Source organism: Colossoma macropomum, unplaced genomic scaffold, assembly GCF_904425465.1.
Source record: "Colossoma macropomum unplaced genomic scaffold, Colossoma_macropomum, whole genome shotgun sequence".
Taxonomy (NCBI): Eukaryota; Metazoa; Chordata; class Actinopteri; order Characiformes; family Serrasalmidae; genus Colossoma; species Colossoma macropomum.
In genome coordinates this window covers 20370337-20603020 of record NW_023494786.1, presented here as the reverse complement: position 1 = coordinate 20603020, position 232684 = coordinate 20370337, and the positions used below count along the sequence as shown (strand labels likewise).

The following is a 232684-nucleotide window of genomic DNA, read 5'->3' as shown; positions in this document are numbered from 1 at the left end:
TCGCTGATCTCACTTTCTTGGTGTCACTCAGGTCATAGGGGCTGGAGTGACCAACCCCCCATGACCCCTATGTGGAAGCCCCCCGCATGTTTCCAAGGGCACTACAAGGGGCACATGATTGAAACTGTATATGTGCTCCTTCCTCCTTTCTAACAGCTCTGGTGCCATCTTAAAGGAGCAGTTCCCGTTCTGATTTAGGCTGTGCATTTTCATGTCGAAACACGCACTTTATGCTACGAGGTAAAACCGAGTGACCCCCTGTAATCTGTCAGCACCACACACGACATAAAAGCCACTGCCCACTTTCGGCAACCTGTCTTAGAGCGGCGTTCAAGCGCGCTCTGCTCTACGAGCCCTGTACTCGATTGCTCACGTCTGGCGCGAACATGGCAGATGCTGAGGATAATGTTGCTATTCCCGAGCTCAGCTCACTTCTACAAATGGATCCTTACCTCAAACCGTATGAAAAGGACTTTAAGAGGAGGTAAAGTGTGCTTTTAAGTCTAACATTTGCATCGCGCCGCTTCGTAATAGCCCCAACACTAACACGCCGGTAATGTCTGACGACCCTTTTCTCATATCTGAGTGCTGTTTCTTAAAGAAATAATGGCATTTTTTAATCTAAAGTGCAGTCAGACAGATGCTGTTAACGAATTCTCTGGCTTGAGCAAGTTATTTGGCAGCTGGTCACAGTCACCATGTTCCTCGCATGAGGACGTAACCTACGTGTCCGGACAGGATAGCGAGTATGTCCTGAATGTCTTCTAAGTACTGTAGGTCTGCACTAATGCGCAGAATATGTCTCTGCAGAACCAACATGCCCTTTAGGATTCAGACAAACACGTACGACGAATTAAGATCGCACAACTAAGTGTTTTTTGCGCATCCACAGTCATTAGGCCACAATGCAGCTTCACTCCTTTAGCTAGCTGTGTTTGGCTAGCTGTGTGTGCTAAAGTCACAGCTAGCTCCTCAGGATTGTACGGGGTTAAAGAAATGAAATGATGCTGCTGACGTTCCTCCTGTTGGGTTTCACGTCAGCTGAGTCTTTGAAAAACTGAAGGAAAATGAAACGTTACTGTCTAACGGGGGTCTCCTTCACAGGCTGCACTTCCTCTAAGTTTGACAGTGGTGATGCAAAGCTAAGGTGACGCCCATTTGTACACAAACTGATCATGTTTCAGCAGCGCCGGCTGTGCAGAGTCGATCAAGGGGCAGACATAGAAAGCCTATCACGATACTTAAAGGGGAAATCAGTCGATTATAAAAAGGTGTGCATAATTAGATGGTTAAGATCTAAATAAAGTCATTCTGAGTGATTTGATTTGAAATAAGAAACTTCTAGTAGGGTGGTGATAGGAACCAGACGTCTGAAGAGTTCGTCTCTAAAAGCTCCCTCAAAGAAAGTTACTACGTTATATGGTTAAATGAGACATTGTTGAGACATTGTTTTACTAAAGTGAGGAGAGTATCTATTTTTTATACCACTGATGGCGGAGATGTACATGTAGGGTATCTAAAGCAAAATAGAACCCAAATATGTATTTTTCCAGATTTAGCACTATTTTACCGTTCTCAGTATAATATATAAAAAAAGTCAGAACACGTGTAGGTTCACTGGATTTTACTATTTTTTGGATAGTAAATAAAATGGCAATTTTTGCGTTGTACACAATGTTACCCCTGGTTCCCATCACCGCCACTGTATAAAAATCTAAGTTGGCACGTTTCTCTAAAATACATCACTTCACATCAAACCACTCTGCATGACTTTGTTTACGTATCAGTGACTGAATTATACAGACATTTTGAAAAATCAGTGGAATTCCCCTTTAAAGAAATATGTGTACATTACATTACAGTTCACATACTGCACTGAATCCAGTTGGACAGGATTAATTATACTGTCTTTGAAATGGAACATGCAGTTATTCAGTGTCCTGACAGCTACTGACAGCCATAATATGCTCAAAAAGTGTACAGTGACATACAATATGATGATAAAATTGTCATATTGCCCCCATTTCAGTCCACAATTTTAATATCAGAAGTTAATTTAGAACATGTAGAGATGTTGTTAGTATGGTAAAAACTGAAACGTGACATGTAAACAATCTAGTAGTGTAACATGCCAAAATTGAAATTTCTTTTATTTCTTACCTGTGAAAACTCAAACTTTACATGCAACGAAAACATGTAATGATTTAGTTTTCACTCATAGCAAATCAAATGAAGTAATTAGAATAATGAGGACAATTAACATCTGCTGTGCCCTGTAGGGGTTTAAATCTTCATTTTAGTTTTTGCAGCAGTTTGATATTGTAGGTGATATTTTAAACATTACTGCAGTACTTCATCTCAGTTACATCCAGCAAATGTTACATTTCTATTTCACTTCACAGCAAACTCCACCACAACTTGAGTATATTTATTAAGCTCTGCTTGAATGAAGATCTTGATTTGTTGCCCTAGATGATTATTGTCATCTTGAAAGTTTGGCAACATGGAACAGTGGACAGACACAGATAAACATTTATCTTAGAGAAGTGCTCTAAAACAAAACCAGGTTTCAACTTCATGATAGAGATCTGGAGCAATAGAATTACATCATAGCTTTTAGAACCGATGTGCTGATACAATAACTTTAATAACTGATACAATAACCTGGCTGCCTTAAAAAATTGAGTTAATTGAATTTTAAGTTAACAGAACAGTAAGCAGTATGTTATAATCTGTCCAGTTCTTCAAGTCCTTCAAGTTCAAAAATGTCTCCATTTCAGTCAGGTTTTAACTTATTATTTATTACAACAAATCATTTTTACAGAATCAATGTGCACTCCTCACTTTATTTACCACAAATCATATTACAGTGTAGCAGTATTTTGTCCATACTGTGCAGACGTATTAAATGCTATAGGTGTTATATTTTTCCTTTTTCATGCTTGCACTTGCTTACTTTGTAGAAGTATATGACTCTGAATGACAGAATCAGCTCTGATTTTACATTTCAATTAGTACAACTCTTTGAAATGCAGATTGTCCTGCTTTAAGTTAATGTGCATAACATGCTTCCAGCTACTGCACCTTTCTATGGTAATATGTAGATTAGTAGCATTTGTAGATGGGCTTTTGGTTGCTGAGTAATCAAAACACACACACACACACACACACACACACACACACACACACACACACTTTCTAAACCGCTTATTCTTCTGGGTCGCGGGTGGCTGCTGGAGCCTATCCCAGTGGTCATTGGGCGGAAGTCAGGATACACCCTGGACAGGTTGCCAGTCCATCGCAGCACAAGTAATCAAACACTTGATTTTAAAGGGAAATTCTGTTTTTTGTTGTTTTTTTCTGCATATTTCAATGGTTGAGATGTCAATATTCAAAGTCATTCAAAGTGGTTTGATGTGAAATAGTACTGTAGAGAAACCTACTGACTCTGATTTCTTTATATTGGTGATTATTGGAACTAGAGGTGTCAATATCAGCAGTGGAAATTTAGCCATTTTAGTTACTCCAAATTGACAAGTGAACCCACACCCATCGCCTGAGCTTTTATATGTAACGTTGACATAATGGTAAAATAGTAGAAAATCAGAAAAAAATCAGTTTTATTAAAGCGCCCTGCGTGTATCCCTGCCCCATAAAAGGATTTTAAGATATGTTTTGTTCCAAAAGTTTGTCAAAACCATCATAAAGCAATATTTCAGGCAACCTGTTTATAACCATTGCATGTAATTACTTTCTGTGAGATGGCTTTTAGAGATATAAAACTCTTAAGATGTCTGGTTCCTAATACCACTACTGTGAACAATTTTGACAATTTTGTTTCAGTAGGATGGTGCATTTTACACCGAAACAGTCGAATTCTTTAGAAATGTTGGTGGAGTTTCCCTTTAAAGCAGTGGTGACCTTAACTTACAAAGAGAATGTCAGTCAGTTTGACTGCGCACAATCCATTTTGATAGATGCAGTATTTGATGTGTTGACATTGCATGGGAAATCATGGTCATGCACCCCATCATTAGTGATAATGATGATAATGATGAACAACAGCTCTGCAGTATTCATATTGAATATGAATACTGATATTCACTGCACCAACCAAATTGGTATAAGCCTTTGCATTTAAAGGAGAGCATTTTATAGCTGCCCTGGTAATGTCCCCAAACAGACTTTACCACTAATCAACTAGAATTCACTCATTTTGATCACAGTTCGAGGTAGAGTTTTTATCAGATGTCGTTTCAGAACCCGTGACCGTCGCCATAGAGATCTGTAGTGATGAAATAGAACTGTTGTATAATGTTAATTACCACCAAAGTCTTGAGAGGTTGTCTCTGAAGGATACTAAATTAGGAAAGGCTACTAATTTTACCTTCCTCTGGGGAACTGTTTTAAAGGTCAACTCATTCGGTATAAAATGATTGGGAAATGTGTGTCAGACGCTCACTGAGGAACGTTCTCCTGGGACGCAAGATGAACTCTGATTATTCAGAGAAGATTAAGCCTTTCTTAGCTTGTTATGCTGCTCTTTAATATCAAAATCATATTGGAATTTCTATTGCAATTTATCTATATCCTTTTTCAATGAGGGACAAGAGATTTCATGGTATTATTTATCAGTTAGTTAACTCACATGAGCCTTTTTTGAGTGAAATGACTGACCTTTATGTACCTAAAGCAAATTATGCCTGGAAATGAGCTCACAGGTACAGGATGCCCATGAGGACTACTGTTGCTTGTGAGCAAAGTCTAAAATTTTACTCAATGCCCTGAATAGCTAGAATGTGCTAACTTGGCTGGCAGACTGCCAATTGAACCAAAACAGGCTAAAGCAAGTGTTTTTCCCTGTTTTTTTTTCATGAATATTTAATTTGGAGGTTTTCCCTTAGTGGAATAATTAATAGGATGGCATGTGCTTTCAGGACATGTAATTGAGTGTAATGAGTGAACCCCACCATGCGCTAGTCTTTGCATTAACATTAGTTAAGAGAGGAAGCCGAGTCAGCTGGCTTTTTTTGGCTTGGCTTCAAGAGGGAATACAAAGTTAGAGGAAAAAATCTGAGAGATTTCTAAATCCTGAGTGTTAAAAATGGCTTAAAGAAGCTGTATGTCTGAATTTTTACATGTAAATTTAATTTACTGAAAACCAATTATTAATCACTTGTTAATAACTAAAACCAGTGGTACATTGGAAATGTGCAATGAGAAGTTTGTTCTTTAAACTGTCATACATATAATTTTATCGTGAGTAATTAATGTGTGTGAGGTGTAAATGTAAAAGTATTAGTGTTGTCAGGCCTGCTGGAACTCACCTATCATAAAACAGTACACAAATGTGAGCACCCCAGGGCAAATTGTATGTTTTGTAACACATTTTAATACACAATTACTGCTAATTTGCTTTGAATTTAACATATTGGAGGGCATAATAAATCATAAAATGTAGCCTGTACAAAAGTTATGGCACATTGCATGTTTTGTTTAACATGTTTTCCAGTATTCTTCCACTACTTTCCACTACTTTTAAGGTGCACCCATTGTAGTTGTTCAGTTGCACCCACACAGCTGAAATCTCCATAGAAAAATACTAAGAATTGAATGGGATGTTCTAGAGTAGCCGCAAAGGAACCACTCTCTAAAATCTCTAAATCTGATATTATTTATTTACTATAGTCAGATCACCAAGCTTGCCAGTCAGTGGTCAAGTAAAAACTGAATAAAGCTTTTATGTGAAACAGTTAATGTGCTGCAAACTAATGAGCATGTCACATCTCAAAATACACCCAGCTCGCAATATATTTCATTGAGCATTGTGGTGCATTTGCCACAAGTGCTTTTTATTCTTGCCTTTCTGTGCCATTTTTGCAGTTTGGCTTGTTGTTGTTATTGTGTATCTTCACATGATTCACTTTTTAAATTTGGTTACATCATTTAGCCGTGCATATTATGTATATTGGAGAATGCTGCCTTCTGTTTCAACCAGCCCCAGATTCAGCATGCCGAATTTAAACAGGCTAATCCATTCTATGAAAGCTGACAAACAGTGCTGTACAATTTCAGGAGGGAGCTGCCAGTTTAGTTCTACAATAAAGATTTGGTTTTGGCATCTATTAGTGTGTTCTTTTGTTTACATGCATGGGAGAAAAGGTGGGTCAGCTGCAGTGAGGCATTTGCAAAAATGCAATGTTGTTTGCCTATAGTAACCAGGCCAAAGCCTTTCTGGCCCACAGGGAATTGTCCCGATGCCCCCGATTGTCTGCTCCAGCACTGATATCATCTATCACGAAAATATTATTTTCATATCACCTTCCCTTAGTTTATTATTTCACATCGATGTATGAACTAGTCCTGTCTCTGTACATGTCCTGTATGCTTCGTTTCGGCACCAGTAATGTGCTGTTTATGCTGAGTGTCTGAGGTTTCTTTTAGTGGTGAGTGAGATGTTGGCCCTTGCTGATGAGTGTGCGCGGCAGTTCCGACTCTGACACAGCATGGGTTCCAGCAAACTGCAGACGTGCCTACCGCACCTGTCTGGCCCATGAAAGACCCCCACCATAAATAATTTTACATAGGCAGGCGCCACAGCGAGTGTCAGTTAGCTGTTGATCAAACCTTGCACGAGACAGCCCAGTGCACCAGCAGGATTTCTCATGAATGTAAGCGTCCAACTCCACAAGCTTGTTCAGAATCATGCTGAGTCTAACCGGAGCAGCGCAGTGCCAGGACTACTGATGACTAATTCAAAAGAGACCTGGCAACCCCATAGCCGGGGTGAATTTCATTAATGTTCCAGAATCTTCTTGCTTGGTTAGAGAAGCCCAAATAAAGGTGTAGCATAGTATTCATTGATTGCAGTGATGATGATTAGGGATGTGCATTCTGTGTAATTTTGATATTCGATGTGCCATGAAATTAATGTAAGGCTGTAGGCTCACCGTTTTAGGTGACAGCATTGGTGTGCGCAAACATTTTGCATCATGCAGAGGAGTATATTTCAAAACATGTTTTATAATTCAAAAATAGCTCAGGGGAATCAGTAGGTTTTCATGCTGGATGAGTAACATAAAGAAAGCTGCCCCAGATGAGCTAATGAGCTAAAGCTAGAGCTAATAGGTGCAACTCTGGGTGCTGACAGAAACTCATCTTTTTTCTTTTCAGTGGACGATGTGCCAACATATTAGTTTGAAGTATAAAATCCATGCTATCTCTGTTACATCCTTAACAACTAGCACATGTTAAGCCACTCATGCTTTCGGAGTAGCAAAGTATAACATGCATACTCACAAATAGGAGCAAAACTCACTTTTTACAGTCCTATTAAACATAAAATTGATGTTTCACTAAATCATTGGTCTTTATATTTTATCCATCTCCTATGATGAAACGCAACAAATACCCAAACAGTGATTTCAGTGTTTGAATACTGGCATCTCTAAAAACTGAATACTTGAGTACCCATGCTTACCTCTAATGACGATCTGTTCTATCCACATATTGCTGTAGTGTGTTGGAACAAATCCTCTGCTTGTGCCTGATCAAATGCCACCCGAAAGTCATTTCTCACAGCTGAGAGAGAACACAAAACTATTTGTAGCATATAGGATGCACTTTGTGTTTAACCATTTGTGCTTCACATTGTGTGAAAAAGATGCAGTCAAACTTTATTTATGAATTTATGTTGGGGAAATTACATTTGTTTCAATGGAATTTGCTGCCATGAGTAGTTTGGCGTCTCAGACTTATTAGCCAAATAAATTTTGCTTGCAGAATTTCGTTTCGAGTTGGTCTTTGACATCCAAATTTGCATCTTTGACCAACAGTGCTACTATTTTGGTCTCTGAAGAGGCAGCCCTTCATATAGCACTGACCCTCCAAAATGGAAATGCTAATTTAACCAGTGTCTAAGCACAACTCTTAACATTTCTTCCCCACTGGCTATAAATAAACATGTGAGAGGCCGCATGATACCCAGTCAGTTGGAAGACTGTATTATTATCTTTTGTAGTTTTACTGTTTGTAGTGCATGAGTTGGCCAGCTCCTTGACTAAGTCACACTTCTGCTGCCAATCATGCCAGTTATCTACCTGTTTTGCTACATGTCATGTATGTAATTATTTGAAATATTTATGTTCACTTTAATGTTTTTACTGTTTATAGTAGGCAAGTTAGCCAGCTTGCTAACTGCTATGTTAGCTCCTTGACTAACCAAAGCTGCATGACTGTTAGCTACATTTTTTTGCTACAGATCAGTGTGTAGCACAATAATTCTTGCTAGTATAATTATCTGATACAATCATGTTGCTGATAATGCATAGCGAGTTAACTAGTTTGCTGTTTTGCACCAACATGGAGGATTTTTTATTTTTTTTGGGCACGCCAGTGTGTTGAGCAGTTTTAAGCTTTTTTGACCTCACTGTTGACTCCCATTCTATACACGCAGTCATGTTTTGTTTTTCCTTTTTCGATTTTCTACTTTCATTTATTGCTAATTTGTTTATTTATTTGTGGCAACATGCCCTTTACATGGCCTTACTGGGTTACAGTGTTGCTCACGTTGGAGGTACAAAAGGGAGCAATCCTCAGCAATGCCAAGGTCTTGACTGCAGTAAAATACCGGCCTTAATAGAATGCTGGCCATGTTGGCCTGGCTGTGTTTTCTGCTGTGAGATCATACAACTCCTCCAGCTGTTCTCTTCAGTCAGGCCTGCACTGAACACCTGTGCGGATAATAGATGGGCTAAGCTGAATACTTACAAACTGCTGGCATCGACTCAAGAGCTTTGGATTTCATCAGCCTGAATCTTCACTCTTTTTGTGCTGTTGTTTTTTAGACTTACTGCTGAAGTTTCTGCTCTGATTTCTTTCAGTGAGGCTTGGGGTATATACCAGAGGTTGGCAATTCCAGTCCTTGGGATGATTTTCACTGTGCTGCCATAGTATTTCAATACACAGGATTGTGTTCTTGGAAAGCATGACCTCTCTCAAGAACCCGGTCATTGGGGGATGTCACAACATGCACTGATCCCACTTGTGGACCTTGCACAGCCATTTCTGGATTGCATAATTCTTGTCCAAACTTTTAAGGAGCAATAAATGATGTTTGTGATCATGAGAGCTGAAAAAAGCAGGTTTAACTGGTCATGGAAAGCTACCTTTACAGAAAGGATCACTTACCACTTTCATACCGCTTTCATCCCAGGATAGTTTGAAGCCAAGCAAAATGAAGAGACATCAGGACATAAAACTTCATTGAAAAATGTTAGGAGTTTTGAGAGAAAAGACAGCTAGCACTGTCTAAAAGGTGCACAGATTTCTGGAAAGCATTTGAAAGAGCAGGTGAGGTTGACCCTTGCACAGGGCTACGGAGGCATCTTTTGAGTGTACAGTCTTGAGAACCAAGGCAAAAAAACACAGTACTGGAGAGCAGCTTGTCAAACCTGACTGCATTAAAACTATGGAGTGGCTCTGTGACCCACAGGTGGATGAAGTGAACACACATCTCACTCTTTGAGAACAGTGAATTGATAAAATTGCTACAGCTTGCCAAGTTGCATGAGAAGCTCAGGAAAGCTCTTCTTTTGCCATTTGGTCCGATCAGATAACAACCGTGGCTAGTAAGTCTGTGTGTATTGTTTATGGACAGTTTGTAAATGGTGATGACTTGAAGTCATACTTAAGTCTGCCAATCTAAACAACAATTACAGGCCAAGATTTTTATGGCTGTGGACTCTTATTTTGTATCCAACAATCTGTTCTGCAAGAATCTTGTTCCGCGTTGCACTGGCTACTGACTATGATTTAATCGTCGCTTATAGGATAAATTTCTAGGACACATAATCTTCCAGTGCATGATTTGCTGACTATGTTCATATGCCAATCAGTGGTTTAATATTACTGTGACTAAAGAATGACCATGGCTTGACTGTCATAAGCTGACAGTCCACTGTCTCTCATACAGCAAAATTTTGGGGCAGTTTCTGTTATAACTCATATACGATGACACTATTATGACACCAAAACAAACCTGACTGACAACCAACAAAAAGCTTGGACTTTTGGGGGAGAAAGAGCCCCTCATGTTAAACATTTAGTCAGAAATGGACATGATGAGATATTTAGATGAAAGTAACATAATTGGCCTTGTTCTATCTGGATAGATAGGATGGCCATCTGTCTCCCCCTGTCACGGTGTGCTGTTAGCTAACACGGGTGTCTTTTAGTTGAAGTTACAGATTTGACAGTTAGTGTTTAGCACCAGATGCGCTGAGCTGCCCAGTGACGTTGCGTTTGTGGCAGTTTGAAAAGATGTGGTGGAGCTTCACATGACTCAGAGGAAGTACATGCTAGCACTCACCCTCTGTTTTGTAGGATTATATGATGGGGAGACCTAACTAATTGGAAATGTAATTGGACATGTGTAAATTAAAAGGAAAATTGGGTAAAAACCCTCCTCCCAAAAAAAGTCAGCTTATGCATTAGTGGACAGTGTGGCCAAAAGGTTATATCATAGTATAATTAAAATTTCTGACTGATGTGGTATAGATCACCAATATACTGTATTTATGTACAACCTTATGTCCAAAAAAGTTGGGACACTGCAGAATAAAAACAGAATGCAATGATGTGTAAACCATTTACATCCTATATTTAATTGAAAATAGTACAAAGACAAAATATCAGAGGTTGAAACTGGGAAATTTTATTGTTTTTGAAAAATATATGCCTATTTTGAATGCGATGGTAGCAACACGTTTCAAAAAAGCTGGGACAGTGACATGTTTACCACCGTGTTTCATCACCTCTTCTTTTAACAACACTCTAAGCATTTGGGAACTGAGGAGACCGACTGCTTTAGTTTTGAAAGTGAAATGAATTTGCTATTCTTGCTTGATATGGGATTTCAGCTGCTCAACAGTTCAGGGTCGCCTTTGTCGTATTTTTCATTTCTTATTGCACCAGATGTTTTCGGTGGGTGACAGGTCTGGACTGCAGGCAGGCCAGTTTAGCACTTGGACTCTTTTACTACAGAGCCATGGTGTTGTAATACGTGCAGAATGTGGTTTGGCATTGTCTTACTTAAATAACCAAGGCCTTCCCTGAAGAAGACACTATCAGGATGGCAGCATTTGTTGCTCTAAAACCTCTATATATATCGATCAGCATTAATGGTGCCTTCACATGATTTCCAAAAAGAATTTCAAATTTTGATTTGTTGGGACCACAGGACACTTTTCTACTTTGTTTCAGTCCATCCTAAATGAGTTCAGGCCCAGAGATGGCGGCGGGGTTTCTCAGTCCTGTTTATATATGGTTTCTTCTTTGCATGGTAAAGTGTTAACTTGTATTTATGGATACTTCTACGAACTGTGTTCACAGACAGTGGTTTTTGGAAGTGTTGCTGAGCCCATGCAGTGATTTTTCACTACAGAATCGTGTTGGTTTTTAATGCGGTGGTGCCTGAGGTCCTGAAGATCACAACCATCCAATGCTGGTTTACAGCCTTATGTTTTACAGAAATTTCTCCAGATTGGAGATTGCCCCTGTCCCAGCTTTTTTAAAAGATAGTACTGGCATAAAATTGAAAATGGGCATAATTTTTTTGAAAAACAATAAAATTTCTCAGTTTCAACATTTGATATGTTGTTTTGTACTATTTTCAAGTAAATATAGTTTAAATGATTAGCATATCAGGGGTGGTGACGCGCCTCCAGAAGTGGTGGGGTGAAACTTACTGATCCCAAAAGAAGTGACTAAATGCAATTAGGCCATTGACTAAAACCACCTTTAATGTCATGCTAATAACATGCCTACAAATCTATTCATGAACAGAGTCATGTTTGTTTTTCTTTTTTTCACTGGGTTCAGCCTCAGATAGTGAACTATTGTAAACCAGTTGAACCATTGAACCAGTCTTGGTGCTACACGCTTCAGGAACAGGTTCTTCAAGGGTTCTTTCATAAAGGTCAGTGTGTGAAATACTCCCTGGTATTTAGGGAGTCCTGTTGGCTGGCTACTCCAGCATTAGCTGCCTGTTAACTCACTCACAATAGCAGTGCTTCAATGGCAACAATATTTGGTTTAACAATTCTTTTTCTGGAAATTCTCTTTTCTAGTGTGGTAATGCGTTCTTCCACACATTAACTGAGAACTTGCACATCTCCTCTAGTGTCTTCGGTTTGGGAAATAGTAACAATTCACTCTTTCCACCAGTCTCTTGGGAAATCGGGTAAATTTTCAGATTTACAAATATGCTGCGGCTTACTGTAACGTTTTTCAGAGGTATTGTGGGCATAGTTACAGTTGCTAATGTTGTTACAGTTGTTAGTGAACTAAATTGCTACACTTGAATGCTTTAATGGTTCTTTGCCTGGTGAAATTGTTATTCTCAATGACTGAGATGTTGGTTAAGTTTATTTAAAGAAAGTTTTACAAATGCTTCTGTGTTGCACCAAAAAGCGTTCCACTATTGTTCCAAATGAAGGAACCATATTTGCTGAGAATGCTGGAGAAGGGTTCTTAACCTTTTATGTACATTATTGTAACAAGATTTTATTCCAAGTATTTATGGATAGTTTTTTAGTCCATTAATCAAGGTAAGTTTACACAATGTGATAGGCATCTGGTCTTTTCAAATTCTGTAAAAAACAAACAAACAAAAAAAAAGAACCCACAAAAATATTTAAAATTAAATGATTACGATCTGAATGATAAATGACATGATATATGCCATGTCATTAGAAAAGCACATTTAGCAGTCTAAAAATGCAGAGCTATTATCACTCAAAATGCTTTTGCGTACATCACCAAAGGGGAGGAAATCCACACCAGCAGGATCTCACAAATGTGCATAAATTTGTAGTTAAAAAGATAATGTATAGAAAATAAAATAAAATGTTTGCTGTTATAAATTGCATGTATATAAGATGCAGGGTTTTGTCCTGAGAGCGACAACATATAATGGTATTCTTTTTTCACTTAAGTGAAAAGTGCAGAAAGTTCTGAGAAAATGCACAATTATCCAGAATTGACAGTTGTTGTGCAAGATTCTTAATGAATATGTAGAGAGGAAGTGGAACGACTTATTTTCTTTTTGTGCCTGTGCTTGTGGTGTGCTGAGCTGTTCTCAGATATGTGAGGGGGCTGAAGGGGGGGGGGCAGTGTTAACCACTGCTGTGGGGCATAAATTGGATAACTTGCTTTCAAGTGTACTTAATTGATTTTTGTGTGTGTACTGTTCTGCATGCAGTTTTAAAAGTTTTAATTGAGAACAAACAAATTAATCTCTGAATTGTCCATTTCTCTCCAGTGCAGTGTGCAACACTGCATTTCCACTGCTGGCTTTGAAAGAGATATGAAGCACGGTATGATGTGACAGCCCCTTAGGAATATCTTGAAATGTTATGCTAACACATCACAGTAGGCCTACACAAGGTACAGTGCATGTTAAAAATGGGGAATTGAAAGTATGAGCAAAGAGAAAAATTGAGGGCAAGGATGCTGGGAGGTCACACACTCTCAATGTGACACCTATATGTTTAAGTAATGTGACCTGTAAAAAGTATCATTGCTCTTTTTGCCTCATGTAAGAGCTTTAATACTGATTAGCATCATTTTTATAGAATGTTTATAGGATGAATTTCTTTCAGTAACAGTAGCAATTGTAAATGTCTGGGCAATATGGCTAAAAACAACAGTATGCTTGCTCTTGCTAATGAGTTTAATACTATGGAAGAAAAAAAACAAACAAACAATATTTATTGCGTATTATTAGGAAATGATTTTTTGGTATAGAAACACTAGAAAGACTTGTTACATTGTTTCTAGGATATGGATATCAAGGACGGCCACAGTCTACTCCAGTTCTGCACTCATTATTACTAATAAGCGGGTTGGCCCAAGGTTTGATTCTGCAGCCGTTCGAGTTACGGTAATGACTGTGCTGGAAATCAACTTCCTATGAAGTCACCTTGACAGACTGATTGAGATGCAGTTTTGGATGTCTTCTCCAGACTCTAATCATCTGGGACACAAGCCGGTGGACATGCCGAGAATAACACTACTTTATGGGGCGCCACTAAGCAAGTCCTCCGTCCAATCCGCAGCCTCTGAATTTCTTATAATGGCCATGACTTTGAGGATCATATGCTGGTTCATGTCCAAGGGTCAGATAGGAAAGGGAGAGATTTATTACTTCATTTGTTTGTCCACAGTGGGAAACTGAGCAGTCTTTCTGTTTTCAAGGCTGACATATATCGCAGTTATCGAAAGAACTGTCCAGAATCATCAGTATAGTACAAATTGTACTGTTGAGAACTAAATCTTGAAGGGTTTTTTTAAATATTTTAGCTTTTTATCATTAAATATAGTAATTTATTAGATATAATGTATGTACAACTGCTGCTGAATTACATGATATAATGATAAACTTCCTGTTGAGTGTGGTTTGCATGGTTACTGTCCATAATCTGGTACATGCGGCTTGAAATTTATACAGAGAAACGTGTCAGTCTAAAGTCTTTAAGGCAAACGGACAAATGCTAATCATCTGTTTTTACCTCAGCTAACATAAGCAGCCCAGCCACATCATATTTCTCCCCATACCTTGTAGCTGGAAAACAGTGAGTTTATGAAGAGTTAGTTAACTGATACCAAACGAAAAAATGAACTAATGCATTACTAAATACATTAGCTAATAAATTCAGTAAATGGTGTTAAAAGTTTATTTTAACTAAATGTGTGTTAGTAGAGTGTAAAATGAGCTTGAGCTTGATGTGTACATGCTTTTCTATGAGGCTTCCTACATGCTGTGATTACTCTTGGTACTATCTGATACTCGAGGCACCAGAGACGCTCTGCCACGGCATGATGTTGGAGTTTTACATTACATTTATGTCACATCTTATTCTGTAAGTTTATTGGCGGGTTGCAAAACAGAAATCTGATAATTGCCTGACTCATGTAGGTCTGGAGTTTTCCTATTATCTGATTATGTAAACATGAACGAATTACTGACAACCTGATTTTCTGCAGTTATCATAAGCACACTCATTGAGTCCAAGCTTTTGAATAGTAGAGTATACACAAGATCAAGAGAATGGGTGAATGTGCTTATATATATAAAAAAAAATAATAATAATAAATTATTAGTATAGTTATTGAAAGTAGCGTTGGTAGATTTAGAGCACTAGTAAAAGTAATTCTGGTATATGACATTTGGTAATATCCAAATGGCTGTTTATTTGGCTCTTAAACAAGGCAGTCTGATTTATAACGGTTGGTAATGGAGGTGGAAAGCACTCGATAGTTTATTTCTTTATTTACTTATTTGAGAAGCACTGGGCTTTAGCTGAAAGGATCTGCTCTGGTGTGTTGGGGGTGATTTATGTTTCTTTCACTGCCACAGTCTGCTTCTGAAACATAAAGTTGCTTGTTTGGAAATAAATATAAACCCAAAAGTTGCTGTTTGACTGAGGCCCAATATCGTGTTCTACCTTAGTTTGAAGTATTCTGATGATTCAGAGGTTGTTATTGTTGTTATTTTTTTCCAGTTCCTGCAGCGTTTTTGCTGCGTCCTGTCTAAAGGTGTGGTGGGACTATAGCGTGTATCTCCTGTGCTGTTGTGTTGTCAAATTTCAGAACAGGTGAATACTAAAGTTCTCAGTACATGGTGAACGTAACACTTAACTGAGTTAGCTTGTTAATTACGTATTCTGGGCTTTGGAACGCCAGAGAGGATCAGTGAGTGTTGTTTTCCTCCAATATCTGCCAGCGGCCTTTTGATTTTCTGTATGCCACCCTTAGCATCCTGGCATTCGATAATCCAACTTTCACTGATGTGTTTTGCTGCTTGAAGCCTGGGGACATCAACCGGATTAATTTTTCACAATATTTACAGGGCCCTTCTTGCGTTCAAGGTGAGAATAGTGAGGTTTTGTCCTAGTCGATCCTTGTTTATTGATGTGTATCTCTCTTCTTGTCTTTGCTTGGAAGATATCGCTTGTTCCAGAAGCAGCTCTCGCTCCTGGAGGAGGCCGAGGGAGGCTTTGATCAGTTCACACGCAGCTACAGGAGCTTTGGTGCACACCGCCAGCCAGACAACAGCCTAGTCTTTAAAGAGTGGGCCCCAGCTGCCGAGGCACTGTTCCTCACTGGAGACTTCAGTATGTACAAGTTTCAGTTTTTTTTCTTACCTAAAGGGGACTTTTGCTTGTTTCTGCTCTTTTGATATTTTGTTGATGAGATTGCATCAATTTATTTGCGCTTTAGTTTCCGTCCCATAAATTTCACTTGTTTCCTGTTTTTATGTCTCACTGTTTCATTGAAACACAGCCCAGGGTACCTACTTGCACTTTTTTATAGAGCTCTAAAAATAAAACTAGTGAAATTATACAATACTAACAGAGAGAGCTTCATTAAAATCCACTGGATATTTTTTCATTATTATTTTATTGGTGTGGTATGTGTGTATATATTCCGGAATTCATAAAGTGCTCAAAAATGTTTAATGAATGTGAAACCACTAAACCTTTATCTTTATTTTCTCATTTTTTAGTTGATTGCTTTTTAGTTTGGGGTCCTTTTGTAACACTAAATAAAAAGAACTTTATGTACATCTGCCAAGGGAAGAAAAAGACTTCAAGGCTGTCTTGGATCGCATGTAAAACAAAATTAGAGCCTGGCATCATAAAGGAACTGTCTTCTGAAACCTTTTTTATTCAATGCGAGTGATCTCTCTAAGAAAAGGAAGCGCAAGAGTACAGAACATTTTCTCCCTTTTTTCTATATTCAAATTAGGGCTGATCCCTGAATTTCTAATCTGCAAATAGATATTTCTTTGCCAAAGGTTTCACTCATATTTTCTTATTCAAAGCATCAGAAGCTGCAGTTCATAAGTAATTGGACAGTGACACAATTTTTGTTGTTTTGCTTCTGTGGTGAATGCACTGGATTTGAAATGAAACGATGACTGAGTTTTCCCCTGCAGAATTCCAGCTGTAGTTTTGAGGTGTTTCCATCTATACTGGGAGAACAATATAGGAATCACAGCTGTTTTATACATACAGTACTGTGCAAAAGTCAAAAACCATTAATTCATTTAGTTTCCATTTTTAACAGCCTTTAAATACAAGTTATTCATTTTGAGGAGATAGTTCTTAGGAGATTAGACATGAGATGATCTTCAAAGTGCTTCAAAAATAAAAGCGTTTAATAATAAAGGGAGGAAGGGGAAAGTCAAAGGAAAATAAGTGGGGGAAAAAAACAGGAGTTTCCAAAACTGTAGTTCAAAAAATGATTAAAAGATTGCAAAATGGGACTCCTAACATTAATACAAGACCCTGGTGCATGACACCAAAACTGTGGCCATCAGATGAACAGTACAGCTTTCATCTTTGAGAGAGAGGAGAAAATAAAGCTCCACTCTTGCTTCAGATCTGAAAGAATCCACAGGTGTTTCTGTCCATCCTTCCACTGTGAGAAGACAACTCATACTATGAGTCTGAAAGGATGTGTAGCAGTCAAGAAGGCAATGGACAAAAGAAGAAAATTTGCACATTAAGTAAATAAATTGCTGGTGTTCTCCGCTCTTCCCAAGATACCATTCCTGGTTCTTATCAAAACATTTTAACAGAGGATTCTTTAGAGAAACATTTTTGCGAGGGAGTGAGCGAAAAGAATCTTTGTAAAGTTCTCAGATAGACCCTTAAATTGGTAAAGAACCTTTACATTATGAAGGTTTACTTGGACTGTGAGAAGCATAAAATGCAACCAACTTCTAAAACTGAACTTTGGAGGTGTGAAAAAGAGAATAGAAGCTGTAATAAAGCTGCACTAAATATTGAAAAATGTGATATAGTCTTTAGTTGTTGAGACCCCCCCCCAAAGTGCTGTCAAATGAACAAATTGTACTCAATGGCCATACATTACAATAACTGAAGGGTGGCCTTTTGCACTGTCCTGTGTATAATTGGACAGTAGTGCAATATTTATTCGAATTAGCATTCTGTGTTCCATCATGCTGGATTTTAAAATAAAGCGATGAATACATTGAATTGGAGCTTTAATTGAATGATATTTAGATCTGTATCGGGTGAACAATATAGGAATCACAGCTCTTGTATACATTATTATCTCATTTCCCTATAAATATTTGTAAACTTGGCTGCTCAGTTGTTTTTTGGCCAGCTGTGCCATTGCATCATTAGTTCATGAATGAGCTATCTATATAGCTTTATACTTAGACCTGTTGTTTTATATTAAATAGGTTCATTCCAGATGTGCATCTGCATCTGGAGCTTGTTGCTGTTTTCTCTCTAAGTGGATTTTGACACATTTAAAACATTTTAGATGTGTCAAAATCAGCTGTTTGGTACATTAAGAGCTTGAATTTTGCAGTTGCAGCAGCAGATCATGGAAGACATATATAGATGTTTAAGAGAAGAATAACCAGCATCACTTCATAGGATTTGCTACAACATAAATTCCCACTGCTAAGCCTCAAGAACAGAATGACCATGGGATAAAGTCTTACAGATAGATGAGGTGAAGATTAGCCTTAACTTTAATTGTATGAGAAAAAGCTGCTGCTTACTACTTCACTACCTCATCTGAGGAAGCACTGTGGCATGATTGTGTATGGCTGCCAGTGGAAGAGGTTCAGTTATCTTTATTGATGGTGCGCCTGCCAACAGCAGCAGCAGGATGAATTCTGAAGTGTACAGAAACACTGAAACACTCAAAATGCCTCAAAACATAACTAGTGGATGGCGCTTCACCTTGCAGCAGGACAGTGACCCGAAAAATATTACTAAAGCGCCTTGGAGATTTTCAGGGCCAAAAAGTGAAATGTTCTTGACTGGCCAAGTCAATCTTATGTCCTGAACCCCACTGAGCTTCCATTTCACTTACTGAAGACAAGAGTGAAGGCAAAAACCCTAAAACAAGCTGAGCTGAGAAATGGCTGGTGTACAAGCCTAGCAGATCAGAGAAGATGCCTAGTATCAGGTGATGTCTGTGGGTTGAAGATTTTGGGCAGTCATCCATTGCAAAAGTATTTGCAGCCAAGTACTAAATGAGAATTTTAGAATTTGTCTTGTACCTGTCGGACTCTGTGGCTTTCTTGTGTGGTTCACCCTATATAGAAGCAAATATCCTAAAATTAAGGCTGACATTTGTGCTTTTTTTAAAATCATTGTTTCATGTCAGATGTCTGCGTACAATGCCAAATCAAGACTGTGTTATTGTCCAATTACTTATGGCTTGCAATGCATGTAGCTTTTAAGCTCCCCGGACAAAAAATTAGTCACCTTGTATGTTTGAGGTGGTAGTAACTTCAGGCTCCTGCAGATGGCGTTGCATGAGGATGATTGGGCTATAAATACCTGCAGGGTGTGCAACAGGATTCACAGATTGAGAAGAGGTGGTACTGTGCAGCGAATGTCTCGTTCGATGTGTGGAAAATGGGTCACAAAGCAAATGTTAATGATTGGCAAAAAGAAGTGATTGCATTGTGGCGTGCCAAAGATCATATTGTGAAGGAAGTAGCTGACTTTGCAGGTGTATCGAAGCGTATGGTCGCACGGGTCTTTCAGCAGTCGCAAAAATCTCAACCTACAGGAAATTCTCATAGAATTGTGGTTGAAAGTCGAAACTGACAGACACGGACCGCTGGTGTGTTTCACAGCTTGTGAATAAAAATTGCTTCGCTTCCAGGCAAGAATTGCTCCTAAAAAGTCAACGCAGGTCCTTCACAACCAATTTCTGAAAGAACATTTCGCAGGGAACTGCATACCATGATTATTTGAATTATTCTAAAACAGGCACATATACTTGTATAATGAGCAGTAAAGTGTTTGAGTAATTATGACTTCTGCTCATACTACTCATTAAGATGGGGTATTTTCTATAATGTGAATTAAAAATGTGTTTATCATACCACTTGATATAAACTGTTTAAATACAACTCCCATTCCTAAAAAGTAAATAAAAACAGAATACGGTGACTTGCAAATCTCATAGACCCATATCTGGAGAAATCCCTGTACGCAAAGGACAAGGCTGACAGTCAATATTGGATGCTCATGATCTTCGGGCCCTCAGGCGGCACTGCATTAAAAACAGGCATGATTCTGTACAGGAAATCATCGCATGGGCTCAGGAACACTTCCAGAAAACATTGTTTGTGAACACAGTTTGCTGTGCAATCCACAAATGCAAGTTAAAGCTGTATCATGCAAAGAAGAAGCCGTATGTCAGCACGATCCAGAAACACCGCTATCTTCTTTGGGCCAAAGCTCATTTAAAATGGACTGTAGTCTGAACTGTTCTGTAGTCAGATAAATCAAAATTTGAAATTCTTTTTGAAAACCATGGACGCCATGTCCTGCGGACTCAAGAGGAGAGGGACCATCCGGCTTGTTAGGAGCGCACAGTTCAAACGCCTGCATCTCTGATGGTATGGGGTTGCATTAGTGCCTATGGCGTCGGCAGCTTACACATCTGGAAAGGCACCATCAATGCTGAACGGTATATAGAGGTTTTAGAACAACATATGCTCCCATCCAGACAACGTCTCTTTCAAGGAAGGCCTGGCATATTTCAGCAACTCAATGCTAAACCACATAATGTATGCATCACAACAGCATGGCTTCGCAGAAGAAGAGTCCGGGTGCTGAACTGACCTGCCTGCATTCCAGCACTTTTACCAATGGAAAACATTGCATTCTGTTTTTATTAACATTTATTTACATTTTACACAGCATCCCAGCTATTTTGGAATTGGGGTTGTATCCAAATCCATTTCTTAAATCAAATATATAAAGTGTTATATGTATTTTTAATATTATCTTGAAGGTCATTCAAAATCACTTGATTTTTCTTCACTGTTGGAACATGTTGTTCAGTGGGAAATGTTTGGAACTTTTTAGAGCAGTAGCACTGCAATTGTTTTGGAATTAACATGGGTTTTTCCTTGCTTTGAGTAGATGGCTGGGATAAATTCTCTCACCCGTACAAAAAGAAAGAGTTTGGAAAATGGGAGCTGCACATACCACCCAAAGAAGACAAGTCGCCGGCTGTTGCTCACAATTCCAAACTAAAGGTAAGTAATGATTAGTGTATTGTCCTCAGTTACATCAGTTTGAGGGGGGCAAGTAAGCAGGCTATTGTCCATCATCTACAACCAGCTTTGCAGGCTCTGTGCTGCACTGTTACAGGCACATTTAACCTGTGCTCATTATAAGGCCAGTATGGAATAGAGGCTAAGTGGTTTCCTATTACTGGGACTCAAGTTTGACTCTCTGCTATGCCTCGGTCATCTGTGACCATGAATCCATGAGATGACAGCAGACTACTGTTTTATCATTTTCAAAACAGATGCTCTAACACAGTAGTGGGCAGTATGGCCAAAAGTTGATGCCACAGTAAAATTAAAGTTTCTGACTATTTTTGTGTGTATATGACTAAATATAACCATTTTAGATGCTTACAATGCTTATTTTTGTAGCTCAACAGAATCTTTTTTTTTAATAAGAACCATTTTTAACCATTTTTACCAAAGTAAATCTTAAACATTTTTATTATTCATAATAGTAAAAGCAAAACTGAACAGTATGTCAATATGTAGATAAACCTGTATCGCATCCGCTGCAGGCCAGGCAAAAACTGTGCCAAATGTTGTTTTATGTTTTCTTTTCTTCAAGGCTCTTTTTTCTTGTACATGTGCCTGTATGAAACTGCTTCGACATTTAAGGTGGAACAGGATATTCAAATAAAGTCAACTTCAGCTTCCCTGTATTTCTCAAACCATTTGTCTCATATTTGCATCCCATACGCTTATACCTCTTACTGTGAGACACTGCTGGAATTTGGAAAATATTACAGTTATTACTGTATTACTGCTGTTTTCATTTCCATTTAAAATGTGACTGGAACATTTCTGGCCCTGCCATCCTGCTAAAAGGCTAATGCTAGCGCGGGTTGCATTGTTTGTATGTTGTGCTATCTGCGCTTATTGTGGTGTACTGGTATAACTGTAATGACCAAACTAACATGTGAGGAAGATGCAGTATACTGGAAGAACTGGTGCAAAATTATAACTAACACACTATATTGTGTGTCCAATTAAGGATGAGACATTTTATGTTACCTTTATCACAACCAGTTTATCTCATTTAACACTGGTAAAACTCATTAAACCTAAACTCATTAAACATAAAGCTCAGTTCAATGTGTTATCAGTTCACATTACAAAGTCAAATATTACACAAAGTAATAATGTTACAAAACAATGTTAATTTAAATGTATTTTACAGTGGATGTTGTCACAAAAGCTTTAATCTGAGACCAATCCCCAATTAATACATCATTATTAGGATGGAAAGGATGATTTAGTCCCACTTTCTCTGTTTATTCAGAATGATACTTTCCAGTCATGAGTCTGTTATGTCACGTGTATATATAGAACTGAAAGGAAATTACCTTATACCAAGCGCATTCATGTGTCCAGCAGTGTCAGAAAACCTTGCTTGGTTGGTAACTGGCACTGTCGTGTGATGGGGAGATGTAGACAGTGGGTGGGAATTCTAGACAGTGGGTGAGAACTGACAACAACTATATTTGGATGGTTTTGCGTAATCCCGTAAATTTCCAGGCCTATTACATCCTTTGGCTTATTATTTAATAACTACATGGAAAACAATACAAACTTCCGAAGTTATTGGAGTAGGCCTGGACATATGAGTTAATGTTATACACAACAGGAGTAAAGTGCATTAATTTGGTTCACAGCTACAGCCATTGTTTACTTAAAGGGAATAAACAATACTTTCACTGTCAGAAAAAAAGTGTACTGTACATGTTTGTCCCCCAAGGTGCAAACAATGTAAATGTGCAACAGTGGTGTTAAAATCTAATTGTGTCCCTTTTAAGGGCTCATATCCTACATTTTTTATGTAATTATTTTTTTCCTTGAGGTTCATTCATAATATATTTGTGTGGTGTTACATGCTAAAAATGTGTATCCCTTAGAAATAAATAGGCTGTTGTTATTAATTCAAGACTGAGGTAAAATAAATGAGCTTTGTTCTGATTGGCAGCCCTGAATTGTGCCTCATTCAAAAAGCAGCATAGCTTCCACGTATGCATCACATGTTGAATGGTATGTTTAGAAAGTTTAACAGTGTTGTACGTATTACTTTATTGCTTTTATTTAAAAAAGTGAGGGAATTTCAGCTTCAGTGATGTTTCTTTTAAATACGTTTTGCACCACGTTCACTTTTCTCAGGGGTAAGAGAGACATATCTGTACCTTTTAAAGTTTCTAAGAGTGTTGGCTGCTAATAATGAATGAAACCCAATGTAAACCAATTAGCATCAGCATCATCTTTCAGGCCTTACTAGCATTTCTCAGTTCTTAGCTCTGATAGCATTTTTTGGGGGGGTGAAGTGTTTCTTTAAATACTGCTATACTATACTTACTATACACAGTCTACAGTGTGATGGTGGCTGAAGTGTGATGGATGACATGAGGGTGGTTCTCTCGCTGGATGGAGCTCAGCAGGCGTAAGCTGGTCTTCTGGCTGTTGGGTTGCTATTGTCAGCCCGGGTCAGGCAGCGGGTGATAAGAAGCAGATGCAGACCCTGGCATCTGCTCCTGCCTCAGTTAGCCCCTCGGCCCAGCTCGGACGGCCGCTGCAAACTGGATTATCCTCCAGGAGAACAATGCTGCATGCTTTCTGATATTCCTGCAGCCAGTGTGCTGTCCTGGTCCTTTGCAGGCCCATGGATCATGATGAAGAAGCTATTTTCCTCCAGTCATTTACATAATAAAAGACTTCTTTTTCTGCACCTTTGCCTTTGCAAAAAGTCTGTGATTTGATGTCAAAATCTGACAAATATGTGCTTAATCTACAAGGTTAGAGCACTGCATTAATATTAATGAAGCACTCACCTTGTTTGCAGGCTAATATTGCTAATAATGAATGAAGCCGGTAGGCCGTAGTTACCATTAATCAAATGGGATAATTTGCTTGTTCCCCCATATTCTATGTTTTTCCTGTTTTCTGTTTTTGTCTGAAGTCCACTTTGCACACATTTGTATGGGTTTAAATACCAAAAATATTTGTACTTGTCCATCTCTCTGTAGCTCATACAAACAAGCTGTTTTTGCTGCTGTGCCTTTAACCCCTTTAAATAGCCGGGGCCCATTGGCAGGCCCAAAGTTTTATTACACACTTTCAATAACCTAAGAATAGCTCGATCAGTTTGTATTGAAGTCCCTGTAGTTACTGAATAATTAATATGCCTTAATATGTAATAAGCCTGGGAGTTTAAGGGGTTAAAACCGATATATATATATATAAATGTCTTCTGTTCTGATTGGCTGTTTTTTATTGTTCATTCAAAATGCAGTTCAGAACGAAACATTCCTTCTAATTTTAACGTGAATGGTTGAGCTGAACTGCTGTTGGCTGAATAGGCAGATGTGTGTGACATCACTAAGACAATTAAATCAAAATGAGCTGTGTTTTTGTAGCTTTAGCTTTCTTATAAATGAATGGTATATTTTGAAACTAACATTTTTTATACAACTTCAAACTCATGTTTCAAAGAAGTGGGGAAAAAAGAATTGGGTTTTCCATGATACAGGCCCTTTAAATCAGTTCATATGTGCATTTACACAACGCAGCGTAACCACTTGTCATTATTTCCTTTTAGCGCTTCTTTTTTTCAGCGGCACAGTCTGCGCCTGTCACTCTCTCTCTCTCTGTCAGTCTGTCTGGCAGTGCTTCCCTTCATTCATCCAGTGGTTTGGCAGTAATTGTATAAATGGTGCGAGGCCTGCAGTGTGACGGGGTTGCGTAGCCTCCAGAGAGATGGTGCTAATGACTGTGTCCCAGTGGGACACTGCTCCATGGGTCACCTGCAGGGGACAATGGGCTAGTCATTACCTCTCTATGGTAGTTGAGGGAAGGCACCATCAAATGATCCATCCTGAGAGAGAGAAAGAGAGAGCGCCTTCGGGTGTGTTCGTGCTGTGAGAAATGCTCCAGCATCGATCTGTGCTTCCATGCTGACTGCGCCGTGACAGTGCATGACTGTAGGCGCAGAAGAGGGGGGACTTTAAGTAAGTTAGATTAGAACAGCAGACTGCACACAAACCAACACCCGTTTCTTTTTACTTGTGTTTGGAGAGGCTGATGGAAATTGAAAATGTGACCGTGATAACAGTCGATGCCTGGGCTCTGCTTCTGTGTGTGTGCTTGTGTGTTAGGGCTGCACAATATATATTGTTTGTTAATCATTGCTACAATATCTGCCTTCAGAGTACTGATATTTCAGAGGTATGCACCATGCATACTTTACCGAATGTTTTATTGTGTGCTGTGAGCATCTTGACCGGCCACAGATGTTTTGATGAATCAGGGCAACATAAATAATTTTGGTGGAAAATGGTCACAAAAGGTCAAGTTTTAACCGTTTGATAATGTGTTCTCGGTATGAAAGAGGCTATATCTCAGTCTTAATATCACTGCTGTCCAAACAAAACCCTGTATCTCTGCCACATAGTACAGACAGGAGAGGCAAAATGCTCTTATCTTTTACTATAAATTAATGCAACAAGGTTTTATTTTACATAATTATAGACCAATCTTTTGGTCTGTTCATCATGAAATTTTGACACACTGTAAATGATAGCTGGCATTTTCAAATTATCTAGAAACATTAAAAAAAAATGTACAAAAATGATGATACATAGAAATACCTCAGTGTAAAAAAATGTTGGGACAATAGGTAAAATGTTAAATAAAAACAGAAAGCAGTGATTTATAAATGGACCTGTATTTGAACAAGAACAGTGCAAAGACAGCATATGTAATATTTCACCTCATAAACATTGTTGTAAACAAAACACTCATTCTTAAACTCATACCTGCAAAAAGTTCCAAAAAAGTGGGACAAAGGCAATTTAAAACTAGGAACATTTGTAAAGATGTTCAGAAAACATCATAAACCGGTGATGCAGTCATGCTTATATGATTATATGCTTATACTTATATAGTATAAAAGGAGCATAAATTAAAGACCCAGTTCTTGAGCAAGGATAGTAATGTGAGCGGGAAAATGAGTCTTCGAGATTGAGCTCCGGAGTGAACGGAGGTTTTCTAATATTTTCATTCATTACACGTTTGTTTTTTTTTAAGACACAAAACGTTCTCAAGTCCTGTAGAATGAGTTGGTCAGTGATATAACTCAGTGGGTGATTCAGACAACAGACACAGAGAGCTAGAAGAGTGTAGAGAAAAGGTTTTAAGCACAGCGGACTGCGGAAACAGAGGAGCTGCTTGTTGAACACAGGCAAATAGTTACGCTCTTCACAATTTTATTTCAGCTGTCGGTTTGTAGTAAACTATTTCTCAAGCTCTCACTCTGATATGTGTATTTCTAAACCACATGCTTGGCCTCAGTTTGCTTCTTTGCTTATTGTGCGTGTATAAAAGCACAATCAGGTCTCGTCTAGTTAAGCTTTGTTTGTATCATGTGAGTTCTGGGATTTTTAGTGCTTTTTCATAACCAAAATTGTGATGTTTGATACTCTCTTTTTGTCTTATTTGTCTTTATTGTCTAATGACACAAAGACAAGACATTCTTTTTGTTTTTTCCAAGATTAAGTGTGTGATGCTCTCTGTTAGGGTTTTATAAGTTGTGTAGTTTACACACAGCTTTAGGGTAAAAGATGAATCCTCCTCAGCACATAAAGCTGCACATATAACATCATATAATGTTAGCTCATCAGAAGGGGTAGCTTCGATCACTCAAACCTCCTTCTTATTAGACATAAAAACCTCTTGTTTTAAACCCCATTTGCTTGGAGTTCCCTGGTTTGATTAATGTAAAATGGTTTCCAGAATCCATTTCTATTTAAATTGACCTACTTTCATATTACTAGTTCTTGAACATGCATGTCTGCACTGAGCATTTTATAAAGCACATTTATTTCTGTATAATAAAATCTTTTCAGAGGTCCTCCTCTGGTTGCTTCCTTTGTGCTACCGACCTTTGTACTCTGTTAGCACAGGTGCTACTGATGTTACCCATGGCCTGAGCTGAGAAAGTTTAATGAACAGAGCAACCATAACTTGGGACAATTTGCAAACTGTAATTTTCTAAACGCAGCTTTTCCAAAGCTAGAGTGATAATTAGCTTTATTTGAGTATGGATTATCTGGGTAAATTCAGTTCTTTTTTTGTTTTTCAAATATCCGAATTTCAGTCTTAAAATTTGTAATATATGATTTATTTGCCCATACTGTAGTTTAGCTCTACTGTGTTTGTGAATGCACACATTTAACCTCTTTGAGACTAAAATCAACCTTTATCTTTGTTACACTGGTGCTCAAAAGCAAGTCACATGATAGCGTTCTTCCTGCGTAAGCTAAATAAAGGTAGTGTGGCTATAAATAACTTCCCACAATAGTACATCCAGGATCAAATAACTGTGTAGCCAATGATTTGTCTGCATTAACCAACCTCCCCTCTACTGTGTAGGTCAGAACGCACTTCCTCTGAGAAGAAAAACACTGAGGAGATTTAAATATGTTTAGTGGATGTCTCATGCTTTCAAGTAATGTTGACCATGAAGCAGTGTCAGAAAAAATATCTTCCTTGAATACAATTCATAATCTCTGCTCACCTTGAAAGGTCAGAACGCCAGGCGATCCGATTACACACACACCCACCCGCATACCAGCATGCTCTCTTCCTCTGTCTGGCCAGCTATGATTGAGAAAAATAGTATTATGGGCTTCAGATTTTTATCTGCCACTACGTACACATAAATGATTTGTGCATATGACTGAAGCCTGCATTGCATGTAATGTATACTATCTGCCATACCATAATACAACATATCGCTGCTATCTGAAGAAAACTTTCTCCATTTTTATCGTTTTTCAGTTTTTGGCCTAATTTGAAAGTGCCTGTTCGTCTTTACATTATTTGTAAATTTCATGATGAATGGACCAAAAGAAATGACACAAAATGATTAAAAAAAAATGTTTGGTTCCATTGACTTACATTAAAAGTGAAATATGTTTTTTCCTTGTCCTGTAAAGTTACCATTTGGAGATACAAAGTTTTCTTCTGATATAAAGCAATATAAAGTTGTAGTATGGTATGGTATGATGTTCTATTAGGTTGATTTTCACTTTAAGACATAATTCACACAATGCACAAATCAGAAGAACTTGATTTTCCTAGACATAGTGAGTCATTTTCATGCTGTATACACACCATTCAGAGCTTTGAGGGGATAAACTAAGTGATAGGACCATCGAGACATTATACACTGTAATGTGCATTATAGTGGTTTTTCCACATTGCTTTTATGAAACAGTGACAAAATACACAATTTAATTTACTTTTACCAAAAATCACAATAAAACTTTCTTCAGCAGGCAGTATAGTTTAACAGAAGGCTCTGGTTGCCATGCAACGTAGCAGTCGAAGGTTGTTCTATGAACTGCACGATGGTTTTTAATAACCATAAATCCAAAATTCAGGTTATGTGTGCAGGTAAATTACTGCTCAAAAGTTTGGAATCACCTTAGAAACGTTTCAAATCAGTGTTTTCAAACAAAGCAGAGTACTTTATCTATCTATCTATCTATATATATATATAAAACAACAAATTATTCATCTGCAAAGTGATTCCAGTAGTTCATATATTGAGTATTTAATAATGGCTTTGATCGATTGATTCACAATCAGATTTATTAGAACCAGATGTATTTGTTTTGTACTAAGCTCTATTATGAGGCTACCACCTCTGTGTGCAAAAAATATCTCTCCCCACTCTACACTTTTTTTGTCTTTTTCTCTCGTAGCCTTGAGCTGAATGCCCTTCACTCATACCTACTGCATGCATCTGTCCTGACTGCCCTTGTTGTAACACCCTCGTTTGTCTCCCTCACTAGGTGGTGGTTCACACCAAAGAAGGTGAGCGGTTATACCGAATTTCTCCTTGGGCAACATACGTGACCAAGGTTAAAACTTCTGTGGTGTATGACTGGGTATTCTGGGACCCTCCTCAGCCTTATGTGGTAAGTAATCCTGCTGGTGCTGAATGCGCTGCAGTTCTTAAAGCAATAATTTGGCCAAAAAAATACATTTATACTATTTCCCCCTTATCCCAGTTAATAGTAGTTAATCAGCCAGGCCATGTTTGGCTCTTTGGTTTTGCACTGGAGCTGTGATTGTAATGTAGTTAATAAGTGATGGACGCTTAGTCAGCAGCTAGCATCATGCAAACTTAAATACATTCAAATGGGGTTTCATATGGACTTGCTTATGTAGTTCCTGATGCTACATGATGCACTGTTATCTATAAAAATGTACAAAAGTGAAACAAAAAGGTTCAGGCATCAGGTTGGCTGCTGTTACTGCTGTGTTTGTCTGTACAACAAGCTTTTGTCTGTTTTTATAGTTAATTAATAATGCTGAAGTATTACTTTAAATTGCAGTGAGTCATCTTTAGTTCACAAATTTCAACTCTAAAATGAAAAGATGCAGATGCCATTTGTTTTTACTGATAAAAGCTAGCTGCAGTGGGCACTGTTTGTGTTTTCACTTTTGATCTGCTGATGCTCAGACTGTTTGAATGCATCTGTGCTGCCCTGTGCAGGAGAGGGAAGGACACAAAGAGTGTTTTCTACATTTTGACACTTCATTTCCTATCACAAGCCAAAACTTTTCATCCTTTTTTATATACACACACACACACACACACACACACCCACACACACACACACACATCATTGCAACACTAGTTTATATGCTCGACTAATGTGTTATTTAAGCCCAGTTTGAGCATCCCTGGCCTCAGAGGTTTATGTTATTCCTCTGAGCTGCAGCATGGAAGCTGCATGATACAGTATTTATTTGAGGAATGAGGGAGTGTCTTCTTGTTCCTGTGTTTCAGCACAAGCATCCTCGGCCACGGAAGCCCCGCAGCTTACGGATCTACGAGTCTCACGTTGGCATCGCATCACCAGAGGGCAAAGTTGCATCTTACAGCAACTTCACACACAATGTCCTGCCTCGAATTAAAGACCTCGGTGAGATATTTCTTAGTTAAGACTGATTACAATTGGCTGTGGGTTTATATTCTTGTGCTTGTGGGCCTGTGTGAGGGCACACAGTACAATTCCTCACTCTCAGCACATTGCTAACATATTGGTTTTATAGTAGCTATTAAATAATTTATTTCAGTTGCTGAATAAAAAGACTAATAAAGACTCATTTATTAATAAGTTACTTTTTAAGGAATTAACTAACATTTAATTATAGTAGCAAATTTGACACACTGTTAATTTAAACTCAACTCTTAGGAGGTGCGGTTATTGCCGGCCGTAATTCCATATTACTCCCCTCTCACTCATTAAAAGAGGTAAAGAAATTTTATTGGAAGCGCTTATTCTAAACTTTCAACTGATACCACATTTGTCAAGATCTTTTATTGCGATTTGAATTTCAGGAAAAATAACTGATGTGAGTACAGTCTTGTTTTACCAGAAAGAAAACCATCCTTTTGCCATGTTTATCTCTGCTTTACATTGAAACAAAGTCCAAAGTACTGAGGAGAAGCTTGCAAAAAGATCAAACGTAATTGTAATTCGGTATGTAATCAAATATGTAATTGCATATTATAGCACTGCAAGTAATACCTCTCAGCCTCTAAGGGTTAAAGGAATATATTGGTGTTTGGTTGGTGATAACATTTCTTTTGCTCTGTTTCTTTGTGAGGGAATCTGTGTTGCATTTTTATTCATACAGTGTGCTTGGTATGCTCCACACCCCCTCAAAAGATGAGGTGAAAACTGTCAAGTCAGAAAACTCTGAAGTCTTTTTTTTTTCTACTTTTGCATTCCTTGTTAGTTTAAAAAATTCTTTTTTCCCCACCCAACTCAATGCCAAGAAAGGTTGTTTTCCATCTGCCAGTGTTCCTCCATCAGCCAGGCCCTGAGTGGCAGCGGTGCTTAACCTGGCAACCCTGACGTGCGGAGGATGAGCCGCTGTCACCTGCATTAGAAGCGTGGAGGAGCTGTGCACAGTGAGCTCTCTCAGCTCTGTCTATGCTCAGCCTCTTCTGCAGGCCCTTCTGCAGGTCAAACCCCTGTTTCCAGCCTGCCGCTGGCATGTAAAGTGGTCATTAGTGTCTCTTCTGTGTGTTTGAGCTCGCGTGTAGATTTGTTTGTGTATGCGAGCAAGTGAGAAAGGGTGAGCGAGAGAGCTATGACTGCTCACAAGCACATATCCACTGCAGGAGAAAGGTCTGAGGGGGTGCTGTGGTGGTTTGGCAGATAAAGTGCAAATTTTTAATCCTCTGTTTAATAGTTTCAGTGAAGGGTTCTGTTTTGCTGTTTTTGCCCATTTGTTAATGTTATGGGTGTAAACACTCATCATGAAATATCGACGTTATCTGTATATTCAGTACTGTGCAAAAGTCAGAGACCATACTTCATTTATTTAATTTCCAGTCAAATTGACCATTAAGTACAAGTTATTCATTTTTTAGCATCAAAATGAGAAAATCTGTATTTAACAGCAAATTACACAGAACCTCAACAACTGAATGTATTATTTATTGTTCAGTTTGTGCAGAAATCTGTGGGGATATTTCTCTCCAAAGTTCAGTCTTAGAAGTTCCTTTTTTGCGAATTCATTTGATTTGCAAATTTACTTATTTTTTCCTTTTCTCAGTGAGGGCTTTTTTTCAGCTACACATCTTTTGAGACCCATAGCATTAAGTTGTCTTATCACAGTGGAAGGATGGACAGAAACAGAGATCTGAAGCAAGAGTAGAGCTTGATTTTCTTTCTTACTCTCAAAGATGAAAGTGGTAAAAGTTTTGGTGCTCTGTCTGGTCTTTCATGGTCCCAATTTCTTTGTATCTTTTAATAATTTTTTGAGCTCCATTTCTGGGAACTTCATTTTGTCAGTTATTTTCCTTTCTTTGACTTTCCCCTTTTCTCCTGCAAGGGATATTTCATATATAATTTTCTCACAAGCCTTTTCAGAAATGCGTTCTGAAAAAAGAATAACTTACACTTAATAGCTGCTTGAACCATAAGTGAAATAAATGAGTGATGGTCTCTGACATACACTATACTGTATGTAAATATGGTTGGGGGAACCATTACAGAGCAGAGAAGCATATTGTTTGAAAATAGCCTGTAAATATTTTGATTTAAAAAATGAAAACTTTGAGTTATGTTATCATTTGAATAAAGTTTTTCACTGGGTTTGGCCCCTTAAACTATTTAACTTGTAAGCTATTTAGTACATAATATATAATCTGGTCACTCTTCACTTATATTTCTTTTTTTTGTGATCAATTGTTTTTTCTTTTTTTTTTTTGTTAATCAAGCAGCTCCTATCACACTAATACAGAACTGAAGGAAATCAAAACAACCCCCTTTCCCTCCCCATTCCTCCCCATCCCGCTGGTCCATCCATCCCTGTTTTCTGTACATACCCTTCTATCAATTTACTAAATAAGATTTAATAAAAAGGATGAGATTCTAACAAACAAAAAACACTTATATTCCTAAAGTATTATCTTCAAGCGATGGGCTCCTGCTTAAGAGTACATGTAAAATAAATCAGTGAAATGACATGTCAGGAAAACAAAAGCACTAACTAACTTCTAACTTGTTGCTATAACACTTGTAGAAGTCAGCAGTGAGTGATGTTTGAGTTTGAGCTGTGTCTGTCATCAGTTGGGAACTACTAAGTTTCTTCAGCTAAGAAGCAAGATAGATAATTGGCGATGGTGGTACTGCTATTTGCAAACCTTCATTACAAGATATAGACATTTAAGCAAACCAATAAGTTTAAATATGATGAGTATTAATGTTGTGATAATTAGCTGCCAGAATAAGACCTGCATATGTCTAAGTAGATATTTTTATATTTTCAGTGCAAGTCAATGTAAAACAATTCTCTTTTTTGATTGGACAGAATTCATCCATCATGGATAAAAGGCTACAATCAGAAATTACTAAGGGTTTCATTTTGGTATTTATTTTGTTAGGTGATTGTGTCGGGTGAAGTTCTGTTGGCTACATTGATTATTGTGCTATATTTGCTTGCATCTGAATTAGTCGGGCTGATTAAATCTTCTTGTAGTCTGCAAAAGTGTTGGTGGTCAGTTGTGTGGGCTGCGAGTTGCAAAAGTTTGCGAACGCCTGGTGCAAATCATACATTTCCATTGAAATATGTATCATCAATGTGATTTGAAAGAAAAAAACATACATAGTTCAACTGAGGGACCTCCAAAAGTGGCAGAAGTTGCATTTCATGGCTAATGTGGAAAAAAGGTTAATAGTTGCATACGATGAAGAAAAAAGACAAGCTGTTAATCACAGTTATTTATATGGCAGTTAATCGTCAGCTCAAATTTCATGATCGTGACAGGCCTAGTAATGGAGCACTACCTTTGATGTGACAGTTCTTCTCACTGCAGAGTCTCAAAGGCGCTCTTTCACACAGACTGAGGTTTAAATAAACACTTTCTAAAGTCAGCAACCTCACACTAGAGACGCAGCACAAACAATTAAGACACAAACAGACCTGAATCATGATGTGCGGATCTATTTTTACACCCCTAGTTAACATAGATATGGTAAAAACTGAAACTCTTGAAAATTATTCTTTTGCTCATTTGAGAAAAAGTACAATATTTTATGAAAGTGTGAGCACTTCTGTTTGAGTCTAATTCATCCTTTGAATGGTTTTCAGAAGGGACACAATTATTTGAATTTTAGGCCTTTTTATGTCTTAATTGTTTGTGCTGTGTCTCTAGTGAGAGGTTGCTGACTTTAGAAAGCGTTTATTTAAACCTCAGTCTTAGTGAAAGAGCACCTTTGAGACTCTGCAGAGTGAGGAACTGTCACATCAAAGGTAGTGTTCCATCACACTGCGCCTTAAACAGAAGCCCATCGCTTAAAGATGCTAAAATAGAAATATGACTGTAGAGTGACCACGTCATGTCTTTGCTCATGCTTAGTAGTTGGTCTGTGTAAATCATTTAGAAGAAAAGATCTGATGATAAAACTTGAATCTGGTGCTTACTGGGGCTGTGAAAATGCATGGATGCATCATTATGCATCACTATGAATGTGGCAATTCTGCATAGATTTTGAAATATTAGAATTGATTATAATTAGTTACAATAATATTTAATAAAGTAGACATATGGGCCTATTTTCTGGCCAAAATAGAATTCTTGAGCTATTTTCAAACGTAAAAAACAAAAAAAAGCTTGGTTGAAGGCCAGAGCTGTTTTTTTGCTAAATGTTATAGTTGCAGAGGGCTCAAAGTATCTGGAGGCCCCAAAATGATATAATATGTATTCATTTTATTTTTATTTTATATATTACATTTCTTGTAGACGGAGGCTGTAATATAGGCAAAGGGTGTACACTGGCAAAAAAAAAACTGGTATTTAAGGCTACTGTGTGATGTGATTGTCTGTTTTTTTCCTGATGCTGAAAAATGAACAACTTGTGTTTTAATGGTCGTTTTGACTGTAAACTAAACAAGTGAAAGGGTGCTTGTTTCATTGTAAACTTATTTTTCCTGATAGAAGATTAGTGAAGCATTGATTGAGGTGAGCCCCTGAATAGGATGTAGTTTAGGGCCCCCAAATGTTCATAAACTGTCTTTGCATAAGTTGATGTTCTGTGTACTGTATAGTTTGTTTAGTCATGTGTGTATTCAGTGTGTTTTTAAAAATGGTTGTGGATTGTATTAAAAGAATCGAATCATGATGATTTGATTCCTAAAGAGTCGATAAAGAATACTAAATGAATGCTTGGAAGGTCATAGATTTACGTCCGTAGTGCTTACTGTAATGGCGGTTCTCTCCAGACTGGTTTTCTAAGACTTTTTTGACAGACTGCAGAAGATGACTGTGCTTCATTGTGTGTTTGAGTGTGCGTGTGTACACATCTTGCCATCCTTGTGAGGATGTCCTTTTTGACATTTTTTGCTCAAGTGAGGATTTTTTTGCTGGTCATCACTTGAACATGTGTTGTTTCCACTACAAATTAAATTTTTTTTGGAGGTAATAAAAGAGCAGAAAAGCTTTTTGGATACTGAGGTTAAGGTTAGGTTTAGGTGTCAGTGTAGTATTATTTGGCTACAGTAATATAAAAATCAATGGAAAAAATGGAAGTCCTCACAAAGAATGCAAGGCACACACACAGAGAGAGAGAGAGAGAGAGAGAGAGAGAGAGAGAGAGGGAAAGAAACTGTGTGAACGCGTGCGTGTGCACATGCTTTCGTACGTCTGTGAGCCGAGCGAAGCATCCTCAGAGCCCACTTCGCTGTCACACCTCATCAAAAAAAGAAAAAACCTCCAAACTTTCTCTGAAGCAGTGAAGAAGCTCCCTAAATAAATAAATAAGTAAACCACTCTCTTCTCCGAAAAACAACAATCCAAGGCAGTGTGCGCTCCCTCAGAGCGCCTCTGCTTCCCGCGCTCTTTCAAAGGCCTGTCAGCACGCGGCCTCAGAGCACGCATGTTTCTGACCTGGTGAGTCATCCCTTGCATGCGTCCCAACGGCCGCAGCCTGTCTACAGGATGCTGGGGCTCGTGGCAACAGCAGAAGAGCTCTGGCCTCTTTTTTTTCTTAAGGCTCACCTGTCAAGTGTGGAAAGGTTTGAACAGGGACAGCGGTTTGTCGGGGTTGCGCGAGGATGATGCGGTTGCTGGATGTTTGTTGTGAAAGAGAAGGGAGGAACGAGTAGCCTGAGCTGCTTGTGGGGATCAGAAATGCAAACGTGATGTCAGCAAAGTGGTGTGTCTACTTTCAGGCAGCCTCCAAACATTACTCTCAAATGCTTGATGTTTTTGTTTTTAATAAAATGTAATTGCTGCATCATGAATCACCTCCTCAAGAAGTGCAGAATCTTTCTGAAGAAACATTCCCACAAGCTGCCAGTTTAGGTACATCTACCTTGTATCTACAAACCCAGTTACAAAAAAGTTGGGAGAGTAGGTTAAATGCAAAAAAAAAAAGAAACAGTGATTCATAAATCTACTTTAACCTGTGTTTGGATGAAAACCGATACGCAAAGACAAGACATGCAGTGTTTTACCTCACCAACTTATTGCCTTTTGTAAATATATGCTCTGAAAAATGTTCGTAGGTTAGGAGCTAGGTAGGTTAGGTAAGTTAGGACGGAGCAATTTAAGAGTAAGAACAACCACAGATTGTTAATGGAAAACATGGATGTTGTGTTCACTGGGCCAAAAAAAGGGACCTTCAAGGTTCTTACCAGTGTTAAGGTCAAAAACCAGGGTCTGTTGTGGTTTAGGGGGATATTACTGGGTAACTTGCACATCTGTGCAGGCACCATTAACACTGGATGCATTTTGGAGCATCATATTCTGTCTTCTGGACGACGTTTTTCAGATGTCCATGTTTACTTAAACATGACAACACCAAGCCACTTTCTGCATGCCACATACGGTTGTGCAGTTGAAAACTTGTATGGCAGATGAATGGCAAAAAATTCCACTTTTAAAACTGGATCAATTTGTGTCTTCAGTCCACGAACGATTAATAAGTGTTGTTAAAAGGAAAGGTGATGTAACACAGTGGTAAACTTGCTCCTGTCCCAACTTTTTTGGGACATGTTTCAAGCTTTGTGTACTTAAAAACCTTCTATACTTTCTATACAACAAAACAATAACATTTGTGATGTAAATCATCAAATGCTTTATTTTTGAACTGTTTTCAATTTAATATAATTCTGTTTTGTTATCATTTCACCTCCCTGTTTACCAACTGTTTTTGGAATTGAGTTTGTTCAGTCATTGGCCATTTTATCAGGTACACCTACTATAGATGCTCTTTGTAGGTTTACAGTTATTGTTTGTAGCCCATCTCTTGTTGCACAGTTTTATTAGCCATACTCTGCTCCATCTGTCAGTGGAAATGGACCGCCATAGCACTACCGCTGACCACATATTATTTGGCTGGACTGTTCACAGCACTGCAGTAACATCAGTAGTAGCGTAATTGCTGCTGTGACTTTTTAAACACTGTATACTCCCACTGGTCTCTGTATTACTTTGTTGATACAACTTGCAGGTATCGGTGTTAGTCATTCTCTAGTTCTTCAGCAGTGGTCAGTGGTTGAGGACACTTGGACGCACACTGAGCTGGGGATATAATTGTGGCCTATAGAGAGACCCACTTAAATAGTGCTTGATTACTGCGCATTTTGAAAGTATATAAATAATACACAAAATACAAACTTCACCCAAAATCAAGCACACATACAGTTGTATGCAGAAATTTAGGCGCCCCTGGTCAAATTGCATGTTAACACACTGCACATTTTAGTGCACAACTGTTGTTTATTTTCTGAATTTAGCATATGGGGGTGGGGAATTAAAGATCACAAACAGAAATCGTGCACTAAAATTAGCAGAAAAAATGCCATATTTAAATTTATTCCCTGTAAAGGATGTTAATATATTTTTGCTTTAGAAACATTCAACAAAACATGCATTTTAACCAGGGGTGTTCAAACCTTTTTGTACATCTGTAAGTCTTTACTACACTTAATGTATCTTAGTTCAGTTATTTTATTTTTTTAAATTATTTCTAAATAAATCTGTGCTGCAGCCTCCTCAGGACCCCCACATTCTGCATCCATGCTGTTGGCTGGATATTTCTGGGAGTAGAATCTTCTCAATCCAGCGGTGTCACTGCTTAAAAACTCCAGCAACACTTCTGTGCGTGATACACTCATTGCTGGTGTTGGTGTCACTGCTGAGTTGAGAATGGTCCAACACCCAAATAATATCTCAGCGGTGGTCCTTTCCTTTTAATGTATAGGGTAAAGGGGATCTGATAAATTGCACGCCAACAGAGGCTACAGTCACTAATTATAACCCAACAAAGTGCATCTTTAAGGTAGGGGTACCTGATAAAATGATCAATGAGTGTGGATACGAAGTATGTGGACCTTAGAAACTGGCTGTTCAGTGCATGCCACACAGTCTCCTGTTTAACATGTTTTCCCCTCTTTTATTTTCTTTTACACAGGCTACAACTGTATTCAGCTGATGGCCGTCATGGAACATGCCTATTATGCTAGCTTTGGTTACCAAGTTACAAGTTTCTTCGCAGCATCCAGGTAAAACTGTTTGGTAATTTAATAAAATAATCACATTTGGGTTGTTTTAACAATCACCATGTCATTGCTGTGCAATAAAAAACAAGTGTCTCCTTTTTTGTCTGCATCATTTGAACAAACGATTTATCATTTACTTTGTGTGAAGTTTTTATGAAAAGGAAAAAAAAAACACATTTACATTTTAACATAAATCAATGTATTTGCTTTGTGCTGCAAAGTTACTGTTTCTGAGATGCTTTTTTGGACAGTAACGATGTGTTATTCTGAAAGTCATAGTAATTGTTGCATTGTTTAGTGGTTTATTGTACTGCAGTGGATGTCCCAAGATAACCTGTCATACAAAGAAAATGTCTTAGAGACACATTTGGCATATATGTGCCTGTGTCCTAAAATGGTTGACTAGACTTGCGCTGAGAGTATGTGTTCATTTTTATGAAGGCCAGAAGTGCTTAATCAAGTGACCAAAAGACTTGTGTGTAAAACTGCTTCTTGCTCTTCGTTTGACTTATATTGCCAATGTCAAAACACCAACACAGCTATAATAGAGTTTCCATATTCACTTGTTACTTTGCAGTCCCTTTATGCATAAATCGATAATCATAAATATAATTCCTGTATGAGGTGTAACCTAGGCCCGGAGAGACACATTCTACAGTCGCAGCTCTAAATGGAAGTGAGGAGACTCTGACGGGACTCGATAATCTCCCTGTAAACACATTTGGCGTTAATCCTGGGGAGCGGCGCAGGTCTTAGATAAAGGAAGACTGGGCAGGGATGCTTCATTTATGCTCTTGATTCCACCGGTCGTCTTAGCTAGCCGCCTGGTGGAGAGAGCCTGGAGCCGGAGTGTAATATATACAGAGTAATTTCACCCATGATTGATCTCTCATGGCCATTTAAAAGTGCAGCGGCTGGATGCCGGTAAGCGAGGGCAATGTTGTCACTGTGCGCTGTGCTTTGCTGGCAGGGGAGGGTGGTGGGGGTACAGGGGTGGGGAGGAGTGATGTGATGATAGCCCAAAGGACAGTTAAGCCTTCATGGAGCAATTACACGAGCGGGATACATAAGGAAGTGTTGATGAAAACACACTCCCTCTTGCCCTTTGTTCCACAAAGAGCATCGTCCTGCCGGACGTGCGCCCGAATATAAAATGTGACCTCCATACGGTGTCATTGTATACAATCCTGCCACTGATTTGATTTTTATTGCCGCCGTTTTTTAAATGGGCTTTCTGAAATGCAAAGTGAATACAGCGTGAGATGAAAAACAACACACACACACAAACCCCATACACGGACATGTGTGGGGCATTCAAGCACCTGTAGGCTCTCCATAGCCTCAACAGTGTCATGGGTGCTATGCTAAAGACAAGGGCATTTATGGCTGTTTCCCCACAAATTTAATTTGCATTAAATTTAAAAAGTTTGGAATCTCGTCTCTAATAATTAACAATTGTTGTTTTATTTTACTCAGTAATAATTTATACAGTATAGAATGAAAGTTACGAACTAGACATCAGAAATGGTTTTTAATAACCTCGTTATTCAATACTTCAAATGTTTGGGAATAACAACAAAGTACTAAATGTTAAATATTACATTTGCAAGTATCTATTTATAGTACGGATGTAGTGATCATAAATTTTTATGGCTGATTTTGGTTATTTTTGAAATGTTATTTTGCATATTTTTTAAATAACTGGCATAGTAAATTCTTTAAAACCAGTTGGCACGTCGGAAAGTATTGGAAGTGTTAGAGAGTATTACCATCATATCAGAATCATGCAATGCATGTATCTGCAAAAAAACGATTTTATATGAATAAAAACGATGATTTCAAACTTTTCAATGGAAATCTAGATTTGCTTATTGCATGTTCCTATTACAACTAATAGCCTTGTATACATATTGCACATTTGATGTCTGTCTTTCTTCCTCTTTTCCACTAGTCGATATGGCACTCCGGATGAGCTGAAGGAGCTGATTGACGTGGCTCACTCTATGGGTATCATAGTACTGTTGGACGTGGTCCACAGCCACGCATCCAAAAACACTGAGGATGGCCTGAACCGGTTCGATGGCTCCGACTCGTGCTTCTTCCACGGTGGGCAGCGCGGTGAACACCCCCTCTGGGACAGCCGACTGTTCCACTACTCCAGGTGGGAACTAAGTGCTTCATACTGCTGTAGACAAATGCTACCCCTGAAACGTTTAGACTCACTATTTTCAATATTAGGAAGATGGTGTGTCCTTTTTAGTGTCCAGAATATGAATAGAGCTGTAGATGATTTCCATAAGTAAGTGAAGTGAGAACTACAGGACACCTAGAATGGAGTTAGAATAAAAATCTAAAAGCAGATAACTTAAGAAGTTACTCTATTGATTAGAAGGCTTTGGTCCCTAATTCCTAGACACACTTTAGAAGGTTCTTCTTGGTTCTTCAGAAGGTTCTGTTAGAAACCTGATAGACCTTTTTGGTATACCGAATGCTGCTGTTGTAAGATGCGCTTGCTTTCCAGTTTTGTATTCCACTATCATTTTAAGCACAATTACCCATGCAGCATTTAAGTTGTGCTTCTAAAACTCCTGAAGCTCCCTCTCCTTCTCTGTGTGTGTACGAACTGTGCTCCCAGGTCATGTCTCTGTAATTAATAACGTGGCGTAGAATTATGCCTGCATAATTAGTTCTCCTCATCAGCACTTTTGTTTGCTCATGATCAAGCATTTATTTGTGCTTATTCAAAGTGGTGAAATATTAATGTAAATTGCTTTAAGCATTTTTCAAGATTTGTTTATGAATTATAATAATCGTAACAAAGGGGTTTTTCTTTTCTGAGGGTCTTTTGTTTTGAGAATTATAGCGCAGTGGGAAGTGGCTCTACAGCTCTGCTCAGGCAGTGGAGCTATTGGAAAGAATGGACTCATTGGTGTCCATGGGGTTTCCATAGCTTGGTTCATTGGGGAGTGGAAGGATCTTAAAAAGCAGCACCAGGCTACTTGTCCAAAGTTTCAGTGCACACACTGCAAAAATTACACTGAAAATTGAAAGCATGAACATATTTTTATTGTTACTTAGGTCTTATGAAATGTAATTATCTTGCTGCGCTGGCAGATAACTTGAAGTAAGTAAAGATATCCATAAGTGCAGCAAGTATTTCACTTGAGAAAATTACTTAAAAGAAGTAAAATATCTATCGATAATTTTATAGTAATCTTTTATGAGACTAGATTTTTTGCTCACATTTATGATACTTTTACTTACCAAGGTATCATTTTACAGTAACTAATTTTGTTCCTGATGGACAGTGTTTTACACTGTTTGTGTGAATGGTTTCAAATATACAGTTTGACTTTTACTGTGCAAAGTCAGAGACCACCCCTTGTTTATGTAATTTCCAGTCAAAACAGCATTAGGGAAAAGTGTTAATTTTTAAGGAAAATCATTTTTCAGCTTTAGGAAAAAGACATTTAACAGAAAATCACAGAAGCTAAATAAATAAATAGAACAATTTCTTTCAGGATTTAGCTTGACCACCTTTTTTATAGCTTGCTTTCAGTTTTTCAGAGAAACCTGCGGGGATATTTTTCCACACCTCCAAAGTTCAGTCTTAGAAGTTGATTGGAGCTTGGATGTTGGTTGGAAGTTGGCTTTTTACAATCCAAGTAATCCCAATTACAAATTTAAACTCATCATTACTCCACATTTCAGATGTCCAGTTTCAGTCTTTTAGTGCAAAAATGTTCTTTTTGTCTGTTTTCATTTTTCAGTAACAGTTTCTTGACAGCTACACATTTTTTCAGACCCATAGCCTTGAGTTGTTTTCTCACAATGGAAGGATGGACAGAAACACCTGTGAATTTTTCAGATCTGAAGCAAGAGTGGAGTTTGATTTTCTCCTCTCTTTCAAAGATGAAAGACTGTTAATCTGATGGTGGTAGTTTCGATGGTCTACCAGGTCTTGCACGGTTGTTAGTAGTTTTATTAATTTGAGCTGCATATTTGCAAAGTTTTTTTCACTTATTTTCTTTGACTTTACCTTCCCTATGCAAGTGGATTATTTTTTATCTAATCTCATCAGAAGTATCTCCTGACAGTGAATACCCTGTACTTAAAGACTGTTTTGACTGGAATTTAAATAAATGAAGGGTGGTCTCTGACTTTTGTGTAAATATTTTACAGCACAAATGAAACCTGAGCACCAAAGCAATGTTCAGTAAAAGTGAACATGATCTCTACATTCTGTGTTCCTCAAAATAGCCTTTACCTTAATAATAGACCTTACTTACATAGATACATTTGGTTAATTAGTTGATCAATTCCATTACATGACATCTTTCCAGACTCCATAATGGCCTCAGACTGAAATCTACTTTTTTCACTGACTGTTTTGTTTACTTTTCAGAAAGTTTCTGCTTGCATAGCCTAAAAAGCCCACACCATTCAGTGAAAGAAAAAATGAAGTGATTATATTGAAGTTTGTGGTTGAGAGCGTAAACAGTCATGAGAGCTTGGTCTTATGTAGGTGTGCTCTACTTAACTGGTACTGTCTGCTAAGTGTTAGTTCAGACATTGTCAATTGTGGATAATTACTTTGTAATGTTTTTAAAATTCAGGTTGTTGTTGTCTTTTTAAAATCAATATAAATAGTAGATTACTTCCACTTTCTCAGCCTACCAACAGTTTAGTTGTTTGTTGTTGTTGTCACACTCATTTTCAGCTCTATCCTGGAAGACGGATGTATTCAGGCACTTTTGTATTTAAATCCACATTTTTACAAATTGGGCAGAAGTGTGAGGGTGTTTTGCTGTCAACTCAGATCCTACACTTAATTAAGATGTGTTTTGAAAATGTAAGTGCTTCTTCATAGTGTTGACACTAAGTGTGTATGTATGTGTGTGTGAGAAATTGTGTAATTGGGCCAACGTGAGTGTAATTGGGCTGAGTTAACAGTTGTTTGTTTTTTTTTGTGTTTTTTTTTCTTTTTTTCTTTTTTTTTAATAAAAGAGTCACTGTTTAGATAAGATCTTTATTTTTTTCTTGGTTGGTCAGTTAATAGGAAGGGGCTACACTATGCTTTTGTACAACACAAACATCAATTTTAATGTGATTGGTATGGAAAAATAATAATGACACAGAGAAATTATTAATATTAAATTAAAGTAGCAAACAAGCCGTATCCAAAATGTAACTAAAAAGACAATAAGAAGAACAAAATAATGCAGGTTTCCTGTGTGCTACATGATAAGAACATATAAGGCAATGCAAAGCTGTATTCAAAGCAATAACTCTTTGTTTTCTTAGACCTAGAATGAAGCTGTATTATGAGCCCATTACAGAGAACATTTGTGAGTTCTGGCTGAGAAAATGTATGAGTTACTGTTCAGATGTTTGGTGGCTTTGTTTAGATGTGAGGCTGTAACAACTAGTTAAATAAATTCACTACATCGATTACAAAAAATCATTTTATCAACATGTTTTTTTCCTTTAAAAAAAGTGCCAAATAATGCTAATATGCATGCTAATTCTGACAGATTTTGATACACTCTACAGACATGAAACAATATGGCTTATGTCATTTTGTGCTATAATAAGAACAAATTGTGGTACAGACAGAACTTTAAACAATAGCACCATAAATGGAGATAAACTCAAGAAAGCAATATCCACAAAAGTCACAGCACTCTACAGAGCTCGATGGAGTCATATGCACATATTATATTTTATGTTTTATTTTTTCTAATATGTTAAACTCAGTAAATAAATAGAAATTGCGCACTAAACTTTATATCATATTACACACCATAATAAAGTGTTTTCTCTGTATAGGATATGTACTTGTTTTCACTTAGAAAATCAATAAAACGTAGTTTGAAAAGAGTGTTCAAACTTTTGCATGTGACTATATAAAAGCGGAAATGGCATTTCTCAACAACACGACGACGATGCACAAACAATACTAAACAAAACTGAAGCAGGTCCAACACATTTTCTGTTGATAGTTGGTAAGTTGGTAACTAGCCTAAGTGGCCAGTGTCAGCCCAGTTAAGGTAATGCTAGGCCACACATTGGAAAACAGAACGTATCATGGAATAAAGGAACATTTCAGTGATGTTAAGTACAATGTATTAAAATAAATGGCATACTGAGGTAGCAGTTCACTGAAATGAATGAAAACTAAGACAGTCCGGTCATCCCGGGAGGATAAAAGTAGTGCACTGCATGATGTATTTTGGGATCCTTTCAGGATGATGAAGATGAACATGCAATTAAACTGAAAAAGCGTGCAACTCGTTCATGCAAACCATGAGCATAGTGATTATTAAAGCACAATTTTTTTATTAAAGCCAATTTTTTTCCATTTATTTTATGAACTGTTTTGAGGCTTTGCTGTATAATTAACGGTTTCTTTTAATTCTTTATAATTTCTTATTCAATCAGAATTTTCATTCAGCAAACATTTCAGCTGAGAAAAATAAACATAACAGTAATGTAAACAAAATCATAAAATATTTCAATAATTACTTCTCAAATACAAGTTTCTTGTCATTATTTACATTTATTTCTTACTAAAACAGAAACGTAATTGTTAGTTGATTAATCAGAAAAAGAATAGAAATAATCATAAGTTGCAGCCCATACTTAGAAGTTCTTCACTGGCCACTAATGGCTCCTGGACCGAACTCTGAACAGCTGCAGTGATTGCAGTCTTGATCAAGAGACAAGCACAACTCTGAAATAATGAGGGCCAATTCTGCAGGTCACTGTCTGTTACTGGGCGGATTCTCATTCACTTATGCAGCTTCATTGACACACCAAGGACGTGGCCCATAAGACCCTGTAAAATGAGTCCTTACGCTGTAAAATATATAATAATTATTTCATTATTCTGATTCATTACTTGGTGACTCAATGGGGACAAGACCTAGAAATAATAATCACAGTAGCAGACTTGGTATGGAATGTAAGAGCCTGATATTAGAGTCTAAGAGGCGAAGTGACTTGCACCCTCACTTCCAGAATGCCCTCTTATTATGTTTTTATATTTTATTCTTTCTAAGCATGTCTGTAGCTCAGGCAATCTTTTTGCTCCAAAGGCTTTGCCCCAATAATGCAAACAACATATGCCCCTCCACGGAAACCTGTCAGAGATCAGTTCTTCACATCATTACGACCGTAGCGATAAGAGCTCCATAGGTGGCAGTGAGCCTGTCCATCTCTAGCCTGCTCTGACCCTTAATGGCCCTCGCACTGGACCAAAAATCCTGCTGATTGGCGCTGTTGCGGCTCCTGATAATTAAGTGTCTCTCTCATTTTTCTCCATAGCCGAAGCTTCAACATCAACAAGGCGCCACGGAGCGAATCGGCTGCCTTTTTGAACCCGGGTTTAATAAGTATGTGTCAACAGCTGCAGCCGCTAAAACATTATCCAGTGTTTAGTGTCAGGCGGCGTGGGGATTGGCTAGTGAGAGAAAGCCTAGCCGGAGTTTCATTACTTATGGGGGCTGCGCTGTTTTCAGAGGGACTCATTAGATGGACTGCAGACATATGCCAAGACCACCAGCCATCTGAAGAGTCATTTGTAAAAAAACAAAAAACAAACAAAGGACAGCCCTGGTGTCGTCGTCGGTTTGTGTCATTTTTTTCTATTTTTGTTTGTTTATTATTATTTATTTCTTCCAGACTCGCGTTTGTTTGGATCCGTCTTGGGGTCGAGCTCTCTCCTGTTCCGCTTGCTTTCCGAGGAGATTAATTGAGAAAGGGAGGCCGGAAGCTTTCGGAAGAGCGCACGGCTTTGGTGCAGCGTCGCTTAATCAGGCCACTTTGATATTGATGATCAGAAGGAGCTGGCGTTGGCTCCCATTAGCGGAGGAAGGTAGGGGGAATGGGGGTGTTGGCAGCAGCAGAGCTTTTGTCGGCCTCCTAAGCTTTCTGTGCTTCTTCATAAATGGCCGACGTTGTTTAAATGCCGTCGCAAGAGACTTGTGGGTGTGGGAGTGGGGAGGAGGGGTCAAAGCACCGCTATGAGTCACCGCAATTACCATGCTGCAATTTACCCTGAGCTGAGCGAGGTGGGTCCACACCACAGCAGACGGACTCGTCCAACATCAATGGAGGAACGCAGGAGAAATTACCTGCTCCATGTTTGAAAGGAGAGGATGTGCTAGCAGGCTGTTTCAGCACCTTGATTTAATGAACGCTGTAAACAAAGTGGTGTCTGGAGGAAGCGGACCTCTTTGGAAAGCTTTTGAGCATATTTTAGAGTAATTATTGTCTAGGAGAACAGCACCAATCGTGTTTTTCATAATCTTTAAAGCATTTTGATCTGAAGTGCTTAGCATTTGTGTAACTTCAAGTATGTTGGAAAAGCATCCCAAGTGGCTGCTCATAGAGCTGTTCAGAAGAATGTTAAGAGTGGGCAAAGCTGTCCGACAGTGCGGCTGAAATTAATGTTCAATTTACTAAATTTTGGCTTCAACACTGTATATCCGGTAGGTAATTGATTATATAGGAAGTAGGGAGTTGTTTGAGATTTAGCCTAAGACTGCAGCTTATTACACAAACTGCGTAGCCCTGCCCACAGGAAGTAGTTAAATAATAGAGCCATTAACAAGATCGAGACAAAATAGAAGATAAAGGTTCAGTAACAAAAAGATAGCAGTGTTAATAAACAAAGTTACTTCACACTAAAGCATTCTACAGGAGTGGTGTACTACTATGAAAGACAATAATGTGGCCGCCTCACAGCAATTTTGGGCTTTATCCTCTCACATATATAGGCCACATCTGGTCCTGAGAGTTTACACAGTGTTATTCTGATGGTAAATATTCTTTCAATATGTATTTGGGGCTTTTGCCTTTGTGTAATCGCTGGGTCTTTTGGTGTTGTTGAAAGAATTCTCTAAATAACAAGACTTTTAGGACCCTAACATATCTCCACCTGTTTTTAAAAGGTGGAGGAAAATCAGTACAAAACTGGCCACTGCGAGTCCTCAAACTTGAGTAAATCAAATAGGATCAACTGAAACTGGCGTGAAAGTCTTAGTATTTTATATATATATATATGCTCTTAGAAATGAAGGTTCCAAAATGGTTCATATCTTGGATGAATGATTTTAAGAAAAAAAACATTTACATTATGTGGCATTTCTAGAACTTTTAAAAAGGTTCTTCAGAATCACACATCTCATTTATAAAAATGGTTCTTTATGGAACCAAAAGTTCTTTTTGGCATCTATATTTATAAGAGCATATGTGTTATTTCCCAGTTTTGATCTTTACTGTTATTCTAAAATGTGGAAAATAGCAAAAATAAGTGATCAGGTGTGTCCAGACTTTTGGCTGGTACTGTGCCTTTGTCCTTATAATAATGATTTGGTTTGATTTGAAGGTATACAATATATGAGAACTTTTACTGCGCTCAATAACCTTTTTTTAGTCGCATCCATACCGTATTTATATTCAAATGGGTCAGAGTTAGACACGTGAAAAGATGCTGTGTCTCCACAGACCGAAACTCATTCAGCCCTTTGAAAGCTCCGTGTTGCCTTCACGAATTCCACATAAACAAACAAGGCCCTCAGAGTAGGCAACTCTCCACTGAATAACAAATACACAAACGCTGTAGGTGTGTTTATGTGCGAGCAAAATCCTTACTCTGTTGTTTTGATTTGGATGTGATGGTTCTTTCAACTGCCTTATCAATGACTTCGCAATGGGGCTTTGATGCATTTTGGAAACGGATTTCAGGAGATTTTTGTTCTTGCTAATGTAAAGCCATGCTATCAGAAACAGGCGTAAAGAAACATCCCCCCATTCCTGAGGCTAAGGTTTAACATTATTGTTGCTGTCATCACAAAACCTCATACCTCTGAAATGCTAGCTCTAAAAGGGAAGAAGAAAACTTTCTTTCATGTACGTTAATGTAATGAGGTTTTATTTCAAGTCATTTTGGACCAGTTCTATTGGTCCATTTGTCATAAAATACTCACACAATATGAAGAACAGCTGCTCAGTGTAAAAGACTGAAAAATAAAGATGGAGTTTTGCAGTTTTGATACGACTGTGAAAGTATGCATTTAAAATCAGGAGCATTTGAACGAAGAACGGTGACAAGTGAGGATTCAGTCCTTCAACGGCTGCCCTCTTCTCTGGCATTTGTATGGAAATGTGTCAGGACGAGCTTTTGAGCATTCCATCCTTGTGGTGGAGAGCTAACTAGCCCAGGGGCGTCCGCTCGATCACTACGTGCCTTCCTGGGCCTCCGTCTTAATAGGCTTTTTCAAAGCTGTGCAAGGACACCTTGTGAAGGCGAGTAAATGAGTCCAGCAGGCTCCTCCTGGCTGCTAAAGGCCAGGCGCAGGCCCTCTTGGCCACAACGGCGTCCCACGCTCTCTGCCAAACGTGCCACCCTTCAGATGTGCAACTTCAGAGGACTTTCCCACCACTCATCCCTCCCTTCTTCCAGTGCCGCACTCTGTTGGTACATTTGCATGTATTTTTCATCAATCATCATTTAAATTTCCCTCCACTTCAAAAAGGACCTGGACCCAGGCCACCCGGTTCTCTTTTTTTTGCTTTCCTCTTATAGAGGAATTTATTTGAATTGTGCATTGCATTTCACTGGTGTTTTTTCTTAATGCAGAAAAAGAAAAAAGGTGCTGTTTTAATAGGCACGTAGGACATGCTTGATGGTAATCCAAGTAATATTGGATTATGTGGAGACATAGTGAATGATTCTCAATGCCAAGTGTGGGTAATTTCCATGTAGTGAGTGTGTGCGTGCAACTGCGCACCCCTTTCCATTTGACGAAATGCCCCTTTTTTCTGCGAACATTCATTATCTTAACACGCATTGCCTATTCCGCCGATGCCTCTCAGTGTGACTTAATAAACTTTCTATTGAGACGAATGTCTGAAATCAGCAGGAGACACAGCTGGGTGTCAATGGAGGATCCTAATTCTGGCAGTTTTGCACTGCATCCAGGAAGCCCTTTATGGCACAGAAATGACGCCAGGATGGCACATGTCACATCGTTTCATCGGAGTGTGATTCATCTCTTAACCAATAAACATTAATCCGCCACGCCTGTCTCTTATTGAATGAGCGAGGAAGCACTCTTTGCCAGTGCTACAGGAGGCGGCATGAGAGAGACGCGTGAAATGAGGTGCCTCAGTCATCGTTTCCCCACAAGGCCCGGCTGCCCGCCATCCCTCAGCCTGTCAGGCGCCGTCGTTTTGCCGTTACGCCTCTTGTGAAATGACCTGTCAAGGTGGTAAATTTATTTGTACTTATCTGCAGGTTGACTGTAATGGTGAGGATTCAGGGATTTCAATCATTTCTCGCTTGGGCTGAGACGGGTTAGCCGAGGTTGGAGTCACCACTTCAGGGACGGGGGATGCAAATGAGCTCCTGCTGGGCCTTTGTTAATGAGGGAGCTTGTGTTAAACTTCTTCTTAATTTTCAGACACCTCTTGGGGTTTGGTTTCGGATGTTCTCGCTGTAAAACAGGTTTTGATACCTGTGGTGTATGAAGTGCCACAGCCATGATTTATACTTCTCTAGATTCCATTTAATCATTTCTGCTCTATAGGAGCACAGGAGAAAAGTGTGTTATATGTAATTCTGTTGCAAGCATTAAAGAAAAATAATTACTTAAAATAAGTTATTATTTAGCGCTGAGTGAGAGTTCTGATAAGAAGAATGAGCTGGCCAACATGGGTATAATCCTAAAAATAAAGGTGCCAAAAAAGTTTCTTTGGTGAGTTAACATAGAAGATTACTTTGGATTATTTTGATCTATTTTGCCTTTTTGGAGAAAGAAACATCCATTGAAAAGTTCTTTAATGAATCAAAAGTGGTTCTACTTTGCTGTGGCTTCAAATAACCCGTTTGACACTTTTATTTTTCTACCTACATTGGCTGACTCCTTCTGCTTACACAGTAGTCACCAAACTCCTAAAGGCAGAATCGTTTTATTTTACTTCAAATCCCTCTGTAGCCTCTTCCCTGGGTGTTGCCTCCAGTATGTTGTAAGTTGCTATCATGGGTTGTATGTTTATTTCACAACTTGGCTAATTCTTCTCCACTCCCATAACTTGGTTCCTCTCACTGCTTCTTCTTTAAGCTTTCTTGCCTGCCCTGCAGCTCTCAGACTAAATGAAAACTTTAAGCTTGATATTAGGTTGCATTCACACTAATTTATTTAGTGGATGCTTTTATCCGAAGTGACTCACAGTACAGGGATGGTATACAAATCAGAGACCACCCTGCCTCAGAATAATTGCAGAAAAACATATTTAGCACACAACTAAACAAACTAAACGTTTAAAAAGTCTTTTCTTCAGTATTTAATGTGTCCACTGCTTCCCTTTAGTAAATCTCCCATTCTTTTTGGGGGTCTTGCTTTCAGTTTTTCAAAGAAATCTGCAGGAATATTTTTCCACACCTCCAAAGTTCAGTGTTAGAAGTCAGTTGCATTTTCTGCTTCTCATGATCTTAATCTCAAACACATTCAGTAATGTTGAGGGTCAGGACTCTGTAGTCCATTGTTTTGAGAACACCAGCTTCTTTGTTTGATGTGCAATTTTTCTTAGTTTCTTCTCTCAGTAAGGGCTTCTTGACAGCTACACACACTCATAGTGCTGAGCTGTCTTTTCACAGTGGAAGGATGGATAGAAACATTTTTTTTCAGATCAAGCAAGAGTGGAGTTTGATTTTCTCCTCTCTCAGGAGGAAAGGTTGTTTATCTGAAGCTGACAGTTTTGGTGCTCTTTCAGGTCTTGCATGGTTGTTAGGAGTCCCATTTCTATTTGCTTATGCAAATGGATGATCTTATCTCTTAACAAATATAACTTGAGAATGAATAACTGTATGGTATTGTGACTGAATATTAAGTCTCTGACTTCTGTGCAGGATTGTATACTTCCTAGGAATCATAACTTTAGCATTACTAGCACCATACTCTACCAGATGAGTTACAGGAATCACTTATAATCTCAAGACGTATTATTCAGTAAGTACTATGAAACTAATATGTAACTTATGTGGTTATGAGTCTAGAGCTGAAATGTTGGCCCACATGCAGACTCTTGCAATTGCACCATTGAAACCTGTGGTTATGGATGCATAGTGTTAAGAAATGGTTGTGATGGAGCAAAAGAAAGATTTATAAATGATTAAAACTATTTTATCATCCTTTCACATTTCAGTGAAGATGCTCAACTTCAAAGCGGAACCTAGACTCATTCATCATTTTATCACCTAATCAGTGTCAGTTACTTCACCTAATTTCACAAACCATCACCTCAACTCCCTTTTTCCCCAGTGAAAGACCGAATCCTCCATTTAAAGCCTCACAAATGCCGGCGTGTCTTAGTCCATAAGTGGGCCGCTTGCTCTGGGCAGTAATTGACTGTATTGATTAATAGCCGTGCTTTAGGCCGTAATGCACCGGTATGGTTTTGCGGTAGCTCTGCTGCTCGAGGTGGCCATTACCTTGCTCCCAGGAGGACGCAGCATGCGCTGGCTCTTTGTGGCACTCGTGCACGGTGTCAGACGGAGACTAATCTATTCATCACACATGGGCCAGTGACCGCTTGAGCCACACGCTTATCAGGCCACTTCAGGCCCCATGCCCAGGGAACGCTAAACTCGCTGCTCACACCTTCATTTGCGAAAAGCGCACAAGGGATATCTACATCAGCGGTTTCACCATAGCTGAGAAAACCGCAATCTGTCCCGGACCCGTTCTACTCCCAAAGCAGAACCAATTGTGAAAAGCACAACAGTTCAGAGAGAAATGTGGAGGTGGGGGAGGGATTTGTGCCTTCCCAGTGGAGACTTGTATCCATATATTCGATTTAGCATACATGAATGTAGCTGCTTACCTCAGCAGGAAACTGAATATGTTGGGGTGATGCATCACATGACTCGAAATGAAGGTTGTGGCACCTGATTTTGTATTAATGTTATCAGACATCTGCCAACGGTTCTGCAGACCCGCATGTGGGACGTGGGGTTCATGAGTTATGCTGAATAGCCTCAAATTCCGGTGTAAGTGTCAGATCATTGAAAAGACGGTTCATTTCCATATTTTCTCATTTTCTGGTTGCTGGCCCTCTTGTCGTTGTTGTAGACTTTTTCCAGGAGAGAAATGGGCAGGAGGGTCGTAGAGAATTCATCCATGCACTCATGCACTCACATTGCTTTGAATACACTTTTAGAGGAGCAGGATTAGTGGTATTTTTAGTACTAAATCAAGGCATGTGTGCAGAACTGAGACCATAACTGTCAGACTTCAAAATGAACAGTCGACAAGAGCGTTTTGAGACAAAACAGCCGGCGTTTACAAGTGCAATACATTAAGCTTGCTGTAGCATAAAGGGCCTGTTAATTTGCCATCCTTGTATGGTTGAGATACTTTACCTTGTTTTGTGTGCATTGCGCATAACGCTAGAGGACCCCGGCACTTGCATTTTAACTAAGTTTCTATGGCAACATGGCCATTACTCCTGGAGAGCGAAGGTGTGGAGGATTCTCAACTCAAAGTGGCTAGTCACAAGTGCCTACAGATACCATCTGAACACTCCAGGATATGGAGCTACTTTAAGGATGAGAGTTCTCTTTTTTTTTTTCTATTTTTCCACCTCAGTGCTTAATTTATGCTCATAGCTTCATGTCCTGGGGATCTGATTGAGGTGAGCTGACTGATGAAAGTCTGCTATAGCTAGCACAAATTAGTATTCATTTCTGCATGTGGACTATTTGGACCGAGGGAGTCACAGGCACCAGCGTAGCTTTCCTGAATTCTTCTGCTATTGAAGGTCCGTAACCACATTGTGCAAGTTGCAGTGTGCTCTGAATATCAAAGAACAGTTAACATTTGATTAAGTGAAATGTACTGCATTGTTGTAGGGAGTGGTCAGTATGATGATTTTCACAAATTTTCAAATTTACAAGCATTATTAAAAAAAATCAAATAATACCCCCACTTGAGGTCCAGTGTGCGGTAGACTTTCAGGCTGAAAGCTACCACATACCAGATGTGTCAAGTGGATTCCACCAAATGCAGTGACCCCACTCAGCAGTCTTACTATTACTGTGTAATATTAAGTCCATATGCATAGGAGGTGACATCTGACTCGCAATTTACACCAAGGTATCAATCTAAAGTGAATCTAAATGATGATTGTCTGTTACCTCAACTAAGTTACTAGCCTAGTTGCATCGTATTGTGCCTCATACCTTTTAACTGAAAATCAACAAGTTTATGGGGTGTTAGTTTGCTGATACCAGACTTCATAATTTCACTAAATGATGTTGAAAAGTGTTTTCCTTCAGATCTGTAGAAGTAGAGTGTGGAAAGCTGAGCTTGTTGTTAATCAAAACTTTTCTGTGATGCTTCCTATATGCTGTAGCTGCGCTTTGTACTCTCTGCTACTCAGCGGCAGAGACACTCTGGTGGTGCGGCAGGGAGCTTCTCTGGTATACAGTAGCCTTGTATCCTTTAGCTAGCTGCGGTAGAATTTGTTGCTTTCCTCTTTGGACTAGGCAGCTTAGAAACTGTTACCAAATCATTATACACAGGCTCTACACTGCCTTCTGGTGGAGAAGGATGGTTTTCCGACAGTGTTCTGTGGCGGTCCCTTTTCATTGATGGACAGGTTAGATGTGCCGCAGTCAGTAACTGTAAACCTACAAAGTGTGTCTATATAATAGGTGTTTCTGATAAAATGACCAAATAGGTAGAAAGCTTCTGAAGGTCCTGAAGATCCAACCCAATGCAGAGGGGTCACTTTTGGCATGTAGCTTCTCTTCTGGTGTGTGGTAGCCTTTAGCCAGCTGCAGTAGAATTTGCATGCTTCATTCTTTGGCCTAAGCAGATGAGAAACTATGACCAAAACATAAAATGCAGGTTCTACACTGCCCTCTGGTGGATAAGAGAGCTCAGACCTCTGGTGATTCTTCAATATGAGAATGTATAAGGTATAAGCTAACATGCATAGTATAAATATTTGATTTACTATTTACTATTCAATTTTTGATTTACTATTTAATTTTTATTACATTTACCTTATATACTCTTTGATAACTTTAATGATTCTTTGAATATTTGAAAATTCACTCATCCCTAAAAAATGCTGCTATAAAATGCTTTTCTGGGTACATCATGGGTATCATCAATACTTCTGAAACACTGAGTGACTACATGTAGCATAACAAAGACATTAAGACCAAATATAGCGAAACTATGAACATCAATCTACAGTGCTGTTAAAAAGTATTTGCCCCTTCCCCAGTTTCTTCTGTTTTTGCATTTTTCTCGCACTTGAATGTTTCAGATCATCGACTACTTTTAATATTAGACGAAGAACCCAAGTAAACACAGAATGCTGTTTTTAAATGATGTCATTTTTTGAAGGAAAAATGCTGTTCAGCCCTGCTTGGCCATGTGTGAAAAAGTAATTGCCCCCTAAGCTATTAAATCAACTAGTTAACTAAATTCAATTGACTATTAGGTTCAGTTTTACTAGCCACACCCAGGCATGATTACTGCCGGACCTGTTGAATCTACCCATCACTTAAATAGAACCTGTTCGGCAGTCTGAAGCAGGCTAGAAGATCTCAAAAAGCAGCACATGATGCCATGTTCTAAAGGGATTCAAATACAGATGCAAAACAAAGTCATTGAAATCTACCAGTCTGAAAATAGTTACAGAGCCTTTGCTAAGGCTCTGGGACTCCAGTGAACCACAGTGAGAGCCATTATCCACAAATGGAAAAACCTGAAACAGTGGTGAACTTCCCAAGAGTGGCCAGCGAACCTAAATTTCACCAAGAGTGCATTTTGTATTTACTCGTATTGTCTTTATCTTTTATTAAAAATAGTTGAATGATCTGTGACATTTAAAAGTGACAAATCGCCAAAAATAGAAGAAATTGGGAGAGGGCCAAATACTTTTTCACAACACTGTATATAGTACCAGCATAGACTGCAGAAGTGTAACTAGTTGTATGTCAGTCTGTTTCTTTCTTTGTCTATTTGTACCAGATGTTTCATTTCAGCTCCTGATCCTTCTTAAGTAGTTTATTTTTACAAACACTGAATGAAAAGCATTATTATCTTAGTTTTTTCATAGCCTTTTTCAAAATGTTGCTGGTACCTTTTTCTTCCCCCTTAAACTCAGAACAACAAAATATTGTCATATGTTGTGTATCGTGAAAATGTCTTGAAGTATCGGCATGTCAGGTCTTTGCTGTATCACAGCAACTGTTGTTGTGGAGTTAAACTGATTTTAATTTTATCTTTTTATTTAATTTTATTTTTTTATTTTTTATTTTTTTTTAAATGTGAATATTTGATTTGCTTTGAAAACAGTATCAGTCCTTCTAGGCTAGCTAATAGACTCAGTGGCCACACTCCCTGATATACAATACACACATGCAGCATTTGGTGACGTCAGCTTTATTGATTTCACTGCTGTGGTGCCAGGAAATCTGGAACTACAGTGTCAGTTGTCTCAAAAATGTGGGCTCTCTATGACTCTGGTAATCTACTCTTTTCAGCAGGTCTCAAGTGGGAAATGTTGTATGACTTATACTGCCAATCATTTTGAGAGTCATTTCAGCAGTTGCTCATACAAATCCATGACCTTGAAAGCACTGGTTGATGTTTCAAGAGTTTTTAAAGTCTACTTTTTTCCAAACTGTAAGCCTATAAACAGAGCATAAGTGTATGTGTGTTTGTTTTCCCTCATAGCTGGGAAGTACTGCGTTTTCTCTTGTCTAACCTGCGTTGGTGGATGGAGGAGTACCGTTTTGATGGCTTCAGGTTCGATGGGATCACGTCCATGCTGTACCATCATCATGGCGTTGGTATGTCAAAGAAGCACCATTTGAATCTTATCAGACAAAAACCCAAAGGTCTGAAGTCGGTATTCTTTAATGCATATAGAGAAACATTCTTTATATGTAGCTGTAGACTCCCATTCTGCTGTTAATCTGTGCCAATCATGCAAAAGGATGTTACATAAACTTCATATAAGAGGCTAGAGAGGAGGAAAAAAGCTCTCAACACAAAGTGCTTTCAAGCAAGAAATTAATTAGAGAGCATGTTCAGCAAAGGCTATTTGGACTTTTTTCAGTTTCTGTGTGTGTGTGTGTGTGTGTCTATATATATATATATTTTAGATAGATTTGTAATTAAAAGACCTTGCAGTAGAACTGCAAAAATATGCTATAGTACAATCAGGAAAATAAGCTTTTATCAAACAGGAGAAGTGAAATAGTAGTGACTTTATGGGTCAAAATATGTTTTCAAATCTGTAATTGTTGTTTTTTTCTTGTAAATACACTCAGCACTGTGTGCTGAATCTCATCTTTAAATGTTCTTATGCTCAGGTACAGGTTTTTCAGGCGACTACTCAGAATATTTTGGTCTCCATGTTGACGAGGACTCCCTGGTCTACCTAATGCTAGCCAACCATATTCTTCACACACTGTATGAGGGCTGCATCACTATAGCAGAGGTGAGATTTATCATGTCATTATAGTCAGAATGTCTTTAAAGAGGCAGGAATGCGATTTTCGGGTTTAAAGATTAGGAAACCCTTCAGATGGCATATCTTGAAGGGTAGGAGAAACTTCTTAAAAACTACAAGGAGTTTGAGGCGGATACTTGAGGGTGCCCTATTTATCTATCTATCCATCTGTCCATCCATCCATCTATTTATTTATTTATTTGTCTCTATTCGCTGGCTAATGCAGAAGAAAGCCAGATAGGTAGCGTTCTTGTCAGAAGTCAGACTGGCTATGCTAGCAGTCAGGATGTCTTTATCACCATGGAAAGATTACCCAATGGCTGTATGATTTATTTGAGTAGTGCATGCTGGGTTATGTAGTGAGAGTATGTTTATATACAAAAACACAAACAGGATATGAAATCGTGAACTCTGTCAAACCGATGATGCTGAGGGCTGCGATACTGCACTACAGAATATTACATAACATTAAATGCTAGTTTTAGACACAGTAACATGTCACTTCCATGTTGGTGTCACTGTCGTGGTGAGAATGTGCGATCACCCAATGAGGGGGTTACATATAACCCCAATCAAACCAGAATCAAATCAAACTATTAGTTAGGTTAAGGTGTATAGATTAATGTGTTTTAATTATGGTTGGACTCCACGGTAACGTTCTAGAGAACATTCCTCTTGGAGTTTGTTCCTCTAGCTATACTACTTAAAGGTCCTATGGCCATGCACTGATGTGGTAAAGTTTTATATTACTTTTGCTGTTTTTTTTTATATCCTCATACCTCATAACTCAGTGGTAAAAGACATTAATGCACTGCAGTGGTGTTTCTTTCTCCTCATTACTCCACGCAGAAAACTCTGCTATCATCCAAGTTGCAACAATACTTGTGTTCTCGGTTCACTAACCCTAGTCTTGTCAACAGAGCTACTTTCTTCTACCTCCACAAAGAAGAAATTAACCTCCAGAGTCAAAGGAGCACAGCACATTAAATTAGTACTCAGTGCCACTGTCTTACTGTCTAAAGCCATGATTAATGAAAGCACTTACTCATTTGACTCACTGTTCTCTCTGTTTTTGTAATTAGTGGACACTGACTTTTCTAGATACAATCTCATGCTTGTTTATGAACTACATTGAATTGGATTTGGGTCTTTTATAACTGAAAACGCTGCTGCCCTGGCTCCCATTAAACAGTGAAAAATATAGCTAATAACTAATTTTAAAGTAGATAAAACAGAAACTTTAATAGTTTGGGGAAAATACCAGGTAGATTTATCAGCTAGTCTGGTTAAATAAAAGTAGGATAAGCAAAATTAAAGTAATTTTTCAGGAAAATTGCAAAAGTTATCAAGGTCCCCCATGGCCTTCTTACACAAAGCAGGTGAAGGGATTAATTTCTGGGCCAGAAATGGCAGAATATTTAATGTTTTTTCTTTTGTGTCTTTCTTCAGGATGTGTCTGGTATGCCCACGCTGTGTCGGCCTGTGCAGGAGGGAGGATGTGGCTTTGACTATAGACTGGCCATGGCTATTCCTGACAAGTGGATCCAGGTAGGAGTCGCTACTTTTTCAGTTAGTTAGTGATGAAACACTGAATATCTCTCTTCCTGATTCTACTCTAAAATGCTCATGTTTTGTTTTCCATGCGGAATTATGTTTACGTTAAAACAGCTGGCTTTATATGAGAAGAAAAAAGATTTTTAACTTTAATGTACAGTCTTGCAGTGATCTTTCCCTCTAAGGTGGCACCCAGGCTATACCAGCAAAATGCCCCTCACAGCATACCAGAGCCACGGGGCCCCTCGCTGTAGAGGTCAAGAATTCAGGCCTGTGTTGTTCTCTTGGTGTACACCACACATGCACTCTCCCACTTGTGGAAAATATAGTGAAGCATGACTTATCTGACCATATGACCATTTCACACCTACTGTAATATCCCTCTATATAGTTCTTGCTGACACAGTCTGATCACGTCCTGCATTGACATTCTCAGTGACCAGAGGAACAGCTGTTCTGTTTTTCTTTACACTAATGCACAAGCATCACGCTTCTTGAATCACACGCTTGTTTTCATCCACAATTTCCAACCATGTTTACTGATGTCTTTCCCATAGATCTAAATGCAGATGTCCCTGTTACCACTGAGATGCTAGCCAGTTGAGCGGTATTCTTGACTGAAGCTCCTCTCCTCAGTGCCCTAATAATGAAATAATTAACTTAAAAAGCACATTCCCTAATTCAGTGATATAATAGTCAATGATTTAAAAGCAACCCTTCAGCGTTTTTCTTAGAACCAGATCAGCTAGCTGTCATAAATCTCTCTCAGCAGGCCAAGCCATGTGAACGCAATCAAACTGATGCATATAATGTGGCTTAATACAAAAGTGAGAAAATTGCAGGCCAAGGATACTTAATTTGCAGGAGTTGAAGGCTAGTTACTGAAATTTCACAACCCTCATTTAACATTCAATACCAAGGCAAAAAAGACTATTTCTGCCTTTTAATAGACTCTTTCATGTATTTAACATGATTTCTTAATGCTGTTCATGCATTTATTTTCATATGTGAAGAACAGTGGAAAATGTATAGTTTTTTGTTGTTTTTGTCACATTTTAAACAAGCAAACACACGAATAAGAATATACACTGACTGGCCACTTCATTAAGTGTGCCTACCTTGTATCTACACTCATTTTCTATTTTATCAGCTCCATTTACCATATAGGTTGTCTTTGTAGTTCTACAATTACAGACTGTAGTCCATCTGTTTCTCCGCACACTTTCTTAGCCCTGTTTTACCCTGTTCATCAATGGTCAGGACCACCACAGAGCAAGTGTTATTTGGGTGGTGGATTATTCTCAGCACTGCAGTGACACTGTGTCCACTCACTGTCCGCTTTACCAGAGGCACCTACCTTGCTGGTCTACTTTGTAGATGTAAAGTTAGAGGCAATGGCAACAAATGTTGCTGCACAGTTTGTGTTGGTCGTCCTCTAGTCCTTCAGTGGCGGTCACCCACTAACAAACCCCCTAACACACTACCAGTGCTGAAAATGAACCACCACCCAGATAATACCTGCTCTGTGGTGGTCTTGTGGGGGTCCTGATGATTGTAGAATGAGGTAAAAGGAGGAAACAGATGAACTACAGTCTGTAATTGTAGAACTTTAAAGAGCACCTGTATGGTAAGTAGAGCTGATTAAATGGACAAAGTGTAGAAACAAGGTGTGCTTAATGGAGCAGCTGGTCAGTATGCTTCACACTTCAGCATTGCCTTTCGTTGTTTCTCTGATAAAGCAGATGCAGAAATAAGCTCTTTGCAGTCTGAATTCCATTTTAAATATGTGCACTTGCTCAGGTCCTATCCAACAATAACAACACAGTAGCACACAGCAAGCTCTAATTACTGATGTAGTCAGTTCCACTAGCTAATATAAAACGCCAGCGCATGAATGAATCACCAGTGCATAGGTTAGGTAAGGTTAGGATTAAATTGTGAGCCAGATGATAACACAGCAGCATATTCAGTTAACTAACCAGTGAAAACACACTAAGTTTAGGGGATCGGAGGGCCAGATTTGAGCACTTCTGCCAAATACAGTAAGTATGCCATGCAATGTAGGGCATACATAAGTAGTAAACATTACAACAAAATAAACTGATATCAGACTACATTCCCTGGCAAAGTAATTGACAGCACTGCAGGTGGCTCTCACCGAACACAGCGTTTCAGTGAGGTCCCTCAGGATAGCACAGTCAGCTCTGGGTTGTTCAAGTCTTGTCACACTAAGTGTCTCATTTATCAAATGTTTGTCCTGGTTACGATTCCGAAGCATACTGGCTCTGTTTTTTCTCTCGGGGGGACAAACTAGACACATCTGTTTTATTTTTGGATAGGTTTGAATACAACTCCCAATTATTTCTCTTATTTAGTCACTCATTTATTTACTGTTTTGATGTGACTCATTAAATGTATGTCATGTCTTTCTTTAATCTCTGATTAATTGCTGTGTCTTTAGTGAATTGATTTAGTTTTAGGCACTTTTTTCCCATGCATATTAAGCACAACTTGCCTGACCACTGACATGAATTTGCATTTGTAGATTTGTTTTTTCATATCTCTGAATATTTTACTCTTGATTAGAGAACATCAATTTCTTAACAATTAGGTTGGGTCTGGCAGTTGCGTGATATTTTTTTTCCTCGTTCAATTCTCAATTAAACTGCAAATATTTTTTTCAGCAATGTCTCCAGTATCACTTTTATCAGTCACTGCCTGTGACAATTCCTTGAGTTTAGCTAAGTACGGCATTACCAATTATCTGAGTGTTGGTGTCTGACACTGATAGGAAATTACTTGGATGTCCCCTTTTTCCCTTTTCTGAAGAAGAGAATTCGATCATGGTTTCTTAAATAACTCAAAAAACCACTCAATTAACAGCCATGTCACGTTTTTTGGCATTTCTTTTCTTGTTCGCTGAAAGGCGTCTTTGTGGAGACTGGTAATTAGAAAAATCTGTGCCGTCCAAATGAAAACCCTAAAAGAGTTTTGTGCTCTTGGCGTGAAATGATGGGCTTCTATTGTGCTGCTGTACTTCAAGGGCACCCAGGCATTTGGCCTGTCATTTAGATCAGTACGTTAGCACGCTGCTCTTGTCATCTTGATGTAAGTTTGTGAACGACTTGGAATTTCTAACTCTGCGCCTCGCTGTCCTCAATAAGGCATCACTTGCGGAGTCCACGCCTACCGTATGGCCGTGTGCTGGCTTTCCATATTGCATGATTTTTCTCTCTTAGAAGGGTCTCTTTCTTGGCAGTTTTGCTGAGGTTTACAAACGGACTCCTCCAAAGGTGAAGAGCCATACTGATGTGTACCAATTTTCATCTCTTACCATATATAATCTCTTTTTTATCTCTTTTCCCAGCCATATAAGTATATTTCTGCAGTCTTTTTGAGGAGTTGGTTATTAAACAGCGCTTCTAAGAAACATTCAAGCATTCTTGGTACATAACAGTGATCAGGGCTCAAGTTGTCAATTCTTGAGCTTTTAATATCGACCTGAAATCTGAATTTTTAATTATTTTCTTTGTTAGTTCATGTCACTGATCCTTTCATTGTGATTCATTACATCATATTATTTTATCAGACAGAATTCTTGTTTTCCGATAATCTTCCAATAAATGATACCCCCCTCACCATCACCACCTGTAATCGAGCACATATGTGCACTTCGCTCAGAGACCCTCCCTGATACTGTTTTAGTTGGATATACAGCACACTGTAGAAGAAAAAAAATGCCATGATTTCTGATTCACATTGCCTTTAATGCATGGATCTCAAACTCAAATTACCTGGGGGACACTAGCCAGGTGCTCCTCTCCAAGGGTGGCTAGTTGAAAGAAACACTGGGAACAAAAGTGTTCATATAGCTTATGGCAAAAAACCAGCCACAGTATCTGGTGCCTAAAGCAGATCTTCCCCATCAGATGTAAATATTTAGTCACTGGATTCAAAATTTGAATAGATATGCTAAGGTGGTGTCTTAGAACTATGTATTTTTTGATACAGCATAAATAAGGAGTGCCTGAGTATGTGCCTTGTGTTTATATGTTAATATTATGTTAATTTTTGCACCATCTGTACAGTTTACATGTCTTCACACTAGAGGAGTAACGATGCACAGATTTTCAAGTTTGATACCATTTCAAAATACAAAAGGTTCAATTCAGTTTTATATATTTTGTTTGTTAAACGTCTGCAAAAAAACCTTTTTTTGCTGTGCCCCCTTCTAACCAAAAAATAAATAAAATAATAAATAAGTAAAAATAACATCCCCTAGAAGTTATAATGCATTTATAAAAAGCCCAGTCATTTGGGCGTGGATGCATGCATAACATAAGCGTAAGTTAATGTAAGTTTTTTATTGCATCTGAGTCGCACTAATAGTATTTATTGTCGTGTTTTACATCCATCTATAGCTTCATTGTAATCCCTCTTTGATGATGTCACTGATTACTGCATCTCAGTCTTTTTCTCTTCACTGACATCGTGCAGACTCTAAACTGGTACCCCCTCTAATTGAATGCAGTAGTTGATGTAATTCATGTGGCGCAGGCTCTGGCTGTATCTCTAAGTGCTGAGCTCTGGCTCTCAGTGGAGGAAAGGCATGCATTACTAACCAAGGCTACCAGAAGTACAAGGCTTTTTTTTTATTTTTTGCCTGGACTTCCACGAAGCAGTGCGGCTCTCTTTGATCCCGGATGACCTCTTCCTCGGCTGTGCTCCGCTAGCCCGGCTCCTCGCTGCTCTCTCAATGCACAGACGCATCCACTTGACTGACTCTGAATCACTCTGGGGAATAGGTTTTGGGCTGCTAGCCCCCATTTTTTCCTCTTTTTTCTACATTTGCTTTTTCGTACAATGTTGCCCAGCATGCAATATTTATTTAGGCCTTTTCATCCGACACTGCTATCGATTTCATTCCGTGTTGTGGTACCAAAGAGACTGAGAGACTTTGAGGGCTGGTGCACACAGATGCCCACAGTTTTTGTGTATGTGTGTATGTGTGTGACTGGCTATTCTCTTGTGAGGTGGTGTGTGTGTATATGTTTTGACATTGCTTGAGAAGGTTTTCTGCCCAGTTCAGTTGTAGAAGCCCAGTAAACTCACACATCATAAACTCTGTCTCTCTCCTGACTTGGCTGAAGTGAGCGAGTAAATTCCAGAGTTTCTGATAGCCCACTGAGACACAGAATACTGTGTTGGTTAAAGAGTTTTTATTCTTCTTAAGGTGTACAATACAGAGCTCTGAGGTTTTGAGATGTAAATTATATACAGCATTTGTTGCCTTTTTATGGTTTTACCTGTACCCAGTAGTATTCCAGATTTTCCAATACCAAGATACCAAGCTGTTCAGTCATATGGAAAAGTTTGGGCAAGCCTGGCCAATTGAAAAAAAAAAAAAATACATGTCCTCTACAGAAAACACGCTTCTGCACATTGGAATGCACAATGCATTTTAATTACTATTTGCTGAATTTAACATATTGGGGTAAAAAATGAAACATAAAATGTGGTCTATGCAAAAAATATACCACACTGTATAGTTGCCAAAAAAAAGTGCACTAAAAATCAAAGTTGTGATATTTGGGTTTCTTCTCTCTAGAGGATGTGTTAACTTATTATCTCTTAGAAAATCAACAAAACAAATAATAATCACGTGATGAGTGTTCTTGAGCACATAAAAATGTGTTTTTGCTATTCAGATGTCCAACATTTTAAGTGAAATCCATCAAGAAAAAAGGTGAAACACATAAAAGCCCTGAAGGTGCTATAACACAAAAACATTAAATATAACGATATTCACTTATTTCATTAACTTTTTGTTATATAATTATAAAGATGCCCCAAATATCCATTTTCACTGTTTGATGCAGTGATGGGGAGTCAATTCCCAAAGAGTAGATTTTACTAAAGCATGTCTGAGAGTCAGGGTCAACTTTTGGCCAGCAACTGAGAGTCAGAACGCTTGGAGTCTGTCGACTCCATGTTTTCTCGTAATAGGCAGAAGTATGTGTTTAGTTTGAGTAGCGTGAATTAATTTACCAGCTTAATTGTATGTCAGCGCTGCTCACCAGACAAAAATGTTTTGTTATGTCTGTCTGTACCCTGCACCACACTGCACCCTAACTCAGGATTAAAAATGGTACAATGAACAAAAACAAAAACCAGTAGTAGACAGTATTTTTCATAGAATGTTGTGGAAAATAGCATGAAGCTGAAGTTGCTTTCTTTTTTGCCAGCTTGTTATCAAAAATTTCAATTTCAATTTAAATTGTGCTGCATTTAAGGTAACGGCTCCATCGTTTAAGGTGGAACAGAAAAGTCAAATAAGAAACTGGAGAATTAGCCAACTTCAGCCTTGTGAAAAGAGGAACAATATAACATTCAACTGCTCTGAAATTAAAACTTTAAATCTGATTTACTTAAATCTGATAACAGTATATTTTCATATAATTGTGACTACAGTGATGATTTTCTCAGTACATCACTGAGTTTCCCATGAGAACTTAACCCCTTTTGGCAGCCTAATCATGTGAAATGTGTGAAGCTGTATGAATTTTCATGATAAGATGTGTTGAAACATTAATTAGCTATAATCATTTGCCAAGTTACCTGTTATTATGTGGTATGATTTACACATATGATTTTCATCATATCACTATAATCTGTAGCTATGCGCAAAAAATGGATAAACTACTTTTAGGACACTTCAATATCAGTATAATATAATACAATATAATTTCCCTTATCACTGCCTCTGGCACTGTCTCAGTTAAAATTAAGTGGAGTCGGAAATTCAGTTCTATTGATTCCAGCAGTAGGGGTCGAGAGTTGGAGTTGACTCCAGAAAATCTGAAGTCATGCATCACAAGTTTAACTTACATTCACTTTTAAATAGTCTTTAAAAAGCACTATGTAGCATTTAAAATAAATACAAATAAACGTAAATACAGTAAAATATAAGAAGATTTTACCTTACCTTAAAAACAGTTGACTTTCTGACTTCTCGCTGCACTCCAGCTAGTGTATAGATTTATTAAATTCCATCAGCAGCACACATGATTTAATTTAATGAAGAATTGATCAGCTAAAGCAGGTATTGGATGGTAACTGTAAACACAATCATACACACAATGCAGTGTTTATTTATTTATTCTAATTGTTTTTTTTAACAAATACACACTTTATGCAGACTTTTGCACAGTACTGTTGATTTGGAAGTTTTTTAACTAAACTGTCTGGTCTGAATCTGTCTGTGCTTATTCTTTGGTCTATTATTTAAAAATCTTGCTCCTCATGGAAATAATGTTTCAAGTACAAATGTTAACTTATTAAAATAGCCTAATATTACACTGCAAACAAAAGAAAGCTTCGAAGCCAAAACATCTTAAATCTAATCAACATATCTAATATTTCTTATTTCAAGACTATTGTAAGAATATTGTTTAGATATTGTTTACTTGTTTTAAGTTTTTATCTAGTGAAGATGTCTTTTTCTATTGGCAGACGATTTTGCTTATTTTAAGCATTATTTCTTGAAATAAGCAAAATTATCTGCAGATAGAGGAAAATAATTTCTCTACACAACGTAACTTAAAACAAGCTGAAAACATCTGTAATTTTATGGTATTCTTACAACAACTTTAAAAACAGGAGTAAAAGATGTATTGACTAGATTAAAGATTTTTTCACTTGCTAAGGTATCATGTTTGGCAGTGAAGGTCTGTCACTGTACAATATATATTCTGGTTCTACACATTTTATTTGTTATCATTTTGTGAATACATCAGTCCCTGTTAGTCTACATGTAATACACATACAGTCATCTACAAAAGTCTAAACACCACTGTTCATATTACATTTTTTGTTGATGTTCTGAGTAAAAATAAGTCAGGACATCCTCTACAGGGAGCAAACTTAAATTTTTTTTCCGCAAATTTTAGTGCCAGTTAATGTTTCTTTGCTGAGTTTAACATATTGGAAAAAAATAGAACATACATTTTAAATTATGCCATAGGTTTTGCACAATTGTGTGTTAAATGGTGCAGAAGTGTGTTCTCTGTAGTGGTTGTGTTAACTTATTTTCACTTTTGAAAAAAAACAAAAAAAACGTATCATTTGACCAGGGGTGCCCAAACTTTTGCGATCTGTCCTTTAAATGAGACACACAGCAAGAGAGATGGGGGATGGGGGGGTGTTGGGGAGTGGGGGTGCAGGTGATACACAAATGTACTGCCTCAGCCTCCACTGCCCCCTAACCTGCCTGATTTAATCAGGCTTCTGTCCCTGCCAAGACGATGCTTGTTCATCTCGTAGCCTGCGAGAAATGAAGATGTCCTAATAGGAGAAGCAGATAAGGCATGCTACACAAGTTTGGCCTGATTGTATCTGATTACTACTCCAAAATGCTGTCGCTTCTAATGGATAATGTAACAAAAGCCCTCTAATTTACCAAGCGCCCTTCCCCGCAGCTCCAGCAGATTGAAATGTAATGGAAACAATTAGAGTCAGGGAGTGAAGTGAGGTGTACCGCCAAGGACAAGAAGCAAAGAAAGGGCATCACTTTGTTCTGTTGCCCACCTAAATATACAAATTACCTTTTGATTTTGGTCTAAAGACCATCTAATCGATTATGGCATTAGGGTCCGCTGATTGTGTTTTTAGTTAATGTGTATGAAATGATGGAGTCATTTTTTTTTTCTCCAGGGCTCAGTACTGCTGTTATTCAGATGCTCTTAGGTAAAGGTGACCTTGATCATAGAAATTATAGTATGTATTATATCAGTGTAAAGTACAGTATTTACCTTATGTCAATAAAGAAGGATTATAAGCATGAAAAACTACTGCCGCTTAAAGTGATTACACACATCACAACTTTACCACTGCTAAGAGTAATTCATTCTATTACAATTTTACTGCCACTAAAAGTAATTAGTTCCATTACAACTTTACTGCTGCAAAAAGTAATTAGTCACATTACAATTTTACTGCCACTAAAGTAATTAGTTACAACTTTACTGCTGCAAAAAGTAATTAGTCACATTACAATTTTACTGCCGCTAAAAGTACTTAGTTACATTACAACTTCAATGCTGCAAAAAAATGATTAGTTACATTACAACTTTACTGCTGCTAAAAGGAATAAGACCCATTATAACTTTTCTGGTGCTAAACATGATTAGTTACATTACAGCATCACTAATGCTAAAAGTAATTAGTTCCATTGCAACATCGCTACCTCTAAAAGTGATTAGATACATTACAACGTTATTGCCGCTAAGAAAAGTGATTAGATGCAGTACATCATTGTTGCCGCTAAACGTGATTAGCCACACTGCAACGTTGCTGCCACTAAAGTGATTAGTTGCCCTGCAACATTGCTGCCACTAAAAGTCAGTTTCCATCTGGTGGTTAGGTCTCCTCCATCACTTGATGGTACCAAGCTTGGAGAATGAAGGCTAGAACTTGCTTCCTCGAAGATATGCAAAGCGAGCAGCTGCATCTTGTCGAGCTGCCACTAATGTAACAAACTAAAACTCGATTGGGCACTCAGTGGGCACATGCAGAAGTGGCGAAACACACTGCAGTGTTTTGATTGTAGAACAGCCTTGGGCTAGCAGAGTTAGAGTGGGCTAAAGGTTCATCCTGCGTTTAATGGTAGAGATAGGAAGTTGGGGATGAGCAATTTATGCTACATGATTTTAAGAGCAGACAGAGCTGTGGATGGAACATGCATTCACAGGGCAGTCTGTGTGTGTGTGTGTGTGTGTGTGTGTGTGTGTATCTGTGTGTGTGTGTGTGTGTGTGTGTGTGTGTGTGTGTGTGTATGTGTGTGTGTGTAAGGGTGTGAAGATAAACCGGAAAGAGGAACGGATATAAGCAGATATGGATGGCTTATTCCTCTTCACACCCTGAGAGTAAAACTGTGGTTGCTTCTTCTTACTAGAGTTTAATCTGATAAAGCAATAGTTTGGCAAAAATAAATCAATTTTGCATAATTTCCCTCTTTACCCCAAATCAGCCGAGATAGCACTGGTGTCCAAAATTTGCTTATTTTATTTTGCACTGAAGCTATGAGGCTAAGGGATACAAGTAATGCTTGTTCTCATCATTACCGCAGGTTGTGTGTACTAAAAATCGTCAGATCATCACATAGTTGCTTTGTGTTCCTAACTTGTTGTTACTTTTGTTGTTAGGCAAGCCTACTTGAGACTACATATGTGGTTTCTGACACTGTATTTCTTACTGTTATGTACAAAATTGACACTGGCTGTTGCTATTCTTTAGCCATTTGTCCCATTTTATAGATAACAGTATGTCATACAATGTCAGAAACCACATAAACAAGTCTATTTTGATTATTTAATAACTCAAAATGGTTTAAGGGAACTGTATGATTCAGGCCTGCAGTTTGCACAATGCTAACAGTTGGCTGTGATTTTCTTTTGAACTATATTAGCCTCAGATCAAGTACAAAACTTTGAAAACAAACTTCTGACACCAAACATGTCTTGGCTGATCGACTACATTTCAGGTAAGGGGGAAAACTGTGTAATTTGATTTTTCACCAACAATCCCTCTAAGACCATCTGAAACTGCTAGTGTGTGTAGAAAAAGAACATGCTCGTTTCTGTTTACAAATGGCCGGCTGAGAACAGTTTCTTATTTTCGTTTCCTGTAAATCCAGGCAGTTTTGTCACCTGAGAGTGACATGGTCGTATTTTAAAACAAGTCGTATTTGTAAAATGGCCACTCAGCATGTGCAGGACTCTTTGTGCCCCTCTGAATGCACCCTGGGGGACTGTCACACACAAGATTGAAGGCCTTAGTTGGCCTCTTTGCTGAGTCTGTAGTGATTGTTTGCAGTTCACCTGCTATCTGTTTCTCTATCTTTACTCTATCGATTGTGCAGCTGTGAGGTAATAAAAAGGTTTCCCTGAGTGTCACTCACCTGTCCAGTCCAGTCACAGTGAACACATTGGTGCTTTCAGCATGACGGGCTGCTGGACTCCTGTCAGTCAGCACACTATGGATGGGGGTCCAGGTGTGAGGGGTTGAGGGGGTGATGTTGGGAGTATGAAAATATTTGTCCCTCTCATTTACTCTTTTGACACAATAGTAAGCGAAAGTATCTAATTTATCTGATGTCCCCCTTACCCCAAGCATAGTGGATCAGCCAAGACGTGAACGTTGTCCAAAGCTTGCTTCTTGCTTTATTTTTGCACTGGATCTGTAAGATAACTGTAGCTACAAAAGTAGTACAAGTCTGTGGAGTTCTAGTACTTGTTTAAGTTGTACTACTTCTGTTATGAAAAAAAAAAAACCTTTGGACACCAAACAACTGCATTTGAAGTTAAGGAGAAACTGCGTAAAGTTTCATTTTTGCCATTCCTTTCAAAATAAAAGTGCCAGTGCAGTAGAGGTCTGAAACAGAGACTTGCACACATTCAATATTTGCCCAAATTGGACTGTGGTGTGGCGTAACGTTTTTGCGTCTTTCAAAGATTTGTCTCCTGAGTTAATTTACTTTGAATTAGCTTACAGGATTTACATCAGTCCCTGCTGTGCTTTTTTGATGAAGCTTTCGAATAGCTTAAAATTGTAAGAGATGTCAGGTTTAGTTGGAGATTATGTTCATATGTTTTGGTCATGTTTAATTGTGAAGGCTGTATGTCACACGAATCTTGTCTGGCTGTTTATCTGTCAACATTCCTTTGTCCCCAACTTTACTTATGCTTCTTGATGACTCTAATTTGATATTTAGTGTACAACAAAATAAGTTATTATGACAGCCATAACTACAGCCAAGAAATCAGTCTTGAAAATTTGGTTTGAAACTAACCTTTCTTCATCTCAGTTCTGATGTGGATATTTGCTGGACATTCTAATACTGGAGCGAGCGACAGCCAGATTCTATAATGCCAGTGCAGCAACTATTCGTTTTTGGACTGATGCCATTTACTATGTTAAGGCTCTGTAATCACTGACATTCTGCTTATGTTGAATACTTTTATATACTGTCTAGTTTTTTTCTTGTTTACTTACATATTTTTAGCCTCCCCTCCGATCCTTCTTCTTTTGTGCCATGGGCAGAGAATGTTGATTGCATGTTGACTACAAAAAATCAGTAAAAGGTTATTACAAATAATAAAAGTGGCATAAAAGTGCCTCTTTGGAGCAATGCCAACCACGATTGGTTCCCTAAGGAACGTTACAGCTGATGGTGCTATAAGGACCCCATTTTTGTAAATGGGATGTGCAACTTTCTCTTAGACGTGCGACTCCTTTGTGTGCCTTGCTTGGCTATTTTCGTTTTCCACTTTAAAATAGTTCCACACTGCTGACATTTATGTTGTGCTTCTGCTGTGAGTTGTGGAAAATACCTCTTTATGTGCCCTCTATGACAGTGGTATAAACAGAGCAAAATAAAGTAGCCTTAATGAAGGATTGAATTTAAATGACTTAATATAGTTGAAACCAGTGCATTGAAATATGCCTTGAGTGTCTCTGATACAGGATAGCCTTAGCTGTGCAGTATACTAATGACGTGTAGCTTAAAGTCAAAACATATCACATTTTCCTTTCATATAAAGGTGTATTTCCAAGGGAACCATTGTATCAGGGAGGATCTCTTCATGAGCTCAGCTGTGACACTTTGAATCTGTAGACACTGTGGAATCAAGGCTCCAGGTGTGCAGAGGAAACTGCAGTCCAAGATCTGTGTGTAGTATGTAAGTCACACCTGGCTGGTCATGTTATTTGTTCAGGGTAAATATCATACTTTTGAGATGAAATGTGTCAGAAAGGGAAAGGCAGATTCCAGTGAAGGAGGGAATTGCATCCTGGTAGTATGGATATAGTGTAACAGTGTTCCTTTCAGCTGTAGTCAGTAGTATTGGCACAAATGTAGCTAATAGGCAGTTTTGTAGTTGTTTTGCAGTTTGCAGACTCTTGTCAGGCAGTGTATTGCTGTTCAGTAAGACAGTAGTGATCATTCATCATTTCTAGAGATTTTATTACTTTCCCATCTCTTCTCCACTGTAATCCTGACCTTGAGATGCATTATCAGTTAGCCGAGCTGCAGCAGGACTATCCAGCAGGCAGGCAGTGAGAGATGAAAGCCAGCTCTGCTGAAAGCAAAGATACAGCCACGTGCCTGCGTGTGCATTTATATCTGAGAACTGAGCAGATGGAGTGAATGGAAAGAAAGGATAAGACACACGCTTTTACAAAGCAGTGCAGAACTGGCATCAGTCAGAATCCAATATACTGACTTCTTCCTCTTTTTTTTCCTTTCCTTCTTTCTGTAATTTCTTCTTTCTATTTTTCCTTTATTCTGGGATTTCCTTCTTTTTCATTCTGCCTTTCTTTCTTTGTGGCTTTGTCTTTCACTCTTATCCTTCTTTCTTTCTTTCTTTCTTTCTTTCTTTCTTTCTTTCTTTGTGTTAATTTGATTGTTTCTTTGTCTCCTTTTTCATTTATGGAGATTTTTTTTTCTTTCTTTGTGACTTTTTATCTTCGTATTTCTTTCTTTTATTCTTTCTTTCTTTCGTTCTTTCTTCCTTTGTGTTAATGTGACTGTTTCTTTGTTTGCTTTTTTTTATTTATGGTGATTTTTTTTTTCTTTCATCGTTCTTTTCTTTCTCATTCTTTTCTTTGTGACTTTTTCTGTGCTCTTCTTTCTTTCTGTTAGTTTGATTGTTTCCTCTTTTCATTTGTTTTTTTTCTCTTTCCTTCTTTGTGACTTTCTATCCTCTTGTTTCTTTCTTTCTGTTATTCATTTATTCTTTTTCTTTCTTTCTTTCTTTCTTTCTTTCTTTCTTTCTTTCCCTCCTTAAAAAACAATCAACATGTTTATTCCTCCATGTGTTTCCTCAGATCCTGAAGGAATTCAAGGATGAGGACTGGAACATGGGGAATATCGTGCATACGCTGACCAACAGGCGATACGGAGAGAACTGCATTGCGTATGCAGAGAGCCACGACCAGGTACTGCAACCTCAAACCCCCATTCTACACACAGGGCAGAGAGGAGCAAATGTAATCAATGCATCATTTGGGATGGAAATTGATGTCACCGCAGGTTGAGGGACTCTTGGGGAGAGGGGGAAATTAGAAATGAACACATCCACCTTGTTTGTACAATTCCAGCCCCACAGCTAAAACAAACTCTTCTCCTTCTTTTCCTTCATCATCATCATCATCATCTTCTTCGCCATAGGGTCTGTGGGGTCCTGCGGTAGCAACAGAACCAGTTGTTGAATTTGCATGAAAGACTGGTAGAGGTGCTCACACATAGCCCAAAGACCCAATTATACCAATTCTTCTAGAACCACCATCATAGGAAAATGACAACACTCATGTAATGTGGACAATAGTATGATTTGTAATCATTAATGCGATTGTTAAAGTATATCTTTATATCATCAGCAGTCGTACAATACTAAACAACTGCATGTATCACAAAAGATTTAAACCAGTTATAGAGGAGCTGTAAACAAGAATAACCAGTGTATAGTAACTGCTTAAACTGCACATACTGTCAGTCTAATGCCACTATCAGTTTTACTCATTTATTTTTAACAACTGATTTTTTTTTAACAAATGCTGACTTAGTTGTTATAGTTGTTTGTAGTCTTTATCACTTGCCCCAGATGCAGTCGATCATAGTTCATAGTTCCTTGTTTTGCTGGTGCATTTGTCCATTCTGCTTGTTAACTTGTTTGCAGGCCTCCAAAAGTGGAATATTGTGATATTGTGATTGTCATGTGTCGTGAAAATGCCTTTAAGTTTTCGTGTTATTTTTACCGCCTTAACACTCATATCATCGCTTACACTATTGTGCAATAGTCAGTGTATATTTTAAAGTTAAACGCACCAATCTGCTGCACTTTGAGAGCAAAATTGAAAGGTTAGATCTATGAAGAACTTTGTGCTCTAAACAATTTTGTGCTTTAGTAATTTAATCATAAACACACTTGTTATATGGGTATGAATGGTGATGATGCAGCAAAAAGATCACACCAAAACATGGTAAAGGAGTTTAACAGTTCACAAATGGGCAAAACAAAAAAATGACTAGATCATACATAGCATACATAGTGCAAACTTTAAGCTAAAAACAGTAGAGGTAACTTCAATTTGATTAGTTAACATTACAAATAGCCTGGGGGCGTAACTACCACTGTGTTTCATCACCTCTTCTTTTAACAACACTCTGTAAGCTTTAGTGAACTGAGGAGACACTGCTGTAGTTTTGAAAGTGAAAAGTTTTCCCATTCTTGTTTGATATTGGATATCGGCTGCTCAACAGCCGAAATTTTTCATTTCGTAACCCTCCAAATGTTATCAGTGGTGACAGGTCTGGACTGCAGGCAGGCCAGTTTAGCACCCAGACTCTTTTAATACGGAGCCATGCTGTTAAAATACATGCAGAATGTGGTTTGGCATTGCTGAAATAATCAAGGCCTTCCCTGAAAAAGACGTTGTCTGGATGGCAGCATATGTTTCCAAAACGTATATATCGTTGAGCATTAATGGTGCCTTCACAGATGTGTACATCACCCAATGCCATGTGCACTAATGCACCCCTATACCATCATGAACACTGGCTTTTGAACTGTGTGCTGATTGCAAGGACACTTTTTTCCACTTCGCCCAGAGCATGCAGTCATATTTTAAAGTATGAATATATGCTACCAGTGTTAGCAACATTGATGTCAACTTAGCTTCAGTGCTGCTTTAAAACAGAGATTGACTTTAATGTCCCCTAACTAAGCTGAAGATTAATGTTAATTTTCAATGATCACTTCTGCATTGACATTATCTGTTTGCTATCTTACATTGATAATAATAAGATTGTGTTTGGACTAGTGGATAAAGTTAACATTACTTACCTCAAATTAAACAATACTGTGTCCTCAAATGCCTCGTGTCTCGGATGCAGCCAGGTGACAAGACAGTCCGGTGCGTGTGTGTGCGCATACGCGTGTACAGCCGAGGAGGGGAGGAGGGGCTGAATGGTAGTGACAGAAGCTTTGCAGAAGCAATGGGGCAGAGCACAACGTTGTTAATGTTATTATGAGAAGTGCAAAGATGCTTTCGGTTCATTATGAAACTGTGGCGGGTTAAATTAGTCTATGGCAGGCCACCACAGTTTAGGTAATTAATGGGAAAAGTTGTTCTTGGCTTGGACGTGCATTTAATTGGAGCCTTTACATTATGTAGAGGTTCTTTAAAATTTAAGAAAGTTAAAAATGTTCTTCACACCCACATCTCATTTACAAACACGCCTCTCTGTAGAACCATCCACTGAAAGTTTCTTCATCGAACCAAAAGTGGTTCTACTATGGCAAAGCTCTAAATGATGCATTTTGGAGCTTTATATTGAATAGTGCATGCCAGGGCTGTCAGAGTGTGTGAATGTGAAGATTTTTCGTAGAACCGTACGTTCATGCCAATAGCCATTTAGGAAGAGCGCACCCTCAAGTCTTTGGACATACCTTTGCTTCATAGTCAGTGTTTTTACTGAAGTGCCACTGCTATAAAGTTTGCATTTGAATACATTATGCTGAATGCGGCTGTGATATTTTTATTGCATATTACTTTTAAGGTCTCAGCATAGAATATGTTTCAACTGTAGCTGTAGCAGTGTCATTATTAACAAGGGACATGTAGGGAAAACGGTCGTAGCACATGTAAATTTGCAAATGAGTATGACAGTCAGTGTGAACAACTGGCAGTACGCCCCTGATAGCATACACACAGGTGTCAGCTGCACTTGTTGTGGGAATGTGCTAAAGATCAGTTCCTGGAGCTATAACACCCTTAATTTAATCAGCAACAAGCTGGAGCAATGACGCACATGTCGCTGTTCACATACGTGCTGCTCTGTTTACCTGTAGAAGTAAGAGTAAATACCTGCTATGCATAAATGAATTTAGTACCTCATTTTGTCAGAGCAAAAGTCAGAGACTTTTTTTAGATCTATTCAAAAGAGCCTTTAAGTACAAGTGATGACAAGGAAAAAAAAGGCAGAAAACATATATTTAACAGAAAATTACATCAAAGTCTCCAAAATGAAGTGTAATATCAAATCCACCAATATTTAATTAGTCCACTCTACTGTAAACTCTGCCGCCTCTTTAACACTTCCATCCCTCCAGTTTTAAACCAATGAATTACTGTTGTAGCTGTTCTCAACTGACAAAAGGAGATATTTCTAAGGTGATTAGGTATAATCCACTTGCACAAGAAAGAGGAATTTTAAAGGAAAATAAGTGACAAAACAGATTTTCAAAACTAGAGTTCAAAAAATGATTAAACAATAGAGAGAAAATGGGACTCCTAACAACCATGTGAGACCTGTTATACCACCAAAACTTGCTTCAGATTTGAAAAAATGCATGTGTTTCTGTCCATCCTTACATTATGAGAAGATAACTCAAGGCAAAGGGTCTGAAAGGATGTGTAGCTGTCAAGAAGCTGTTACTGAGAAAAGAAAAGGAACAAAAAAGAAGAAAATTTTCTCTAGAACATAAAAAATAGATGTCTGAGATGCTGAGTAAGGTGTAATGGACTAATGAGCCTCATTTATAATTGTATTACTTGGATTGTGAGAAGCAGAAAATGCAACCAACTTCTAAGACTGAACTTTGCAGGTGTGGAAAAACATCCTTACAGGTTTCTTTGAAAAACTGAAAGCAAGTCTCCGAAAAGAATCAAAGCTGTTAAAAAGGCAAATGGTGGATGTTGAAAGTTGGATATTGTATTTTGTTATTGAAGCTTCTGTGAAATGTTCTGGTAAATAAATGTTTTCTGCAGACAAGCATTGTAAGGTAGTAGCCACATATTAGCATGACTCGATTTGCGTAATGCAACTGGTGCTCATTCACTTTAATTAAATTTTTCTTATTTTTTTTTATTATTATTTTTGACTGAAATATTCCTCTAAAGCACTGTATTTATAGCATTAGTGCTGCCAAAATGCAGTAGATATTTTTCTTATAATTCCACAGCTGCAGCAAAACATGAAGTGATACACTGCATCGCTTTGAGAATGTGGCTTGTTCTGAGATCATCTTTTCATGTCCTTAGGTGTTTCTACACAATCTAATCCATGTCATGATCTTATCTAACTCCGTGTGACTGTGGTTAGCCTGACAACAGGTTCAGTGCATACCGTAGATGCTTACCCATAGTATAGGCCTACCTTCAGTGACAGCTGACATCCATAAGCCGGTTCAATAATCATTACTCACACAACTAATGTACCGTATGTGTTCATTTCTCATAATCCTGCGACTTTCTGACAGGCTCTGGTGGGAGACAAGAGCCTGGCCTTCTGGCTGATGGATAAGGAGATGTACACCAACATGAGCACCCTAATTCCCATGAACCCAATCATTGATCGGGGCATCCAGCTGCACAAGATGATCCGGCTGCTTACCCACGGCCTAGGAGGAGAGGGCTACCTCAACTTTATGGGTGAGTTTCTGTGAAGGCACACACAAAAAAGGTTTTAAAAAATCTTAGATTGCATTTTAATTGGGTCATTTTCATACATGATGCAATGAATATGGTGGAGCTTGGAAGAGCTGGCCTTAGATCTGCTTCAAAGGGGTATCTTCCACCCAAAGTGGTTTCATTTACATGCATGGATTGAATGCATAAATGCATATATTTGCATGAATTTGATAATAAATAAATGAATACATGATAAATGCCCCTGATATTGCCCTGAGGTTCTTAGTATGGCCTCAGTTTTTATTTGTTGGACATACTGTACATCCAGGCCATTTTTCTGGATTTATCTATTTCAGGGACAAGAAGTTAATACACACTTCTATAACCTAGGAATAGCTCAACAAGTTTCCATTGAAGTCCCTGTTGTTACTGAATAATAAGCCTTAGTATGTAATAAGCTTGAGATTTTAAGGGGTTAAAGGGGAACTCTACCTTTTTTTTATTATTATTCAAGGTCATTCAAAGTGGTTTCATGTGAAATGGTCATTGTAGACAAACCTACCAACTCATCTCCATCATCTCCATCCCTATCAGTTAGCCAGCGATGCCATTTGGCATAAAAGAAATTTAGGATTCTATAGAAAATAGCAACACCTGCAGATTACAGACTTCACTAATCTTTCTCTGTACATTTACAGAGTCTATTTCAGCATATAAAACAATCAAGTGCTGCATTTCAGGTTCATTTTCCCTTGAGGAATACGCACCATTAAAGCCATGCTTTGAAATTTATATTGAGTATACATTAAGGGTGTTCAGTGCATAAGATATCACTGCTGGGCTCCATCTGGACTTCGTTTAGTATTGTAATGACCAGTGAGCTTATTGTTATGTCATGGTCAATATAACTGAAAGTGCTTCTCTTTCCTCTGCTAAGGGACGATGTGTACTATAGTCAGTTTGTACAGTGTTCTAGCCCCACCTACTGATCAGGTGAATGACTTGGAGAGGGTGTGTGGGGACAGTACACTTCCTTGACCCTCTCAATAGCTTAACTGATCTGCAGTCTCAGGATCAAAGGGCTGCAACAAGATGTAGAGCCTGATGGCATCCGTATAAAAGTTGAGACACAGGGACATTTGCACTTACTGAAGTTTGAAACTAAGACAGATATGTTCTGGAAATCACACTGTGGGGGGCACAGGTCCCAGCTTGTGTTCAGCAGTGCCGGTCAGCTTGCTCACACCAGCGAGCGTTAACATTCTGAAGCAGACAGACGTGCAGGCTCCCCTCTCGCTAACCAAATGACTGAAGTTTTCCTTTTTTCTTGTATTAATAATTTCTTTTCTCTTTTTGTCTAGAGTTTTGTGTTCTTTAGTGAGCAGCTGTTTGTTCCTCTTCATGTCTGGGCTTGTTACCATCTGCCTTTCCAATTCCCACATGAGCACAAGCTCAGCCAGGAATTCAGCACTCAGACGAGTGAGCACTGAAAACAGTTGGAAATGTATGAAAGGATGGAGGTCTAATTAAGGTTGTATACAGCGTACATCCTTAGCATGCAGACTTCTTTGGACCTATTCACCTACAGAATATAGAATATAAAAGTTTGTTTTTTCTTCAGTTTCTTTACTAGTACAAATAATATGGTAAATATGTAGAACATAACAAAAAATAAATAAATAAATAAGGACATTGTGCTGCTACAAAACTTAATGACAACAAACATGCTAGAACAAGAGTCAACACTGGAAGCGCTTTTCCAAGATGGAGAGAATTATTATATGCAAAATTGCAGGCGGAATTAGCAGCATTCCTCCTGGACAGGTACAGAAACACAACATGTGTAAGGTATTGAGTTGTTTCAGTAGTTTCTTTGGTAAAGTAGGGATGGCTGAATACTAAATACACTGCCATAAATGTATTCAGTAATGTATTCTGATACAATACATTCAGAATACCTTGAGAATACATATTGGTAAGGTATAAAAATGCTACTGTTTGTAAGTTTGTTTGTTTTTTTTGTTTTTTTTTTGATTTGCACTGTTCCTCACTGTTAGTTTTTTTTAATGTAATTCTAGTGTTAAGAAGTTTAATGAAAAATTCAGAAATTTAAAGTCAAAATTCCCAACATTATTTTGGCAGGCGGATCCGACGAGTAAAAAAAAACAGTCCAGTGTTGTAGTTCACCCACTTAGGTGGTTATGTTGAATATTGAATAATGCATGTATTAAGGAATTTTAGGTGTTAAGGTGTTTTTCAACCAAATCTCTGTCTGTCAGTGCTGTATCATATCTTTTGATTACCACAGACAGTTAGTTTGAGGTGCTTTCCTACACACCACCGAGTCAAAGCACTTACTGTGGGCAGTTGCTGAATTTTGGATGAAATGTTTGAAATATGGGACTGCAGTACATAGCACAAATTCAAAATTGTAACTGTGGCTTTGTCTAACAGAAATTAGAACATTTCTTAATTTTAGAAGATTTAGACAAAACTATAATGGGTCCACATAATAGAAAACTGAATTTTTGATTCCATTTTGAAAAAAGATGGATGGAAAAGATTCGCATACAGGACATATGAATATGGAAACTGCGAATAATAGTTCATTTTGAATTCATAGTTTTTGTTATGATGATGACCAAGATGATCAACACTTCCAAAAATTCTTGAAGTTGTTCCCCAAAAATGTTTTCTAAAGGAATTCAGCAACTGTCCATGGACTTCTATTATAAGTCTGTTATAAGTTTTTCTGTTTTTTCTCTGTGTGTCCATGGTAACTAACTCAGTTAAAACATCCCATTAGCAGAGCAGTGTAACAATTCTACTGTCCAGGTTCAATCTAGAGATCATTGTCTTTTCATTAGTAATAACCAACTATTGCCCATCGATGGCTAAGAGACTTTTAAGACAAACAAAGCCAGACTACGATTTCAGTTCTCTTGTACTTGAAGGGAGAACTGTTTGGCTTTTCACTGTGAATATTCTTTAGGTGTGTAATAGAAAGCCAGAGAGAAAAAAAAGAAAAAACAAAATAAATACAGGCCGACGTGTCATGTCAATGGATCAATGGTTGGAGTCATTTAACCAGTGCAGAGCAAGAACAAATTGTTAGAGCAAGCAAATCAATTTGAGCCGCTCCCCTGCTCGACGAAATCTGTTTACTCTCTAGCAAGTAGAGGAGCCTCATGAGCTAAAAGCTCCACATAGAGATGGCAGCCATGTTTGCTCACAGACAGATGAGCACTGTAACGACAGCATGGGGCATTAAAACGCTCTCCCTCATACACCGGCAGCCAGCGAGCGAGCGGTTCACCAGCTCTAGCATTAAAGCAGTGAGTGGACAGGAGGAATTTATGTCCGGCTTTCAGAAAGGAGAGGTAGACCTTTCGAATCAGCTTCACGGTCGCAGAACCACTTCTGTTTGAGCAGGTGTGCTGTCAGTGTACAACCCCATTTCCAAAAAAAGTTGGGACGCTGTGCAGAATGTAAATAGAAATAGGATGCAATGATATGCAAATCAAGTAAACCATATTTTTGAAGGAAAATACTACAAAGACAACGTATCAAATGTTGAAACTGAGAAATGTTATTGTTTTCTGAAAGATATATGTCCGTTTTTAATTTGATGCCAGAAACACATTCCAAAAAAGTTGGGACGGGGGCATGTTTACCACTGTGTTTCATCACCTCTTCTTTTAACAACATTCTGTAAGCGTATGGGATCTGAGGAGACCGATTGCTGTAGTCTTGAAAGTGAAATATTTTCCCATTCTTGTTTGATATAATATTTCAGCTGCTCATCAGTTTGGGGTCTCCTTTGTCGTATTTTCCTATTTCAAAATGCGCCAAATGTTATTAGTGGGCAGTCTGGACTGCAGGCATATCAGTTTAGCACACAGACTTTTAATATGGAGCAATGCTGTTGTAATACATGCAGAATGTGGTTTGGCATTGTCTTGCTGAAATAAAAAAGGTCTTTCCTGAAAAAGACGTCGTCTGGATGGCAGCATATGTTGCCAAAACATGTATATATCGTTGAGCATTAATGATGCCTTCACAGATGTGCAAGTCACCCATGCCATGGGCACTAATGTCACCCTGTACCATCATGAATACTGGCTTTTGAACTGTGCACTGATAACAAGCTGAGTGGTCTTTAGCCCGGAGGACACAGCGTCCTCAGTCCATTTTAAATGAGCTTGGGCCCAGAGAAGGTGGCAGCATTTTTGGATCCTGTTTATATATGATTTTGTCTTTGCATTTTAGTGTTTTAACTTGAATTTGTGGGTGCAGTGATGAACTGTGTTCACAGACAGTGGTTTTCTGAAGTGTTTCTGAGCCCATGCAGTGATTCCCACTACAGAATCATGTATGTTTTTAATGCAGTGCCGCCTGAGGGCCCAAAAATCATAGCCAGCACATCCTGTTTTTTGGCCTTGTCCCTTACATACAGAGATTTCTCCAGATTCTCTGAATCTTTTAATGATATTATTTACTGCAGATGATAAAAATTAAAAGTTCTCTGCTCTTTTACATTGAGAAACATTATTCTTGAATTGTTGCACTCTTTGCTCGTGTAGTCTTTCACAGAGAGGTGAACCCCTCCCCATCTTTACTTTTGAAAGACTCAGCCTCTCTGGGATGCTCTTTTTCTACTCAGTGATGTTACTGACCTGTTGCCAATCAACCACCAGGTGTTTTTTTAGCATTAAGCAACTTTACAAGCCTTTTGTTGCCAATGTGTTGTGGAACGTGTTGTTGCCATCAAATTCAAAATGGGCAAATATTTTTCAATAAACAATAACATTTCTCAGTTTCAACATCCGAAATGTTTATAAATGTTTATTATCTTTATACAATTTTCAATGAAATATAGGGTTTAAATGATTTGCACATAATTGTATTTTGTTTTTATTTATATTTTGCACAGCGTCCCAGACTTTTTAGGAAAGTAGGGTTGTAAATGAATGCACACTTTCGGACCTATACCTCTTGGCAACCTATAATATGGGGCGATATGGCCAAAAAATTATATCATGGTGTAATTCAAATTTCCGAATTAACAACCGAAGTAAATCTGAAATATTTTTATTGGTATATTTTATTTTAATATTAAAAATATTTTATTGCAAAATGGTAAAAACAAAACTTCGGAGTAATACGTTTATTTACAGTATATTTTTTTATTTAAATCTAATAATAAATATCAGAAAGGTTTAGAATTTTGAAACATTTTAAACAAAGAAAATTTGTCAAGTTATATGAACAATTATTAAAGCTTCTGCACTATGTCTAGGTCACTAGTTTAAGCAAGTTTGTGACCATGTATCAAAAGATCTTTGTGTCAGAAGGTCAGATTTTTCTTTTTCAGATGACTCTTAAATGGATTTGATCTACTCATGAGAGGTTTTTGCTCAAACTTGTGGAGTTAATGCCAGCTCGAGTGTCATTAAGTAAAAGATGAACATACCAAAAAATTCATGTACATTTTTCAGAATTTTACTTTTTACTCCAATTGTTGTGCTGCCAGTATAATCTGTAATTAACAATTTTGTATTCAATTAGTAAAGAATGCAAAATAGAAGCTGTTTCACTAGCAGTCTCAGACTTTTGGATGCCACTGTATGTCAATATTGCTTTCTGATGCTAACCCTGCGGCCCTGGCAAAAACTGTGCTACACGTTTCACATCTCGATGTCTACATTGTCAAAGTTGAGTACTCTTTCACCAGCATTTTGTTCAGATTTTTCATTCCACCTTACATGGAGCTGTAGTTACATCCTGGCACTTGTACAACCTGAATGTTACGTCTGCACCATTTAAGGTGGAACAGAAAATTCAAATAGAAGCCAACTTCAGCTTCGCAAAAACCATTCGTCTCATACTTGCATCCCGCACACTGGTGTCTCCGTACATACGATGTTGCATGAATTTGGAAAATATTACATGTCACTACCAGCTGGTCAATGGCTTGTTGGATGTACGAGGCCGTGAGTCTGGCAGCTTCTTAGGCGGTATGAGAGGAAGCACTTCATCTTACCCCAAAAGACCGGCCATTCTTTTTTTATCTGCTGACTTAAAAACAAAATGCATTACTTCAGAATGCAATGGGCTAGAATTCTGTTGACACATGAACATCACATCCGTGTGTGCTTGTTGAACATCTCATTCCAACACCATGGACATTTATATGGAGTTGCCCCGCCACCTCCTCCTCTGCTTCTATAAAAGCCCCCACTCTTCTGGGAAGGCTTTCCACTACATTTTAGAACATGGATGCAGGCATTCATCCACGAGAACATTAGTGAGGTCGGACATTGGATCATTATTAATATTGAGCCAAACTTTACACTCAGCGCTGTGCATTTTGGCAGGTGGTGTTCTCCTGGCATCTGCCAAAGATTTGTCAGATTTGTCAGATTCATCACCACAGGGAATGAGTCCAATGCCGTGTGCTTTACACCACTCCTGCCAGTGCTTGGCATTGCCTGTGGTGATCAGAGGCTTCTGTGCAGCTGCTCAGCCATGGACACCTAAACTATGAAGCTCTCAGTAAACCGTTGTTGTGCTGATGTTTCTTATAGAGGTTATAGAGGACTAAGTATTTCAGTAATAAGTGTTGCAAATGAGGACAGACAAATTTTGTGCTTGTATGGCCTATAGCTTCACAGCTGTGCTATTGCTGTTCCTTAATGTTTCTGCTTCACAAGAACTGCCCTTACTGTTGACCAGGGCAACTCTACCATGGCTGGAAATTGGCCAACTGGCTTTTTGAACTTTCTTTGGCACTTTATGCACTGTTCTTTCAAAACCTACATTGCAGTTAACATACGTTGCCATCAACTGTAACATGTCAAGTGCAAAAAAACTTAAAAACAAATATATTGGCAACAGAGGCACTACTTTTTCATAGAATAGAACGTCACAGATCTGTCAATACTGCTAAAACACGCAGTGGTACAAGTACCAGTGTAGACAATGTATCACCCAGCACTATTACACATGTACAAAAATAGTAGAAATGCTGTAATTGAAGTCTAAATACTCTTTCTGTGGAACTGAATAGGTTTTCTCCCTTTAGCGAATATCTTGCATTTATCCATCATCAAGTCGCGGCAGTTACTTTATTCATTCATAAGAGTTTCCCTTTTCAACTGAAGACTGTTGGCTCCATTTGATATGTATTATGATAAAAGCACATCTATTGGCGTTTTATTCCAGATCCCTCTCTCTTGTACACTGAAGCCAGTAGAGCTTGGGGGTACTTTGGTAAATAGCTTAAATTGGTTGCATCCTTCAGCTCAGTGTATGCATGCTTTAGATCCTTTTCCAAGTATAGGCTTTCAGAGTTGTGTTCAGATTCACATTCTGAATGGATGCCCTCATCTTGTAGCACTCTGCATTAGGCTGACATTTGCACATGCTAATTCACTACATGGGCTTTGTTGCCAACCTTGGATCAAGGGCAGCTAACCATGTGTGTGCTTACATTAACTAGTTTGTTTTGAAGTAATTACTGAGCCCTTTTCTCATGCATTTGATTTCAGCTGGTGCACCATGCAGGGATTCAGCATTCTATTATCTAGAGCCCGTTTCTGAGCCAGTAATTACACGTCTTAGAGGAAAGATTTGGTACATGATTACTTACCTCATGTGTAAGTGATTGGCACAGACAGAGTTCATTACTGGGATTTGCCTTCAGAGTGTCATCAGTGATGGCTTATAATGAGAAGAAATTGGCCCAAAAAATAGGTTGCATTTTGGCCTATTATGCCTTCTTTATGTTAACACCCTGAAATTCAAAATAAGGTCTGCTGATGACAGTTGTGTGGTGTCATGTGCCAAAAGCAGTCATAGTTCAGTTTGACCCTTTTCTAACTTCTCTTTATCCCTTAGACATAAACCGGCTCTTTTTACTACTGTGCCTTTAAGACTGGTACATGTAAATGATTGCTTTTCTGATTGGCTGCCCTTGTGCCTTGTGCAGGATCGTAAATACTATTACTTATGACTTTCATTTAAATGTGCGCAGCTTAAACTTCTGATGTGTTAAATTCAGCCAGTAAACAACAGGTGTGTATTAAATATGTGCAATATTTAATACAAACTTGTTGTATTTAATAGAATATTTTCACTTAGAAAATGAACAAAACATATAATTTGACCAGCGGGCATCCAACTGTATATAAATGTGCTGGTTTTTGTGACATAACAAAAACAAAGATATTGGAATGGGCTGATTTTGCTGCTTGGTTGCCATATGTGGACTATATGGAGGAATGAATGAACAGTCTTTACACATCACATCAATCTCTTTTATTTCAACATGGTGAAGACATTTTTCCATTGGTTTTCCATCATACAGGCCCTTTAATTCACACATGGGGTAATCACAGAGCAAGTAAACTCATAAAACAAAGCAAATAAGCACACAAAATAAAAAAGATGGCACAGACGGAAGTGGCAGTTTAAGCTGTGGCAATTTACAGCCTTTTTGTGAGATCTTCATGAGCACAAACACTCGTAAATTTATACCACACCTCATGCTTCCTGTTCCTCACCTCTTCTCTCTTAAATCAATTCCAGATAGCACGGCTCCGTGCCGGGAGACTTTTTCAGCTCCGAGTTTGACTTTTCAGACCCACTTTGACTTTCAGCCCGTTCACCTTGACTAAGCAAACGCTGGCCTCTAACTATGCTTTCGGCTTCAGAGTGGAGATGACATTACAGGAGCTTCCAGGCACTCTTTGAGCTTCTCTGTGGGATTGGTTGGGAAAATCTTGGCAGGCTTTGTAGGGGCTACACCACAGAATACCACATTGAGGTCATGCTGCTGTACAGGTGAAGGTTTTCTATCCTTTGAAGCACCGCTGACGAAAAATCCTTTAAATGGCTTTCAATTCTATCTGTGCTTTCATGCTTTATTTATAAATATAGGCTTTCTTGAGACTGCAGAAATGGTATTGAGCAGCAATATCATCAGACAGTATGAGATGCAAGTACAGAACAGTCAGCAAAAAAAGAGCTTTCTCTGAGACGCCGCTACATTTGTAGTGCAAGACAAAGAGAATTTGATTATTTGAATGTATCTCAGAAGTACGCCTCAGAAAATTGCCATCCCGCTTGAACAGTACGCAAGTGTTGTGTATCATCCTCTCACACAGAAGAGCAGAATACGCTTTGAACAAAAGCACAAGGAAAAGGTCACCCCTGAATACTTCCCGCAGTCAGATGGAGGGAACAGAGAGGAAAGAAGTTCATCCTCCAAGCGAGGTTTACTTTCTGCTCTGGGAAGTTTGCACACTGCCGTCATGGTGGGATGTGCGTGTTCCTCGGAGGCTTAGTGAGAATACGCTACCTGCTGCGATTGTTATTGTTTAAATTCCCTGGTTATCTCCCCATTTCCATATTTTCAGGATTTCAAATCGTGGCTGTATCCAGGGATTAACCAGCGTCTGTCTTCTAGTGGAACTCTCTCCTTCTCTCCTTTTTGTTTCCTGCACCCACCATCTCTCTCACTCGTGTGCCTTCTTTTATTGTGTTTTTTTTCTATTTCTCCTCTCTCTCTTTCTGTTTCTTTTTTCTTTCTCTTTTCTGTCTCTCTTTGTCTCTTTCTTTCTTTTTTTTTCTCTCTCACAGGACTCATGTTTTCTTTTTGGTTTCCTGAACTTACATTTTTTCTCTTTCTCTCTCTGCCTTTCTTGCTCCCACTCCATGTCTGTCAGCTTTTCTCTTTTTTTTTCCCTTTTTCTCCCTACCTTTCTCTTTCTCACTCTGCCTGTCTCTCTTTCTCACTGCCTTTCTTTTTCTCTCTCTCTCTCTCTCTCTCTCTCTCTCTCTCTCTCTCTTTCTTTGTCTTAAAGGACTCTCCAGTTTTCTTTTTTTCATGAACTTATTTTTTCTGTCTCTCTCCGCCTTTCTTTCTCTCTCCATCTTTTATTTCACTATTCTATATATTTATTTCACTACTTACCAGTTTTCTTTTTTCACAATTTCTCCCTACCTTTCTCTCATTCTTTCTCTTTCTTTCTTTCTTTCTTTCTTTCTTTCTCATTCTCTCTTCTTTCTTTCACTTTCTCTCTTTCTGACTCTGCCTCTCTCTTTTTTGCTGCCTTTCTTTTCTGCCTACCTCACTCTGGGTCTCTCTCTCTCTCTCTCTCTCTCTCTCTCTCTCTCTCTCTCTCTCTCTCTCTCTCCTGACACTTCTCAACTTGTTAATTCATAAGCATGCATTGCAGTGTATGCGTAGCACGCAGTTCACTTATTGTTTGATGCTTCTTTAACAGCTAGCTAATGTATTTCATTAGAAAGCTCTGTCACTCCCTGTCCGTTCCACTTCGTCCGGTCACTCACTTTTATCCTCCCCTCCTCCCGCGCTCTTTCTCTCTCTCTCTCTCTCTCTCTCTCTCTCTCTCTCTCTCTCTCTCTCTCTCTGAACAAACAACACACTTCATCACTATTGTTTTTGCCTCCATTCTCTCACTCGTCAAAGCGGCTCGTCGCCCCCTCAGAATTCAATTACCCAACTGTTGTTTTATGATGTTGTCTTGTCAGCTGATGACGGATTCATTATCTCATCACTCCGCTTGACAAGGCTGTCGCCTCTCTCCATTTCTTTCTCTTTTTATTCCTCCGTTCACGTTCTGTGTGCAAATGTATCCCCCAGTTCCTCCCCTCTGATCTCCTCAGCCTTCTCCTCTCTCATCTTCTCCAGAGCTGAGCTCGCTGGGCAAGACGATCACGCCCTACAAACTTCTGGAACATTGGTCAACCTTATGAAGGTTTTCTGGGTTGCGTTGTATGTAACTGTATTCTAGGGAGGGTTAATTTATGGCAGGATTTGAAACACTAATTAAGGCAGTCAGTCTGTAAATATAGATATGAGAGAGGCTTTAACCAAGTAATGGCTGATGGGTGAGATTTCAAATCCCCAACCTTTATATGATTAAAAGCTGTGGTGCATCTGTATTTATCTTGGACCTTCTCAAACCTGGTCATTAAAGTCCAGCAACCACAGGGGTTGTTACAATTTACATCTTAGCAGCAGGCAGAGTTAGGAGGCAGAAGGTGGGTCAAAAGCTGAGCTGTTTAATTCCTCTTCCTTAACCTCCCCGACAAGGTCGCCTTTCATGATCCATTATTCAATCTTTTCATTCTTTTTTTTCCTTTTTTTTTAATAGTACTCCTGTTGTCGCACCTCGCTCTTTCCTTTCAAAAATGTTTGGAATATAGATCATTGAATTCATTTTGCATTCATTTGTTTGTATGAAAGCAAATCACACGAAGCCGTGGGAATAGATTCTGAAGATACACGCTTCCCTCTCCCATGGATGCATGTTGAATCAGCGCTTTGAAGTTTGATGTTGAGAAAAGGGCAATGCTGTTGTGGGAGAATCTACAGTACCAGTCAGGTTTGCACACTTGACTAAATGTATGTTATTCATCACCTTAAAGATATATTTGAAAGCTGATGCTTAAATACTTGAAATATATTGATTAGCCAAATATAAATACACACAAATAAAAATGAAGCTGATGCATACAAATGCATTTACTGACTAAAATGTAATATATACAGTACTGTCAAAAGTCAGAGACCACCCTCCCATTATTTGATTGCCAGTAACCACAAGTTATTCATTTTTAGTAGATATTTCTGAGAATACTAGGTATGAGATAATCCACTTGCATGCAGAATGGGAAAGTCAAAGGAAGAAAAAAAAAATCCAAAGCTGAAGTTCAAAAACGTTATTAAAAGATACAGAGAAAATGGGGCTCCCAACATCCGAATGAACTTGTGTGGGGAAAAAATATTCCTGCAGATTTCTGTGAAAAACTGAAAGCAAGACTCCCAAAAGGAATGGAAGCTTTAATAAAGACAAATGATGGACACACTATATATTTTTTACCCTAACAAATAGTTCTCAGCCAGCAGTTAGACCTCGGCATATTGCTGCTGTCGGAACAAAACCTCGCATCTCTGTTTTTGTCATTTTGAATTACTTTTACATCATGATTCAATTTCTTAGTGAATAGACCAATAGAAATACTCCAAATTTACTTGAAAAAGATCTAGTTCTGTTATCTTCCTGCTCCTGTAAAGTTACTATTTTGGAGATAAAAGGTTTTTTGTCTCATAGCAACTATATATGTATTTTCTGTATGAAAAGCATCCCAGGTTTCTCCTTATGAAGCTGCTTGAGAGAATGCAGAGAGTGTGAAAGCTGCATCAGAGAAAAGGGGGATACTTTAAAGTAGCTAAAATAAAAGTTTTGATTTGCTTAACACTTTTTCTGGGCATTATATAATTCCATGAAGGTTCCTAAATGGCTTGGATGTAAGAACTTGGTGTAGAACTTTTATATTCTTTGAAGGTTCATTAGGGTTTTCACATTTTCACATCTTATTTGTAAGAATGGTTCTTTAAAGAGCCATCCATTAAAAGGTTGTTTTTGTTTTTCACCCTCTAAGGACACGGAGTGGGGATCTTTTTTTCTTGATTTGTTAAGACTGCTCTGTGTGTAACATTCTCTTCTGTATTTCTCTCCCCTCTGGGCCTTTGCAGGTAACGAATTTGGCCATCCGGAGTGGCTAGACTTCCCCCGCATAGGGAACAATGAGAGCTACCACTATGCCCGCCGGCAGTTCAACCTGGTGGACATGGATCACCTACGCTACTGCCAACTCTACGCTTTCGACCGGGACATGAACCGCACAGAGGACAAATACGGCTGGCTGGCGGCACCCCCGGTGAGACACCAATCACTCTCAGCTTTCTCCATATTCCCTTTATGTCTCACTTCCTCTGCTGTATCTCTAAAGCTCTCTCACTCTCTTATCTCTTATCTCAGCTTCTTTACACCTTTTTATTATATTCCTTTTCTTTATAGCACCTTTGGCTGTGTTTGAAGTAAACTACTGTCCAAAAGTTTGGTATATCTTGTCATTTTTGTTATTTTCTCATTAATTTCATGTAGTGTATTACTACAGTACAATTACTGCAACTGCAGTTTAGATTGCCATTAGACACTGTATAAACCAAAGAGTACTTTTATATACTTTATTCCATATTTAATTGTTTTTAAACAAATTACATGATGTAATTATCTGTTTATTACAACTTTATAGCACGTTGGCTAATTTAAGATTTGATCAGTTTTCAAAGGCATGGCATTCTGGATATCATTATTTTGGTAACACTTTATTTGAAGGCTGTCTTCATAACACATGCATAAGCATTGAGTAACATATTTATAAAGCAATATTTGAATTGTTTATAAATAGCTTATGCCAGTATTTGCAAGATGACCTCAGATGTTATAAGAAATCAGTGTCATTGTTTTGACATTTGTGTTCTGTTTATAACACTGTTATAAGGCATCATTCCCACGTAATGGAAGTTAAAATTTAGAGGCCTTTCAGTTCTATGGAAGATTTTAATTACCTCAAACTTGAGTAATATTTTTATGTGAAATTTCAACTCTGTATGAATGTCATCGCTATCCCAAGAAAAACAAGTATCTCCAAAACAGTAAATGTTCCTTGCTTTGAATGTAAGTTAATGGAAAGAGTTTTCATTCTAAGCAGTTTTGGAGCATTTCTATTTGTCCGATCATCATGAATTTTCACACTGTAAAGGACAGCTGCTGAGCTCAAATAGTGCAGAAAAGTAAAAATTGCAAAAAAATGGAGATACGTGTTTTTCATTGAACAGCGACGATATGCAGATAACTGTAGAAAAGTAGAGTAAAAGTAGAAATATCCTTGGTAAAGTATTATCAAGTTGTCAGCCTGTGTTTCTACTTGATTGCTAAAGTAAAAATTACTTTCTAAATGTACTTGAACATCAAAAGTAAATGTACTGTGAGTAGGGGTGGGCGATATGGCAAAAATATACCACGATACTTTACAATTTAATGATACATGATGTGTGTCACAATATTTTGTTTTTCTGAGGTTTCATTAATTGGAACTGACAAAAAAAAAAGTACTGCTACAAAAAAAGAAAACTTAGTGTCTAAGAGTACAATGATCTTTATTTATATATCTCAATAAGAATAAAATATCATCACAGGGGGCTCTCGAGTGGTGCAACCATCTAAGCGTTGGCCCTATCATCAGGAGATCATGAGTTCGATCCTTGGTGACGCTACAGCCATCCGTAGCCGGGAGTCCAAGAGAGCACAATTGGCCTCACTCTCTCTGGGTGGGTAGGATGGCCCCCCTTCTCCCCCATCACTCAATGCGATGGTAGTCAGCGCAGGCGTCTGTTAGCTGATGTAACACATCTGGTGGTTGGCGCTTTCCTCCGAGCGCGTTCAGATGTCCAATGACGTTGAGTGAGCGGCAGCTCGAAAATATGTGGTGGCTGGTTTCACAGGTCTCGGAGGAAGCCTGTGTTAGCCTTCACCCTCCTAGTGTTGATAGTATTATGTGATTGGGGGAGTCCTAACTAGCGGATGGAATTGGACACAACTAAATTGGGGAGAAAATTGCGTAAAAAAAATAAAATAAATAAATAAAAATATCATCATATTGCTCACCCCTGACTGTGAGTTGTTATTGTTATTAAGTTATATTGCAGATTGAACTTTTTATACTACATATCTCATGTAGAAATATGTAAAACTTATACATGGTGTTCTTAGTTAAATCTCTGCCCTATAAGTTCTGTTACTTGGAAATGATCCTTTATAGAGTCATTTACTTCATAAAAAATCTTACATCATCTTGCATTTTTTAAGTTCCTTTTAAAATCATCTACTAACCAGTTCATCATTCTTTACACATCTAAAACTTCTTAACTGTAAATTATTTTTAAACCTATGATGTTTAGAGTACCAGCATCATATTAGTAATTTTGTATCCATATCTACAACAAAAAAGTGAAATTATGTATCAGGAAACAGCCATTCTGAACTTGCGAACAGAGCCTCCAAACTTTTGAGCAGTAGTGTATGACAAATGCAATGTAATAAAAATAGCACACGTTTTCTCCCACACTCTTCCAAAGTCTCTTCTACTTCCTTTTGAAGCTCTCTTTTTTCTCATTCGCCCTCTTTCTCTTTTCTGCCGTTCTGTTGCATCTCTGCTTCTCTTCCTTTCAGCTCTGTACTGCACTTAGTCATCGACATCATAGCAAATGGTATTCCATTCATTTCACCGAAAGAAATCGATTTCATACCTTCCAAACAAAGCAGGCACCATTTCAATCGTTTGTTCTTATTTGTTTTGCTACCGCACTCCTCCGCCGAACGATAACCACCCCTAACCAGCCAGAACCCGGGTTACTTTTAGACCGTAACCCACAACAGCATGCAAACAGATGCTTCAAGCCCTGGGCGTCACAGCGTACAGTAATTCAGGTCTCGTTTCGTCTCCTACCCTGGTGACTCATATTTGAGTAGTGCAGAGCCATGGAGAAGAGGGAGAGGAGAAGGTATCTAGGATGGAGAGAGCGTCTTAGCCTCTCTGCTCACTGCTCACTCGCTCAGTCTGCAGTAAATGGGATCATAAAAACGGAGAGCGCGAGGCTGAATTGGCTGGATTAAGAGCCAGGCTGTGTAATTGATTCACTAACACTTTCCTGCTTCCCTCTATGATCCAGAGTGCAGATTACACTCTGCTTCACCTTCGTCTGTGAAGCACAGTGACCTTGAGGCCTTGCAGGAGTGCAGATGGTAATTGTTGCTGAGTGCATCAGCAGGAAAATGTGCGTTTTTCAGGGCTCTTTTGGCTTTAATCGTTTCTTTTTTGAATATGAGTTCCAGTGCACAGTCTTGCTTGGTGTGTAAGTGGATAAACTGAAATATGGATTTTCATAGGTGATTTAAACAGAGCTATTAACAAAATCCAGAATCAGACATTGATTATTTGGAGGTGGTGCTCATAAGACTACATGAATCCTACATAAGCCTTTCAGGAGAACTAACATAAAGCTACATAAAATTCTCCTATGTCATTTCACCCCAGACAGTGTCATAATGTAACCCTAATGTCAGCAAAAGTCTGTACCTAACATCGACATTGACAAAAACACATTGTCTTTCACAGCTGATCCCTGTTGTGATAAGCCTTTATTAATATGGTCAAGAGGTCAAGTCAAGTGGTCTTTATTGTCATTTCTCAATATAATTTGTATACATTGGAGTATAATGTTCCTCTGGCTCTGTGTATCTATGTAAGATTAGGTCAGATGTCATGAAAGGCGTACGTTCATATCATGTAACCTATTGAATACTTCTTTTAAGTACAGTGTACAGATAACATTTCCATTAAAAGCAGTGTTCATAAGGCTAAATGGTACCAACATAAGCATTAAGTGTCATGACAACCTAATGTCAGCAAAGGTTTGTCACTTGATATCCAAGTTGACAAAAGCATAGCTGATTCCAGTTATAATAAGTCTTTATAAACGTCTATGTAAGATTACATTAGTTGTCATCAAAAACTTATGTACATGTCATGTAACCTTATGAAAGTAGGCATGGTGCTGTAATGGGCATATAACCAACCAAGTTCAGCATAAGGACTATAAAGGTCTCCACCTGTGTTCTTTCAGCAGAGCGCTCTGGGTGATGTAAAGCAGAACCCCCAGCGCTAATACAGTGATACCATATGGAAGATGAAGTGAAAGCAGGGGGTTTGGTGTATTACAGCAGTATTGCGAGAGAGTTTGTTCAAGTGATACTGAATGTAATAGAAGGGGGTTTAAATGCATTAGTGGGTATCTGAAGTTGTAACAGTTTGATTAATATTCTCTCAGATTCTGCCTTTACAGATTCATCATTGATCCTGATTTGTATGTAGGCCACATTATGTGAAAGGTCCTGTCACACAGCTGGAACCAATCTGGCCAATTGCTTATGATACTGAATTTGAAAAATCAAGGACCTTTGCTTTCCTATGTGAATTTGAATAGTAATGTTGGATCGTTGAAAGTTCAGAGATCCATAGAGGCATTTAAAATGTAAGAGAATGTTCATTTTAGCTTTTTGTCCTTTGCCTTAGCAAACATTAATTTGATTAACGTTTTTATCCTCTTATCACTAAATGTTAACTGACTTAATCTACTACGATTATTATTGTTAATACTACTACTACTACTACTAATAATAATAATAATAACTTTATTTATGGAGCATTTATAGTGCTTTGCAGACAGGTGATAAGGTTTAGCAGTAATAAAAGTCATTAGGAGTTTAGTTCAGTAACTACTATAAAGGAAAACAAAATAAAGAAAAGTCTAGAATATTAGTTTAAAATCATATGATACAACAACATAAATCAAATTAAAGATGTAATAAAAAAGGCTACATTAAAGATAATATCAGCACAAAGTAAGACACAGGAGAGGCCATGATTCTGCAGCAAGAAATGCTCTTTTATTAAACATTAGGCACAAAGGCACATAACACAGCACAAATAGCAGTGAGGTCATCACCAGCCATACATCTCTGCTTAATGGTAGACACTCAACCTAACTACCTAAGCCCACTAGCTGACACACAGTAACACAGGTAACACATACACATAATTTAAACTAACAAAGAATGGCATAAATAGCATTTAAGTCCCTTTATACAGGGAGTATGCACCTCCCAAGAGCCTCTTCCATGGCCTTCTGCATGGCCACACATCCGTAGCCTCTCGCGGCCATGCATGGCCAGTAGCGGGACGCTACAAAATCATTGATTTAAAACTTGCTTAACTGATTAATTGCACACTGACTAGCCTATTAGTTTTTAGCATTTTAAATGGCGCTATTGATCACCAACAGACTACAAAAGTGCATTATATTAAGAAAAAACAGATGCAAGTCTGTAAGCGTTGTATATTTCCAAGAAGAATGGGCTGTTGGTGTGGTGGCTTCAGTAGAGTGCACTCTGTTTTCTGTCTATAATATGTCTGTAATGTGTATATCTGACATGAACATCCAGTGGATCTGTAGTAATCAGATTTTTTTGTTCTGCATACATTGGCCAGTCAAATCCCTTACAAATTACATTACATATGCTCATGTGGGAAAACTAATCCAGCTCCAGTAATGCTTTAGTGAGTCGCTGCATACTTTTGGGTGGTTTATGTGGTTCAGTGTTCAATCAGTTCCTCCCTGCACCAAACTCACATCTTTCTGATAGATCTTCACGATAGAAACACTGACACAGCTCTAGACAAACTCACACAGAACATCACTCCGGTGTTTTGTGAGAGCTGACTAGATTCTTAATTCACTGCTCCTCCTCCTTGCTTTCGGCTTGTTTAGACTTGGCTGGATATTCAGGGAAATTCTCCAGAGAGCGCGAGTCTTTATTTTGTTTTCTGAAGAAGGACAGTGTCGGGCTGAAGGGGTGGGTGGATTGGCGGGGCAGTAACTTTGGAATGGTCGTCTGGCTGAGTGTAGAGAAGGGGATGACATCCAGGGGACCCTCATTTTGAAAAGGCAGAGGTCTGTCTGCTGGGTGCTTTGAAGATGTGGCACAGCAGGCTTGAAAAGGCCCCAGCACAGATGTTAACACTGCCATGGAATCACACATTCACCCACCATGGTGTAAACAGGCTGACTGGACGATAACTCAGCTACACACAGAGAGCCAGCACAGACAATAAATGGCCCAGGGATTTTTGTTTTTGTGAATTTTACACATAGTTTGAAAACACATTTATTTTCCTCTGCGGTTCTCATAGCACAGCAGTGAGTCCCACAGCTTATAAAGGTGACGCAAGAAAGTTATACCTAATTTCTTCTATTTTGCAAATTAAGGTACTTTGTAAACACATTTGTTGTTATGTCACTATTTTAGAGATAAAAAATACGATTTGATCATAAAGGAAATAAACTGGTGTTTAGATCAAAGGTGGTATTTACAGCATTACAAAATAATCCACTAAAGATTAAATCTTTGAACCTCAAAGTCCCTACTTCCCAAATCAGACGTGGATTATTTTAAGCCTACTATACAGAAATCAAAGCAGTGTGCTTATATTTTATTTACTTGTTTATCTATTTTAATAAGGAGGGGAATCCAACTGAGACCAAAGGCTCATTTTCCTCATTTCATCCTCACTTACAGAATACACATGTACAACATGCACAGCTCTTCTACAAAATGCAGAACGCGTAGAACACTTCACATGAGCAGCATTTTATATAGAACAAGTGCAGTGCTGTGTAAAATACATATTTAATATGTTTTATACTGGGTTTCATCTGTTTGCAGTTCAGCATTTAAATTATTCAAGGCCTGTGGAGTTTTATCAACGGCATAATTTGGTTTTACCTCTTGTGGATTTGTTAATATGGAGGGTCTCCCAAAACCTAAAAAAACACTGCCTAAAAATACATACAATACTCTGTGAAAGTCGGAGACCACCCTTTCATTTTTTCTTTTGTTTCAATCAATACAAGTATCAAGTACAAGTTATTAAGTACAAGTTATTTGTCGGTAAAAATTAAGACATCAATCAAGTAAACAATCTGTGGTTTCTTGGAACACAGACTTCAACATCATTGAATGTGTTTGGGGTTATTTGGATAAGAAGAAAATGCAACCAACTTCTAAGACTGAATGTTAGACCGAATTGCTGGTGATGTGTTTTCATGCCAGCTGCTTGGTCATAAAGAGCTTAAAGTGTGCTTTATCCTTTAATTTAGTTTACATTGAGAACTAAATTACTAATAAACTAAGGAGCTACTAAGGAGTGTACAGAGAGAGCTGAAGGTGAGATTGAGGGACTGCAAGGAGGCCTATAAAAGGATGCTGGAGCGAAGACTTCTGCAAAACAGTGCAAAGGAAGTGTGGGCTGGTATGAAGATCAATGGCTTCAAGACAAAGCAACAAACTGTTGGGGGCAGTTTGGACACAGCCAACGAACTGAATGTATTCTTCAACAGATTCAGAACGACACCATCCCCCTCCATCGGCACCGGCACCCCCCCACTCTCCCTCCACCTACACCTCTCTCATACCCCTGTTCACACCCCCCCTCTTTGCAGCCATTGCCTGAAGAGTCACCCCCCTTGAGGTGACAACCAGCCAGGTAAAGAGACAGCTGGAGAAGCTGAAAGTGAGCTGAGCTGCTGGACCGGATGGGATCAGCCCAAGAGTCCTGAAGGTTTGTTCCTCTCAGCTATGTGGGATTCTTCAGCATCTCTTCAACCAGAGCCTTAAACAAGGGCGTGTGCCAGTGCTGTGGAAAACATCCTGCCTGGTTCCTGTTCCAGAGAAGTCCTCTATCTCCTCTTTCAATGACTACAAACCAGTGGCCCTTACATCCCATGTCATGAAAGTCCTGGAGAGACTAGTGTTGCCACATCTCAGACCTCAGGTCAGCTCTTTCCTGGACCCCCTGCAGTTTGCTTACCAATAGCAGGTTGGCGTGGACGATGCTGTTATTTGCCTACTGCAGAAGGCACATTCCCATTTGAACCAGAACAACACCATAGTGAGAATAACTTTCATTCAGTAACATCCAGCCTCTCATGCTGGGGGAGAAGACAGAGACAGTGCAAGTGGACAAGTCCATAATTGCATGGGTCTTGGACTACCTGTCTGGAAGACCCCAGTATGTGTGGTCAGGAACCTGCCTGTCAGACCATCTGGTCAGCAGCATTGGAGAACCTCAGGGAACTGTGCTCTCCCCCTTCCTCTTCACCCTGTACACACAGGCTTCCAATACAGGTCGGACCACTTCCACCTTCAGAAATCTTCTGATGACTCTGTGGTGGTTGGTTGCATTAGGGATAGGTAGGAAGGAGAGTATAGGAACCTTGTGGAAAGCTTTGTTGAGTGGTGTACCAGGAACCACCTGATCTTCAGTGTGACCAAGACCAAGGAGATGGTGGTGGACTTCAGGAGGAAGAAGACCACAATCAGTCCCATTACCATCATGGGTCAGAACGTTGGGCTGGTAGACACCTACAAATATCTTGACAACAAACTGGACTGGAGGGCCAACACAGAGGCTGTGTACAGGAAGGGGATGAGCAGTCTCTACTTTCTGAGAAGGCTCAGGTCCTTTAATGTGTGCACCAAGATGCTGGCGATCTTCTACCAGTCTGTTGTTGCGGGTGCTGTCTTCTTTGCAGCAGTCTGCTGGGGAGGTGGCATCACTGGATGGTGGTGGTTGAAAGGAGGTCACTTAATAAACTCACTGCTATCCTAAACAATACATCACACCACCTCCATGACATTCTGGTTAGACAGCAGAGCACCTTCAGCAACAGACTCAGTCAGCTTCGCTTTAGCAAGGAACAGTACAGGAGGTCATTCGTACCAACAGCAATCGCACTGTGCATCTATCTATCTATCTATCTATCTATCTATCTATCTGTCTATCTATTTATCTATCTATCTATCTATTTGTCTCTCTTGTCATCACAAAGCAGTGTTTACTGCAGAAACCCACTAGCACCGTGCTGATTTCCTCTAGTACTCCATAAAATTTCATTTTATGTTGGCACCAAACTAAGTGTTTATTCACATTTTATGGCATTTATTCCAAGCTACAGGCATTCAAGTAACATATTCTTGGCATAACATATTCGTATGTTGTTCCATTACAGTAACTCATTTATTAAAGACTGTAAATGAAAGTCTGTGTTTAAATATTTTGGAAGAACCCTGTTAGGTAGCCAACTATCTGCTGATCTATTCAGCCTACTCTAGTGTGGACCAAATGTATTCCAGTCACAGAGAGCCTGTTAGCAGCATCCACAACTCTCCCAGTACTTTTAAACATGCACTTTTAACAAGTCAGTGTTAAAGATTCCTTACATCACTCCAATATTTTGGGTGTGTTATAGCCAATAACATCACAGCTGTTATTCAGTCATGGCGAATGCTATAGATCATCACATAGAGCTAATAGCATGAAGAACAGGCCATGGTGAGACTGAATAGGGGAGGGTGAAAGAATACTAGAATGACCCCCACACATCCTTTGAGACCCATAGTGTTGAGTTGTCTTCCCACAGTAGAAGGGTGGACTGAAACATCTGTGGATTTGTTCAGATCTGAAGCAAAAGTGGAGCCTGATTTTCTCCTCTCTCTCAAAGATGAAAGCTTTAAGTACTGTTTATCAGGTGGTGACAGTTTTGGTGGTCTACGAGTTCTCACACAGTTGTTAGGAGTCCCATTTTCTCTGTATCTTTCAATCATTTTTTGAACTCCAGATTTGGAAACTCCTGTTGCTCACTTATCTTCCTTTGACTTCCTTATGGAAGTGGCTTATTTCATATCTAATCTCCTCAGAAATATCTCATGAAAAATGAATAACTTGTACTCAATGGCTCTTTAGCTAGAAATTATATAAATGCACAGTAATGAACCGTTCCCCACTGGTCGTTTACACTACTGGGCATTTATTCATTGGGATATAGTTTAGGTTCAACTAAAGTGGAATGATGTTCTGCTTCTGTTTGCCGTCCTTGTCATGTGAATTACTGTGAAAAGTTCTATCCTGTCCATTTGGGTAATGCTTGCTGCACTTCTGGACTTGCAGAAGAAGCAGGAGACGAAGATGGAGGGCAGGATTGCAGGGGTAAACTCTTATAATAGCTCATTGTCTGTGAGGATTTCTTTCTATAGCAAGTCAATATTTCTACTAAATCCAGTATCAGTATCAGAATATTTTGTTAATGGCCCTGTTCGGTTTAGCTGATATAGAACGTTCATATAATGTGGAGTTTCTTTAAGCTTCTCCACTTGCACATCTCATTTACAAAAGATGCTATTTCAAGAATCATACACTGAGAGGTTCTTTAGGGAACCAAAAATGGCTCTTCTGTGGCATTGCTTTAAAGAACTCACTCTTATTTTTAAAGGTATACAGCCTTATTCCTGCTATACTTACCAGTTTGTCTGACATATGTTCTCTTTTCTCCTGTTTTCTCAGGCCTATGTCAGCACGAAGCATGAGGGTGACAAGGTGATCACTTTTGAGAGAGCTAACGTCATTTTCATCTTCAACTTCCACCCTACGAACAGTTATAGCAGCTACAGAGTGGGAGTGGGCCCACCAGGAAAGTATCCTTAAACCATCACCTGTTGCATTCGTTGAGTATTAGATTTCCTGGATACAGGAACCAGTACTGGGTACCAGTACTGGTTAAATGACTGTGTCCTGAGTGAACGTATGTGAACATATGTGTTTGTATAACACTATATGTGAAGACTACCTACAGAGGGCTTTAACACTTGCATTAGCACTGAATAATCTATTTAAAAAGCAGTAATTTAATATTTATGAAAAGCTTATATTGACATTCACAAAATTAGCTAATATATTTTATTACATAAATGACTTTGTGTTGGCATAAGGGCCCTTAAACTAAGCCTTTAAAAATGTCTCTATAGGTTTATGATAGTTGTCATAAAAGACTGACCTTCAGTAACGTGTTACTAACTAAATTAATGGACAACTCTTTCATTTTTCATTCTTTCATTCAACTCTTTCACAACATTGTTAAAAAGCATCATTTCCGGGTAATGGAACTTAGAAAGCTGAGGTCTCGTTATAATACCATGCATCAGTCCTCTGATCGGTTTTGATGCAAACTTAATTAGCTTAAGTAAAATAGTTATAGTTCAAGGTAATCTTTTTAGCACCAATTGTGACACTTGAAGGCTATCTGTGTAGGGACTTCATAACAAATGCATAAGCATTGAATAACAAATATAAAAAGCAGTACTTAATTATTTATGAACAGCTTATGTCAGTATTCCCGAGATGACGTAAGATATTTAATGAAGTAAATAACCTTAAACTAAAGCGTCAGATATTTGTTCCATTTATAACACTGTTAAGAATAACTTTCAAGGCAGAGGCCTAGTTAAGAAGACCATATATTGTATGACTTTAGTATCAGTTCACTTAAGGACTGTGTTTATAATGCTACATTACACCTATGTAAACATTTGATGACAGCTGACATGAATCTATATAAACATTTATACAGACGTATTCCAGTGCTTACTCTGATTTTGCTGTCTTTAAGGCTGCTTTTGCCAAAGTTGATGTCAAGTTAACATTGACAAAAGCTATTTGTTGTTGTCATTCAAAGCAGATTATCTTTTCACCTTTTAACAGATTATGCTGCATTCGTATAATGTCACTATTTTTGGCCAATGTTCACACACTGATAGCTTAACTAAACCCACAGGTACAACCAGATAAAACGAAATGCAAAAGGCTTACCTGATTTTAGACAATAAAGCTTGCTGTCTATACGTAGCCCAAAGAGTGGCTGGAGGGCTCCTTTGCGGTTTTCTTATGTTGACGCCGTAAGGAAAACTCCCCAATTGTAGATGCCACTATTAAAAGCTTGAACTTTGGACTTTGGAAGAGTTTGCCATGCCTTTTCTGTGTTCTGCCTGGGAGCTGTGTAGATTTGCATTTAGCCTGAGTGGCAGCGAGTCTCAGTGGCTTCCTTAGCTGTTTGAGCTTAAAAGAGATATGTGTGCTAGAAATGACATGGAGGAAATGCAAAGAGCATAGAGGCCACATTCAATAGCTGTGATTATGAGAGCGAGAAGAAAACGCACACAGTGGGAAATTCAGGGCTTTGCAGTGAGTTTGTATTCATGTGTGCGTGTATAAAGTTAAAACGTGCTGCCGTGAGCATGGTGACACTGCTCTGTGAAGGCGAGCAGGAGCAGAGGATCCAATTAGAGCAGAAGACAGATGAAAGTGCCACTCTGACTCGGAGGAGGTAAACAAGGCCGGCCCAGCGAGTCCAGAGTGCTTTTTCATTAAACCTCAGCCTTTCACACACACACATACACACAGAAATGCACACATACACGCAAACTTCTATTAGAGAGTGCCAGGGCGCAGAGCAAAGTCATGCAGTCTTGTGTCTTTGGATTGATTTCAGAAGTGCATGTGTAGGTGGAAAGGGCTGTCGCTGCTGCCATAAAAAGGAAGAGGGTGCTAGATAGATTGCATCTGCTGATATTGGCCATTTACAGAGAGCAAGAGTGGCTCAGAGAGACTTCGCAGCCCAGGTCTATGAACTGGATGGTAGTTTTGGAAGTGACTGAACTTTTGGAGTGTCTGCTGACAGCCTGAGCTTTGTGTATGACTCTGGATCCAACACTGCTAGCCTGCTTAAAGCTCTGGTGAGTAAAACAGGTTTCAAATCATTGATTGTTTATTGAAGTCTAAGAAAACATGATGAAACATTTTTTTTTGCCCTTGGAACATCAAATGTGAGATCTTCGGTATTCACGGAATGATTTTATTTTACTTGTGTGTAAAACCTTGACCTGATACCTTACCCGATACCTGGCTTCATGGTCATTTTTAGGTCAGTTTTACTTTCATGATTTTTAATAATAAGTTTTCAGCGCAAGATGCTAAGTTTTGAATTAGTTGTCTGTTATCAGTTTTGATTGCTTTGGAATTATCTGGATTTCTACATGAATGGCTCCTGTAGTGTGATCTGATCTTAATCTATGTCATAGTAATACATACAGGTGGTTTTATTTAAACAAAGTGCACACGGCCATTTTATAATGCCATGTCTTCATTGCACAATCAAGGTCATGGATGAATCAGTCAAGATCGTGAATAGAGCAGTCAAAGCTACAACTGGAATGTGAACCCCTGTATTTAACCAGAGGAACATGTTTATTTGAATTGACCTCACTGAGATGCTTTCTTCATGTGCTGTCTGTGAGACCAGAGCAGAGGTTAGGAGGTACTTTGGCCCATTCCTCTATACAAAACAGATTCAGTTCAAGTATAGTTTTGGGATGTCCAGCTTGAAAGCAGTTCATGGCAGTGTTCTGAGTTTACTTGTTAAAAATATGGATTTTTATCCATTTGGGTTGCTACACCTGTGCTACCTGTGTGAGCTGCACCTGTTTGTTGTATCATTTCTCATGTTACATGAACCAACATGACAATGTTTGTGATTTTAGATGACAAATAGATAACCTCACAGTCGGTTTTAGAATTCCCTGATAAAGCTTATTACAGACTGTCCAGGCCTTGATCACACTTAACGCAGTCTCATACCTTGACAGCTACTCCACAATGCTTCACTGGGCTGGGGTTTTGGTCTTGTTATACTTCTTGAATAATGTAATAAAAAAAAAAACACACAATCCTAAAGAGAATGTTGTTAAATGACTCTGTCTCCACTACACCGCATCTACTGTATATTTGTTTCTGTTCTTTGCTACTACAAAACAAGTGCGTCCACTGAGTACCAGTGTTGGATCAGTACTAGGTGTTCACCAGTTGTCTGATCAGTATCAATATCAGGAGAGAAAAAGTTGAATCAGTACAATCCTAGTTATTACGAGACGTAATTGGGTAGATTTACCAAACAATTCAAATTTCGCCTGAACTTTTGTCTACAGGACATTTTCCCAGGAGTGCCTTGGTGCAATTGAGTGGTCTCTAGCAAACCTCTGTGATAAGCTTCTGTTCTTCTGGTAGACTGGTGAACGCAGCCGTTACCAAGTGCAAGAGATGCCTGCAGCTGTCACCGTTTGGGTTCGGTTTTACTTGTTTCGGGATTCTACTTTGTGCTCTTGCTCTGACTTTTGTAGGGCACCTGCTCCTAGGAGAGCCTTGGTGTTGAATTTCATTATAAGCTGCCTGATGAAGGTGCAAGTCTTTGGAAATCCTTCAGTAACCATTGCCAGTCTTATGAACTTTGCTCGTGAGGCCCTCTGAAATCCCCTTTGATTGCCCCTTGCTGCACTTGAACAGAAATCTGTTGCAAAGAGCAGGTAACCAAAATTGTGTTTGTTTTTTATAATGCAGGGCAGGTCAAATCCATACCTGAATTGATTGAAGTGACTCCAATTACCCTCTTTGAAAGGGGTCATTATCCAAGACGTTCACATGCTTTTTCCATCAGTGACCTTGGCAGTTTAAACCATTTGTTCACGAAAGCTATGGCAGTTTAAAAATGTTGTATAAGATGTTTGTTAAATAGTACAGTCTGTATACTTATTATTATTGTTATTATTATTGTTATTATTTATTCATTTGTCTGGAAAATTTTGTGTTAAGCATGCAGCTTGATTCACGTTTATCTGTTTTTATTTGCTTGAGTTTATGTAGTTTTTTTTTTGTTCACTCCAGCCATAACAGGTAGAAAGTTTCTGGAAAACAGACGCAGCCAGCTGACTGTACCACCTCATATAACCCCTCTTGTGTAACTCCAGCAGGATGAGCACCATTCTTGGCTTTCAAACTTCCTCCATTCAGAAAAAAAGAAGTTTGAAAAGAAAAGAATGCGAGTGTTTCCCCTGAGTTAAGTGCTCCGCTATAAAGAGCAGCCATTAAAATTCTGTTGACATCAGCTTTTGACAGGCGCTCAGACCTTCTTTTTTTGTATTATTTTTCTTTCTTTCCCTCTTTCTCTTCCTCTGTCAATGGGTGCGTTCTTCAGGTGCTTCAATACATCCAGCTGATTGGAGACTTGTAATTCCCAGTTGGATATCGGCATGAAAGCACTAGCTGTCAAGACTGATGTGCTTTTGATAGGACAGCATGGCAGCAGGCTGCTGCGGCAGTGTCAGGTCATCCCTCTCTTATTATCTGTCAGGTACATTTACCTGCACGCCACTCCGAATAATTCAGCCATATCAGCAGCTCCTCCCTGAATATATAACAACCAGACCCTCGGGCAAAACATCAGCAACACGTCTCACAACAGCAAACAGTTGTCTGACTGTCTTATGAATAACAATGTAATCAATTTGATGAAAATCCACCACAGAGGCTTAAGAAGCATAAGAAAGGCTATAAGAGTCATGACATTGACTCTGTGACAGTTCATTAACCAGTACTGGGGAGGCTGTTTGTTGTATACATTACTGTACAAAAGTCAGAGAACACTGTTCATTTATTTCATTTCCAGTTTAAACAGCCATTAAGTACAAGTTATTCATTTTACAGTGATGTTTCTTAGGAGATTAGCTAATAAATAATCCACTTGCATAAGGAAGGGGAAAGTTTTCAAAACATAGTTTCAAAAATTATTAAAAGATCCAGAGAATATGAGACCCCTTACAACAGTGCAAGACCTGGTAGACCACCAAATCTGTCACTATCAACTAAACAGTGCTTAAAGCTTTAATTTTTGAGAGAAAGGAGAAAATCCACGCGTTTCTGTCCATCCTTCCACTGTGAGAAGACAATTTAACTCTGAATTACTGAGAAAAGTAATGAGTGGAAAATATGTTTGTTTGAAAAACTTAAAGCAAGTCTCCCAAAAAGAATGAAAACCGTAATAAAAGCAAAATGCGCTAAATATTGAAAAAATGACATTATATTTACTTGTTGAGACTTAAGTGTAATTTAGTGTTAAAAAATTTGCTCCTTTTTTTCTAATGTTGAAAAACAAACTTGTACTGGCCATTTTGAATGGAAATAAATGAAAAATGATCTTTGACTTTTGCACAAAGCTGTATAAGAGTGTGTGTATTGCTTTTACATAGATATATTTCATGTCTTTTGAGAAGCGAATACCTTAATAGTTACTGATGTAGCATTGTATGACATTTCATTACTTCAACCCAATGTAAAGCAAAGTAATTTTCATTTTAGAACCACATGCAAGTTCACTTATGTTCACTGAGGCAACTGAGCATCAATAACATACCTAAGAAATGGCAGACTGGAACAATATTCTTTGTCAGAATATGGCTATCCTTGCTATTTTGCTGATAGCTATGCTAGGTTGAGGTCATCATTTGAAGGATGAATGTAACTGATCAGATGAGGGGGATTTTAGTGGCTTTTCAGATGCTGTTGCACAGGGCTGGTAGTTATCACCAATCAGCTTCCCTTCCACTCCTTTCAGCAAGGAAATATCATCTTTATGGGATTCAAGATGGCTCAAACTCAAGGCCTGTCGTTACCTCTTCACTTAGGCTACCATTACTCATAATGCACCCAGTGGGAAATGTTCGGGACGTCAGCGTGACCTGCAGTTACCATCATGGGAAGCTTTTTTTTTCAGTTCTTCAGTGCTTCAGAATGGCCGTGCTCGCAGCCTCCTCCCTGGCTTTGCCCTAGCTCGCCAGAACAAATAGATTCTATTCCCGAGGTCCTCCCTTTCTTCAGTAAGCCTCCATTGATTGCAGTATTTCACAGGTGGCTCTGCATGGCCTGTCTGGCTGCAGAGCCGTGCATCTGTAAGTGCTAACAAAAACATAATTGCCAAAAGCCTTGAACTGCCAATTCTGAGCTGGAACACTACGGCTGTAGCACAGATGTGTTCATCAGTGAACACTGAAACATTTGAAATCTTGTTTTTAATTTATTTATTTTTTATGTGTTCCAGCTGAACGCACTCGCTCACATTGGCATACATACCATTGCAGGTGTTTTGGTCATGGAAGACATGGTGACGCAGCTGAGCTAATGGGAACGGGTGATATTGATCAATGCAAGATGCTTCATTTTCATGGACTCATATATCTCAAGGTTCTTATCTCTCTCTCTCGTGCTCTCTTCCTCACTCAGCACAGTTGTTTTCTTGGGTCTCAGCTGGCATGTCTGTATGAATCCACAGAGAGCAAAGCTGATGTTCTGCAAGCCAGCATTTTCCCTCTTCACGTCTGGCTCTCTCCTCTATAGCTGCAACATCAAATGCTCTTAACAGCCATCACTAATGCTGTTATCAGTCAAAGGAAGCTAAATCGGATATTTCTTGACTCTCTTTAAAAGGAGGCATAGACATTTATCACGTTCTTGCGGTCAACATGTTCTTGGACTCGACGTGTGAATGTGAATAATTTACATGTCTATCTCAGCAATAAAAGTACTAGTTTAGAATCATGTAATGCTTGATGATGTGTTTAGAAATACAGTCCTGTGCAAAAGTCAGAGACCACCCTTTCTTTATTTCTAATTTTCAGTCAAAACAGCCATTAAGTATAAGTCATTCATTTTCCAAGTGGTATTTCTGAAGAGAGAGAAGATAAACCATTTGCATAAGGAAGGGAAAAGGACAACAGAAAATAATTGGGGGAAAAAAACAGTTTCTAAAGCAAGATTTAAAAAAAATTATTTGATATAGAGACAGTGGGACTCACAACTGTCAAGATCTGGTGGACCACCAAAACTGTCACAATCGGATAAACAGTACTCAAAGCTTTCATCAGCAATTCTCCCAAAAGGTGGACACACTAAATGCTGTTATATGTAGTTTTCTGTGTAATTTTCTGTTACATGTTATTTTTTCTGATAAATGAATAATTTGTATTTAATACCTGATTTGTTTGGAAATTAAATAAATGAAAGGGTGGTCTCTGACTTTTGCGCAACGCTGCTTGTCAGAGATTGTAAAGCAGTTTTCCTCTTACCCTGTAGTTCATCGGCCAAGAAATATTTACTGTTGGAAGTTTGTTTCTTAATTTTTGCTCTGGAGCTATGGCTTATGTGGTCGGTTTATTAATAGTAGCTTATAGCCCACTAGTAAACATCATGCAAGTTGCATTCCAAAATCATCACAGACGTGCCTCAAACTGCATCTCAGACAAACAGCAGCTCAAAGATTTGCTTATGTAGTCAAATGTGATACTGTATAACATACTGTTATCTATTAAAAAATGGACAAAACTCATTGCATAGCTAAAAACACTAATAGCAGCTATTTTTAAGCCTGAATTAAAATGCTTTTTTTAAAGCCTTTTGATGCTGAATTTTATAAATAACAGTTTTCTATACGATTCTAGAAGTAACCTAACAATGCAGCTTGAAGCAAGTTTGTGATGATTTAGGTATACATGTTAAGGTACACTATATGGACAAAAGTATTGGGACACCTACACATTACATCTACAGTAGCTTTTATGACATCCCATTCTAAATCCATAAGCATTTATATGGAGTTGGTTCCCCCTTTGCAGCTATAACAGATTCCACTCTTCTGGGAAGCTTTCTACAACTTTTTGAAGTGTGTCTGTGGGAATTTTTGCCCATTTATCCAGAAGAGTATTTGTGAGGTCAGACACTGATGCTGGATGAGAGGGTCTGGCTCGCAATCTCCATTACAGTTCATCCCAAAGGTCTTTGATGTGGTTGAGGTCAGGGCTCTGTGCAGGTTAGTCAAGTTCTTCTACACCAAACTCATCCAACTATGCCTTTATGGACCTTGTGGACCTTGCTTTGTGCGCTGGGGCTCAGTCATGCTGGAACAGAAAAGGGGCTTCCCCAAACTGTTCCCACAAAGTTGTGAGCATACAGTTGTCCAAATGTCTTGGTCTGCTGAAGCACTAAGATTTCCCTTCACTGGACCTAAAACAACCCCATAGCATTATCCCTCCTCCACCTAACTTTACAGTTGGCACAATGCAGTCAGGCAGGTAACGTTCTCCTGGTATTCACCAAACCCAGACTCGTCCATCAGACTGGAGGACAGAGAAGTATGATTAGTCACTCCACAGAATACCAGAGTTCAGTGGCGGTGTGCTTTACACCACTCCTTTTGACGCTTGCCATTGTGCTTGTAAGGCTTGCATGTAGCTGCTCAGCCATGGAAACCCATGCCTTGAGGCTCCTGGTGCAGTTTTTGTGCTGAAGTTAATGCCAGAGGAGGTTTGGAACTGCAGTTATAGATTCAGCACAGCGTGGGTGACTTTTATGCACTATGCATCTCAGCACTTGGCGACCTGCTCTATAACTTTACATGGTCTGTCTTGTCATGGCTGAGTTGCTGTGGTTCCTAAACACTTTTCCACTACTCAATAATACCACTCACAGCTGATTGTGGAATTTTGCAAACTGACTTTTGCAGCGTCCTATTACAGTACCATACTTGAATTCACTGAGCTCTTTAGAACGACCCATTCTTTCACAAATGTTTGTAAAGTCAGACTGCATGGTTAGGTGCTTGATTTTACACACCTGTGGTAATGAGACTGAATGAAACACCTGAATTTAACAATTAAGAGGTTTGTCCCAATACTTTTGTCCATATATTGTATATGCTTCCATTGCTGGTTAGCTACATTAGCCTGGTTGCTCCAGCACAAAACTAAAGCAGCTGAAGAACTACACGTGGGCTAAGGGGAAAACTGTGTAAAACTGAACTACTACTTCTGTAGGGTTTTAAGATTCGGTCCCAGATGCCTGTAATGTTTGTTCAGTGACACTGTTTAGTGAGTAGTATTATAACATTTTATATGAATTCACAGAAAGTTCAAAATAGATTTCATCCTTTAAGGGCACACTCTGTAGAAGCACTTCTTAGCTGTGCGGCAGAACGCTCTACAGAAATGATTTCAAGTTCAAGTCCCGGCGGCATCATGTTCCTTCTGTGGTCAGGGGGACCTTGGGGGTGCGTCTGTGAGGGGATTTAAGGATGAGGATGAATAATCAGGGATTTTTAAAGCTGTGAGCACCAACTTCAGCACTGATTTCCCTAAAATACCAAAGAAGGGTGAAAAATTCATAGAGCTCTGAATGCCCTGACCAACAGCCAGTGAGGCAACACAAAGATAAGAGTATAGAGGCTCTGAATAATTTGTTATTAAGAAATATTTCACTCAAAGCCCATAATGTCCTAAAGTGAATAACCACAAAGCTACATTTGAAGAATTTAGCCAAATGACACTAAGCACTGTGCGGATATTAAATAAAGAAACTCTTAAACTGTAAGGGCTTGTATGAGGACTTGTGCATTAACCAAATAACATTGATGTTAAAATCTTTGTCATATCTCCAGCATTTCAACCTTTAATAATTTAATGAAATATGCCTTTTCGTAATTCTGAACCATTTGCTATTGGTCATTTATCCTAAAATATTTTTTTTCTTCATGAACTTGGCATCTTTGCATTGCAATTCTTAGTAGTTACTAGACACATACCAGTTCTAAAGTAATTTGACATACTGCAATATTAAACATGCACAATAATATTTCACTGGAGTTTTTTAGACATGCAGGGCAGCTCTGCTTTCACAAGCTCCTGCCATACCAGCATGCTCTGATCATGTGATAGTCCTTTCTCTAATTCAGACATGTCAAACTGGAGACCTTCTGGGTCAAAGTGCTGCAGAGATTACCCTTGTTTACCCTTATCTAACGCTCTGAATTCAGTTCATGAAGGCCTTGTCAGTTAGCTGATGAGCCGAATCAGGTGTATTTATTGAGACATTGGGCTGAAGTCTGCAGCGTTTTGGCCCACGAGGACTGGAGCCTGACACATGTGCTCTAAGTGGAGCTTGTAGAAAGCATGGAGAAAAACCATACCGAACTTAACCTTCTTTGAGAACTTAGTTTTATTTAACAAGCATCTTGGCTGCTGATGAGCTAACAGTTGCCTTCCATTATATAACTTTTAAGCCACATTATCTAATATCACTGGCTGTGGTTCTGTTCCTGGTTTAATGTCGTTAGTAACATCAGAAAGAATGGAGTGCTGTGGCACTCTGAGAACCTGATCAGTGCTGGGAGTCTGAGAGCAGTTTTCTTTTGATTATTACTTGTCAGCGTTTGCATGTTTATGGGTCGTCTGTCTTTCGTATTCTCTCTAATTGCTGTCTTGCTTTTACATACGTGTCAATCAGATTTGTTCATCTGCCCCCTAAGAAGTGCATCCTGTTTCTTTTTGAGAATGAGATATGGTGTGCCTCGCATTTGAAATGGTACTGCCGTTCAGTTACATAGATGGATAGCCTACACTCTTAGCAAAAAGTGTTCTATATAGTACCAAAAAAAGGTTCTTCGGTTTGTAACAATAGTGGAACCCTTTTTGGTGCTATATAGAACTGTTTTCAAAAAGGTTCTATACAGCACCATCTACAGCAAATTTTCCATCAGTCTAAAGAAACCTTTCACAATGCAAAGAACCCTTTGATCATGCAAAGGATTTTTTGAGTGTTCATGGTTCTATATAGAACCATTTTTTCTACTAAAGAACCCTTGAAGAACCTTCTTTTTTAAGAGTGCACTAGCTACAGTAACAGCAAAGAGAAACAGATCATAAAATCTAAGGAATTGGATTGGTCCTTTTTTAATGATTATTTTAAATATTGCAAATGTGTACAGCTGTTTTAAAAAATTATATTCAGAATGTACTTCATGATGACAAAATTATAATATGAACCTTGATAAAAGGATAAAAGGTTAGTTATCATGAGGGGTGTGTGTGTGTGTGTGTGTGTGTGTGTGTGTGTGTATATATATATATATATATATATATATATATATATATATATATATATATATATATATATATATATATACAGGGCACATGCATAGTAGTTTCTATGTTGATAATAATAATAGTTCATAGTCGATCCTATAATAATAGCAACAATATTTTCATAAGTTATGGTTACTGTAATGATAATGCATCTCAATAACTCAGTAACTCAACAACTGAAAACAAAGTCTAGGATTTAAGGGGTTAACAGTGAATTAACTGTAAAATGTTCTGGTGATTTGGGAAGCTTAAACTCCGCTCTGGCAGCAGACTACACTGTATGAGATGTAACAGCTTGCAGAAGTACTGGAGCATGCCCTGTGCCATATTGTTATTCATGGTGATATTTGAGTGAACAAATCAAATGAAGTACCAAATTATTTATTCCAGAAAAAGAGCAGTCTAGCATATTGGATTGTTCCTCCCTCTCTCTCTCTCTCTCTCTCTCTCTCTCTCTCTCTCTCTCTCTCTCTCTCTCTCTGTCTCTCTCTCTCGCTCTCTCTCTGACAATAAGCCCAAAATATCCAAACAAAGGATGTTTGCTCTGTCAGTAAGAGAATTCAGTGCAAACAGGAGCTTGATGGGAATGGAAGGGTGTTTTTTCTCTTTCTCTCTCTCTCTCTCTCTCTCTCTCTCTCTCTGTCTCTTGTCCTTCGCTGAAACAATGCACAGAGCAACACTTCGCTTTTAATCATTGCTATCAAAGCCGACAAGCAGGCAGTAAAAGGCGAGCGCTCTCCAGCTCCGGGGCAGAGTGGGAGAGAGGCTTTTTGAGGATCACACCAAGACCCCTGCGCTCGCCCATGGGGAAAGGAGGTGATTATTCAAGCAGCCAATTAGACGCCTGTCTGCGTGTTTGTTACAATGCACAACTGTTTAAACCTCTGAGAGACAGAGGTAAACAGGGGGGAGAAATAAGGCGAGAAACAGAGACTCATCAGAGCGCAGCAGATGCCCTTTTTCCCTCTGCGAGTCACAGGAATAGAGTTCTTTTCTCATGACGCACAAATGTACCTGATCTAGTCATATGAAAGCACATATTGGCCCTGTTACTTAAAGGGCCCATATAATGAAAACACATGTAACAAGTAGGAGTTTAATGTGTGTATGTAAACACACTATTCACCGCCAAGTCCTTACATTCCATGTGTGAAAACTAAGCAAATATAGTACATTTTAAATGTTTGTTTTTGTGATGTCATTAAAAAAGGTGCATCCTCATATATTTGCCTGTTCAGCCTACAGCAGTTTAGCCTCACCCATTCATGTTGGAAGTTATAAGTAGTGTTTCAGCCAGAACTGCTTTTTGAACAAGGCACTTTCCAGGGTGGCCAATAAGAATAGAGCACATTTGCGTAGGTCAGGCACAGTAACAAAAACAGCTAAAAGCAGGGGTCAGCAACCCAAATGTTGAGATAAGCCATTTTGTCCTTTCAACAAAAGTCAAACCACCCTGAGAGCTACAACATTTTATACTCATTTTATTGAAGTAAAATTTTAAATGTAATATGTAAATATGTCTCAGTATGTGCTAATGTACTAGTATTAGACTTACTTTGTACTTTGAAGCTTTAGCTCAAATATAGCCACATTTCTTGCATCTCTGGCAGGTAACTTTTCCTCAAAAATAGAATAGTTTCTTGTAAAATGTCTCTCAACATTCGATTTTTGTACATGGCTGTAGTCATCTTCTTATTCACCAGCTTCTTGTTTGAATTTTCCCATTCCACCTTAAATGGTGTCTGAGACGCCAGAATGTAACTGCTGCACAATTTAAGCTGGAACGGGACAATTCGAACAAGAAGCTGGCGAACGAAAGGCTGACTTAAGCTTTGCGACTTTTTTAGTGTTTGACAGTTTCTTAATTCAGATACGCATCAGGAAACCAGCTGGAGTACTTGTAAATGCAAATAAGTCCATTCGTCTCCAAATTACCAATGTTCATCTTAAATCTTTCTCTTTACCTTTTCGTTAGCTACTAGTTAGGCGAGACTGTTATCCATGTTGCTGTGTGCTGTGTGTGTGCCAACCTTCAGGGCTAAAGGGTGAATAAGCAGTAATAGGCTACATTAACTCCGTTTAAGACCATTTATTGTTGAGATTGTGTTAGAACGATTTGCAGAGCTTTATTGTACTGCACAGGAAAACAATGTTATTTTTACCTAAAAATCTAATTCTGCTGTGGAGCCACAACAGGACAGTGAAAAAGCCGAACGTGGCTCTGGAGCCACATGTTGCCGACCCCCAGCCTAAAAGATAATGAGGTTGGAAAATGATTATGTAAAGTTGGACAGCGTCTGATATATAAAACCACAAAACACAAACGTCACAAATGGGCCTCCGGGAAAATAAATAAATCAAAAGTAGGATACAGGCTCTTTAATTTAGACATGATTGCCAACATTGACAGCACTAGATCATATTAAATTATGAGTAGGCAGCTTGTGGTGTTAAAAATGGAGCAAAAGAACAGATTAGACCAGAACTGCTGCATCGTGTTCTCAAGCACATCAACTGTTTTTCCAAATAATTAGGCCTATGATTTATAATTTAATATCTAACACGTCAGCTTTATTCAGCATTATCTCTGCATAGCTTTGAAACTTAGACGGCTTGTCTAGTGTTGCCAGCTTTGACGTGGAAAAACTCAGTTCTTTCAGTTCCGACTTCAATGCTGGAGAAAGTTCTCCAGAACATCAAGTGATTTCCCAATGAAACTGATTTCCAGTTTTCTCCACGGCATCACGGCTTTATTCTTTCATAGTCTTATTTTTCTGTGTCTAAGATTTTTTTTTTTTATTCCGGTCATGAGTCTGGGCAATTACTTTTTTTAATATTTAATTTAGTCAGTGTAGCACAGACAGATTGTGTATGTGTGTTTGGTGTTGTTTGAAACAGTTTTTGATGGAATACATTATTAATATATTGAAATGGATAAATAATTCTGCCTGGAATTGGCTGTGTGGTGTCTCATCGGTTTTGGTGTGCATGTTTATGTGTCGTGTGTGTGTGTGTGTGCGTGTGTGTGTGGTTGCCTCCCAGGAGTTCTGCACAATCACAGCTGCTGATATGCTGTACAGCACTACTGCATTCTGAAGAGAATGATGACTTCTCCTGAGAGTGGACAATTAATGCACTTCTAGAGAGTTCCAAAACAAAGGCTCTTCGTTTTTAGTTTATTTTTAAGCTCTAAATGTCTTTTTTCATGTGTCATTCATTCACCCTTAATGTGTAACCTTGAACTTGATCTCGCAGCAGTGTTTTGGGAAATGATGGAGAGAACTGCTTTAGAAAAGGAAAATCCTATGGATTTTCAGTGCACATGCAGGCACAGTGAGTACTTACTTGGACTTTAATAATGTAGCATCCTGTAAAGTACCAGAGGGGAACCTTCAGGGCCTTCTAGTCCTTCAGAGAAGGCCTAATGATTTCTGTGAATGAAAACAAAATACATGTCTGTAACTTTTAGTCTGTTTTCTTAATATATGCATCATGCTTGTTGCATTTAAACTCTACAAGTGCTGTAGTAATACTCCTATTTCATTGTTAAGGTTTGGCTAGAAATAAAAGGGTTAAATTCTTGGAACATCCAATGGAAAATTTTCGAATCAGGATTTTTTTCTTTGCTGTATCTACGTAGACACAGAAATGCAGGCTCTTTAATTGCTTAGCATTTCAGGAGCTGAACTGAAGGCCTGAGGAACTGTGGGTTCATGTTTTGATTTCCAAAGGGTGGGATTAATTTCATGAGGGAAAATGTCACTCAGGGCCTTCCTAGATATTTCACTGACTGCAAGTATGAGAGGTAACCTGACCAGTGAGTTCCAGGGCTCTTTACTGAGTCACTGTAACTCTGCTGCAAGATAAATTAAAACTGTTACATGCTCTGAATAAAACATAAATGTCTTTGACACACTTTAGATGTCCATGATTAGTCTAGAAGGCCAAAATATGTTGAATCACCATTAACTTGGTGATAATAAATTCCATGAGCATCATGAGGTGTTTGTTTGTTTGTTTTTGACATTGATGTTCCAAACTGAAGGCCTAGTTCTTACAGCGACAGTTTGCTACTGAGTAATGTAGCAGCTCATTGTAATGTAATGCCTCACTTTTTGCGTTCTCTCTCTAAGCTTTTACACTTGAGTTCCTTAACCCAGCTCTGCTGCAGATACAAAATCAAGCTGGACTCTGATGAGGTTCAGTATGGAGGCCATGGCAGACTGGACCACAACGCAGAATTCTTCACTGAGCCTGTGCCTTTCAATGACCGGCCCAACTCGATGCAGGTACAAAACATCCCACAATTGCATCTCTAATAAAATCTTTTCATCTCAAATCACGTCAGATTATATGAATTATATGTACCTTACTAAAATGCCAGAACAACATGACAGGTTAAATGTTTAACATGGGTAAACTCTTGTCTCTAGACTTTCCCAGTGTTTATAGTTCATTATAGGAATGTGCATTCCTGCAATTTGTGATATTCGAGTATTGGTAAGAGATAATGTTGGTTAACTGTGAAGGTTAATGAAGGCTACCTAAGTAACATCATCTAGAGTAGTTAGCCTTGTTAGCCAAAAAGCTGTGCCAGAACCAGTCAAGCTATCTCTTGCTATGTTCATGAACTGCAAAGTTTCTGACGTCCAAGTGGGAAAAATTCATTTAAAATTGCCTCTCCAACTTGTGCTTCCCACTCAGAAAGTCAGTTTCTCAAGAGCTCCAACTTCTCTGAGATGCAATTCTCTTACTTCACTATGATGTGGCAGCAGCCTTAGAATAAGAAGTAATAATAACTACTTGTGCATTATATTTCTGACTATGTGGGAATAGTTGAATAATCTGAAGTTGAAGTCAGACTGTGCAGGATTTTTGACCAAAGTGCATGTATCTAATTTTTGGCCCCATATTAATGGCAAATTGCTGCAGCCTGTGTCCATGTTAAAAATAAATGAAGAACTAACCAAACCACTTTCTTATCCAGTGTAAAAGCTTCTAAAGAACTTCAAAAATTCAGAGTTCCCAGTTTTCGTGAACGTAGCATCTGCCTTCACTGTCAAATCTTTAACAATGCACCCTTAGCAGCACAGTCTCTTAGACTTGTGTTCCAGAGTATCAAAGTGTAGTGTTATATACAATTTAGTCACAAATACAAGGAAAAATCAACACTTTTCACTGCCTTGTTTAAACAAAACAGTGTAAAATTGCCATTTCACTGAATTATTAGCCTGTACATTTTCTCTGTCTTCTTGTGATGGAATGTAACGAACACTTGAGTATTCAAATACTGGCACCTCAAATGGTTAACTAAATACGCAAATCAGGGGTGTAGCACCAAACTTTGGGCTCCAGTTATAGTAATGTGCTCAGGCCCCCCACATCCCTTCTCCAAAGAAAATAAAGGAAAGGAAAAAAATGTGATATATCTATTATGTTGCATTTCTTTGTGAGGTTGGTTTGTTGTGCATTTAAGAGTTAAACAGCTGACAGTAAGGAAAATATGCTTTGAATCATCAATCTTGCTGTACTTTAATAAGGATTAGACTTAAACTTGGGTTAGGGTTGTTCAAGGCAATCAGTGTAATAAGAGGGAAATTCAAAAGGAAAAAATGTAAATATAATTACTGTCATTGTCACTGAAACTGCTTAACAAATGGTTTATTGGTTGGCACATATTAGCTACCTACTTTGGTGAGCTCACCTTGTCTCATGTCTTCAGCTGCATCAGAAAAGGAAGAGGTGCTGCTTTCTCTCTCTCAGTGACTGTCTCTGGAACAAACACCGTGCTGCTGGGCTGAGGCTAACCTCGCTTGAATATGATCACAGAAAGACTGTTTAAAAAAAGCTTACTTGCTGCATTGAGTCAAGTCCTGTGCCTCTTTATCAGCCATTTTTGCTTTGTCAAGGAAACAACAGTAGATAAGCAGAACTTATCATGGAAGATGCACTTGTGTGTTGTGTATTTCTGTAACAACATAGTATCAAAATTAGAAACCAAAATCAATTTATTTCCAAGACTTTTGGAGGGCCCCCTGTCCGGAAAGGGCCATGGCATGTCAGATCCATCATTACCCATGGTCCTATGCCCCTGACTCAAATACCTGCCCATGCCACTCGTTGATTAATGCTTTAAAAGAAGCTAATCGCTGGATATGGGACTAAACTGGAAAAACTCACTGGACATCAGACACTGGCTTGCCTTTGGGGACTGAGATAGTTGGAAGTGCTTAATGTCATTTCATCAGCTGCCCTCACATGGCTGTGCAGATTACAAATGAGTATTCCAATGGCTTCTTCAGAATATTGAACTGTAATGCATTTTTTTGTCCAATTTCTCTCTACCTGTTTAGCATGCTAGCTTTGTCTTCTGAGTTATGAACCTAAGATTATTCATTCTTTCTTTTAGCAGGCATACCCAGGCAATTATATTAATTGTATGCCTATTTGAGGACACATAGACTTCTGAGGTGACATGAATATGGAGTTGTGTGCTTTAGTGCATGACATTGATCCAGTTTGCCAACTTGTTGTATATGCAAATTGGCTCAACATTATGCACTAAATCCACACAAGTCACCACCATCAACTGAAAAGGCAGTGATAAAGGCAGGAAATAAAATTTTATGCGAAAGCGAGCCTTTTAAGAATCTTATTTTAAGGCCTTGTCTGTAATAAAGCCCTTATCACAACAGTAATATATGGGAATCAAGTCTAACACTGTCTGAAGAAAGTCATAGCTCAGCTAATCTGATTCATATTCCTCTATCACATAAAGGAGACACACTCTCTCTCACTCTCTCTCACTCTCTCTCACTCTCACACTCTCTCACACTCTCTCACACTCTCTCTCTCTCTCTCTCTATCTCACTCTCTCATTCTCTCTCTCTATATATCCCTAGGTTGGGAGCTTTTTTACATTGTGTATTTTATTTCCAGGGGCCTGATTGAAATTAAGTGCATAGCGTGAAATTTAAACCCCTCATTTCCAGTCTGTGGCTTTTGACGCACGGCCCCTCTGTCTCTCCCCATTCGCAAGGCCTCTTCCTTTTTTTCTCCTCGTCTCTTCTCTTCTCCTCTTTTAACCTTGGGGCCTGCAAAAGCTTTAGATGGAGCTATAAAAAAGTGCAAACTATTCCACTTTGCTGACTTTTAAGAGGGCCAAGCCGTTTATGGTGTTTTTTCTGTGCGTAAGCATTAGAGAGCCTGGCTCAAGTAAGTGGCTGTGCAGGAGAGAAGAGAAGCATAATTGACGTTTGCTTGTTTGTTAGAATTTAGTTATGTGCTAGCCAGAGGAATTCCTGGTGCATGCTGGGAGCTGACATATTGAATGAGAAACATTAGTTGTGCAGATGCTGTGATTGACAGGATATCAACATAGTTTACTTCTTTTGGTGTGTCTTTGCCGTCGCCTTGCAGTGTGAAGTATCCCAAGGCGATGTACAGTTTACTTTTGATATTATTTTGAGATGTCTCATCGAGTGTATCTTTCTTAACAAGCAACTTTCAAAACGGAGCATATGACAATAAATAGGGTTAAAAGCATGGAACAAAAAACAAAAGCCCTGGGCGCCACGTAGGTTATACATTCAGTAAGTCAATGAACAGAACGTCCAAGGCTCAAATGTCTAAAACAGAACTCTTATTGTTTGTTATCAGATATTTGTGTAGTAGTAACAGTTGATATTTGAGCTACTCTCAGGCATCTTGCAAACCTGCATTATTTATGAACTGGGTTATTTTCATGCTATTAAACTTCTAAAACTTTATAGTGAACAAAGCAGACTGTGAAGAAGACCTCTGGGGCTCCACCAAGACGAGAGCTTAAAGTCTTTGAGAAAAATAGAAGCCAAACTCCAAGCTAATGTACAGTTCAGTTCATAAGTAGTTAGACAACAGTTTTATTGTTTGGAATCTCTACTCCAGCACACTGAATTTGGAACGAAAGAGTGATTACGACTGTGAAATAGTTTCATTGATTGAAGAGTTTTTCCACCCACAATGGGTAAAGTTCCTTAATACAGCACTGTGTGAAAGTCAGGGATCATTCATTCATTTATTTTAGTGTTGATGTAAGATAGTCCATTTGCATAAGTAGGAGAAAGTTAAAGGAAAGTAAGTGAAAACACAGCAGTTTCGAAAACAGGAGTTTAAAAAAAATCTTAAAAGATACAGAGATAATGGGACTCCTAACAACCTTGAGCTGGTAGACCATCAGATAAACAGAACCTAAAGCTTCTCTTTAAGCTCCACTCCTGCTTCAGTTCTGAGAAAATCCACAGGTGTTTCTGTCCATCCTTCCACTGTGAGAAGAGAAATACTAAGGGTCTAAAAGAAAGTGTAGCTGTCAAGAAGCTGTTACTGACAGACAGAAATAGACAAATGGAAGAAAAGCGTTCACACACTAAACACTGAAAACGTTTAGCTGTTATATAGTTCTTGAGGCTTCTGTGTAATTTTCCAGTAAGTATATATTTTCTGCAATTTTCTCATGCTAAAAATAGATCATTTGTACTCAGTAGCTGTTTTGACTGGAAATTAAATGGATAAAGTCTGGTCTCTGACTTTTGCACAGTACTATATATATATATATATATATATTTATATATATATATATATTATATATATATATATATTTAAATGTTTACTGACAAAGGGTCCATAACTAACTGGACAGTTTAACATATTGAACACCATCTTGAGTAAAGCTTTTCTCTTTAGTACTGGGATCTTTTTGTTTTTAAGGACTGCTTGATTCTGGTTATCATTGGTCTAACTAGCTGTTTCAGTTCATGCTTTTTGCCCTCATTCTTGCGTTCAGTGTGTTTATTAATGCTTAATGGGGTTGTAAATATGCATCATTGCCGATATTCATAAGCAATGTCAAAGTCACATGTCAAAGTCTTTTGTTTCTGATATGCATAGTATGTTAGGGACATTTGTGTATTGAAATTCGATGCTCAGGTAGTTGCTAAGATATTAACAGTGAAAATGAATAATCATGATCACAAAGGATCTGGAAGCAAGTCCTTAATGTGACAACTAACTACCAGGGTGGAGAACACTGCACTGTATCTCCAAAAGCATGTGGACACCTCACCATCACACTTATTAGAGCTTTTTGAACATCCTGTTTTAAAACCATGGGCATTAGTATGAAGCTGAGAGTTGAGGTCAGGGTTCTGTGTAGGCCACTGGAGTTCCTTCACACCAACCTCTTCAAACCGTGTCCTTTATGGACCTCACTTTGTGCACAGGGGCACGATCATGCTGGAACAAGAAAGTCTTCCCCAAACTGTTGCCACGAAGTTGAAAGCATATAATTGTCTGAAATGTCTTTGTATGTTGTAGAATTAACATTACTCTTTACTGGAACTAAGGGGTCTAGACCAAACCTTGAAAAACAGCCCCAAACCAAACCTGTCCTCTACCAAACACAACTATTGGCACTATGTATTCTGACAGGTAGTGTTCTCCTGCCTTCAACCAAACCCAAATTCATCCATCAGACTGCCAGATAGTAAAGCATGATTAATCACTCCAGAGAACACATTTCCACTGCCTCAGAGTCCAGTGGAGGTGTGCTTCACACCACTCCAGCTGACGCTTGGCAGTGCCCATAGTGATCTTAGGCGTCAAAGGCGGCAAAGGACGCCATGAAATGGTGTTGCCTCCATAGACCGTTTGGAGCTCTCTAGTGAAAGATGCAACAGAGGTTTTTTCACACTTGGCGTCCTCACTGTGAATTTGCGTGGTCTTCTGCTTTGTGGCTTAGCTGTTGTTGCTCCTAGGCGCTTCCATTTCACAGTAATAGCGCTTATAGTTGACTGGGGCAGATCTAGCAGGGCAGAAAGGTAGTTTCCTATAAAAGTGACGTTTAAAGTCTCTGAGCTCTTTATCGTTAGTAGACAATGCCAGTGTTTGTCTGTTGAAATTGCATGGCTATATGCTTGATTTTATACACTTGTTAGCAATAGGTGTGGCTGAAACACCTGAACTTAATAATTAAAATGAGTGTCTACATACTTTTGACCATATAGTGTATTTTTCGTGATCACTTGCTAGAAAGTCAACAGTGTTATTGTGTTATCGTACAAAAATACCTCTCTACTCATATTCAGAGTAATCATAGTGTTTATACTTGAAACTGATAGTGTCACCCAAGCCTGGAATGGTCAATACTTATTGATCTGCAGTGTAAGCTAGATATAGCACATCTTCAGATGCCCTTGCCACTAATGTACCATTGCATTTTACAATCTCGCTTTATTTTAGTTCCACTGGAAAAAAAATAAAACAGAGTTCCCGAAACAATGGCATAATTAGCTCAGAGCTTCCTGAGATCGTGATGAGCATAATATGTTGCAACATTTTCAGTGGTGTGGTCTTGCAGTTAGAAGTTGTAGCTGCAGCACTTCCTAACTGGGAATTTAATATGCTGATATGTTCAAAGCACAGCTTTTATGACCCTGCTAAGATTAAAGCGCTTTAATTGTCAGATTATTTGAAACAGGAAAAATTGGATGTTTCCTAATGCTGAACTTATTTGGCGAGAATCTGCTCAGTAAATGTTTGACCGCGTTCTTGCACTCACGTGAGGTGCATTAGGCCATGACTCAGTCTGCTCAGGCTGCAGGTCTTCTTTTATCTCGGCTGCAATTCTCAACTGTATTAAGACAGCTTTCATCAGTTAACCCCCCGCCGAATTATGCATTCTCTTTTTTCTTTCTTCCCAACTTTTTATTAATTCAAACACCACAATCTCGCTCCCGCCCCGTTTTCAGCTAAATGCAAAGTGTAGTTTAACAAGTCTGGCTAATATCAATCCCATGAGGGGCCGGCAGCAGCCAGAGCGGGACAGAGGCGGTTCAGAGTGAGGCTCTTCCAGATTCCTGTCAGACAGACACAGCATCTCCCCTCAACGTGTTGCTAGCATGCCTCAGTATGATGGGAATTAATCACAGTGTCTTTTGGCAGGTACTGCCAAAAAAGGGTCTCTTTTATATCCACGCAATTTTTCGCCATGATTTATTTAAGGGCCACAGCTTCAAAGTCGGCGCGAGTCTGCGTCGTCTTTTTCTGTCCGCTCCCTATTTTTTTTCTTCTCATTTAATGGGTCCATCAGCTCCCCCACCCTCTTCTCTGTGAGTGACAATAAACTCTCATTTACTGTCTGTAGGCGTTGCACAGGCTGATGCATCGCACGCTTAAACTGACGGAATCCAGCTGAATGAAGGATTCAGAGCGAGGCAGGAGACACAGGCAAAACTCTTTCACTTCACGCCCTTGAAAACTAGCACTCTCTGTTTTTCAATCAGGCCTGAGCATCTACTGCATTGTACCAAACGCAAAATGAAATGCCTAAGCCAGTTGGATTGATGAAGTGTTAATTAAAAAGATGCAAATGAATCATCAACAATGAATCAAGTAACAAAGACCACACGGTTCCCCTTTTACTACAAACAGTACCGTTGCAAATTGCTTTTGCAAAATTACCGGTTACATATGTGTATGTAAGATATTTCAATATTTATTACATTATTAAGCACCTCCTTACTCACAGCTGTGATCTGGTATGCTTTGAACCCGCGTGCAAATAACGCCTTGCGCTCTCTTTCAGTCTGTACCTATAAACATCTCAAAGCTATCTCTTTAATCTTAGCTTAATGAAGCAGCAAGGCCCACAGGAAAAGTATATGTTCCACTATCACCATGATATTTCTCTCTCTCTCTCTCTCTCTCTCTCTCTCTCTCTCTCTCTCTCTCACCACTTTAATGTTTTGCAGGCACTCTTGTTCCTGTTTCTTAGTTATGACTCAAAGGCTTATGAATCTACTTTTTGCCTAATTATATACAGTTTTTAAGGTAACCAAGTTTTGTTTTGAGAGTCTTTTGTGCTTTCTAGCTCGAGTTTACTAATGGCATTCTACCTATCCTACCTAGGTCTTTAATCTCACTTAAACCTTTACTTACACAAGTAATATTTGTTTTGTTGATTTTCTAAATAAAACGTTAGCACATCCTTCACAGAGAACACAGTTCTGCACATTTTAATGCATGCTTACTGTGCTGAATTTAACATACTGGAAAAAAATAAAACATAATACAGCAGGTGCAGAAATTGGCACATTTAATATGTATTATTTTTTCCAATGTTAAATTCTGCAAAAAGTAGAAATTCTGCACATATTTTACAGAAAATGTCATGTCAAGTTTCTTTAATGTAGAGGATTTTTTAAATTATTTTCACTTGAAAAATATATATACAGTACAAATGATATCAGCATAACAATCTGAGTGAAAAGTAGAATCTTTGAAAGTTTACATGAATTTCAGAATTTCGAAATTCTAAATGCAAATAAACAATACATTGAAACAGTTAGATGAATGTGAGTGTGTAAGCTTAACCATTTCCAAAGCTCTCCTTGAGGAAGCCTGATATTTACAGTTAGCATCCAGTACCTAGTTTAGCTAAGCAGTCCTCCATTAAATTAATCTGGTGTGCTGCTAATGGAATTTAACAAAACCACACAATGGCTGGAGCTACACCTAGATGATATTATTAATCTTGAAAATTCTGGTTCTTTTTTTTTTTTGTATTATACAGTATTGTAAATTCTTTCCACTGTGTGTGTGATTGTGAGTGTGAATGTATGTCTGTCTGTCTGCCCTGCGATTCTTTCCGTCTCCTGAAAAGTTACACATTACAAGATATGTTTTGAATATTTTGTTCCAACAGTGACAATATATAGTGTGACATATGTATGTATAGTACTATGCAAAAGTCAGAGACCGCCCTGCATTTATCAAAGTGGTCACTGAGTACACATTATTAATCTTTCAGGTGATATTTCTGAGGAGATGAGGTATAATTTATAATCCACTTGCATCTGAAAAAGTCATTTTGGAGCGGACCACAGCTACATTTCATGAAGCAAGCCTGCCACAGTTCAGAACTGGTCAAATGCTATTGCTTTAATCAAGGCCTTGTAGGGCCACATTTTTCTCTTAAATTTCTTTGCTTTGATTGCTGGTCTATGATTATGATGTGGATACTATCGCAACTCAACCGCACCCCCCCCATTTGTGTGTGTTTCCATACGTCACATTCTAAATGTGTCTGCATGTTATCAAAAATGAATAAACTTTCATTAACAAAAAAAGAAAAGGTAAAGTCAAAGGAAAATAAGAGGATAAAACTGGAGCCAAAAAACAGCTCCACTCTTGCTTCAGATCTGAAAAAACCCACAGGTGTTTCTGTTCATCCTTCCACTTTTTTGAAGACAATTCAACACTATGAGTCTGAGAAGAAGTGTAGCTGTCAAGAAGCACTTACTGAGAAGAGAACATAGACAGTAAAGAAGAAAACTTTGCAAATTGAACAAAGAATCTGTTGATGTTCTCAGAACAGTGGACTGACCATCTAAGAGTCCAGACCTCAACATCATTGAGTATGTTTGGGACTCGTAACTCCATTTGTTTTTGTTTTTGTATACCATTCGAAAACGTCAGCTGCTCTGTCCATTGTCCAAGCATTTCATGAATAATGGAACTACAGAAATGCTCCAAAAATATGCTGAAATAAAATCTTGCTACATTAATGTGCTTCAAATTTGACAGACATTTCTTTCAGAGAGAGAGCAAGAGAGTGAGCTGTAAAGCTGTAAAGACCCAGAGAGACGGCCATGAGGCCTAAGTCAAGTAGTCGTAGCTCAACACATCAGAGCAAACGAAAGAGGAGAGGAAGAGATGGATGCATGGTCAGGGGTTGAGTTGAGAACTGAGTAATAATGTAAGCATTTGTGTCGGTTTCTGTCAATATTGTGTCTGTTGTTTCTCAGATAGTGTTGAGGGTCTTCGCAGTGCTTCATCTCTCTGAGATCTGCCTGCACACCACAGGCTTTGCTGGTTCTCCTCCAGAAGCATCTGCATCTCGCAAACCTCGAGTCAGAGAAATTCAGAGGGAGGAATCAAAAAGTTAGAGAGATGCCATGAGACGTGAACCGAAATTCCTCCCTGGGTTTTTCTCCCTCCCTTCTTCTTTTTCAATTTGTTTATGCATCGAGGTGCTAGTTCTGTGGCATTCAGAGACTTTTCAAACCCCTCTAATGTGCTGAGAAAGAGACACTGAAAAAGCTTTCTGATGCTCGACTATCCTTGGCACAGTACACATCACAGCTGGGGGGTTTTGTGTTGAATATTTACGCGGCAAAATAAACCCCAAAGCCCAGCAAGGCCTTCAAGCATCTGATGCACAATCCACACCTCTTCATACAAGCTCCTACCAGGCTTGATATGTCTTACACTTGACCTTGTGCTTGTCATGACCTGCTGAGTAAACAACTCTCTATTTTTTACATCTTGAAAATAGTCGAATTTTAAGATCTTGACATGTGACATGAACTATTTTAATGATTGAAAAATGGAAGGAAAACCACACAAACACTGATTTTTATTTTTTTTAACAATGAAATGTGTATGGAAGTTGTACTGTAGCATAAAAAAGTGCAGAGGTAACTGCAGTAGGTACCTGATTATCGACTCACTGCCCAGTGCTCTATGAGAAGTGATAGGTAGAACACAAGGTTCTGTATCAATCTGTTTAACTGCTTTACATCAAAGCAGGTGTGTGAAATGAGGTAAAATCGTTCACAGAAAAGTTTGAACTAGTTCAGTTGCTGTTATACGGTTTCTTAAGTAGCACTTTTCTTCAGAGTAGTAGATACAGCACTGCCCCAGCTGTGGCGCGCAGTTTCTGAATCTCTAACACATCCATGGTCAAGCCTCATTTCCAGAGCTCCCCTGTCTGATGATGAAGTTTATATTCCATGATGTTTGATGCATTCATCAGCATGTGTACAGCACATTGCTGTAATAACATTAGGGATCCGTGTTGTTTTTTGTTTGCAGATTAATTTGCTATTTGTCACCATTGTTTTGTTCAACCCTGGAAAATAAATGCTGTTGACACACTGCAGCTCTGCACAGTGGACGCTTTTGTCTCACCAGGTGCAGTGATTCTCGCGCTCTCTCTCTCTCTCTCTCTCTCTCTCTCTCTCTCTCTCTCTCTCTCTTTCTCTCTCCCTTTCTCTTTCTTTCTTTCTTTCTTTCTTTCTCTTTGATTCTTTTTTTCATTCTGTTCTTTTTTTTCTCTTTCTTTTCTTTTTCTTTGTTTTTTTCCTTTCTATTCTGTCTCTTTTTTCTCTCTTTTTTCTTTCTTTCTATTCTCCGTCTCTCTCTTTTTTCTCTCTCTCTACTCTGCTCTCTCTCTTTCTATTCTCTATCTGTCCTTCTCCCTCTCTTTTGCATGCTCTCCCACACTCTTACTCACTCACTCACTCGGTCTCTCTCTCTTTCTCTCTGTCTCTCTCTCTCTCTCTCTTTCTTTCTCTTTGCTTCTTTTTTCTTTCTATTCTCTCTTTTTCTCTTTCTTTTTCTTTCTTTCTTTCTAGTCTCTCTTTTTCTCTCTCCCTCTACTCTACTCTTTCTTTTTCTTTCTTTCTTTCTTTCTTTCTTTCTTTCTTTCTTTCTTTCTATTCTCTCTCTTTCTCTCTCTATTTTTCTTTGTTTTTTTTCTTTCTATTCTGTCTCTTTTTTCTCTTTTCTCTTTCTTTTTCATTCTTTCTTTCTATTCTCTGTCTCTCTTTTTTCCTCTCTCTCTACTCTACTCTCTCTCTTTCTATTCTCTATCTGTCCTTCTCCCTCTCTTTTGCATGCTCTCCCACACTCTTACTCACTCACTCACTCGGTCTCTCTCTCTTTCTCTCTTTCTTTCTCTCTCTCTCTTTCTTTCTCTTTGCTTCTTTTTTCTTTCTATTCTCTCTTTTTCTCTTTCTTTTTCTTTCTGTCTTTCTAGTCTCTCTTTTTCTCTCTCCCTCTACTCTACTCTTTCTTTTTCTTTCTTTCTTTCTTTCTTTCTTTCTTTCTATTCTCTCTCTTTCTCTCTATTTCTTTCTTTGTTTTTTTTTCTATTCTCTCTTTTTTCTCTTTCTTTTTCTTTCTTTCTTTCTCTGTCTCTCTTTTTTCTCTCTCTCTACTCTACTCTCTCTCTTTCTATTCTCTATCTGTCTTTCTCCCTCTCTTTTGCATGCTCTCCCACACACTTACTCACTCACTCACTCACTCACTCACTCACTCACTCTCTCTCTCTTTATCTCTTTACCTCTCTTCCGTTTCTTTTTTCTCTTTGCTTTTTTCTCTCTTGTCCTCTCTCCTTTAGTGTCTCTCTCTGTCTCTGCCTATTTAGTCTCTTTCCCTCTTTGACTCTCTATTTCTCTTTTTCTCTCTTTTCACTCTTTCTCCATGTGTCTTCTCTCTCACCATATCTTGCTCTCTCTCACGTTTAATCACTCTTCTCCTTTATTCTTTACCTCTCTCCCTCTCACAGTAAGCCATGAGTTTCACTCTCTCCCTCTCTCTCTGTCTCTTTCTCTCTCTTTCTCTGTTGTTGTTCTTTTCTCTCTTTTCTCTCTATGCTTTCTCTGTGCGCACTCTCTCTCTCTCTACTCTCTCTGAACTCTCTCCTTCCTCTCTGTTCTCTCTCCCTCTCTGTTCTTTCTCTCTCTCTCTCTGCATCTCACTACTCTCTGCTTTTCTGTTCTTTCCTCTCTCTCTCCCTCTCTCTGTCCCTCTCTCTACTCTCTCTACTCTGTTCTGTTCTTTCTCTCTCTCTCCTCTCTCTCTCTCTCTCTCTCTGCATCTCTCTAATCTCTGCCTTTCTGTTCTCTCCTCTCTCTCCCTCTCTCTGTCCCTCTCTCTACACTCTCTCTACTCTCTCTACCTCTCACTCTGCTCTCTCTCTCTCTCTCTCTCTCTCTCTCTCTCTCTCTCTCTCTCTCTGTACTCTCTGCTGAATGGCTTTAATTAGTCACTGCTGTTCTGCTGTGTGTTGTCGGTGTTGCGGCGCTGCCGTGTTGGGTCCCGTGTGTGTTGAACACTCTCAGAGGAGCGTGGGGAAACTCTCAGACTTTCGCTGAGAGAGAGAGTTGTTGAAATGTGCCTCTCTCGCCCCTGTGGAGTCGACTCTGCAGTTTGGCGGTGTTTGCTCCCTGTTAACTGGCGTGCGTCAGAGGAACAATCTAAAGGAGGGAAAGCTCATGGGTGGGCGGAGCCGGGTGGGGCTGATGCACAATGCTGCGGCTTGTACTCCAGGGGTTAACTCTGCTCCACCGGCTTCATTGTTTAGCATGCTAACTGATTCTGTTCTGCTTAGTGAGCTGCACGAGGCTCTCTCGAAATAGCATTAAAGCAGAATTACAGGTTGTCAGTCCCCAAGTGACTCATGCAGCTGAGGCGTTTCTTCTGCAGTGCTGCTGTGGGGACTGAACTTCCAGCGTTGTCATAAACAATGCAGAGTTTGGAGACAGCTCACACCGTCTTAGATGAGACTAGTCCCACAATTCCTTTCGGCCTCAGTGTATGCAATGTACACTGCCGGTAAGACGTTTTACGTCTGCACAGCCTTTTATTTATTTGTTTATTTATCAACTTAGTTTAGTCAAATAAATAATAAACTAACTTACATTATCAGTACTTTATCTAAGATAGCTCAACAAAATTCAGTTTAAGTTGAACTTGCTCAAAAAGAAGACTCCTTTTAGACTCCTGACAGCTGAGGTGATGCCAGGATTCAATACATGATCTCTTCTGCATGCTAGGAGGGTGGTAGTCTGCTAATGGGGAATGGTGACATCTAAACATCTGGAGGGAGGAACTGAGCAAAAATTCACCCAAAATTTAAGCAGTTTCACTACATTTGCTGTATTTTTTTTTAATAAGCTCAGCTGTTGGACTTTTTTTATTGACCTAACTGAGACGCAGTACTAAACATGTTTGTTTTTTTTGGGGGTTTTTTTTTGTTTTTTTTTAGAACAGAATTTGAGAAGTTGAGATTTTTGACCTGACTTTTTTTATCACAGTATAACTAATTATCATTAAACAAGCATGTTTTCTGTGTCAGTTTCCAGGAACCCAATATCTTTAATAGAAAGCTGCTTTGATTTTGCCATTTTCCTTTGCAGAAAAGCTGCTTTGATTTTGCCATTTTCCTTTGGAAGGTAACTCCACTAGGAAGGTCTTGGAGAAGCCTATAGCATGGTCACTGTCTTCTGTTAAAGTAGGTTGGAAATTGGTTAAATTCAGTGGGAAATGATTGATCATGTTTGCAGGTTGTCAGAACAAGTGAAATTGCAAAGCTCTTGCAAGGAGAACAGCAGTTTTACAAGTCTGACCGCTCATGTCCAGATCATTGCAGTAGCACAGCTGGAAATAGAACGGGACCTGAGAAAACATAATATAGCGTACAAGGTCACCTGAAGGAGAAAGACAGGTTGATATTAAACTCTTAACAGTAGCTGTGAGGGGTTTTCACTCACTTCTGCCTCATGCTGTGTCTGAGAGAGAGAGAGCAGCCATATTGATGCAATAGCAGCAAACCCCAAATTGATAATGGGTCAAGTGGTGAGACTCACCAGCAGCAGGCAGTTTTCTCCACCAGATCCAAAACCCTTTTAATAATTCATGCAAGCAACTTTATTCTCTTGAAAATTGAGTTTTGTTATCTGTTGTATCATTATATATTTTATTGCTTACATGTACACTGTGTTGCCTGTTCATCAGGTATGTCTACCTGTACCTCCTCTCACTGGCCAGTTTATAAAATATATCTACCTATAAAATATATCTATCTATAAAATAGATCTGCTAAGCAGATATTATTTGAATGGTGGGCCACTCTCAGAACAGCAGTGATACTGACATGGTTAGTGGCATTTTAGTGTGTATTGTGTTGCTGTGTGTGTGTCAGGCACAGCAGGGCTGCTGGATAACAGGCCTGTTTTAGGCATCTGTTACTAAATGATCAGAAACCGACCACTAGTGCAGAACAGGAGTAGGGCTTCTAAACATTTGGGGGCCCTCAGCAATATCACACTTCATTCATCAGGTCTTTAAACAACATTTTCTATATACATAGAATAAATGAAACTAAATTAGTATACCCAAAAAGTAATATTAATAATTAAATGTGTGTTTAAATGGCAAACCTCATTTCCTGTTTTTTTTTTTCATATTTAGCTAGCTATGCTAGCTAGAAGCCACTGCTAACAATAGCTGTATTCCCCAGCAATGTAACTATTATTTGCTACCGACTGGATTACATGAAGCCATGTCTGTGATACGTACAGTTTGCCATCAATTTCTGTAACATTGTAAAAGAAAAGCAGAACTTATATGTAACGTGTATTTCATAGACTTCATTTAAACCCTCTTGTAGCTAATGGTAGGCCAGAGGCCTGCACCTAATCACTTTCCTCAACAACTATTGGGCGCTTTGTGGGCATGTCACTGAAACACACGCAAGTTGAAGTTCAAAGAGGGAAAGTGTGAAGAGACCATTTCTTATCTGCAGATTAGCCTAATATTGTTTTTTAGGAAGGAGTAATGGTGTTCTGCATGTCGAATACATTATTTTATCAAACATTATATCTCTCACTCAGTATGCATTTAAATCTCAGTATGTGACTGTGTGCGTGACACAATCGATTACCACGCCACAAATCAACTGTCTGATTGGACACCACTCAGCACGTATTTGCATAAAGTTTGGCCAGGAGGAGAAAGAACACAGAAATCAGTATGTTTGTCTGTCATGTGGGTGTATTGTCATTTTTTGCCACTTAATGGCACATTATGACATGTTTTGTTTGATATAAATTATAATAACAAATTAATTGGAAAAATGTCATTTTGCATGACATCACCAAGTCACTTATATGCTGCTTAAAATTTCAGTAACTTAAAACACCTTCCCACGTTCCTGCTCTGGTGTATATCAAATAAGTAGTCTGGTGCCCTCCTTGGCACAAGCAACAGAAGAATTTCTGACACTGTTGTGACACTTGGGTTTTGAAACTCTACTAATGAGCTCTGAATTATTGAATGGATAGTCACGTTTTTAAAAACAAGGCTGAGGCACATTTAATGCCATTGTAAAACACACTATAGAGGCGGTAAGCATATCACCACATCATTTATTTGAAATATTAATGTTCCAAGCATTCGACTTCCTATAAAAGTTATAGAACTATAATATGTGGATGGATAAAATATCACAAAACAGAGATGAAACAAGACATACATGAATTAATGAGCTCAGTTAAGCCAGAGTATGTCATGTTTCAGAAAGATCAGTGAACGTTCTCAGTTATTGTCACATTCTGTCCAATCAGTTGACTTTTTTGACTTTTGTTTACATCCTTTGGTTTAATGTCAAATATTGTAGCTGTCAAGCTTTACCTTTCTTCATCTTTTGAACAGCACAGCTGCCCTTTACATCATGTGAAAATGTAATGAATGGATCAGTAGCACTGCTCTGAAACTTGGAACAACATTTAATTTTGTTAACATGAATTAAAAGTTAAGAAAGCTTTTGAAATGTTTTACCATTCAGGGTCTCCCTTGGTGCAGTTTTCATTTCATAATGCGGCCAATGTTTTCAATGGGTGACAGGTCTGGACTGCAGGCACCTGGACTTTTTTACTACGGAGAAATGCTGTAATACGCGCAGAATGTGGTTTGACAGTGTCTTGCAGAAATAAGTAAGGTCCTTCCTGAAAAAAAAAGTTGTCTGGATGACATTTGTTGCTCCAAAACCTGTATATATCATGTGTAGGTCACCCATCCCATGTGCACTAATGCACCCCCATACCATCACTGATGCTGGCTTTTTGACTGTGGGCTGATAACAAGCCGTATGGTTCCGTTCCTCTTCAGCCGGCATCCTTGTTTTCCAAAAACAATTTCAAATTTCGATTCTGATTTTGATCCATCTTAAATGAGCTCAGGCCCAGAGAAGGTGGTGGCGTTTCTGTATCCTATTTTTATATGGTTTCTTCAGTGCCATCTGAGGGCCTAAAGTTCACAGTCAGACAAAATTGGTTTTCAACCTTGTCCTATGCATACAGAAATTTCTCTGGATTCTCTGAATATTTTAATGATACTATGTACTGTAGATGATGGGATCTCCAAGTTCTTTGCTATTTTATGTTGTTCTTGAACTGTAGATGTTCCACTAGGCGTTTTTATGTATTTCTAGCTTTTTTTAGCATTACACATCTACATCTTTACTACATCTTTACTAGTCTTTTGTTGCCCCTGTCCCAATTTTTCTGAAATGTGTGGCTGGCATAAAATTCAAAATGGGCATACATTTTTCAGAAAAACGATACAATTTCTCAGCTTCAACCTTTGATATGTTGTCTTTATACTATTTTCAAGTAAATATAGGGTTTAAATGATTTGCATATCATTGCATTGTATTTTTATTTACAATTTGCAGAGTGCCCCAACGTTTTGGAAATGGTGTTGTAACAAGTAACTTTTTCAAGTAACTCTTTTTCAAGGAAACTGGACTACCAGTGTAAATGCAGCCTGACTCTACCCTTACAAAGTGGAATCACGAGTTGTCTGTTTCTAATAAATTGGCCATTGAGTGTATGCAATGTCTGATCCACATATAGCTCAACAGACACAACCTACTGCTTCTATGTCAGTGTCACTGCTGTGCTGAGAGTAATCCACCACCCAAATCATAACCGGCCCGTGGTGGTCCCTCTCTAATGATAGGTGGGTTAGAGAGGGTCTGATAAATTGTGCATCAACAGATGGGCTGCAGTCAGTAATTGTAACCCTACAAAGTGCACCTCTGTGTTTCTGATAAAATGGTCAATAGGTGTTGATACAAGGTAGATGGACGTAATCAACTGATGACTCAATCTATACATGATCCTCTTGTGTTTTATATTGTATGAAAACAAATCTCACAGCTGTACCGCTGCTGCAGCTGTAACTGAAGTGTTTTTTCCTCTTGACCCATAATCTCTTCATCTTTAGTCAATGAACACATGTTTCAAACTGCAGCATTTTGTCTCTCTGAGTAGTTTTTATTCTCAGAAGTGGGTCTCTGACTCTTACTTTGTTTTCCTCTCCCTCTCTCAGGTTTACATTCCCTGCAGAACAGCTGTTGTTCTGGCCAATGAGGAAATCGATTACTGCTACTGAAACACCATCATTGATTCACCAAGAGATTGATACTCAGCGCACATCTGCCTCTCCACTAGCCTCTGCCGAAGACCTGTCTGCCAGACGCTTCCTCCCGCTCCCTCTGTTTCTTCACCTTTACCCACAGATGAGCTGTTCAAGATTTCAAAATGTTATCAGGGTCATTTTAAACGTGGACACACATTCTAGTGTGCCATGTTTAATGTAATGGATAACATCCATATTTTGGGCATAGATTATTAGGTTTTCACACTTTAACACTAGCTATAGTGAATCCAACAGTTGCTTTTAACCTAAGGTTAGGTTGCCAAGCTTTTCGAAAGCTGTGTATAAAAACCACCATGCCTGAGTAGAATATATTACTCTATTATAACTACTGAAATTGCTCTTCACCACTGTCCCAAAGGAAAAATTGTCATTATAGTGACATACTGCTATCAAATTGACCATGGGGTATATTGTTAATGACCATGATATATAATGTTTATTGATGTTTGCTGTAAGTAGTTACATTGACCATCTACCAGAAGTGAGATACGTTTAATCTGCGCTATTTAATCTGTAAAAGACAAGCACTTTTTTGAAAACGTAACATCTTGTTTGTTGTATTTATTTGCTGACTGTGTTAATTCAGCTCGTCATGCAAGGTTTTTCAAAAGCACATATTTAGAGAAAGATGAGATGATTTAGATGATCATTGTATCTTAGGGACAGAAGCTAAGCTGAAGAGTTAGGTGTGATATCAGGCCTACTGAACAAGTCCTTTCAAAACCACTGACTAATTAGCTCAGTAACTAAATCTACTTGTGCTGTGTGCTTTAAAATGTGGAGACGTTGTACGGGGAGTTGAGTCGTAGCAGCACCAGCTGATTTTCAATGTGCAGATAGTCTACGTGTGAAAAAAAGTGTGAAAAATCATATGTTAAATGACCACATACACTGTGATAATTGCCTTCCACTTTATTTAGATTGTACCCTTTAGATAGTTGTTCATTATGCAGGGAAACCTCTGTCGATTTTAAGTTAGTGTTCGGCTAAGGGCCAGGTTTATGCTGCAAACATGATATCCTGGCAAGTGAAAGCATCTAAAATGCACGCAATATATTAGGGCTGAGTGATTTGGCCAGAATATAATATCAGAATAAATATAATAATAAATACAATCCTAATGTATTTATAATAAATACATAACAAAAAAGATTTTCATGATACACAATATGTATCACAGTATTTCACACAAGTAAAAGCAGCACCACATTTAAAAAAAATTCTAATAAAACCTGTGAGTACAATTTTTTGTTTGTTTTTTGTTTTTTTTGGTTTTTTTGGTTTTGTTTTTCAACATTTCAGATACTGTACATGACAACTTTGAATTAAGCAGGGCTAGTTATGCTCTCTTGGACTCCTGACGTTGTCCGGATTTGAACTCACCATCTCCTGACAATAGTGCAAAACCCAAGATAGCTACACCTACTGGAAGCTTGTGTGAGTAAGTGTTGTGAAAATACTGGCAATACCCATGATATGCTCAGAACCACGCATCATCATTATGAAAATGATATTTTGTTGTATGAATATTATAAGATTATTCGACCTGTGTTTTTTACATAATTTACAAATGCCAGATATTCTTTACATTGTGTGAAAATTTTGTAATTATTGGACAAACAGAATTGCACTGCAAAATTAGTCTCTTGTCAAGTGAAATGATCTTAATTCTACTCTATATGTCTAATATTTCTTACTTTGAGATGGTTGTACACTTTATAAGATCATTAAACTTATTTCCAAGCATTTTTGCTTGTTTTAAGTAATTTTATTAAGTAAAATTGTCTCACTATACTGGCAGATAACTTTCTTTCAAGCACATTTCTTAAAACAAGTGAAATTATCTGCCCATATAGTGAGATAATTTTACTTAATAAAATAAATGTCTTACAATAAACCTACAACAATCTCAGCAGGAGAAATATTGGATATATTGAGTAGATTTAAGATAATTTTACTTGACAAGATACTATTTTTGCAGTGTGGTCCAAAATCTTTTTACATAGACTTCTAAATTATGAACGTTTTTTTACTTTCCTGTAAACTTTTTTTAGGGGTAGAAATATTTGTTCTGACAGTAAAATGATCTTTCTACACTAATTTTTATTTTACTTCCTTCAAGCATTTTTAAAAAAAAAGTTGGGTAACCAGTCGCCTCAGTAAATCAACAAATATATTTCGAATCTACAAATTTTTCTTCTGAAAACTTAAAATCTTTACGTAAAACCTCAAATTGTGAACTTACTTATAACTTTGTAGTAAAGTATACTATTAACATATACAGTGAGGAAATTTTACTTAAATGACTTAAAACAGGTAAACATATACAAAAATAGGTTGTCATCTTACAACATTCTTCGAACCATCTAACAATGAGATTATTTAGACATATTGTGTAAATATAAGATGTTTTTCACTTGCCAAGATGTGTAAGTCTAGCACTTACCCTAACTCTAAACTAAAACCGACATGTGCAGGCAAAGGGAAGTGTGCAGATTAAGAAATACTAAAGAAATTGTTAACCGTCTATGAAGTGCTGTCACAAAGTATTGCAAAGTCTTCCTTCTTTCTAATGTCAGTCTTTTTTTCTTCATTTTTAATGAACCTATATAGTACTACAGATGATAAATGGGCAGTGCGTTGTCCTGTTACAATATTGGTCTGGAATGGACTAGCCAAAGCCTTCCCTCATCAACAGCAGTGTTTTCTCATTAATATCGAGTAGCTGCTTCAAGATAATGTTGACCTGCTTTTGAATCCTCTACAGAGGAAGCAGAATAAGTCTGTGTATAAATGTATTAGGGTTATCATCCTAAACCAGCTCTTCTGGATAAACAGTTAGACTTTCTTAAGCCCCACATAATGAAGAGATGCACCTCTTGCTCTCTGTTTTGTGGTTTGAACAAGTCTAATTTGCCTGTGGAAAGAAAAATAGATGCTTAGATAGCAATAATTAGCTTTTCATGTGTCTCAGTTGACACAAGCTAATGGAGAGAACCTTTTTCCCTTTCCATTAAGTCTGTTGTGGATAAAAATGTGTTGCAGCTATTTTCACCTTGAATGAGCAATGTTTTAATTTTTGGAAGTCAGAACATGTAGTGTAATTGAGGTTACAATAGAAATGGCAAACATCTCTTCCTTAGGGTTAACAGATTGTAGCTGTACAGTCCTATGCAAAAGTCAGAGAGCCTTTATTTATGTGATTTCCAGTTAAAATGACCATGAATTACAAGTGATTCAGTTCTCAGTGTCAGGAGGAAACAAAGCACGAAACATATTTAATATTTTAGTGTGTCCACCCTGTACCTTTATTACAGCTTCCGTTCTTTTCAGGAGTCTTGATTTCAGTGTTTCAAAGAAAGGGATATTTTTCCACACCTCTAAAGTTCAGTCTTAGAAGTTGGTTGCATTTTCTGTTTCTCACCGTCCAAGTCATTTCAAGCACATTCAGTGCTGTTGAAGTCTGGGCCTCTGGCGTGGTCTGACTTGTATTTAAAAGCCGTTTTGACTGGGAATTCAGTAAATGGTGGTCTCTGACTTTTTCACAGTGCTGTATGAACACCGCAGCATATTTTCCTCTTGTTTCCTCAGTCACCTCAGTAAATGCTGGCTTTGTGTGAAAATGACATTATACTAATATTACACACTTCTTTGTGTCCTGTCTCATTATTTATGCATATAGACACTGTCATCTATGTCTGCCTCATTTATTTGTATTTTGTATTAAGCTGAAATCGTATAGGACATAAAATGGAAACAGTAGCTTGGTATATAAAAAGGTGTCCTTCTCAATCATTAGATATATTGCATTAGGCCTGTGAATTGCTGTAGAAAATCATTGAAACAAACCCCACTGCAAATATCAATACCCTCGCTACCTGATCATTTTGCACAATGAGGTGCCATTGTTCGCATGCGCTCAGCAGGCAGTGATGTTTCATTGACTACCATTTTTGTCGCAGTGGTGTCATTTTTAAGAAACAGGAAGGCCTATTCTGTGAGCACTGTTTTTGCGCTTGTGGTAATTTAGTTTAATCGCTCAGCCGTGCAGCAGGTCCTAAACTGTTTTAACTGCTCTACCATATGGTCGGTTTGATCTTCTTTTCTTAGCACGAGTAAAAAAAAAACAAAGAGAGAGACAGAACACATTCATATTCCACCACTATCCCTTTAATGGTTCGCCACAAGAGCTCCAAATCCCCAGTCTCCCTTTATGCAACACCAAACGCCTTTTTTTAAAAATATCTCCCTTTTCAGCTCTTCAAAAGCTTGAGAGGACCACTCTGCATAAATATCCACCTCATGAACAAGCACCATTGTGAGTCTGAAGGAGGTGCGTCTTTGCTTAATCGCACCTTTCATCCCCACCAATGGCATTTTCATTAGTGTTCTCAAATTGAATGTGTTAATAGAAACAGAGGAGTCCACGTGGAGAGCCGAGGCCACTTTGTTACAGCTGCTCCCCTTTTTCGCTAATCAAGTCCGCTCCTTGTCATCAATCACCACAGTGACTGTGAAGAAGCAGGTATGGAAATCAAGACTGAATGAGGCCAGTTATGTCCTCCATTTTCTCCACAAGGGCACTGATGTGTGGGACATTGGCTCAGAATTTTCCTCCTCCTCCTCATCCTCCTCCTCCTACTCCTGATCTCCTTTGGCTCCTTGGTGTTTTTTCATGATATCAATTGTGCTCTTACAGGCTGAGTGCTGGAACATTTAGGGTTCAAATTTGGTACGCTCATAAAAATAAGCCCTCGATTCTTGGCCTAAATGCATCATTCTATGAACAAAAATCATGCTAAACCAAATTTTTCTTGTTTTTTTAAATTAAAGTGTTTGAAGTAATACATAAACATTGGTAAAGTTTAAAAAAACGTACCATTCACTACCGAGTCCACATATGGAAACTGTGCTGCAGAAACATGCTGTTCTAAATTCATTGTCTCTCTGATGTTGCAAGAATCAACTTGTATATATCCGCCTGTTTAGCCTATAGCAGCTTAGCCCCGCCCACTCACACTGAAGTTCTAAGGAGTGTTTCTTCTAAATGAGGCACACAGGAGATTGGAAAGTGGTCATGTAAAACTGAATTAGGACTGTTTTTAGTATTAGTATTATTAGTGGACCTCAAGGAAAATATAAAAGGGAAGAACATGTAGGAAATAAAACCTTTACATTATTTGGATATCAACTTAAAACATTTCTTCACACTTATACATCTTATTTAACAAATATACACCCTTAAAAGGAGCCTCTTCAATGTTTCTTTAGGAAAGGCAGTGGAAATATAAAAAGGGAAACAAGGTTCCACAAAGACTTCTTTGAGTGATGCCATTGAAAAGCCACTGTCAGTTCTCTAAAGAACCATGTCAGTGACTGTGAAGAACCTTTAGTAACTTTAAAGAAATTCTACATTATGTAGAGGTTCTTTAAACTTAAGAAAGCTTCTTCACACATCTCATTGGTTCCCTGAAAATGTCCTATCTTATGAAATATCCACTGAGAGGTTCTTTAGAGAGCCAAAAGTGGTTCGTCTATGGCCTCTTAATTTTCAGGGAAATTTGTTCTTTGAAGGTTCTTTTGTAAAGGCAATGGTTCTATATAGAACCATTAGCACTCAAAGAACCATTTGAATGCATAAATGCTTCCTTGCTTGGTCAGATAGTTCTTCTCAATGATCATGTCAATGATAAAAGCCCAGTTTTATAGGCTCCTTGGTTTTATTCATGATACCGATTGTGCTCTTATGGGCTGTGAAATATCTTTCTCTAGCTTTAAAGAACCCCTTTAAATGTGTTTCTATATAGCACTAAAAAAGGGTTCCACTAGAACAAGTCAAAGAACCTTTTTTGGTTCTATATAGAACAATTTTAAAAGGTTCTTTAAAGAACCATCCACTAATAAGAACCAAAAGTGGTTCTTCTATGGCATCATTCAAAATAACCCCTTTTGACCCTTTTTGTTAAGTCTGTATGAAAGAACAAGCCAGCTGCATTCATTTTTACACCTCTCCTGTAGAACAGCAGAACTTTTGAGGTTTCTTCTGCAGTGTCAGCCATTAGTCTACCTGACTGCCTTTTCCTTGATGTGAAGGCACTGTTACTGAAACAAGTCTCACTGAACTGATTATTTTTTAGGATTTTCTTTCCTTTTTAATGTATAGGCTTGTTAACTTGTTAGGCAGCATTAAACATAAAAAGACCAGTTATTGAAATAGATTTCAGTACATTCAGAAACACATCTTCCAGGCTTTTCTCTCCATAAAGTCTATGATTGTTAACGTGTGAGAAAAATGATAAAAATGTGGAAATAAAATGACTTTTCTGGCACCACTGTTGAAATTAGCAGCTTTGAAGTCATTTTAGGTCTTTCACTTTGGAGCAGCATCTTTCATCAACACAAGAGGAAAAGCTGCTGCAGATTAGGCTGTAAGCTTTACAGAACATTAACATTATTTTGCAATTATTGTGTTATCAAACACAGCGTTTCCTATAAAAATAGGCAAATAAACTGAGGACATTCAGTGCCCCAGGTGTTGTAGTGTTACCCAGGTGTTACACTGTCTGAGCCAGCTCTCTCTCAGAGGTCTTTCTAGGACACAAACTGACTGCAGTTTGTCCTCATTTTCATGAAGGATACAGTGAAGTTCACTCTGCATGAAGCAGTCAGGCCCTGTCTGTGATGTCATGCTGCCCTCTGTTGGCTGATCTGTAAACTCCATACACTTAATTATGCAATATTTTTCCTGCAGTCATACACAGCACATTGGAATATTCACTTTATTCTAAAAACACAAAATGAACAATAAAATGTGTTTCCAGCATGCTTTACCCGAGGGCCTTTCAGTTTGTCAATACACTTAGCATTGATGCCAGAATGCTCTATTTTAGTTTCATTAGATGACAGAATCTTTCTCTAGCTCATGGTGTTTTGCATAATGTAAATTAGCCTGGGCTTAGCCTGTTCTCATAGTGGCTTTCTTCTTGCCCAGCCCAGACTCGCACAGAGCAAGCGATATTCTTGTTCCGTGCACAAATTGGCAATTCTTTGACGTAAAGGCCTGCAGCTACTTCAAAGTTGTCATTAGATTGTTTGTGGCCCCTCTAATAAGAGTCCTGCTAGAACACTAATCCTGTATGCAGGCTCATGCATAACAATGTGACACAGACTACTCTCAGCACAAATGCAAATGAGACAGCATACTGACAAACACATGAAATTTAATGCATCAAAAAGATGAAAATAAAACTGAAACATTGTTAGTCAGTATCACAGAATGGCAAAAAGACAACATGATAAGAATTTAGTAACAGACATACGCAAAACTTTGAATGCCCTTGAAAAGATGACAAATATGCACATTTTAAAGAAGGGATTTTGCAATAAATGTTCCCAATCAGGGCGGCACGATGGCACAGTGGCCTCACAGCAAGTAGCGCAAGTGTTCCAGCCGGGTGACCAGGGTTCTTTCTGTGTGGAGTTTGCATGTTCTCCCCGTGTCTGTGTAGGTTTCCTCCCACAGTCCAAAGACATGCAGTCAGGCTAAATTGGCCCTAGGTGTGAGTGTATCTGTGATGGACTGGCGACCTGTCCAGGGTGTTTCCTGCCTTCCGCCCAATGAGCACTGGGATAGGCTCCAGCACCCCCCATGACCCAGGAGGAGAAGTGGCTTAGAAAACGTGTGTGTGTGTGTTCAGTCAGATTCTGGATTCACCTAGCCAGGTAACTTTCTTTTTGCATAATAGCTACAAACATCTTTCTTAGAACGTCATTAGTTCTAATGCTGCATGTTTTGCAAAAGTCTATGAGACAGTGGTTACACCTCTATTCTACACAATTCTGTGCAATTCCACACCAATCACATCACCAAACTTGCTGCGTTTCAGCTGCGGTTCAACCAACATAAGCACTTAATGTTAGATCAGCAGCTCAGACATTGAGTCCAAGAATTAATGAGCTTGCTGCAAAGAAAGGATGTCAGGCATTTAGTTCAATCAAATAGGTAGGTTTAAAAGTCTGAGCTCCTGGGGACATGTAAAATTTAAAATATATTTCAAGTATTCATGTAATATTTCAAGGTCTACTACAAGTGCCTATGTTTGTTGTTGACACTTTAGTATATTTTGAATTCAGTTCTGGTTATAGCAAAATGTTGATTAAAAATGAAATAAAAACATTGGCGTTCTCTGGGCCATGGATTTGTTGAGATTTTTTAATATTTTTAATGTAGTGGATGAGTTTGACACCCCTGCTCTACAGATACTTAAATATGGCATTTCTCTGGCAATCTTTATGGTAATATGGTAAACTCAGCAAATAAACAGAAACGGTGCATTAAAATGTGTGTTCTCTGTAGAGGATGTGTAACTTATTTTCACTTAGAAAATAAACACACTACTTTATTAGTGGTGCCCAAACTTTTGCATATGGGGACATTTCATGCAAAAATCCTTTCTTTAAAATGTGCTTGTTGTGTGACGTATTATCTACCGTTAGCAAAAAAAAAACTATAAATTAGTGGTCAGTCGTCTGCCTGTGAAAAAGTAAACTTCATTATTTTTTCTTCCTGGTACTTTAGTGCTTCAACTCAGGCTTGTTTTTTGGATTTTTTTTTATTGATTATTTCACACACGTAAAAGTTAAAAATAAAAATAAGACTGAAACATAAAGTTACTCATAATAACAAACCCATAACACACAATGACAAAAGAAAGTTGTTTATTATTTTGTTCACTAAAGCAACAATACCTTTGCTTGAGTATGAAGTTAGGCTACTCTATCCTGCTGCTCAGCTGTGTCCTAATGTGCCATTAAATCTGCATTGCTTCTTAAATTACTATACAGCACATTTATTTGCAGTGACGGTACACTTCTCCTGCTTACTTAGTACAGCATTCAGTCAGTGTGGGGTCACAGTTATTAACCCCTGACCTCAAAACGTTTATAATGTTAATGATGAACATTCTCTCAGGATCTTGTATTTAGAAACACACGATGTGAAAACGTATGTATTAAAATACAGGTTGATAAGTTTATGACATAAACAAAGCACAATCACACATTATGTTTTTAGACATAGAGGAAAAGGTATGTATGAAGTATATTATATGAGCGCCTGCAGTCCAACCTTGAAGTTATAATGAAGGTGGGATTAGTATTTTTTAATAAATCGTGCATTTTTTTGCCACATGGTCAATTGTAGTGCGCAATGTGACTAAAAGTACTTTTACTCATTTAGACTCACTGGGAGGCACAAAAGGAAAAAGCCCAGGTTATGTAATGTACCACCCTTCATTTGGTTAAGTTCCATTAGAAATGGTAAGTTATTCATTCTTCAGGAGATATTTTTGAGGAGATTAGATATAAGATAATCCACTTACATAAGGAAGGTGGAACAGTGGAAAAAAACAGCTTCCATGCTTCCAAAAGTTCAAAAACTATTAAAAGCTATAGGAAAGATATTGGAGGTGTGGAAAAACATCCCTGCAGACTTCTTTGAGAAACATTTTAGAAGCAAGTCTCCTGAAATACACACTACACACTGAAACACTACACACGTTTAGGTTACGATTACTGACTGTAATCTGTCTGTTGTTGCACAATTCATTTCTGTACCTCATCCTTTGATGGACAGGCACCACCGCTGGCCAGTTGTTATTTGACTGGGGGACGATTCTCAGCCAGGAAGTGACACTGACATGGTATTGATGTGTTAGTGTGTGTTACACTGGTACAGGTCTATCAGGTAGAGCAGCAGGCACTTGGAGAGATCCGGAGGGCCTAGGAGGAATTTCCCTGGCTCCTTTTGTTGCCTTTTACCCTTCTTCTGCTCCTAAATTTAGCAACATTCATTCATTGGGAATGAGGCTCGTATTCCTCACTCCTTCCTCTCTCTCTGTATATGTAATAGACAGACTTTATGATTACTCTACCCTGTAAAGCACAAATAATGTAACTGTAGACCACATAATGAACAAGATTCAGTTTAGAGGCAGGTCTTGCACTGGAGCAGTCACTGGGCTGCTGTAAGAATGATAATTCCTCAGCTTGGCATCAGTGGAGTTCGACATGGCTGGGTATTCACTGTCTAAACGGAACTGGAGCCACATTGTTTATGGCTGTGCAGTTTCAGTCTTCCACTGTGGAGGGCGTTGCCTGTGCAGGTGTGGCTGAGAGAGAGAGGCTTTGGATTCCTCTTTCACTCAACTGTTTTATCTCCACTGACAAACCTCACCTTCTGTGCTACGATTTAAGGTAAAAGCAGTTGCTTAGGGTTCTCTGACCACCAGGGGGGGCCTGAGTATGTACTTTTATAAATGTATTCAGTATTCTTTGAAGAAAAAAGTGCAGTGAGCACAGAGATTTTCCGAGTTCTCTCATCAACATTTATTAAGTATTTATTCTTCTTCTTGCATGCAGATGGCTCAAGTAGGGGATGACTCTTAGGACCAGAAACGGCAGTTCCAGGCCCATTTTAGAGTTCACCTGATCCAGCTAATCAGTCCTTTCTGCGCTGAAATGAATGTGTGGCAACAGGAAAACATAACCGTGCAGTGCGGAGCGCTGGACAATCTGTGGGTTAAAAGTTACACGAGCTTGTGGGTGTGAACTCCCAGCCGCCTACTATTATCCAATCATAATGCAGGACGCCCTAGCAATAGCGAAGACACCCAGCCAATCACGGCGCGGCGGGCGGGACTAGGGTTTGGCGATAAGCCAGACCTACTACTACATCTGCCCCACCCTCTGATTGTAGCCGGTTTTGTAGCAAATGTTTAAGCAGTTCCTCATTCGAGGTCGACTAAAGCTTGACTGTATCCCGTAATTCGAGCCCTGAATAACCATCATCTGAAGCTCTGACGAGGTAAGAAAGTAGTAAATTCGTTTAAATGATTTCTGTCCCGTTTCACTGTGTTATATATGTAGCAACAACTTGGCTGTAAATGAGCTTCCTTTGCATGTGTCTTATCTGTTAGCTAGCATACAGTCCCGCGCTCATCTTTGTAGCTACAGATGCACATGGCTGGAGTGTCCATCTTAAAAGCTGATGCAACCCACTGCTAGCGATTGCACGGTCTACTTTAACTTGGACCGGGCAGCTTTCATATCAGTTAAACACACATTAAGCAACGGCTTAATAAACACATTAAAGCTCATGCTTTTCCCGCTTTTTTCCGTTTTTTTGCGCTTTGTGTAGGTCATTCCGTCCGTCATGTACAGCGGTCTGTCCACATGTGCACTCATAGAGAAGAAATAAGTAGACAAACGGCTTAAACTATGGCCGTTAAATAGCTAAAACGTGTTTTTACTCGTTTTATAAGCCTTTATTAGCTGCGCTACCGTTTAATCGCACGTGGCCAGAGCTCCGGTCGCGCGCTTTGTGAAGCCTGAATGTCTCGTCACTTCCTCCTCGTGCCTTAGGGAGTCGATGTGGCTTTGCTGGCAAGGTGATCCGCACCCGACTGACTGACTACTGGAAAATGACCACTCTCCTAGCAGGAGAAGTCGGGATAGTGTCAGTTTTCCACTGTAAATTGGCTTTGAAAAAATCTTAAAGGACCCAGATCATGGAAAATCATCACATTTATTATAAACGTGTGATTGTAGTTTGTGTAAACAGTGTCAAAATGCCAAAACGTACAGTTCACTCCTCAGTCAATGTGTGGAAACGTGTTGCAAAAAAGCACATCTTAAATTCCTTGTTTTTGTGACGTCAGAAAATATATTTACATATGCACATATTCAGCATACAGCAGTTTAGCTCCGCCCATTCACACTGAAGTTATAAGGAGTGCTTCAGTCCAGACTACCTTTTGATTAAGGCACAAAACAGGGCAGCCAATCGGAGCAGAGATCACTTGCATCAGTCTTAAAGACGCAGTAACAAAAACAGCTTCTTTAATTCTAAATGATAGAGTTTGGGAAGTGGTCCTGTAAAATTTGAATTACGCATAAAGCCACACAAACATGAGTGGACTTCAGGGAGAACAAAATCAAATACAGTAAAATAGGATAGCCGCCCCTTCACATCTTATTTAGGTCCTTATTTGTTTCTGTTGAGAAGCATAGGTGTGGTGTTTATACTCTTTCTTGTAATTAACGATGGTCAATAGACTATGGATATCAAGTCTCAAGAGCAAGAGTGCTGACCTAAGATCGGCTCTTATCAATCCATGCAATTCAGTTCAGTGTTAGATAAAAGGCTAATGCTAATCCCAGCATACTAGCACACTGAAATGTATTAGATTCAGCTGATATTTAAAGGTGTTTTTAGTTGTTTTTGGGAAGAGCAGCACTTTATTCATCATTTTACTGATATTATTTTGTAATTTAAATCAAGGTGGATGTCTCAATTTTTTAATTTTATAAATGTAAATACAATGTTGCTGTTTTGTGTGTGTAACCAAGCAGGAGCAGAACTGTAATGAGAGAGAATAATACTGATGATATACAACCCAGTCATGCCCATCATGTCATCGCTTGTTAGGACATCTGTCTTTTATTACATTTATGACACTGGCTTTACCACGTCTACATATAATAACTGATGAAAGGCTGCTCGTCAATTTGATTTCCTGTCTAAATATGAACCAGTATAGTTGTTTGCATATTCATCTAAATTGAGTGAGTGTCGTTGGTGGTCTTTTGAGGTCCCAGAAAACCCAGTTGGGTGTGTTGTCATAAGGAAAGGAGAGCTTCACCACCTGTTGCTGTTTTAGGTGCCTAGCCAGTCTGTATAGTCATGTGGCAGAGGTTGCTGAAAAAGAGATTCTGTCTTGGAAACTAAATAAATGTTGTGTTGTCTATATCTAGTATCAGTGTTTGCAAACTGTAGATTTATTACAATTTGACTGCTTTACTTGTTTGTAAATAGTTATGCCCTCTGTTCAAATCACCCCAGGTTTAGCTGCTGGTTTAAAAAAGGAATTGGCCATCTGATGCATGTTTAAACTGCCACTAAATCTACAGTATAAATCCTTGTACTGATAGGTTTGTTTGCTCTGATTGTCACAGCACTGATATTATTGTGTGTCCCTGTTAATATGTCAACAATATTATGTTTTCAGAAATAGAGTTGCAGACTGACTTGACCTTAGGTTGCTAGGCCTGTGCACAACATAGCTAGAAACACATTTGAAATGAAACATAAAATCTATGATCATGAACTGACTACTGGACACAAAACGACTTTTGATCTACTTCTTTAAAAGAAAGGGTATCTCCAAGACTCTTCAGGGATTTCCAAGGCATTTGAAGTTCTCGCCAACTAGAGCATGCCACTCTTCCAGAGGGGAGGTAGCTGTGATGTTCATGTACTCTTTGGTTTTGGTCATGGTGTTTGTTTTTCATGGCAAGGGGTTGTGTTGTTTGGGTGTCATGACATTTTTGGTCATGACCATGTTCTGACCTTCAAACGTGAACTCTTGGTCATCATGTGTAAATAACAAGAGTGTGGAGATTGACAGCACTCATCTTAGTAGTGCCTTTTTTGGACCCTTAAATAAATCGCCTCTGATGATGTTGGTTATGTGGCAGTTAGTTTTGCTGGTATGTGCTCTTCAGATAGGTTATTAATAGAGCCCTTAGTGTTTAATAATAACATCATGACAGGGCGAGTGCTCTCAGGGATCATTTTTAATCAGAGCGGCTGGGCAATTTCAGGCTCTCTTGGTCTTTACTCCTCCTATTATTGCAAACAACAGTGGAAAAATTAAATGTTGAGGTAGCTAATCATCTTACCCCATTCTTAACTGTGCTCACCCCCCCTTTGTTTGAATTTGAAAGATTCAGATAACTTGGTAATGATAAAATGCGGTCAATGTCAGCATTACTTTTCATCTAGATATGTATTTATATCTAGATATAATGAATGCTTCAGTTTTTCATGGCTATTTTCTGCACAGGGTGAGTCAGAAATGAGCAGTGCAAATATCTCTAACACTTAATTCTCATTTGATTGCATCATTACCATTATGTGTTAGACCAGTGGGTGTACCTGTGTCATGCTACATATTGGTCTAATACGAAATGGTAATGAGATCAATCTAGTGTTAAACACCTTATAGATGGGAGGTTGTAACTTTTTACTAACCCCCTAGTAACTCATGCTGGTTATTGAAGTTCAGGACTTTTTATAGTACTGACAGACTTAAATCAGGGCCACAGAGTAATGAAAAACAAATAGCATCTCTAAGCACCCCCACCTTCAAAACACGAGACTGGTGGGTAGTGGCACTTCTGGAACACTTTTAAAAAGTCCATCTGTCATCAATTTTCCTTTAGTATGTTTATATGATAAAAGTTTCTTTCAGAAAAGGGGTTTCAAAGTCAAAGCATCGCTATGGGAAAATTTGACCGATAGCCAGTCCCACTGATAATTGTTTGTCTTTTAATCAGGTTGATCTGACAGCCTTACAGTCTTTGAGTGCCCTCCATGAGAGTGCCTGCCATTCCAAAATGATCTGTGGTTCCTGTAGTGTCCCCACGATTTGATTGGTGGAGGAAGGGGCTGGGTTCAGTCCCTGCCCACACTTTTGATTTAGCGTCTTCTGAAAGAGGCATGAGTTACTATCCCCTTATAACTCCTCCCCATTGCTATAGGTGTGGATGAACAAGTTGTTCTTGTCCTTGCACCTTCAGACGTGACAATGCCGAGCGTTCCAGTGTGCGTTACACAACATCGTTCACGCGGCAGATTCTGTTTTTCCTTAGTTTGACGTCTATGTGAAGCCCTGATAGATGTATGTTAAAGCCATGTGATGCTGTGGTAACCTCATCTGTCCTGCTGAATGATTGGTATGGTTCTGTAACCATACACACTTGCTGGCCCAGCTTAGAACTTTATTTATGATATGTTTGAAAAATATAACAGCGATGATAATTGATCAGGTCGGTGCCCAGAATGATTAGTTGAAGTATTTATTGTGAAGATATCACTCGTAGCGGATGGGAGCTGTGCTATCACAGGCCAGTCTCTGCACTCAGTAAGGACACGTGTCCTCTCATGGCAGCGCTCTTGCTGGTCTGACTCAGCCAGAGAGTCTGTTGCAATCATACTTGGCAGACACACACAGAAATCCTGCCTTCAGTGGGCTTGCTGAAAGTGCTATGAGTGAATTCCTCAGAAGGCACATTCCCATAGCAGCTCATAAAAGACAAAGATCTTGTCTCTTCTCTTGAATTAGGAAGAAGTAGGATTTTATGTGCCTAACGTTGAAAGGGGCAAGAGAAGATCAACAGCAGATAAAGGTTTTTTCCTATTTGCAGTGCTGTTCACCACATTTTAATCATTTCATACAAGCTTTATAACTTAGACATTTTTGTGAATGTCACAGAGAAACAATCAAGCATTTTCTCAAATGCTGTCAATTTGCAGTTTTTGGTCAACCGACCTCTGTGAGCTCTGCCCACATACGTCTTCATTTTTAGCAGCTGTTGTTGCAGGGAAATCCCATTGATCCTAACGAGACGTTTTGGCATATAGCATCAAAACAAGTTTGTTTAGAGTCATTGCATAACATTTTGAATTTCTGTTTTAAACTTGCACACTTCTGAGCTGTAAGAAGGTGTTGAGCTAATCGAAGCTAGACTTACTGGACAGCAAAGAATTATTTGAAATTTATGATACACTCTAAATGTAGATATTTTGACCAAAACTGAATAGTCTTCTACAGTTTCTCATTAGGTTGACCTAATGAGCAACAGATGCTACAAAAGAACACCTTTATCAGTGAAACATGGATAGGTTAACTTGCCATAAGAGCAGATTGATGGTATTTGAGGAGAACAGTGTTTGTTTTTTGGAGTGTACAGAAATGTTCTTGAACTTGAATAAAGGTCCATAACGTGGTTAGTGAATTTGTAAAGCCTAGTGTTGTGCAAACTAGACAGACTTTTGTTTCTTCTGCTGTTGATCTTTTCCGCCCCTTCAGTTATGGGTGTATACTGCCCTATGGAAGGATTTGTGGGTAGTATATTAATTTCCCTACTCTGTCATGACACTAAAATTTAGAGAGGCAAATAACAAGGACTAAAATAAAGATGTGACTAATTAAAATATTAATTAGGAAATAGAAAATTCCAGAACTGACTGGCTGAGCTAATATATGCTTGCACACCAACTGAACTCTTTATTAATGCGCAAAGGTCTTTAAAAGGGTCCCTTTTATTGATCATAGACCATAGTACTGCATATTTTGTGAGTGTGTATAGTGTGAGGCATAAACATGTGCTTGAAGTGAAAGGCCTGTATTCAACATACCCTACATAGAAACCCAGTTTTGTTTACTGAGGGCCTGACAATAATAAAATGTTCAATTTGGCTATGTTTGATGTGTACAATTCATAAATGGTCCTTGACTTGAGTGATAAACCTGCTTACTGAAATCGGAATTGTTTTTCTTTGGAAATTAAGTTAAATTAACATTTTTAGCATTGATCAACAGTTGTTTATCGGTTAACAGTTAGTCAATTGACCATTAAGTCCCTACTAGAAATGTATGCTTTTCTAAATTTGTCCAGAAATGTTTACAAGCTGACACTGAAAGAATTTTAGAAGGGACCAACAGTCATCACCTCTTTTGTGAAATGCTAACTGCTCCTTGTTGGCTTTTATTCGTCTTTAGCAATGTTAGCATTCTTGGATGAACTACGCATTTGAACTCTTGCTTTAGTGTCTTATGAAGTGTGTGTTGCATGTGAGGGGAGGCCACAGCCAAGAGAGCGTTCTGGGGTGACGGACAGACAAGTGCGTGGTGGCAATGGTCCCCACAGCTGCTGAAGTCCACCCTGTCATGTGAGCCAACAGTGTTCTATTTGTGGGCCCAAGGCTTGTAAGGGTTAATAGCCACAAAGACATCTGACGTGTGCCTGGATCACTGACTAGCACTCATTATAAACCCATCCCCACGCATGTATTTATTTGTAACTAAGAGCAAAACACAGTTCTTCAAAGGTTTGGTTAGCGATTAGTCATTTTTGGATTGTTACTCTACATGGGTGGTAGAGCAGTTGTGGTTCAGACTGGAGGATCACTTTAACATTGTGAGGGTTGCCCTGTGGTTTGGGTGTTGCAGTTTGGTAAGTGAAAGTTTTGGTTCAATTTTGAAGTGCTCTTTTGGTGTAGAAAAGGGCTTTATCTTGGTTTGATCTTAGATTATCAGGGCTCCAATCTTAGCTCTGGGAATGTTCTCGTTCTACATTGCTTTGATGACTCCAGGTTAAGAGGTTTGTTCAAGAAGGTTTAATCTCTTAAATGCATTACATTTATAAAATATTCTGTAATTTCATTTTTAGAATAGCGCAATGCAAAAGGTGCTTATTTCCATTAAAACTGTGACTTTGTTAAAATATGCAATGGGACTGTAGTGTGGCATCATTCCGAACATGATCCTGTTTCACCATGGTACGTTAGCTCGATGACGCCGGCACTGTGTCCATGTGTTTCAATGAGTGAGGAGGTTTACTATAAAAAGATCTTACTGTAAAGTCAAGTTGATACCTCTTTAACTTCCCCCTGGCATGGTTTCTACTGCAACACTGAGCTAGTCATAAATCAGACTACTTTTGGCTTTAGGGCCGGGTTCTGAACTGAGCTACATGTGAAATTTGTCTGGAAGGGGCTCTGATGTAAGAATATCGTTCACTTTAAAGACACAGTCAGTGGTTTCAGAAAAATAAAGCAGTGGCCCAGCACTGAAGTTTCTATATAATGAAAGAAATGAGTTGGAGGGCATTAGCATTTGTAAATTCAAAGGCCGAGCTCACCTAAAACCTTTAAACAAACAGTATACAATTCATATAAATCTAAATTTTACATAATTTGTCTCTTGTTGGAAGTTGGAAACCTTCATATTTAGGCTTATGATAGAAATGGCAGCTGAGCTTGGCTAAGTATGTTTGCCTTCGCAAATATGTATTTGCATGGTAACAGTTTGTAATTCAACATGATTCAATGATATCTTGATTTAAGTTTATTTCCCCTGGTACAGCAAAAATGAGGAGTGACTGAAAATTTGCATTAAAAGGTTGAAGCTTTCATTTTCAGTTTTTGAGAGCATTCAACATAATAAATGTATCATATGAAACAAAAGTTAATGTTAGCCCCAAGTTAACACACTAACCACAAGATAGGATGTCACAATACAATACAGTACAGTATGACACAATACGATATGTTGTACTGTAATGTCTCTAATCTTCTGTGCTGTAACACCTTTAGAGGGCAGCCGTGAGTAATGTTTGTTTATTTGAGTTCGAGCTGTGTTTGGTGCTACTAACAATTGACAGTTAGGAAGCAAGATGACTAATCAACTAGTTTGGCTACTTTAGGCTTATACATTAATGCAATATAATTGTATTTTGAAGACATTATTAATTGCAATTATTAATATGGCAATAAATTGCCAGCTTAAATTTCATGATCATGACTGGCCTAGTCATTCTCAAGAATAAGTGGGCGTACTATAAATTTATTGTAAAGAAAAATGGATTTACTGCAATGTACAGAAATGGTTTTGAACTGACTTCAAAGAACTCCTTGGGTCACAGACTAGCATAATCAGCTGATCATAATGTTAGCTAACATTATGTGCAAAATAATATGCTTAAAAATGTTGTTTATCTCACCTCTTTAAGTCTTTTGTCTCATACACTGATTGTAATAAGTCTTTGTCTGTTGTTTTTTCTTTTTATCAGGTCATTGGCCCTGCTGCACAGACCTCTGTGTGCGTGTGTGTGTGCGTGTGTGTGTGTGTGTGTGTCTGTGAGCTGTGTGAGACGTCATCGTCATCATCGTCATGGTGCTAGCCACATTGAAAGGCCTTGGGAAGCAGCTGCTGAGAGTGAAGGCAGTGGACTGCAGTACGGAGGAATCACGGCTCTCCCGCTGTTTAAACACATTTGACCTGGTGGCTCTGGGTGTGGGCAGCACACTTGGAGCGGGTGTGTACGTGTTAGCTGGGGCCGTGGCGCGGGAAAATGCTGGCCCAGCCATCGTCCTTTCTTTCCTCATCGCCGCGCTGGCCTCAGTCATGGCTGGGCTGTGTTACGCAGAGTTCGGAGCACGTGTCCCCAAGACAGGCTCAGCATACTTGTACAGCTACGTTACTGTGGGAGAGCTATGGGCCTTCATCACAGGCTGGAACCTCATCCTCTCCTACATCATAGGTAAGCAAACACTTTAGAAAGTTCCGTCACGGGTCAGTGACCTGTTTTGTGTTCTAAACGTTGAAACTTTTGAGTTTATAGAATAAAGAATACAGGCATAATTAATCAAGATTTTGTTATTACCAAATTTCATGGATGTTGCAGTTTAATGAGAAAATAGAAAGGATATGGTTTTCTATTACATTCTATTGCATGCAGTTCATTTTTTCTGATCCTAATTGGGCAGTGTCTTTCACTGTATGTACAGTACCCCAGCTAGGTTCTGTTGTGCCGCATAGTTGATAAAGCAGTTTATGTTAAATAACACAATTTCTTCAGTCCTTTCATTGTTATTAACATACACTATTAATAGCTGCATTGATAGTCCACCTCATAGTCTGCTTTTCTTTGTTGTATCTTATGATTAAGGCCCTATGCCAGTACGTGTATGCAAATAACGACATACAATTCTTCTGTACAAACTCATCATACCTTCTTACGTTACTGTGGTGGTTAAAACACTCAGTAATCGGGGGGGAGAAAAGTCAGAACTGAAAATGGGTATTCCAACAGCTGCAACAGCTTAACACCTGGACAGACGACGACTGTCTATTGCTGAATTGATTTACTTTCTTTTTTGAAATTAAGAGGTGATGTAAGATTATATAATCATCGTTTTCAGAGCAAAACCTCGTATTTGCAAATACAGTTTACAGGAGAAGGACAAAACATTCAACATTCTTAACTTTTAGTGTTAGATCTTATTCAAGATCTCTACAGAAGCACATTGGCAGTACAAAACAGCTTGGCCAGGCTTGGGTTTCGCTTTAGTGCCCCTTGATGTAACGCTGAGAATGCAGTTTTGCGAATATCATGAGACATTTTAAAAATGCACAAAACCTTGTTTGCATTCACATACTTGTTTGAAGTATGTTTCTGGCCTAAAAGTAAACCGAGATCCTTCAAAACTAAAATGTATTTGTGTCCATTCTCCTCTTAGGTACTTCCAGTGTAGCTCGAGCATGGAGCGCCACGTTTGATGAGCTCATAGGTAAACAAATAGAGTTGTTCTGTCGGACGCATATGAGCATGAATGCTCCCGGAGTTTTAGCCGAGTACCCTGACATGTTTGCTGTTCTCATCATTCTTATTCTAACTGGTAAGATTCATGCACAGTACATGCCAATGACCAGAGTGTCCTTCAATCTAATAATCACAAGAATCAATGCTGAGTACCTTCATTAAGTATTGTACTCTCTTTAGGGTTGCTGGCATTTGGTGTGAAGGAGTCAGCCATGGTGAATAAGGTCTTCACTTGTGTTAATGTGCTGGTGTTGATGTTCGTGGTGGTCTCTGGCTTAATCAAAGGAAGCCTCAAAAATTGGGACCTGAATCCAGATGAGATCCTTAACAGCAGCTCTCATGCGAAGTGAGTTTGGAGTCTAGACTTAAGTACTTTACTTTGTTCACCACAGTTCAATAAACATGTATGTGTTTCAGTAAGAAATTCTAGTCATTACTCTGATGTCAGCTTTCAGTTTAACTCTTAATTGTGGTGTTTTTGCAGTGAAACGCAACCACTGGTAACAGTAGAGAGTCTGGGTGAGGGAGGGTTTATGCCCTTTGGCTTCACTGGAGTACTGTCAGGCGCTGCTACCTGCTTTTATGCTTTTGTTGGGTTTGACTGTATTGCTACTACAGGTGAGTAAGAGAGTCTTGCACAGACATGCACATGTACACACCTAAACATTGTCAACCTGGCTTTTTTGTTCTGACCTGTTTTGTTACCAGGACTATACCCAAGTTATAGAAATGTTCTACTAGCTGTACTCTTCTGATCATCTTATTCTAAATATCCTTTAGTAAAGCTCTGTAGACAGGAGCATGCCGTTTTTAGAGTTGTTCAAGTGGCTGCTTCAGACATTGGACATTCCTCCTGTCTTTACTGTAGGAGAAGAAGTGAAGAACCCACAGAGGGCCATTCCCATTGGCATAGTATCCTCGCTCCTCATCTGCTTCGTGGCCTACTTTGGCGTATCAGCAGCCCTCACCATGATGATGCCGTACTATATGCTGGATAAGAACAGCCCGCTGCCCGTGGCCTTTAAGTACGTGGGCTGGGATGGGGCTACATATGCTGTGGCCGTTGGGTCACTGTGTGCCCTCTCCACCAGGTAGGCCACCCTACTCTAGTGTGACATGAACTATTGATATAGACTCAGTTCCTAATAAATGTTTTAATAAATGTTTTAATAAATGTGGCTGGATGTGCAAAGAGAAGCTGATCTTTAATGAAACGGATGATATAAGGCCCATGAAACCTCTGTGGGAAGTGTCTAACTTATATGATAAAATGTGTTTAAAACTGTAATGTATTTAGCACTGCTATGCTAAAATTTAATCAGTGAGCGACACTGAATTCACCTTTTACATCTGGTAGTTTTTATATTAGTGGTTGGGCTCTTTCATGCTTCTGTAAAAGAAGTAAAACTGGTTTACGTCACATGACTAGCTTAAGGCAAGCAATAGACCTTTGAGGGCATGTCGTCATTTTGTAGTAACATGCCCAAAAATGGAATCCATGTTTGACCATTTTTTGGCATTTAGCTGCGTCACACCTGTGGTAAGCAAAAATGTTCCAAAGCTGGTACCTAGGACCAAATCAATCAAACAAAGTCTCTGTTTTTCACCACAGAGGAGATTTAAATACGTGCAGACAAAATATTTGTTTACCACTGGGTGTAATAGAGCAATTTATTTATTATTTATTATTGTATTTTTTTGTCTTTCTAAATGCCACTCATTATTCTCATAGACAAAATTCAACTGTGTTTGAAGAATTACTCACTCATGTGTTGTAACTGTGCCTTGCTGCACTGCATGGCTCTCTCTTTCTCAACTCCCTATACTAGTCTACTAGGCTCCATGTTTCCAATGCCCAGAATTATATGGGCCATGGCTGAGGATGGGCTACTCTTCAAGTTCTTGGCCAAAATCAGCGATAGGTCCAAAACTCCTGTAATCGCCACTGTAACGTCAGGCATTGTAGCAGGTGAGAATAATGAATTAAAACCACTAACAAACTGGTTTCCTTCACAGGTCTCAGTGAAATGATGTCCTGCAGTGTGTGTGCACTTTCACCCACTAAACCTATACTTTTTCACTAAACCTTCTCACAGGGGAGATGAGACATTGGCACAGTGATTTTAGAGATTTTTTTCTGGGCCAAATAAACAAAAATCACCATTGGAAGGTCAAACAAGCATAGTGACCAAATGCATAAGCAGTGACAAGAGACCATCGTTTCTCACACGAGTTTTAAAGGGTTTTGGGTTTTCTACAGTTCTCTGAACCTGGCTAACTCTTCCGGTTAGTTGGGTGTTACATGACGTTGGATGATGTATTAACATCATTCATCCTTCCCCTCCATTTTCTCTCTCCTCCACTCATTCATTCCCTCCTTGGTGCGCCTCAGCCTGCTGGGCTCCGTGTTTCCAGTGCCACGCATTATCGTTGCCGTGGCACATGACCGTCTGCTCTTATCCTTCCTGTCCTGCCTCAGTGAGTGAAAGATACCTGTTTTCTCCACCGTGGTGGCTGGGCTGTTGTCCGGTAAGCTCAGAGGAGGAGCGGAGGAGTAGTTTGAGTGTTACATGTAGTCGTGGGCTTCGCTTTTTTGTCTCCTAGTAGAGAGTTAGTGTTTGCTGTTTGGTGTCAAGTGGCCAGCGAAGGGTAGCGTGTGGTTCACAGTGGTCAGTGAATCACAGTGGCTGTAAATGTCAAGTCAGACTGTTGAGGAACAGGCAGCAATGAAATTACTGCACTAAATGACACTGACGTTTCACTACAGTACAGTAAATTTAAATATTCACTGGAGCAACACTAATGTGGCTCAAAATGTATGGGTTCCTGATTGTTCTGCTCATATTAATCAGGAGAAAATCAAATAAATTGCAAATCATTTGCGCCTGACTAAGTGTTAACCATCACATGTTCCTGATAAATTTCACTGATTTTTATTTGAAATAACAATTAACACTACCATAGTAACACTGCTGTGACAGTCACACAGAATTGGGGTGTTTTTACACTGAGTTTGTAAAATCTTAATGTACATATTCTTTAATTTATTTCTTTAAATTGATTGCTTTCAGAATTAAGTAGTACAACTGATCAACAGTGCATGTGCTCTGTTTCAGAACAATAGTGATTCTTGTTTTAGTTTTGAACAATTTATTAAAAATCACTAATGCTGTATGCCCGTCTCTGACCTTTTGATAAAATTGATCTCATGTTAAGCTTTTTTTTTTTGCACAGCTGTGATGGCCTTCCTGTTTGACCTGAAGGATTTGGTAGATCTCATGTCCATCGGGACACTGCTGGCATACACTCTAGTGGCTGCGTGTGTCTTGGTTTTAAGGTATGCCTTTAGATTTTCCTGGCTAATGTTTCTGGAAATTTAAATGTTAAGGACCTCAAATATGAGTATAAAATGTTCTGTAATATATTAGTTAACGATCTCTAAAAGTAGTGGTACACAGTTTCAGGTTCTGCAAAGATCCAATTAAATGCTAAACAGTCTGGCCCCACTAGCAAAATATATGCAGTGTGTACAACAGTGTGATTGAACTATAAACTATACAAAAAACCAAACTGCTGCATGTAAAACCTCATATAGCATGTCTTCATTTTCAAATGTTTTTTAAATTCTTTGAAACTACAAAACTCACTCCTTTTCTGATGATTAGGTATCAGCCAGAGCAGCCCAGTGTGAATGTACAGTATCAGATTGCAAACTCTCAGGAGGAAGCCGAGCCAGACTCCGTCAGTGAGAGCAGCTCACGCTGTCTGGCTGGAGCTCAGGACAGCTGCACTCTCAACAATCTGCTCTTCCCCAAAAATACTGAACCGTCCTGCCTCTCTGGCTTTACAGTCAATGTCTGCACCAGTCTAATAGGTAAGACAAACACTCACAAAGCACTAACATACCATTTTAGAGGGTTCTGTTGCAAGTATTTCAGACCCCAATGGCATTGTTGTGATATTTGGTACAGTATAAGGATTGGTTTGAAGAGTACCAGCTGATGGCAAATGTGTTTTTCATTGACTCTGCTCTACCATGTGAGATTTGAACTTTATTAGATGAAGGGAAGACCAGAGCACACAACCTACACATCTCTATAGCAAAGAAAATACATAAGCTTTTAGAACACCTACCATTTGTGAATAGTCAAACTGAAAGTGTTGGGTGAAAGTGTTAGAACTTACCTCATCTCTGTGGTTAAATCTGACAAATTGAAGGGCTGGTGGCTAAAAAAAAGTTTGAAAAAACAATGGAAACATAATTAATTCAGTACATTTTCTGTGTTTGAATCTGTTTCCAGCTTTTAAATACATGCATTAAAATGAATATGAATAGTCAAACAAAGCTGAGTCAAACACTGGCAAATTTGTTTTTGACCACAAAGTAGAATGGCAAATATCACATTGAATAATATTTAGTTAATTTAGTTAAGCAGATTTTTGATGAATTTTTGAATGAAAAACTGTATTTACGTGAGGGGAAATGTGGATTTTTCTCTTGGGGGTTTTTTTGTTTGTTTTTTTTTTTACTAAGATAAGTTGTAATACTATGTTACAACGAGGGTTATTATAGTTAACTAAAACTATTATTAGAATGAAAAGGAGTAGTGAAAAAAGTGCTTGTTAACTGATGATAAAAACAACCGTTTTCAAAAACTAAATCAAAACTTTTAATGTCCACTACAAAACTAACAAATACAAAATAGAATTTCTGAGAAGAAAACTCCAGGTTTTGTTTTTTTAGTGTGTTGAGAGCTTAGAAGGTGATACCTTCTGTGTTTGTCTGTTTTTAAGGAAAGCTGGAGTTCAGATCTCATTCTATTGTATTTTTTTTTCTGTCTTTTATCAAATACCTGATATCACAGCATTACTCAAAATACTAAATATTAAAACTGAAACTAAATAAACTAAAGCTACTTTTACGAAAATAAAAAAACAAAGCAAAAAATATTAATGCACCCTCAGAACTAACTGAAACTAAACTGAAATCAAAAACCAACATGAAAAACTAAACAAACATGAAAACTAATGAAAGTTTAAAAACTAATAACCCTGGTTACAACTAACTCCACAGTGTAGAGGCTGTACCTCAGGCTGGTACCTCTCACTATAAGAGATTTTCATATTACAGCTATATTCAACTAATAAAGAGGGTAAATAACAATTCACACCTGTATTATTTTAGGTTAGGTTAGTTTCATGGTACAAAAACAGAAAATATTCCTCCAAATGTTGTGAAAAATTGCATATGATGTTGCTTCAGGAATATGAGATGATGACCAAAAGCACATTCTACTCCCATCTACATAAAAAAAGCTGTAACAGTTTATCCTATGTTGTGCCTGCTCTCCCAGAGTAGAGCTGTTTTCATGTTATTGTTATTAGATCCCTGAAATTAGGGAAGGGTTCTTATGTTTATCATGTGATTAATTTTTAAAGCACTTTTTAATAACTCCTCCTCACGCTCTCTCTGCAGGTCTGCTGGTGTGTGTTTTCTGTATTGTAGCCATGCAGGGCGGTTTGGAGGTGTGGTCTCTCAGTGTGCTGGGTGTTCTCATGGGAGTGTGCTTCCTCATCACTGTGTTAATCTGGCGGCAGCCTGAGAGCAAAACCAAGCTTTCCTTCAAAGTAAGAAATGAGCAATATAAACGTAAGATATAAGACACAATCCCTAAGAATAAAGTAGAAATGCACTGGCTAAAATGATGGGATGAACAAAAGCAAGCTTTGATGACTGTACTGATAAAAGGAACAGGATAAAAAGATCATAAACTTTAATTAAAGTCATCTCTGGTTGATTTTAATAAGCTGGTGCCAGATGTCTGATAAGCTAAGCACTGAGCGATTGTTATATGTATGTGTGTTTTTGTTTCAGGTACCTCTCCTCCCCTTTTTGCCTGTGCTTAGCATGTTCATTAATGTCTACCTGATGATGCAGCTGGACAGAGGCACTTGGTGGCGTTTCTTGATCTGGATGGTCATTGGTAAGCTTCACCCTTGTGTATCTCTTCAGATGTATCAGATGATTTATATGCACATGCTACAGCAGTTAAACTCAAGACCTGGAGGAACATAGACCAGCACAATTTAGTGTCCTCTAAAGGGGGACAACCCTGGACAAATGACATGTTTTGTTGATTTTCTAAATGAAAATAAGTCAACGTGTTCTCTACAGATGCTTATATATTTTCTACAGATGCTCATACATTTCCTTTTATGTTTTATTTTTTTAAAGTAGAAATTGTGCACTAAAATTTGTAGAAAATTAAATTTTTAAGCTTGTTTCCTGTAGTTAAAATTAAATACTTGCAAGAGCGTAGTGCTGCACACAGAGTTGTAGCAAAAAAGTGTAAACTGGAGTTGCAGCAGTTCGTAGCCCAGTAGTTAACTAAGCAGTTAGCGGGCTGGCGACCTTATCTACCAAACACAGTAAAGGCACAAAAGTAAAGATAGTTATACCACCTCATACAGTCTCCTGACTAGATATCATGCTGCCTCTCTCTATTTATAGCTGGTAAGAAATGTTTAAAGGCTTGGGCTTAGACACTGTTAAAGTTAGTATCATTTTGGATGTCAACACAGCCAAAGCAGTAACTCTATTGGTTAAGGGTGCAAATTTGGTTGTTCACCACAGTAGAACTCTTCTAGTAGAACTGTGAATTCCATTAAAATTTTTGCTGACCAAAATCGAGTGTGACTGGGCCTGAGTGTAGCAAGTTCAACTCAAGGCCTTGCGTATTATCTGATGAGTTGAATCAGATGGGTTAAATGAGGTAGAGTAATACACTGAGGTACTGTGTTCCCCCAAGACTGTAGATTTACACTACTGTGTATTGTGGCTACTCTGCAGCATCCCTCTTGGGCGGTAATGCTACCATGGTAGCCAGGTTGATAGAGTTCAGGATGTCTTCTCCGACTATAGACATTGACTCTTGATTTCCCTCATTTTCCTTATGCTAACTGCTACTTGTGCACCGAAATTCAAGACATGCCTGGCCAAAAGTGCTTTTATGTATTTATTGTTTTTTGTTTGTTTTGCCTTTTTTTTTTTTAAAGCTTTCTAATCAACATACTAAATATTAGGGGTGCGGGAAAAACTCGATTCTTAGATGCATCGCGATGCGGACGTGAACGATTCTGAATCGATTCATTCAACGTCAAAAATCGATTTTCTAAATATTTAATTTATAATGTAATGTTGACGGAACGCAAAAGGCTGAACTGGAAGTGCGGAAGTGCAGCGCCCGGACAGTCTGTGGCGGCACATAACAAAAACACTACTGTATGAGTGAGAAATCCGACCGGCTCCCTCTGCATTAAAAGCCAGGTCAGGTCAGGAGTCACAGCACAAATGATAAGAAGAGCCATTTTGCCTTTCAACGAAGTCAGACCACCTTGGGAGCCACAACATTTAATGCCCAGTATGTCTCAGTATGTGATAATGTCCTAGTATGGGCTAAACATATAAACGAGAGCGCAGATTTACTTCGCTCTGCTTTAAGCTTTAGCTTTAGTCGCTTTCCTTCCATCTCCACCAGAAAACTTTTCTTCAAAACTAGAAGAGTTTCTTGTAAAATGTCTCAGCGTCCGGCTGTTTTACGAGGCTGAAGTCGCTTCTCATTCACCAGTTTCTCGTTCTAATTTTCCCGTTCCACCTTAAATTCTGCCTTAGGCGCCCAATGTAACTGCTGCACCATTTAAGGTGGAACAGGAAAATACGAAAGAGAAGCGAGTTCATTTTCGCAACTTTTTAGAGAAAGACAGTCTCTCAGCAGATTTAACCAACCGCGCTGCTTATAAATGCGAATAAGTCCTCCAAATGTCCGTCTTAATCTGTTTTTTCGTTCGCTACTGGCGAGGCCAGACCTTGGGCTATGTAACCTGCTGTCTGCTATCTGTTCTCAGTCGTTGAGAACCAGGGATTTCGTGTTATGCTGCACACTGTGGAGCTGAGATTCAGTGTCCATTCTCAAAAATACACTCTCTACAACGAGATCAAAAGGGTGGCTGTAACGTGCTGCGTGGACACCCATTGCCACTGGATCTTATTTCAGGGCAACAGCGCATTTTATCGCAGATGAGTGGCAGCAGCATCTCTGAATGAGAGCCTTCTAGTTCACTTGCCACATCACCTCCATTTGATTTATTAATAAAAGATACTTCAGATATTTAAAGCAAAGTATTTGTAATGATCCATAATGCATTTACATTATGGATCATTACAAATACTTTGCTTTAAAACTACCAAGTCCTCAGACAGTAGGAAGATAGAAATCATGCATAGAGAAAAAAGATGCATCGAGATGCATCGATAATCGTTTTATAATCGCATCACAGCCCTCTGAATCGTAATCGAATTGAATCGTGAGGTGCCTAAAGATTCCCACCCCTACTAAATATAAAACTACAAGGTAATGAAGAAAATAAACTATTATTATTGCTAAAACAGGCTTTCAATAGAACAAAATTGTGCCGACAAAAAGTTTACATAAAACAGACTTACTGGAATTATTACAGAATGTGCTTATGAAAACAGTTGTTCAAGGTAATAAATTCCTCTGCAGTGGAGAAGTTCTCTTTATGAGATTTTGATACTTTGTCGTAGCCCAGTTTAATCTTTTGGGTTTTTTATTTGGACAAAATATTTCACCTATTTTCTCTTTCAGCCAAAAACCACAAATGCCACTATTGATCACTTTTCAGCCAAAATGTTTTGGTGTCTGAGACCAGTCCAGTCAAAATACTGAAGAAACCATTAATGAATGTGCATTACCACTCCGTTAGAACTTTCAACTTTGATCAGTTTAACAGTTTTAAGAGGCTCTTGTATATCCTCACGTGTTTTATAGAAACATTTCAGACTGAATATGTAAGTGTGCCCTCTCTTTTTCCCTCCCAGGCTTTGTCATCTATTTTGCTTATGGGATCTGGAACAGTGCAGAGGCTGCCTTGGCCGGGAATAATACAGATGAAGAAGTCAACTCCTTTAAACCAGACTCTAAGACAAATGAAGGGTCTCAGAAAGGGGCCTTTTACACCGATTGTGTTGATCCTACAGTGGAAGACAGCGACCCCTAAAAATGCACCCGTGCCTTGAACCATTCGTTTCGCCCAATTGCAGTGGCTCGACTTGAGTAATCAACAGGGAAAGCTTAAGCTTATTGTAGCCACTTGCTATCAAAGCACCATGATTTAAAGGCATGTTGCTGTGCCAGGTTTACAGCATTACCAGCTTTAAAGCTGATTTAATGTTGTTTTATGGATTTGTTTACTGTTCAGTGCTGCAAAATACGTGCCATGTTTCTTTTTGCAGTGCTCTTACATGCAGATGTACTGTGTGCTCTGTAGCAGTCAGCCAAACGATTGTTGTTTTTAAATATATTGCCAAAGTATGTCATTTGAGCTGTAAGGTGCGCAAGACGGATATTTATGTATATTTGGATTTTGTAGGAGTTTACAGGAATTGTGTACATAGGTGTTACGAGTGTGTGTGTGTGTGTGTGTGTGTGTGTGTGTGTTTGTATATATGGGAATGCTTGCACTCTCTGATGATGACGGCAGTTTTTGCTTTCAATGGTTTTCCTTTAGCATTAAGAACAACTTTGCACATCTTCACATGCAAATGTCTCTCTGATAACTACACTTCACTCCACCTGTTCGCATGCCATCCATCCTGAATTTTTCTGTCAGATGAGTTCTGTTGTAAAGTGTGAGCTTGCATTCTTCTAGATGCAGCTAAACTGTCCAGAACTGCAGAAGAACAAAGGTTTTGTGTGGTATATTTATTACTGTCTGTGAAATCCAGTGACTGAATTAGCAGTTCTTAAACCTTTTCAGTCTAAGGCCCCCTTTGTGGGTGGTAAGTGCCCCTGCGTGCTCCCTCTCGCTCCCCCTTGCCCTCCCCTCGCCCCCTCAGGGACCTGGTGGTAGCAGAACTTTGTCCATTTTGCTGGCTTTTTCCACAGCTACTGCTGACCTGCACATACAGTGGTCCTGTTCTCTGACAGTACGGGTAACTCATGGGCAAAGTATGGCTGTGAAATGTAATTAGTTCACATGTATTTCATTTTAATAATGTTTAATAGTAATAATAATAATAACCAAGATTTTCTATGGCCCCTCAGTGGGATCTTGCAGTACACTGGGCATATCTGAAAAGCATTATGAAAGCAGCAGTGAGGGGGAAACAAAGAGGGACAAATTGTAGGCAAAGAAGCAATTGATATTTTTTGTGAAACTCGACTAATTATTCTTTATGCTGTGTATTTAACAGTGGCGATGAATTGCAGTGCCTTTGCGTAGGTCAGTTTCTATAATGGTCAAATATATTGCGTGCGTGGTGCTTTATGACAGCAGTTTTTGTATTATGTTGCTTTTGGTTTGGGATTAGTGTAATTATTTATGTCAAGTTTTTGTTGAGGTGTCTTTGTACGTTTTCAGCTGAGCTCAAGTCCATTTTCTTCTCCCTGAATTGGATCAGTTTGATTCCAGCAGCTTTTCTTTCTGAAACATGTCTTGTGTAACAAATCCAACCTTCAACCTTCAAGTTAAATGGTTGTTGAATTTGTAACTTTGTATATTTATAAATAAGCTTTATGATTAAATCCACCTTACTTGTACTTATTGTACACAGTATCTTGGAATGCTAGTCTAGCATTAAAATGCTCCAACCTTCATAAACTAAACAGAAAACTTGAGACACAGGAGACTCGAGTCATTTAGGGTAACATTATTTAATTGGTGGATGAATATTAAACTTTATGTACAAAGAGAAGAACTGTACATTTCATGTATATATTTCTGTGTTTCTTTCACAATAAATTATTTCTTTGTAAAAATGTTTTAAACATTTTTTTCATGTTGAGCTGCAGTTGAATCTCAAATGCTCAAATTATGTACAAAAATCACATTTTGAACCACCTTTTGGAATAATTTGGTCAAATGTTTTGAAGGATACTACTTTACATATAATACTTGGTGGACTAGCTAGGCCAAAATGTACAATTCTAGGAGGGTCACAGTACACAGTTTAGTTGGCAAGGCTGATGTGACTCATGTAGGGATTGCTGACTAGTTGACCAGATTTGAAATGAAAAGGCCAGTGCTGTGCTGTGCCCTTCCACTTTAACTCTGAATATTTTGAAATCAAATAAGTTGAAATCTTACTTCAAAAATCTAGGAGATGCTGGTAGGGTAAGTCTTTTAAAGCTAATTAAAAAGCATGTATTGTGTGGCTCAGAGAACTTCAAAAAATATGCTGACATTGCCAATGCTTTACCACTAGAGGGCAGTATAGTCACGAGAATTGTCTGCACAGGCAAACGCAGTGTTCATGTCATGGAAAACTGAATTTCTCTCTTTTTAAAAAAAGGTTTTTTGGTTAATATGTAAACATTGTTAAAGTCAAAATATACTATTCACTCCCCAGTGCATACAGTCCATATTTTTGTAATGTCATAAAAAAACATTTATATTTATCTGCCTATTCTGACTACAGCAGTTTAGCTCATCCCATTCACACTGAAATTATGAGGAGTGTTATAAGCCATAATACAGAGCAGCTAATCAGAACAGAGCTCATTTGCATATCACAATCTTAAACGCACAGTCACAGAAACATCTTGCATAACTGTGAGGGTTAAAGAGTGAAATGGTCATGTAAAAATGAATTATGAATATTTTGGTATGTAAAATCACACAAACGCAATGTTCTATAGTGAACATCATGACAGAAAATAAAATGCAAGAAAGATGTGTTTAAAACGTGTTTAAAGAACACGGTTAAGCGATTGAACTTCCAAAGATAGCCTCTCCAAAATTATCCAGAATTTAAAAATTGCACAGAGGCTTTTAACAACTGACTAAGCTAGAGATCTGCCTGAACCATATGAACCACATGAAACAAGGACAGTGAGACGGCAGCAGTCTGAAGTGGTTCAAACTCTCAAACTTTTGAATACAAGAGAACTTTACAAGTATCTGTATCGGGGTCTCCTTATGATCTGGCATCGGACTGAGGAGAATCTGAGCGGTATCGCGTCTCTGCTGTGTTTCTGCTCTCAGCTCTGTCAGCTTTAGTGATGAGGACTGTGAGCGCTCAGCCCGCCAGTAAGCGGCGCTGCAAGCACATTTTATGCAAAGTGACAAACTCCATTAGACTCCTACGTTCAGCATCCGCGCTGTGCTATACGTTAGCGTGCCTGCCATCTCTTTCCACTCCTCCATCCCTCCATCCCTGCATCTCTGCGCCGAGGATGCCGAGAGAGACAGCGCACAGCAGCCGTGCGGAGCAGCCCCGGAGCGCTCTCAGCCTCGGTAAGAGCTTTTCACTCGGCTCTCAGCGGAGAGCAGCGCGTGCGGAGTGCAGGGCTGTTTACCTGTCACCTCAGGCGCCTGCGGTGCAGCGCAGTGAGGGACGCGGCTGGATGGTGCACTGGCCGCTGCTGTGACCGGCTGCGGGGATCCGGCGGCTGTGCCGATAAAGCGCGCGGCTCCGCGGACATTTCTCACTGCGCGCGTGACCTGGATCATTCGGCTCTAACCGGGTTATACATGTACAGTGTGTGCTCAAACCGAAGTGTCCGTTTTGTGTGGGGTACGTGTTTGTGTGTGTGGTGCGCGCGCACGAGTTCGTAGGTAATGTTAGATGTATCTATCTGTGAATGTTATGTCTAATGATGGATACGTTTAATATGTCCATAACAACGCACAGCTTTCTCTCTCTCTCTCTCTCTCTCTCTCTCTCTCTCTCTCTCTCTCTCTCTCTCTCTCTCTCTCTCCCTCTCTCCCTCCCTCTTTCTCCCTCTCTCTCTTTCTCTCTCTCCCTCTCTCTGTGTTTGTATATATGAGAGAGAGCGCTATGCCTTCATAAGCTCTTTGCTTTAAAGGGGAATTCCACCGATTTTTCAAACTCTGCTTAATTAAATGGTCAAGATGTAGACAAAGTCAGTCAGAGTTGTTTGATGTGAAATTCTACATTTTAGAAAGAGCTTAAGTCAGAACTGTTCACAGTGGTGCTAATAGGAACCAGACGTCTTAAGTGTTTAATGCCTCTAAAAGCTCCCTCACAAAAAGTCATCGCATTAAACAGTTACGAGTATGCTGCCTGATGTCTGAGTCATTGTTTTACAATAGTTTTGAGATAAGTTGTGGTTAAAATTACATTTGACAAACCTTAAAAGACACGTGTAGGTTCACTGGAGGTTTTGAATAGTACATAAAATGTCTATATTTGTGTTGTACACATGGTGACCCCGGGTCCTATCACCACCACTGTAAAGAAATCTGAGTTTACATGAAAGACCTCTGAATGCATTATGCAGAGTTATGCAGAAATCCTTTTAAACATTGGTTGAATTCCCCTTTATTGAATGCTTTTTCATGTCTGTATAACTTTTGTGAACTCATTTTTGCAACATTTTTGCTTTTTATATACATACATACATACACTATATGGACAAAAGTTGTGGGACACACATCTTAATCATTGAATTCAGATGTTTCCTTCAGTCTGATTAGTACAGGTGTATAAAATCAAGCACCTAGCCATGCAGTCTGCATGAATGGGTTGCTTGAAAGAGCTCACTGAATTTGAGCGTAGTACTGTAATAGGATGCCACCATTGCAACAAGTCAGTTCGTGAAATTTCTGCACTTCTAGATATTGCACGATCAGCTGTGAGTGGTGTTATTGAAAAGTGGAAGCATCTGCCACGAAGTGACAGACCATGTAAACTTACAGAGCGGGTTGGCGAGTGCTGAGGTGCACCGTGCATAAAAGTCATCATTGCTTTGCTGACTCAATAACTGCAGAGTTCAAACCTCTTCTGGCATTAACATCAGCATAAAAACTGTGCACCGGGAACTTCATGGCATGGGTTTCCATGGCTGAGCATACGCATTCAAGCCTTACATCACCAAACACAATGTCAAGCGTTGGACAGAGTGGTGTAAAGCACGCCGCCACCGGACTCTGGAGCAGTGGAAATGTATTCTGTGGAGTGACAAATCACACTTCTATGTCTGGCAGTCTGATGGATGAGTCTGGGTTTGGTGAATGCCAGGAGAACTCTACCTGCCTGACTGCATTGTGCCAACTGTAAAGTTTGGTGGAGGAGGGATGATGCAATGGGGTTGTTTTTCAGGGGTTGGCCTAGGACCCTCCCGGTGAAGGGAAATCTTAATCCTTCAGCAGACCAAGACATTTTGGACAATTGTATGCTTTCAACTTTGTGGGAACAGTTTGGGGAAGGCCCTTTTCTGTTCCAGCATGACTTTGTCCCAGTGCACAAAGCAAGGTCCATAAAGGTGTGGTTGGGCGAGTTCTGACCTCAACCACATCAAACACCTTTGAGATGAACTAGAACAGAGATTGCAAGCCAGGCCCTCTCGTCCAACATCAGTGTCTGACCTCCCAAATGCTCTTTTGGATGAATGGGCAACAGATCCCAAAGACATACTCCAAAATCTTGTAGAAAGTCTCCCCAGAAGAGTGGAAGCTGTTATAGCTGCAAAGCAGGGACCAACTCCATATTAATGCCTATGGATTTAGAATGGGTTGTCATAAAAGCTTCATTTAGGTGTAGGTGTCCCAATACTTTTGTCCATATAGTGTATAGGGTATATATATATATATATATATATATATATATATATATATATATATATATATATATATATATATATATTGTAAAATATATAAAATAGCAAAGTTGCATTCATGATTTATCCTTAAAGCCTCAGTCAAGCTAAACAACAGTCTGCTTTTAGTTTTAGTGAAGGTCTTTGTTTTTTTTAATGCTGCATTGTTTTTGGCTTGTGTTTAACTGAATCCAACTTAATTAGTTAATCAATCCCAGAATTAATGGACCTGTCTCAGCTCTAACAACCCTGCCTGAATGTCCTACACAGAGCAAATGCTCATTTGCATTCTGGCATTACGTATGAGTAGATTTGCATACAGCTACCAAACATTGATCTTGCTGGCTGCAGTCCCATGTACAGCCTGATAGCACAACTGTGAAAAAAATGTCTGTTTATGATCAAACTTAGAGCAGTAGTCTGTTTTGTGTGTTTGGAGTGAGCTGTTGTGGTGCAATAAGGAGAAATTCAGCAGTGTTCTCCATACAGCAGCAGAGAGGAAGTCACACTGGCACAAAGACCTCTAAGTGCACTGTTGCAGAAGCTAGACAGATACTGTACATGGTCTTCTGTGGTTTTATACCATGTTTTTGTGTGTTTTACTTTTTGTCTCTTGTGTACTTTATAGTATAGACAGTTTGGGAGCAGAGCAACACACTGCATGCATTATCTAAGACATTGCCGTTTTCTGCAGGTTCTCTTTTTAGGTTTCATTTTTCTAATATGAATACTGCTTAAAGACAGTGATTATTCAAGTGCTATATATGCTTTATGCTGCCTAGTTTGCTTGTACTTGTACTATTTCAACTTCCAGAACACATAATACAATAGGACATGAGTGCCCAATCCTGGACCTGGAGATCTACTACCCCATAGAGTTTAGATCCAACTCACCTGGCTCTATTATTCAGATGCCCCTGCAGGCCTTTATTAGATGGCCTTTATCAGGTGTGATAGACTGTGATTGGAGCTAAACTATGCAGGTTGGTAAATCTCCCGGACCAGGACTGGGCACCCCTGCAATAGGATTCAAACAACACATGTAACATATGAGCTAAATGTGATTATTAGAGACATTTTAATGTGTAATGACTTATTTATGAAGGTCTACATAACCTCCATCTGGCTTGGTCATATTGAAAAACACCTATTAGTTATTCTGGCTTCTGTAGCTGTTTTTTTTTCTCCTCAGATAAAGCGAATGAGGGTTGGTTGTAGAGGAACAGGGGCGCGGCCTGTGTTTTCCTTAGTTAATATTTCATGAACACTCCAGTTCAGAGAGCTGAACGTGCTGGAACTGCTCTCACCATCGCTGCTTGAGCTAAGACATTAGAGAGCAGTGGGGTTAAAAGGCATCAGTGCATTATGGCACATCAGTCTGAAGGTGGTGATTTTAATGCATTAATTCTGGAGTAGCAGAATTTATTATAATTAATTTAAATGCTGTGTAGTAATGTGCGCTTAATTATGATATACATACAAGTGGTGGGAATATGTATTTAGAACACAGGAATTAAATATCTGTATTCAGTCCAAGTTACATTCTGTAAAGGAAATATTGAGGATAGTTTAAATTCTTAGAAGAACACTTTTAGTATACTTGCCCACTAAATTAAAAACAAACCATGCCATCAACTGAAAATCACATAGCACCCACTTTATAGTCAAATTAGCTTTGGGATGTGACAAACTGTTTGCGTATTTCATGAGATGGCAGTGGGCTTGTGGGAGGAGCAGTGGACTGAAGCAGGCAATGAGAGCCAAAATAATGCTGAGTTTTGAAACTTCATTTTAAATAAGTTAGCTTTTCTTTAAACATAAATAGAATTACATGAAGAAAACTGCCAACAAATAACAGCAAGAAACAGCGTGAATTAAAAATTACAACTGCAGGTTTTCCCCATATACCTTGTTAATATGTATTCGGAATGTATTCTGAATATGTTACTTTTCTATGTACGGGAATGCAATATTTTACTGAATACATTTAGGAGAGTGTATTCAATATTCACTATTTTCAAAGTATTCTGCCTAACACTGTAAACGGTGCTGTGCAAATGTCTTAGGCACCTAAGCAAATTGTTTAAAACCATTTACCTTGGCAGGAAGTTTGTTTCTCCTTATAACACTATAAGAATAGATGCAAACAAACATTAATGCAGCAAAAGTAACAAAAAAATCTCTTGTTTTCAAAAAAGTAGTTGATATCAGCTTGTTAGAAGTGCACAAGTTTGGTTCCACATTTCACTTTGATGCCCACAGTCATCGCATGGTACACTAGATTTAACTTGAAGATGAAATATTGAAATATTGATCAGACAAACCAAAACCTAAAATACCTAAGAATAAAACCTAAGAATAACTCAGTTTATATTAGAGTCCCTTTAGTTATTGAATAATAAGCTTTAGGATGTAATAACCCCTGGGATTTTAAGGGGTTCATGTTATTTGTATTTATTGTAATAATAGTGTTTTTTAAGCAAATAAACACCCACTGACCAGATAAATAACAATAATCTAATGTTCTCGAGTGCTTTTGCACAGTACTGTATATGATAATCATTTAGAATAACTAAGGATTCAAAATGATGCTGGAATCATATTGGTATCAGCACATATTTGCTTTTAAAAATATGCAGTATTGGACAGATGTTTAGATTTGAATTTTACTGCATTTTCCTGCATTTAAATTTCTGACCAAAATGAAATTCTCGAGCGATTTTCAAATATAAAAATAAGATCAAAATGTACTTTATGACAGATCCTCCATTCACATTGGTGTATTCATTGTAGTTTGAAATCCCATTGTTGTATCATCTCCTAAAGAATTGACATAAATCAAATCATTGTGAAGTCCGAAATTTCACCATATGCAACAATTGCACATGCATACATGCCATGTACAGAAGAAACATGAACACACCCACAAAGAGAAACACAGATATAACATGTCTGTCTAATCCACGTCCCCCGTAGGTTAGTGGGTGTGATTAGGGAACAGGTGCAGTAGGCATGCTCTGAATATGTAATGGGGGATGGGGCTGATTTTTAGCATCTTAATGACTACAGCAGTAATTCCCTGTTCACATGTTACGCCTCTGGCAGCATTAGCAGCTTAAGAGTAGAAGGACCTTCAAATGTGTTAAACTGAAGTGAAAGAAGAAAAGCTAAAGAGGAACTACCAACTAAGCGGCTACGACTAATGGGTTGCAGCAACAAAACAGAGCATGTAACGAGAATCCTCAATGCATACAGCCAGTACCAGACTTTAACATGAATCAGTGTGATATTATCTCTCTCTCTCTCTCTCTCTCTCTCTCTCTCTCTCTCTCTCTCTCTCTCTCTCTCTCTCTCTGGTTGTCTCTTTCTCTCACTATCAATCAGTTGTAGCTTAACAGGAGGCTATGAGCGAAACAGGAAGCAGCTAAAAGCACTGAGAGCATGAGTGGATGGACCTGTCATGAGCCCAGTGGAATGCACTAAAAGGTAAGTGAGTTGTTTGAGTACAGGTTTATTATCTGAGCTGCAGAGCTTTCATAAAAAATATAATTGCTGTTGCTAAATCCTTTGGAAATCTGATCTTTAGATTAGCACTTAGCACTAGCCAGATCCATTGGGCACATCTTGTGGAAAGATGGCAGTTATACACTCTCCGTTTGGGCCAAGGCTCAGAATCCCCCATATCTCCCCCTCAGGAGATCTGGCAAGAGCCGCCCTGTTACTTCAAACACTGGGTTAATGTGTCCAAAATGGAGCCGATTACAGATCATTACAATAGACCCGGTTTGGTATTTTAACTTCAGCAGTGGAGCTTTGCTGTTTAATGATAGTTGCTGCTATTGTTGTACAGTGGACGCCCACATTCGCATGCTGGTACAGCTTAATTTTGTCTAAAAACAAAACGTGAAGTGCTGCCCCTAGCTAGTCTTCAGCAAGATTGCTCTGATTTCCTAAGATTATGCTTGGCCTCATGCATCATGCATTATTTATTTGTGAATTGCATCACAAATAAACCAGACATCACCACTACTGGATTCAGTATGGTTTCACTATGAGGTTTGTTATTTGCAGGAAGAAGGCAGGTAGCTCACACTTGTCTCAGTAGTCATTTGATTAGCTAAACTGCTCTATGACAGGGATGGTAAGCTGTCCCCAAATCATAATTAATTGTTAAAGGTGTTTGTGAAATATGATTGATGATATATTGAGTGTGAAATATGCAACAAAGCCTATAGTACTGCACAAAATCAAACACCACCTATCATGTATTTCAGTCAGAATAGCCATTTAGTAAAAGTTATCCTTTTTTCAGGATCAGGGAAATAAGGAAAAAACATATTAACAGAAAATTACATAGATGCCTTAATAACTGAATCATTCCATTCTTTTTGGAAGATTTGTTTTCAGTTTTCCAAAGAAATCTGCAGGGATATTTTTTTTTGACAACTCCAAAGTTCAGTCTTAGAAATTAGTTGCGTTTTCTGCTTCTACACATTCTGTAATGTTGAGGTCTGGGGTCTTGGTGGTCAGTCCATCATTCTGAGAACACCAGCAGCTTTGTTGTTTAATTTGCTAATTTTCTTCTCTATTTTCCTTTACTTAGTAACAGCAATTAGTATTTTTTTTCCATATTGTGAAGCCTTTACCAGAATATTGAACTGCTGCCTTAATTCTCTCTCTGCTTGTTGCCTGGAAATTGGAGCTCCTGCAACTCTCTCTTTCTAATTGAGGAATCCCTTGTGGAGCACCATTTTGGTCCCTCCTGGGTTGTATTGATCTAAAGGCATGAGTGATGTTCTTGATGTTTTCCTGCTGGCTTCAAAGAATGTGATGACTGAATGGTAGGCATTGTTTTATTTTATCTGCTCTGAAATACTTTGGAAATAATTGGCAGTGTATTGGTGAGTCATTTTTTAGCTGCCCAGACCCCAGATTATTGGAAAGTGGGTCAGACTTGTTGTTTTGCTTATAGGAGTAAGACATAATAAAGCTGGCCTTAAAGCAGTTGTTAACACCATTCATGTCAGGTTAAGATATGTTTACATTATTCATGTAAGGATATTTTATACAGATAGTATGCTAGTATCAGTCAGATGATTTGACTATATATATTTGTATATATACATGGAGAGAGAGCGCGAGAGCGAGAGAGATATATTTTATATATATTTTACATACACATTATTAGTTTGCTTGGATATTCTAAGTATAAATGGAATCTCAATGTTGCACAGTAAGTAGTCATCAGTGCTGTCCTGCAGGATGCCCTTTAAAATCTCTGACTACAGAGGAACTGGACTGTGGAGGTTTGGCTAGGGCTGATTGATTGACCTTCCCTACTATTGCTGACAGAGCAGAACAGTTTGCTCTGCTGCTCTGCAAGTAACATACAGCTAGCCAAGCTATTCAGAGTGCAGTTTTTGGAGTATACTGAGTGGTAGCAAGGAATGCTTGAATGGAAGCTACAGACACAGGTCTGTTCTGTTAAGAAAGTACACTGTAAAACGTGGAACAGGGCAATTGCTGATTCAAAGTGCATTTGAGGTTTGATTTGATGAAAAATAATGTTTTTGTTCATCTGAAGAATAATTTTGCCATGCATTGTTATAATCAAAGTGTTTATCTGACCCAAAACACAGTCAGTCAGAAAACAGTGAGCCAGCATAATGATTTAATGATGGAAATGTTGTAGTGTTTATTGGCCCATGATGTTCTATCATGTCCAATATATCAGACAAAGTTAAGATAATATGAATGAAACAGTTGATAGTTATGATTATCAACAGTAAATGTGAGCCACATGTTTGCATCTGTTGTGAGCATCAAATGTGGCAGTACAATCTTTTTAAAGGATCCATAATACATCTTTTAAAGATTATATGCATGAAATATAGTAGTTGTTACTGTATTATAACATACTATATACACAGTTGTGTGCAAAAGTTTGGGTGCCCCTGGTCAAATTACATGTTTTGTTGATTTTCTAAGTGAAAATAAGTGAACACATCCTCTACAGAAAACCCACTTCTGCACATTTTATTACACAATTACTATTTAATTGCTGAACTTAACACTTTGGGATAAATAATAATACAATGTAAAATATGATCCATGCCATGGTTATTGCACATTTTATATTGTGTATATTTTCCTATTGGAAAAATAAACCATACAATATAAAATGTGAAATAACATTTTGCACATCTACCATTTTTAAGTGCAATGCAATTTGATTTAAGTTTATTTCACCTTTTTTAATTTGTCCAGGGGTGTTCAACCTTTTGCATATGACTGTAACATTGTATCTGTTTTATTGACTTCCTTTCAAAGAGCTCTGATGCAGACATCATCTGTCTAAGGTGCAGGCTTAAAGTAAATGGCTCTGGCCATGTGACTAATTTCATTACCCTCATTAAAATTTTCATATGAAGTCAAGACAGCCTATTATTTGATTTATAAGTGACTGTTCTCTAAAGCACATTAACACTCTTTTTAGGGCTTTGAATTGAAATCTGAAACAAAGCATTCCTGGTGGATATTGGAATGATCTCTGTGTCTGCAAAAAAAGTTGTCAGCATTGGACAGATATTTAGATTTGACTGATATTTCAAACTGATAATTGCTGACAAATGTATTGTACTCTGGACTACTGGGCTGAAATATCTGCATTTTATTATTTTACTGTATCTGTAGTCCTCTGTAATGCTAATCCAGGTAGATTAAGTCTCAGTTTTAACATTTTATAAAAGTCTATATATCGGCATTGGCATTGGCAGATACGTACATGAAAAATATTGGATATCAGCCCATAGTTCCCATATCGATGCATCCCTACAAAGCATCTGTATGTTTTCTCAGAGTATGTCTGGTTAGCATTTCACACTTAACATCTCACTGCTTAATATGAACACAGACCACCACAAACTGCAATTTTACACACAGACAGTGTCACAGATTCCCTGTGAGATTTATCACTTAAGCTTCACAGGGATTCATCTGCATGTTTTTACTGAAAGCAATGCATGTGATGCACAGAGATACAGAGATTCCGAGACAGATGGTAGATGAAAATTTAGACTGACCGTAGAGACACTGCCAGAGTAAATGAGGCTGGCATGTTTTTATTCACCTCAGAGAACCACTCAGGAAAATTTCAATGTAAGTCAGTGCTAAACCTCTGAGATGCATGCTTTTTGTGTGGAAGTGAATCTGGCATTCTAGCTTTGAGAGTGTGTAATAAGTGGGGAACTGGCCAATCAGCTGTATTTTGTGCCAGACTGCTGCAGAAATGCAACGGGTCTGAATTGATCAAGTATTTTGAGTCACATCGCCAATCTCTCCTTTCTGCAGCCAGCAGCATCCATTATCTTCCCTCACTGAGGCATTGAGACGCTATCCAGCTCCAGCGGATCCATTTTTAACTTGTTTATGACTCGTTCTCTGCCTGTGGTAGATGTGCCTCTTTTAGTAATAGCAGTTACATACAGCCCTGAAGCCCTAACAGAACCACAACAGTGTTACATATTACACCTTCAAGCATGTGGGTGAAAAGATATAAATGTTTTGCCTGTCATGGTTGGTGGGATCAAGCCACAGCTGTTGACATCTAGCATGTGTTAGAGACTGTAGAATGTGTGATACCTATATTCTGTAGGACCCTGTGATTGCAAATCTGTAGGAAATTTGCTGGAATGTTCGTATGAAATGTTTAAGGAGGGCATGGGCATGATATGTTGTTGTTTTTGTGGTAAATGACATCATCATATACTTTGCTGAGTATATCATGGGTATCATCTCCAGCAGTGGGTTCCCAATCTTTTTACAGTCCCATACTTTGTCACACATTAAAACTCCTGCTTACACACACATATATGCGCATATTGAAATGAAGCATATATGAAATATTTAACTTTCTGAAATTTGTCTCTCTTTAAGTATCACGTGTTTATTATGCAATGTCACAACACACATAATATAATGAATATTAGTGAATACATCATGTTAGGCCTGTGTCGTAGGTGTGGTTCACTCTGGAGTGTGATGAAGAGGATGAAGAGTGAGCTTTCTTCATAAAGGCATCAGCATAGGCAGTAGTAAATATGAGGCACATATGTGTGTGAGAGAGTCTAAGATTGTAAAATAAACAGCTAATAACATTCCTGAGCCACATGTCACATACATCACAGTACCGTCATCTGTATAGTGTTTAGCAGCGCTACGAACACAAAGCAGCTCTTCAAATATTTAACCAAAGTACTAATGGCTAAGCATTAACTACAGCAGGCCACAGACTAACAACTCAGTACAACTGCAAACTAAACCGCTTTTGGTAAAATGAAACTAAATTGAGTACATGACTAACAATGTTCACACAGTTAGCACTTAACACCTGGCAGAAGTGTTTATGTTGTCTGTATCAGGGAAGTACCTGTGTAATTGTCCGGCCGGCTAATGGAATTAAATGAAAATTAAAGGAAGTGTAAATGTTAAACGTTTATGTCAAAAAAGTTCTGTACCCCCAGTTTGGGATCCACTGATGTAGAGCAAGATTGGAGAACCAAAGGCCAGAGTCCAGCTCAGTTTCATGATGGAACTAACATTACAACTAAACGTGGCATTTAACTGAGTTGAAAAATAGAGATAGCTCCGATCCGAGACTGACTATAGTTATCGGGTTGATGTCAGCAGAAAATGCTGGATCAGATATTGAGGATAAAAAATAGTGATTCTCATCCAATCCTGTGATAAATCTAAGCTGAAATACCACTCCCTCACATTGTGAGATGTGACACTGTTAGCCTCGTATTTCTTTCTGTGGAGTAGTAGTGTTTGAATGGTTTGTGCATGATGGTCTACTTTTAGATTCTTATCTAATAAATAAGCGAAGCACTTTAATTAAAAATAGCTCATTCTGAAGCTTAGTAGTATTTAAAGAAAAAATATTGCGGTGGTGTCTGTATCAGCCAGTGCTTAGCATTTCAAGATCAGCATTAGGCCTGTCACAATTATTACATAATTGGCTGATCACAATTATAATTATTTAAGGAGTCTGCAGTTGTTATCCTCAGTTGTTCGCTCTTGCAATTATATGTTTGCACTGCAGCAAACAGAATAGGAATTGGGTGCATTATTGTCAGTTGGGTTGAGGCAAATTTATGAAAATAAATATAAAAGAAAAGAAAATGCATTCAAGTAGACATGTTATGGGTTATACATACAATATTTGAAACACTAGCTGTGCTTTATAGTGTCCCAGTCTAATGCTGTAGCCACAAGATAACATACCAGCCACAATCTAACGTGCTGATCATGATACAGTGATACAATATATTATGATACAATATGAAACGCTGCAATGCAATTCATGACAATACTGTAGATTTAGATCCCTAAGCCTCCAACTGTTTTATAACCGTTAGAGGGTAGCAGTGAGTACTGTTTGCTTATTTGAGTTCAAGCTGTGTGTCATCTGGTGTAGCTACTAAGTATTGACAAGCAAGATAGCTAATCAACCAATTTGTCCGCTTTATGCTTGCACTTTGGTTTGGAGCACAGACTTGGTTTTAGAGTTTATGGCGTTGCATAGGATCTGACCTCCTTCATTAACAGTCATGCTCATTTATTTATTATCATTTCTACAATTCCTTAGATCATTCTGTCATGTTGATAGGAGGCTCTATTCAATTACTCAGGGACTTGATATCAATGTGTCGTTGTCCTGCTGAGGTATACCTCTCTTACCTTAGTTTACCTTTGCCAGACTCAATAACAATCAGCCCTCTGCTCATCCTGAGATGCGTGGCTTAAGCACACAGACATGTACATCAGTAATAGTGACTGGCCTGCCTTTTATCTTCAAAGTAGCTTTCTATCCCTATTACTTTCTTCCACTGCTTTGCTCCCAGTTCTACAGTCTTTACACTGTATTTGTTTTTGCAGCATTGATGGACGCAGTAATAACAGTACCCTTCTTTCTGGAGCTAATGACACAAAACTAGGACAGGAATTGTACATCCAGTTGCTTTTTAGGCAGGTTCAGTATTTTAACTTACTAGTCAGTGAGACTTTGTAAATAAGTAAGAAATGAAGAAGATGGAAATGTGCAGATTTTAGAAGCAGTTATTTTGCACAAAGGCAATCCTGTGTTGAAGGGAGAGGGTTGTTTGGACTGCATCATGTAACTCCCAGTTTGAAAACAAATCCCACTCCAGCCTTGGTTGCAATAGTGCAACAGATTTTCCAAAAAAGGGCTAAAAATGGTGAAAGGAGCTCACAAATACCAATGGGCTATTCCTGTCCAAGAGTTGATGTTTATCATATATTTATGGGTAGCCAAAAAAATCAAAGGAAACATTGTCATGTTCAATATACTCTGAATATGTGTAGTCTATTGCACAATTACCCATTACACATTTTCCACTGAGGGAAGCAGATTTCAGTTTTTGATTTGGAGCCTATGCAGATGTATTCTAATGTCGGCTGTACATCCTGCGTAAAGAATCGTAATGTTGTGTAATGTTGAATTCTGAACTATTCTGCACGCAACCATTGAAAAAATGTGAGGCACTGAATTTACTTGATTTAAATCAGTATTATGTTTTATACATATTTTTTATTCCAGAAATGGTCTCTATCTCTGTTTCTGGCAGCAGTATGTCACAATTTTGTCTTTGTATCTTAAAATAATGACTTATTTACTAAACATATTGACTTACTATGTCAACATAATGACTTATTTTCTCAAAATAATGATATACCGTGTCAAAATAATGACATGGCATGTCAAAATGATTTGTTAGAATCTTAACCAGTGATAAATTATGTTATTTGAATATACTGTGTCATTTCATCTTAATCACAAATATCTTCAGAAAGTAAATAATTATTGGGAGATAGTAAATGAATATTTTGAGAACGTAAGTCATCATTTTGATGTAATAAGTCCATTTTTAATATACCGTTGCCAGAAACAGAAGGACAAAAAAAATCAAGATTTCCCTCTCTACTCGATGAGAATAGGCTTCCACAGTGATATCTTTCATGCTGGAATGTTAGAAATCTTTCTGGGTTGGTAGAGGCTCTGTAGAGGCTTTGGACATTTTAACTCTAGGACCACTGGACCCTTGTAGGAAAAGTAGGTCAGGTGCAAAGTTGTCTCTGTGCAGTGGATGTTGAGGGGGAAATTTGGGGCTTGGGAGGGGGGTAAATCATATATAGGATGAAAATTCTTTCTGCAGCATTGAGTACCATTACAGTACTATCACTGTTAGCATTTCTTCGTATAATAGGGCTTTCCATTGAGCCATTTTCTTTTAAGACCAAAACATAGATCAATATCTGATCTGATCTTCCCTCAGTTATAAGCCGTGACAAGCAGCACAGTGGTTCCATTAAGCCAAGTGCTCAAAGTCTAAATGTCTGCTGCTGACCTGAAAATGACAATATCTGTCATGTGTGACTGACAGGGCAGCTAGGCTCTGTCTTTAACTACTTGATATTAGTCCTTGACAACCAGTGTTTACAATTGACAACAAGCAGTCATGCTGTAAAATGATTCTTTTTGTATGTCAGTCATTCAAATAATCCTATTACTATAGAGTTACTAATTAGAATAGTAATGACTGTTTTTAATGAGCCTTTTATTGTATCTAACACTTACACCCCTCAACAGTCTTTGAGAACAGTCATATACCTTAAAGGCACAAAAACGTGTATGTGCTTTTTTGGCACAGTCTGAAAATCCTGACCATCTGGTCAGTGCATTCATGTTGTTTATAGCAGTGTGTACAAACATGCTTAGCACTATTACAGCAGAAAAAAGACAATTCAGTGAGAAGCAATTTAAAGAATCTTATTTCAGGTTTGCAACCAGCCACAACAACTATATGGTAATAGTAATAATACTGCAATAATAATATGCTAATACTAATGCTCACTTAAGGAAGTTCATGGCTCAGATTTTATTGCATGTAGAAATATGTAGTTATAATTTTATAGTAAAATCCAAACATAAAAACATCATTACAGCCACAGTAAGAAAGTAGGATAGGGCAAGTAGGTTCGATTTTGGAAGCTGAATGGACAGAATTGAGAGGAAAAAGCAGAACAAGAAAATTGGTGGAATCAAGCATAACAGATACAATAAGGAAACAATAATGAGGCTCTAGAGAGCAAATTCATTGTCTGATTCATTTTGTCGAGTTACTCAAATAGTCCAAATTATATTCAGTACCTATATTTGTTGTGTTTTTCATTTGTTACCTGTTCCTAGTTATGTGCATTTATGGTCTTAATGAAGTATCATTAGAGAATTGTTATGTGCGAAATATGAAAGGGACCATATTCTACATTTTCATGTACACTTACTTTTAACACCTATGTGGCTTAATGTACCTAATTGAGAATTTCCCCACTGTGGGACTAATAAAGGATTATCTTAATTGTATTTTGAATGACTGTTTTTCAGCCTCTCATTATCCCTTAGATTTAGGCTGTTTTTGTTACTGTGCCTTTATGATTGATAGGTGTAAATGACTGGCTGTCCTGTATTGCATCTCATTCAACAAGCAGTCTGAGCTGAAACACCTCCTTATAGCTAAAAGTGTGAATGGGTGGGTCTAAACTACTTTAGGCTGAATAAGTGGATCATCACAGTCAGAAAAAAACATCTCTATTTTTTCCATATTTTTTCTACATTGAACACAGCAGCTCTCCTTTACATTGTATGAGAATTTCATGGTAAACAGACCAATAGAAATGCTTCATAATTTTAAGAACATTTGTGCTTTCTCATGTAAACCTTCTATTTTGGAGATAAAAATGCAACATGTGTAGAAGTGACAAAAAATGGACTTGAGTCAGGCTGATTTGCAGCTTAGTTTTTATATATGGACTGTATGAACTGAGAGGTGAATGGTACATTTTGATATTTTAGTTGGTTTGCACACCTGCCTTGTTTTTTTCATGAAAGTCTGTGCCGACACAGGACATTAGTGTGGCTTTACCTCAGGGAATGGCCTCTTACTGGCAGGGCTCTGGAGCCAGCCTTGTTGCTGGGGAAAATTGGAGTCTAAGCTTTCTGTTCTGTGGTTTGTGGGCACTGTACTTTTCATCATTTTTTAAATGACATCATAAAAAATCTGTAATACTTTAATTAAAATGTAACAGTTTTGAGACTCCAACATGCAGTGTGAAGCAGTGTCAGTGAGTGATATGTTTTCAGAAGATGAAGACGTAGTTCCACAATGCATTTCCTTCCTGCAGTGCAGTTTGTAAATTTGCACAGCAGTTATAGTCGTGTGGTTTGCCAGTTGAAAATTGCCTATAGAGAAAATGCTAGGGTGTTGTAAATAAGTAAGCAATTTCTGGAGTCTAAGGAAAATTATAATTATAACAATTGACAACAAGCGTGCATCCAACAGTAGATACCAATTATAATTATATAAGGCCTATAATAAAGCATGTGTGACAGAAATCTTGCCTTCTTTTGCTGTGTCAAATGATATAATAATTATATTCACAACCCATCCAAATGCACATTGTTTTTAGCAATTAATAAAAAAAAACTTTCTAATTTGTTGCTGATTTAAGCATTGAAGTTTTCTTCAGGAACTTTTCTGACCTATCAGTGTTGTAGTACTATACAGTAATATAATACCAACAAAATAGCCTCTTCTAGATTTGGCTTTGTGCATTGTGTTTAGGTCATTTATACAGTGACCTGGCATCTGAATGCCTTTAGCTTAATATGATTTTTTTCTGCCTTGTCAGCAGGTTGAGAATAACAGCCCCTGATGTCCGTGGAAGTGCAGCGATTGCTTCCCCCTTATGAAAGATGCAAGTATGTTTTCTTTGCTAGCGTTTGCGAAGAGTCCTACAAGTGAAATGGTGCTGACATGGATGTGACAGCCATGAGAGCATAGAGACCCAAATCTTAATGAAATATGAGCATGAGTGACAAGCTTGTTGGACCTGTTGGATCTAGCTTTCAGGGAAGCCATGGGGAGCTCAGAAATAACAACAGGTGCGCTGAGGATTCCTTGGATGGAGATACCAACGCCAATCAGATCCAAAGCAAAGACAGTAGAACTTTGGAGGAGTCGTCTTTTGTAGCTCACAGTGAGGAACAGGACAAAATCATCATCTGGGGCACAGACTCTCAGTATGATGACCCAGAACTGGCAGAGTTTGAGATGTTGGAATGCCAAGAACTGGAGGCATACCTCGTGGAATCAGAGGATAACTATGTTAAAGATGCAGAAGGCATCCCAGGGAAGCTTTACACCAATGTCACTCCAACTGAGGACCCACAAGACCCTAGTAAGAATGAAGCCTCCCAAGCCGACACAAAGGAGCAAGAAAATGTTTCCCATAAGTTCATCAGCAAAGAAGCTGAGACATGTCTAGCTAGAGCTGAGGTCACCTCTGATAATGATGTATTTGTATCTTGTCACTCCACAATGTCCAGTCTTGGAGGAAGTTTTGCAAGTGCCCTAGAAAATGCAGGTCAGACCCAAACAGCAGAGTCTTGGGCTGCACAAACAGGAACTTACAGAACTCTCTCAGAGGACCTCACCTTTGCCTCACAGTCATGTTTGACTCTCTCAGATAGGAGCAGGAGTTCTCTACATGCTGACGGAACTCATGTTGATCTCAATCTTAACAATACCATGTTACCTGAGGAACCTCTTTTAGAAGCACAAGAAAAACAGCCAGCTGAAAATGTTTTAACATACAAGGAAACCTCAGGTCAGCTGAAAAATGGCATAAATGAATGTAACCCAAGCATTACAAATGCTAAAAATGAGCACAATGACACAGGGCATGCCAGCGAGGACAGTGCTGGGCACCAAGAAGATCCTGTTGATGAAGAACAGGCTATAATTAGGGAAGAATGCAAAGATCCAGATGCAAAAAACATTGCAGTGCAGCAAAAATCTTGCCAACCATTTGGGCCAGAGGACAACCATTCTCTTTCCCTGACCAAGATTCCTCGTGATTCCAGTCATGAACTAAAAAGTAAACCATCCCAAAGTGAGGAAACCTTTGACATGAACTATAAATCCTCTAAGCCAGGCTCAAAGGGAACACCTAGTCAGTGTGCAGTAGCTGAACCCAAACTGTACCAGAAGCAGGCATCCTTTGAAACAACTCGCAGTTCTAGCCCATCCAGCCTGGAAAGGCGAAAGCCGTGGTGCAGTCCATCTGGTCCTGCTACTCCTCCATCTCCTAAAAATACTGGATCCCCAAGAAGACAACTACCGTCTTCTCCAGCCAAGACAGTCAGCGCAAGAGCTACAAGCCAGGAGCCTGCTGGTTCTCCACAAAGGGGTACCAGTGGCCTGAAGCCACCAAGTAAAAGCTTTCTCAATACTGGTATCCCAAAACCCGTTCCCCCTCAACCACCAGCCAAAACAGAATCTCCTCAGAAGTCTTCCCCTCCTCAAAAGCCTAAAAAGGTCCGTCCAAAAATCATCACCTATGTCCGTAAGAGCCCTCAGGCAAAGCCACATTCTGCGGAGGGTCCATATGAAACATCTACTCTGCCCTCGAGGCTCACAGCATACACTAGCTCACCAGCCACTAAAGAGCAGAAGGTTGGAGGGCCCAAAGGCTCACCGGTGCTCAGTTCCTCCAATATTCTATATGATAAATATCGTCAGGAGCTGCAGAAAGGAGGATACTATTCCCCGCCTGGCCTGATGGTGTCTGGAATCAGACCTCCCAGTCACACTGTGCCTCACAAACTAGTGGGAAAGTCAGAAAGTTTTCATGGAGAACTCCCAGACAGATATATGCACGAGGTGAGTGTTTATGACATTAGTATCATGACTGCTTCATCCTCATTTAATCCTCAATTAATGTATCTTCATAGTATGTACCTTTGTCAGTCTACTAGCTTGGCTTGCTGCTTGATTCAAAGAGAACCTCTTTGCTGTTTCCAGGTGGGCAGGGGTGTCCAGCACAGTGCACATGAAGTAGCTGGTGTCTACCGTTCACCCAGGGCCCTCCGGCCTCAGCTGGGCCTTGGAGCTGTAACGAGGCAACCTACAACCAAGACTAGGATGATGATGCCTGGCCAGAGGTCAGCTTCACCTCTTAGCCATGCTTCTCCCACTGGCCAACTCACCTACTGCTACCCAGATCCGACAGGTTAGTAGAAGTTTTTATTAAGTGGCCAGGCTTAAAAAATCTCAAATCCCAAAACAGTTGTGCTCTCTGAAGAAATCTAAAGCTGCTAATGAAAATAAATGAGCAGTTCCATTTCTGCTAGCCTTTAACCTAACGGCTCAAGAGTTTTTACATTAGATGCTTAAGTAGTCCTGTTTTTGTAGGTATACAGTGTCTTATTATTCTGGGATATCCCTTCACTTTTTTTAAGAAGAACAAATTTAACAATAAAGGTGATTCTGAAATATCTGAAATATTTTTATTGTGCAAAATATTAAAAACAAAACTGAACAATATACAGATTATATACAGCATCAGAATTTCTACAAGGTTAAATGTAACTCTTATTCGGCAGCTTTTTGTTCAAATTTTCCGTTCCGCCTTAAATGGAACAGCAGTCAGTAGATACATTCTGACACCTGTGCAGGCACCTGAATGTAACTGCTGCAGCATTTAAGGTGGAACGGGAAGTTCAAATAAGAAGCTAGAGGGCTCAAGAGTTTTTACGCCCTCATTAAAAATGAATGAACTTTGTAATAATTAATGACTTCAGTGTTATTACAATTTTAACAGTTTTTTTCTCTAAAATGTCAAAATAACATGATCATTTTGGTCAGTTCATTTTCTGCAGCACGCCCTCAAAATATGAAAGTCAAATATTAGTTTGAAATATGAGAAGTAAACTGCGAGAATAGAGTCATGAGTTAACGAAGCTGTTGTTGGTCTACTACCTAATGTGAGTTGAGGTTAGCTGCTAAAGCAAATCACATGAATGATCTGAAAAAAATGAGCCAATATTATCTTTTTTCACGTTTTGTCACCAGTTTATACCAGAAATGACTTCAGCTTTAATAATGCTCATTTCTGCTAGCCTTTAACCTGCATAAGCACAAGAGTTTGGATAACTGTATGCACAGATAATTTTTTTGAGTTTTTTCAAAGTTGAACAAGGTGTAGAGTTATCTGAAATTGGGGGGGGTCATTACTCATTATAGAGCAGTTACTGGCCAGCAATTCACTGCAGTATTTAGCACTGCATTCAGGGAACTAATATGATTAATTATCAAGAATTTTAATTAATGAATTGTTGCAGTAAACAAATGTATTTACCCTGGATTTCACCTGTAATTATACCCACTAAGCTACATAAACAGATTGTAGGAAGACAGTCACTAACTAGCTACACTGCAGTGCAGCCAGAAAAACTCTAACATGCTCCTTGCCAACCTGCTCCCTCTTTAATTATCCAACCTAGTGCAAAAAGACTCCACTCCAGCTGTGAGGCTATGGACTATAATAATTTCAAGGGTGGCATATGCATGAAGCTTCTGACACCCTCGCCCTTTGAAGTGTATAGCAGTCAAATTCAAGAGTTCTGAGCCACTACTTTTTTTCTGAATCTGTTTACTGAGCTTTGCTACTTTTGTAATCTGCTGCATTTCAAAGCTTTCCATTCATTTTCAAAGGCTCCCTCTACTTTCACTCAGACTAATTGAGTATGTAGAATCTGTTTGCACTCAGGGATTAAATGCCTTCTAAATTATGAAATCCTATTTAGCTTAATATCATCTTTATTCCTTAAGGCCATTAATCGTTTCTGTTACATGATGTATTAGAATGATTGGCATGTTTACAATTTCAGTAATAATTGATGTCACCAGTATGTTACCCTAGATATGAATTCTGAGTTCATAAAGTGAGTCCAGGCAGGGGAAAAGCACTTCTGTCTGAGATCTCTCACAGATCTAATAAAGTTGTATTTCAGTGTCTTCATGCCCTGAAGAATAAGTGGTTGAGAGAAAGTTAACACTGAATGCACTATATTGAATATTCCATCTGAATCAGTCTATGCTAATATTAGAGTCCCATCTAAAGGCTTTACTACTGAGCATTTGCGTATTACGTGTACATAGTGGATGAATGTGTTTCATTTTAGAACCTTTTGCATATAATGTGCTATCCTGTGATATTTGCTGCAGTCCACAATTCCCAAACTTAAATGCCAGCATTACAATAGCAATAGCCTTTGCGCATTGAACAAGCTTCCATTTATATATATATATAGTGCAGTGGCAAGAAAAAGTTTGTGAACTCTTTGGAATTACCTACATGTATGTATAAAGATGTCTTAAAATATGGTTTGGTCTTCATTTAAGTTAGAATAAAAACACAATCTGTTTACACTAATAACACACAAATAATATATTGTTCATGTTGATACTGAATACATCATTCAACCTTCACATATAGGTAGGAATAAATATGTGAACGTCTAAGCTAATGACTTCAGCAAAAGCTAGTTGGTGTCAGGATTTAGCAAACCTGAAGTCTAATCAGTAAATTGAGATTGCAGGTGTGGATTAGTCTTTTGGCTTCCCATAACTTTCCTATTGATTGGTAGAGGCCTTGCACAGACAGCAAAAAATAACTGGACGCTTTTATTGTGAGCCTCTTATTGGGATTCTGAGTATTTAAAATAGAAAGTAATCAACTGTGACATAACTTTACACAAAACAGGTAAATTACTTTACTAGTCATGCCTCAATGCACAGTGTCCACTTCATTGGGCCCATGTTTTTTTCAGTCATACGTAAAGTGTGGACGTATTGTGATACAGTTATGATAACAGCTGTTGTTCCCTCAAAAAACAAAATAAACTTGCCTGAGTTTGCTTGAATGGAAGGTTTTAAGGGATAATGCTGAGGCACTGCCACACTGAAGTTCTCCATGACACATTCAAGGGCCTCAAAGAGACACAAAGATAAAAATCATATTGAATTGGTTACCCGTTAAAGGTTTTGCCAATTTTGCTCAGTAAATACACCATAATATGCATCTATCCATGAAGTATCTCTTATCTCTTGTGGATATTGCACATGAATGAACTGAGGTCATCACAGGCATAAACATATCTCCTGTATCTTTCTAATATTTCTACATTTTCTAACCACAGCTCCTTAATTATGTAACAAGATGAAGAGTTTATGTGGACATTCCATACAGAAACATAGAAACTCCCCAGTTCACAGATTAACATTTTGTAGAGCCTACAGAGCTTTGAATGAATGTAGTTAAGACATTTCCCAAGAGAACATTCCCCAGTCCTGAATCAAACCATAAGTGTTCATTGTGTCCAGTGAACACTGTAGGTGTGAATTTGACAGTTGGGGGAGGGGAAGGGGGTTCCATGCAGGTGTAATGACTATCAGCAAATGAAGTCAGGTTTGCATAAGAAAGTCAGGTTTACACTCTCAAATTTTTAAAATAATAGTTTAGTGTTATTATTTGAATGATCTTTATCTTATATGTGCATTTATGGAAATACAAATGAAATCATCTCTTATTATTTCAGCAGGGGATGTGAAGAAGCCTCTATTAGAAGTAGCTCCCAAGTCTCTGCTTCCTAAACCGGGTCAGTCTGGCCTGCGCCCTCCTGGCTTCTCCCACCTGCCTGCTGCCCGCCTCGCTGCCTTTGGCTTTGTCCGCAGTGCCAGTGTGTCCTCCGTGTCCAGCAATCAATCTAATGAGAGCACTCACAGTGACCCCTGCCGACCCACCAATCGTAAGTGCCATTGCTGCCATTACAAATGCTTAAGAAGTAGTTCACTCCAACTGATTGCAATGCAGTATTTGGTACAATCCATTGTTGAGGTGGCTGAGTTTGTTTTAATGATTTTTCACAAGTGTGTTTTTCACACCAAACACCATCTACTGTTGTATTATTCCTCTCGACTGTGACTGAATTTCTGTCTGCTGAAGGAATTTGTTCTGTCCATACATCATCAATATTAGTAAAGAGTTTGGAATAAAACAGAAACAATATTGGACAAAATCAGTTCCAGTACCTGTTTCTTATTATTTGCAGCTTTTGCTCTTTTAGTTCTCTTTAAATAGCCACTCTAAAAAAAGCAAGATTGTTAACTTGCTTATGCATGACTGCAGAATATTATTGCAGTGGAAATACAGCTTGGTAAAGAAGTCCAACAGAACTCCATTAAACACAGAAATGAGCTATGGTTCACCATTCTCATTATACAAATAATGAGCCATAACTGCAATACACATAACAGCACAAATTATGGAAGTATTTTTTCATCAGGTCCAAATGGCACATGCAGTGTTGCCAGGGCAGCAGAGCCAGCATGTTACACAACTGCTACTTTTTATGTAGCTATTAGTAATGGAGTGAGTTTCAGTCTCCTGTGTAGTCCCATTGGAGAGGAAGGAGAGAAGGAGAGATGGATAGGAACAGACAGAGAGTTCGAGAGAAACTGGAGTGAGTAAATGAATTTGTTAATAAAGCTGTTGGAGACTGGATTGGAAGTGCTATATATGGACAACTTGGCCCGTAGGCCCAGCAAAACTGTGCTAAATGTTGTTTCACGTCTGAATTTCTACAAGGTTTCAGATAGCTTCTTATTCGGTTGTTTTTTGTTCAAATTTTCCATTCCGCCTTAAATGGAAAAGCAGTCAGTAGTTACATTCTGATGTCTGTGCAGGCACCTGAATGTAACTGCTGCAGCATTTAAGGTGGAATGGGAAGTTAAAAAAGTTCCCTTCAGCATTGTCGAATTTCTCAAGTCATTTGTCTCATACACTCGTGCCTCCAACTGACATACGCTGCTGAAATTTGGGAAATATTACAATTATTCATGCTTCAGTACCAGCTGTTCCACGGCTTATTTCACGCACAAGTCTAAGAAAAGACTGGGCAGCTGGCTGAACAAAGCCAAAACAAACTTTTTTCTTAAAATCAGCTCAATGGAAAATGCATTTTTAGGCTCAAAATAGTCTAAAGACCCTAGCAACCACAAAAATGGCCACAAGTTAACTGTAATCCTAAAAGAGGAAATCTAACTGCTAAAATTTGGGGAAATGGGCAGAATTTCCCTCGGGTGTGAATTTCCTGCTGGTGTGAATTGGGCCTAAAGGTCTCTGTTGTCTGCTTGAAGGAGGGATGAGTCCCACCTTCCTTTTGCCAAAACCTTATGAAAGTGTTCCTGGAAGTATTTTGACATGGCGACTCTTGCTTCATGAATCTTCTCTGGCTAAGCAAAACCACAAACGACGGCCCATCCTTTATGTCTGCTACCTCAAAAGTGAAGTGGATTACCTTAGATGCAAATGACTAAATGACGGGAGGTGATTGAGGGACTGCTGCACTTTCATTTTTATTTGAAATGTGACTGAAACATACGTGTGTCTGCTACTCAGATAAAGGGGGCAACATTAGCAAGGTTTGCACTGTTTGCTATTTGCCCTTATTTCTGGAAGAATTTTAACTAAAATAATAACTTTAGCACAAAGAGAATTAATAAAACACAACGAGTAAAGGGCAGCTCTACACCCAGTGCTTACAATATATTATTTAGTTTCTGTTGTTTATTGGAGTTTAAGAAGTGTGACAATTGAGAACTGACAGTCCTACCTGTCAGTAAAACACTGTTTCACTAAAACAATTGCCATATAAAATTAAATCCTACATTTTTTTAATTTAAAATTGGTATCAACCCCATTTTCATGTTGGTCGGGCCCTATTAAGGAGGCAGATAGCTTTACATCAGTAATATACCTAGGAAGAACTTGCCTTCTATGAGTGAAAGCCAAGCACAGAAACTAAAAAATCCTTGAACAAGACCAAACAGACATGAAAGACTTTTATGGTATCAAATGAATTACTTCCAGTGAATAATGAGAAATTCCAGGCCTACACAGAACTAATGTAGCACAGGTGAACTCAATGCTCATCATTTACTGGTAGCTATCCAGTGAAAGTGTTGAGACAGAGCCAGACTGGAGCCAGGGCAGAGCAGGCTGAATCCGGTGATTGAAGCTGTAGATGAGCGGATAGAGGTCTGACTGTGACAGAATTACATGAAGGTTTCTGTCTGTAGTGAGTTTGTCTTCCTCAAGAAGACAAGAATCCTGTAAGGACTTGTGAGACAGATCTGTGTCTGATATTGAGTGGGATTTCATTCCACCTCCTCTCTTCTCCCCTCTTGATTTCACTGTTGCTAGTGAAGCATGCTTATCATTAATCTTTAAGTGTGTTGTATTTCTCTAGGTGTTTCCTTTTTTCCTTCACAGAACAAAAGTTTTGTTTTTTTTTGTGCCACACGCAAAAGCTGAAGAACTTCAAAGCAGCTTATTCTGTCTGTTTTAATTACTCCAACAGCTAGCACAGTCATACTGGAGAACAGAGAGCGTTCATTCACACAAGCTGAAAGAACTACAGGCTATTTCTACACACAGACTTTAGCGCAGGCACTGAACCAGTCTACTTGTAATGTTTATAAATGTTGTACTCCAGAAGAGGTTCTATTCTCAAAAGAGAAGTGAAAAGACTGGTAAAAAAATAAAAAGCAGCATGGTGCATGAGGTATTCTACATAACAGTTCATGAGACAAGTGTTTTATTATTAGATCCATTGACATGCGGAAAAGGATTCTTTAGAGAAATGTCAGAGAAGAACCACTTTTGAATCTTTAAAGAACCGTTCAGTGGATACTTCTTAGGAGACGTTCATTAAGATGTGTGAGTGTAAGTTTATAGCTTAAGGAACCTTCAAATAATACAAAAACCAATTAAAGTGTTTTTTTTTCCAAAAAACAATATGTCCAAACCAGGAGCAATTTAGAAAACTTTATTTTTCTAATAGTGTAGTAACACAAATGGATGATCTCATACATGAATTTGCAAGCGTGCAGGCTTGTTTTAGTGTGACTGACTCATACAGTATGACTGTGGAGTAGACTACACCTCCTCAGATCTGCCCACCCACTCCACATGAAACCGTTTTGCATATTAGAAGCATAACTTGTAGCTCTCAGTAACTACAGTAAACAATCCACTTTCCCTTACTATCATAAAATACATAGAAACCTATTGTATTATTATCATATTCAGTGATTGAAAAAGATGGAAATGATACTTAATGAGAATTTTTAAATGCTCTACTTGTTCTCCATAGGCAGCTACCTTTTGCGGCGTGTGGTTGGTATGGAACTGGAAACCTCTCTAAAGCTCTTACTGGATCGTTTAACTGGTGTTAATGTGGCATGACTTCCATTCAGTAGAGGGAAATGTTATAATGGGAAAATAAGCCCTTGTACTTTAATGTGACGGTGCATATTTATGTGTGTGCTTATCTTTCTCTTCTTATAAACTTACTTCAGAGAACAACAGAAATGGGTTCAGTTGTGTTTCTTTTTTTTTTAATTGAACTATCATCTTTATTTAAAGAATGATAAAAATGGACAAAAACAGTAGCAGTCGGAAATGCTACAGGCCTCACAATGTGATATTATTATAGTGCTTGAGCCATGATGCGATTTTATGCTATTTATTGTGACCGAAAAATGTCATATTTAAGTGTGTTAACTACACTTAACACAACAACACTTGTTAACTGTTCACTTAGAACATCAACAAAACATGTAATTTGACCAGAGTGTTCAAACATTACTGTGTATAGTGTGAAATATATTTTGATAAAGTAAAATTGCAAAATTGCAAGATTTATTGCTTCAGACTCTAAATTATTCTTCCATAAGGTAACTGTTTTGTTTTTTTTGTTTTTTTTTTTAATGGAGACTTTGGATAAACTTTGTTTGTCTCTCTTCATTCTATTTAGTGAGGCAATGTTCAAAGATCTTTGTCCTTACATGTACATATTTAGCAGTTGATTGTATTTGTGAAGTAGACTTTTTAACACATAAAGACTTTTTAACCACCTAGAAATCTAAATTCATTAAGGGTTGTTTTATAATCGGATCTCGGCACCTTGAATCAAAATAGAATTGAATCGTGAGGTACCTAGAGATTCTCACCCCTCTGTAATAGAGCTTTACCTTTAGGTTTCTGTGTAGCTGTCTGGTCACTTGGTCAGTTGGTGTGTCTCCTCTCCTCTTTTTCTGACTGCATTCACTGCATAAATCCTCTCCCCTCCCTCTCCTCCCCCTCCCCTTCCTACTGCAGACCAGCGCTGAGTCAATATCTGCAGTGTCAGAAAACTGCTGAGATTAACTCTCTCTCTCTAACTCTATTTCTTTCTCTCCTTCTCTCTCACCCACTCTTTTTGTCTATCCCTATTTCTCTCTCTCTCACTCTCTCTCTCTCTCTCTTTCTCTTTCTCTCCTTCTCTCTCACCCACTCTTTCTGTCTATCCCTATTTCTCTCTCTCCCTCTCTCTCTCTTTTTCTCTCTCTAACTCTATTTTTTTCTCTCCTTCTCTCTCACCCACTCTTTCTGTCTTTCCCTATTTCTCTTTCTCTCATTCTCTCTTTTTCTTTTTCTACTTTCTCTCTCTCTCTCTTTCCCTCTTTCTCTTTCTCACTCTCTCTCTCTCTCTCTCTCTCTCTCTATAACTCTCTTTCTCTCCTTCTCTCTCACCCACTCTTGCTCTGTCTTTCCATTTTTGCTCTCTTTCTTACTCTGTTTCTTTCCTTCCCTCTTGTCCACTCTCTCTGTCTTTCCCTATCTCTCTCCCACTCACTCTCTCTCTCTGTCTCTCCCCCTCTCTCCCTCTCATACACACTGAGTCTAAAATGTTCTGTCTTCATTGAATCTCATTAAATGACTTTAAAGCCTTACTGCAGTGAGACATTTGGAAATGGAGTAGAGGGGGTTGAGTGCTGGTGACTCTCAGTACTGCATTAGTGATTCCTTTGTTTTGACAGTAAGCAGTTAGCAGTTATCTGTGAGTCACTGTTTTGTAGAGCTTAACACACTAGAGATTGCCTTGCTCATATGTTTTATTACTAAGCACATTTACCGTCCAGTGAGGAAAGACTACATCTCTGTTAGTCAGCTCACCAACCTGACTGAGAGCCAACAGTGTGAGATGTAATTATGGATATGCATGTTGTCAGTGTCATAAGAAAACCTTCTATTTCTGAAACAGTAACATATATAGGAGAAGGAAAACTTATCTGTTAACATAATGAGATTTTAGTAATTTTGTATCATTTCTATTGGCCAATTGGTCATGAAATATTCACACAGTGTAAAGGCTAGTTGGCATGAAAATGATTAAGTTCTTCTAAGGCACTAAAGAAATGGAGAAGTGCTCAATATCCACTGTTGATTATATTAGTAATCGAGTATTCTGCTGAGTCTTGTGCCAGTTAAGTGAGTAATAAAAAAACCAAAAACATGACAAAAGGTGTATTTAAATGAGTGTGTCCATTCTTTTTCAAGTCTATTTTTTAATTAAATAATTGAGTTTAATTGATTAATTATGACAACTGTAATAGAGACATTGAGTACAGTGTATGAGTCTTAAAACTGCCAGGTTTGAATGTCTAATCTATGTCTTCAGTCTTTAGTCGTGAGCTGAATCTTATTTAGATCAGGGAAACTAAGCTGAGCAATGTTGTCAGCCTCCAAGTCTACAGTTTGTTACCTCTGTCATGTGGCAGGAGAAGTTCAAGCTTGTCTGATTCTATAGTGAGGACACATTTGTCTCTTTAACAGCTGAAGGGTCAGTAGCGGCGCCTCCCAGCGCTGCCGACTTTTACAGCCCCCCAACATATCTACAACTCGCCCGCTTGTTATTTAAGTGTGTGCCGGTAGCATTTTTGTCAGACGCTGCGTCCAGCAGCCACAAATGGAAGCCTTAAGTAAGAAATAAAGAACAGCTGTCGTCCACACCCGAGTTGATCTCTTGTCCACGCCTTTATGACCACTTTTACTTTCTGGCAGAGACTTGTTCAGGGCAAGATATAGTGCAGTTAATCTGTTATGAAGTGTCTGGTGCTTGGACCATCTCTCTTTCACTTTTTCATCTGCAAGGATTTTGCTGTCGGCTATTTTTACGGCCATCCAGTACAGCAGATTTCCACATCATTCCTCACTGTTGGTGTGGTTGTCATTTTCAGGCTTGCGGTGCTAATGCCTTAAGTCTTAAGTCGTGAGCCTCAAAGAAACTACTTACGCTGCCTTGAAGAAAAACTCCAGAGTGAATGATGTTCTTTGTTAGAAAAGATCTGAAGTCAAGAGGCACCTCTTTGATGGAAAAAAGTCAAGTTTGATGTTGAAATGTTCACATTACTGGGATACTTTGTACCACTTTTTACTTTTGTTTTTCAAAGGGAGCCTCCAAAGGAAGACTTGACCCCATGTAAGTGTAAGTTATTATTAATATATCTACCAGAAAATGCTTGGCTCATTCATCCAAAAGTTTGTAGACACCTGTTCGTCCAAACGTTCTTCTGAGATCCAGGGTGTTAAAAGGGAGTTAATCCCTCTTTGAGCCGTAGTAACATCCTCTACTCTTCTAGAAAGGCTTTATACTAGATGTTGTTGGAACATTGCTATAGGGTCACAGAAGAAGAACTCTTGCTCCCCTAAATAACCATTTGTATAAATTAGATTTGTGAGTGTGAAAAACATTTTTTAAAGAACATTTGCGTAGAGAAAAAGTTCTAGGACGAACCCTGAAATTGGTGTAGAACCTTTGTATTATGGTTCTTTAAGCCTTTAAAAGGGTCATTACACTCAGTCTCTTTTTTAAAGTTTAGGGAATCAAAAGTCATTCTTCTGTGGCATCGCTCAGAGAACCCTTTGTGGTGCTTTTTATGTTTACAGTGTACAGATATTGAATGATTAGTTCTGGATCACAAACCACTCCACACATCCCTAAGGTATTGGACAGTACTTTATCACTCCAGAGAACACTGTTCCACCACTGTATATATATAAGAAAAGGTTTCTAGAAATTTACATTAAATTTACATTATGCAGAGGTTTAAAATGTTCTATAAACTCAGATGTCTCACTTCCAACAATGGTAGAAGAAACATCCATTGAAAGGTTCTCTAGGAAACCAAAAGTGGTTTTATGGTGTCGCTACAAAGAGACCTTGTTGCCACCTTTATTTTTAAGAGTGTACTCAAACAGGACAAGATTTGTGTTAAAATTCATGTAGTGTATCTGTGGTCAAAGTAATACATTTCCTTTCTGCTTGTCACCCTTTACAAAGACTAATGTTTCTGCCAAAACACTTATTACACAGTCACACTTCACTTGAATGCTATATAGCATTGACATAACCATGCTATAAACACATCATGGCAGGTAGAAGCTGTCATGACAGATTTTGTTCAGTGATATAACAGAGCCATTTTGCCATCACTGCTATTTGTCATGACTGATGCATTATGGCATCTGTCATGATTAACAGTAATGGTAATATGACACTGCTATATGACTGAACATAATCTGTCATGGCAGCTCGTGACAGCATATAATATGTGCAATGACATGTTAATGGCATGTTTATGTCCATGTTATGTAGCAGGGTTTAAGTGAAGTGTTACATATTTTACAATTAATTACCAACTCTCTGCCAACACAATCACACTGGACCCAAAGCTCCACATTTACATTACTCTTCCTCAGCATTAGTTTAACCTGGATTATCAGAAGATTTATTATTCATTGTCCTGTGATTCTACCAGAGAAGCTAAGCTGCTGTTGCTGTTTGGATCCTACTGACTTCAGCTCTTCAGATGGTCAAATTAATTTGAAGACAGTGTTAACATGGCTCTCCTCTGCCTCTGGTAGCCACAAGCCTCCTTCAACTCACAAATACTGATTTGTATGAATTGCAAGGGAGAATGTGTCAAAGATTCTTATGCTGGCATAAGTCTGATGAATGATCTGATGAACATCCTGAATGGATCAAAGAAAGCTGCTAGACCACTGCAGTGTGAAATACAGTCAATTCAGAACTCTCTATTGAAGTAATAGCTCAGAAAAATCAAATTTGCACAGTTTTCCCTTATGCCACATGTACTCCATGAGCCAATGCATGTTTGGTGTCCAAAGTTGACTTACTTACTTTACTTCCTGAAGCTACAAAGCTGTGTATGCCATACTGATATCCATAAACAGAACATTTAAAATGCAATATAAATCAACATAAAATGGACAAACTATTTAGTGAGTTTTTTACTTTGAAGCTTTTGTCCATTTTTATACATTATATTATGTCATACGGTATTAGAAACCTCATAAGATTGTTTTACAACTCAGCATGGTTTGAGGCAAGTGTGTGACGGTTTAGCTCCTCATAGCTTCAGTACAAAACTGCAAAAGTAAATTAATCTTGGATGATCAAATGCTTTTGAGGTCACCAAACATTACTTTAAGGCTGCGATACAGAGCAACATTATGATCTCTGTGTTTCTCCTGTGCAGGTCCAGGCAGTGGAAGTGAGGAGACCCTCCTGCCTCGTTCTTACTCTCCCAGTCATAGTGGAAGCAGTAGACCACCCAGCTGCAGCAGTCCTCAGCCCCCCAGTGGCCACACTCCTACCCGCCGCTCTCTGCTGCCCCCTCCCCACGGCTCCCCTGTGTGTGAGTGTCCCCCCTTCTTTGTCTAATTTTCTGTTTATGGAGATCCTGAACCGCTGGACTGAATCAATGGGCTTAGAATGACTGTGTTCTGAATTAACCCCTTAAACCCTTGGCTTGTTTTTTCACTTGTCTTAAAATGGAATTACTCAGTAACTCCTACAGATTATTTCAGTAAGTACTAAAGTAATATGTTAGTAATGTAATTATTAGCATGAGGAAATGAAGGATAGGCACATGTCCAAGCCCTTTGAGTTTAATAGATAAATCTTACTTGATCTCCCATGGTCTATATACACCTTGAAATACCTAATATTTTAGATTTTGTTGAACTATTTCTCACCTGCAATTCACAAGCAGAGAAATTTTTGCCGGGTCCGCATCCAGACCATGGTTCACCAGTTGATGACCGCTGATATGTAATATAATAGATAATGCTTTACTGTAGAGAAGTGGTCATATGGCCAGTGACACCTATATAAGACTTTCAGGCCTTGTCAAGTTGACATAATGTCAGATGACATTGATATTTTTATGACGTGACACTTTTTGTGGTGAAATAAGAGATTTTAAACTCAGTGAATGTCACAGTGACATAATGCTGAAGATGTTACAAATCTTGACAAAATAGGCTAGTTTGCCAAACGTGAATGCGTTCTGTGGCTCTTAGGAGTGAGTTTCATTTTACCGCTTATAAGATTTAATTGCTATGTAACATCCTCAGTGTTATGTCACTGTGACATACAATAAGCTATAAAGTCAGTTGCTAGAACATGCTGTCATTTCACCCAAAAAGTGTCATGGCAAAACCAAATGTCAGAAAAAAACCCTGATGTCACCTGACAGCGATGTTAACTTGACATCATAGCAGCCTTTGACAGACTGCAACTTTTGGAATAAGCCTTTATAAATGTTTATGTAGGTTTATAGCAGTTGTCCTGTTGGCCTTTTGAACCCTACAGTAAATTGTTACCATATAATGTTTCCTTATTATTTGTTCGGTTGTAAACAAAACGATGCATATCTCTGCCATATCTAAGATTTCTTAAATTATTTGTGTATTGGAAGGTCAACCTAATATTCACTAATATCTTACATTTTAAATAAATAGATGATAACCTGAAGGGTGCATAGACCAGCACATACACACCATTTGGCCAGTTGGGGACAAACTGTTCAGCAGGGATGAATGAAGACACAGCCAGTCAGCACTTTCCATTAAAGTGACGTAGGGAGGTGAAATGTGTTGAGGATGTCTGCATGGTTCCTTTAACACATCACCAAAGGGGTGTGAAAAGATTTTAGAGCCCTCTGGTGCTGGAAAAGTGGATGACAGCTTATGAGTGTGGCCTCCTACAGTTTTCTGTGCAGGTTTGCTGCAGTCCTCACAGCAGGAAAGACTGAGCGAATGTGGGGCAAGAGCTCCAGCTAGTGGTCACTCTCTATATTTGAGAATACAGTAGTGAATTTGCTCTGAGGCCTAAAAAAGGAAGGTTAATGAAAAGTAGTGAGAGCAAGCTTTTGTCTGAGTTCTGTTGACCTGAGAGTGAATGATATTTCCTTTGACATTGTGACAAACCATGCAGATGTCCCTGTAACTAGTACCACGGCAATAGCATGTGACCCATAAGCAAAGCAAACAAATGCTTACTGTACTAGTACATGGTTGGCACAGTGCATTCTTCATCAGTGCATTTTTTTGTTTTTACTATTGTTTCATCATTTTGTTTGATTTATTTTAACAGATGCATGCATTGTATTTATTCTATGCATAAAATACATGTATCATTAAATTTGGTCACACTTTATTTTGATGGTCCCCTGTTGATGATCTACAGATACTTAAATCATTAGCAAACTTTCTGTTGATTATTAACAACATCATGGTACGGGTTAGATTTGGCAGTAGGTGTAGATTTTGTGTTGAAGTTAAGTTTAGGTTTAGAGTCACGGTTTAACAGAATCTTTCACATTCAATTTAATGTTCAGTTGCATTTAAGAGATATTTAGTCAAATGATAATTAAAGACAGACTGAGCATCCATAGTGGACCACCAAAATAAAGTGTTACTGAAGTTATTTGCATTTTTTTGCTTGTTACGATCCAAATAATCTCAAACATATTCAATGATGTTGAGGTCTGGACTCTAGGGTGGTCAGTCCATTGTTGTGAGAACACCAGCAGCTTCTTTGTTTGATTTGCACATTTTCTTCTTTTTTGTCTTAGTAACGTCTTAACAGCTTCACATTCTTTCGGAACAAATGCGTAGAGTAATCTGTACATTTTTTCAGTTCTATCAAGATTAATGTACTGTTTATCTGACAGTGACAGTTTTGGTGGTCTACCAGGTTTTGCATTTGGAAACTCATGTTTTTTTCACTTCTTTTTTTCTTGAATTTCCTGTCCTTATACAAATGTATTATCTTATATTTAATCTTTTCAGAAGTGTCCTCTGAATGAATAACTTGTTCTTAATGGCAGTTCAATAGATGAAGGGTGGTCTCTTGGGGGACTTTTGCACTGTACTGTTGTACTTTATAGTCTTGATGTGTTCTGTATGTCTTTCTTTGTTTTAATTCAGCTGCTAGAAAGGAGTTTCAGAGAGATGGAGAAGTTACTCATCCTCTGTCCTCCCCAAAGAGATTTGCAGTGGTCTCACCCAAGCCTCAGTCCCCTGGTGAGTGCTGTGTTCCATCTTGTATGTGTGTGTGTGTGTATGTGTGTATATTGCCACTCCCACACTCATTCTTCTATCTCATTACCCAGGGCATGGCTGCCTGGGGTTGCCATAGCAACATTAGCATAGCCATTAGTGGCTAGTCTATTAGTCTGTCCACCCTCTAGTGCTGTTCATGCACAAATAACAGAATAAACCTGTACAGATTAAGACTTAGTGCTCTGTAGAAAGTCATATAAAATGAATAATGAAGTATTCACTGATTGGTGTGCAGCCAAAGGGAGTTGGTGTTATTTGATCTAGCCCAAAAAAGCAAAATTAAAAAAATGTTAATAAACCCATTCAAATGACCAATCACACTGTACCTATAAGTACAGTAACATATAATGAAATAGCCCATTTAAATGAATTATTCATGAAATAACCTGTTATTAATACTGTCAAAGTATGTATGCAGTTCACAAATCACTGGATTTACTTTCTCTAGTGAAGTAATGTTACTTATGAACATCACTAATTTGGAACAGGAATGTGACCAAAACACTGTAAACGCAAGCAGCACAGGTCATATAGAACAACAACAAAACATTCAGCTCTATTTTTTCTCAGAGATAAGGACAGAATGTCGATCTAGTTCAGCTCTAATTTTCTTGCTAATTGCTATTTTATAGCCATCATGGTTGGATAGCTCACCGACTCCTCATATCATTTCATCCTGAAATAATTTCAGCTGCAACAAATGCTAGCACTGTCTGAAAAAGCACTTCTACAGACCAGAATACATGTACAATGTTTATTGTTAGAACAGGTCAGCATAAAATCTGTAGCTGGATTAGGGTCAGGGGGAAAGCAGGCCGGCCAAATTTCTGTAGTTAATAAAAAATCTGCCATTTTAGTTAATGGGGGTGGAGGTCTGGCTATGCCTCTGCTGATGATCTTAGTATTGATTGTTATTTCATTTTACATGCATTAAGACACAGTGTATTCTGTGAGCTTTAGAGCTAGAGTATTACAGAGCCTATACAGTTTTACTATATGTGGATGTGGGCTTGCTTGATGTACTGTTCCTATACTGCGTAGGCTATATTCCTGCTCACTGATGCATGTGTAAGTCATTTACTTTCCTGGATCACTGTCAGTCTGCCACCGACAGTACTGGTGATACTGACTCATCAGTGCTTATGAGTATATGGGTGTCAGGGTTCATGTCAAAGCTGTGTCTGTTTGTCTGCTCATATTGTATCTGCATGCTAGCAATACTACAGACAACAGTGATAGCATAAAGAAATGATGGTAGCAGTTTGCTTGAACTACGTGACATTAACATAACCATGCATTATGAGTTTTCATGACAGATTTTGTTTAGTAATATGTCATTATGTTTGCTGTCATAACAACTGACTAGAGTACACTTAGCAAAAATGAGCATGTAACATAAGCTGCCATGACTTCAAACCTAATGGCATCTGTCCTGATAATTACCAAAAATTGTAATATGAAACTGTTCTATTGCTGATAAAATCTGTCATTCAACTCATGACAGCATATGACATGTTTGTCATATGACTGCTCATCCACCATGACATGTTTATGGCAATATCGTGCAGCAGGATTCCAGTAAAGTGTTACTAAAATTACTTTTTAGAAACATCTAACACATTAACATCCACCACACAAGCTTAAACGCTTCACAACCATTAAATCACACACTGCATATAACAATCTGTTCTATTAAGCATGATAATGTATAATAAAGTGTGATAGTCTTGTACAGTGCTAAAAACTATAAGTGACACTTTATTCTGCAAAAACATCTCATTAACAGAGGTAGGTCTTTGTTTCCGCTCATGTCCATTGTATCTCTCTGTTTATATGTCAGTGCGTCAGAAGTCATGTGTGGGGCGTCTGGGCGGCCGAGTGGATGGCGTGGATGCTGAGCGGGAGCGGCTGCTGGTGCAGGGTTTGAGAGAACGCTGTGAGGAACAGGCCCGGCAGATCACCTCCCTGCAGGACAAACTCCACAAAGCCTCGCTTTGTATAGACGTCCTTGCCATCACCACACAACACTTCTGCCACAAGGTAAAACACCCTCAAGCCTTTACTTTACCACCACTGGGTCTTTTTGCTGCATGCTGCTGGAAATGCCTTTGAAATTGTAGCATAGTGCAAATTTACCCCAAATGTAGTCAATCAACCAAGACGTGTTGGGTGTCCAAAGCTTGCTGCTTCTTCAGGGCCCTAACATACCGACCAAGGAAGAATTAGTGCTAAATAACGCTAACTAATGTTCGCCTTCCATCAGCTCTCCATCACCTCTCATCTCCTGTGAAAATTTGCACTCGCAAAGACTACAAAAAACACCGCAGAGACTACAGCTGCCCCTGCGCAACTAACTGCCCCTGCGCAAAAGTGAGCAATTCTGTAGCAGTCTGTAAAACTGCAAAACTGCAACATACAAAGTAAAGCATATATTGTTTGAATGGCTTACAAGCTTCAAATGTCTGTCTTTAAGCTAAACTAAACCTAGAGTGTGAAAGTAAAAGTAATCTTTGGTGCTGGGTGAGTAAAAGTGAATGTTTATACATGAAACAGTTGAAATAAAATGCATGTTTGCTACATGTTCATAATTATATGACAAGTTACAGTTCTCCTCAGTTGCTTAAACACCTTTGCCCATTCAGAAGCCATATTCTCAAAACAGTTCACACATGATACTAAACAGCAACTTCCTGGCCAAAATAACATTTCTTTGCAAAAAAGTCTGATCTTCACAAAACATCAAACACATGACACAAACGCTAGCTTTTCTATCTTTTTTTCTATCTCTTCTACCTGCTCATACTTCACTGTAAATATTCTACAATGTGCCAAAGTGCAAGAATATCACCATTTGGAATCCACTCATTGCTTATGGATAGTTTTGTTGATGATTTCCTTTCATTACATTTCAGTACAATAATACCCTGTATACCCACCTAACCAAACATAGGGCGATTTCACCCAAAATATTTAGAAACAAACATTTTTCTGCTTATTTTTCTATACTCTTGAAAGAAAAGGCAAGAGAGGTGGAGGGCAACATAGGACCAAATAATGCCAAACCAGAGGCCTGAGTATTTCCCAGTAGACGGACAGACTGTGTCAGAGTAGCTCAATCAAAAGGCCTTGACATTCATACCACACTGAACTGAAATGTCCAGTGAAAAAATTAGACAAAACAGCTATAAACCAGGTTAGTCTCAGTAGGTAAGTCTGTTATTGCATAAATCAGTTTTATATAATGACATTCTCACCTGTTACCAGCTCCTCATTTGATAAATTCTTGTCTACAGCCTCTTTTGTTAATACTTACTCAGCAGCCAATTGCAACAGATTGCGGAGTTCAAAAATGAACTGTTGTGTTTTTGTGTGAAATCTGCTTTAAGGGTTTTGAGAAAGTGTATGATAAATGAGGGAAAGCAATGAGAACATGCTAGCACACTTACAAAAGGACACTTCTGCTTTGCTAAGAAAGTGACAGTGAAGATTAAGTTGACCCCAGTTTCATTAAATGTGTCTGGGAAAAACTGTAAAAAGTCAATAGTAAGACTCATGTTGTCAGTGAACCTTCACAGCTCTTGTGTCTGTTTATTCATAATGATATTATATGTTTTCTCGTTGAGAACACTATATTGAAAAACTGCTTATTTAAAACCTCAGACATTTGACTAGTGACAACAGGTAAAATGCCCATCTCTAGTGATAAAACTTCCACTGGCACAAAAATTCACAAAAATAAATAAATGAATAAGTACATTTTAAAAAATCAGTTCTTTAATTAAAAAAATCAGTTACCAGGCTGTTTTAAAATTTTAAATTCACCAAACTTCAAATGATTTGTTGACAGAGAATAAAACACAGATTCTTGTTCTGTGAACTTACATGTAGAAGGTCATTTAACCTAAAATTTTAAGGCAGCCCAGTAACTAGGGGTGGACATTATGGCAAAAATATTATATTGCGATAATTCAAGACATTTTCACGATACATGACATGCATCACAATATATTGTTTTTCTGTTACTTAATTTAGAATAGACAGAATAGAACTTGTAGTGCCACATAAAAAATCTAATAATAGTAATAACAACAACAACAACAACAACAACAACAATAATAATAATAATAATAATAATAATAATAACAGTGATAAACTCGCAGACCTAATTATGCTCACTTTGTAATGAAACATGAGACTGGTCAGTGTTCTTTAAGTACTGACAATATCCACGATATCCTCAGGAAAGCATATTGTGATATCACAATACCAGTAAAATATCACCATATTGCCCACCCCTACTAGTGACGAACTAATATTTTTTTATAGTGTTTGGATAATCAGGTGTGTGCCCTCTTGAGAAGGCCATCTGCTTGCTTTGCTCTCTTTCCCTTCTTTACTCATGTGCTCACTCACGAGACACATGCCTTGCTGGTGGCTTGCTGTGTCAGGGCCCTTAATTTTCACTGGACTGTAAGGCTAATGGAGCTAACAAGTAGTGGAAGCTTTTACCTGACCAGTGAGCACTGTGCAAACTGTAGGCCTAAATCACCAAAGATGTACTTCAGTTGTGTCATATCAAATAGGCTTTCAGGGACAGTGTGACATATAGTCTATAAAGATGTTCAGTAGTACATTACATACACAGCAGTAGAAGCCATCTTGAAGCCTGAATTTTGCCAAACAGTTCCTTTAATTGGGCATTTGTGAAAGATAACTTTAACTGAGTTCTGGTTCTACTTTCACGTATAGAGGGAGTGTGTGGTTTGTTTGTGTAGGAGTTAATCAGTGTGATTACAGCACTCCTTCTTTGTTCCTGCACTGGATAATCATGGGTCATTTGCAAGGGTGCACCTACACCTATGGTCATATACTACAGCTAATACAGTAACTCTTCATTCTTATGCTGTTAAATACTTGTACTGTTAAATATTTGTATTGTATTTTTGCTGGTTTGTGTTTGCTATGTACGCGTCAGAGGAGATAAAGGAGCTGGTGTGTACTGATACTTCCAGTCAACTGGGTTTTTGTGCTCTAAAACAAATTAAATTACCAAGTAAATGATTCATGAAATGAACTCTTCATATCATTAAAAGATCTAATTGACCTCGCCTAGAAACAGTTCTTGGTTCCAAAACAATACAGTCATTAACAGCAGCTGCTTAATGTCAGTTTTTCCAGTATCCTGTATTTCAGGCAGTTTTCTTGAGTCATGTTTTATCTGGAGCAGAGTGGGCAGGTCTGCGTTCTGGACTGGGCTGGATTATATGAGTCTCTTTGCTGCTATTATGAGGACTGCTTTGACGTTTTTCCCCTGTGCATAATTGGGCAGTTTGCATGTGTCTCTGTTCCCTGTGGACCCTGTTGAATCAGGCGGAGCGTTCCTCTAACCCAGCCCTTTATCGATCGCATCATTTCTCCATACCTCCCCCTTTTTTCCTCCACTTCCGCTCTTCAGTCTTCAGCTGTCGCGAATGAGACCTCCTGCATGTCTGTGGATGAGAGGCAGGGAAAGAGTGAGGGAGGGAGAGAGAGAGAGCGAGGGAGAGGGAAAGGAGAAAGAGAAAAGGGGGGGAGGAAGGAAGCATATTGGGGGTGTTAGCAGAAGCGGATGCTGCAGCTATAGTGCTGTGATGCTCCACACGCCAGGGATGAGGTAAGGCACTTTAAAGGAGGACGTTTTCCTCCCCCTCCCCCACTTTCTCACTCTCTCTTTCGCTTTCTCTCTGTTCAGAGGGGGGTTTATAGTATGGTATTCCCCAGGCATACTGTGTCCAGCACTAACATGGGCCAGCGCTGCTGCACGCACTGTCTCTCTCAGTCTCTCCACCCTTTCTGCTCTCTGGATGCTCAGTGGATACGGGTAAAGCAGACGCAGCCTCAGCTGCACTCTCAGGGAGGATGTGTGCATGTGTTAACCGATTCTGATGGCTGCTGTGAGATTGTTCTGATGCTTTTTAGGTTGTCAGCTGAACTGAAGTCAGCAAGGCTGTTGGTTGTAGTTGAAATGTTCCATGTTGACACTTTGTAGTCAAGTGTGATGTGTAGCATTGTCTCAGAGTTTAGGGGTGTGTATGTGCTAGTAGCTGTGACTATCTTCAGGACATGTGTCTCCTGCTAGACAACACAGCATGTTAACCCTAAAACATCTGATCGTTGATATTTTGTGACGATACTTAATTCAAACCATTATTTCAGTCTTTGCAATGAATGCATAGGCATTAATGCACATTACTGTCATTCTTCGCTAGTTTTACTTTTTACTTTATAATTTAATCATTATGCTTTTCCCCCTTTGCACTGTAGATTTTTTGTTTTAAATCACTACAGTCATTATAAATAATACTTATCGTCACTGTCCAAAAAAAAACAAAAACATGCATCTCCAACATTATAACTTTACAGGAGAAGGCAAAAATGTTCTAAACTTTTGATGTAAGATAATGTAAAGAGATTTTATTACAGGTAATTTTAGAGCATTTCTGTTTATCCATTTATCATGACATTTTCACGCTGCTGTTCTTAAATGATGTATAAAAATAACAAATAATACAACGATATGCATTTTAATGCACATTACAGTCCATCATTTCTAAATGTACTTTCTGTAAACCTAAACATCATATTTTAATTCTTTGAATTAAAAAATTACATATCAGGGAGGCTACTGTGTCATATATTGTACCTTACATGATTTTATTTAATGCACTGACAGTTGTGCATATGTTAGATTTATGGGCTTATTCAGTGGTAGGTGGGGACAGTGTCCTTGAGCTGCCCCTTTCATGGCAAATACAGATAGCAGGAAATGAAACTAAATTAGGTTGCCTTGGTGAGGAAGAAGCAGAGCAGAGGTTTATATTCATGAAAAGGATCTCCTGAGACCCACAAGCCTCAGCGTGTTTAGGGAGAATCTGATGAGGGACCTCACACTCAAATGTTAGCAGACAGGTCAGGGTAACAGGTCACAACCCTGCAGTTTGATTACAGAGGACATGTGTGAGAGGCAACACTCACAAAGAGTCTTGGTAGAATAAATAGAATCAATGATTACAGTAAAGAAAGTTTGCTTTAGCTTTCTCACTATGCACTCTGCATGCGGCCCCCAGTAATTTGTAATAGCATGTGATATGTGTAGGTGACTAAAGCGCTTTGGTTGTTATGATTCTATCAAAAGTGGTGAGTGCATTTGAGATTTTTTCAGAGAAGAAGACAGTGGATCATAAAAATGCTGAGTCATGACACATTTACCTTATAAATAAGTACACATCCTCCACAGAGAACGCTTATTCACATTTTAATGCACAATTAATGTTTATTTTCTGACTTTCACATATCAGAGGGATACACAAAATAATGGCACATTATATTATTACATTATGGTAAACTCAGCAAATGATTACAATAGTTATTATTAAATAATAAAAAAAACATATTATTATAAAATAAAAAGCAGTTCATTTTGCAGCAAAATGCCACAAAAAAGTTTTGTCTCTAGAGGATGTGTTTATTTTCTTTTAGAAAATCACATTTTTGTGATTTCTTGAACGATATCATTTTTGTCTGTGATCCCTTTGAGGCACTTCTGGCTGTATTACATGAATGTAAGGTGCAATATAATTAAAACTTAATATTATTATTATTATTATTATTATTATTATTATTATGAGTAGTAGTAGTAGTAGTAGTAGGGGTAGTAGTATTAATAGAGCTGTCATTACTGATTATATTAGTAATAGCAGTGTTTTCCACAGGTCTGAAATAGATTTCAGGGGTGCTTTTTTTAGGGGGGGTAGTATTCCTGTACTTTACTTATTTGAGTATTCAAAAAGGCATGTATGGTTTGGAATAAAAAAGAAATAATTTGTGTATTATCTTGCAAATTTGTAATGGATGTTTTTACTGAGCAAGCAGCAATGAACCACAGAGAGGTTGAAATACAGCTGATTTTGCTTTTTATGTTACACAAAGTGTGTCATTCTTTATACATAGCAAAATAAAATGTTTTGAAAATTGTTAAAATGGGGCAAAATATTCTATTCAGTATTTCCCAGACATATAGTATATTTAGACGGCCTCCCAAGTATACTGACAACCACCCAAGTTCAGCACATGTGTGAGAAACACTGAATAGAAAACTCCACTTATTATATAAGTGAATAATCAAGTGATTCAAGTTTTTTTTAACAAACAATGCCTGGCCTTTCAGACATTTCAAAATATTTTACTGGAAAATAATTAATAAATTTAACAACAATATATAGCAAAAAATGCATATAATGGGTGTGTCCAACAGGCTCTGTGTACTGTAAAAGATCAGGAGGAGAATTTAAAATATGCATGATCATCATGTAAATTGCTGACTATTCTTTCATCAAAAAACGGTCGAGAAAGTAAATTTTTATCTGTCATTTATTTAATCATACGTCTGTATAATCATATATTGTCATATAATCATATAATGTCATTGTTCTCAGTACAGTAACTGTGACTGCTATGAATTTTCCTCACTGTATCATCGGTTGGTTACATGGCTATTGTGCAGGCAGATGTGATTTATGAAAACAGAAATGATAAAATCAATAGTGTTAGATCACACTGTGTTACTGGGCTTTGCTGTAAGCAGGGCTGGGCTATTCAGAGCATAGTTAGGAGCACACTAAAGTGATCCCCTGTGGTTCTGTTGAAATCCCACTCAGTACATTCAATCAAACCTGAATATATTGGCACAGTTATCCAAACTGATAGTGGATGATATCTCCATCAGGCCTCCTCATTGTGATGTGATATTGGAAATGATTTTGTGCTGCTGTTTTGTGTGTGTTGTTTTGCAGAGCGAGAATGCCGAGGTGAAGGAGAGGGAGCTGTCCCTGGAGCTTTCTCGGATCAGGGATGAAGTGGGTAAGAGGCACTGTGGCTGCTCTGACTCACCCTGTACCCACCCTTGCCTCCATTATGAGGTGGTACTCTGGAAATGGTAGCATGATGTCAACAAGTTAACCACCTTTTATAAAAGATTCAAACTTGATGACATCCAACAGACCACGCTTTGCTTCTCTCTACTGTTTAGTTCTTATTTTATCTAACTATATATAACATTGCTGTCCAAAAAACATGTATCTCCAAAATAGTAACTTTACAGGAAAGTGCAAAAGTGTTATTTTTACTTTTAATGTAAATTAATGTAAAGTTTTTTTTACAAGTAATTTTGGAGCATTACTTGGTCTTTCACTCAGCGTAAATGCACAGGTGCTGTTCTCAAATGATGTTGAAAAATAAAAATTGGAAAAAAGGAGATACATGTTTTATTCAGGACAGCAACATTATTTATTCACTTGGGATATAAAAATATTCTTTAGAAAATGATTGTAAAATATCTGGTTGTACCATGATGTGATTTGATTCTATTATTTTGGTACAATTTAAATCTATTTTTTAAATGAATACACAAATTATTCGTGATATTTGTTATTTGTGATTTTTTTTCACATTGTCTATGTCATTCTGCTGAACACCAGTTGCTAGATAACGAATCACTTTACACTGCAGCTAATTGTTACCAAATGTGTACTTTAGTGCATACAAACCAGAAAAGGACACATTCGAAAACATCTAAAATATAATATGCACATATATGGCAGAAGGAGTTGCCAGTATTGAAGCACAATATTTAATGCGATGTTTGGAGCTTCTTTGCTTTAACTTTTTTCTTCGTTTTTCTGTAAAAGCAGTAGAACATTAGAGATCGTGTGTTATTGAGAATAACATCAGCTGTAGCACTCGCTGATCACAGCTGTAATGTTGTTTACATAACACAATAAAACACTCCCGCTTGTGTTATATTGCTTAAAATATAATGTATTACAGTCTAAAATTGACTGTACAGTTGAAAATAGCTTGAGAAATGTGTTTTTTATGTAAAAGTGCACACTTTATCTAATATTTTGATAATCCAGTATAATTAATTATAACTTTCAAAAATCCTTGCAGTTCTATCCACACATTTTACTCCCCTATTTTTACCCATCATAACTTTGTATCTATCTGTCTACCCCTCTTTGTGTGTGTAGTGGTCAGTGTGGGCCGGTGGGAGCGTCTGCAGGGGGAGAAGGCTGAACTGGAGCGCAGTTTTGAGCAGGAGCTGAGGAAGCTGAAGGAGGAGCAGCAGAAGGAGCAGCAGGCTCTGCAGGAGAGACTGAGAGAGGAGCAGAGGAAGGAGACAGAGCTTCTGCAGAAACAGCAGAGCAGCCAGCTACAGCAGCTCCGCTCCCAGCACCATCAACAGGTGTGAGACACACACACCTGCTCATTTGTTTTTATAGCATGTCAGGACATGAGGTCATGAATGTTCCATATGAATTATATAAACTATATGGCCAAAAACACCCTATTATTGAGTTCAGGTGTTTCAGCAACACTTGAAGAGCATTTTCACGGACATAGGCCATTATGCTGCCCCTGAGAAGGACAGAAAATGAGCAGAGAAATGCACACACACAGTTTAAGTTAAATCAAATAGGATAACCCACAGTTTTCTTCTGAACTGCATGTTTTCCAAAGCTAGACTAAATGTGTCCAGCATGAAGCTATTGGTGCAGCTGCCGTCTCAAACCCTCTGTACAGTGAAATGCTTATGTATATTATCAGGTGGAAGAGATGAGTGAGAGCCATGAAGCGGCCATGGTGGAGATGGAGACAGCCCACAATGCCACTCTGGCCACTCTTCAGGAGGAGCATGCCAGGACAATCAAAAGTGAGTCCTTTTTAAATGACACATGCTGATTCTGTCATTGCTGTTAATAAATAAAAGCTCACTACTTTTCCAGTAGCTTTTATTTTCAAAATATTTTAGTTTGTCTTTCAGTTTTTGTTTTTTTTCTCTTCAAGTTTTTTATTGCTCTCTTTATATTGTGTTTGTTGTTTTTGTATTTTTGTATTTTAATGTATTTTACCGTGTTCAAAAGTATACATCAAACTGTATTGATCCAAAGGCAGCAAAACAGCATGATGAGATTCTTATGTTGGATCTGTGTTTGGTTTTTACCAATCAAAAAGTTTCTCATTTAGGCCAAGCTCTATTTTGGCCTTATTAGTCATATAACATTTAGAATAACTGACTTTGAACATTCTTTCAGCAGTCCTCTGCCTTATCCAGGAGTATTTTAGGAAACTTTAGTGGGCATCAATGTTGATTTTGGAGACTAGTAGCTTCCTCCCTGCTGTCTTCCCTTATGCAATGTATTTGTTCAGTGTGTACCTCATGAACACTCATGAACACAGACATTAGCTAGTGCAAGAGAGAAAAGTATAGCCTGAAATATCATACGTCTTGCTCTTGGAGTGATTTTGTTTGACTACCAGTCCTGGTGGTTTAACACAATGGTGTTAAATTTCATCTATTTGTCCACTATTTTCCTGACAGTGGATTAGTTCATACTCTTCAGCAATGGTTTTATAACCTCTTCAGCCTGAAGAGCATCAACAACTGTTTTTCTGAGATCCTAAAAAATCTCCTTTTACCACAACATGTCATGAGCTTACAAATGTGGTGAAGGCCAGACTTTGAAAGTCAAGTTCAATGTTTTATAAATAGGACAGGGTTACCCACACTCACATGATTGATTGAACTTCTTTACTTTAATTATCCTCTAATTCCATGAACAATCTATGTAACTGTTTGCGTTATTTGTTTTGTTATGACTTAGATGATGATCTGATCACATTTTAGGTTAAACTTTTACAGAAATGTGCAGAATGCTCAAGAGTTAACAGGTTTTCTGACACCACTATATAAGTAAAAGGTGTTGTTGTTGTTGTTATTATTATTAAAATAATAGTGGTTGTTTTGTCAGATCTGAAGATGGCTCATGAACAGCAGAAGAAATCCCTGGAGGAAGAATTTGAGAAGCTCAGATTGTCGCTGCAGGTACAACATCATTTTAGTGGCTAAAACACAGATATATGGGCTTTCTTTGATGATGGCCAGTGTGATGTTTCTGTGTTTTCATGATGTGTTCAGGATCAGGTGGACACACTGACATTTCAAAACCGCAGTCTGAGGGACAGAGCAAAGCGCTTTGAGGAAGCACTACGCAGGAGCACTGATGAACAGATTGTGGTACTGCACTTAGCCTGACTTGCATTCATATCTCTGTATTACTGAACATGCTAACTTTAGGTTTAAGCACACAGAGGTACATTGTTTTCTGTCTTCCATACTTTACAGCCATGTTACAGTGTACATGAATGTGTTTAAGTCCTGTCTGTGTACCTCTGCAACAATGTCTACCTGTGTAATAATAGTGCTGCTCCTCACCTATTTTGTGGGTCTGTATATACTCAGGATGCTTTGGCTCCATATCAGCACATAGAGGAGGATCTGAAGAGTCTGAAGCAGGTTCTGGAGATGAAGAACCAACAGATTCACCAACAGGAACTCAAGATATCTGAGCTAGAGAAACTGGTTGGTGCTAATAAAGAGCTGGAAGAGAATGTCAAAATGAAATGTGCTTGTGTAGTCAGTTTGCAGTACTTTAAGAAGCGGCATTGAATCTTTAGTTAGGCTTTAGTTCACCTGTAGGCCTGATGAAATGAAATTCTGTGTGTGTGCTGTGTCTTTAAACAGGCTCAGAAGAATGTGCAGCTGGAGGAGCGTGTTCAGGTTCTACAGCAGCAGAATGAGGACCTAAAGGCGAGGATAGACCTCAATCTAGCCATGTCCAGGTCTCTCTTACTCTCTCTCCCTCTCTCTCTCTCTCTATATATATATATACCAGTCTTTATTTTTGTTGTTTTTGTTTTTTTTTTTGTTTGTTTGTTTTTTTTTCTGCATAATTTAAAAATGTCAGTTACTTTCGGCATTGTGTTAAGGTTTTGTGATAAAGGGGCAAATAGAAAAATATCTTGTTACATTAATCTCTATTAAAAGTTGCAAATGTTTTTCCTTGCCTTGAGTGAAGATATCTATCTGTCAATCTATCTATCTAAAATTGTTTATTAATGGTGATGAAGTGAAATGAAACGTTAGTCATATAAATGAAAGCTGCAAAATCCCAAAACCGTGCTGAACTTCAGCCCTCCGTGTACTCACTTTTAACCCCTGAAGTAGACCTTTAAGCTTTTAAATTCAGGCTGTCTGTTCCATCTCCTCTCTTGTTTTGCTAGGCAACTGTCTGAGGAGAACGCTAACCTGCAGGAGTACGTGGAGAAGGAGAGTAATGAGAAGAAGCGACTGAGTCGCACCAATGAGGAGCTGCTGTGGCGTCTGCAAACGGGCGAGTTGAGCCCAAGAATGTCCCCCAACCAGTCACCCCTCCACCGGCCCTCTCCAGGCCCAGGCTCACCCTCGCACCCACCCTTACCCAGATAAGCCTCTCACTCTTTCTCTTTCTCACTCTCTCTTTCTCTCTCTCTCTCTCTCTCTGTCTCTCTCTCTCTCTCACCCTATTTACCTCTATCTATACCCCTCTTTCCTGGTGTAGGGGCAAACAGACACTGTTTTCTGTATCTACATAGACTGTATCAGTTTGTGCTGAGCTGGGTGTATGTATGTACTGTACATTGGTGCTGATATTCCAGGATTTCCGTTCAGGAGGAGTATGTCTAACACACAAGTTACAATTTACAGAAACACATAAGCCATTTGTAAATCTGTGTCTTATAAATTTAAATTCCAGACTAACAAACACAAATCTTTGCATTTAACAGAAAAATATGTATTTCCTGTAAGAATGTACAGACGACTCTATTGATTTGTTTAATTTAAATAGCATTCTCATTCTCATCCATGTCGGCATTACTTTTGTACAGGCAATTCTGCCCTACGTATGTAGTGTATAATATAGTACAAACTCTCTTGTCTGTTACTGGTATGTCCTGCAGATCTCATGGTGCCTGTTTCTTGACCTTTGCTTCTACTAGCATTTGCAACTTTGCCAGGATAATGAGTGGAATAGACAGGACAAACAAGATACAGATCACCTGTAATAAAGGATTAATCTCCATTCAGCTTCTTCAAAGGATACACATCCACCAGCAACCTGCTCTCTATGCCCAGACATTACAATATTAAACCCAACACAGATCATGGGACAAGTTTAATATGGACATATCTCTTTTCCTTTTCAAATGAGGTAATGGGCCCTTTCAAATAGGCCCGGTTTCTATATTTTCAGGACATTATCCAAGAACTCATTTGCATTGAGGATATACTGTATTGTCATATCTGTGGTTTCGACTTTGAAAAATGAAAACATGGTCAACCTTGAAAAATACGACCAAAGTAGTTCTTCATATTGCCATGCATGGTGACTCGGTAGTGGATTTCTAGAACATTTTCTGTGTTTTCAGTCAGACAGTGTGCAAAAAGGTATAGAAATTGGGTTGACCATGGATGATCACAATGAAAATGGTATTGAACCCGATTTAACTTTATGTTGATATATTTTTAGTACCATGATGTCCTCAAGACTGCTGTTTGCCATTTACATCTCCAGTTAACTTATTGGTGTAAAACGTCATGCCTTCATCTGGTCTGCAATGTTTACAAAACTCAATGAACGCATTCATCCATGAAATCTGCCGCCGAGGCAGCGGTTTCTTGTTATGGGATATTTGTATGCTAACCTATCCTCATGCTACCATAAGTCTTCCAGTTTTACCAACCCAGATATTGTACAGATATTCTATTTAATGCTCTGTGGCTCTATTGGAGAGGTTTTGCCATAAACATGCAGGAAAAATGCTTGGAAACATTTTACTGTAACGTTGCACCATAGGGCCTTCATATTTCCGTCAGGCTAAAATCTACTACAGCTAGCACCAAACTGTTAGCACCTAGGCTACTATAAGTTTTCCCTAGATATCTAGCATGCTCACAGTGTCAGTGATGCATTATTGTATGTCAGAAATTAGATGCTGTCAATGGCATAAAATGTAAAATTTGAAATAACATTTAATTTTAATTTAGCAAAAATTCAGGAGGTTTTGTTAGCATAGTACGTTTTGGTGTAGATTAGCATTGGATTACCTTACTTCCTGAAATGAAATTGTGTTTAACCTGTGCAGAAACAGCTTTTTCTGACTGTACTAGGACTTTCAGGTTTAGAACCTTAAAGCCATGATACCATTGCAGGTCAGTTTTTTTCTGCTAAGGAAAATTAACATTCAATAAGGCAGAGGTTTCCTGTTCCCAGTTACTGCACTCTTTTCTTCTTTTCCCTCTTCTAACACACCTAACAGCTCACAAAGGGCTCCATAACTGGCTGATGAGCTATGTAGATGTGCTATATTGGATTTAAGTCAAAAAAGTGCAACTCATGAGGTCCTTAAGACAGACCGGAAACCACTGCAATAAAGACAGAATGGGTTACAATGTGTTAATAATCAATAAAGTATATTAGCTTACCTTTTTCATAACTTCACAACTCCAGTGAAATGATTGTTGAAATAATAAGTGATTGATCTGAAATCAGTTCCCAAGATATCCTCAAATAAGAATGACTCTATGACTAATATATGAGCAAAGCAGAGAATGAGATGGTAAAATTCACTTTGAGAATGTTTTATGTGAGTCAATTTGTTATGGTGATTGATTGTATACTTGATTTTCCTTTTTGCAAGTATTTGTTTACAGTAAGAGTACTGATTTTTTGCAGCTATAATTGTGATTGCAGAGAAATCACGATTCTGACAGTTAGATACCGTACCGTTTGCTCATACAGGCAATATCTCTCGTCTGTGTTCACTCATTTTGGGCAATCTTGCAAACCTCCTCAGCAGAAACAACATTTGATGCCTCCATTTTCAGTGTTATGATGTCAGTATTTTTATTTTTTGTTCCTTTGCATGTCGTATTAATTTATGTACCATTACCTCCTGTCTCAAACAGAGATCAATCTCAGGTTAAGAACGTACTTTCGACAGATCGGAAGCAGTCAGGAAGATCTTTAATAGCATTGCTCTTGAATTACATTCATTTTGTCATTTGACATTTTTTCAGAGTCTGAAGAATGTTCTGCAAAACATGTTAGATAGTAAACCTTGCAATTGTGCATTTATTAGATGTAGAACTATTACCAACAATGTCTTTGAAGCCTATACATTATACACTGAGCATAATGAAAGTTACTCTGTTTCAAACCTGTAAAATGATTCTATCAAAAATACAAACCACCTGAGAACAGTGCTCTGGCAGTAGGTAGGCCTACATTTAGTAACTGCGTCAGAAAGACCTTGATTTTGTGCTTTTCAATATAAAATCTCATTAATTGTCTTCAAATGATGTTATACTTAGAATTTGAGAGTTACTCTGGGTCCAGTTTTCCAAAAGCACTGTAAGATTAAGATTCTCTTAATTATTTGAGAGAGTGTTTGCAAAATGATACTTGTTCTGTCATATAATGATGACAAATGTCTAATGTTTTTGGGAAAAACCTACACTATTTTTGTTTTGTTTTCTTTATTTCACTTTTGTTGTGTGTGTGTGTGTGTGTGTGTGTGTGTGTGTCCCATGGACATAATTATGCATTTTATTTCTTTGAAGTCAGTTTGTGAATGGAGTTTTAAGAGTTGAGGTTAACATCAATCAACAGTGTACTACTCCTTTTGAGTCAGTGTATCCTAATTTATATGGTTCAGTCCATTTTAAGCTTTATCTGTAAGTTACATTTGAAGCATATGTTAAGAAAGCATGTTTAAAAGCTGTGATTTTTACACTTTTGTTGTATTAAAACTTGTTAGTCTAGATTAGATTACAGTTTGCAGTTGTAATGCATTGAGACACATCTGTCTGTATATGTTGCACTTTGGAATTAAATGTTAAAATCAAGATCAGCACGGATCCAACACTTTTTAAACATACCAAGACAATGAAAGAAGAAGCAGGTTTTGTGTACCACTGAAGTCTATATGACATGAAAACAGCATGCTGCAGCAACTATGTAGAATTAAATGAATCACAACTATATACATACACTTGTATGTATGGATTTACAAGTAAATAAAGAAAAGACCAGTACTTTAACACTGTATTTTAGTTGATTTCTACAAAGTTTGAAATGATCAGTGCTCATATAGAGGTTAATAATAATCAGTGATTAATAATAGCCTGTGAATGTTATTTTCTGTGGAGCTTTAAATATTTGGCAGCAGTAAGGGAGATGCTTTGCAGTAGCCTGAGACAGCATATCATATATGCATACCTAATTTTAACTACATAATCTGACAGACCACCAGGACCACCAGTGCTTATATTTTACGTATATATTCGATCTTAGATCCTTGTCTGTCAGAACAAAACCTTGAATCTCCATAGTAGTTTGAGGAGAAGAAAAAAAAGTTTTTACTTTCAGTGCATTAATGTCTTTTTTTTTCAAATGATGAAGTTGCATTCAGAAGCCTGGATAACAAAAAACAGCCCAAAGCAGCAACTGTATCAGGTCCTACTGCATTAAACTGTAGCCCTACATCATTGTATTTGATATAAGAATAGAAGTGCTGACATACTGTGTTTGGCCTGAAGGTGGCAGCATTAGAACTTTAGGCAAAGCAAAACCATTACAACACCCACAAATGACAAATAGGTTCCAAACAGACCATAAACTCCAGAATTTTGTAATAACATTCTTCTTGTAGTGACTAAATGGATTGACAACACACTTTTGATATGGTGATATTATGGAGACCATATGTTCTTCCAAGTCTGTTCACAACCTAATTTTTTTTCAGCCAGTTTAAGTTGAATAAAACCAGTTAAATAACTTGTTACCACTTTAAGTATTTTTAAATCCATTTTTCCAGCCCCCCCTGCAGCCCAGAAGGATAAACAGCTTAGAAAATGTGTTTGTGTGTGTGTGTGTGTGTGTGTGTGTGTGTGTGTGTGTGTGTGTGTGCGTGTGTGTGTGTGTGACAATCAATTTGTTACAGTGTATGCAGTAACACAAATACCTTTAAAACTCCTTAACCAAACTCTGCCTTATTTTATTTAAGGCCTTCACAAGAAACTCCTTTTAAAGGATCAGTGAAACAGTAATTCAAGAGGCGATGGTTCTCTGTCATCAAGAAAGCTTTACATATCGGCAGCCTTCTCCATTATATTTAGGCCATGTCTGAAATAGAGAATATTGTCTAGATATTCACAGTAAAATACACAGTCATTATTTTAGGGCTGTTCTTCACATTTACAGTAACACTTTACACTGAGTATAGACAGTTCATTGTATGATTCTGTACAGTAACTTTACACTTCTAGGAATGAAGTGGACAGTTTGTGTTTCATTCCTAGAATCTACTACAGAAACATCTGTGTTTACAAGCAATCAGTCTCTTTATTCATTTTGCAACAGACCAGTCCAATGTGTTGTGCTTTTATGCAGCAGTAGTCCAGTCTATGACATGACTCATCCTATTACTGCTTCTTCGTAGTTTGACTTCTTTTATCTACATGACGTTGGGCTGTGCTGAACGTTCATTTTGGACAACTTCCTTCTATGCAATTACATTATCACTTTCCAAAAAATAGTTACCATCATTTTTTCTGATTTTTTTTTCTACATCATTTGAGCACAATGGCTGTCTTTACACACACACACACACACACACACACACACACACACACACACACACACACACACATTATCTAAGCCTCTTATCCTTCTGGACTGTGGAGGATGCCGGAGCCTATCCCAGTGGTCATTGGGCAGAAGGTGCTGTCCTTGACATTGTGTGAAAATTTCATAATTACTGGACTGACAGAAGTGCTCCAAATGACTTAAGAAAATCTCTTTACATTAAATTCCATTAAATGGGAAGAATGTATTTGCTTTTTGGTGTTGACATTATGAAGATTTTCTTTAGACACCAACGATATGAGAATGACCATACTTTCATCTTTGGTGTTCCTGTTTATGACCATGTGGATTTGTGATTATACGGTAGTTTCTTATTGATTATAGCTGCCTAAATCGTTCCATAGTGTTTCAGGACACAAAACTATCACAGCATAGAAAAATATAATATCTGATTAAAGAGAATCACAGTACAGTCTTTAACACAGTGCACTCATGTAACAGCTTATAAATAAATAACAATTCTTTAAAAAAAGAATACATTTCATTCCAAAATGCTGTATATCATTTGTAACAATTTAGGATATAATGAGTTTTTGTAAAGAAAAACAGCTGATGTATAATTGAAAACACATTTTTTGTTTCTCTAGTAAAGGTGGCATTAATCATGATGCAGCATTGATATTTCTTGTAGGTGTATTGTTGGAAGTCCACTTCCAAGAATAATGTATATCATGTAAAAAAAGACATTTCTTGAAAGTGGTCTATTATGCATTTTGGAATGAAACCCTTCAGATGTCAGCTGACAGTTCAAATAGTAAAAATAAATGATCTTTCTTTGCCTTCTGAGTGTTTTAAAGGATGATTAACTAAAAAATAATTTATACAAGACAGACATATTTGGTGCCCAAAGTTTTCTTTTCCATCATTGCATTGGAGCTACGATGCTAATATAATATAAGTCTACATCAGCCAAAAGCTTCTGTGTAACATATACCTGCATTACTATTCAGCTACATTAGCCTCGTAACTCTAGTGCAAAACCAAAATAAAACCCTTACAGCCAAACGAACAGGCTTGTTTTTTCAGACTGAATCTCAGATTATTTCCTGGACATGAAGTGCTGTAGGAGGTCAATGGGCAGAGGGAAGATGATGGTGGAGTTCTTCTCGGCTGCGATGGTGTTGAGTGTTTGGAGGTAGCGGAGCTGCAGGGCTGAAGGTGACTCAGCAATCACCAGAGAGGCCTCCTTTAAAGCCCGCGAGGCATTCATCTCTCCCTCTGCTGCTATCACCTACAGACAGGACACAGAACACAGAGGGGCTAAAGCATGTTCTTCTACTATGTGTCCAAAACACAGTTGACTGTGTTGAAGTGATGGTTTGGCTGGAAATCAAATTTGAATGTAGTCCTAAATGTAGTCAGACAGCAAAAACATTTGATGTCTAGTTTTTCAACTCTTAAACTTTGTTAAGTAATCTCAAACAGAATTTCTAATGTCATTTCTGACACTGTGTGACATAATGTTACCTTTAAAAGTTGACCAATTCAGGTTCAAGATGACAACTACTGCTTTTTTTTAGCGATGGGACATACTTTTTCCATTTCTATGGGTAACAGTATGCTGTACATGTCAGAAAACACATTTAGCACCAATGCAAATCTAAAGAAGAAAACTGTGGACACCAAACATGTCTTGGCTTCTTTGATTATATTAAGGCTAATCATTTTTAGTCTGCCTCTGTCTACTAACGCAAAGACAAGTGAGAAGATTGGACACATACTGTGTAAAAGGAGCTTTCTCACTGCTGGTGCTGTAAAGACAGCCTTTACAAAACATACTACATTATTCATGCGTCGTCATAGAGAGAATAGTACACAGAAACATAGCAACGCTGGTTCATCCACTGATTCCAGCTAAATGCTGAGTCATGGCCCACATCCTCCCTGTGGCTCAACCCTCACTACTGTGCATTTTAATGTGGAGTTCTCCATCATCATCATATTACATGTTATCAATATAAATAGACATGTAGATGGTTAACATGTAAACAAAGTCATTCAGAGTGGTTTGATGTGAAATGCTCCATTCTAGAGAAACTTATCGAGTCAGAATGGTTCACACAGGTGCTGATATGAACCAGACTGTTTAGTCCCCAAACAGAAAGTTATTACATGAACTGGTTATGAATATGCTTCCTGATGCCTGAGACTTTGTTTTATGATAGTTTTAAGAAGTTTTAAATCTATTCATGCCATAGAGGTACAAGCAGGACATTGCAAGGCAAAATAAAACCCAAATAAATTTTTTTCAGATTTACCACTGTTTTACCTTCATCAACATTACATGGAAAAACTCACTGGTGATTTTGGATACTAAATAAAATGGCTATATTTACATTGTAGACATGTGACCCCTGGTTCCAATCACCACCACTGTAAAGAAAGAGTTGGTATGTTCATCTACAATGAACCATCTCACATCAAGCCACATTGAATGACTTTGTTTACATCTAAATTTTTAAAAATCAGTGGAATTCCCCTTTAAGGTTCAGTGGTCTCTCCTCCTTTAAATTCAGTCATAAATTGCTTGAATGGAAGCAATTGATGGATTAATATGACATCTAGGCTGCTATTGCAGGGAGCTTGTTTTTTTGAAAGGAATATTTAGGCAAAAAAGTGTAAAATGTTCACCATTTCCCTCTAATTTCTCCCCTCCTGAGCCTGTATTACTTACAGTCACCTACAAAAATGGGCAAAAGTACAGACAAAGCTCATTGTTTAAGATGGCTGCTATTACTGTGTTCTCAGCAACATAACATTAAGACTAAGGTTGGCCTATCCTGTGTTTTAATGGAGGGATATGACAACTCTTGAATTTGAAGGCAATCCTTCACCAAAAAATCGAATTGACACAATTTTCCCATTTCCCTATGTCATTAAAGAGATTTCATGTAACACAATTCCATTTCTTGCTAACTACATCAGCCTCGTAGCTCCAGTGCACAACTAAGAAGTTTGTATTATCAGTGAACCATTCCTTTAATAACCCTCCCCCATAGCCAGTCTAACAGGCTGCACCAAAATATTTCATACTTGACTAAAACAAGACCTCAATGTACACAGTTTCCCCCAAATTCATTCCCCTCCTGACACTGACATACTTTTTTTTATAGACATGGTCAAAATCCCCCCCAACTGTTCCTACTTGGAAAGTCGGGATGCTGTCCTCAACTCCGACTTCCAACCAATATTATTTGCTTTAGATCAGTCAACATAAAGACAGATAGGTTAGTTACGTCTGCAAAACTGACCTTAATGTTCACTGTTATGAGAAGGTGAATACATCCCGAATGTTGAAGTTATCACTCCTATCACTTACATCAGCTTGCTAGCTTTTTGCTTACAATACTGACGTTCATGGAGGTATCCACATTTTTACCCCAATTTGTAACTCAAACACACAGGGGTCAGAAATGATAGAATTCTAAACTGCGACTTTCCACATTCAAGCCAAGTTGAAGCAGAATAATTTTGCATTAAACTTCCATTGTAAGCTACATTTGCCTTGTAGTGCCAGTGCAAATCTTAAGCACAGTTTGGTTGATTGATGGCATTTTGGGGTAAGGGGTAAAATTTTGAAATGTGTTTATTTCTTTTATGAAAGTTCATTAAGAGTAAGATACCTTGGATAGAAATTGGATTTCAAGTTGTTCCAAAGCTAAAAATAATAACTTAAACATCTGGTATTGTTATGAAAGACCCGGAGTGGTAATCTGCCAGTGCTATGTTTCCTCCATTAGCCTTCCAGAGCTAGTGCTATGGGGTCTGGGGGGCCCACCTTGGCACGAGCCTCTCTAGAGGCTTCCGCTTCTGCCGCCATTGCTCTCTGGAGCTGCTGAGGGAGTTTGACATCCTTAATCTCCACACGCTCCACCTTGATACCCCACGGATGTGTGGCCTCATCCAGAGCAAACTGCAAGTAAGATGCCACACAAATATGAAGACCACAAATCGTTCATGCACTTCTTGTCTACAGGTCATTCTACCGTTGTAGTGGCAGATGGTATTTCTTTGTATATTAAATGTTTCTTTGTCATAAAACATTTTAGACTTTTTTCTTTACATGTTCTCCAAACCTGCATGTTGTGGGAGATGCCCTCTCTGTCAGACAGAACCTCTGCCAGGTTTTTAGTGCCCAGGACGTTCCTCAGGGTGGTCTGGGCAAGCAGACGGGTGGACAGGTCAGCATTTGTCACGTTCGCCACAGACGAGATGGGATCACTGACCCGGAAGTAAACCACACCATCCACACACACTGTCACAGAGTCCTTGGTCAGAATCTACTCTTAGAAGAGAGATGTGCATGGTTTTGAGAGGTAGAAGCTCTGTGCTGCAATTCTGAATTCAGTTTCTGGTAAGTATTATATCACATAATGAATACAGAGAGCAAGTGTCCTTTCATTATACTATTCAACAATTAAGATTAGATTAGTTAGGTTTAGTTACAGTGGTTATAGTAGAGGAAGGGGCTGGTCATAGATTCCATTAGCAGAGCAGAGTGGGGCACAACCTAACATGGGGTGTATGGATATTTCAAATATGGGATTCCTGTTCCCATAGCAACCTCATCTGTCGACTCTGACAGCAAACACATATTTCTCAAATTTTTTTGCGAAGATTGTTTTTGTACCATAAAAGTAACTTTTTTCTTGACACACTTTTTTCGATTGTCACAGAATTCACATCTATACCATTTTAATCTCTCTCTTAGTGTCTGTAATATAGCACAACTTTGAATGTGTAAATATCTCACAGTGAGAGCTAGTCAGGCTAAAGTACAGCCTCCACCTGGCAGAGTTAGTTTTAACACAGTGCTTTTTTGAAACAGACAAAACCATGCTGAAGATGTCAAGTACAATGTACAGTGACTACATTCAAATCTAAGGTTGTTTAAATTTAATCCTGGAAATAAACAACAGAACATTTTAGAATTTTGAATTATGACAAATAACATCAAGAAGAAATATTTGAAATTCTGCACTATTTCTAGATCACTCTTCAAATGTAAGCAAATTTGTGTTGAGGCCTTTGTACAAAAAGGTCATTTTTTTATTCCTTCTGTTTGACGCTCATGTTCAGAGGAATATCAGGATTTGATCTGCTCACCAGAGGCTTTTGTCACTGTTAGAGATCAGAGTATGTGCCAGCTCAAACAATACAAAATTCTGAAATTCATTTAAATATTTTAAAGATTTTACTTTTCACTCAAATTGCAATACCAATACCAAAAAACTGAAGCATTTTCACAAGTGGTCTCAAAATGTTTTGTCCCCACTGTACATAAAATAAGTTTCAATTATGTTGCTGATATTAGCTCTTCTACTTTGTAACTAAAAGTAAACTTGGCACATTTGACACAGCTTCTTTCCTCCAATTGCATTTAACTTGATTCATGTACTGCATGTATTTAGGTTTGTAAGCATGTCTGGTTCAAAGAAACATTATATTGAAATAAATGTGTTTGGCTCCGATTTACCAGACTTTTTAATGGCCCATTACAATAGCTAGCTGTAACAGTAAGCTATTGTACAGTTCATGTATTAATCCTGCTTAAGTTCTGACATTTAAATAAGTTCTTACATTTGTACACACTCTGTCTAAATTATTCATAAATGGTAAATATAAAGTTTATGTTTTCATTTGTAGCAGAGGTTTGTAGGTTGCTTGAACAAAGAAATATTAAATGTCACTCAAATATTTTTAAAACTGTTTAGCAAAAACAGGATGTGTTGCTTTCCCCAGTATTCTAGCTGTAATAATATGCAGTCTTTTAATGTGAGCAATTCCCTGATACAAAGTTTACCTCTTGAGGCGGAATATCAAATGACTTAGATCTCAAGTCCACCTTTGTGAAGGTATCAGTGCAGGGCAGCACAAAAAACATTCCTACACAGAAACATACATGGAAAATAAACCAAACAAGCAGACAAACTTTTTGTTAATTTCATATGTTATGATGCTTATTCAGACTCACATAAAGGATTGTATAGGAATGAACTACTCATAGTTCATAGTACTAGTTGTACTAATACTAGTAGTTCATGGTGAAAATGATAGAGAGGATGATAAACATTTAAATGAATCGTTTAAATGAATACACTGTAAATGAAAGAGTGCTGTTATACCTGGCCCTTTTGGTTTTCTGTCCATGATGCGACCCAAACGAAAGATCACAGCTCTCTCATATTCCTGCACAATCTGAATTAACATTTAGCTCATTACAAAGGCAAATTACAGTGAGTGCATATCTGTTTGTGGTATCTTTCTAACCTTGATTGTTTCTTACCTTGATGCACATAAATATGGTGACAGGAAGCAGTGATACAGTGAAAATGACAGAGAGGATGATGAAAAACCAGCCGCAGAAGCCCAGAGAACGAGGTGTGTCATCTAAAGGAGAGAAAATAACTTTACATCTGAAGCTAATAAGCAGTTTATTAAACAATAAGAAATGGTAATAATAAATAATAAACGTTATTTTCATAAGCTTTATTGTCATTACTTGGTAACTTTTTAAAGCAAATTTCTTTCTTTCTTTCTTTCTTTCTTTCTTTCTTTCTTTCTTTCTCTTTCTTTCTTTCTTTCTTTCTTACTTATCCAGTTTAGCCATTTCCTTCCTGCTTTCCAGTATTACATGATGTAACTGCTTCCAGTAACTGACCATGTGCCTCCAAGTCATACTTATGCTGCTGCTGTGGGTCACTACATTGCTCTCACGAAGTGAGGGTCAGACTGTATGGCTTATGGACAAATCTGGAGGTTGTATAACATTCTGACTGTCTGGATTGTAAAACTCACATTACATGATTGATTTTTCTGACTCTATGTGCTGTTTGCAGCCATGATAGTGTAGGCCATTGAGCAACAGGCTAGATTAGTTGCTTCAGTGGTTTAAGAATCTTCCTCCAGTAGTGTGACATAGTGATACAAAATCCTGCTTCTAGGGCCCCTAAAAGGCTAGAGCTGACCCTGCAGTACTGTACTGGTATTGTTACACGTTTACGCTTTGCACACTCCTGACAATCTCTAAAGCAGATTCAATGATGGAGGCACCAAAGAAGTTCCACAGGTGCTGAGATCTTGTTGGCTGTTGAAATCTACTTTTACAAAAATTAATTTAATACAATTTGATTAATTTATACATAGGCAACTAATTCACTTTGTATGTTGGTCTTAGAAACAAACATCAAGCATTTAAGCACAGCATCAGCCTTTAGATCAAAGATTATGTAAACATACAGATGTGTCCAAACACATGTTAGTGTGGTACTGAACCTCCTAACCACACTAACACATGTGAAACAATGGTTGTTAGGATGCCGAAAGGTTGTCAGGAAGGTTATAGATAGCTTACAGACACCTGAGAAGGGTTAGAGTTTCCAGACAAAGGGCTCCTCTCTAGAGTGTTGCAATGCTTTTTCCAGAAACCCTGCATACGCAGTGATTCATTATAAACTGTTATATTAGGACTGTGCAGTTCCTCTGAAGTTGTCTGGTTGGTTTCTACAGGCTGCTGCTGTGTTGTGTAACAACACTTTCTGCTGAAAATGTCTGATGACGATCATTTAGACCAACTCCACTGTTTACTTTATTTTACGTAATGAGTTGCAGCTTCCTGTCCCACACCACAGATGGCTTCTCAGTGCTCTGACAGCAGCAAAGTGTGCTGTTCTTTTTGCCTGTGATTCATCTACAATGCAGCAGTAAAACTTCTCATTGTTAATTACTGAAACGTCAGCTCACCCACTTGGAGAATCTTTCTGACCACACTACTGGTCTACAAATGGCCACAACAAATGCATTGCAACAAATAATGACATTTTAAAACCAAAAAATGAGTTTGTTTTCCAAGCTAGTGGCTTTCTAAGCTAATGTCTAAGATAATAAGCAACATTTTTCATAGCTACTGTGACTACTCTCTCTCAGTCATTAAGCATTAGAAGGTGAAAACATCTTTCATTTTACTATACTATTCAAACATATTTAAATTCTGAAACCGAAAACTGCAATACAAACATCAACGGTTTCTTGTCACAGTGGTTCTGGAAGACAGAACCGTGATACCCCAACACCAACCCCAACCCACTGTCACCACTGCTGGTGCAGCCTGTTGAGCTTCTGAATACATTAAAAATGTAACAAAGCTCATTTTTCATTTCACAATTAATGCTATAACACATGTAATTACATAATTATTATTCTAGTAAAGCTGCAAGCTGTGTACCATGTTCTTTAGTGTTCTTCCCTTTAGTGTTCCAAATTGTTGGTGATTAATAAACCCATAAATCTTTCCATTTTTTTCTTAATCACCCCTCACCTCCTAAAAAATCCAGACAAAACATAAAAACAAGACAAAGTATGAACCAAACCATGGCCAAAAAAATCTAGGTCTGAACTGAACTGTGCATTACACCCCTAGTATTTATACAGTGAGTTACATAACGAATTACATTCACATTCAATTTTGATTCGAGTCTGCACTTTCAACTTTTTTTGTCTTTTTGCTTTTGACAAAAATGTGCCAAAAAAAATTACAGGTTTTTATTCCCTTTCCACAAACAAGACTGTCCACGCAACACTACTTTTTCAACAAATTTGGGGCATAATGAAATATCTCCTTGTCTACTTATACACACAAATGTGATGACGATTGGAAGTTCAGAATCAGCACTTTTAACAGAATGCCTGCTTCTTTCAATGAGCTACGACTGAGAAATAATTAATCTATTATTGTCCAATAATTGATTTTTAAATTTCAGTTGGTTCATGCGTTCTCTGAATCAAAACATAAAGTGAGTTATTTCACTTTATTTATCATATTAAATCTAGTTTCTGGCTACATCGAACTACTGATTTTCTACAAATCAATAGAAAATTCTCAATAAAAGTATGTCAATAAAAGTCAAAAAAAAGAAATGAAATCTATATGTAAGCATAAAAAAGTGACTATTCTATTATTAGATGTTCATCTAAGGCGTAGTCATAAAGCATTTCATCACTTTAGACCCATCAGAACAGGTTCTGTGTCATTTTTCCTCATCGTACTAAATGATCAAGCCCCAGACATGAAAGGGTTAATACAGAAACCCATGCTTTGGTTATCTACAATTACTGTAACTTCTAAGGGAATAGAAATCTTGCTAGTTTTCCTACATACCATGTATAGTAGGTCTGGGGCTGTTGGATTGTGATTGTCTGTCCATGCTCTGTCTGTCTATCTTGCTGTTGTTCATCACATCCAGAGTTGTCATCTTGATACGTGTGTGAAGTTGTTTGCTTGGTGTGTGGAAGAACACGTAACAGGGGAGCTTTTAATGTGCCTACTGTCTCGCAGGGGCGTGGCTTCTCCTCTTACCTCTCAGCTACAGGTGTGTGTGGAGTGAAGCACAGAGATACCACCAGCTACAGCTGAGCTTTAAGTGCTAATAAGCACTTCACAAGATAGGCCTAATATTTGCCTTTATGTTGGTCTTTCGTTGATTGCATAAGATATATTTATCATATGTTGATATCTGATAGGCTTCAATATTAATGAAGGAGAAATAATGTATAGTTTGGAACCACATCACCAAACTGAAGCTATGAAGTCAGAGACAATAGACAATGAGTAATGCTTGTGATCATATACTAAAACTTAATTCTGTAATCGCTACACTCTCTAGAGCTTGATCTAAGTACATCCATCCATCCATCATCTAAACCGCTTATCCTTCTGGGTCGCGGTGGGGTGCTGGAGCCTGTCCCAGCTGTTATCAGGCGGAAGGCAGGATACACCCTGGACAGGTCGCCAGTCCATCGCAGGGCAGACAGACAGACATAGACATTCACACACACACTCACACCTAGGGGCAATTTAGCATGTCCAATCAGCCTGACTGCATGTCTTTGGACTGTGGGAGGAAACCGGAGTACCCGGAGGAAACCCACGCAGACACGGAGAGAACATGCAAACTCCACACAGAAATGACCCCGGTCGCCCGGCCGGGAATCGAACCCAGGCCATTCTTGCTGTGAGGCGACAGCGCTACCCACTGCGCCACCGTGATCTAAGTACATGAACCTAAAATAGCCTACAACATTCTGTATTAGAATGCATAATATAATGTTTGACAATCAATATGTTTGTCAGAGACCACCCCTTATTTATTTAATTTCCAGTCAAAACAGCAGATAAGTGAAGTGAGTTTCCAAAACTGGAGTTTAACATATTATTAAAAGATACAAAGAAAACAGGACTCCTAACAACCATGCAAGAAATGGTAGATGACCAAAACTGTCCCCATCAGATAAACGGTACTTAAAGCTGGGTCTGAAAGGATGTGTAGCTGTCAAGAAGCTGTTACTGAGAAAAGAAAATAGACAAAAGTAGAAAATTTGCAAATCAAATAAAGAATCTGCTGGTGTTCTCAGACCAATGGGCTGACCACCCCAGAGTCCAGACCTCAACATCACAGAATATACTTGGGATTACTTGGATTGTGAAAAGCAGAATAAGCAACCAACTTCCAAGACTGAGCTTTGTAGGTGTGGAAAAATGTCCCTGCAAATTTCTTTGAAAAACTATAAGCGAGTCTCCCAAAAAGAGTAGAAGCAGTAAAAAGACAAACATCGGACACACTCAATACTGAAAAACTGACATTTTATTGCAGATTTCTCTGAAAGCAAGCCTCCTGAAAAGAATAGAACCTTTAACAAAAGAAAATGGTAAACACTGAATAATTAAAAAATTATGTTGTATTTAGTTGTTGAAAACTTTCTCCTGATGTTGAAAAATGAATAAAATGAAAAATGATGGCCATTTTGACTGGAAATTTAGTCAATAAGGTGTGGTCTCTAACATTTGCACAATATTGTACGGCATGTAACATATACAAAATAATATATAAAAACAATATCATGTACAGTATTAAAAAGGATTTTTCTTTCAACATGAATACGTTTGGCACAATCATCATTTATTGTGTTTTGTCTTAAATGATCTTAAATACCAAATTCCATTTTGCTTTGCTTTTGTAGAGTGCAAGTGTTTTTCCACACACTTTGTTCTTTGCCGTTGTACCTTTTCCAGGATGGCTGCAGTGTTTAGGGTTGGACTGGTTCTCCAAGATTTGCAACCGTAGGAGTGTGATGTGGTTCACACTTTCCACTGTTGCCCCATCAACACTGATTATGGTGTGACTCCCTCTGTGCCACATGGAGCCAACATGAGCTCTTTTGTGCTGACATGGAAGGCTGGCTAGCTGGTGTGGAGCCACTTTGCAACCACAATCAGAGTTTTCATCACTGTTGTCATTACAAGTACAATTAGTACCTATTCAGTAATTGGCCACTTTGCCAATTAGTTGCAAGTAATATTGCCTTATTTGTACCTATGTGATATTTCATGTGGCTAGTCAGAACATGACCTGTAGTAGAGCTGCTTTTAGGCCTTTTTTTTAAAGTGGGCAAATAAAATCTAATCGGGCAATTTAGTAGTGATTTTTACTAAAGTGATATCAATTATTTAAAAAAAAATGAATTGATTGAAGTTTATGTTAGGTTTGAAATGTGAATGATAAAAAAAATCCACAGGTTATTATAAAGCCATGCTTATAAAACTATTATTAAGCTGTTGTCACTCAAAATACTTTTGCGTGCATCATTGAAAGAGAGGATCTCATAAATGCACATATGCTTATAGTTACAAACTGCATGTATATAAATTGAATAGAAATTGAAGTGAAATGTTGAAAGGTATATAAAATGAAAGGTTTTGTTTTTCTAGGTCTAGCTTTGCAAATAGCAAACAGGCTAACAGGCTACTCTAAAAATATTAAGAGTTAGGATTCACTGTAAACTGCAGCATACAAAGTAAAGAATATACCATTTGAATGTCTATTACAAGCTTGTCCATGTTTAAGTAGCCTGCCTAAGTAACATTAAACTTAGTGTAGGAAATAAATATACAGCAGCTCTATCTTGATGCTAACATAACACGGCAAATCCCACAGAAGACTAGTAGAATGAAGCATTTAAGACACCAGTTGGCAGAAAAAATATCAGACTACCAAATTGCTGTATATTTGTTAATACATATTGATGAAATTGGAGTTCACTGCATAAGTTTTAACCAGAGTTAACATTAGATCACTATACTATGTTAATCAGACTAAAGTTTCACTCCAATATTTCATTGGGGATTCATGAAATTGTACAAATAAAAATGAAAAATTGGTGTCTGTTAACTAGCACTTTAATCCAGTTTATTTGTTTAGCAACCTGTCTACAAGATAGCCCAACAATAAATAACAATGTAAAACGGTACAATGACCACATTAATTACTGTTTAAATAAACATCAGTAGTTCAAACTGTGGCATTCATTGTTCAAAGTCTTTTGCATATTTTAACAGTACACAAAACCTCTGTGTTCCTGAGGGACCAGTCTGTAGCTTTATATCTGATGTCCGCCTCCGCTGCTGCTACTATGGTAGCCACATTGCTGCTCACCATAGAGACAGATCCTGCTGGAGATGGAAATGTTATGGAAATATACATTGACTTTTCCTCATTCACTCACAGTGGAATCAGCAGTGGAATCAGCAGAGTAGAACACTCTAAGTCTCCTGCCCGTTCCTCTCCTGCTCACAAGTAGTGAAAACCTCTAGGAGTATGACCACTGAAATCCCAGTGCAAATTTCTGAATAGTCATGCAAAGAGAAGTCTGTTTTGCCATGGTGAAGTTCAGAAGGGACAGTGTCTAAACACAGTATCACTTTAAGTGGCTGAAAAGAATTCCTGGCATTGTCAATGGCATAGAAATAAAAACACATTATCACCACATATTCAGTGGCCTGTTTCTTCACATGCTTCGAAATAGTTTGTTTTAACAAAGCACTCTCAGATTCACAGCATTTAAGCAAATCATACTCAGAGCAGTCTAACTGGTTGACTAGTGGCTCTATCTCCTCTAGCAAAACTGACAAGAGAGGTCTCTTCGCCTGAACACTGAAACTAAATGACATTTTCATGAAACAATTTAACAAGACAGAGGTCAAAATAACAGAAGCTTGTGCATAACCTTTAAGCAAAGAGATATACAGTCATACTGTAATTTAAATATTGTAGAAGAAATGGATAATGATTACTGAGAGCACAGAAAGGCTACATTTTGCTTCGGTTTGACAAGAAAATCATCAGATTATGTTGCAGTTCCATGAAAACAATAGAAGGAGACCTTCATCCTTAAAAATGTGAGGTTTTTAATTCAAAGCCCAAAGTACAACCCCATTTCAAATTTCCAAAAAAGTTGGGACACTGTGCAAAATAAAAAAAATTAAATGACGTGCAAATTATTTAAACCCTATATTGCATTGAAAATAGAAAACATATCAAGACAACAAAGACAACATATTAAATGTTGAAACATATGTGAAAATATATGCCCATGAAAAATATATGCCCATTTTGAATTTAATGCCAACAACAGGTTTCAAAAAACTTGGGACATAGGCAACAAAATACTGGTTAAGTTGTGTAATGCTAAAAAAAACAAACACCTGGTGGTTAATTGGCAGCAGGTCAGTAACATGTTTGTGTATAAAAAGCATCCCAAAGAGGCTGAGTCTTTCAGAAGTAAAGATGGGGAGCAAATAGTGCAACGATTCAAGAATAATGTTTCTCAACGTAAAATAGCCAAGAACGTTTGCTTTTCATCATCTACGGTACATAATATCATTAAAAGTTTCAGAGAATCTGGGAAAATCTCTGTATGTAAGGGACAAGGCCAAAAAACAGTATTTGCTGGCTATGATCTTTGGGTCCTCAGGTGGCACTGCATTAAAAAACAGATATGATTCTGTAGAGGAAATCACTGCATGGGCTCAGAAACACTTCTGAAAAACACTGTCTATGAAAAAAGTTCACCGCTGCATCCACAAATGCTAATTAAAACTCTAAAATGCAAAGAAGAAATCATATATAAACAGGATCCAGAAACACCACCGCCTTCTCTGGGCCCGAGCTTATCTAAAATGGACTGAGGCGAAGTGGAAAACTGTCCTGTTGTCCAAAAAATCAACATTTGAATTTTTTTGGAAATCATGGACACTGTGTCCTCTAGGCTAAAGACCACTCAGCTTGTTATCAGCGTACAATTCAAAAGCCAGTATTCATGATGGTATAGGGGTGCATTAGTGCATATGGCATGGGTGACTTGCACATTTGTGAAGGCACCATTAATGCTGAACAATATATACAGGTTTTGGCAACATATGCTGCCATCCAGACGACGTCTTTTTAAGGGAAGGCCTTGCTCATTTCAGCAAGACAATGCCAAACCACATTCTGCATGTATTACAACAGCATGGCTCCATATTAAAAGAGTCCAGGTGCTAAACTGACCTGCCTACAGTCCAGACCTGTCACCCACTGATAACATTATGCAATGAAAAATAGGACAAAGGAGACCCCAAACTGTTAAGCACCTGAAATCCTGTATCAAACAAGAATAGGAAAACATATCACTTCAAAACTACAGCAAATGGTCTCCTCAGTTCCCAAACACTCACAGAGTGTTGTAAAAAGAAGAGGTGATGAAACAGTGGTAAAAATGCCTCCGTCCCAACTTTTTTGGAATGTGTTGCTGCCATCAAATTCAAAATGGACAATTTCTCAGTTTCAACGTTTGATATATTGTCTTTGCAGTATTTTCATTTAAAAACATGGTTTACATGATTTGCATATTATTGCATTCTATTTTTATTTATATTCTGCACAGCATCCCAACTTTTTTGGAAATGGGGTTGTACTTAGTGTGGAAATACTACACAAAATGAAACCAATTCAACTGCAAGCTGCCTAAAACTGTGCTAAAAAACAGGCTCGT

General features: G+C 38.4%; 4 protein-coding genes across 5 annotated transcripts; 3 read left to right on the top strand and 1 right to left on the bottom strand.

Annotated features, from left to right (window-relative positions):
* The first annotated feature begins 299 nt into the window (after positions 1 to 299).
* gbe1b (glucan (1,4-alpha-), branching enzyme 1b) lies at positions 300 to 136732 on the top strand. The gene is made up of 16 exons (XM_036563470.1): positions 300 to 484; positions 16006 to 16175; positions 20997 to 21112; positions 28987 to 29112; positions 29991 to 30126; positions 38137 to 38227; positions 40176 to 40385; positions 55987 to 56102; positions 56628 to 56755; positions 58217 to 58315; positions 72206 to 72316; positions 76642 to 76813; positions 89361 to 89545; positions 99692 to 99822; positions 115148 to 115265; positions 132973 to 136732. The coding sequence occupies exons 1-16, from the start codon at positions 387 to 389 to the stop codon at positions 133033 to 133035; spliced, it is 2070 nt and encodes a 689-aa protein (XP_036419363.1). The 5' UTR covers positions 300 to 386; the 3' UTR covers positions 133036 to 136732.
* Positions 136733 to 143821: 7089 nt separating this feature from the next.
* On the top strand, positions 143822 to 164150 carry slc7a1b (solute carrier family 7 member 1b). Of its 2 annotated transcripts, none has more exons than XM_036563449.1 (12): positions 143822 to 143947; positions 151780 to 152250; positions 153230 to 153388; positions 153493 to 153658; positions 153797 to 153930; positions 154181 to 154403; positions 155142 to 155281; positions 156547 to 156649; positions 156978 to 157186; positions 158789 to 158940; positions 159188 to 159296; positions 162212 to 164150. In XM_036563449.1, the coding sequence occupies exons 2-12, from the start codon at positions 151881 to 151883 to the stop codon at positions 162388 to 162390; spliced, it is 1944 nt and encodes a 647-aa protein (XP_036419342.1). In that variant the 5' UTR covers positions 143822 to 143947; positions 151780 to 151880; the 3' UTR covers positions 162391 to 164150. The 2 variants fall into 2 exon arrangements, with proteins under 2 accessions (XP_036419342.1, XP_036419350.1); XM_036563457.1 differs by lacking the exon at positions 143822 to 143947 and adding an exon at positions 149985 to 150162 and having other exon boundaries at positions 162212 to 162390.
* A 1352-nt stretch (positions 164151 to 165502) lies between these two features.
* On the top strand, positions 165503 to 213442 carry mtus2b (microtubule associated tumor suppressor candidate 2b). The gene is made up of 16 exons (XM_036563438.1): positions 165503 to 165627; positions 171336 to 171437; positions 181722 to 183754; positions 183896 to 184103; positions 187474 to 187683; positions 196322 to 196480; positions 199059 to 199154; positions 201034 to 201233; positions 208025 to 208091; positions 209261 to 209475; positions 209838 to 209943; positions 211043 to 211116; positions 211210 to 211308; positions 211534 to 211653; positions 211816 to 211913; positions 212355 to 213442. Exons 3-16 carry the CDS (start codon positions 181895 to 181897, stop codon positions 212557 to 212559), a joined length of 3717 nt encoding a protein of 1238 aa, XP_036419331.1. The 5' UTR covers positions 165503 to 165627; positions 171336 to 171437; positions 181722 to 181894; the 3' UTR covers positions 212560 to 213442.
* Positions 213443 to 218350: 4908 nt separating this feature from the next.
* On the bottom strand, positions 218351 to 229014 carry stoml3a (stomatin (EPB72)-like 3a). Its single transcript, XM_036597200.1, has 8 exons — positions 228859 to 229014; positions 226977 to 227127; positions 224106 to 224209; positions 223945 to 224017; positions 223623 to 223705; positions 221896 to 222099; positions 221598 to 221732; positions 218351 to 219050 (listed from the first exon to the last, which is right to left on the bottom strand). Exons 1-8 carry the CDS (start codon positions 229012 to 229014, stop codon positions 218859 to 218861), a joined length of 1098 nt encoding a protein of 365 aa, XP_036453093.1. The 3' UTR covers positions 218351 to 218858.
* Between the last annotated feature and the right edge of the window lie 3670 nt (positions 229015 to 232684).

What these genes read in the sequence shown, in the direction of transcription:
- slc7a1b (XM_036563449.1), top strand. Translation starts at nt 151,881, where the DNA reads ATGGTGCTAGCCACATTGAAAGGCCTTGGGAAGCAGCTGCTGAGAGTG. An exon ending in AACAGCAGCTCTCATGCGAA is followed by an intron (nt 153,659 to 153,796) that starts GTGAGTTTGGAG and finishes GTGTTTTTGCAG; the next exon opens with TGAAACGCAACCACTGGTAA. An exon ending in TGTCTGCACCAGTCTAATAG is followed by an intron (nt 157,187 to 158,788) that starts GTAAGACAAACA and finishes CTCTCTCTGCAG; the next exon opens with GTCTGCTGGTGTGTGTTTTC.
- gbe1b (XM_036563470.1), top strand. Translation starts at nt 387, where the DNA reads ATGGCAGATGCTGAGGATAATGTTGCTATTCCCGAGCTCAGCTCACTT. An exon ending in ACCCTCCTCAGCCTTATGTG is followed by an intron (nt 29,113 to 29,990) that starts GTAAGTAATCCT and finishes CCTGTGTTTCAG; the next exon opens with CACAAGCATCCTCGGCCACG. An exon ending in GCCTCGAATTAAAGACCTCG is followed by an intron (nt 30,127 to 38,136) that starts GTGAGATATTTC and finishes TCTTTTACACAG; the next exon opens with GCTACAACTGTATTCAGCTG.
- stoml3a (XM_036597200.1), bottom strand. Translation starts at nt 229,014, where the DNA reads ATGTGGCACAGAGGGAGTCACACCATAATCAGTGTTGATGGGGCAACA. An exon ending in GTACAACGGCAAAGAACAAA is followed by an intron (nt 227,128 to 228,858) that starts GTGTGTGGAAAA and finishes GCACATTAAAAG; the next exon opens with CTCCCCTGTTACGTGTTCTT. An exon ending in GCATCTCCCACAACATGCAG is followed by an intron (nt 221,733 to 221,895) that starts GTTTGGAGAACA and finishes TCTTACTTGCAG; the next exon opens with TTTGCTCTGGATGAGGCCAC.
- mtus2b (XM_036563438.1), top strand. Translation starts at nt 181,895, where the DNA reads ATGAGCATGAGTGACAAGCTTGTTGGACCTGTTGGATCTAGCTTTCAG. An exon ending in CCCCTGCCGACCCACCAATC is followed by an intron (nt 187,684 to 196,321) that starts GTAAGTGCCATT and finishes TCTCCTGTGCAG; the next exon opens with GTCCAGGCAGTGGAAGTGAG. An exon ending in GCACTGATGAACAGATTGTG is followed by an intron (nt 211,309 to 211,533) that starts GTACTGCACTTA and finishes GTATATACTCAG; the next exon opens with GATGCTTTGGCTCCATATCA.